General features: G+C 36.2%; 1 protein-coding gene across 4 annotated transcripts; it reads right to left on the minus strand.

Annotated features, from left to right (window-relative positions):
• Positions 1 to 17,446: 17,446 nt before the first annotated feature.
• On the minus strand, positions 17,447 to 233,143 carry LOC149535359 (Flavodoxin family protein). 4 transcript variants are annotated; one of them, XM_089806788.1, is made up of 14 exons: positions 232,807 to 233,143; positions 230,770 to 230,848; positions 230,450 to 230,589; positions 175,212 to 175,289; positions 175,015 to 175,119; positions 163,097 to 163,188; positions 135,916 to 136,112; positions 108,023 to 108,144; positions 86,360 to 86,434; positions 86,147 to 86,257; positions 51,462 to 51,599; positions 38,931 to 39,050; positions 18,420 to 18,636; positions 17,447 to 18,288 (listed from the first exon to the last, which is right to left on the minus strand). In XM_089806788.1, the coding sequence occupies exons 3-14, from the start codon at positions 230,585 to 230,587 to the stop codon at positions 17,756 to 17,758; spliced, it is 1,926 nt and encodes a 641-aa protein (XP_089662914.1). In that variant the 5' UTR covers positions 230,588 to 230,589; positions 230,770 to 230,848; positions 232,807 to 233,143; the 3' UTR covers positions 17,447 to 17,755. The 4 variants fall into 4 exon arrangements, with proteins under 4 accessions (XP_089662914.1, XP_089662915.1, XP_089662916.1 ...); XM_089806789.1 differs by having other exon boundaries at positions 230,705 to 230,848; XM_089806790.1 differs by lacking the exons at positions 86,147 to 86,257; positions 86,360 to 86,434.
• Between the last annotated feature and the right edge of the window lie 55,215 nt (positions 233,144 to 288,358).

A 288,358-nucleotide genomic window follows, 5' to 3' on the forward strand; every position in this document is an offset into this window, starting at 1 on the left:
CCATGAAATGATCTTACCTCACCCACATTATTAGGTATAGGCCATTCCAAAATTGCTTTTACCTTTGTCAGATCCATCTTCAATCCATTATTTTAAATCACAAATCCCAAATAGACAATCTCCTCTTGCGTAAAAGAACACTTCTTTAGATTAATCATCAACTTCTCTTCTTTCAATCTTTGCAATACTTATCTATCATGCTCAATATGTTCTTCCTTAGTCTTAATGAATATCAAAATTTCATCCAAATAAACAATCACAAACTTACCCAAAAATCTTTTTAGAGCTTCATTCATCAACCTCATGAAAGTACTAGGTGCATTAGTCAAACCAAAAGGCATAACCAACCATTCATACAAACCATCTTTCATCTTGAAAGCAGTCTTCCACTCTTCACCTTCTCTGATGTTGATATGATGATAGCCACTCTTTAAATCAATTTTGGTAAAATACTTTGCTCCACTCAAACAATCCATTATGTCATCCATCCTCGGCATAAGAAACCTATATTTCAATGTGATCTTGTTAATAGCTCTGGAATCAGTACACATGGACTCAAACTTTCTCTGATCAAACCTTTTTATTATAACTCATGCATTTGTCTGTTATGTTCTTCATTATCTGTAGGTGTCAATCTATATGGTGCTTTATTCGAAAAACTAACTCCAGGAATTAGACCTATACAATGACTTATACTCCTCACTGGTGGTAAACCATCAAGTATATCCTCTGCAACAATATCTTTATACTCGTTCAACAAATTTTCAATTTCTACTGGTAGTCAACCTCTACCAGTTTTAAGGTCATTTGGTCATTACTAGCTTCTTCTACTCTATCATTACTACCAAAACTTAGTCCTCTAGGAATTATAGCAAAATAGATTTGGTTCCTTTTCATTTTTTTTTTTCAAATTGTTTCCCATTGACCATGCAAATTTTCACAGTAGTACAATTAACCTCATCTAGATTTTCAATCAAAGGCAACAATATTTGCTTTCTTCCATTCATCCAAAGAGTATATTGATTCAATCTTCTATCATTTATAGCATATCTATCATATTGTCAAGGTCTACCCAATAGAATATGACAATAATCCATAGGCATAATATCACACAAAACTTCATCAAAGTAATGTCCAATCTTGAACTTCATAATACATTGTTCACTTACCAATATATAATGCTCATCCTTGATCCATAAAACATGATAGGGTTTAAGATGCTTCACCCTTTGCAACTGCTACTTTTTAACCAGCTCTTCTGATGCTAAATTTGTAGAACTTACACTGTTAATGATTACCTTGCAACATTTTTCAGCCATCTTACATATAGTTTTGAAAAGACTTATCCTAAGGATAGGTTCCTCATCACTTCCCTTATTACATAAGGTTCTTCTCACCATCAAATTTTCTCTAGCCTCAGGTCCACTAGGTGATCCCTCATCATATCCTTGAATCACAACATTTCTGTTACCTTGCCCATTTTTAGATGATCTACATTAAAAGGATATATGCCCTTCTTTGCCACATCTGAAATAATTAACACGAAATCCACCTCTAGAATAAGAATTACCTCTTCCTCGGTAAGAACTAGTGCCTCCTCGGTAAGAAATACCTACTTTCCACTCATTCTTGTCATTGTCATCACTCTTCTATTCAAAATTTCCCTTATCTTAGACATAATTGTCAAATTTGTCACCTTCTCCATAAGATCTACCTCTACCTCTCTAGAATCTACCACCTCTACCTCTTTGTCTTTGTTCATGCTTTTTTGTCAAGATCTCCTTAGCTTTCAAGGAATATTGGTATGCTTCTTTCACACTTCCCAATTTCACAATAATTATCTCATCTTGACTTCTAGATTTCAATCCATTTATGTACCTTGCAATTTTCTCGACATCATCATCCACATGTCCAGATTTGATGTCCATTCTATAGAATTCCTCAATATACTCCTTCATAGTCATGTCTTTTTGTCTCAAATTTTGCATCTTTCTCAACAAGCTAACTTGGTAATTGGTAGGAAGGAACTTTTTTTTTACGTTGCTCATTATTTTTACCTGAGTTCTGATCTTGTCCTTTCCTCTTTTTTGTCTATCAGTTTGCAAATGCTCCCACCACAGTGAGGCATGTCCTTTCAACCTAGTAACTGTAATCTTCAACTTCCTATTATTAGGAGTGTTTTCATACTCAAATAACTTCTCCATTTTAGAGATCCAATCTAACACACCATTGGTATCCAATTTTCCATAATAAGGAACAACTGCTACAGAAGGCTTTGAATTTTCCCTAGAAAATACCCTCAACAATCTTGGCTCATCTTGATCTTTTTCAGGTTCTAGATTAGGGTTTGGTTCTACTGCTTCATCATCACTCACATCATCAAGATGTGCTCCTCTCCTCTAGGCTGTCTCCACAACATCTAATCTGGTTGCAATATGTCTTAATGTATCCAATACTGTAATATCAAAATTTCCTCTACCTCGAACCATTTTTACAAATTAGGTGCCTACAAGATTGTGACCCTCTGCAAGTTGTAGGTCAAATCCTCATATCTGCTTCCCCACAACCAAATTTACATAGGGTTCAACACAATCCAATCTCCACAAGGATGAACTTGGCTTTGATACCACTTGACGCAAGGAGAGATGAAATAACTAGGTCCAAGGGCATACCCAGCTATACCAACCACCTTGCAAAGTAAACACAATGGAAGCAAACAACTGAGAACAACACCAAAGAGAGAGAGAACAAAATAATTTATTGATTCATCAAGTAATCAACATACATGCCCAGCTGTAAGGCCTTCTAGGTTACAACCAGATACAAAATACAACTTCTAGATCCACGATTCAACTTCTAATTCACATTTCTAGACATATATGCATTCCACCTTTAAAACTCTCTCATTTCTCCTTTTAAACTAAGCCCAAGCACTCTATTTATACTTGCCAAAACAACTTACAAAATATTCTTGAACATTACATCAAAGAAAGAGCAACCCCAAAATGGTCAACACTCATCCCTAAACAAGATCCTATCATTAAATTCATAATCAAAATTAAATATGCAAGTCAGATCCCATTAAGAACCAAAACACAGATAACTTGGCTAAAGAAGGAACTGAGCATTAGCAAATAGCAAGCTCACTTGGTGTTAGTTTGTGGTGACTGATTAGGAAAGTATTGTACATACTTCATAAATTCTTTGGGGCCCTATTTTATCAAGATTTTGGGCCAACATGTAATTATTAATTATAACCCTAAAGTAGTTTAATACTTGTATAAAAATGGTTTAGGGTTAGGGGTTATTTCATAAGGTGATGCAAAATTAGTTCTTGTAGCGGTATTGAGCTGTAAGGGATTACAGATTGTAATTAGGTTGTACTCACTAGATCGTAAAAATATTGGACTTGTTGTTTGGTGGACCTAGCCCAGGGATTGGGTGAACCACGTTAAATCTTGGTGTCTTGTGTTATTTTTTGTGTGATCTATTATTTTTTGATATTGTTTATATTTGCATGGAATTGTTTTTTTTGTCTGTGGTTTATTCCTAACACTTGGCACATGAAGGAACACTTGGCCAATACTGGATAACTTAGCACATACTAGATAAATTGGCAACAATTGGAACTCAAAAGCAACTAGAAATCAACAGCAATTGGAAACTGGAACTTGGCAAGAACTGGTAGAATGGACAAAAAGTGCAAGATTACAAAGAAACCTAGGATGCTCTTGCATCAAAACCTTTACACAAGGGGCTGAATAGGTGCATTCTTGTTCTTCTTCCCCAATTCCTCAAGATGTTATCTTGATCAAGTGTTGGATCTTAGGTCTATTTCTCCCTTTTTGAGGATCCTCTTTCCATACCTGATATATCCGTTTCATGATTGATTATGTTTTAGATTGTAAGGGTTGAGTCCCTTTTCTATGAATATAGCCTGCATTGTTGCTTTAAGGATATCTCCTTGCTATGTGAAGTAGGCATCATCTTTCTCTTTCTTCTTATGTTTTTTTATAAATACATGAAAAGGGGGGGCATACATACACCCTCCTTGTATATGGTATATACTAAGAGGTAGAAAATATAGATTTTGAGTATGGGTTAAAGTACTTTAGGCTTGGGTGCTTGGTATAATTTCTAGGTTATTCTCAAATCTATACATGATTACTTCATCTATTTTTCACCTATGAGCATATAGGCAAAATCTCATGATGGGTAATGCATAAGAATTTTCTATATCTCATATTTGGGTAACACATCCAGACATATGCTAAATCTCATATATGGTTTATGCATAAGAACTTGCTAAACATTGTACACAGGTAACACATCCCTAATGCATATGCTAAATCTTATATGTGGGTAATGCATACGTGTTTGCTAAATTTCATATATAGGTAATGCATTCAAGCATAACATGCTAACTCCCATACATAGGCAACACATTTTTACAGGAACATGCCATGATGATACAAAGGATGTTGATTTATGGATGGAACTTTAGTGGGTTGACTAGTAGGTTACCACCCTGTTAAACTATTCAATGTCATCTTTTACAAGCAGCTCTTCCTGTGATTCACAATAGGATGGCCACCCTACTAGGTGAGGTAATCACTTTTCTCTCCCTTCTCTCTTTTTCTTTCATGCTAGTAGAGATGGATCCTCATGAACCTATGTTATTAATGACTTTTCTCTTGCACTTCTTATGTCATCATTTACACTCTTGTAATAGTGTTCCATATATGATATTAGTGGGTGAGACATTTCTTCACCTAAGATCTCTTTCATTGTTCAATTTGAATTAATTTTAATACCGACCCCTTGTTGTGTCTTTGTATTTTTGGTTTGTTTATTTTTTCTTTTGCACCATTGTGCATTGATGTAGAGTTAGGACCCTTGTTCTCGGGGGCTTATTCCCTTTGACTAAGTGATTTTCTATCTCATTTTGATTCACTGAATTCTTCTATTCTCTCTAATTTGTCATGAGTTTGGGTTGACCTATACTCTCACTAAAGTGGGGGCTAAATGTACCATCTTGAATTGGAAGAAACTTAATTTAATGATAGGTTAGCACCCATTTCATTTGATTCTATCATTTATTTGCATATCTCCCCCTTTCTTCTCCTTTCTCCTAGGTGGAACTAGGGTAGGACCTAAGAGATCCTCTTTAATGCTCCTATTTTCATGGCATAAAGCTAAAGGTAGGATCTAACCACTTAGGTCCTCTCTTTCCTTCATCTAATCACTCAAAATTTATTTTCTGCACTGTAATGTTCATATCTCAAATAATTCACTTGACTCATGGTATTTGAGACCTATTTCACAACCCTAAGAGAATCTTGAGGGTTTTGGTCCTTGGTTAGAAGGGACATAGTGTGTCCTTGCTCAATCAGGGATGCAATGTGCCCCTACTTGGGCCCTATTTTGGTTCCACTTCTCGGGTCCCATGTCCCGATTGGTCTAGGGTGTTAATTTCAAGGTAACTCGGTCTATAGGAGAAAGATAATTCTAAGCCCTTTATAAACCCATCCATTTTCTTCATTTTGTTTATCTCATCTCATAGATTGTGCATCCATCTATCATATGCACAAGAAATCCATCCAAGCACTCAAGATCTCTAGTTCTCAAGCATTCTTCAAGCATTTAAGGCATTCAAGAAAGATCTACATTAAAGATCAAGTATTCAAGTATTCAAGAAATTGAACGAGCTTATGAAAGTTCTAGCATTTTCAACAATCAAGATCTCCCTTCATACATTCAAGATCCTTTTATTCATCTTTTACATTAATCCTTCCATCCATTCCTAAGGTGAATTTCAAGAACATTCATTCATGAAGGTTTTGGTTTCACTTTGACAAATCCTCTCCTATGATTTTTGAAGTTGAGTCCAGGCTATTTTATCTACATACATGATTACATTCTAAATTAAAGAGCATACTTATAGATTTACATTGCTTCATGTTCTACTACTTGATAGCATTCTCTATTTTCTATCTCAATTCAAGGTTGATTCCTAAACTAGGGTTTGACTGAGGCACCCCCACAACAAAAAATTAAAAAAACCCTTATTTTGTAGGCTGTGGATCTTAGAAAGACGAATTGGTTGCAAATTCAAATACCCTTTTTATGAAACTTTGAAAGTGCAAAGATAGAATTAGGTTTTGAAACTATTCATCAAGATCGTATTTCTTCTCTACTTAGGGAAATGCCATCCCCATGAAGGAATATCTAATTTGCCAAATAGTCCACCAATTTATGGGTTTTGTGGATCTCATAGTTTTCAATCAAGAATGTAAGATTAGACATTTTTGGAGGTCATTTGATAGTGCATTTTCAAGTTTGTTGTAATATCCCCTCTAGTAATGAGATTTGATATTAAATAATTAATCTAGTTATTTTAATTTAAGGAATTTCTTTAAGAAAATTACTAGATAAATCAATTATTTAAATTTTTTTTGTGATACTATCCATCTAGAATAAATTATTAAATACTTCCTAATATATCTTATTTATTAATAAATGAATATATATATAAAACTAATAATAAATTATATATTATTATCTTTAGAATAGACTATATTAACCTAAACTAACAAAATTGCTAAACCCTTTGTCTCATGCGATTGATAAGTCACGCCCCTAGAATAAAGCACATACATATCCTATAGAAAACATAGGAAAGTATATATATATATATATATATATATATATATATATATATATATATATATATATATATATATATATATATAACTAATAATAAAATATATATTATTATCTTTAGAATAGACTATATTAACCTAAACTAACAAAATTGCTAAACCCTTTGTCTCATGTGATTGATAAGTCGTGCCCCTAGAATAAAGCACATACATATCCTATAGAAAACATAGGAAAGAATATATATATATAACTAATAATAAAATATATATTATTATCTTTAGAATAGACTATATTAACCTAAACTAACAAAATTGCTAAACCCTTTGTCTCATGTGATTGATAAGTCATGCCCCAAGAATAAAGCACATACATATCCTATAGAAAACATAGGAAAGAGGGAGGAAAAACTGATATAAGAAGAGCATTCTCTTTAGAAATGTAAGGGAAAGATACTAAAAAGAAGCACATATATTAGAAGGGAATGTAAATAAAAATGAGACCAAGAATCTAAGGAAGACAAAAGGATTAAGATTGAGTCCAATGTGACATATAACTATAAGAGAAGACATTTGATACACACGTGAGCCTTTAGTATGTTGAATTAAATTTATATAAATAAAGCATTGTAATATTGAAAAGTCATATCTTTGGCATGAGATGTAGGAGTAATTAGATTTGGCATAGGAATGTCCACTAATGCATATTTATTAGAATTCCATATAAATTCAATGTACGATAAAATAAAGGATACACAAAGAAGAATATAAGACAAACAAATCCATGAAGTAAATGAAAGGCAATTGGTAAGTATATATGTTAGGTTACCAATATTCAATGGAGAACATGTGAATAGGAATTGGGGAAATTTCATAGTTAATAAAAGTCTAATAATGAAAGGAGCGTGCAACTAAGTGATTTTAAAGGGTAACTATAAAGGAAGATAGATATTAGAAATAAGGGAAAATAATTATCTTCTATAATCATTAATTATTTCAAGAACATATATATTTGAGATAGATTCTACATATTTCCATAAGGAAAGGGTGTTGAATATATTCTAAATATCAAGTTAGGAATTAGAGCTAAGTAAGGGTGAATTCAAAGTGGGGGATATTCATGAGTAAATAAAGTGAAGATTAAAGAATTTTTCAAGCAATTGTATTCAATCCTATTATTTGATGATAATTTCATTTTAGTCAGGCTAATATATGGATTATACAAACTTAGGTCACAAAGGGGACATTACATTTGTATCTTGCAATGTATATGATCTTCCCTTCCTCATTTTAATACATCTTGTCATTTCTTTACATTTCATCTTTACATTACACATCTACTTTCCTAAAACCCTCTTAAGGCCGAGTTGAGAGGGAAATAAATCAAAGTAATTTACACTTTTGCATTAGGTCACATATTGATACTTCATTTTGTGTTAATCTAGCCTACATTAAGAGGTGGATCTTGGTTAACCCCCTTCATTAGTTGTTAGGTTGGCTAGTTCCATTTTCCTCCTACACAAAATTTAAAACATGATTAAAAGATAAAGGAAAAAAATCAACTAGAAAGACCTAAAGAAGATAGAAGTATCCAAATCAAAGACATTGATGCCATATGTCATCCATTGGGTCGACTCTCAATTATGGTAGAACTCATGTAAGGAATTAGCCTAAGGCCTAATCAAATGAAAAGTTAGAATGTATCTATGTAGTATGGGCAATGCCCCATAAGAGAATAAAATTGATATATGTATCTTTGTAATAAAGGGAATGCCCCTTAAAATAATGCAACTCAGAAAGGTACTATGTAGCACGGGGAATGCTACATTGAATGAAGGAACCAAAATGTAAATATATTTTTAATTAATAAAATTAAAAAAGGCCTAGCATTTTTTATTGATAAAATAAAGTAAAGTATCACATAAAAAAAACACTACATATATTATGTTTGAGTCCAAATGACATAACAAGATGCCAAAATACAACATCATATCAACGTTTCAATTGAAAAACAATAATGTCAACATTAATAATTAACCATATTTGATCAAATAACATAAAAAAACAATCAAACAAATCATCGTCATTCAGCTATTGCAAATTAGAAGCACAAGAAGTACCACTAGCACTAGTATTAGCAACATCAACCTTAGTAGTAGCCTCAACATCACTAGCCTCAAGTTTGAATGTAGAAATAAAAAGTCATTTGCCTTCTTGGAATTTAGTCCATTGCATTTTATTTAGTGGATGGAGTATGTTCTCTAGTTCCTCTTAGATGATGATGAGCTAGCAACCTATCGAGATTTTCAATATTGAAATTAGAAAGTTAAGAGTCTTTAATAAATAAAAAGAAAATCAAAATATAAATCCAAAAAACATCAACAAGAATTTAGAAATTAGAATCTTAAGATTTAGAACTTACTTTTGAGTAAAATTGGATGCCAATGGGTTGTAGTTGTTGGTACATTTATCTGTGAAAGTACCACCATTATAAGTATCAACATTGTTCTTATCTTGAAGAGCCTCAAGATCACAATCATCAGTACTTTGGAAACTCATGAATTCAACCCTTATTGTGGGTTGTATGTGATTGAGATAAAATCTTTGAAGGGATACCTTGTACCCCTGAGAAACTCCAGGATCTCTATACGGGAAAACCCTAGTGGTATTCTCCTTGAGGACCAAATGAATAGAACATGGGGCTCAATGTTAAAGGAAAAAAGATGAAAAGGGCTAGTAAGTTTGTTCCATCTCTCTACCATGATTATATGTAGTTCCTTGAAGAACTTTCCATCAGGATCTTGATCTTTCTCATTTATGATCTTTTTAATATCCTCAATCATGGAGTGTATTCCATCATATACCTAGACTGAGTTATGTTCGAGCATGAGTTCTTGCCTATTGCAAGTAGAAGAAAATAAATTATTAGAATGGCTAACCTGCCTAGAGTGGGTAAGTAACCTCTTGACAATTTATTCAAAAGTTTGGATAAAGTAATAATGTTTTATCTTCTTATGTCTTTTAGTGTTTGAGTGACTTAATTATGTTATCCATCAAGGATCAAACTTTTAAAGGTTTAATAAATAATGGATGGAGTTAAGATCCATCCCTAGATAGTTTTGGAAGAATAGAAAAATCTTAGCTTTAGGCTCTTAGTTAAATAGATATTAAATAAGACTCATGATCTTATACTCTGAAGTTGAATTGCATTAATTTGAAGCAACAAAGAGAGATACATAAAAGATGGTACCTATTTTCAAAGATTGCAATCATTCTAATTTACAAAGAATTATAAAAAAATAAAAAAATAAAAAAATAATAAAATAATAAATAGTACAATAATTAATATTTAAATTATTGCATATGTAGATTTTACTAGCAATATTGAAAGGAACATATAAGTTATATAATGTATAAAAAATAACACCTTTATTTAAATTTTTATAAAAGATATATATTTATTAAACTCACTTTATAAACATTATATTTAAATTATTTAACAAAAAATTTACACATCATACCTCTAAAAATAATAATTCAATCAAACTAAATGTCTTAATTATATCAATTTTAAAAATCATATTAAATATGTACTGAACGATCAACTATTTGGTTGGCCTAATGGTTGTATCATCAAAACTTGTGACAAATTTTGGAACATTTCTCCAGCAATTCTTATGTGGGAGATTTGGAAAGAAAGGAACAAATTTTTTTTTACAAACACAGAAATTAGTGTATACTCGCTTATCAAATAAAATAGAAGTTAGCATCATAGAAGTAATGAATAACGAACTACAGAAAAAAAATCAAAGAAGAAGGGACCTTCACAGAATGGGATGCAAAAATGAAGAAGAATTGGCAACACTTAATTAATCCGACATTAACATACAACAAGAAAAATCAAAATGCTAGAAACGAATGTAGATGGGAACCACCACCAAAAGGATGGCTAAAACTAAATTTCGATGGAGCCTCAAGAGGAAATCCAGGTAAGGTAGGTATTGGGTGTATAATCTGCTCAGACTCTAGAAATTGGATCATCAAAAGAGCCAAGCCCTTCGGAATAGAAACAAACAATATAGCAAAACTAGAAATATCTTCAAGAAGAGTAATTACAGAGTCTAAGATTCAAAATCAGAAGAATCATTATTGAAGGGGATTCTCAAATCATTTTAAATGCACTAAGAAAACGAAAAAACCCTCATTTGGATCATAAATTCTAAACTTGAGAGTGTCCTTAACATTATGGATAAGTTCGAAGAAGTATGGATCAAACACATTTACAGAGAAGGAAACTCTGAAGTAGACCAGTTCGCTAATAGAGGAGCAGATGGAGAGGATTTTCTCCTAGTAACAATTGATCCTAATCACATGGAAGCATCATAGATTAAAGGGATACCTATTCCCCCCCAACTAACCTTTAAATCATACCAGTATTTTTTCCTATATTTACAAATAAAATTAGAGAAGTTCTAATTTAACATATCTTCTATACTTATAGCACTTTTAAAGAATAAAAGTTGGTTGACTATTGTAATTATGTTACTTTCACCTAGCTTTGCTCATGTTCATTCATAATCAATAGATGTCGTTGCTCCCCCTCCCTTCTAGATCTTTCCTGTGTCCAGAAAAGAGTATTTAGTACTTGGCTCTAGGTCACTTTCTATCACTCTCGACATAAATTTGCTATGATGCGAGTTGTTTAGGTTTAATATGGATTCGGCCATCTGTTTGTATCACAATCTAGAGGTCCGCATGATGGCTTTTAGGGGTAATGTCAAGCTTGAGAGATGAAATAGGATTATGAATCCAGTAGACAACATGTCAAGGGTGACCATAAGTAGAGTTCTAGGTGAAGGGGTCTTCAACCATGATTACACCCGGAGAACCAATAGTAATGTCTTAAGTTCCTTTATCAGTTGGTTAGTGAGGGACAAGGTTGGGAAAGAGATCTTACAACTTTGCCAAAATATCTTCAACCTAGTATGGCTAGAGGGTTTAGAACATGCGGTCCTCAACATCGATGAAAAATTGAGGGTTCCAATGCCTGAAATCTACTTGTCGCATCCACTCGAGAGTTTGGTTTTAGCTATCATGCCTAGATGCCCCTCTTTGGTCATTCAGGATAACATCCACTTCTTCCAAGAGTGGCCCAAGATGGAAGCGAGCATGAAAGGAATCAAGGATGACCCCAACAAGAATTGGCTCCTCCAATATCTTTGGACGTTTGATGCCTACATCCAGTCGGGCGTAGTTTTTGATGATCTCGATAAATTGGACTTCAACTTGTTTAATTTGTACAAATCTAGCAAGGAGAAGACAACATTCATTTGTCCACCTAGTTCTAGGTCTAAAGATCTGGACGAAGCTGCCGAAATCAACATGGTAATTTGAAAATTGGAGGGGGGAATCTGACTAGGGCTCTTGCTTGGGGTGGGGTTTTTAGTGCTTTTTTGGTTTCTTCTTTGTTGTTTGTATTCATCTTCCTTTTCCTTTTGATATTTTGTCTAGCTCTGTTTTGGCAGGTGGGCTCTGCTCTTTATGGTCACTAAATTTGTGGAGTTTTTGGTTTGCTTTATTGGCTCCCTATCATGGTAGAGCCTTTGTCAATTACTATAGATACTAATGATTATTAATAGTTATACTTTCCTAAATTTGACTCGTGTTTTTTTGCGCTATCCCTTCTTTAGTTTTAGCAGCATTGCAATGTTGTTTCTTTCATGTTAGTTTCAACCTTGCTCTCTGTATTTTGATTGCTTCTGAAGTTTTTCAATTTCGTTACTCCGTATTGTGGTTCATGTTTATTTTTTCTCTGGTATCAAGTCGGCTTTCTTTTCCTTTCCTTATCGGTGTTGATTGATTGCTTTAGATTTGCCACTAGAATATTCAATTTTAAAAATAGTAATATTACCCCGACATTTCAAATATATATGCAAACGAAATTAACTTTAAGCATCATCCTATTAACAATTGGCTATTTAAAGCTCTAGTGCTAGAAGATTACTTTTTGCTAACTTTAAAGGAATATATATGAATATTAACAATTTATATCAACAAACATAACAAAAGGATCATACATGACAAGCTTATTAAAGATAATAAACTAATAAAACTAAAATGCAAAACATGTAAACTACGAGATAGCATCTTTTGGATTTCTAACATTGCTAACATGCTTAAATGAGTTTGGAGTTATTGACAATGGGAAGGAAGAAGATAGCTAATATTATTTTGCTCATTACAATGAAGGCCTTGAGGTCTTTTGATCCCATTCATCATCACCTCCCTTGAAGTGCGACCTATCCTTTGTTGCTCAACTGTTGTTGCAAACTAGCATGAAGATTCTCAAAAAGTTAATATTTGATGAAATTTACTAAAGAATAAAGACTTCCATGTAAACTGGGGTATGCCCCTTATAAATTTGAAAAAGTGTACAGGATGAAAGTCTTGGGAAAGACTGGAGGTTTTCTTCATCTGTTCTTTCCTACCAGTGCCCATTTGAATGGAGGAATCACTGTGTTTCTTTTCCTCTTTATAATATGTATATACATATATATATATATCGAATGGCTTCGACCTTTTACAAATAAAAAAATCATATTAAATATTGATTTATTTTAAGTAATAAAATTAATATGTATAATTTGTATCATTTGTAAAGTTAAATTTAAGAATACTTTCTACTAAACTTAATATTTTCAATGTAATCTAAAAGTAACAAGTAGTGACTTTTTTAATAAGTTTTAGTCAAGCTAATTGTTATAAGGCTTGAAAGGAAACTATTTATGAAATATCTATCTACCATTGGTCATTTAAAAAAAAAAAAAAAAACCTAATATATCTGATCTTAAACATCACTTTTCTCTAATATGGAAGACATTTGCTTTTAATAATCTAAAATGACCCGCACCATTCATATGATAGATTTAGTAAATATCAAAGATGAAATTGGGATTTTATTTTAGGTTAGGGAATGATTTAAAAATAATAATAATTAATAATTGTCTTGTCATCATAAAATGCAAGACAACATGAACAATTCGAGACTCAAACACATTATCCACCAACTCAAGGCCCTCAAGGGCATTGCTCTAGTCTATTGTATGATTGACAATTTATTCCTCTTGTTGGTTTGAGATGTTGCAAATAAACTAGGCATTCCTCGAGTCTTGTTCTCGATTTATCATCACTTTGGAAACAATTTGAGATGTGCAGTCATGGCAATGGAAGAGACTCAGAGATGTATTAGAGCAACATAACATTATTATTATGTGCATTAGCAAAATGGTAACTACCTTGGCCAAAAGCTTAGTTTCTCCCTTCCCATCAAAGTGAAGAATTTACAAGCAAATGAGCAGGCAAGACAAGCTTCTTAAGAATGGTGTTCTACCTAGCTTTTGCAGTTGCATAGCAGAATGCTTTAGACGGCTAGCTCCAGAGATTGACAATTTTTTGTGATATTTTTTAATTCAAAAAATGATATAAGACCCATGAAAATTAAGATGGTCAACAAAAAATTAATTAATTCATTAAAAATTAATTTAAAAATAAATCTTTGTTCACACTTTAGAAATGGAATAATTTTAATTATAAAAATTAATTGGCAAGAGCAACTGAAAATATTAGTTCCTCACAGGGGCTAATAATATAAGAAGTTTAGAAGCTTAAATTTGACCATTAAGAGGGATATAACAAGGGCATTATTATTGAAAAATGACTTAAGGTAGTCCTTTCTAGACAAAACAATGTTATAGTTTGTTTAACTATGTCAAAGGATTAAATCCCATCAGAGTTGTATATTAAATTAAATAATTGTCAACCTTTAGTAATATTAGAACATTGTGATATTGCTATCAAGATTTAATTGTATAATTTTTGAGTCAAACTAATTGGAACATGGGTCAATGTGTTTTGAATATCACAATTTGACTTGTGGAAATTATCTCCAACTTATCTATATTGGAACATTTAATAATTTATACTCTAGTAATTTTGAATAGAAGATTTGGATTAAGGAATATGACATGAAAAAATACATATGTGCTATGGATAGTTATTAACTTATTATATTTGATGATTACATAAGATGCAATCTATTACATATATTAAATACTTATGTAATAAAATAATCAAGATGTATATGTATACCTATGTATGTATTTTGTAATGCAAAAGAACTAGAATGTTTATAGTCTATCCTTTATTCTCTCTCTATAATCATGTGATTTGATAGATGTGTAGGGAAAAGTAAAGTAAATCCAGAGAATGTACTAGTGTCAAGCACCCTATGACAAGTAAATCCATGCTCTTCGTAGGATGACTATACGAGAGAAGTAAGGAATAGAGACTTAAGCATATTAATTGACAAATTTATTATGAACTTGGATGCTTAGAAGTATCACATCTAACATATAATTGCAATATAAGGATAATATTATTAATGTACCCAATACTCTAATCTCTCTCTCTAATAGAACCAACTAGATATGTAGTTTGCATAGGGAAAGGAGTAATTGGAACGCGTAAGGGAAAAAGAGTCCTAGTATGGATAAAAATTATGAGGGAGCATCAAGTTGATTGTTTCCATGCTTGATCAACAATAATTCTACCATTTGCCTTAGGATTAGTGATTAAGGGAGGATTGAGGAATTGAATCTTAAGTATGTATTGTTTCTAGATATGATGATAAATGGTAGTGAGAACTAACATTCTGTTAGCTTGAAACTCTACCATCCCTAACTATGAACCGAACTCTAAAAGGAGGAATTTGAGACAAATTAATTAATACCATATTAGGGGTCATTCCAATGGCTTTTAGGGGTGGTTTGTCTAAAATATCGTATTTCTTGTGTTGCATAATTTCCATAAGTGAATTTATTTGTGAAGTTATAGTTATGTTATTTTTGAATATTTGTTGTGAATTTATTTTCAATAGTCAATACTTCAAATAAGAGAATTTTCACAATCTAACCTTCAAAATCTTGACATTTTCAATCAATTATGGTCACTCCAATTTGTCATTCAGCAACACCTCATGCCAAAACGTTTCCTCTCAAATTATCTATAGACTTGCTTTAAGGAGTGTTTAACTTTCCCCAGCACATTCACATGCTTTCTTCTCCTAAAACTTGTGAGTTGTTATTAAAAACTTTCCTCTAGAAATCGGAAGTGGTGTCTCCAAATGATTGTGTATTGATAAGAGGATAGTATCGCAATAGAACTTACACACAACTTTTAAGGTTTGATTATATTTGTTGTGCAATAGCAAATCCTCGCCATATCTGAACTTCACCATCCTAGTATTTATGCTATTTTCATCACACTGGCACATAAATTCACTATGCTCTGATAGTAATCACCAGATCCATTTGTTGCACACTATCTATTGTCTCCCATCTAAGCAAAGCTACTAGGGAAAATCTATCACCTTATTCTTCCATCCAAATGTATTATTCTTTCATCACAAAAACTATCACTAACAAAGCTTTAACATGCTCTGGTACCATATAAAGGAAGATAAATTTATTATTCATCAAACAAAGATGTATGAGGTGAAAGAATATGAAGAGAATAGTTAGAATAATTGTCATGCAAATGAACAATAAAATAATGCTAATAAGTTTCAAATCAATAGAACCTAAGTGTAATGCATTTTCTGTATGTTGTGAAATATTTTTCTTAGAATACTCTCATGTCAATAAACAATAAAAAATGAAACAATTCCAATAAATTTTAGAAAATTCTCAATATAAAAGGTGTCAAATAATTTTTATTAAATTAAAATATATAAATAATAAAATGTATTTTTCTACGTTGTAAGATCTTTTTTATATATATTTTAAAAGGTTGGGGGTATAATTCATTTGGCAAGAACTTACTGTAGTAAAACACAAGGTCACAAGATGTATTGTTCTAGCATCATAGATCGTGTTGATAAGTTTATCCCACAAGATTTTTTAAAAAAAAATTGATATTAAAAAAACAAAAAAAAATGGTTCAACCATTTTTTTTAAATTAGAAGATATTAAAATTAAAATTATCTTTTCAAATAAAATTTTACCATATTAAAAGATCTTTTAAAAATAAAATTTCAGAAGATATTTTTGATACGTTGATGAATCTAGAAAAAGAAAATAAAAGGGTAGGCTTGTATCTCTATAACTCTTTGTACTCCTCAACTCTGCACGGTGAGATGGTCAAATTTTACATATTTTGAGTTGTGCAAGTCACCTGAAACTTTGTTAGTCAATTGTATAGGTACCCACACCAGGATCTTGTTAAATAGGATTGTCTCAACAAGGGTATAAAGTTCTAAATATTTTATATTCTATTTAGGCGGTTCGCTGTTTTTTACAATCTTTGCATGCTTATCTATTTATTGACCATCTGTAGGTTCCATTGACTGTCTGGCTTCTGGCCTCGTAGACTTATTTAAAACGTTTATTCATCCATTTGATTAAAAACCACCTTCATGGCAGGCAAATTAATAAGATAAAGCCACAAGAAATAAATGATGTTTATTATAAGCTTGGGTTGGTTAGGGCAAGGCTGGCTCATGTGTGTGGTTTTACAGATCACATCCTAGTTACTGTTCAGTGGTCCCATGGATTATTTGGTTAAACCTCACTTATTCTTTGCCCCTTGCTTACTATTTGGGTAGTCCTCTTCTACCCGGCCACTTAATCAAGGAAAATCTCTGCAACTCTAGCCTCGACCTTTTTCTCTTGAAGAATGTAGCTTTAACCAATGAAATTAATTATGTTACAGAGAAACAGATAACAAGTATATACTCAACCTATCTGAAGAGTCTCTAATCTATTTCGTTAATTTTACGTCAGAATTACACTGGAATTCTGTAACTAGAAAATTGAAGTTCACTGGATATATATATTACTTATCAGAATTCAGAATCAAAGACTGTCCTCTAATGGTAAATAAAAATAACTAGGAATTATACAAATCTATTCAATAAGAAAGCATGATTTCCTGTTTTATATCAGGAAGATGTCACCTTATTTTGTTGAATAGAAAAATCTTAAACGACCTATTACTCGTTTCCTCCTCTTGTTTTCAATTGAAGTGATGATGGGCTCCCTTTATGACCATGCTTCAACATGGTACCTGCCAACCTTTTCCAACTGTCGAAGCCACCTGGAAGCTGACTCCTTTGAAAAGCCTCCTTCCCTGGATATGATTTCCTCTAGGGCTGACATTACATCTGTGGGCATTTTTGATGCTGAACCAGCAACATACACCGAAGCACCTAATTTTAAAAGGTTCCAAATTAATCTGCTTTCCTCCTGCATCTTATGTTGTATATAAACCTTCTGTTGCTGATCCCTTGAGAAGGCAACAAAGAATCCACCACCTCTTTCTTGTGACAGAACTCCATAGTTTGCCATATTTGAGAGCCAAAAATCCTTGTAAAGGAAATCTTTGGCTTCGTTTCTACAGCCAAAGAAAAAAAGAATAGGAGCAACAGGTTCAACTGTCCTTAAAACTTCTCTCTGCTCAATGAAAGCTCGGAATGGTGCACATCCTGTTCCAGGTCCAAGTAAAACTAGAGGAATAGAGGGGGTAGGAGGCTTTAGTGAACCCCTATGGAACCACACTGGGATAAGTATCATCTCTGTCACATTATAGGCCATATCCGAACTCATTCCCAAGATTTTCAATGACAATAGTGCATGCTTCAATTAGAGCCACTAAATTCATATTGCTTAAAGATATATAGAAAAAGAGTAGCACTAGAATGTATACCTTTTCTAGGATCAAGGCCTGCCAACCATGATGAGCATAGGCCATACCGTTTTCTTTTATAAGGAGTCATCCATGACAACACAGCAACTGTTATATGCACTTGGTTAGGATGAGCTAACAGTGAAGAAGAAATGGAAAACATCCGGGATCGAAGTCGAGGAACCAGCTGCAAGAGCCATTCCAGAGGCAGCTGTACAGATGGGAAATCTTCTAGTATCTTCACACCATTTTAAGACAACAGTCAGGATACGATGAGCAAATATATCATATTCAATCTTAGGACCACCAATTTTATTAAAGCACAAACAAATTGTGACAGCCTATACTAGTTGCTATTTAATTGAAAGTTCCTTGTTGTTCCAACGTAAATACTACAAACATCTATTACCTGGCATTTCTCATCTTTTTTGTCGACATAGACTGTTCTGATAATCATATTAACTGAATGAAACATAAAACATAAATATGTTTACTAACACAAAAATAATCTCTAGACACTAGCTGTCCATTCAGACTCTACTAAGGGCAGAAAGAAGTTAACAAGTTAATGCATTCCCTAGTTTCTAGTTCCATGGAGTTTACTGAATAGTTTTTAAAATATCCTTCAACCCATTATCCATTATATCTATTTGTTCAACTATTTGTGGCCAATAACTTGCACTGGGAGTGAATTAAATGAGGTAAGGATTTACTAGTGATATCACTAACAATATTCTTAATCAATCCATATAGCCTAAATAACTTCTTGATAATTAGGAGATATTTTCCACAAAAATTCAAATTGTGATATTGCTATCAGGATTTAACTGTGTAGTTTTTGAGTCAAACTCATTGACCCATGTTTCACAAGTAGTGATTCACATAAACCATTTCTCATGAGAATAAATGGAATGCGTAGCATTCATTGGATTAAGGTGATGTCAAAAAGGTGAAGCATCAGGGCTTCCCAGGAGATTACTCATCTCTACTACTCCAGCTCAAGTGTGCTTAACTTCGGAGTTCCCTCCATTGTTAAACCCAATCTGCTTGCAGCCCCATTTGCAAAACTTTCACCAAGTGTTGTGCTTTATGAACCATTCATTATAAAGCCACTTTAGCTCATTACTTGATAAGTAAGATATTTTCACAAGTAGTCAAATTGTGATATTTCTTGATATGGTAAACAGGTGAAGGAAGCCCGAAAGAATGAAGGGGAAAAGGTAAGAGACATGAATGTCGAGGATATTAATGCCACCAGGAGTGTCATAGGGACACCAGGGCATAGTAGTCGACACAATATATCAAGCTCCAACCCACCCACTACAGTAGCGCAACTAGTTGAAATAACTAGAAGAATGGCATCACAGAAGCAGAAGTTACTGAAATTTAATGGTGACTGGAAGGACCCCATCAGACACTATCGTACATGTGAAAGACAGTGAAACAATCTAGTCAGCGAACAAAGTAACCGACAAAGATGAATGGGTCCAATAGTTCCTAGTGACCCTATGCAGAGTTGTCATTGATCGGTATTCCGATATGGACAAAGCAAAAATAAATACCTGGGATAACCTAAGGAAAGAATTTCAGATTAAGTTCTGCTTGCTTCAGGACGACAATGAAATGGTTGCACAAATCTATAGTATGAAGCAAGCGAAGAATGAAATGTTGAGAGCTTACAATTGGAGGCTGAAGGAACTCTTGGGGAAGATGGAGAGCCAATCGACCGACAGGCTAAAGATGAGATGGTTTGTGGAGTGATTGAAGCCAGCTCTCAAGAAGAAAATGAAGATAGTACCTCCCACGTGGTATGTGGATGCCTATGACAAAACCATGAATCTTGAAAGCGAGGATAAAACCTACTACAAGCAGCAGGAGAAGTCATCATCAAGGAGTGATGACCCATTTGAGGAAAGTAGTAGCAACGGGGAGTCAAATAAAAAGGTACATGCTCTCTACAAAGATATGGAAAGAGTGATGAGGGAGTTTAAAACAATGAAGGGGAAGGCAGGAAGAAGTTGAGAAGGGGAGCTGTGGTGTACTAATTGCAAGGAGAATAGGCACGCAAATGTCTCATATCCAATAAAAGCATTTTGCAACATTCTCCAAGTTATATAACATTCCACCAAGGAATGTCCATACAACATGAAAACAAGAAACCAACAGGTGCTCTTGACGCAAGAACCGTTCACATCCGGGGCAGCAAGTGTTAAGTAACATGGATCGTATTTACAAATGTAATTATATTGCCATTGTTATAGATATATTCCAAATGCAGATTTGGATCTCACATAAGTATGAGAGGAGACATGTCTCCAAGATTTAAACATCATTAGTTAATAAAATAATATAACTAACCATACGTATAATATAGACATTATTATATATATATAAAGGAATATTTATATTATCATCAATAATGAAACTCATGATCATATCAATCTAACTGTAACTACAAAATTAACACTCCCTCTTAGTTAGGAAGGATTGATATAGAACATATTATGCTCTTGAGTATACAAAAAGATATCATCTCAGTATGATATTCCTAAAATGGCATATGTAAGGATATCAACATAAATCTGTCAACACACACATATAATATATGGAATTTTCTATGATTCACAATGAGGCTAAATTTCTCAACACTTCTTCTTTTAGCAAAGAGGGAAATTAAGATATTTCTATAACATTAATATAAGTTTAAACACCACCTTAAGTGAGGTCTACAATAAATTTAAGTTATGGTGTCCTGCAAGAACTGGACCAAAGAACTGTAACAACATTCATGGTGTCTGGCAAAATCCGGCCCGAAGAACCATGATAAGTTGGTTATCAAGGTGTCCGGCAAAATCCGGCCCGAAGAACCAAGATAACACTTACTCCAACACATTTTGGTGTTAGGAGATAGGTCTACTATTGATAAGATCGTCACCTTACAATAGTTACTTTTTTGTTCGTTATCATAACTTCCGGCACACCGGGACAAGAAGTTAATGTAGTTTGTTATGATAACAGGTCCAGTTATTGATAAGATTGTCACCTTTCAATAACTCCCCTCTAAATATATAAATCAATAAAAGATCATCTTTCATGACATAATTACAACAAAATCATGTAGTAACTCAATGATATCCACCATGAACCAAGTCAGAAGGCGGACTCACCAGAGCTACTACTAGAGGGTGGAACAAAGAGTTTTCACCTCACACTTCTCTCATAGAGAAGAGCACATTACAAAGAATTTCTCTTAGAACTTCTCCTCATAGAGAAGATATCATCCACAAAGGATTGCATCTCAAAATTTTTGCCTTTGAACATCAATCCTAGGAAGTCAAGTCCTCTAGTTACTTGATATCAATTTTCTGATTTTCTAGTGATAAGTCATTACTTCCTCATGTTATATGTAGGAGTAGGCCCATCAACATCATGTACTCAACCATATGTATTTCTAGAGCCCCTTTGAGTATCAATCTTTTGAGCTCCTACGTTGCCTTTGAAGAAGTGTTAGACTCCCTCTTATTATAGAAGAATACTCATAATCTGAGTCATCGCGGATATTTTCTTCAAGAGTCTCACTTTATCCATCCTAGTCATTAGATGACTAATGAATTCTAGATCACAATTTCTTCGGAGCTATTGTAATAAGATTGAGTCTGCACAATATTGTATAGCATGTGTGAAGTAGCAACCTTCTTTTCCTGCAAGAACAACCTCAAAGACAAAGGAAAAGATAAAAGTGATTAACTCTTATAGTATGTATAGAATTTACAAATAATAGAAGGAATATAGAGAGTAGATAGATGTAATACTCAAGGACAAGAAATACTTATTTGCACATGAATGGAACATCTCTCCTTTAAAGATGGTTCAAGTGGGAATGCAACATTGTTTATCATTCCCCCCCACAATATGAAGTTCCCAATCTTTTATCATCAAACAATTTTTCATCACATTAAATATGGCAAATTTCATCCTAACGATATCCTTTACGATGTATATGAGAGTCTGATTTGTACTTTCTTCTAGCATCATAGTAGGCATTATATAAAATTCACACTTCTCCCTCATGGGGATCTCAAATAATCGAGTATTACAATCTCAAGGATGCCCCTTTTACTAAATCAGCTCAAAAAGAGTAGGAGATTCTCTAGAAGACAAATCTTAACATAATTAACCATATTTTAAACAACTTGTAAGTATCATCATTAAATTCTATTAATAATTCTAGATCACATCCATAATACCAAAGTATCAAATCATGTAGTGGATGGTAAATTTAAAGTTGCTCGAGTTTGGACACAATTTATGTGAAGCTCTCTTTCTTCAACATGAATGATTTACTTCCCCCCTGTGTATACTCTCTATCCACCACATAACTAATACAATGATTCTTATATATTTATCCATCATTTACAAATAGTATTTATTATTATAATAGATTCCTTACGAGATAACAAACTCTAATCATATAAAAAATAATCATAATATCAATATATATTTATACTCTTTTCTATGATTAAAGATTATATTTCATAACAATATATCTTCATTATATTACCACCTATAGATTGATTATGAATCGTCATTATGTAACCTTATCTATATATATATATATATCCCCATTGTATGTGTTTACTTCTATTCTCATTTCTAAGTACATTAGAGATAATAATAACAAAAATAACATAAAGGATCATACCTTCCCGCAAGTACTTTTTATATTATATTTGTCAATTATTAATTCAAATACGTACCTTTGGTACTCGCACTGATTATAAGCCTTACTCCATAATAAGTGTGGGGTCACTAAATGTCAATCGGCTGATCTGGCACATTATCTACTGATAGCATCTTATGAATGAGCTTGTTTCTCATGACAACCTTCATATTTATCTCCTTTCATATTATCTTCTCTCCTTTTGAAAACCGACATGTCATGCAACCCAAGGTTAGCTGGGAACTTTGAACTGTGCATTACGTTGCCTCCTTTCATATAATTCTTTCCCCAATTTTGATGTTATTACTGTATAAAACCTTGATGCCACTGCTTCATAATTGGATGCCTTTTGTTTATTGTGTCCCACTCCTTCTCTCTTCATTTTATTCTCTTACCCTAGGAGCGTTATTCGCAATGAGTGAAATGACGCCTCAATCAACTATTTGTATTACATTGTGGAGCTTGCCAACTTAGACACTTGCGTGTACATCATTCTTCACCGCTAAGGCAGTATGACTTTGGACTATGTGTCTTATGTCTTGGCATCGTGGTTATGATCATCATGTATATGCCTGGCACCGCTAGAAATGGATGTCCTAGTGTTTTGGATGACTGATCATCATAAACAATATGACATTTTTCATTGCTGGAGAAAAATTACTAGGTTAAGACCTATGTTGCCAGAAACGTAACGGCAGAGGCTCGATTCGTGTTTCGACGGCAGAAACGGGTTTCTCCGTTGCCAACGGCCGTTTCTAAGCTCCTTTCTTGTTTTTAATTTTAAAATTTATATTTACTGCACTTCAGTTGGAAAGTGCGAGCCCAGCTGTCATTACCGAGCAAGTGCGAGCCCAGCTGCTCATTTTGACTGTCAATTCCAGCTGCTCATTTTATTGCCAACTCCAGCAAGAGTAACCGGGCATAGACTAGTAGTTAATTATTTAAAAACTGGAGTCCACTAATATTATAAAACTGGAGTACACTAATAGTAATTAATTTTTTTTGTTACTTAAATGTACACTTGTGGGGAATATCTCAATAAATCTGGTGCTTGTACCTCCAATTAGTAAATAATAGTTCAATTTAAATTTAAAGTTTTGTAGATAAAGGCTACAATTTTAGTAATAATATCTTCCAACCTACAGCTGGACAAATGTTTTGATTAGCTATTTATGAATATTACATATATTATATTTTTGAAACAGTTTAAATATCAAATTAACTATATATATATATATATATATATACACACACGTTTCTTTTACCCAACTTTTAAAACTCTGTTTCTCGTCACGTTGCCGTTGCAGTTACGTTTCTCGTTTCTCGTTTCTGGCAACAATGGTTAAGACTCGCCGAATCCACCTCTTACGACATTTTTAGAGAAGCAATCACATCCTACTATTGTATGTCTTTGTTATTTGGATGAGAAGATCCGATAGATAAATTCAGTCAATGTTCAAATATTGACTGCCTATATCTGGCTCCTATCTTGGTATGGTGATACAAACCTGGACATGTGGAAGGTGCATATAATGGTGGAATGTTTTTTTTCACTTAATGTTTGGAGATTTCCTTCGTGTGCGTTGGGCTTTCAGTTCGTAGCCTAAGTGTACAGTCTTCATCAAAAGAAATGCCTTCTTATAATCTTGATTGGTATATCGGGGTCAAACAGGGCTGCCCTTTATCTTCTACTTTGTTTGGTTTATATATTGACAAACTGAAAGAGTGGTTAAACATACAAAAGGGTGAAGGCATTCAGCTAGGTGAATTTGTTATAAAGCTGCTCCTATATGCGGACGATCTCATTTTAATTGCCAAATCTGCCTATGGTTTGCAAGATCATCTATCTTCTCTTGAGCGCTTTTGCGGAATGGTGGGGATGCAGGTCAATATCAGCAAGACTAAGGTTATGATTTTCTCTAATAATAAAAAACAACATCAACATGAATTTTATTACAATGGAAGTGTTCTTGAAGAAGTTGCGGAGTATAAATACCTTGGCATCGATTTCAACAAAAAACTAAACTGGTCTAGCTGCAGGTATAAAAGGATATTAGGTGGGTGGAAGGCTTTTTATGCTCTTCAGAATAGGTGCCGTGAAGCAGAGTTGTGGGATTGGAAAACTATTCAAACCTTGTTCGGTCTTCTTGTGCTGTCAGTTGTTCTTTACGGGTGTGAATTATGGGCCAGCAACACTACTATAGCACAATGGAAACAAATCGAAGGAATCCAAAAGCACTTGATCACAAGCAAGTTTAAAATCAAAAGCACTGTTCCATATGATATCATGCTAAGTGAAATGGGGGCTGCTCCTATTGAGGCACTTGCTATGGTTTGCCTTCTAAGTTATCTAAAAAAATCGAAAAAATGGAAGAGGATAGATGGCCTAAAGTGATCTTTAGTGACACACTATGTCAGCAAAAAAGGACATGGATGCAACAAAACATCAAATGGATGAGTAAATGGAATATTCAATTCAATATGTGCCCCACAAATAATAAAGAAATAAAGGTCTTTGTCATGGAGAAATTCTACAAGAGAAATTGGAGAAGCGAGATCGGAAGGAAGAAATTATATTATATAAATGAGTTCAACCCCGCTTGTGATCAACTCCAAAAAGCATACATAGGAGCCAACATTTCTTGGAGGGCTAAAATTCTTATTGCTCAGCTGAGAACCAACTCTCACCAACTTCGTTGTGAGACCGGACGTTGGAAGAGGCCAAAGGAAGCTCGGGAAGAAAGAATTTGTAGATTCTGCAATTCTGGGAAAGTGAAAACTGAACAACACTTTATTTTAGAATGTGAAGCCTACAAGAGTAGTAGAGATAAATTTGTGGACACTATATGTGACAGTTCTTGGCATAACCTATTCAACGAAGAGTACATTGAGCAATTGGGTGGACTCATCATCATCCTACACAAGCAACGAACATTGTTACTTAAGTCTGCTTGAGTTGTCTTGCTGTCCCATAGGCTATTTTTAGCCTCGTGGACGTTAAAATTTTATCTATCTATCTATATTCTTTAAAATTTACGCAGCTGCAACTCAGGATATTACCATTTTACTAGATTCATTTGGTATCATTTATTGTCTTGTCTAAAGTATCAATGAATATTGTGCATGGAATGACATTTTTACTAGAACTACGTCTCACGTATGCCAGATTTCAAAATATCTTATATTGTTCATCGATGGCCCTTTGTAATGTCTATGTAATGTCTCCTCTTCTGGTATTGGGTAATGAGTACTGGGACTTGTAACTACTTTTGGTTTGCAACTCTTTCTTTAAATATTATTCTATTATTCTTAATTAGATCTTATTCTTTCCAAAAATCTTATATAGATTTATTGTTCATTTCTCACTACTAATCTCTTATTGTTGACTGCAATTTTATTATTTTAGATACTCTCTTCTTGTTGGTGAATCAATTCCACTAAGATACTATTGCTATCTTTTGTTGCACAGTTCAATCCTTATTTTTGGTTATTATGGGTTGTCTGTTATTCTCTTATTAGTGCTTCATCTGTTTCTAACTCCTCTCACTTCCACGTTAATAGTGGTGGATGTGTTATCTCTTACTGCTACTATGTGGATAATTCACGTGACCTTCCTGGATTTAACGTGATTTGTCTATGGCCCCTCTGTCGGTGTTTCCCCTTGTGGTTGCTCACACTTATGCTATGAGGAACGATTTTCCTTATCTAATGTTGGAATTCTGATGATAGTCAATTGTATTTTTTAAAATTTTTTATATAATCTCTTGCAAATGTAGTTCCCTTTATTTCAATGCTCGATTGTCACTATCAATCTTGTTGATTTCCGCCTAAGGTGATCCTATTTATCTATTTTATCTCCTCCGTTATGATCATAATGCCTTTTATTATTGCCGATTTTTTTTTCTTTGCTATCGTTGTTTCTACTTCCCCTGTCCCATCCGCAGGTGTCTTGCTTTATCCGTGGGATAATACAGATATATTACTTCTTCAATCCTTCCCCGGTTGGGCGTACTTGTTATCTTGCTTGACATCTTCCCTCTCTCCCGTGATGGCTGCGGTTGTCTGCAACAGATGCCTTTTGTTCGATCTGATTCCCTGTTGATAGAGTTTGGGATCTGACTCTATATTTCCTCAAGCATTGTCCACCTCCCCTCTTTATCTTTGCCCATTCATCCCCCTTTTATATTTCCTCTATCCGTATTTTTCCTCCGGTCTTGAATAGTCATGTCCCTCAAATATTAGTAATGATTAAATTTAATTATCATTGATTTATTAATTTGATCGCTATATATTCTTAATGTATGTGTTCTGGACAATATATTTTAGAATTATATTTATATTCATTATTTAATAGTGATTTAATATTTGTTATTATTATATTATTATATTGATAATAACTTATTATCATTATTATTATAGAATCTTATTTGACAACGTGGAAATTAATATAATAATATAATAATATATCATATTATTATATCAATATATTATTTATTTCTATCATATCCTCTTATTTTATTATATTAACACTACAATTAATAATTTATTATTAAATCAAGTCCTTATTTTATTCTTTATTATTAAATTCTAAGGGGCAAAATAAGGGATATGAAGGTCTATGCGCTCTCAGATGGCAGCGTTCTATTAAGTAAGAGCCACTCTCAAGGAGAATTTACCTTAATAGATTATCGATTACTATATGTACATATGTATTCCTTTGATTTCCTCATTTGTATCCTCCCGATATCTTTCACTGTAAAAAAACCTATGATTTATTTTAACCACTGCTGACTGGATTGTTGTTACCAAGACTCCTTACCAGCACTAATGTGTTTGGTTTTGCAGAGTTGTGGTCATCTTCTCTCCCCACAATCTGTGATTCCATAAATTCATTCTTTCTTATATTGCCATTTTCCTCATTTGCAGTTTGGCTCTGATACCATGTTAAGTAACATGGATCGTGTCTGCAAATGTAATTATATTGCCATTGTTATAGATATATTCCAAATGCAGATTTGGATCTCACATAAGTATGGGAGGAAACATGTCTCCAAGATTTAAACATCATTAGTTAGTATAAAATAATATAACTAACCATATGTATAATATATACATTATCATATATATGTAATATATATATATATAAAGGAATATTTATGTTATCATCAATAATGAAACTCATGATCATATCAATTTGACCGTAACTACAAACTTAACAGCAAGCACCTCTTCGCAGACAAACAAAATGCATCATCTAGCGGTTTCAAAATAACTGATGCAGAGGGAGAGGAAACAATAACAATAGTAATAGTAACAGAAGCCGGAGAAAGTATGATGTCAAGGGATGACCGATGATCTACTGCCAAGCATGCAACTAGTGGGGTCATTTTGCCCAAGATTGTCAAAAGGACACAACAGAAATTGTGTTGATGTGCGGCCTTGGAAACCTTGAAGATGTCAATTTCCTAAAACCCAACATGAACCTTCTAAACATTGAAGGAAGCATGGGTGAAGAAGTACTGATCATCACTCGTGCATAAGCTAAATAGGGCACATACCTTGACCCCCATACCAAGAAGCAAAGGGTACAAGAGGCTAGAGAGGAGATTGAAAAGGCAATGAAGGTACAAAATGGGACACATGAGTGGCAAGCACTTCTGATCGGACTAAAGCAAAAGAAACGTACTAAGGAAAATGTTACGCATGGAGGTACTTGTCAAAATCGAAGACCTCCTCCACACCATGCCCTAGTTGTGGATAACATTTTTTAGTACCTTCTTTATACAACCTAGCACTACCAACTTTCAATTTACTTAGTACAGAACAACAGGGAATCAAACCCCTTGGGACACTAATGGCGCAACAAGTCATTATAGCCATGCAACCATTTATGCTAGACTTCGTTGTGATTTTGCTTAGAAGAAAGTATATGACATCATTCTCAATAGGGGGTGGCTTATGGCAGCAAGGGCCAATTACAACTTGAAGAAAAACACCCTCTCTTTGAAGATTGGAGGGCAGGAGTTTTTCATCAACCTTCATACCTAGATGGTGAGCAAAGAGATTGCATCTTGCGTGGAGTCAAAATTTGATGGAGAGAGGTGGAATGGACAAAGGACGCGAATGGAGCCTAACGATGAAGGTGTTCTAGAACTTGGGGAGTGTTCAGAGGATGAAATAGGCTCAATGCATGGACTCTTCCACTGGCAGATGTAAGACTATAAGCTATTTCATTGTTATATGTTGGAGGTGAAGGAGGTAGAACAAGTGACAAAGAGAGATTTGTTTCCATTGAAGTACGAGGAGTAGAAGGAGGGGGAAACCCGCGTAAATAAAACCCCAACACACAAATTTGATGCTGAGAGACCAATAAAGTATGAAGAACCGTCCTTGTAGACCACTGACCTTAGAGATGAGGCAAATCCGCGCACAGGGGATTACTTGAATCCCGTGTTGAAGGTCGCGACATTTGAGATCTTTTTGGAATACAAGGATGTATTTGCATAGACTTATAAAGACCTCAAGGGTGTACACTACAATTGTGCATAAATTACATTCCTTTGGTACTTGGAGATGTACCTGTGTAGAAAAGGCCTTACAAAATGAATAAAAATTACGCAACTAGAATAGACGTAGAAATCATTTTCAAGGTACAAACAAGTGAATGGGTGTCCCTGATTGTAATCTCATTGAAAATGGAGGCCAACGAAATCAGAATTTATGTCAACTTCAGGGGCATTAATGTCATTATTGTGAAGGATACCTTCCCCATCCCATTTATGAATACAATCCTAGAGGAGGTTGTTAGACACGAGATGTACTCGTTTATTGATGGTTTCTCCAAATAAAACCAAATATCTATTGTAGAGGACAAGTTGAAGATAACCTTCATAGTGGAGGCGGAAGTGTGTGCTTAAAATTGGACGCCATTCAGCCTGTGCAATGTTCTTGTAACTTTCCAACAAATAATCCTGCACATCTTTGACAAGATGCTGGTAGGAAATTTAATGGCCTTCCTCAATGACTGGTTGATCTTTACGGGCAAGACACATTTAGCATCCCTTCAAGAATGTATAGAAAGGTGCGAGAGAGCAACCTTGGCACTCAACCCGAAGAAGTGCAGGTATATGTTCCCACAAGGGAAGTTGTTAGGTTATATCATTTATAAGGGTGGATTAAAGACTAACGTTGACAAGGTCAGAGTGATCGTCAAGATGGAGCCTCCAACAGATGTTATGGGAGTAAAGTCATTTATGGGCCACATTGGCTACTATAGGCGGTTTAGAAAGATCTTCACACAAGTCTCCTACCATCTCGACAGCTTGACTTAGAGAGGAGAACCCTATGTTTGAGAGACGGAACAAGGCCTCATTTGCAAAACAAAAGACAACTGATTGAAGCACCAAATCTGGTGGACCCGAATTTGGCCAAGGAGTTCTATGTGCATATGGACGCTTTGAATTTTGCAATTAGTGCAACTTTCGTGCAAGTGGGCAATAACAGCTTAGACCACCCCATTTATTTTGCTAGCAGGCTATTATAGATGGTAGAAAAGAATTATAGTACAATGGAGTCGGAGGCACTCAAAATGGTTTACATCGTACAAAAGTTCAGACATTATCTGCTAGTGATACCATTCACGTTTTATGTAGACCACTAGGCACTGATGTATCTGGTGAATAAACCAATCATATAGGCGAGGGTGAGTTGATGGTTATTGTTGCTACAAGAATTTGCCATCACCATCATCGAGCAGCTAGGGAAGAGTCGCATCATCGCAGATTAGCTCTCTTGGATTAAGTCCGGAGAGTTGTCAAAGGGAGTTAATGATGACTTTCTTGACACCCACTTGTTTCACATTGCAGTTTTGTCGGAATGGTTCAAGAGCATCAAAGAGTACTTGTCCACCGTACATTTTTTGAGGGACATGTCATCCCACAAGCGACAAAAATTGGTACTTCAAAGGTGAACCTTTTAGTTGATCAATTATTTGTTATACAATTTGGGACTTGACGAAGTACTAAGGAGATGTGTCATGGAGGAGGAAGCATAGAGCACTTTGAGAGAGGCACATGAAGAGTCAGCAAGAGGACATATGGGAGTAGATATAATAGCATAAAAGGTACTACTTGCAGGATTGTGGTAGCCTACGTTGTACAATGACACCATGGAGTGGTTGTGAGTTGTAATACCTGTCAAAGAGTTAGGAAACCTTTCAAAAGGGATTTCATGCCTCTCAATCCACTCATGCACAAGAACTTTTCGAATGGGGCCTAGATTTTAGTGAACCACTGAAGGCAAGTAAAGCTTAGAGATGTTGGTTTATTGGGTTGGCTATGGAATACCTCACAGAGTGGGTGGAGGCATGAGATTTGTCAGAAAACTCGTCATTGAGTACAACGAAGTTCATATGTGAAAAATTTATTACAAGGTATGGGATCCCAATCCAGTTGACCAATGACAGAAGAGGTGACTTTGTGAACCATGTCATCTGATTGCTTACAACATAATTCAAGATTTTACACTTTCTGCCAAGTTCATAATATGCTTGAGCCGATGGCCAAGTAGAAGCTACAAATAACATGATGGTGCCAATGATATACAAGACACGTGGAGTCGAGCAAGAAGACTGGGAAAAGAAGTTACTATTCGAACTTTGGGCATATTGCACAACATACAAAGTCGTGACTAGACAAAAACTGTTTCATTTGATGTTCAAGCAAGAAGTTGTTCTCCCGACAGAGTTTATGGTTCCAAGTTTAAGGATAGCTATTGAAAATGGATTATAGGATTTGGAGAGCCTTCGGGAGAGGTTGCATACCTAAAACAAATTGGATGAGTGTTAGATGATGGCATAGTGGGTCACTGAGGTAGCATAGCTAAAGTGTAAGGCGTGGCATGAAAAACACCTACAATGGGTTCAATTCACCGTAGGGCAACATATGTTAAAGTATAACCAGAGGAATAAGATCAAGCCAAGAAAGTTCAAAGTAAGGCAGCTAGGTCCATACCAGGCTGGGGAAGTTGGCAAGAATGGAGCTACTAAATTGTGGATACTAGATGGACGGGAGATTTTGGATCCAGTGAACAGATCTAAGTTGAAGCCCTACCACAAAAGGTGAATGCAATAGGCAAGGCGACCCGAGCCAATGAAGGGCAATAACCGACGTAGATAAAGAATATAAATATAAAAAAGAACGCCAAGAAACCACAAGACAGCCAAAAAGACATCGTATGATATAAGAACTATATGATAGTGGTAGTCATTGGTACTCCACCATATAGTGGTCCTACAACCATTGTCAATTGTCGATACTTGACAATGACAACGTATGGCTAAAGTTTGGGCAAACATCGATGGGTATAGAATTGTGTCGTATGGTGTGTAAACATACTTAAACAAAACAAAAACAAAACCTACATGTAGGGCATGAAAAAACTAAAAGTTAGAGGCGATACGGGCATGAGAAAGAAATTAGAGGGTATCACGAGCATGCAACACATAAAGGCTAAGTATAATGAACTCGCTGAATTCATTTGTACACAAACACAAATGCAATAAGGTCGTGTGCACGAAGATAAGAGGCCTATGGTAGAACATAAGAGGTGGAGGGGGCTATAGTGAAGGGAGGAGACAAGGAAAGAAAAAGCACATAGGCTTGGACTGAAGTCGAGCTAGCAAAAGAATGCTACAAATCAAAGGAAAGTGGAATCCAAATAGTGAAGCAAGGACCGTACAACAAGTAAGCATACAAGAATAATGCTAAGAAGGAATAAAATGGTGGAAGTAACAAGGAAACAAAGCAGACATATGATAGCAAGTTCGAGCAACGTACGAGCTGAGAGAGTACCACAATACGCAAAATATGAATATGCATAGCGTGGAGAGACTTTGGAGGAAGTATAACAATCCACACAAAAGGAGACAAAAAATTTAGCCCTAACCATTTTCCTATTTTCATATTTGCACAAAAGGACATCAAACGAGACAATTCCGGATGCAAGCATAGGGAAGAAGAAAGGTTGGAAACAAGAGTTACAAGCAGTTTCAAGTAGTTCTTCCGAAATGGATAAAAATGCAAGGGTTTTGCAATCAGGAATAAAGGTTGCAAGCAAAGCAGATACAGGCACTAACAACAAGAAGTTGCAATCTAAGGTGCTGATGGCTGCCCAAAAAGGCGCTATGACAACATAGACAATTATTTTCGAAGGATTGCACTGGTTAGAATGTCAAAAATGGTGGCAGGATACTCTCGACACAAATTAGGTGAAGCAGAGTTTGAGGAAAGAAGAGGGTCAGTAGGCCATTCAAATTCCATTTTTCTACATTCGTGACTATGAGTGCCATCTACAGGTGACAATCAAGACATTTGACAAGTTTTCACTCTCGAGTAGATTTGAGTATTCGGGGTGTCATTTGAAGGTTTCCTTCACGACCACATAATCCACCGAAGTCTTCAAATACCAAGAAGACACGGAAAAAAGATTAATACAAAGGAGAGGAAGATAACAAGCGAAAGAATACTGGATCAAAATGGTGTCACAAACTCACACCTCTAGAGATGAACTCGATGGCAAAAGCTTCTACGGGCAAGGGATGAGGAAGTCCTTCACTACAGAAGGGCCATGGAGATGCATTATGGATGTTGTGAAGAGTTAGCTAACAGGGTCTATTCGCTCCTCAAACATAGCCTTCCACAGATTATCTTGATGAATGGCCTCATGAACGACCTAGTATATGACTGCATGACGCTCTTGGTAGACCACATGTTTGAGTTCACGACCTTGTAGCGTAGGATGTTTTACATGCCTCACTACACCATTGGCTTGTTTCTGGAGGCTACGTGAGTATAGACTCATCACGGAGAGATGGAGGTGAAGCTCCAGGACACCTTGACACTTGGCAAGGTGCCCATATTTGTACTGGAGGCATTTGGATATATGGACTACACCAGTTGGACAAAAGAAAAGATGCCAAGTAGTCTTTGAGTCTGAGTCCAAGGATGTAGATTGTGGCAAAGAGGATACATCAGAGACTTCTTATGCCTCTGATGACAAATTGTAGATGGTCGAGGGTGGTAGTAAGATGGAAGAGGGTGAGACTGTAGATTCTACAGCCATTAGGACAACAACTACAACCACTATAGTTTTATTTGCTAGACCTCTTCTGTCAAAGGCAACACACTTGACTCTACTGGCAACTAGGGGCTTGGTGGCCACAACGCCTATTCTTGGGTTCAATCAAACCCGGACACCCATGCGTATGGCACCAGTAGCCATAGTGCAAGGAGTTATGCCACCTTCAATGGAGTTAGTCGTATTGCAAGGAGTTGCACTACCCTAGGCCAATGGAGAACTCATCGATAAGGCCAATGGAGTTAGAGCAGATAGATTTGGAGTTAGACACCTTGGCGTAGGTAGCACAAGAGCATTCCCTAGCAAGAGACATTGGGTCTACAAGACAGTTACCTGAGAGTTTGGAGCATGGCCTTACACAGGAGCCTCTAAGGGAATTTCGAGATTGTGACTTGGAGCAATATCTGCAAGAGGTTGTCGAAGAATCTAGGACAATGACAACATTTGTTTAGTCATAGGCTCAGGAGGGTGCGGCCCAAGAGTTAGAGACCGATTGTTGGCTTTTGTATGTCAGGGATGTTTCTAGGCATTTACGACATGTTATGAGTCTCGAGGATGGCTGGCTATAGAGTCCTAAACTATATTGGAGGACTAGGCTTGCTGGGAGAGAGTAGGAGAGAATTGAGTGAATCCCTTCATCTGGGAGATTGAGTAGGCCTCGAGAGGATTAATATACACTCAAGCGGAAAGGGCACATCTCTTCCACATGTGGGGCAACATAGGTGGAGTTAGCTACCTAGTTGGAAGCAGTTTAGGGAGAGTTGGCTAAGCTCAAGATAGATGTGGCTAGCAAGTAAGAGGCATGGGTAGCGGAGAGGATAACCATGACAACATGGAGGAAGGGCAAGCCAAGAGGGATGCATTGTTGACACAATTGAAGGAGGCTTGTGTAGATAGAGCTATGTTGGGGTCTCACTTGGCAAGCTCCATTGAGACTATGGATGCAAAGGAGAAGCGCTTGGAGGCAGTGATGATGGTGAAGCACACTATGGAGCGCAAGATCGCAGTTGATCGAGATTTGTAGTTGAGGACGCAACAGGAGTATGAGTTGTGGGATCGCCTAGCAGCAATCACACCACCATCCAAGTCTACATCCTCAATGACATATTCTCTACCTCCTCGAACTTGTTTCATTTTTGCCTTATATAGTTGTTGGGTTGGCATCATTTTGTTGTACTTCGTCGAAGACTTCTTTTTTAGTGGGGGGGGGGGGGGTGATGTTGTTGGGAAATCATAGCAATATTGTCATTATGTTTGTTAGTGTAACCAAGTGGTCTATATTTGTACTCTCTCAAATGGAATAGATCATCATGACCATTGTGTATGAAATCATAGTGTCTTGCAGAGGTTGAATACTTGGATGTAAACTTATTTAGCATTAATGAAGAAGTTGGCAGTTCTTTGATATTGCATTTTTTTCTATTGTATGCATTAATTCACTTTACACGTAGCGGTAAACACTAACCTCCTCTTTCCCTTTCGTACATTTCCCTCTGATTTGAGTGTTGTCCAATATAAATCTGCAATCCTAGATGTATCCTCTTGATGTTGTACGAGAATGCCAATTGTACCCTTATTCTATATGAGAATTCTAGAGCAAGGCAGGCCATGTATAGGTCATGAATATTATGAAGATTTATTACACATACTAACCTCCTCTTTTCCCTTCTGCACATTTCCCCTTGATTTGAGTGTTGTCCAATATCAATCTGTAATCCTAGTTGTATCCTCCTGATTTGATATTTTTACTATTGAGTCTCCTAATAAATCGATGATGCAAATGTTATGCTCAGGCATTGATATTGATTCTATCAGTATGTATTTGAGCACGTAATGAACATGACAATACATAGGATGTCCTAGCAATCCACATGACTCATAATCTGCTTGTGTTAAGTCTGGTCATAAGTTTTGATGGAGATAGTGTTGCTATGCAACCAAAGGATAATTTTGATGCTTCTGCAAAATGACATGGTACACACTCTTAATATTTTCTATGCATAGATCTTTGTAATTTATGGGTTACTAAGGTAGAATTCTTATGGAGAGGCACCCCATCTTGTTCTGGACCCCTTGTGCTACTAATTCCCTTGACCTCATATTGAAGGATCTTGGCAAACATAAAAGCATGTGTCAAGCACATAGGAAATATTTGTTATAAATTGGTTATAAATTGAATAACAAATGGACACATTTTAGTATTGAAATGGATCTCAATGAGAAGAAAAATAAATTATATTGATATTTGATAATCATTATGATGATGTAAGAAATAATTTTAAACCATAAACACTTAGAGATGATGACCAAAGATTCAAAAGGAAACACCATTATTTTATAAGCATGGCTCCTCTACAATGACTATATTTTCAATTAATCAAAAGAACTTTGATGCAAGTACACATTTTCAACCTTATTATTATTTATCTGCATACCATCACCTTTGGGTATTTTATTAAAAAAAAAGTGACAAAAAGCTATGTAAATTTTGATGCAAAAAACAAAAAATTGTAAGTCTGTTAGTGTACTTATTTAGATGATACATCTAAATTATCTAATAGAACTCCATAGAAAGTTTCATGATTTTCAAAGGAACTTTCTTGGAGATGCATAAAAACACTAAAAAACACAAAAAAAAAAAACGTGATTTTAAGTCTTCTTATGTCTAGAGATATCCTCAATATGGGACTTGGAGAGTGGGACGTGTTTCTGTAAATGAGACTACCAAAAGCCAGGTACATTTCCCTTGGAAACTGTGGAATTTGTATTTTTAGCATAGTAACACGGGGACGCGTCCCCCCCCCTTTTTGCCTGACGCCTCGGAGACTTCAACGCACCGGAGACTTGGGGACTCCGTCTCCCCGTCCCCAGCGGTGCCACTAGATTCCACCACCTCCACCGAGGATGGGAGACATCCTGCTATTCACTATTTGCAAATTCAACTATTTATGTTTAATGTTCGATGTTCCAATTCAATGCAATGTTTCAAGTATTCACTCTTTTACATCTTTACATCCTATATTGCAATACATATTTTCATAACTAACATTTTTAAATACCATATGCATAGATATATACACCCCTCTTGTCCCTTGCCGCCGTCCCCCCACCGTCCCCCCGCCGTCCCCAAATTAAGGCCCCTCTGTCCCCCCGTCCCGGAAACTTGTCCCCCCGTTTCGCCGTCCCCCCGTCCCCTAGGGTGGTGTAACTATGATTTTTAGATAATATTCATTCTCTTTTGTCAGTAGAAATGAAGACCTCTTGATGGCACACTAGGCATGGTATTGAAGAGAATAGTGCTAAACCTTATACTAGTTGATTTGTCCACTCCAAATAACAGATCTCAAATGCTACTGCAATGGATTTTGTGCATATTAAGATTGTGAGGGTGCTATGGCCTCCTCAATCACATACACGAATAATCTGCCTGAAGTCATTTGCATTGTCTAAACATTTTCCTTAACTGGCAGGGTTATCTTTGTAAGTCTGGAGCATTGACAGCACAGGAAAGCATTACTTGTCCAATGTCTTAATTCCTCTCATATCAATTCATAAAGGAAAGAGAGGTTTCATACAAGTTTATGACATTATTTCCACTTAAATAATTGCAACTTTAAGCTCTTATAATATTATTTTAATAAAAATCTAATATGTGACTTTTTGAAGAAGTCACATCAAGCTACTGAAACTAAATGTTGATAACCACAAATTTACCTTTTATCGGTCACATAATGAAAATTATTTCTTCCATACGTTCTAGACATAGCTCACATTGACCACCATTACAGTGCTTTCTCTCAGCCTACAAGTATTCAGGACCTTAAGTGACAAATGAAATAGCAATTTCTCCTTTTAATAAATACTTCTGCCCTATGTTCTAGAAGCTTGTCCTTCACATTTATCACTTTCCTGATGACTACTTTCTTTCGGCCCACTACAAGTGTTGGGGGCCATTAGTGCCCCTTGAAATAGCAAATTCATATCTGGAGTGGGACAAATCAAATGGAAATTCCTCTTTGCATAATTACTCCCAATGCACCTGACATCCTCAATCTCGATCTAAGAAAAGATCTATTCCATTTCAGCATCAAGGACGTTGTCCTTATCTGAGCCTCAGGTCACACAGACACATGGACTTGACCATGTTTTGCCCTCATACTAGAAATTTAGCAGTCTTGGATGTTTGGAGAAGCTCTAGCGATAGTACTCATATTGTACTAGAATGGTTCATCCTTGCCCTTCATTCTAAATATTTTCCTATGAGCAATCTTATATCTTGTGTGGGTCCATTCATAACAATAATGTATTGTTTCTCTTAGTCTAAATCTTTCTATAGACATTTGATAATATTTGAATTCTGTCACAGCCTCTTGCTTGATCTTCTTAATAGGTTCCATGTTTATTTGAGGGGTTGCTCCCTCGCAGGTTTAAATTTATTTGTACAATGACTCCCTCCTTTCTTCACCTGTCAAGACCTAGGCTGTTTTTACTTACATGCTTCTCTTTTATAACTGATTGTTCTTTCTAAGCTGCTTTGGTCTGTCAATATATTTTCTCTCTTTCTCCTTCCCATATTTGGAGTACTTTTGCAAATCTCATGCCATTTTAGCATATTGCATATTTTCAGTTATGCTTCTTTATATTGACTATCATTCTAATTGACAGATATGTATTACCTCAATAACAGTACGCTTCTCCTTTTGATTGTATTGATAAAGGTCATCTCTCCCTTCTGGTGATGCAAAATATTGAAGCCTCTCTTTCTCATGTTCAGCAGTCGCAAAGTGGCTCATAACCTACAACATATGCACATACAAGAATTGTAAGGAAGTGTGTCTGAAAATCATATCTATCTTTAAACATAAACCATTTTCGTCTCATTTTTTAAGGAGCTGCAGGTACACTTAAAAATAAAAAGACATTAAGAACTTAAACATAAATTTGTTAAAGAAATTAACTTGGAGATTTATGGTATGCAACCATCAGAGTCAGATCAGATACAATATGCTTCCACATTTGAGATGCAACTGCTTCATGAAAGAAAAAGAAACAAAACCATCTTAATAAAGACAAATGAAGAATAGAAGGCTTGTTTTACAAGACAATTTAGAAGCATACTTAGAATTGTAGAAATACAATTCTCAGGTATCTATTTTGTAGTGACTCAGATTTCTCTGGAGATGGAAAATTCATTAAACACATATGCAGATCTTGATATCCTATGATCTGCCGATGTTTGAAAGAATTCAGTTTAGTTTATCAGGCAAAATAGCCAGACAATTGCAATAATTATATGGTTGGCAATTCTAGTATAAGAAATGACAGTTTTTGAATCAATCACTAGTCTTTAACTTATATATATATATAATCACAGTAACAGAATTGTACTAATTCCACAAATCTTATATCTTCAATTCTTCAGATATTATATTATAATAGAGCAACGTCTGTTTGATCTGTAATATAAGAATCTTATCAGTTTAAGAATTTTGCTGTTTCAAATATGACTTATAATAATATAATAGTAGTTAGTTATATCTATATATATAACTTGATATGATTTTATTCTGAGGCACATTGAGTACCAGTTTTATATCAGATGTTTATTGAATGTTTTTATTTCTTATTTTATTGTTCAGAAAAGCCCGCAGCATCAAGCACACACTTTTAATGAACAATTGGGTGCCATAACTACTATTATATTATTTTAAGTCATATTTGAAACAGCAAAATTCTTAAACTGATAAGATTCATATATTACAGATCAAATAGACGTTGCTCTATTATGATATATATATCATAGACCTTTTGGCATGGGTCATGACTCTTCTTTTATGAATATTTTTGTTTCATTAATTACCTCAAGACTAATCACCCTTCTATTAACTAGATTGCAGATTAGTTGTTTCTATTTATATTAATATGTGCATAAATCTTTTGTACTTGTTTATTCATATGCTTATTGCCTTTACTCGTTGTCCTATAGTTATTTCTTATCATCGACTAGCTCTGTATTGTAGTTGACTGATGTTTGATCATTAATAACTGTAATAAAAAATTAGGTAGTATTCTTTATAGATTACTTATGTCCTTGGCTCTGGATACCCATTGATATCCAATAGTTAAAGTCTTAGATCTTCCCCCTTAGAAATAATAGATGGTCAACTATAGTCATAGTAATACTAATTGATAACCAGCAATGTTTGTGTGGTCTTTGTTCATGTTTGGTATAAATACAAAAACTCCAAGAATGGATCTACTATGCGTCACACTCACTGTTAAATATAATCATCATTAGTGCCTATTGATTTGCTTCCATCATAGAATCCATCATGAACATAACATCTTCACTTTCATTGGTCGTGTTAAGGGGATTGCTTGGTGATCTCATTCAGATTCCCCAATCATATCATTCACTCAATTCGATGGCAAAAGGTATAGATTTTGCTTTAACAAAATGCACTATATTTTCCAAATGAGTGTTCATTGATAAGAGTATCAGCATCGTCACATGACTTCAGAAATAAGGTCTATCGGTTCATAAGAACCTTTCACTGACTCTTTAGGCTAACTCTGTGATTTAACTGAACCTAGTGCATTTATGTTTGTTTCTTTGCAATGTTTTGATCTATATAGCAATTTTTAAAGACAAATAATGCCAAAAAAGTACATTAGAAATGCTGGAGCTTTATTTAAATTCGGTAGATAACCAAATAGCTTCATGCATTACAATCAGTCATCATGAAACTCTTACATTTTTTCATATGAAATAAACTGAGTAAAATATAAGATAAAGAGTACCAGAATTATTAAAAAGCATATTTCTTCTTTGCTGGCCACAGACAGCAGATTAATTGCGGCAGCTGCACAATTGCAATTATGGCTGTAAACTGATCATTAAACCCATACCAAAAATCAGAACTACAATCAACCTGCCAAAGTGAAAGGAATCTCTACAAGTCTACCCAAATTTGACTCTCGAATGAAGCCACTCTAAAGCAATATCAGCCGGTATTTGACAGCCTCTAAATGCTGATACACAGAAGTCTCAGATTCTTCTGTACCATTACTGTCACTCTTCCTGAAGTCTGAAAGCTTATTTCCTCTTTGCTGGTTGCACACAACAGATTAATTGCAGAAGCCGTACAATAGCAATTATGGTTGTTAACTGATCATTAAACCCACGCCAAAAATCAGAATTACAATCAACCTGCTATACTGAAAGGAATCTGCACAAGTCTGCGCAAATTTGACTCCCGAATGAAGCCAACTCTAAAGCAATATCAGCTGGTATTTCACAGCCTCTGAATGTTGATACACAGAAGTTTTGCATTCTTCTGTACCGATACTCGGTCTTGCTGAAAGCTGAAACCCTCAAAAAATCCACAAGCCTAAGACAAATATTCTCCACAAAATGAACTCATAAGTCCCTTTTATCCTTTTCTTATGAGAGCTGAAACACTTTCTTGGCCAATGTAGGATAATTGATATATTCCCACTTTTTAGCTTTTTACTTAAAACTCTATAGTTGGTGCACAAATAATTATTTTATAATTAATTGTTCACTTGGCCCAATCTATGATAACTTGAACCTTCATTTAAGTGACTTAAGTTATAATATAAAATTATAGTATAACTTAATAATATAAGCTCAAAACTTAATATTTATTTTGGCCAAATAAATATTAATATTTCAATTATTACTCATCATCTTTGCATGTCATTTGAACTGAGGACTGACATGATCAAGCCACATATGACCATACCTCATTTCTAAAAATAGCAAGTGTCCCTCTTTAAGCCTCTCGAAACCACCTATAAATAGAAAAATATAGCAAATATTGCATATGGAATCTTGAAGACCTCCAACAAAAGCCAAACTTGTAAAATTCTGACCACTGAAGAAGTTGCATCCCTCAAGGAAACCCTCTAACCAATCTCATTAGCCTAGGAGAGCCAGTGATAGGCTAAACTAAAACTACTAACTAATGTTGACTAGAAGGGGACATCACGGTCCACCTTCCCTGAAATTGCTTGTCCTCAAACAACTTCAACTCAGGATGCTGCAAAATGTCCTCACTCTTCCATGTAGCATCCTCTACTAGTAGGTCTGTCCACTTCACCAAGCACTCCCTCATAGTACATCTTCTCAAATTCCTCTCCCTGAACTCACTGATAGCCTCATCTCAAGGTGTTAGGCAGGGTGATCCACTATCCCCTTTTCTTTTTATCATTATGCAGAAGCTTTTAGTAGAATAATCAATGTCTGACAACAACTTGGTTTGTGGCTTGGGGTGCAAAATGCAGGAACATCTATCTCAATTACCCACTCTCTTTTTGCTGATGATACGCTCCTTTTTCAGAAATCTAACATTCAAGAAGCTAAAATGATTAAAAAAAGATTGGATTTATACACATCTCTATCTGGTCAATGTGTTAACCCGCAAAAATAAAAGGTTTACATCTTCAACACCAACAAATTGATCTCTGGAAGAATTCTTAGAATACTGGGCTATACAGTGGGTGAGCTGCCATCTTCTTATCTTGGCATTCCCTTCTTTATGGGTGTGAATAAGGAAGCCTATTATATCCACTATTTTCAATAAACTTTGCTATTTAATGTATTTAAATAAATAAATAAATTTCATTTTTTGTACATTGTTATTTAATATTTAAAAAAACGAATAAATAGATAGATGAATTCCATCATTCATTTCTATTTAAATAAATGAATTTCATTATTTTAAAACAAATATATTGATTCATAAATAAATAACCGAAGTCTTCAACAATGGTGGCCATAATTGGAATCAAAATCAAAACCGATAAACGTAGGCAAAGGCTACACATCGCTCATAAACTACACAATTAAAGTTGACCAACTAGAAAATGGGATTAACATCCATGGTGGCACACATTAAAATAATTTATTAAAGAGTCATCAAAACATCATTCGTTGGAAGGACGCAACTCTCCCTCGTGTCGTATGGATAAGGAATGGAAGTTATAAGACAAGGGACAATGGAAACATGACAGGAATCGATCAGGAAAACGAGAAAGAAAGCATAGTCAAGGAACGAGAAACACTATTCTACGCTTAGGTAGAATCCACAACAATCAAGAATAATCCATTGTGCGATAAGACTGCAGTTAACAAGCTTTAAGCAAACTTCCAAAACCAATAAGTATCTTCGTCAAGTATAACTAGATGAACATTAGAACACAAATATACATAGCAGATGTTCCACTCACAAATTTGACTTGAATAGATTAAGGTGAGTGTCCCACACACCTATATTTAATATATTAATTTTGGTGAATAATAGTATGTTCCTTATATTTCTGAATTAGAAGAATAGGAATATAGTGTAGGATTGTTTAATTCAGCCAATAGGCCATTCCAAGATGGGTAAGGATCAATGTCCCTGTAAGATGCCTTCAAGACTTGACCAAGATGGGAATTAAGATGACTTGAGGTCTTGTCCAAGATGGGATTAAGGACTTGGATTCCTAGAAATCTCGAGGAAGGCTATTGATGTTGATTTCACAGTCTACTATATCCCAACATTCTTCCTAACTCGGTAATAAAAATGAAATAGTTTAAATTCTCTAATTCATAAATAGATTAATGCCCGATTATTTCTTATTAAGTTGTACATAAGGAATTCATTCATAGACAACTCAATAGTAGGATTCCTGCCAGTCTGTAAAGGATAGTTAATGCAAATTGCTTAAGAAGATCAAAGAGAATTAGAAAGAGGAAAAAAGAAACAAGCATCAAATGGTACCATGGGTGAACCAATAAACAATGAACTAAGAGTATTCATGGAAATGGCATCCAAAACATTAATGCAGCAAAATGAAAGAGCACTAGAACTAATGAAGGAATTGAAACATGTGAAATAACTCAATAAGTGACCTCCGGAATTCCAAGAGAAAGGATGCAAGTACAAATCATTCAGAAATTAGCAGCTGATCAAGATACACAACAAGTTAAGTAACCCTCTTTCCTACCCCGTCAAAACAAGATAATAGAAGAAGCATATCACATTCCTCACAACACTAAGGAGCTAGCAGAAGTTTATTCAAAATCAAATCCTGAAATAAGGAGGAATGCATCTTTTAGAGAATATTGTGAAGCAAAAAGGGTAGAAGCTCCTAGTAGAAAGAAAGAACAACCTAATAAAACCCTAAAGCACAAATCTAGCAAAGTCACTCTTTCAAACTTCGATGGATCCGGCAAAATCAAAGCACATGAATGGTTACAAAAACTAAACACATTCCTGAATCTCAATCCCATGGCAAAAGAAGATGCAATCCAATTTGCCATCTTACACCTTGAGAAAGCAGTACATGGTTGGTGGCAGCATGGCACTCGTACTCAAGGATATTAAAATATCAGTTCCTATGAAAAATTCTCATAGAAGTTGATTAAACGATTTTATTGTAAACACCCCCAAAGTGACTATTGAGAGTTAACTCAACAAAGACAAACAGGGTCAATAGATGAATATGCCCAAAGACTTCAAAATATATCTACAGGAGTAGGTGAGATAAATGATGAAAAACTAACCTACTTATTTGTAGAAGGATTAAAAGATTTCATTAAAGGACTAGTGTCTTCTTTCAAGCCAAATACGTTGGATGACACAATAAATATAGCCCTGAATGTGTTGAAATCAACCACTAGCCAAAAAAGTTCAACGATCATGTTAAGCCATTCCAAAGAAGGGAACACAATCTGAAAGGTGACCACGCTAAGGAGGAATTAAAAAGGAAAAAGTTATGGTATAAATGCCTAGAAACATGGGAAAGTGGTCATCAGTGTCGCAAGAACGAATACTACCCATGTCATAAATGCGAAGCAAAATGGGAACCTGGCCACAAATGTAAAATTTAGATCCGCCAAATTAAAGAAGCTTTTATTGAGGAGGGAAAACCTATGAGGAATATGATGATGAAGACCAAGTAAACTTAGCCACTATCACTTCTCAAAAAGCAAAACACCGTCCTTTTTGGATGAAGGGGACCCTTAAAGGACAAAAGGTTATTACTTTAGTAGACAGTGGAGCATCTCATAACTTTATAAGTGAATCCTTGGTGAGAAATAGAAAATTGGAAACTAAAGAGTTCAAAGGACTCTCAGAAGCAACAACAGGAGCCCTAGTTAAATGCACAATGAAGTTCGCACAACTAGAAATACTAATAGGAACACATCCTATTAAAGAATTTTTTACGTAGTAGCATTTAATACAAATATAGTATTGGGCACCCCTTGGATATACTAATTGGGACACTTCACATTTGATCTACCCAACCTATCTACTTATTTCCAACGTAAAGGGGAAGAAATAACATTAAAAGGGCTACCCAACGGGTCTCCGAAGGTAGTCCCTTGTAAAAAGATGAGAAATTTTTTAGGAAGGAACAAGGAGAATGGGCAACACAATGCATGATCCTCAACAAAGTCGTTCCTCGAGAAAAATTAGTTCACATCAATATAGAACTAATCCTAAAGAAACATAAAATGGTTTTTGATAATATTCCTCCAAGTTTACCTCCCAAAAGAGGATTTGAACGCATCATAGAATTAGAAAAAGGAGCACAACCAATAATCACCACACCCTATCGGCACCCTCAAAATTTTAAAAGGAGATAGAAAAGAAACAAGATCTTGGAGATGGGTCATATTCAACCAAGCTCCAACCCATTTGCATCATCAATTGTGCAAGTCAAAAAGGACAAAAAAATGAGGAAGTGTATTGATTATAGAGTTTGAATAAAAAAATGATAAAAAATCGCAAGGGTGGATGAACTTATTGATGAGTTGCATGGAGCCAAATATTTCTCAAAAATAGACTTAAGATCTAGATATCATCAAATAAGAATGAGGAAGGAGGACATTCCAAAAACAGCCTTTCGATGTTACTATGGACATTTCAAATTTTTGGTCCTACCCTTTGGGTTAACCAATACATCTGCAACATTTCAATCATGCATGAATCATATTTTTAGGAAACAACTTAGGAAATTCTTGTTAATATTTTTTGATGATATCCTTGTATACAACAAAACTTGGGAAGAACACCTTAAAACACCCTAATGAAGAATTGAAAATTCTTGAGCAAGAATCATTATATGCCAAGGCTTCAAATGTGAATTTGGCTAGAAAGAAATCTTATACTTGGGACACAAAATCAGTGAACAAGGGGTAAGTGTGGATGATGAAAAGATTAAAGCTATCAAGGAATGGTCTAAACCCAAAACATTGACCCATCTAAGGGGCTCCATGCGACACTACAGTTACTATGAAAGATTTGTGAAAGGATTCCCAAAAACTAGTAGCACCACTTACAGATTTGACCAAGAAGGGAGTTTTTGGGTGGAATGAGCTAGCCCAGCAAGCTTTTGAAGAGCTCAAAAGGACCATGAGTTCATGCCCTGTACTAGCCATTCCTAATTTCTCTCTACCCTTTAATCTACAATGTGATGCATCAAGGGAAGGCATTGGTGTAGTTCTCGTGCTAAATAAACACCCAATTGCATTTGAGAGCAGGAAACTACATCCCACCAAAAGATCTTACTCAATATATGACAAGGAAATGTTGGCATTTATGCATGCCTTAGCAGAACTCAGACAATACTTGGTTTGTGGGAAAGAAACAAAATTATTTTCCGTTAGAGCCCCTCTTCAATCAATTTGGTTCTTCAAGCTCTAGAGAAAGCTGCATCTGAAATAGTAAATGCAAGATGCTGTAAACTTCATGGAAACCATATTTTCTCTCCTTGGGATAATTTTATTATTAGCACTTTGAAAGGTATTAAGCTCCCCTCTCTGTCAGCTCCATTATCTCATATGTCCCACTGTGATAGATCCAAGATTCACTGGTCACCCCCTTGTAAAGTGTTTGTCAAATTAAACTTTGATGGTGCTTCTAATGACAACCCTGGTATTTCAGGCATTGGTATTCCAGTGAGAAATCACTTCGGCAATTTATTAGCTTTGAAATCAGAATGAATCCCGCTTGGTACTAATAATATGGCCGAAGCTCTTGCATTATTAAACTAATTGGTACTGGTTAAGAAATTGGTTTATGATATGATCCAAAAAGAGGGTGACTCCTCCCTCATTATTAATGCCTGTATTACAAAAAAGTCACCAAATTGGAAAATCTCTTACATTCTTAAGCAAATCTGGTCATTGCTTCAAGATTTTTAGGAATGTTACATGTCTCATACATATAGAGAAGATAATAAGTTAGCTGACCTTCTTGCATGCATGGGTTCGAATAACATCAACTTGGATACTTCAGTTGCACCTGTTAATCTAGACAAGTTTCCTAATCTATTATCATAATAAACAATATGGTGGTCAGTGCTAAATTTTGCTCTCTTATTATTTCCTTCAGTTTTTCTGGTAGATGTCATCATCCTAGGCGTACACATATCTTCTACACGGGATATTACTTTCTGCTGACAGAATTTTTGCATGAGCAGATTATCTGTTGCACTGGACATTGCCTTCTGGTTTATGCTGATAGGTTTTTGCTTGAGCAGATTGTGTCTCTTAACCCCCATATATTATCGTGTTTCTCTTTGGATTACGGGTATTGATCTAATTTGCAGGTTATGGACATGTGGGAGGTATATTTCCCCGATGTTTTCTATGATTGAGCTGAAGCAAGTAAGATGCAGATCGGTCATTGTGGTTGGTATGCATTGTGACTTATCTAACAAAGATCAAGCTGTGGCAATATATGTTTTCATAAAACGATCATTGGATGTCTTCAATGTTCACCATCTGCAGCAAGCAGTCAGCATTGGTTGGGCATTTCTGATCTACCTTTCTAGGCTCAAGGTCTTTTTTCTTGGGCATTATTTGTGCTTAATATGATCATCATAATAAGTAACATGGACTACAATTTTGTAATTGAGATAGCTATGTAATTGGCAAAATGTTACATGCCAACTTTTGAGTCATGTAATGGGCTGAGAAAAATTAGGGGGTTAATGTTCTGGGGTTGCTCACTGATTTATGTTATAGGCACTGCTGACATATAGTTGGCAAACACTAATATGCCAAATGTTGAGTCATGTTTAGTGTTTGGCAAGTTGGTTATAGATGGTTACTACTTAATGTTGAAGGTATAGTTTATCCTTCACTTTCAAAGTCATAAGAATTTTTTGCAATCTGATCTTTCGTATGTATACAAGCAGGGATTGGAGGTTTTCTTTCTGTTTCTTTCCTCCATGAGCCTTTGAACCAGTTATAAATATAATATAATATAGTAGCTATGTCCACTTTTGCCAAAATATATATATATATAATAATATAATAATATAATAATATAGAATGGATATTTATAATATATTATATATATGTTTAAAATATATTATAATATAATATATTATATACATTTATAATGTATATAAACACATTGAAAACCTCTAAACAAAATTACGCATATGCCCACCAGATTCTCGTACCCACATCCGCACCCAAAACAGTAACTTAGCTTTAAAGACCAAAAAGATAAGTCTAAGTTTCTTTCAAATACTTCCACGCACAAAACCTAGATGATAAACTTGTATGGCATGCATAAGTTGTAAATATGCTTCTTCTTTAGATCTTAGTAGTTTAATTAAAGGAGCTTCCTTAGCAAATTTGAAAGAAGGATTTTCTCAAATATTGTCCCAAGTTAATTTTGTTTCTAAATAAAATATTAAAATGTTGATAAGTTAAACATGTGCATTAGCCAATGTGATCTTTAATACTACTTGCCCCAAAGCTGGCAAGTGTAAGAGTGAATTGGAAATTGCTACATCCTATATAAGAGGAACATTTAGCCTCAAGGAGGAAATTTCTACCTCGCAACTAGAAGTTGAATAATCTTCATGGTCATAGTTAGCAAACTCACAGAGTACTCGGCAAGTTAAGGAGCTGAATGTTCTTCATGGTCATAATTTGCAAACTCGGAGGGTACACACAAAATTAAGGAGATGAATGATTTTCATCGTCATAGATTACAAACTTCCAAAGAACTCAGAGGGTGGAGATGAATGTTCTTCATGGTCAATTTGTAAACTTGCTGAGTAACAGTTAAAAGAGATGAATTATCTTCATGCTCAAGGTACCTGAAAGTAATTTTAACATTGTTTTGCTGAGGTTTTGCAAGGTTTTCTTGAGACTGCCACAATGTAACATAAAATGGTTAAAAGCACTACAAAGACTGGTATTTTCAGTGTCACCATCACATGCCTTAAAAATGCTTGTACACTAAAAGTGTAAAATAGATGCCCTCAAATGTGATTTTAAAAATGTGCCATGAAACATGAATACAGACCTAAAAATTACTATTTTTTCCTAACCTTTTCTTTAAGTTGCAAAAGTTTTTCCCTTTTTACCATAATTCCACAAAGATTATTGATGGGGGCACTTGGGGATGTGGGGATGGGTTTCAGGGATGGGAAGACCAAGGACCTAAATTTGGGGACAATTGGGAGACAGCGACAGTGCAATGATAGGGGGATGGCACTAACATAAAAATTGAGGTGAATTGAAATCTTCAAGGCAAAATCTGCACTATAATATCTCTGCCAGCACCCCATTAAAGGAAAACTAATTTTCTAAAGTTGAAGGTTGTAATTAGTATGTAATGGCAATGTGGTATAGAGCAAGTGACCTAGAGGTATTGTTGGTGGAGGTTTCAAAGGTGGTGGTAAGGTGGTGGTTGTGTGGGGGGACATATCCCCCAAGTCCCCAAGTCTTAGAAATGTACCCCTACAGGGGATGCAAAGGCATGCATCCTCTTGAAGCATCCGTATTTGCAAACTATGCGGATGGTTATTTTGAACAAGGGATTTTCCAAACAAAATCAGATTTAAATTTTTCATCTAAGGGGCATCTATCTAATTCCTAAGTGGGAGCTTCTAGATTGTTTTTTCCATTTCCGTCTTCTCTATGATTTTCATTTAGACAACCATAGGTGGATTTTATAATATAAAAACTAAGGAGATGATTTTCTTCTTTCTATTCTCACACTTTTGTCTCAAATGCCCATTGCAAACCCCAAAAGGATAAATTTTGGAAGTGTAAGGGAGATATCTATTTTTACACATTGCCACTCATTAACCCTAAAATTGCCATTGGATACATTGCCATCCACGTGATATCAGTTTCCAAGTTGGTATCTAATCTGCTTGAAGAGTAAAATTTGACCGATAATCAACTACTGGATTGTATAAATAAAGCCAAACTAGAACCTCCTAATGAAAAGTAAGGTATTAAAATTCAGTTGCCCTTCCTAAAGAAAAAGACCCCCTACATCCATCATCTATGATCCCCATGTAAAAATTTGCTTTCTTTGGCTTGTCCACTGAGGTCTAACTGAAATAAAACCCTTCAAAACAAAATAATATAACATCCCAAATTTCACAAAGCCACATTCGCACACCATCTCTGCCTATTTAATAGCCATGAAATTTCCAAATCAGCAACTTTAAAATCTTGTCTGTGGTTGTTAACTTGTTCCTAATGGAACCTCACATACATGGCATGATTCTTGGTAGAAGATTTCTCCGGAGGGAAGAAGACCACCACAAAATAATTACATCTTTAAAAAAGGATTGTTTTGCCAAAATACATTCCATAGCTACCCTAAATCATTCAACGTGATCGTATCTAATGTTGTAGTTAATTAGTATGATAGTAACTACTGTAATATTAGTATATTATGTTAATTTTTTCACTATAATGGTTTCTTTATTTCAAACTAACATCATAGGTACTTAATAATTTTGACACATATGGTGCATCATTCTTTTGGTTTTTACAAGGTTTTTAGAGCTAAATTAAATTATTTATTTAGCTCTTGAGCTAATTTCTAAGGTTGAAATTATAATTTTTCCTCTTATATCCCTGAGGGATCTTTATTTTCTGCTTGACATACCTTGACTCTATATATTATGTTAATTCTAAAATATCATTACCTTTTACTTTCATCCTAATGCTGGATCATGGAGTGTGACCAAGACATTGATGCAAATAAATCAAACAGAGATTTTTGAGAAATATTTTATCAATTTAATAAACTTTAAACATCTTATTTACATATGAAAATTTAAAAAAGAAGAAATAAGTAAAACATTTTAATAGTTTCTATGAAAAGTAAACTAAAACAAAGAGAGACATTAAGAAGCAATCTTGCCTCAAAGAAATAGCGATGTGGTGAGGCAGATGCTATGTTGAACGTAGATTCCACTAGTGTCCGTAATTTAACAGGTTGACAGGAAAGGAACATTGTATCTGAACCTGAAGATGAGTTTGGACTTTTTCTCTGTTCTACCTGTACATCATATTTTCAGCAAATATTAGAATTATTTGTGCACATTAAATGACCGAACAGAGTGATGAAATTAAAATCATTATGATCATTTCACAAGATAAGAGATGTGCCAGGATGCTACGAATTACACATTAGATAAAAAACAAGATTGGAAATCTTACCTACTGTGAAACTGAAGAGTAAAATTAAAGTTAAATACAATTTAATTTTGAACAGAAAGCATATGCACCATTTTCATTGTTTTTTTATAATAAATCATCCAATCATGTTGCATGATATAACATAAAAAAAACATGACAGGGAAAAAGAAATTTGAATAGGAATGGCATGCTGAAAGATGCCAACTGATTTATCAACACAATCTAATTGGTTTGTTAATTGAATTCTTTGACCAGCGACTAGTTGTTTGGGTTTTGATGTGGCTTTTGAAGTTTGCTCGCGTTTTTTAGGGGTTCAAATGATGCAAAATGAAATGAATGCACAGAATAACAACTACACTAATACTGAAAATTGAATTCAGAATTTTGACTTCTTTATTACAAAAAACAAAATGACAAGAAATAATTCATTTGTTCCGTATAGGCTCAAACATGATCTACCAGGTGTCCAAAGTTTGTCTGGCTGAGTCTAATATTTGAATGAATTTCTAGAATATGCTGATATAGGTGCTTCCAGGATGGATCAACAACACCAATGAGTTTTAGTAGTCCTAAAATGAATTACCAAAAACAATTTATTCATGTATGTTACAAATCTCTCAGAGTCTCCAGGCAAGAGTCTCAAATTCTGAGAGTTTTCCCCAATAAAACGCTCATAAAACCATCCTGTGCAATAATTCCACCTGAGAACTTACTAATCTGCAATAGTTTACAGATAACAATGAATTTTAAAGCAAATCCAACTGTTGAAACCCTTCGATTTGTTTTCTATGATGCACTGGTCTCTCCCAAAGGTACTGTCCTATTTTAATGGTATGGCTGCAATAAAAGTTGATGTGGCCGCTGGTAATGATTACCAAATCGTCCAGAATTAATGTCCACACACCTTCCTGGATGCAAACCATCTGTAATCTTCTGTTTGGTCCGTGGACAACCTGAAAGCAACCTCCACTAGGCAGCATAATAATGGAATATGACAAAATGTGACTAAGGCTATGTCCATTCAGCGTGGATATGAGAGTTCATTCACAAATCCCTGTGTCTAAGTGCAGATCTAAAAATTGCAGACTTGTTGTAGTCTCCCACACTAGGATATTCTCTCATTTCTGATTTGGGTTATCAATTACGGAAGTTTGACATTATTTCAAAAACTTTGCTTGCAAGCCTAATACTAGTGTAATCTCCCTTGCTATGATGCCCTCGACTTGCTGATTTAAGGCTCAAGGAATATTGTTAAACACTTGTCATGAAAACTCTAATTGGCTGTCATTAGTTTTCAGATTGACTTTTGCTTGCTTGGAATGGTTTCAAATGATGTTCAAATGCTCACACGGTAACAGTACAATGACTTAGAAATAAACTTAGTGCAAATGCAACTTCCTTCGATCTATTCAAATGCATATATATGATTTCTGATGAAAATGTTGTCATTGATGTCAAAGAATTCCATGAGCATGAACGAAACTATAAGTGTCAACCTCGTCAATGTCAAAGGTATGAATATTAAATTACGAAAGCATGATTATGAAGATGTCAAAATTATTGATGTGTGAACAAGTTTCAGATCTAAACTGCACCCAATAGTATATAATGAATGATAAAGTGATACTCACAAAGTAAAAAGAGTTACTTTATTATTGTTCATTGATAAGAAGACAAAAGACTATATGTTCACTCAATATATATGATGTAGTAAGACTATTTTCGTGTATGGATAACCACACAGTGATCATAGAATGGATTCAGGATGAAACAAAGTAATAACAACGACCTGCCAGAAAGGTGCAAGCATGAGAGTATGTATTTTGCAAACATGAGGGAATTAGTGTAGCAGTCAAGCACAGGAAAAATATGTCGAGTAGTGTGAATGCATGACTGTGTTCAGCAAAGATTTGAAATAATAAAGGAGTCAGTGATCATGGAGTAGATGCTGTGATTACATATGCAAATGAAGTGTCCTTTTCTGAAAATTGACATAGCAAACACCAACAATATAAAGACACAGTGGAAGACGTGTAAAGACAAACAGTGATAAATCAAATATGCATAAACGATTATTTACTTACAAGGAATAGTGGAAATAAAATGAAGAAAATAAAAAAATCGATTTCCATTATAATGCACGAATATAAGAGGATTTTGTGTTGCGTAGAGAACCCGATGAGGAACAAAACCAGTCAACATAGTAATTTATACAAGCAGTGACAAATATTTTTGGCGACATATAAAGAAGGCATTGGAAGCCATGATGGAGTTGAGTATGTTTGCAGTGAAGCACTGGAGATAATATTGTTATCGATAACAATTGATGAACTCATGAAGGAGTCTAAAACTATACAGATATTACCACCAGCGATAGTGATACGGGAACACCAACACAACATGCCGTTTGGAGTATCTGATGTGAGTCAGAACCAAGAATATCAGTCAATGCGTCTGATGGAGCTCCAAATTTTAGCAAAATTTTAGTCCTAAGCACCATGGAAAAGACAGAATTTTCAGATCTTACCAACCACTTATATTCAACCAGTATGCTTCAAGTCACCAAAAGTAGTCAGGAGAATGTGGAAAAGGAAGTTGACTTATTTGTTCATGCAGATCATTGTGGAGATTGAAGTCATGCACATGCACATATACAATGAGGATGGATTGTCAACTGTTTTCAATTTACCCAAATGAATTGAAGAACACCATATAGCAGTAATGTGTACACCTTTTGTTGAAAGAATAAGGAGTATGTATATGGCAAGAGTAATACCCGGTAAACTTACAGTTGTTCTGAGATTTAAAAACTTGTTGGCTGGAAACTGATTGATATAATGTTGAAGATATGTATGCGACATCTTCTTTCAGAAAGTGTTGAGATAGTGACAGATTATACATATAAAATGATCAATGCACAAATATTCTGCTAATATATATGGTTATAGGTCATCAATCCTGTATACAATCTCAGAATTTGCACTCAGCAATAAGAAAGGGAGGATAATAGTCAGAATACACCAGTAATGATTCTTGTAGGAATTTACATCAGGAAATGGCAACTGGCAATGTCTAAGTATGTGGTTGTAGCTACAATAACACAAAAATAGTACCGTTGTTGATAGCTAGGGATATAGCACCTCTAATCAAGTATGAAGTGTATATGATAAAAGGTAGTGAATTCTGAGTTTGATTTAATTATACAAAGTAGCCACTGAAGTTATTGATTAGTAATATTTGATGGTGGGCATATTTTCAATATCAGAAGCGGCATCAATTTATTCAGGAAAATAATTCATGTAATCTCCCAATGACTTTCTCAGATAATAGTATAGAGGAAGGCATTTATCATCATAAATGTTTCAATTGCCATGTTTTATTCACCAATAACACAGATTTCAAATCAGAGATTATACACACTGGGAGAAAACAAAGTTGGTTTCTTCAGGACACTTGCAAATTGAAGAGAGTAAAAGGATGTTGTATGTATCCTCTTGACACTTATGACTTTATTGAACGTCTGATGTGCATAGTCCATCATAAGAATCAATATCGATCTGAGCCCATTGAATAGAAAGAAAATAATCGACATCAATGAAAAGCATGAACAGTTGATAGGGGAATTTGAGGGTCAATCACTGGAAGTTGAGTGTTCAGGTTCATAGAAGAGGACTCCATGGAAACATCATCAATGTATGTTGTTGTGAAATCAAACTGGAAGTCTTCATTGGTAAAGACGACAACAAAGATGTTTGAAGAAGGCACAACAACTGTTTGGACAGAAGGATTTGTGGATTTCTGAGATACTCAGAGCCTGATACAATTTGGACAGGTTTTGCTGGAGAGAAGCTGTTAAAATGTTATTTCTTACCAATCGTTGCCCAGCAGTTCATTTCTAACATTTTCTTTTGTTTCATTGTAGGAATTATGGACATATGTGTTAGAGGGATATTTACATGAGTTAACGTTATGGAGATTTGAAGCATAAGATGGAGGATGTGTGCCAGAAAAAAAAACCATATTATATCTATATATCAACCACAGAGGAGCCCACGCAGATTCACAATATGAAGATTATGGAAGTAACAATGATCGAATATGGTCATAATATGACCTTCTGCGGGAAAAGATGGAGACGGAACCAATAATTCATGTTTTGTTTCGTATCTAATAATATTTTATTTTTTATGCAGCTATGAAGATTTACTCATGTAAAGGAGCCGGCAATGATCATCATTATTGAAGGAACGTGATCCGCTGTGCATATGAAGTCTTGCTTGCAGCAATAGAAATATTCATGCATTACACAGGAAGCATTTCAGGCGTATCCTAAGGTTCACGGGATTACGAGACTTGCTATAATTATACCCATATCAAATTATTTAGTGCAACAAAGGGGTTATCAATTATAAAATACTATTGAATTAGCAAAGTTGACAAGTTATTGCGAAAGGAAGCGATGTATGGAGAAACAACCGACACCCCTTGCTAGTTTATAAATATGGAATGCAAAGCAAACAAAAAAAAGACAGTTTTTTATTCATATTAAAAAATTTACATATACTATATGCACTTGATATATTTTATTCTTTCAATGATAAATAAATGAAGTTTTGAACTAAGCCTATGGATGGTGGATTATCGAATGAATTCTTGTGCGACTCTGGAGTCGAGCTGTATTGGATGGATCATCCATAAGGAGTGTCTTCAGTATAATTTTATTTCCGGATTAGTAAGAAATATTTATTTAATTTATTTGCATTAGAGTTTTAAATTATTAATAAGTTGTGTCCTTTATAAAAAAAAATTGTTATTTTTTATAAATATTTTAATATTTGGATAAGTGGACTGGATCATTATCGCATTTTAAATTTGATAAACATAAATATTGTGAAATATTTATTTATTTTCGTATTTATGTCTAATTTGTCTCCGTAGGAGTTAAAGTGCATTTTAGACTAGTTTAAATTGCGCTTATATAATTGATCCGTTGCGTCAAAATTATTAAAATTGTTTTAGTTTAAATATATTAAATTTTATAAAGTTGTATGTCTCAACTTATAATATTGACTCTGGTTGCCCATTTAATTAAGCACAGGTCTTTTACTCTTGATTCATAATCCATATGCTAGCAATTGTTTCATTTCTTTCCATTGAGGAATTAATATATTCATTTGTTGCATTCATTCTTTATTTAAAACATTATCACATTCATACAATCATTTACTTTTATTCTTAATTCAATCACACATTTGAAGCTTTCTATAATTCTTGCCATTTTGAAAGCTTTCATCACCTTCACATTCTAATTAATCTGCTTTAAGCATCTTAGATTTAAGGTTGTTGTCTAGGATCAGGTACACGCGCCTCGATTTTGCAAAGCCGGAAGCGCAGGGGATTCAGATCACATCAATCAATCCCGTCAAGTTCACCATTACCAATTGGATATCCCAGCATCGAGCAAGCAAGGCTCGTAAGATTTGAATCTACGGTTTTGGGAACCAACAACGTCAATGAACAAAGGAATGAATAGTTTCTCGATACTACAAAAGTAATTTCGATTATACAACATCCAAGTCAGCATGTAATGACCCTGCTCAAATCTGACCTTAAAATGCTGATTGAAGGCTCAAAGAATTTCGTCAAACACTTCACATACAAAGGTCATATGACTGATATAACATTTCAGTTTTCTTTAATCACTCTTTTCTTCAATTAGCATCAATGAGAATGTTTACAAATGACTTTAAATTGACTAAACAATGGCGTAACATGAATATGCAACTTATTTTGACAATATTCAATGCATATATGTGACTGGAACTACTTGCAATATGCAGCTACAGCAACTAGTAATTATGACAAACACTTCGGATGCAACCTAAGATGACATTTATGCACTCACAGCCAAGTGGTATTTAACAAACATTTGGTATGCATGATTATAACATTATTTATGCCAAAAAAGAGAACCTGCAGCCAATTGACATTTTGACAAACAATTGGCATACAAACTAATAAGTTGATCATGAATGGCAATAACATATTCAATTACAATAGTAGTTGACCAACAACTTATATCTCCTTCTTTGCAATTAAATGTCTACTACAATGATGCTATGAATTGGTCAAGACTCTTGGCTTACAATTGTTTGACAACAGTGCCAAATTTGATTTTCTAAGTATTTACTTATAGCAGCAATTAAAATGCCGATGATGATAATGCAAACAACTTAGTGAATGCAAGAGGAACCTGGTAATGATGACGCCCAATGTTGTTGATGAAGAAACAATAAAAATCCAATGTGATAGGCACCTTCCAAGCTCAAATCGAAATACTCAAGCTGCTGCCCCTCTTCTTGCTTGGCAAAAGTTTAGATAATAAATTGCAGCACCAAATGCCTTCCAATTTGCTCCTAAAACGATGGTCTCGATGATAGGAATTGAATGCAACAATACCCAGAATGATTGGCCTCCTCAATCGAAAGGTATGAGCAAAAACATGAGACTCACATAGGCTGATCAACCTCCATGACAGCAGATTATGAAGGTCTGTAATAATCCTGCTCAATAACATAATCAATCTTAGCAATACATCAGCTATTGAAGTAACTTCTCCATCAAATGCAACATTACATCAGTTGTTTCAAGTACAATAATACATCAACTATTGTACTCAATCTCCACCGTGAAGCACAAGATTGAACTTCTGAAGTAAAACCCACAATCAGCAATAATTCAGCTAGTATCTCACAGCCTCAAAATTGCGTAACCAATGAGAGTTTTCGTCCCCAAAGATCCTCCAATGCTGAAACCCTAGCAGGCTTCTCCACCAAATAATCACATCAACAATCATCAATTCCTGGATGATGAGAATGAGGCCCATGATGTCTATTTATACTTTTTTCTCAAGAGGTTGGCCCAAAATCTAGAAGCTTCTAGAAATTATTTTATTTTTATTAAGTGACTTTATGATATATTATTTTATTTAAGTCACTTTATTAAATTAATTAAATATAAAGTTACCTTTTAATATTTATTTATTTGATAACTTTATAAATAATTAACTTAATACCACTTATTTATTTAATTAAAATAATTAATTAGTCATCCTCATAAATATTCATTATTTTGGACAACTTAATTAATTAAATTAATTAACTCAAATTACCTCTAAAACGGGGACATTACAGTCCGCCCCTCCTGAAATTGCTTGTCCCCAAGCAATCTCGGCAACAAGTACCATGCTCCTCCACCTGGATCCCAAGTGAAGACCTGTGTAATGTCCCAATCATCACCAAACAACTCCTGTGAAGAAATCATCAGCATCAACAGTACAAAAATCAACAACTGAGAAACTGCACTCAACACCCAAACAACTGACATCACTAACAAAATCATTTGAAGACCAACTGTAGATGCCGATAGAAGAAACCACTCTACGAAACTCAAGCCAACTGAAACATCGACTCTATCAAAACTCAAGTCCTTGTCTAACCAACACTCGCACCCAACTGCATTGTGGATATGACAACAGCCATAGGTACCTGAGTCACTACCACCAAATCCAATCTCTGATAAACTATCCTAGATGTGTCGATATTGCAGACTGTGTAACTTGCAACTGCCAATTCCATCTGCAAAAGATGGTGCCAATCCATCCCATAATGGATGGTAAGAAACTGGAGCTGATCTACACCTGCGTGAAATCAAATCTTCTATCTCTGGGTCAAAAGAAAAATGATGAGCATACCCCACCGTATAATGCCGGTAGGAACCCCCAAACTCCGCTACTGGCTCAGCATCACTGAACTAGGAATCAACAGATGGCTCCAATCTCTGACTCCGAGTGGTTGTAGGCTGGATAGGACCCTGTGCAATCTGCTCAACAAACCCCACCTCAAAATCCCTGCGAGGTAGCATAGTAGAAAGGATCACTATAATCTCCCCAACCAATTTGTGAATAGCACTAGTACCTCAGATGAGAACACCTTTTGACACTTTATGCGAGTCCAGACGAACACCTGCACTATCGAGCAAATAGTCCATGAATGGTTCAGTGCAGTAAAAATTGTACAAGGAAGCATCAACATACTCCTCCGCAGACCACAACTGATCCCTCTGTAAAGGTGGCACAGCCAACTGTACCACACTGTCATCTGTGTGAGAAGAATCAATTTGGAGACTTGACTCCACTGGCATCCCAAACTCACCAGGACCAAGTACTCCCAAATCGTGAACATGTGTGTCAGCCCCAACAACATGTTCATTAGTAACAACTGCAGGAGCGTACTCACCACCAACCACCTCAATATACAAATGAACTGGGTCTGGGGTTGGTGTAGACCGCAAATGCTCCAACTCCACGATCACCTCCTCTAACTAAAACTGCAACTCCTGTAGATCTTGCTGTGTGTCCTCCAAAGCCTCAGTAGTCGCTATGAGCTCCTGGGTAAGCTCACTCACCTCCTCCTCACAATCCAAGAGTGCCTCATAGGCTGTACTCCCCCACTCAACCAAGTGATCACGGTCGGCTACCAACTGTAAGTAATCCTGTCTCAAAACCTTGAGAGCTTCATGCAAGGCATAAACCTCTGCCAAAGAAAGGTAACCACCGCTGGACTCATCTGTCATAGAAGCACCCCAACCAGTAATGGCCAACAACTGACGAGCGGTATCAAAATGCTCAAGAGCAGTAGTGATATCTCTTTCGCCAACTCTCAACTAGCTGGTCACATGGTGACTTTGCACTACGGGCCTCCAAACAACCGTCTCGAATACGTTGTCCACACTATGAGAGAAAGCTGAATCAAACGAACTCCCCTCAAGATCACCAACGCTCAGTGTACTTACATTTGAGTATACCTCCACACTCTGAACGCAAGCATCAGACTCATCCTCATCTAACTCCGAAGAAGCTGCTGCTAAAACTATCTCATCATCACAATCTCCAGCTCCCCCGTCCTCTGCAACTAACTGAGAGTCCAGATCCTGACAAATATCATCAGGGGTCACTGACAAAGTAACTATCTCAACTGACAAGGTAGCCTTGGCTGAAACAAACTCCTGCCACTCAAACTCTACCTCATCCTCATCTATGGGTTCTAGCAACACTGAATCAAGGAACCCATCTCCACCAACTGTCGACGCTAAATCTATGCCCAAAGTCAGAAATAAAAATCCAAATACACTAGAACACTCATCATCCTCACTCACAGCAATGGATGAATTTGGAATGCTAGTGTATATATCCTCTAATTGCATCTCCTCTACCGACTCTGACCACGTACACAGCTTGACGTCGACCTGTGGATAAGCTATAATATAGCATGGAGTGTCATTAGACAAAACATCTAAAACTCTCCCATCCTAAGTGTCGTCACTAGAAATCTCCATGCTCGCATCCTCAACATAGGAATATAACACTCTCCTGTATCGAACCCATACTGCAATTGCTATCATAAATATCAAAACTATTAGAGCTCAAACTCTCCTCCCAGTTATTACTCAATATCATACAGGGGGCATCGTCACCAATGCAACTCACAACATCCTCAAAAGTGTCCTCAGATGTGTCCATACTAACAACTCTCACATCACCTGCAGGAATCTCAACTGCAGACACGGATCATTGTACACATGACTCATCGTCAACCTGTACACCAACAATGTTGGAGCCCAAATTGAAATCAAGTGTCCCCTCTGTAATACTCTGATCACCAAATACACCATTGGGAGACTCCATAGAAGCCTCGGGCCTATTTGAGGAAGCCACTGCCTCCTGAACTGGAGCCACACTACTGAAGCTGACATACACATCCCTAATGACAATTCCCTCTAAAGAAGAATCTGAATGATCAAAGATGATTACAACATCAATTGCCTTTGTAGAACCCACAGTAACTGCTCTAGGAGCCTCAACCCGGTGATGCTCGACACTACTGTCCTCCAGTGGCACAGAAACATCCACTGAGTTTGGTGCAACAAAACTATCATCAGCACTACGGATGGTAATAGTAGGTGCTGAACTAGATAATGGTACATCAGCATCACAATTAGCGGACAGAGAAAACTCAAGTCTTCTCCCCTGCGAACCCAATGTTAGCCTACTAAAAGCAGAAGTAAAATATCTCACTGCTCTGTCAACTATAGCCGGATCCGACAATCTCTCTGCAAGTCGCTGCTGATGCAATCTTAATTTCTTGACACTTTCCACCAAAGCATCTAACTCTGTTCTCTTCCCTCTACTACTATGTTGACTTCCCAAACTCGACCTTCTGTATCTATCCGTGGTTGGGAAATAGAAATACTGATCACTCTGATAATAATCTCATAAAAATAATGAAATCAATTCCCACAGGATGGCAAGATCAGAGCTCTAATACCACTGTAATGACCCTGCTCAAATTTGACCTCAGAATGCTGATTGAAGGCTCGAAGAATTTTATCAAACACTTCACATACAAGGGTCATATGACTGATATAACATTTCAGTTTGTTTTAATGGCTCTTTTCTTCAATTAGCATCAATGAGAATGTTTACAAATGACTCTAAATTGACTAAACAATGACCTAACATGAATATGCAACTTATTTTGACAATATTCAATGCATATATCTGACTAAAACTACTTGCAATATGCAGCTACATCAACTAGTAATTATGACAAACACTTTGGATGCAACCTAAGATGACATTTATGCACTTACAACCAAGTGGTATTTTAACAAACATTTGGTATGCATAATTATAACATTATTTATGCAAAAAAAGAGAACCTACAGCCAATTGACATTTTGACAAACAATTGGCACGCAAACTAATAAGTTGATCATGACTGGCAATAACATATTCAATTACAATAGAAGTTGACCAACAACTTATATCTCCTTCTTTGCAATAAAATGTCTACTACAATGATGCTATGAATTGGTCAAAGACTCTTGGCTTACAATTTTTTGACAATAGTGCCAAATTTGATTATCTGAGTATTCACTTATAGCAGCAATTAAAATGTCTATGATGACAATGCAAACTACTTAGTGAATGGAAGAAGAACTTGGTAATGATGACACCCAATGTTGTTGATGAAGAAATAATAAAAATCCAATGTGATAGGCACCTTCTAAGCTCAAATTGAAATACTCAAGCTGCTGCCCCTCTTCTTGCCTGGCAAAAGTTTAGATAATTAATTGCAGCACCAAACGCCTTCCAATTTGCCCCTAAAACGATTGTCTCGACAATAGGAATTGAATGCAACAATACCTAGAATGGTTGGCCTCCTCAATCGAAAGGTATGAGCGAAAACATGAGACTCACATAGGCTGATTAACCTCCGTGACAACAGATTATGAAGGTCTGTAATAATCTTGCTCAATAACATAATCAATCTTAGCAATACATCAGCTGCTGAAGTAACTTCTCCATCAAATGCAACAATACATCAGCTGTTGCAAGTACAATAATACATCAACTATTGTACTCAAATAATCTCCACCGTGAAGCACAAGATTGGACTTCTGAAGTAAAGCCTACAATCAGCAATAATTCAGCTGGTATCTCACAGCCTCAAAATTGCGTAACCAATGAGGGTTGTCGTCCCCAAAGATCCTCCAATGGCTTAAACCCTAGCTGGCTTCTCCACCAAATAATCACATCAACAATCATCAATTCCTAGATGATGAGAATGAGGCCCATGATGTCTATTTATATTTTTTCCTCAAGAGGTTGGCCCAAAATCTAGAAGCTTCCAGCAATTATTTTATTTTTATTAAGTGACTTTATGATATATTATTTTATTTAAGTCACTTTATTAAATTAATTAAATATAAAGTTACCTTTTAATATTTATTTATTTGATAACTTTATAAATAATTAACTTAATACCACTTATTTATTTAATTAAAATAATTAATTAGTCATCCTCATAAAATATTCATTATTTTAGACAACTTAATTAATTAAATTAATTAAATCAAATCACCTCCAAAACGGGGACATTACACAGCATATGTAAAATAAAGTTATTGGATGCCACGCAAGCATTAGTGTTTTACTATGCAACGATGGAGTAATCTTTATGAAATGAATATGCCCAGCAATAGTTGAATTGTGTAAAGTGTTGTTGGGCTTGAGAAAAAGAAATAAATTAAGAAGAGTTTCCATGTCATGCGTTGGAGTTTTGGGCAAGTGTATAGTGACCAAAGTCATTAGTAGACAAGCATCATTAAATTTAATAAACAGTGGTGGATGCCACAAGCAATTCGTAATATTATTTGTGCCTGAACAAATTATATGCCATGTTATCGTGGGTTTTAGTTGACCATAACTTTGCAAACAATATTTGCTATAATATTTGTCGGGATGCAATAAACCATCAAAGAAATAAGTCTATTGGTGATTAGTATTACAAACTATAAAGTTTGTTATGAAGAGACATGTATTTTTTATTCAAAAGATGTGATTCTGCACAGATAAAAAATATAAAAAGAGAGTAGATGAAATAAAAAATAAATAGTAGTCAGCGGTGAAGAAGTAGAGTAGTGTGTGAAGAGATGTGTGAGAAATACGAGATGTAAGTGAAGTTATTTAAAAAGGGGAGAATAGAGTAAGCAGTGGGATATAAAGCAGTATAAAATAAATGAAGAGAGTCGCAAGAAAACAGTAAGAGCAGATTGTGTATCAAATAAAACTGATACATTTATATCAAAATTTTATATATGTAAAAAGGAGTAAGAAAAGGGGTGTATTTCATTAAAGGAAATTACATTTTATATATATATATAACTACTGAAGATTATTTCAGACTTGTGGAGGAATAACAAATCATTATGATCATCTTGTGCTAAGAGCTACAACAAGACTTGAAGTAATAGATATTGCATAAGTGTGCAAAGCAAAATGGTAGAGGATTTGTGTATTAAAGATATTCATCATTAGTTGAAGAAAGCAACATTATCAAGGCGGAACAATAGTTTGTGTGTAGTAGGTCGAAGTCTACGAAGTGTGGGAGTAGGAGCTTCCAGTAGGTTGGAGCTTGCGATGTATGGGAGTTCAAGCTTCCAACGAGTCGGTGCCCATAAACATAGGGGTTGGAGCCTCTAGTAGGTCGAAGCATACAAAACATTGTAAAAGAACAAATTATATAAGGACGTGTTCATTCAAGTCATGATCCTAAGATTCAATACCACTAAGTGATCTTTCTAACATGTTTTCTAAGGTCTGATTTGAAAAGTCAGACTTGTCATGGCATGAATCTACATCACCAATCTCATTTTTAGTATCGAAATCCTAGGCACCTTCATGTAGCAACAAACTCCTTGAGTAAAATGGCTGCTAAATCACGATAATGCAAATAATTGTAACTGTTGGTACAAATATCAGAACTGATAGAGCTCATATTTTCCAAGAAATTCTCATATTTGACACTCACATCTTCTATATCAACACCCAAGGTGACACCAACAACATCCTCTACACTTTCCTTATCAACAACACTATCATTATGCTCAAGCATGGAACCACTTATAAAAATCAGAGCCTCTATAATTACTTAAATGAGTGTTTGCATCTTCCTTATTTGCAAACAAAGGATCCAGATACCTCTAGATGTTCTAGAAGCCCAAAATTTTTTTTATCATAATCCTTGAAGGCATTATTATAGTTCTATAAGGCATGCACAAGCTCTAACATGAGACCCTATATAGATTTTGTTTTGCCCTTGATTCACACAAACCTGCTGTCCTAATTGTAAGAGGCCTCCCCTAGAGGATGGCAGGAAACCACTCTGATGCCCACTTTAATACCCTACAACAAAGTACTATTTCAAATCTGATTTGGGTTTTCAATTTTATATGTTTGACATTTTGTCAAATACTTTGCATGCAAGCTCTGATACCACTGTAATATCCCTTGCTAAGCTGCCCTTAACTTGTTGATTTAAGGCTCAAGGAATATTGTCAAACACTTGTCATCAAACCTATAATTTGTTGCTAAGTTGCTGATTCAGGTTCAGGTACAGATTCGGGTTCGTGGGTGGGTTCGTGACTATATATATACATCTATACACACACACAGACACAGACACGTGTGTGTGTGTGTATGTATAGATGTATGTATATATATAGATATATACATACATATATATATGTATGTATATGTATATATACACATATGTATGTAAGTATGTATGTATATATGTATGTGTATACACACACACACACACACATATATATATACAAAAAAAGGGAGAAACGTGCATAATTGTAAAACTAACTAAGTCATTTGATAATTGATAGTATGAGTATATGTTACTTGATCATTGATCAATGCCAAATGTCAAAAATAAAATTAAATACTTGCTCATTAATCTATGTTAATGATTGTAAAGAAAATCATACATTGAATTACTAATTGCAAGATGAAATTTCAAAACCTTGACTAGTTCATCAGATCGACAGATAATAAAGTTTGAAACATAATGATAAATGACAAACGCTTAATAGTTTATCAATGATCATAGACTCATAGTATCAAAGATGCAAATGCCCTTCAAGGGCCAAATGGGTCATCAAAAAATGAGCAGTCAATGGCTTCATCCCCAACTATATCTAGATCCTCATCATTGGAACCCAAACCATTCTACTAGCCCCAGATGTTGTCACATCCACCTCAACATCTAGCAAAGCAATTCTAGCTAGATCCTGGACAGTCATATCCAAGTCACTAGACTTGGGTGATACATCCCACAACTTCTCTGGCCCCTTCTTATATTTTGGATTCTTACATGATAGGAGGCGCCACTTGTTGCGAATAAATACCAAGTCCTCTGCTTTCTTGGAACCCAACCATTTATGCTTCACTAAGTGGATAAAAGAGTATGTACTCCAATTCCTCTCAAGAACATAAGAGCTTACAACCTAGAGAGATGAACAACAAATTTTTTTAAAAATAGAAATTGTAAATTATAATACAATAGGAATTTAAGAGTGCTAATTACACAAGCTAAGTGGCCATAAAAAAAGGAAAAAAATTCTTAAATATTTACTTGTGACAAGATCTTAATGGAAAGAGGAGGTACATGTACCCTTGCCCATGTAAGTACCACCATCCAATGGCATCTATTCTACTTTGGTTATTAATTGCATTAGGGCCTACATTTTTCCCAGGACAAAGTTTGCAAACTCTCTCCTAACATTCAATGCCCCCTCAGGATCTCTGTCTGGTGCCACTCTACTAGGAATAGAAAGTATCTCACTGCTATAATACCAAGGAGAAAGTGCATATGCCAAAAGGTGTAAAGGTGTAGTCATCTTGTTCCAGTGATGTAGAACAATTTTTTCCACCTTTTTGTACATGGTTTTCTCAGGATCCTACTCTCTTCTCTAAATGACCTGGATGTCAAATGATGTTTATGTGAGTTATCTTAATGTAGTGTTAGTAAAAATTAAAAATTAAAATCACTCAATAAACAAGGATAAGGTATTGTACAAAAATTTAAACTTACCATTTTCACTCTCTCTCTAGCATGGAGTCCATGACATCGTATATGTTCCCCAAATTAGGCTCATCAGTGTCGGCAAACCAACGCATAGACATGATGGCCTTGGTGAATTCTCATACATATTCCACCCTAGCCCAAAAATCATCAACCTTTTACATTTTTAGCCCTTGTTGTATTGACTTGCTTCCATCCTGTTGGTAAACAGATTTGTTCTTTTCAATTTAACTCTCAAATGCCCAAATCTGAAAGAACAACCAGATACCAAAAGTTGGATAATCTATCTTCAAGTTGATAGATTTCCTCTGAATTGAAAGATACAACTCCCTTATCAAGTGATATTCAATGACTTTACTAGTTCCTAAACTAATTGGGTATGTTCTTAACCTAAGAACGGAAGAGGGAAAACCAAGCTAGCCCTAGACAGAACTAACTCAGGCAGATTTTAGCTCCTAAACCTAGCCAATGCCAAGAACCCACAATTCCTATGATTTCTTAATATCGATAATGCAATATGAATGTAAATTATGCAAGTGCAATGAAACTGAATTAAAAGAAGATTAAACATTCTAATCTTTGCAATAGAAATAGTTGAAAATACTCGTATCTACAACTCATTCGCCATTTGACTCAGAATGCAAGAAAGTGCTCAAAACTAACCATAACAATACTCTAATTGAAAGTAATAAAAAAAAGTGATGCTCAAATACTCTGATTCATAACAAAACCTTTCTTGTTTTAAACACAACAAACACAACACTCTAATTATATTTGCTTGCAATCTACAGTCAAATTTATTACAAAAATTGAATATCAATCTCCAATGCATAAACCAAAATACAGAAATTAAATGCCCTCCCCTCTACTCCAGCAATGCCTACCTTTGCAGAAAAGAAGCACCTCTCTCCTTCAAACAGATCTGCAATAAATAATCTTTAAATGCCCTCCCCTCTACTCCAGCAATGCCTACCTTTGCAGAAAAGAAGAACCTCTCTCCTTCAAACAGATCTGCAATAAATAATCTCTCAAGTGATCGGTTGATTCTTCCATGACCATTCGGTTACTCTGCCTCTTCGGTTCTGTAACTGTTCAATTTGTATTTGATTCTTGGTCTATCCACATGACTTGTGGACATTTCATCTTATCTGATCTTCCCATTGCATGTTATCTTCATCTTTTAACATACATGTTTAATTCTTATTATGAAAGGAGTACCATCAAAACTTCTCCTTAAGTGCATATGCTTGGTCAAATCCAAATGTTGAGACATGCTCTTCATATTAGAAGGTCTGCTCAGGTTCTTTATTTTGCCAAGTGTTAATTGCTACCCTTTATATCTTCGAAGATTTGTACAGAATTTCTAACACATGGCATAGTATTCAGGTTGAACTGTCGAAGATAATACTTTACAGACTATCTTGTATTCAGTTAGAATTACCAAGATGCGGCCCCTTTTGTATTTGATATCTTTACCCTCCAATTATGGCTTGGGCTTGCTACCAATTAAAAATAAAATGATTCGATGAAACTAAAACCCGAAATTTTGCCAGGAATATGATTTTATAGATTGGCATTCCGACAAACAGTTTGGGGGTTTTGGTTAAGATAATTCCCATTTGTCTTTCTTCCTTTGGCAGCAAAGGTCTTAATTCATAACTTCGGTGATCGACCATAAGCTATATGTGTCCATTTATGGGTTCAATGTTTGTCTTATATTATTTAGAGACCAACCATGACTTGAGCACTTCCGTGGCTTCATGAATTTGAACAATGAGTGTCGTGCATGAACCGGGAGGGGCAATCTTTCTAGTAATATGGGAGTTTTTGCTAGAAACATTTGGCCTTGAATAGAGGGAGGAAAAGTGGTAAAGGTATGACTAGTCCTTTGCCCCCAAGAAATTTCATTTGTGCTCTGTGGTTGGGCACGTGGCATTTGTAGACAACCAACTGGAAGTGTTCTCTAACACATGTTCTTGTGGATAGCTTGTGTAACTATGCGCCCTTGTGCTAACGCTACTTCCAATACCAGGAATCTGAGTGTATTCTGCCTGATTATCATTTTGAGCATAGGATAATGGATAAATAGAGTTATTTTCCCCATTTGAAACCTGATTGTGCCCCACATTACTCGATTGATGAATAATATGTTGTCCCAACACATTAGGAAGCAACTGCTGATCGGGATTCAACACTGATAGAGGATGATACTGTTTAAAATGTTGTTGGAAAGTCTGTGATGACTATTGTCCCAGACGACCTAGAGAGTTCTGCCCATGGTGTAAAGGCTTCGACATTGTTCGAGCATAACCTGGCACCATTCCATGAACAAATGGTGGACTCCCTTCTGGATTAGAATAATCTTGAACTAATTTGTTGGATCTGTATGCATTTGAATTGCTATTTGAACTTTGTGACTGGGTATGGCCATGACCATATCTACCAACACCAGTACCAGAAGTACTGGCAGTACCTGATACTTGACCTGATCATATACCTCCACTAAGCCCTGACTTTGGTGAGATTACCTCAGTCCCATCCTCTTGCAACACTAAACTGATCATTCAACGGTACATCCTTTGCTCTATCCATCCACGACTTCAATGCAACTTCATCAGCATTTTTATCATGGTGTGACTTTGTCTCAATATATGTTTCTGAAGAAACATCATTACCATCATAAAAGTAAATGAAGTTAATTCCTGTCCTTTACCGAGAATCAATTTTAAACCTTTCATCAACCATGCTCGTGGAACCATGAAGTCGTGTGCCCAAAATCTTTTCAGCCATACATTTCATCTCAGTATAGCTGGTTTCATTTGAGATCATTTCTACATCTTCAGAAGGATCAAATTTGTGTGGGCCATAAATTATCATGGACCTCAAATTATTGCTTGATGGGTCCTCAGTTCCATTTTCTCTAAGATCAGAATCATTAGAACCAATAACATTGCAAGTAAGTTGTAATTTTCATTTTGCCCTGCACATAATGACCTCCTCAACTGTGTTTTCTATCACAATACTTAATGCCAAAACATGATGCAACTGACCTATGCGATGAGTGCGTTGCAATGCTTGCTTGTCAACCTGTGGATTCCAGTCCTGTTCATAGAATATCACTGTATCAACTGCTACAAGATTCAATCCAACACCACCAAATCGAGTTGATATAAGGAACACAAATGCCTTGTTAGTGTTATCGTTGGGTCTCTCAATGCCACTAGCCTCTTGCAATCTTGAAGATTTTCCGCTAAAGCTCTGCACTGCTGCAAAGCACTCCTCAGCTCTCACTGAACCATCAAGGCACTCATATGAATACCTTCGCAGCTCCAAGTAGTCCTTAACCAAGTGTTCACCTTCTTCAAATGGCTCTGGTTCCACACCACCAAAAAGGTAAGGATGGCTACATGCCTTCCGCAATTGTACCACAATATTTTACAAAGATTGGTGCTGCAAACTCCCTGCACTCCTCATCAGTAGCTTAGGCAGCTCTTTACACAATACAGACATATAGATCTTCTTTTGAAGTGGTACCAAAGGAGCCATTATTGTGACCTCAGACAGTGGTGGCAATGTAAGAGTGTCATTCTGTACAAGGAAAGCTTTGGTACGGTGAAGCATAAATACTTGCACAACATATCTTAACATATTAACCTGTTTGTCATCTCTAGATGTATTATTACCTTGGCAATTTTGTTGATAAAGTCCGATCTGAAAACACCAGCAACAAGTTGCTCAAATAGTGAACGCAGCACCGATGATGCGAAATTCAAGTGAAAAATGTCATAGACAACACGAGATGTATCCATAATTATTCTTTCTATGTTTGTTGTTGTCGCCTCCACAAAATAAACTGTTGCAACATTAGGAATTCTCTGACTTTCTTTGTCTATTGTGAAATATAAAGTAATGCCATGCTTTTGGAGGTCCTTGACACGAATAAGTGGTGAAAGGATATCACGGCAGAAGTTGTCAAGGATAAGCACTTTATAGACTTCTTCATCCACAATGTCTCCAATCCTCACACCCTACAAAACGAAAACTCCATATAAGAATGTTTCCTTTATCTTGTTGTCGAGATCTTCCTTTATATCGAGTTGTTGTGAAGCTCGGGCTCAGGCCTTGAATTTTTGCACTCGCAGGCCCATGCTATGATATCCATCGGGTTCCACATGGATACTTTAGAATTTGCGCAGGTAGCTGGTATGAGGAAGGACGTTCTGCTATTCCACTATGAACTTGATGTTTGGAAGAAAATCTGACTTCCACTTCTCCACTGGCTAGATTTCGTGAATGAGCTACAAAAGATGCATTAAGACATGAATTTTCTGTCTTTTATTTCTCATATAGTGGTTTCAAAATCTAAGCCTTCGTATGACAGTAATTCATATTGAATACATATTTCAAGTTTAAAATCTGTGGAATTATCAAAATTTAATTTGCTTCACTTTGGCGGAAAATGGCAATTTGGCTTCTCTGGCAAAAAATATCAAAATGACTTCTATTCTTTGCGAAAAGTCCCAAATGAGCTTCTCCTGTGGCAGAAAAATTGGAAATCCAGTTCTACATCCCAATTCTAATTCTGAATTCCAATTCCAATTCTGCATTCCAGTTCCAATTCTGCTTCCTTTTGTATATTCAATCAAACAATTTTGAAGACTAACTCAATTGTTTCTTTCTCTAAGTTAGATTATGAACATGAAGCTGAAGAAGCATAATAAATCATATCAAACTAAATTTGTAATTCTGAACCAAGGCAGTGAACTCTGAATTGTGGCATAGGAACCTTCACCTCTGCATTAGAACTTTGATCTTTATCCTTCATAGGAACATTATTAAGCAAACTGGAAACAATTTTGGGGAATTCTTCACGGGAGGCGACTTTAAAAGTTTTTAAAATGGTGTATTGAAAGTGCACCTACACATCCATGCCTTTGGTTGCTAATAACCATTTTGGACAATGTTTTTTCACCCTCACAAGTCGTTTAATGACGATTGTTTATGAAGCAAACCTTGTTTCAGCAACCTATTACCATGTTAATTCAAATTGTAAGTTAATAACACATTTCAAATATGTAAACAACACAAAAAACATTTTATTCAATTATGTAAAATATGACACAATGATAAATAAAACTAAATCAAGTTTAAATTTTACCTTCAATAATTCCATGCCGGAGAAAGTTCTGAAAATTGCTTGTGACATATGGTGGTTTGTCACAAACATTTGGATCTTCTCACCCTCGTACATTTTTCTCACCCATTCAATTTGGGTGCCAATTGCTTTCATAACCAAGTTCAAGGAGTGGATGGTGCATGGTGTCCAAAAGATATGATCATATTGTGCTTCTACCAAAGCACCTGCAAATCTACAAACTTTAGCATTCTCTGTTATTACTTCGACAACATTGTCAACTTCCATGAACTCTATGGATTAAATGAGAAGTCGGGCAATAAAATCTACATCCTTTACCTGCCCTTCACAATAAACCACCGTAAAAAACATTGCCCCCTTGGGGGAGACAACAATCACATTTATTAATGGATGTTTTTGCAATCTTTCCATCCATCAAAGACAATACTCATCCCCATTTGGATCCAAGAATCTCTTAATGGTTTGAGGAAGGTTTCTACATTCTTTCTCTTACTATGCAATATGGTGGTTCTCAACTTTTCATATCCAAGGCCTCAATAACCATGAGGTGCTTCATTTATTGCTTCCACCATCTCTCTCCAATAAAGTGATCTCACTAGATTGAATGGAACATCATTCGTAAAGAGGCAGTGCCCAACCTTTATGTCAGCAATTTCGCTCAATTCATTTTCAATGCCTTATCTAATGGGCCTCTCTTGCCAGATGGGGATGTTTCTATTTCTTCTTCATCTGTAGAAGGGGTAGGTAGGAAGGGATGTTGTCAAGTGGCTATTTGAGAGGGTGGTGTTGGTAGTTTGTGCTTTGTTCTTTCATTTTTCCCCTTTGAGACTAACCTATCAGCCTCTTGTTGTTCTTTTAACATGCCTTCTCTTTGAGAAGCCGACAACCCCTTCCTACCTCCATCTGGGGGGCCCTCACACATGCTAAACCCTTGACCCATAGGGCCTATGAAATGATGTTAAACTCGGTAATATGAGCTTCTATATTGGGTTTGGAAAAAATTACATTTCCATATATAACCTCCCCCTCCAACCCATTGTTCAATTCTTATTGTATACTTCCACAAAGGATAACTTTTATCAATTTTGAATCTTTGAGATCCCTCCCCACCCACTAAACTCTGACTACTCATTCTTGCAATCTATAACAAAAAAATACAAATAAAATATTTCAAAACTTACACAGAAACTTGTAAAAATTTTAGAACGATAAATATACTAACAACAAACTAGCAAAGAAGCCAAGGGAGGGATCAAATGTATACCTGGAACACTAACACTGATTATTGGAAGTATTTGAGACTCCACAAACAATCTCTACAACCTTCTCTTCAAACTTGCAAAATGGGCACACCAAAATGAGAGAGCAAAATGAGAAAGCAAATGAGAGATTAGATGAAAGAAAAGTTTCTTATTAGGCTTCTTTTAGGGTTGACAATTTTTTTTTTAAAACTCATTGTTTAATTGTTTTTGTTGTCACTTTTTTGGCCCCACGACCACAGGTCCGCACAGATTCGCCCGGGTCCACAGCGGATCCGCACAAGGCTCAGGGCTCAAATTTGGACCCAGATAGGAACCCAATAGGAACCCTACCTCGACCTAGAGAGGACCAGGGCTCAAATTTGGACCCAGACCCAAGCTCTAGGGTCCAAACCCGGCTTCCCAGATTTGCAATTATTAGTTTTCAGATTGATTTTTGCTTGCTTAGGATGGTTTCCAATGATGTTCAAATGCTTGCATATTAACACCACAATGTCTTAGTGAGAAACTTGGTGCAAATGCAACTTCCTTTGGTCTTTTCAAATGCACACATATATTTCCTACATGTAAAATGCGCACCTACAGCCAATGGACATTTTCAAAAATACTTGGCATACATCCTTCCAAATGCCAAGTGCAAATCTTTATGCAAATTATCAGTTATGGTAATTAAGCATTTTGACAAACAAATGGCATGCAATCCTATATTGCCCTCATTAATATGCTAAAATGAGTATAATTGTTATGCTTTGCAATGCAAAGGCCAATTACAAAATCTGATATAAAATGTTCATCTATAGCAGCACCATATGCCAATAGATATAATAATGCAAAATACATCAAAGAATCTGATTTTTATGGGAAATGACAAGCCATGAATATATCTGTTGAAAACACAGCTTCCTGAATGATGAATATCTCTGCTATATATGTTGGTATTGTTAATATAGGATAGTTCTCTAATACGATAAATACCATTCTGCAAATATGATGATCTTCTAACTATAAGAAGGTATAGAACATTTATCCATTACCATGTCTATACTCCTTTCAATGATGGCATATATATTATATTCAACAGTAGATTCATGATCAGTCATGAGTGTTCGAATGATGAGTCATTTATACATTTGTTAGTTAGTATACACTAACTAATCTGATCCAAAAGTATTTGATTAGTTAGTGACTACTAACTAGCAAGAGATTACTCATATGGTTAGCAATATGCCTTAACCAATCATTATTATATGAAGCACGATAAGAATATATATTATATATATGCACCAAGTTCATTTTAGTCTCATATAATTATGCCGATCGGTATTCAAGTGTATTCCCAGATTTTTTATGACAAGTAATCTGACTGATGCTATCATATCTCAACACTCCCTCTTAGCTAGGGAAGACAACTAAGTATGAACAAATTTAGATACCACCTCATTCATGATATAGAGGAGTATAATGAACATCAAGTCACGTGACATTCATATATCCCGGTTATGGTATGAGCAATGGCATCACGTCACATGATGTCTACCATAACACATCATGGCGTCTCACCATGATTATCTTATAAAGAACATAATGATCTACAATAGGAATCATGTCTCATGATATCCATCAAAATGCTCAAGAGATACCAAGTATGAAAGATATAGATATCACCTCACTCGTGATATCAAGGAGTATATTGAACATCAAGTGGGCATGATATTCATATATCCTGGTTATGGTATGAGCACTGACAACACATCGCATGATGTCTACCATAACAGATCATGGTGACTCACCATGATTATGTCATAAAGAACATAATGATACACAACCGATATCAAGTCATCATGATATCTATTAATAAGTACATGAGATATTAACTTTCAAGACATTTATCAAGTCAGCATGATATTCGTCATGATAGTAAACATTGTAAAGTCCTCACCTTACAATGTTGAATACAAGTGTATATTCTCAAAAAGATAGTCACCTTTCTGTAATGTACATAGGGGATAGGCCCATTAAAGTCATGGAGTCACACTCATGACATCAAAATGTTTTACATGAAGTCACCAAAGATTCTCTCACGTCGTGTTGTCATGGTGTCACACTCATGACATCTACCATGAACCATTTCAAATTTCTCTATCATAGAGAAGAATGTATTACGAGGGATTTCACAATGAGCTTCTTCACGAAGAACACTAAGCTTTTGACCTCCTCTTCCAAGGTTACTTCTAATGAAGTGTCAAACTCCCTTTGAATCCAATATCAACTTTCTTGACCTCCTCATACAAGGTTGTTTGTGATGGATTTCCAAACTCCCTTTAAATACTAGAATATTGAACTTCACCTTGTGAATCTTGGTCCTCTTGACTGATCACTAGATAAATTATATCAAGATGGTTGACTTGCTTCTGAAACAAAATGCCCAAGATCCTCCAATGTCAACTGAAGCAGATCCTCTAGATACTCACTCTGATATTACTCTAAAGGTATCTCTTCTCTTCCTCCAAGTAGGGCTCAAATGGGATTGGAACATTAGTTATCATCCCCCCCTCACAATGTAGAATTTCCACTCTTATATCATTTAACAAATTTTCACTACATCAAATATGTCAAGTTCTTTTTGTTTGATACATCAAATTGTCGTATCATGGAAGATAGCTTGTTTGGAATTTTTATCCAATTACTCGAATAACAGATAAGTTGGCCTACTTTATTGGTTCTTCTCAAGGAAATTTAACTCCTAACTTATGCTAGTATTCCTTACCATCAACCTCTATTATAGAAGGAAAAATTATTTGAATGTGTGCATTCTCCACAACCAAGTTGAATCAAGTTCTCTTATCTTTAACATGGTGAAATGTCGCTAGTAGAAATCCTTTTTAAGATGGCCTTCATTGCTCAGATTAACACTTATACCCAAGTTACAAGTATGTTTAGGAAGTTCATGGAAGTCACATAATCACCCGTCCATGGCAGAAAAACTCAATCAACCACAACTTGACCAAGACATACTAAACTCAATATATCTTAATAATATACCTAGAAAAGTATGTATTGACATTTGTTGGGCTCTATATTTAATTCAAGATCTCAAATATGTCTAAGAAGCCAATACTATCTACTTTACCATATTTTGTATCTTCCTGTGAAAGGTCTCATGTCATCAACAAATCCAATTGGATAAGCAAGGAAAATTCTAGCACTTCAACAGCTGTTGTGAACCTTCATGCCTTTACCATTGTTCTTGAAGTTTAAATTAACTAAGTCAACAATTCCTAAATGCCAATTCAAAACCAAGCAATATGGACCAAGTTTAAGTCCAATGCCAAGTCATCTAACAAGTTTTAATTTTCCCATGATCTTTTGGCACGACAATGTTCTAGAAGTTGACTTAGTTCTATAAGTTTGACCATGATATAACTTGTCTACCATGGAAATATAGGAATTGATAGCAAGGCCTGATAATCTTGAGTTCCTGAAGTTGTCTCCTTATGCAAGGCATATACAATGATCTATGATGTTAGAGACTGCCTAAATATCAAACCTTCTACCATGACTTAATAAAATATAGATGTGTGCCCGAATTCACAACTCAGTAATATTTGCAACATCTGGTTTAATTGGCATCTTGTTAATAAAGTTTTCTGCCTCATTCAGAAGCCCGAAACAACCAAGAAGATCAACAATTAAAGTACTCCCAGCCTTCTTCAACTAAGCCAGCACGCCAACAAAAACGACTTCATCTAGACATGTGTGATTTATTCATCTTCTTAGAGAGCTAGATTGCCTCCATGCCAAGCTCGTGCTGAGCATATCCTGCTATCATTGCATTCCATGGAACTAAATTCTTTTCTGGCATCCTCTCAAACACTTTGCATGCCTCATCAAATAATTCATGTGAGTTGAAGTAGTGATTTGTATGTGATGATACTTCAACCTTATATTATTGATGTATAATTACATAATCATTTCCTGTCACAGCCTTTAGTGTATCCATCGTCTTAAAATCACTCATAAGCTAAAGATATAGCTTTCAATGTTCTTAAACAATCCAACAAGAAATGGGAACCGTAACCCATAAGGATTATCCAGCAGTGAGATAATTTCCAATACTTTCACAATTTGGTGGTACATGCGACCAATCCCTTTAAGTGATTGTTTGTCAAACACATTTTACAAATAGAGTGTGACAAATATTTGGATCCCGAACATTGAGGAGGAAGAACATATTAGTCCAGATCTGTGATGAGGAATGCAATCCCACTCTGCAACTCTTGCAATGACCCAAAATAACTCTGTTATACCCACCTAATTTAGCAGAGTGCATCGACTTTTCCTTATCGAAATAGACTCAAAATTCCTCATCTGAATAGTAGTGTGGATGCTAGAAATAAAGAACAATATCCAATTTCCAACATTGTAACAACTCACACTGTATCTTTTATGGGAATCGATTCAATCTTGTAATTCCCATTATCTTTTTGCAGTGGTCACATGTAAGATCCACTCCCAATCATTTCACTATGAATTCAAATTTAATTGGGAAAGCCAGGGTGAAGTACATGTCACGAGTTTCTTAAATTATTGTATTACTTTCGCATTCTTTATCTATAATCACCAATACTTAATTATAACCCTTTCTCTGTAGCTTCTGCGACATCATCCCTGCAGAGATCTGGAGATTTAAAGGAGCATCCACGCAGGTTTGCACATTCCTTTACGGAGCTGCCCAAACATCCACAACCCACTTGACAGTCCCAACAATGACACAAGCATTCATTGATGATCGCAATCAGACTTGGATTCCACTTGGAGATTGGAGCACACGCAACTCTTCCAAACCCGATCTGCTAGCTGTTAATCCAACAAACCGCTGTCAATCTTACCCACTGTCAAACACCCAATTTTGTATTGACAATTTTAATGATCATCATTGATTGGAAAACACCGATTAGAAATGTGCAGACCATAGTAATGTGCAGACCACATATGGAGATTTTATTGGATACCATGTAAATTTAGGATAGTTCTCTAATATGATAAATATCGTTCTGCAAATAGGATGATCGTCTAACTGTAGGAAGGTATAAAGCATTTATCCATTACCATGTCTATACTACTTTCAATGATGGCATATATATATATATAAAATTCAACAGTCGATTCATGATCAGTCATGACTGTTCAAACGATAAGTCATTTATGCATTTGTTAGTTAGTATACACTAACTAATCCGATTCAAAAGGATTTGATTAGTTAGTGAATATTAACTAGTAAGAGATTATTCATGTGATTAGCAATATGTCTTAATCGATCATTTTTATACAATAAGAATATATATTATATATATGCACCAAGTTCATTTTAGTCTCATATAATTATGTTGATCAGTATTCAAGTGTATTCCCAGATTTTTTATGACAAGTAATCTGACTGACACTATCATATCTCAATAGTATTAAATCAAAGTGGATACAAAGTTGAAGGGCATACCACTAGTGGATTGGTTGAAGGTGACAAAGAATCTAAATTGATTGAAAATTCCCGACACCATCAGAAACATCTGACCCTCACATCACAAGAGAGTAGGAGCTATCAAAAAGTGGAACTAGAGAGCTCATACCAAAGGAAGTTGAGGGGATCAGAGGTTGGAAGGGCATAGAGTGTAGAGCACACCAAAGACAAATGTATAAAGGATACGAGTGTGACCGAGAATGTCATCGCAATCAAAACAATCTGTTCAGGTCCAATGTACTAAACATGGGAGGAATTCCAACCACACTGAGTGCACAGAGCAAGTCACAAGAAAACACCACAATGTCGAAAAATCAAAACTACTAAACTACATAAGGGATGGTACAAAGGGTCTTGCGCACCCCTGTAGAACGTGCGAAACAATTTGGTCAGCCAATGGGTAGACCAACCAAGATGACTGGATGGTACAATTTCTCGTAACACTATGTTGGGTGGCAATAGACTAGTCCATTGAAGTAGACAAAAACATGGCAAGCACATGGTCTAACTTGAGAAAGGAATTCAAAGCAAAGATAAAATTGCTTCAGGATGATAACGAGATTGTAGTAGAGATCTGCAACACAAAACAAAGAAAGCATGAAACCGTAAGAAAATATAATCAGCGGCTCAAGGAATTTCTTGAGAAAATGGAGAATCAACCAGTGAATGGAATGAAGAAGTGTTGGTTTATGAAAAGATCGAAATTCTCCTTGAGAAAGAAGATGAAATTTATCCCTATGACATCAATGGGGATGCTTACAATTAGGCAATGCATATAGAAAGCAAGGACAAGATGTCGCGGAAAAAGAACTAATCGGATGATCCTGACTCCTCAAAAGGGAGCAGTAGTGATGAGAAAGTGGGTAAGAAGGTGCAAACATTATAGAGGGACATGCACCGAATGATGAAAGAATTTAAGGGCACGAAGGGGAGTAGTAGCAAGAGTGAAGGAGAATTGTAGTGCGTAGATTGTAAGGAAGGTCACATGAAAGGCATGTGTCTTTAAAAGGCATTCTTTGACATCTATCAAGTATTAGGTCACTCCACCAAAGAATGTACATACCACATGGAGACTAGAAGCGCACAAGTTCTCTTCATTTAGGAGCGGCCAGCTATGGCTACAACAATAGTGGCCACCCCACAACAGTCAACTAATACAACTATGTTGTCTACTGCCTACTGGAATTGAAGAGGTGGTAAAAACCATAATAACCACCAAAGATGGATATAGTATGATGCCAAAGGCGGACCTATAATTCAATGTCGGACTTGTAACCAATGGGGACACTTCACTCATGACTACCCAAAGTAGGCACATCCAAAGCTTGTGTGTAGATGGTGTAGTCTCAACAACTAAGAGGATGGGAAATTCTCAAAGTCTGGAGTAAACTTGTTGAATATCAATAGGTCAAGCGAACAAGGGGAGTTAGCAATCAGAAGAGCACAAAAGAAGAGAGTGACATCCCCATACCCTTGTATGGAAAAAGGTAAGGCGGCTAGAAGCTAAGGTTGACATTTAAAGGGAAATGGTGGAGTGAAGGGAAACAAATAAAATTGCCTATACTTCGCTATGTATGGAGTCCGAGTAAAATGTCCTAAGACAAATGCTATAGATAAAAGTACCAATAAACATCACACACCTTCTAGAGACTCTGCACCACAAATGTACATATTTGTACAATGACACACAACACAAAGATTCGAGTCAACTTTTCAGCAAACCCAATGTTACTAACGGTAAATGGTAGAAGGCACCTTGTAATAGTGAAAATGGGGAAATTGGGCGTAATCCTTGTCAACGCCATTACGGATGGATGATCAAGGGTGAACATAAAACCAGATGAAACATGTTAGAAATTAGGGAAGTCGATGTTGTTTCCCTCATCATTCAATCAAGTGGGTGCCAATCAAGACAACATTGAGCCAATTAGAACCCTAATGGCACAAAAGATAACTATTAGTACGCAACCCTTCCCTATGGATTTTGAAGTAGTTCCCCTAAAGAGGAAAGGCTACAATGCGATTCTCGGGAGAGGGTGGCTCATCGCAAAGAAAGTAAACCACACGGAAGCAAAATACGCTATCCATGAAGTGTGGAGGGTGGAAGCTTGTTATTGAATTGATAACGCAAGTGGTGAGTGAGAACTTGGCATCCTCCTTAGGATAAGATTTGAAGAGAGAGCCAATTCGAATAGATAAAGGTAGACGAAAGATGGAGCCAGATGAGGAAGGCATTCTGGAACTGGAAGGTTGTTCAAAAGATGTGGTGAGCTTGTTGAGCGAGTTGTTCCACCAATCTTTTCTATCCAGAGTGTAACATGTTGCAAGTATATGAAGAGTCAACGAAGAAAGACATGTTTTCTCAAGTATGGAGTGTAGAAAGAAGGGGTACCTTGAGTTAATGAGACTTTGGCACACTAATTTGACAAGGACAACCCAATACAATATGAGGACCCTAAACTTAAGAAAAACCACAGTGACAAACTAAGTCCAAGAATATACTAGTCAGTGACGACTAGACTCAAGTGCTAAAGGCGGTAACCTTCAATAAATTTATGGAGTATACAAATATTTTCGCTTGGACGTATGACGACTTAATGTGGGTACCCCTGGAGCTATGCATTCACAAGATTCCACTTGTATTAGGAGTCCAACTAGTGTTGAAGAGGCTGTACCATATAAACAAGAATAACGCAGCAAACATGAGTGATGACGTAGGATGGATGCCGGAAGAAGCCATCATATTTCGAGCGCAGCCAAGTGGATCTCACCTAATGTGATATCATTAAAAAGGGGGCAGATCGAATTCACATTGCATGGAATTCTAGTGTCTGAATGCAGTCCCCATCAAGGACTCATTCCTGATACCCTTCATCGATAATGTAATGTCCCTTGAGTGGCTAGGTTGGAATATTAGGACAATGTTCTCAAAACATCAATTCACAAGAGACTTCTTTCTCTATATATTTTCTATACTGCTTATCTTAGTTGTGTACAAGCAATATTATCAGTAATAGACTTATGTAACGATGAAAGTTTCTTGGTTCAATGATTGTGGTGTCATCTAGTTTTGAGTTTTATTGTCTCTTAGGCAATCCTAGGCTATATAAGATTAAGAAAACATTAGCATAGTGATCATGTATGTATGTATGTATGTATGTGTGTGTGTGTGTGTGTGTGTGTGTGTGCCTGTGTACGTATGTATATGTGTGTGTGTGTGTGAGAGAGAATAATATCTATACCATTCTGAACTGTAGAGTTGTGTAAGGGTAAAGTTGCCCTGGCAAGGCCATGTACTTATACAATGAATTCTCTTGGATCACCCCATCTCTTGTATAATAATCCTCTTGTGAGATAGTGGAATGGTTATTCTTCAAACTCTATTATATTTGCATAATGAATTCCCTTGGATGAACCCTATTTCTTGTATAACAATCCTCTTGTGAGATTGTGGAATGGTTATTCTTCAAACTGTAATATATTTGTATGTAATGATCTGTAATTCCTTCTACCTTTCACCCCTATAATTCAAGGAAGTATCATACTTATAATAAAACTAAATAATATGATCTGCATTTGGAATGAGTTGTAAAGGAACTGGTATCAATTTGAATGATTATATAATTATGGTTGTGTTTGGTATTATCTTAAACCTAAGGAATCATTATAGTGAGCAGCAATCTTACTACGCTTTCATTATGATTATCAGGTTTGTAGATGATGTGAATATTTTGGGTGTCATGGGCTTCTGCTTATCTCTTTGCCTCGAGCCACTTTGGTAGTACTTTGTTGAGTTGGTGAATCTGGCAATGATCTTCCCTTCCTCGAATCTGAAATCTATCTCCTTCTATCATTAATGAGTACTGAGTCTCAATCTGGACTTCAGTGCAACTATAGTTTCTAATTATTAATGTCAACGACTCTTGACTTCAGTCTGAGACTACCAAGGTTCTCCTAGATGCCCCGATATTAATGTTGACTATTGACTGGTATATGCAATTCCAATACGGGTCCTTGAGAGATGAATTTTCTCTTTTTCTCTGCATGTTATTAAACTACTGATCGATGGTCCTTATCTGAAGACTTGTAACCACGCGATTGAAAATTCATAGATGAGTTATGGAAGAAATGAAGATCAGATTCATAAGTCTTGCTCTCTCTATTATTTTCTGTAAGACTATAAGTCTGTATGTTTCTATTCCTTCCTGTTAAAAGAATGAGTTTACGTTATTCTTCATTGTTCTCTTTTCTCTATACAAAATAAAATCATATTGTAGACCATCACTCCGCTGATTATACAGGGTTTTGTGGATTGATTGGATTATTGATGTCTGACTGCATTGCCAAAAACAAAAACTACTATATTCTAATGTTGTGTCTTCCTTATCCATGTCGACAACTGTCTATATCTGGTCTACTATGCTGGAGGCAACAATGTTTTTAGTTGTTCTTCCCTTCATTTGTTGATGACTGGTTGATATTTAATGCTTTCCAAATTGATGCCTACTCCTTTCTTTCTTCCCTTTAAACATTTCTCTCTTGTGTGTTTTCTCAATCCATAGCCATAACTATGGTGGGTCATTTGTTGTCTTCTTATTGTTGATTGGGGTTTGATTCCCTATCCTCCATATCTCCCATGCCCAATCGACCAGTCTCTTATATATCTGAGCGGGTGTAGGAGAAGGCAGTGACCTTACGGTCGTGTCTTTGTTCATCTTTGTCAATTAGTTTATTAATATTATATACATTTTTATTTATAAATGTTAGAATACATTTCCTTGATACAAATTGAATATAGATTATTTATAATTTATTTTGTTATTTATTTAATATTATTTGTTAACTAAAATGTTCATAATTACATGTATTAAACTTTTTTTTTTTAAAACTAGTTATTATAATAGTGCACGTTCCATTATTATTCTTTTAATTTAATGTATGTCTTATTATTTTAATTATCTTTTGTTCATTTATTAGTATAGTCAATTACATTACTACTATATAAATTGATATGATACTTATTATATCGATTTGATATATCATAACAATAAATAATATATTTAATATTTGTTCATAAATTTTATTTACTTATTTATTATTATCATTTTTTAATATTATTTATTAAATTCAATCTTGGAAATGGGGACATCACAGATAGTATCCTCAAGCAGGTGGCGGGACACAAAATGTACTCGATGGATAAATTTTCAGGTCATAGCCAAATCTCTATCGCAAAAGAGGACAAGTGGAAAACTACATTTGTGGTCAAATATTGTTTTGGTTGTGCAATGCCCCCACCACCTTCGTCCATGAGGAACTTCAAGACATTTTTAGATGACTTGTCCATCTACAATGGACAAGACACCCACTTCGTGGCCTTAAGGGAATGCATGGAATAGTGTGGAAAAGGGCAGTTAGCATTGAATCCAAAGAAATATCAATTTATGGTGCCTTGGGGAACACTACTCAACCATATTGTGTGCAAGGACAGATTGACGACAAAGTTGAAAGATTAATCACTAAAATTGAAACCCCAACGGATGTAATAGGAGTCGAGTCCTTTCTTGAATGCATAGGACATTATCAAAAGTTCACCAAGAACTTCACCCAAATTATGTGCTCTCAACAAGTTGACATGAAAGGGATGGAATTGAATGCATGAAAGATGGTACAACAAGAGGTCTTCGAGGAACTCGAGACAATGTTCGTTACTGCACCTATCCTGGCATACCTGAATTGGTACAAAGAGTTTCACATAAACGTGGTGCATCCAACTTTTCTATCAATACCACATTGGTGCAAGTGGGAGAGCATGGATTGGATCACCCTATCTACTTCACAAGTCAATTGCTATCAAAAGCAGAAAGAAACTACAACACGACAAAGAAGGGAGCCCTTGGGATGGTTTACTTCGTACAAAAGTTCTGGCACTATCTACTAGCAACTTCGTTCACATTCAATGTGGACCACTAGGCATTAATGTACCTGTTGAATAAACCCATGAATCAAGGAAGGGTCAATAGGTGGCTATTCCTACTCCAAGCGTTTACTTTACAATCATTGTGCAAACAAAAAGAAGACATGTAATTATCGATCAGCTATCACATATCAACTCTGGAAGTCACAAAGAGTGAATGATGACTTTCTCAATGCTCAACTGTTCCAGATAGTTGCATTACTCTAATGGTAAATCAGCATCGATGAGTATTTGTTGACTTAGCATTTCCTAAGGGACATGCCCACCCATCATGACACTCTGTGGAACTATGCATATCATGATCATTCAAATAACTGATTTGATCCTGTGCTGTTATAATTGATATAACCTCATACAAGTAAGATGGTGGCTTGATGATTGAGAAAGATATTTTCAACACATTAAGCTTCGGATAGACAATGAAACTTATTGAATAAAGTTGAAAACCTATGAAATACAATATTATAAAATTAATTTCAACTATTTTTCATAAGCTTTGCTGTCTAGTCTGAGAAAATTATGATAGAAAAATAATTTATGATTATTGTATATAATCTTATCACTGGGCCTGAATACATCTTGCAAATCAACTATGGAAGGACTTCTGTCTCCATGGTACAAATTTCAGGTAATATAATTGTCAGCTATACCTATTTTATATCAAATCAAACTTCGTTCAACATAGTGCACACAAAGCTTTGACAAAAGATCCATGTAACTCAAGTACCAATGTGATGTTTTATGTTCATTTCTCCCATCTTGTTAAGGTTGCAATATAAAGAATCAATCCTTTAGTTAGCATTTTTCTCAAATTTGTATCGTTTAACTGACCACAATAACTAAAATACATAAACAACAGATGATCTTGAAGACAAAAAAAACATGCATCTTTGTGTAGCAATCTCAATGGACTAATATGAAACCTAATAAATCCCTAGAAACACAATATATAATGTAAGGCCAAATAATCTTCAAAAAAGGAGAAAAAACACCACACTAACCGTGATATACGCATCTGCATCCAAGCCACAGCGTTCAAAGAAAGCATCAACTGCAGCTACATTTTGGCTTGGCATCACTTCAAGGACATCGCCAACTTCATAGTGAATGTCCTAATATTAGTATCACATGACAAGGTTCACTTATATTTCAAATTTATGCTGATTTGTGATTTGCAAAATAAATATGAAATATGAAATGTTAGCACAACTTACTGAACATCCCAAGTCAAACTCAATGTGTCGCACATCTCTTTCATAGTCCTCACCAGTCAAACGCTTGTTTTCTATCTAAAATAGGAAGAGGAAAAGAAGAAAAACACTAAATATTGAAAGGAAAGAGTTGAGCAATGGAAACTTAACTGATGACCACTGCCACAAATGTGATGCTACATTCCCTGACATTCAAGTTACATCTTGAAAAAGAATTATAAATGTAATCAATGAAAGTCCAATTTCAACACATTCAATGACAAATGACTAAAATGTTTGTAGGAACATAAACTATAATACATAGTGGAAAACCAAAGCAAACAGCCATTATGAAAAATATGACAGTGTATGCAGTTTAAACTCTTTAGTGCACTGGCAAGCATTTCACATATAGTTGAACACCATTATTTCATGTATAGGTGAGCTCATTCTAAGATTGGAGATCATCAAGCAAGACCAAACTATACCAACCTATTGTTATCTGTTGCTGATATTTGCATAGCTGATAGTTCATTGCTGTTATATTTTGGGGATAACACCAAGGAAAAAGAAAACCATAAAGCGGAAAGTAAGGTGTGTCAGGACAGAAAAAATAATTGAGGAAGATGCATTCAACTGATATTGATTCCATATCAGTCAAAATATAGTTTAAGAGACATAAATTAATTTATTATCAATGTATAACAATGAGCTGGAAGAAGAGAAAGAAGTGAAATTAATTGCCAAAGAATTTTGATTTGATTATATATACTAGTAGAAATGAAAAATCACTTCAGTCAATTTGCTATGATCAATAAAGAAAAGAGACAAAATTTGTATTTGACTGTCACTAGTCGTAGAAATAAGAAATTGCAATTACTTTGACTAGTTTATTACCATCAGATGATAACAAAATAGAATTTAACTTTGAACTTTAACTAATGACCATAAAAGGACTAAAAGTGGAGTTTCATTGATTTCCAAGTCAGAAAGGTTCGGGGCTGAACTAAGTCAAGGCCCAGCCATATCCATTTTCTAAATTAGGAATATTGCATAAAAGAAAATATGAAAGCTAAGGCAAGACTAGAGTATTCCCCATGAACATTGCAAGATTATTTAAATTGTAATGTCCCTTACAGGAATACTTAGGGTTTGCCTTTGAATTAAATAGATTAAGATATCAATTATAACATGAAACAAATACCATAATGTCACCTTTGATTTGCCAGAGGAAACGGTTGTATCCTAATGATGGTTATGATTGATTGCTTATGTTACTATGTATGTATTGATTGAAATAATAAAGATAAGAATGGTGCCATGTATTGATCTAAATATTGAACTCTTCTTAATGAGATCTGTTAGGATAACTATCTTGATTATGAACGGAATATAAGATATCCTATTTCAGATTGAGACTATGCTCGTGCAATGGAGAGATGAGGCTATGCCTTAATTGAATAGCTGTACCTGATTGTAATTTCCCTATTCTGAAAATGGAATTTAGTGATAATAGAGTTAAAATATAAAATTAAATAGTGAAATATACTTATAATTATTATAACTATATTGAAAACATATATAACTATAATTACATCTATCGAACTAAATTATAAAAATATACTGATATATATAACCATATATCAAATTAATGAGAGAATTTTAACTAATAATAATATTGAATGAAATTATAATATAGAATAAATAATAAGATAATATTAAAATATTAATCAATTCTAATCATCTTACAATCTGGAATATATGTTAATCATTCATTATAATAAAGATACAAACATTAAAACTGAAATATATTTTATAATAAGTTAATACCCATGACTAAAGTTGTGTCCTCTGGGAGAGACACTACTCTTCCCCTCTAGCAAGTATTAAGGAGTAGGGACTCAGTGCTGAAAGGGAGGAGGAAAACCCGCCAACAATAATAATAGGCAATTCTTATATGAGGATTTCACACAGTCAGCAAATTAGTATTTTACCTGAAGCAGATCACTCAACACAAAAGGCCAATCAATTTATCAACAAGCTTGAAAATACAATAAACAGAATCAGCGTAGAGATTGAATCCAATCAGCAATATTGCAATTGCTTTAGAAAGAATCAAATCAGCATGCCAAATTCTATAGTGAACAACTATGTTGAAGGGGACAGAAGAAAACGGACAGTGCTGGGAGAGATTGCATTCCACTGATAGGTATATCAGATCATCATCAAAGACCCAGCCAGCATCTTTACCATAAACAGCGGATAGGAATTACCAAGAAGAGAGACCTCAATATAAGATATTACATTCTAATCGCAGGCTATTATTCATAGACCCCGGATATGGGGAGAAATGCTAAAAACATCCATTGAATATATATAGATACTTGCTCAGCTGAGAATACTTCAAACATCAAAAAATAATCATCTCCATGCAATCAAAAGTTTGAGGATAAAGCCAACGAAATCACCCATTCAGAGAGTAACTGTATACAAATTAAGAATGGAACGGACAAGGAATGAGGAAGAGCAAACATACTAAAATCTTACCAAACAGAGTATATGAATGAATGAATCTATTGTATTGACCTACTATACATTTGTCTGTTGAATAATTTTAAAGATCAGAAAATTAGAAGCTTACAGTTGTGTCTATAAATGATAGTCTCTATATTTGGTTGGTACAAACAAGGACCAAGAAACCATTCAAACCATCATTATTCCAAGAGTTTCATCACTGAAGCTTGAGGACATCAAGAAGGGATCGAAGACATTTGCACTCTCTTGTGCCTAAGGAATAGAAAATACTTCTCAGTTTTATACCACGAGCATCCCTATACCATCTCTATCTGGGAGTGTGTACAAAGGAGATATTGGGAGTAATAGCTATAGACTATCCTCAAATGTCATAGGATGACAAATTAGGGAAAAAGATAAATAACATGTTGCAAAGAGAATATAAGGGGAAGAGCCAGTAAGAGAATAGAACAACCATTATAATTGCTAATATCTATCATCGTCGCTTTGGAGAAAAATCCTTTTGATTGGTCCGCAAGAAGCTTTGGAAAGAACAGCTATATCAAACATAAGTAGAAGACCCACATAGATATCAAATTCTACAATATCTGATTTATTAACATATCAATGCTATAACAAATAATAAATTGTGACAAATCCGTGTACAAATTATATATGAAGAGAAGTTTCTTGTAATATAAAACCAGGCCCAATTCTTATGGGACTGGACTGGGGACATTACAGTGGTATCAAAGAATGATCTTGCCATATGATGGGGAGAACTCCAAGACAAGGAGTTCTGAAGGCTTTCTTTTGAAGTATTGATATATGATATTACAATTCTACATCAAGATGTGACACGAAATCCTTTCTCAAATAGAATCATTACAGTAATGGATAAGCACAAGCTAGAGATAAAGATACTAATCAAGGCAATGTTGATCTTATCAGTCAACTTTAGAGTATGCCCACCTTATTAAGGATACAACAGAATTTGATGAGCTCATATAGCAATCAAGAAGCATACAAATATTATAATAAACGATTGGGAAGCCAACAGAGCTTTGAAGATGCTCAATCATAGCCATGCCAATAGCCGAAGCATTTGATAATGTATAAATTTATTTTGATTATTATTATTAATAGACATTTAAAGATATGAAATAAAAAGGGGAAAGAGTGGCAATTAAGGGAGAATCGCGAAGGCACCCTATTGCAATAGCAGTGAGGGAATTTTTATATAAGAGCATCCTACTGCACTGTTTTTTAGGGAGAATCGCTAAAGGCACCCTGTTGTTAGCAACTTCCCAAGGCTACAAGTAAGGAAGAATCGCAAGGGCGCACTATTGCAATAGCATGTTAACCCACTATGAGGGCACCCTACAACTTTGTGATAAAGGAGGAGCTACTAGGGCACCCTATTGCAGAAGCAACTAAGGTTGCAATAAAGGGAGAATTGCAAGGACACCCTATTGCAATAGCATGTTAGGGAGAACCTCTTTAAGGGCACCCTACTGCTCTGTGATTAAGCGAGAACCACTGGGGTACCCTATGGCTGAAGAGACTCGGGCTACAATTAGGGGAGAATCTTGAAGGTCGCCCCATTATAGCTACACTTAAGGGAGAACTATTGTAAGGGCACCCTACTGCATTATAAATGAGGGAGAACCACTAAGGGCACCCTATTGCAGAAGTATCTGAGGGAGAGCAGCTAAGGGTGTCCTATTGCAGTAGTAGTAAAGGAAAAAACACTAGTAGAGCTCCCTAGTACACTGTGGTTATGGAAGAACTGCTAGGGCACCCCACTACAAGGTAGAGATTGCATCTCTAAAGGCCTATGAGAGATAAATCTATCTTCTAGGAAGGATGGCTATGCCATGTTTTGGATATACATAAGGCCTTAGGAGGAGTTAATTGTAATGAAATGGTGACATAGCTAGAGGATCATTCAAGAATAACTATATGGTAGCTAGAGCCCCCGAAGCTCCTCCCAAAGGAGCTTGAAACCTGATTACTTCAGTAAGGCTCATCGTGGAACAAACGAGAAGAAAAGTACAAAATAAGTACTATATTTAAATTATCTTTAGTAATTTATATTGAATATTATAATCCCTTGATTTTATAAGTTTAAATTTGTAAACTACACTTTTAACCTCATATTGAAATGATCATTGTAGGGTCGCTATACTGGATATTGCAGTTATGTAACAAAAATCTGCATTGCTCAAGGACGGGCAATTTGATGAAGGGTTCAGAACTGTAAGGTCCCCATTTTGAAAATGGAATTTAGTGATAATAAGTTAAAATACAAAATTAAATAAATAAATAATAAAATATGATTATAATTACAATTATCTTAAAAACATATATAATTATAATTACATCTACAAAACTAAATTATAAAAAAATAAAAATAAAAATATAGTTATATATAATTATAACTATATATCAAATTAATAAGAGAGTTTTGACTAATAGTAATATTGAATGAAATTAGAATATAGAATAAATAATAAGATAATATTATAATATTAATCAATTCTAATTTTCTCCCAATTTAGAATATATATTAATCATTCATTACTATAAAGATACAAACATTAAAACTAAGATAAATTATATATTAAGTTAATACCCACGACTAAAGTAGTGCCCTCTAGGAAAGACACTACTCTTCTCCCCTATGCAGGTATTAAGGAGTAGGGACTGAAAGGGAGGAGGAGGAAAACCTGTCAGCAATAATAATAGGTGATTCTCCTATGGGGATTTCACCCAGTCAACAAATTAGGATTTTACCTGAAGCGGATCACTCAACACGAGGCCAATCAATGAATCAACAAGCTTTAAAATACAACAAAAAGAGTCAGTGTAGAGATTAAATCCAATCAGCAATATGGCAATTACCTTAGAAAGAATCAAATGAGCATGCCAAATTCTATAGTGAACAACTACATTAAAGGGGAAAGAAGAAAATGGGCAGCGGCAACAATTGGAAGGTGTCGTTAGTAAAGATTTTGTAGCTGACAGGTAGATTAGGATTGTTTTGTAGCCGACGGACCCCTTCTGGAAGGTTCGGCAAAAAGTATTTATACACCCTCTTGGGTCATTGTAAATTATCTTATGCTCTTATGTAACCTATTGGCATATCAAATCAGCTTAACAAAGATCGAAATAAGATAAAGGGGAAAGATGGCATACCTACTGCGCAAGAAAATTTAATTTTGGCACAGCAAGCCGAACGCAGAAGGAGGTTCCAGTGGATTACCGACGGACACAGAAGCGCGGAGGAATTGTTAGAGGAGACTTGACAGCAGGTGGAGTTGGTGGAAGAAGCAAGGGAGGAGTTTTTGAATTTGTATTCGTCGAGGGAAGAGAATCCAAACGGAAGGGAATCGACTTGCACAGCTCGGAGTGCCGAGGGAGCATGAGCATGGAGTGAACTCTTCGTTCGGGATACACTTCCGCAGGGGACAACTTCAGAAGATCCTTCTTCACCAAGGTTCACAATTGTTGAGATCCCCGGTGTGGGAGACCAATCCGTTGGTGTGGGAGTGCAGATCGTCGGTGTGGGAGTACAAAGCCACGGTGTGGGAGTGAACAACGCCAGTGTTGCAGGACCAAACAACACTTGTTTACAAAATCCAGTAGTGATGGCAGGAACAAAAGAAAAGCTGCCGAAGTTTGATGGTGATGGTATGGCCAACCCCATCCGACGTTGCAAGACATGCAAGACAATTTTGAGGGCAAATGGCATAACCGATACAAATGAATGGGTTCGACAGTTTTCGGCCACCCTACGAGGTGTTGCAATCGACTGGTTGACCGATGACAGAAGGTAGAGATTACATTCCACTGATAGGTATATCAGATCATCATCGAAGACCCAGCCAGTATCTATACTATAAAAAGTAGACAGAAATTGCAAGGAAGAGAGATTTGAATGTAAGAGGTTACATCTTAATCGCAGGCTATTATTCATAGACCCCAGCTATGAGGAGAAAGGCTAAAAGCATTCATTCAATAAATATAGATATGTAAAGGCTAAAAACATTCATTCAATAAACATAGATATAAACTTAGCACAGAATACTCCACACGTTAAAAAATATTCATATCCACACAATCAATAGTTTGAGGATAAAGCCAACAAAATTATCCATTCAGATGTTAACTGTATACAAATTAAGAATGGCAATGGACAAGCAACGAGGTAAAGCAAACATGCTAAAATCTCACTGAATAGAGTATATAAATGAAGGAATCTATTCTATTGGCCTCAACTTCTAGATGCTGAATAATTTGTTGAATAATTTTAAAGATCAGACGCTGAAAAGCTTACATTTGTGTCTATAAACAATACTCTATATTTGGTGGGTACCAAACAAGAACCAAGAAAGCATTCAAACTATCGTCACACCAAGAGTTTCATCATTCAAGCTTGAGGACATCAAAAAGGGATCGAAGACATTAGCACTCTCTCATGTCTTAGGAATAGAAAAATACATCTCATTTTTATACCACATGCACTACTATACCATCTTTATCTAGGAGTGAGGATGAAGGAGATATCGGGGGTAATAGCTATAGCCTATCCTCAAATGTTGTTGGATGACATATTGGGGAAAGATCATTATTTCTGTAGAGAAAAACCTTTTTATTTGATCAGCAAGAGATTTTGGAAAGAATGGCTATATATCAAACATAAATAGAAGACCCAGATAGCGATCATATTCTACAATATTTGATTTATTAAAATAAAGGTATCATAGCTAAAACCAATTATAAACTATTACAATAAAGAATTGTCTACAAGTTATATATGAAGAGAAGTTTCTTGTAATATAAAACCTGGCCCAATTCTTATGGGACCGGACAGGGGGCATTACATTGATTAACATTTGTATCCCTTCTATAAGCTATGGCGTTGTGTCTGATTATTGCTCTCTATTTGTGTGCACTTCTCATTTTAGTAGAATGGGTTGATACCCCCCTCTCCAACAGATGTTTAAAGGCTCTGGGAGCATTGTGAATATGAAACAAGATTACAAAAATACTTCAATTCTTTTGGCAGAACCTGTCATTGCCCTTAAATACCCCATGATGAGATATGATGTGAGAAGGTGTGTCTTAACTTTTACAACCTTTGCAACCATTGTCTGATTTGTGCCTCTTCCTTCAGCAAAATTTGTCGTTAGTTAGATAATTAATGCAGATGATGGTTCTCTTTCTTGGCAGCTACAGTAGAGAATAAATTTTATGTTCGGAGATTGATCCGAAATTACTTCCTTTACAGTGATTATGTAAAAGAATATATGCAGTGATAAGTAGTGATTTATGTCTTGCACTGTGTATTATCCCTAACCGGATATTTGCCCCCAAATCTCATAACCAATCTTAGAAACTTTAAATAAATAATTTCATGCATTGCATTTCAGATTTCACCAGCAAAACGCTATTAAATAACCAAATAAAAAGAAGCCTCAAAATTTTATTGCAATAAACCTCCAGCAGAAATAATATTTCACTTAAGTTCTTCAGCAAGATGACCAAGAAATCCAATCGTAGTTACCAGAAAATACAACAAGATTTGATTTTAAAAATATTAACCTAAAGCACAATGTGGAATGCCTATGCGATGTCTCCAACTAACAATTGGTTACCATCAACTATCCAAGATCGAGGGTTCTCATCCTTTCACCTACTAAAAGTTGTAGCTTTCATAGACTCTCCAAGAGAGAAAAATGTAATCCAAAAAAAAACAAAAAAACCTAGCATGCTGAAATGAGCTCCTCCTTTTAAATACAACTTGGTGACCCTTCACATTCCCTCTTTTGTCTCTTAATTTCCTTTTTAAAATTATATTTTTTATCATTAAGGAAATAAAGTGCCGATAATAATAAAGTGACATTTAAAAATATAAAATTATTTTACAAAGTCACTTTATTAATAAATCAACTAAATCTTCAAGCATTAAAAACACTAATCAAATGGACTCAGATAAGCATGTGTGATAGCTTGCTAGAAAGGTCCCAACAAGATGCTTCTAGTCCAACATTGAACTGCCAAATATACTAAGCCTATTAAGTTACTAAAAAGAGTAAGTGTTCGGAAACACCACCAAAACAACCCTAACTGGTCAACAACTGAAAATGCATAGGCCAAAAACTGAACTGATCGCAAAGAATACTTGGTTAAACCATGGGACCAAAGAAAAAGGGGTTAATGCTGAAATGAAATTCATTGACCTAGAAAAAGGGACATGATAGTACTCACTTCCCAAAGATTCTTTTCCCCAAAGCAATTCACATTTGTATGCTAGAACCAAATCCCTGGATCCTAGATACGCCTCAAACTTGATGCTTTCTCCAACTATTGAGCTACACTAGTGTAAACATCTCTAACGCCAAAGTCGTGAAGCAACACAACTCTAACCAAAATACCGGTCAATTGAATGTTAAGATCCTAAAATATCTCAAGTTGTACTCAGTCAAGGCATCCTGCCATGCGTTGCTATCATAAAAGAGAATGCTCTCTACCCAACTGAGTACCTCACTTCAGTGATAACTACATCATACACCTCTGATATCAAGAGGTGGCAGAAGCTGAATAGTATACCAACCTCCATCAAGAAAGGAATGCAACAATTCACTCCTTCCAACTACCTAATCCATAACCCATGTGAATGCTCCAATTGGGTCCCAAGTGAAGACTTGTGTGATGTCCCTGATATCACCGAGTCTTGTAATACATGCACCAACGAAGAGAATAATATCTTCCCAACTAACACAATCAACATGTTGGAAATGGTGGAATAATCCAATAGCACGTATAACATGGATAAATAACTCAGTAGAGTGTAACTCAAAAAACCAACCTGTCACACCTCCCTCAATTGTGCAAGGGTATATACCATACCAACTATCCATATCTCGCACGCATGGGGAATCCATCAAAATCAAAATAGGTCCAAGAAGATAATTGAACTCCTATCGTTCGACTTGGATCTCATCTTCACCAAGCCAAATGTGGTGAAGCCCATCAGTGGATCCCGCCAAATACATACTACTAACACTATCAATACTCAGGTCCCAAAGCCAATTGCCCTCTATAATGTTCGTCCTTCACAAATCTAAAGATACACTTCCCTTAACTCCAGTAAGGCAACATGAAGGACAAAATTCAAGTTGTACAGTTTGATTCAAGTCGCAAGGGTAGGGAAATGGTGTTCATACAATGGATTGGGGAAATATTCGTACGGAAAATATAATGTGTGTGCCAGGTGAGGGGAAGGGCAGTGTATGGTGAAGACTCCTTGGTAGTTGTACGGTGGAGACTTCCTGGAAGCCATACAGTATGTGGAGTTGAGTTAGGTCGTACAATATGACTGTACAGTATGTGGAGTTGAGTTAGGCCGTACAATATGTGAAGTTGCAGTTCGGCTGTGGAATTTGCAGTTGGTCGTATAGTATGTACGGACTGAGCTACAATCTAAGATGCCAAAACAATATATTTGCCAAATACACTAACTAATGCCAGTACAAGTGTTTGCAATCCAATTCCAGGTATATATATATATGTATGTATGTATGTATGTATGTATGTATTTGCAAACAAAGATGGTGTGCAGATTTTCTAGATTCGAGCAAGTAAACAGAGACAAAATAGGGTGATAGTTGAATTCCACCGAAACTAGAATAGCCAAGCAGGGAAGATCTCGGAATAGAGTGACAATTGAATCCCATCGAAACTGGAATAGCCAAGTAGGGAAGATTTTTCACTTCCAAAATGGTGAACAACAGAGAATCCCAACTAGAATTCATAGTATAAGAAAATATAATCCAGATCGCATACCAACTACTACCTACATGTCGTGCTTAAATACTCTTCAAAGGAACTCCTAAGAGTTTACAAAGATAGCCGACAGCCACACCTACAAAAACAATTAAATAGAAATGGGTTCGAGATATACTAAATCAATCAGCCCATAAACAATGATTTGATTATTTATTTATTCTATGATGGGAAGATTACAGTCCTCCCGTCCCAAAATTGGCTTGTTCTCAAGCAAATGCAATGTTGAATGTTGAAAGATGTGTTCATCTTCCCAAGTTGCGTCAGCTAGTGGCAAGTGTTTCTAACATATGAAGTATTCCCTTGGGGTACGGTTCCACAAAATCTTCTCCCGTACGTCAATGATCTCGGCCAGTTCTAACACGAGCTTCCCTTCTTCATTGACTGTTGGAAGAACTGTGGTTACTGCAATGTTCTGTCCCACGACTTTCTTCAGGCAGGAGATGTGAAAGACGTTATGGATGCAACTCCCTTTTGGAAGTTCTAGTTCATAGGGAACTTCACCAATGTGGTGAGTAAAATGATAGGGACCATAAAAATGTGGCTTCAATTTTTCTTTCGCTTTTGTCTTCAAGGAGGATTGTCTGTACAATTGGAGCCTGAGATAGACCAAGTCTCCCACTTCGAAACTTCTCTTGATTCAGTGTCTGTCGGCGTAGATCTTTTGTTGAGTTTGTGTCCTTTGAAAATTTTCCTTCAAGAATCTCAAGATGTCTTGACCTTCCTGAAGCCAGTCCCCCGCCCTAGGTGTGTGACTATCACCCAAGACCATGTCAATAAATGAAAGGGGGTCATACCCGTACAATGCTTTGAAAGGTGTCATCCTATAGACATGTGATAAGTTGCATGGAACAATATTCCCCCAGATTCATCCATTTGACCCATGCCCGTTGTTGTGCCAAAACATAGTTCCAGAGGTAGCCTTCCAGCCACTTGTTCACAATCTTCGTCTGTCCCTCTGTCCGAGGGTGGTAGCTAGTACTTGGCGACAATTTTGTTCTTGCCAACCGAAACAATTTTGTCCAAAAAATACTGAGAAACCAACCATCCCTGTCACTAACAATGTTTCAAGTTAACTTATGCAGATGAAAAGCTTCTCTAAAAAATAAGTCGGCCACCTGTGCGGCCCAGAAATATGAGATGGCAAAGAAGTGTGCATATTTCGTCAATATATCAACCACCACAAAGATACAATCCTTTCCATTTACCTTAGGAAGTCTAGTGATGAGGTCCATAGAGATACTTTCCCACTTTTGTTCTGGTATCGGCAAGGGTTGCAATAGCCCGACAGGTAAAGTGTTTCAGATTTGTTTTGCTGGCAAACTACACATTCCTGTACATACTGCAAAACATCATCTTTAAGTCCCTTCCACAAAAATCTCTCCTTGAGCTGTCTATAGGTTTTGAGAAACCCCAGGTGTCCGGCCAAGGGTGAGGCATGTATTTCCTTCAAGAATTTCTGCTTCAATTTGGATTCAGGCACTAAGTATATCCGCTCCTTATAGTAAATGATGTCATCCACCACCTTGTATCGGCATCCTGAGTGTCGTTGTCCATTAGCTTTTATGCAAATGTGTTTTTGAATGATCTACGAATTAGCTAAAATCTGAGATAGTAAGCAAATGGCAGGTTTTCTTAACAAAGCATCTACAACCACATTGTTCTTTCCCTTCACATATTCAATGTCGAAATCAAAAGCTTGAATATTACTTTCCCATTTTTGTGGCCTCTCATTCAAATCCCGTTGCTCCAAAAAAAATCTCAAACTATTATGATCGGTACGGACAAAAAATTTGGCACGCACCAGATATTGTTGAAATTTGGGTAGTGCATGCATGATGGCCAATATCTTTGTCATAAATGGAATATAGGCATATAGGGTGTCTATCTTGCATCAATACTGCGCCAATGCCCTCTCTGGATGCATCACACTCAAGAATGAATGGTTGAGTGAAGTCAGGTAAGGCGAGAACAGGGTAAAAGTGCTCATTGCTTCTTTTAACTTATCAAAAGTCTATTGTGCTTTGTCATTCCACTCGAAGGAGCCTTTCTTAGTCAAATCTGTTAATGGCGCACTAAGCTAAGAGAATCCTTTTACAAACCTCTGGTAATAACTGCATAGTACAAAGAACCCTTGCAACTCAGAGAGCAATTTTAGTGGGGGCCAATCAAGGATAGCTTGAATCTTTTCTTGGTGAACCTACACTCCAAATTAACTTACAACATGCCCTAGGTATAATATTTATGTTATTCTGAATTCACACTTGGATTGCTTGGCGAACAAGGACTGAGCCCCATGATCCCTAGGACTTCATCCAAATGTCTTAGGTGTTCTTCCCAGGTTTTGTTGTAAATAAGGATATCATCATTAAAGATACGATTCATGCAAGACTAAAAAGTAGCTAGTGCATTTGTTAATCTAAATGACATGACCATGAACTCATAATGCCCGTAATGACCACGAAAAGTCGTCTTCTCCACATCTTCCCGCATGCGGATCTAATGGTATCCGGTACAAAGATCTATTTTAGAAAAATAAACTGCACCATGCAACTCATCCAACAATTCATCGATCCTAAAAATAGGGTATCTATTTTATTGTCTTCTTATTCAATGCATGTTAGTCCACACACATGTGCAACATCTCATCCTTCTTTTTTACCAATACTATTGATGATGCAAAAGGGCTAGAGTTGGGATGGATTCATCCTTTCTCGAGCAGCTCCTGGATTGTCTTCTCGATCTCATCTTTGAATTTTTTGGGATGGCAGTATAACATCCCAGTTTCCCGAGTCTTAAATAACAATTAACAACTAACATACTCATAGAAAATTAGTTATTACTTCGTTTCATAGGAAGACAGTTATATCATTCATGTTCATGTGAATAAGATTTACCGTTAAAATCAATTAGACAAAATTTCTTAACTAAAAACTTGAAACACCATCAAATGAAATTACTACAAAAATTGAAAACCACATACTTTGGAACTGAGATCGAAATCAAAACTAGGGATGCTTTTGCAACCACCCGAGTTAGTCCACAAATACCACTATAACATTATCACAAAACGACTTCCATCCAATATTGCTAATTCAAAATCAAATGACAATTATCATTTAATACCACTATATAAATTAGGGCATCACTTACCACTATAATCATTAGGTCATCGATTACCATTGGATCTTTTAGGGCTTCTGATATAGTTGTATCACTTAGGGCTTCTGATACCACTGATTCAAATAGGGCTTCTAATACGACAGATTCAAATAGGGCTTCTGATATCATGGATTCAATTAGGGCTCCTAATACCACTATATCATTTAGGGTTCTAGTTATCACTCAATCAATTAGGGCTTCAGATTTCTTTTTTTTTCGATTACTTAAATGTAACAGTAACTCAAGATTAGAAAATATACTTATATTTGATATTCATATAAATAAAAAACAACCCATAAATCTATCTCTTGCATCTAAGTGTAACGATGAAATAACTCAATTAATCTTACCTTCTTGTATATTAATCATAAAAGTGATAATACCTGTTTCCGACAACCAATTGAATGTATGACTTATCTTTGTCCGATGCACATCCGGTAACTTATGGAGAGGTGAAACATTGTCAGGGGCTTGATCACCCAACCTCAAACCAAATCTTATCCCCACACATTCTCTAATGAGAAAGGCCCTCCCTACCCGGAATAGACAGGGGTCATCTTGCCTTCCATTGGGCATCCTGGTATGATAACATACAACTTGGCAGCAAGAGATCACAATTCATGCATGAGCTTATTAATTAATTTATATTAAAATGATAAACATTGAAATGTCATAACTGATTTCTATTTCATGTTATTATAGATCCCTTTCTTTCATCTCATCACCCATTTTCTTGGCTACACAGTCGGTGAGTCCCAGGTGTTAGAAATTCTCAAAACAACCGAATCTGTCAAATATATATGCATCCAACATTTCACAATCTGTGATTACATGATCATGTTCTTTTAAGATTCTTGAATTTTTTACTATCTAATTCTAATATCCATCGGTAAATGATTATGGACCCATACTATGTTTATCTTGGCTTCAACAAAAGATTCATAAAACTTGTCTTTCATAAGAATACAGATACATTTTATATTCACAGCCAATGTAGTGTGCCTGACCTGGGTCTACGGCTTAGCAAAGATTAAAATTGCTTTGTAAATTATTTATTGGTTCTTCTTGAGAGTACTATCCCTTAACTCAGAGGCATATGGAAATACTTTTGTATAAGCTTGCTCTGATATAACCACCTTTTAAACAAAGTTCTGATTTAAAATCTATAATCTATTATGGAATCAACATTCTGATTTTATAACTTGCTATTTAATACTTAAACTTATGTGCAGCCATCATGGGGAACAAAAGATACTCTAACAGAATGTGTGGAGTGGATCAAGTCATGTAGTTAATGGTGATAACTCAGGCACGATTATTGATTCATTTAAAATCAATTAAGTTTCCATCTTTTGAATCCATAATTAAAACAATCTCAAGGTTATAATTTCAGAAGGCAAGATATCAAGCCATATGTAACTCCGACCATGTATGGAAGTTATGTATTCGAAAAATACACTCTCTAATCGGTTTACAATTCACAATATACAGCAGCAATAAGGTAAAATATAGGTAAACGTACCAACAATGTAATAAAAGCCGACTAATTTTGTTTTAAAACTTTAACACGTGACCTGAAAACAAGCTTGGAATCCTCTTTCAGCGACCGGAATTCTTGATCTTCCGCTTATGTATTTCATTGCTCTAAACTCCTATCGCTGGTAGAAATTTAAACGGAGTCAAAAGGAAATCGGAAACTTAGAGCTTAATAATTAGTATATTTCTGATAACTTTTTTCACTCAGCTCCATAATAAGACGCAATAGATTGAAAGAAAAGTTAGGTGAGTGCTGAAGCGGAGAAGGAATTGTTTTCAAATCGAAACATGATATTCTATTAATGCTCAGCCGCGACCCTTTGGCTTCCATCGGTTTTCAAGAAGACTCTACAGATACAACATAAATTCGAATTGAAAAAGGAGAGAAATAAAGAGAGAAAATAAAATAAAAAGGTTGGGAAGAGAAGTTGGAAAGATTATAGGACCATTCGAATTCCAAGAAGTCTATACGAATTAAAAAACATAAATTCAATTAAACATGCCAAATATTAATCGGTTAAAAGCAAGAAAAATAAAAAGAAGAGAATAGAATTGGAAGATTATAATTCGAAAATTATAATAATTCAATTATTATAATTTGAACATTACTATAATCTTATATGTACATGAAAACATCACTTATTTAAATTATTAAATTATAAAAGTGCCAAAATCATTATTATATTAGATGCATGTATATAAATATTTATTAAAATAATATGACGAAAGATAAATTGAATTCCCTTGAGATATGTTTTATATTTTAACTCAATTATTTTTATTAAATTAATTATTTAAATAACTCATGTGGTTCCACACATGTATCCTTTTTCAAGTCGCTAGATCCTCTACCCATCTGCCTAGTGATGGTGATGCTCCTGCCTAATTCTTTTCTGACAGTGCTTCCACCCCTTTCGACATTATTCCTGCAAGGAAATTCCCTGCAGTTTAATTATATTATCATAATGAATTATTTAATCATAATTAATCATAACAATTAACCATCTTCTCAATTCCATGAATTCATGATTAACAATCAACTGGCATGTTACTTTCACTTGAAATCATAACAACTAACTATGTTACCATTTCACCAGATTATAACAAATTAAACTACCAACTGACTTCAAGTGAACCTCAAAGGCTATATTTTAAATTAGGTTGAAAATTGGGATGTAATAGGCGGCATGGCATGGTCATAACTGGTTTGGCGCCAGCTTCCAACTCGATGTTATGCTAAAAACCACAATGGGGAGGTATGCTAAGAGGAATGTCTATAAAATTTTTATCATGGGTACTCAAGATAGTCTGAAGATCATCAACTCAATGGGATGTCTATTGTCCTTTTATTGGTTCTGCCGAAACGAAACAATGTGCAGCCCATGCAATGTCATCAGGCCGAAAAATGGCCTCCATCTATTGTGCCGGAACTTCCTTCGGTCCCTCATTGGCCATCCCACAGAGAACAACCTTCTTTCCATTGACAACAAAAGTGAAATCCATTTGCATGAAACTCTGTGTGTATTCATCTAGTGTCTCCATCCACTGTATGCCCAAAATAACCTCCATATCATCCAAGTCCACTATAAAGAAATCCTTTGTCTCAGTGTAATTAGCCATGATGATACTCAGTTGGGGAAAAAGGTGCATGTGGGGTAAAAGTGTTCCTCTGACGACCTTGACTTGGAATCCTGCGTGCATCTCTATAGGTAGACCTCTTCTTTTCACCAAAGATGAGTTTATGAAGTTTAGAGTGGCTCTATTATCGAGCATCACAATGACCCTCTGTCCTTTAAGGGTTCTCCATACTCAGAATACCGTACATCTTGGGCTCCCAACTAGGGCGATGGTTCCTCCACGCCGTACCAATGTGGCGATCCTCTCTGTATGGTTCATATTAACCATTTTGGACTCATCATGGGGGTGACAGTCCTCTATGGATAGATACTCCTAATTGTCCTCATCATCAAACACGACCTTGATGTAGTGTATCTTCCCTTTACCGAGGCATTTGTGCCCAAGTTCCCACGGCTCCTTACCATTGAAACATAATTTCTTCCTTTGAGGCTCCTATCTAGTAGCTTCATCCAACAAAGGCTTCTTCGACAGTAGTTTGGTATCTTTATCCCTCGGAACTACTGACAGTTTGGAGTGGGGGTAACCTCGAAAGGATGATGTCAATCATGATGCCATGCTTTGTGCCTCTTTTATAGCCTCCTAAAGGGTAGTAGGATTGAAACCTTTTACCCAACCCCTCAGTGGTTCTGTCAACTTGTCCATGAAGAGCACTATTCGTCTCCTTTCAAAAATGTCTATAACCGAAACAGAGTCTCAAATTCTGTGATAAACTGGTCAACTGATCCAGTTTGCCTCAATTATGCCAACTCTTTAAAATTAAGTTTCGGATCTTTACCATCAAACCGATCTATCAATCTTTCAATGAATTATGCATAAGTATTTACTTGGTCATGCCCTAGCATAATAGTGCCATGATGCCACCATTCATGCGCCACTTCCTCCAAGTGGAGTGCTGCAAATTTAATTGCTTCTTTTGGCATTGGATTAAGCCAGAAGTAAGTATCAGCCTTCAATACCCATGCTTGGAGAGATATGGATCCGGATCCGAATCTGTCAAATAGTGACAGATTTAGTTTACTCAACTTTCTTCTGAGATCGTCGTTGAAATATCCTCGGTTTCCACCTTTGGAATATCGCATTCTCAATTCTGTGCAATCTTTGTAGGATATATCCTCTTCCACGTTTGGATTCTTCCAATCTTCTTTCAACTGTTATTTAACTTCCTCAAAGGTCGGTTGCCTTTCTCCGTGTAGTACTTCCGTCTGTGGAGGGGAAGCTAGCATGGAAGGTCCAGAGCGTCCCAGATGAGGATTTTTCTTTCCTGAAATCGAGTCAGTACTATGAACATTTTTTTCCCTAGATATCTTATTGTCTACTAGTTTCTGGACAGTTTCTTCCATAAGTCGCCAAGTGTCATTGATCTGTGCCTAATTCCTCGAAAGATCCCTCAATAGTGCCATGACTTCTGCAAGAGTGGGTTCTTGATCTTCCATTCTATCCACTGAGTGGGATCTCCTTCTTTTCTGGCTATAAACTTTCATTCACCATCCACAGGCTGGTTGGATCTTTGGCTCCGATACCACTATAATGTTCCTCCTCCACAAATCTAAAGATCGACTTCTCTCAACTCCAGTAAAGCAATTTGAAGGACAAAATTCAAGGCGTAAAGTCTAATTCAAGCCGCATGAATATGGAAATGGTGTCCATACAATGGATTGGGGAGATGTCTGTACGAAAAATATAGCGTGTGTGCCAGGTGAAGGGAAGGGCAGCGTATGGTGAAGACTCCCCAATAGCCATATGGTAGAGGCTCCTTGGAAGTCATACGGTATGTAGAATTTGTCCTATGGTATGTGGAGTTGAGTTAGGCCATATGGTATGTGGAGTTGCAATTAGGTCGTGGAATTTGTAGTTGGTCGTACAGTATGTATGGATTGAGCTACAATCGAAGAGGCCAGAACAATATATTCACAAAATACACCAATTAATGCTAGTACAAGTGTTTGTAATCCAATTCGAGGTATATATATATATTTGCAAAAAAAGATGGTGCGCAAATTTGCCAAATCTGAGCAAGTAATACAGAGATGAAATAGGGTGACGGTTGAATCCCACCAAAATCGAAATAGCCAAGTAGGGATGATCTTTCACTTCTGAAATAACGAACAACAAGAATCCCAATTGGAATTCACAGTATAAGAAAATATAATCCAAATTGCATACCAACTACTACCTATATGTCGTGCTTAAATACCCTGTCATGAGCCCAAATTAAGAGGATATATGAATATTCAAATAACATATTATATAATGATGATAATTAAGAATAATAATATTAAAGTAAAAGATATTATAATCTATTATATAATAGTGATATATTTGACAATATAAAAATAAAACAATATATAAGATTATAGCATAATTGTAATGTAAAATATTATATTATAATTATAATATTAATGAGTTAAATAAATTAAATAACAAATAAATATTTTGATTATAAATGATATCAAATACCAATAATAATTTTATAATGTACCTACATGGGTTATATTATGAAATGGACATTTTCAAGGATAATATTATAATATAATTATTATATTGAAAAGACGTGACTCTTAGAATTAGTCAATAGGGACTAAGGATTTATCAAGAAGCATACATGTCGTAGGTTTATCATTTGTATTGGCATTGATAGAGGAGTAAAAATAAGGCATCAAAAGCAATGTGCCAAGCTAGTAATGTTATTCTAAAGATATGAAGATATCAATTAATTCCCAGAGGAAAGTATTGATTAGGAATAGTGATTAGGCAAAAGTATACTAGCAGAAGCTATCTAATGCAACTTGATCAATATTATAATTCCACATTAATGACTCAGCATAATTGTCGATTTTGGAAGTCAGTAGTAAAACCCAAGAATAATCAAACATTGTCAATAACTTTTAAGAAATATAATTAGAAAAGAATTGGGATGTAGAGGATACTTAGGTCTAAATGATTGGATGCTAAACCTGATCTTCATAACAAGATGAAAGATGATATTAATATGCAAATCTAAATGATATTGGTAGTGCGATGACATGACAAGAGAGAGAGAGAAAAATAAATATCAATATGAAAAAACAATCAATGATAGGGAGTTTAGACATATCTATTGACTTCATAAGTCAACTAAACCAAACTCGTGGCAATTTCCTACAACAACATATAAAGACCAAACTATGGTTTGAAAAAGGGCACGAAAACCATTATGACAATATTATAGAGAGTTGCCAATTTACCATTTGATGCATTGCTGGAGATTATTCGTGCCTGCAACATTAAATAGAAGCTCTGGCAGGGACTTGGAAGACAAGCTAATAAAGTCAAGCATTGGTTGATGATTGACTAAACAGACAGTCAGTGATTAGTTAAGAAAATTAATTAGATGCTGCCTCTTCATTAAGTTACAATGATGAGATGTGACTGTTCCATTGTGCCTCTTCCCTGGATCAAACATGTACATATGGGAGATCCTATCATTGCAAGAATTATTGCATATAGATTTGAATATATATAGTAGCCCTCTATGGATCACGTGGCTCGAGCTACTGATGGCAAGCAGAAATTGAAAGTGCAAGCATTATTACAAATATCAGAGACAGCTTCATTGACAGCACATTGAGATAGATTGACCAAACACAACCTGTACAATATCCATTTATTATCGTCTCAAAAATGTCTCCCATCAGAGATATCATTGCCATTATATCAACCTATGTATAGAGCATAGCACGTATCAGAGACAACCATCTAGGTTATTAAGTTTATATTTCATTGCCATATTAGATACAACATTGATAATTATTGGAAGCATTTACATTCATTATGTTATACTTAGCGTCTGCAATTGGAATTGGAAATTAAAATAAAGAATTTCATCGAGTTATACTCATAGAAGTGTGGAAATCTCTGTAGTGTCTCAAGTCTCGTAAAGAGGGACATTACATACCCTTTGGAGGAACTCCCGAGGATTTACAAAGATAGCTGACGGCCACACCTATGGAAACAAATTAAATAGAAAATGGGTCCGAGATATACTAAAATCAATCGGCCCATAAACAGGGTTCATTGGTATTGCTTTGGAGGATCTTGAGCCTGAAGAATCTAGCAATTTGAGTGGTGAGGAGTAAAATGTAGACTTTGGGGATGAGTTATCATATTTAAAGGCCTTGGACCATTGGCCAGATGAATTAGTTATGGTAAACATCATTTTGAAAGTTTGGTTATAATATTAACATATGGATGTTCAGCATTTCATTGTTCATTAAAGCAATATCAAATATTTGGTAACATTTTGAAATATTTATATCTAAATGACATCCCCCTGTCATCTCTAAAACTAAGCCCTCAGCCCCCTCATTCCAAAAAAGTATCCCCCAGTCCCAAGTTTTCATAGAAAATTAGTTTGAGTCATCTTGGCAAAGTGCCAAGCACTGATTTTTCTCAAGTCTTATGGTCTATGGTTCTAAGTACATATCTAAACGACTAATTGAGGGCCACTTTGCATAGTCAATACTTGATTAATTTCCATATACCTTGATCTTAACCCTCAAACATTTAGTCTTCCTTGCATAGTCAACTCCTAATGAAGATTTTGGTAAAAAAAATCTTTCTACCTTCAATCCATATTTAATTTTAGATTTTATCAAAGGGCCCACAAATTATTCCTGCCGTTTCTGATGTGATATATGAAGCATGGTTTCAAAATAAAAATCTAAAATATATACCATGATTGTACCAACTTAAGTGTGTATACCACAACATCAAAAAAATGCTTTCCTCTGCTTTAATCATTGCAAATGAATTTCAACAATAACTAATGAGCTCAACTTGCATAATTCAGTCACCTTTGAAAACACTAAATTGTTCTATAATATATATATATATATATATATAAATAAAAAGTTATAATGCATAGTAATAACGCATGGCTGCAAAATAGAAGACAAAGAATTGTAGTTATAATAGAAACAATGCACAAGTGAAAACAAAAGACCTTACCATACGTGCAAAACACTGAGATGGGGAAACACTGTTAGATTTTCTGATGGACTTGTTAGCATTATTTGCTGTTTCAATCATTGCACGAGCTCTTAAGCACTCCATCAACTTATCCTGAGTGCCTGCACAGATTTATTAACCACTAAAGAATATATAAACTGGATTGTAAAGCATATAACGTAAATTAATCCCTGGTGATGGATCATGGAGTGTGATCCAAAATGTTGATGCTCACAGAATCTTACAAAATCAAATATAGAAACAAATAGCGTAAACTAATCCCTGTGAGGTGATGAGAGAAATGGAGCATTGCTAGTGATAGATCATGGAGTATGATCCAAAATGTCGATGCTCACAAAATCTTACAAAATCAAATACAGAAACAAATAGCGTAAACTAATCCCTATGAATTGATGAGAGAAACCTAGCATTGTTTGGAAAGAAAAAAATAGCATAAACTCATCCATGTAAATTGATGTGAGAAACCAAGCATTGTTTGGAAGGAAAGTATGGATAGCACATTATTTCCTGGACCTCATAACACCCAGTACAATTTACCTATGATGTGAAATCTCAATCAGCAATGAGAATAAAACAAGATTCATATGCCATAGAATGAAAGCAACAAAAGACTACTAGTATTACGTGCTGCTAATATATGAAATACTAATACAAAGACAAATTAATGTAAAATATACATGCCAAAATTAATTATATGCCCAAAAATATACAAGAATAAAAAAGATAACAAGGACAGATTCGGGATTCAAGTTCATTGCAAGATATCTTGGGACACCATATTACATGATAGAAGCTATTTGAACATTAATAAACATTGGTAACATTCCTACATTATCTCCTTGCAACCTAACAAACAGATTTTATAAGTGGAAACACAACTACCATTATTTCCCAAGAACTCATTTTCCTTATATTCCTCCAGGAAAAGGTTCTGTAATGATCTCTGATTCATTTCATAAACATTCCATAGTAAATAGATTCAGTTGGCTAAATCCCCATCTTCTGGAGTTTTCTCCCAATATTAACTTTTCAAATTCTATAATTTTGCTTATGTCATCATTCTGTGCTCTCCGCTCTCTATTTGGTAATATATGCTACCTTCCATTGTACGTTGCGCTCAATAACACTAGGCGTTATGCATCAGGACAGTTCTTCCATTATTCAATAAATTGAACAGAAAATTCGTCAATCAATATATTTTAAGGATGAGGAGGTACTAAGATATGTTTTAATGAATTTCTGGAGTCTTCTCTTGTTTTAACTTTTCCAAATCTACAATTTTCTTTATGTCATCATTGTTTGTCCTCATACTTCCTTCTATTGTGAGTTGCACTCAATAACACTATGCTTCATACACAAGCACACTTTTTCCATAATTCCATAATTGAACAGAAACTTCATCAATTGATTTATATTAAGGTAGAGGATAAGATAAATTTATTAAGGTCCAACAAGAGACCACAAAAGGGGTCAAAGAGACTGCAGAGAAAAACAGAATTGGTCCAACCCACAGCATGGGTACCAAACGTTACCAGAAGAAAGAAGTCAATAACCACCAAAATAAAAATAGAGGTAGGGGACCAAGAGAAACCCTCCTGAACACCGCTAAGGATTTTGATCAACCGTGAAGAACCCCAAAACTGAAGGATAGGCCATAGAGCTAGTCGGAACCCTGGGCTGCCTCTGAGTGATCCTGAAAGAGGAAGGTCATTGTTAATAAGAGATCGTCTTGGACTTCGCAAATCTAGGAAAAGGGGCAGGGCCAAGCTGACACTTGGTGCTGCATACTGAGTGAGGCCACATGAAGAAGGAAGTAATGAGCTGACAAGACTGAGGCATCGCAAGATGTTGGTGCTAGCCTGCATCGTCTCAGAGCCTAATGGCTATATGAAGATAAAGGGCAAGGCTCCTTTGGTTTGTGTAGTTGAAGAAGGTGGAGAGTGATCATGCCTCCTTAAATAAGCAGTAGAACCTCCCTTTGATCTCGTAGTATAAAGGGCAACTGAAGATGAAGTACTCTTCAAACTCAACCTCTTAAATGTTGCAAAAGACAACAAATCATGTGTACACTTCCTATTCGATGATCAGTCTCACGCCAGAGCCAATGTGAGCCCACTTTGAAAGAACCAAGGGGGATCCATAGAGAATATGACAAGTGGTGGGATAAGTAGGAAGGGCAGACAAGGAGTCTGTCCTTGAGCTCCAGAAAGTGCTCCACATAAAAGGCCATCTTAGGGCAAGAAGCCCCATGGGGGCTGACCCAAATAGTATGAGAACTGCCTACATATGTCATCTCTGATACATCTATTCAGCTCCTTCTGGAAAGGGATAATGTAATGTCCATTTTATTGGTTATATGGACACTACATGAATTTGTGGAACTTCTTCAATTAGACAATAAAAATGCAATGGAAATGTAGATATATGAATTACTATAATTATGAATGCAACAACTGTGAAATATAATTACAATGATATAAACTATCAAGTATAAGATGCTTCGACAATGAAATGTGAATGCAATTACAATGGATAGTATGTATGACTGGTAATTCCAAATGCTCTTCAGCAATCAAGAATGCAGTTGTAATACAATGGTTGTTTCTGATATAACAATGTACATTATGCATGATACCCTGTATGGATGTATCTGATCTGCTTTGTAATATATGTTGTGATCTATAGGATAACCAATTATCTTTGGCGGAGATATGTTGTCTTTGATGTTCTGATTTGATATATACAATAGTCTCTATTATAGGAGTCATCCTTGATGTTAATCTAATTATATATGCTCTTTAATGATGTTGTCTCTGATATTAATCTGATTATATATGCTCTTTAATGATGTTGTGTCTACTATGCAATTGTATTGCCTGCACCGAATGGTTGCTATTGCAATCTTTTATGCTCTTATTATCAAGCAGATTCCACAAAGGGAAATAAGTTATAAAAAATCAATTCTTCCTATTTCCTAAAATGTTACAATGTCTATATATATACTTTATGATCGATGCATGGAAGGGGTATAAATGTCTCATGTCCTTTGGCAATTGCTAACTTTCACACTAACTTTGCATCCTTCCATTATAGTGAATCTTACATCTTTCAACATGTAGGTTGTTAACTATAATTAAAAATATATCGATTCTTGGTGGGAAAGATATTCCATCTATATGGGATGATAATGGTTAAAGGTACAAGCATACTGTTATAATCATTTTGACACCAAGGCTAACCAATCAATACTCTTAATCACCCTTCGTCTCTTCCATATAATTCCATGTGTTTGTCTACTTTGATCCTTATGTGGAAGGCCACTATATTGGTGATCATTTATTATTATTAATAGTAGATTAAGACTAGAATCTGTAACCGATATTGGCTATTTATTATGGTGACTACATCCTCATATGGATGATCACATGTTAAGTCTTATTTGCTCTACAAACATTTTATTTCACCCTTTGACTAATGTTGATCAACCCTTAAATTGCTATTCTTGGTATCATCAATGCCTTCATGGATTCGATATCTATGAAACACATCACTAATGTTGCCATCTATTTTTTTGGTATTTATACCATCTAATGCAATATAATATTCTAAGAATATTACAAATGAACCACCATGCTAGTTTTCCATAATCTTAGTCAAACTTATTTTATCTTCAAGTTAAACTTATTTATCAATTCCGTTGTCTCTACTTTTTGAGCGGGGACATTACGAAGAAGGGGGCTTTAAGAGAATAATGGAAAGGGAGGGAAAGCAATCCATGTCAATCCCAATGGACCATAGGGCCGAAGTCTAAGCGAACCAACCATGAGCCCGCCTAGAGACGCCCTTCACCCGAATCAGCAAAGCCTTGAAGGCAAATGAAGGAACCAAACCAAATCAAAGATGCCCTTAAGCCTGAAGGGTCAAGCCCCAAACGCTAAGAGAATAATATTGTGTGGGATGGACTACTTGCACAAAATGATGTACCAAAGAAGGAGAATCTAAGCTTGCTAAGCAAAAGCCCAATCAAAATCCAACAAGGAAGGAACCCACACCACCAAACCATAGAGAACTGTAGGTCTGATAAGAGTATCCATAAGCGTCATCTTGGACAAAGTTTCCTGGAAGTGATGTTGAAAACATTGTCACTCAAGGAGGCCCAATGAATCCTACCCCTTATTTGTCCGCAACTAAAAGGCAAATCTCTAGCTAAGGTGGGAGTCAGACAAATTGACCTCCAAATATGTACATGAGGAAGGGATCTCCACCTTCACACCCCTAAATAAGAAATGGAGTGAAAGTCTTAAGTGCATTGAGGACCACCACCTTGCTCTTCCCCAAATTTACCATTAAATGCCATAGCTCACAAAAGGATGCAATACCATCCAGCTCTCTCTGCAAACCCTTCGAAGAGGAGGCCCAAAGAACACCATCTGCAAAAGGAAAAATCAAGATCAAAATCTGGTGGAGATGGTAACCATCCCCCTTAAGAGTATGATCCCAAAGAAAACTCTCCACCTATCAATGTAGATACCAAATAAAGTAGGCAATAGGGGACAGCCATATTTAACCCCAATTGTGCTCTTGATGAATTCCAAGAAGCCAGAAGGGGTCTTGGGAGAACCCTAAACCTCATGATAGAAACCGTGAGTCTCAAAAATACCAATGCCCCAAAGCCTCTAGAAAAGGCTCATCCTTGGGACAAAGTCAAAAGCTTTGCGGAAGTCAATAAAGGAAAAATAAACATTCAAGGGGTGATGGTGCGCCTCATTGATAATGTCTCAAAGAATCAAGATGTGATCCATGATCTAGTAATCATATCTGAAACCAGCTTGCCCCTTGGCATGGATGTGATGCTGATCGAACTCCCTAGAAAGAAGAATCTAGAGAATTGTGTCGCACAATTAAGAGGTGTGCCCAACAATGATGGTCCTCTAATTATTGGTGTCAAAGGTAATGCTTGCATTGTGAATCAGATTAGTAATGTGATGCAACCAAGATGAAGTGAAACTCATACTAACAACATGAACGAAGAGATTGGCTAAGTAGGGCCCCAAAACTAGTGAAGTCATGTTTGAAAAACTCAGCTTTAGAACCCTCATCATCAACCGCCTTGCTATAATAGAACATAGTTCTGACAACCTCCCTAATGGCAATGTATGTGAAAAGGTAACAATGAGAGGGGAGGTTGACTTAGAAAGGGTGTTGACCGAGGATGTTATAAAGCAAAGATGTATGGGAGACCAATAAACTATGGTCAAGCTCAAAGGGAAGATGGGTATGGTGGGGCAAAAGGGTATGCGAAAACAGCTTGGGGAATAGTGGAGGAAGGCCTGAACAATACGTCTGCACTAGGAAATGAAAAGGTGTTTTTTATGGCAAAGGCACTAGAAGGTCTTCAGGGAGGTATAGAGGGTGGTACAGAACAAAAGAAGAGGGCAGGGTTCAATAACAGGCCTTAAAACTTTCATCATATCGTTTGTTTATGGGGTATGTGTTCTTAGGCCTCGGTGGGGGGAGTTAGGGATGTAGAAATGAGGTAAGGGAAACCAAGTAGCCTCCCAAATTATTGTGGACAGATAGGACTTGGTGGCAAAGCACCCTAAAGTGGAAAAGCAGGGTTCGGTGGAAGACGTCATTTAAGACGGTGGATAAAGATGTTATGATCAACCTTGTAAAAGTGAACCGAGGTGCGGGGACGGAGCGTCGAGGAGGGGGACGGGGTGAGTGGGGGAGGGAGCAAGGAGGGATGGGGTGCAAGGGATAGAGAGACAAAGAAGAGCATGGTCAACAAGAGGAGAAGGGGTAATGGAGAAGAGAATAGTTGAAGGAATGAAGAATTGTCTGAAGAGGGTGTAATTCACCATGCTAGCACCATGACCATGAGGGCTACACATGAAGAAATGAGACCTTGGGATGCAAGATAACCCATTAAGAATCACCAAATCCAAAGACTCATTGAAACATATAAGATGTATGCAATATTTGGCCAAGGGACCACCCACATCCTTGGACAACCTGTATAGCCCCAAAGAAGTCAAATCCAAATCCTCAATGCACAAAAAGTCTTTTCCACAGTTATGAAGGGGCCTTTGTACAATATGAGTATTGGCATTCAAGTCCCCAAGGAGAACGTCCCCAACCATCAAAGAACGAGTCCCCATCAAAGCTATCGTAGATAGCATAGGAGGAAGTCGAAGGAAAGTAGCAAACCCCAAAAATGATATTTCTGACATGAGGGGTAGTTCAACATAGCCAAACACACATGAATCACACAAAGGTGAATGGTAAGACAAGTGAAACCAAACCACAAAGCCGATCACTAACAAGGCAAACAACCAACTACACTCATAGACACTATCTAGACACCTACTGTCACTCATAGAAGCACATATCAAGTGAAAACCTACAATTGTGGAAAGAGGGTGCACATGGATCTCATGTGTCTTAGTGCGAAAGAGCATATTTGAGGAGTCCAAAGCATCATGAAGAAGACCAAGTGAGGACCAAACCAAACTTGTGCAATTCTAGCATTTAATTTGCAAAGCCTGTTTCTCCTAAACAACCCCTGCAACTTGGTGCCTAGAGTGCCATTTAGCGGCAATAATAGCAAGTTTGGCCTCTAACTAGTAGAAAAACTATTCGTAATCACCGCCTTTAGATTCCTTATCAAAACCCTCGTGTTGTCCTATTGTGCAACAACCACAAGAGCTCTAGTCTGCTTGAGTTTTGGGATTTGGAATTTAGTAAGATCCTTGTCGAGAAAAATCATGGATGGCACAAGGATGAGTCTGCTATATACTTTGAGCACATGTAACCTATCCAAGGAACTAAGGAATAGGGTGGAGTAATAACTGACCCAAGCCCTATCAAGATTGATATTACAGAAGAGGAAGTTGATTGTAGAGGAATGTGTATGCAACATCCAATGGATTTGTAGAACTAGACAAGAGGCCACAAACCTTCAAGTTAAGTTCATGTGTTCTCCTTACACGTTCCTCTACCAATTTAGAGTACACCAATTTCTCAACACTATCGAGAGGAGGACCACTATCGTTGCAAACTGACACCTACAATTTCAATTACTTCTCTATCTCGAATCTAAGACAGCCCTACTTGTTATCAGGCTTAAGACTATTTAGCATGTAGTTCAAGAATGATTGGAATTTTTGTCCCCTATTCCAGGAGATAGAAAGGCTTGTTGTTGTCTGTTGTGACTGACGAGAGTTTGTTGGAAATATGTAAATTATTCTCGGCCTCCATCTTGCAACCCCGTTCTAGTAGTTTTGTCAATACAATCTCTGATGATATCCTCTAATAGGCCTACAAAGAAGCAAGAAACAAGAGAGGGGGATCAACCTCCACTAGGTCCATCGAGAGATGACTGAAACTTTCAAAAGAGAAAGAAATCAAACAAAAAAAAATTAAGCAAGGATGTGGAAGAATAAAGAGAACAGCGAAGATAAGCAATGGAGAAAAGCTTAGAATTGAAGGTTGACATTGAGTGGAGTCGCGCACAAGAGACGTACAGGTTGGGATTGCATAATAAAACACAAAAGCAACATACTAATGTCATGCAAGTGAATGGCAAGTAGTGTTTGCAGACAAGCTAGGGGGGAGAAAGAGCCAAAGGAGGTACTATAATATGTTTTAATGAATTATGTGGTGGATTATCTACATTATGACTCTTAATTGCATGTATGATTCAGTTGATAAGTCTTGTAGGAAAATCCAACAATTTTCTACTCTCATATAGCTACTATGGCAAATGAATCATAAAAATACCAAAAACAAATACGGTAAGTAGAAGAAACATATAAATTTTCTTACTTTTCTCAGAAAACATTGTTGTCCTGCATTTTGTCACCACAAAATGTTGGTAACAGTACGAAATTTTTCAAGCTAGTTTCGTGTTTCTCTAAGTTTGAATTTGATATTCAATTGCTTAATGTTGATCGATTGATCCATTTCAATTCGAATATCAAGTTGTTTTATTGAAGGCCTTCATCAAGTCTTTTTTGTTTTTCTTTTTGTCGAGCCTTTGCTTGATTTTTGAAGCCTTCACAGTCCGTTCTTTGCTTTTGAGTTTGTGTTTGCTTTTTTTAGGTCCTTTGGTTTTGCTCATGTCATGCCTTTCGTTTTACCCTTCGATTCAATCTAACCTAGAGGTCAATTGGAGTTGTTGTTTGCCGCATAGGTTAATTAAGAATTGCACACAGATAATGAACACGAACACGAATAGCAGAACTCTTCTTATTATTATTCGCATATGCCAGAACATTACATTATGCTTTAATGATCTGATGAATACAATGCTTCCCGAAGGGGTTATAAATACTTACCGAAGAACTTTTCCGAAGGAGTCCGTCGGCCACATACATGTCACTACATAACAAAAACCTTTCCGAAGGGACGCGTCGGCTACATAACAAGAACCTTTCTGAAGGGACCCGTCGGCCGATACACAATTTCCTTTGTGAAGGGACCCGTCAGCTAATACACAATTTCTATTGACGACATCATCTCCCCAAAAAGAAAAGTCGTCTCCTGACGACTACAGACAAAACTCAAACAACTAATACAACAATATTGATCTGCCACATCACTTTCACATTCATCCCGTTGCATCTATAGCCTTTGCTAACACAATACTGACTCCTCAAGCTGACCTTGATAGCCACATGTGCTGCTTTCTCTGCTTCCAACTCCTCGGTACCCTAAGCCAAGTGTCGCTGCACTGCCTCCAACTAGATGATCAACTCCTCCCAAGCTCTCTATGCATCCACCAAGACAGCCTCACGGCCAACACCTACTCTCAATGCCTTTGGTAGACAGACACTCCATGCTTGCAGCAGCTCCAAGTCTTCTCCACTGGTTAGACTCCCACGACTAATATCCACAACGACTGGGGGTCTAGGGGGCAACGCCCCCGGCGGGGTCGAGGGGCAACGCCCTCGCAGGGTCCTGGGGCAGCATGGAACACTCTGGAACCCACACAAAACTACACGGAACACACCATTTCTATCATTTTCTACCGATTCTACACTCTTTCTGGCAATCGTTGGTTCTTCCTCTACCCTGTGGCATCATCTGTTACTCATTCTGAGCATTCTTGATTTGTCGACTTTTTCTTTTTTTTGGAAAACTTCCTGCCGCCCTCTGTTACATTACATCCTTAACCTTGTACACCAATTCCTTATGCAATAACATGCAGAAGCCGTATGCCCAAACCATGAAATCCGTACACCAAGTTTTGCCTAAGAAATCTGTATAGAAATTGCAAGTTACAGGCCTTCCCAAATCCGTACGCCGGAGAAAAAACGTGTAGGATAAATTGCAAACCCCTAGTAATGTTCCTACAATCCGTACAGGAACTATCAAATGTGTACGGCGGCAAGGGTAAATGTTTCACACAATCCGCATTAAGCCATCCAAAAACCGCACCCCAATCTTTAGAATTTGTGATCTTGCAATCCAAATCCGTACACAGGATATGCTTGAAAAATCCATACAATCTTTTTTAATATATATATATATATATATATATATATATATATATATATTTTTTAAAAAAATTTCAATAGCAAAGTCAGTTTTCCCTTCAACGTCGGCATCGTCGGTCTGCAACGACGAAGGGGTCGCCCGAAGGCCATTCTCTAACGCAGAAGTCTTCCGTCCGTGGTATACCTTCAGCTTCAAGCCATTCACTGCCTGAGGCACTTCCTGTCCATCCAAAGTCCATAATTTTATTGCTCCATTGTCCCCTACTTCCCGGAGCTGATACGGCCCGACCCACTTAACTTTGAACTTGCTTGGTTTGATCTCATTTCGGTCATCGTACTTCAACACCCACTGTCCGAGTTGAAACCTGCTACGCCTGTTCTGTGTCATCTCCATATCGCCCAGTTTGTTCCCGAAGCTCGCTACCATGGACTCCATCAGCTGCCCCTTCTGTCCGTCAATAACACATTCACTCTGTACTGCTACAACTTTTATTGAACCCTTCCTCTTTGTTGCCTGTGCAGACCATATCGTGTGTCTTCCTTGCTACTGGTACCTTTCTGCTATATTTGTGGTTCAACGTAATACTTTTTTCCAGCGCAGTCGTACAATAGAATCTTTCCTTCTTTTGGGTTCGTATTGTATGTTCTGTCCTTCAGCTTCAGTCATACCCGCGTTTCCTTCTTCAGCTTCTCTGTGTTGCTTCGAACATTCATTTCCTCCTTCGGCTTCTCCATGTTCCTTCAGACATTCATTTCCTCTGTCGGCTTCTTTGTGTTCCTTCGGACATTCATTTCCTTCTTCGGCTTCTCTGTGTTCTTTCGGACATTCATTTTCTCCTTCGGCTTCTCTATGTTCCTTCGGACATTCATTTCCTTCTTTCTTACCTTCGTCGATCCTTAGCATATTACAACTTGGAAAGAGCTCGTAATCCTCTATCTGCTAGTGGTAAAGACCATTTATTGAATCCAGATCGTCATCTCCTTCCAATCTTAGGACTCCCTCCTGATCGGGTTCCATACTCTGCCTCCTCTCATCATCTTCTCCTTCGGAATCTGACGATAGAGCTTCTTCTCCAACCATCTGAGTGTGTAGATCGATGACATACTTCCGGCCTTTGCTTTCGAGTGATAAAGTATTTTTCTTCCAATTTTGGCTTGTATCAGCCACCCCCGGCCTAGAATGGCATCATATCCTCTCCGCTTCAGTGGGATCATGACAAAGTCCAACAAGAACGGTTGTGTTCCAATCGTTACTGGTTGCGTTGTGAGTACTCTCAATGGCTTGATTCCATGTTGATCGGCTGTTAACAACTGGAAGGTAGGTGGCCACAATGTCGGCTGTCCCAACTTTCTCCAAGTATCCTTTGGCAGCACATTGACACCGGATCCTCCGTCCATGATCGTGTTCGTTAGCACAGTCCCGAGAATGCCCATTTCAACAACCGCCGAATAGCGTCCGGATGAAAGAGCTAACAGCATCGGATCTTCTGCACTTGCGTCACTCTCCTCCTTTTTGTCCGCTGTACTTGCTCCACTTTCCTGCTCCCTTCCATGTTCTCCTGGTAGTTGAGCAGCGGGAACGATGTTTGTGAGTGCCGATCGGAGCTGAGGCATAGTGAGCAATAGATCACTTATCCTGACAGGTATCTCAGCTTGCAATATTTGCCGTACAATGTTCTGTTTTGCGCAGTTCCGTACGGAGGTACTCAGCGTGTCCTTTAGGTGTGTCGTTTCTATCTGCGTTGCTCTCTAGATCTCTGCCCGTGCTTCCTCCAGTCTCTTCTTTTCCTCTGTCGGATCAGGGTATAGCTTCACCTACTTCCAAGTGATTGCCAAAACTTCTTCCTCGTCTATCTCGACGGTAATCAAGTTTACTCTAGACTTCGGGCACTTAGCATCGTCATGATCGCCAGGTCCACACCATCGGCATAGCAACTTCGGTGTGTTCGCCATTGTGCACTCTCGGGCAAAGTGACCCCACAGATTGCATGCGCGGCATTCAACTATCGACCGACCATTCGCATCATACTAAATTCGACTCCTTCCACCTGTATTGTTGTTGTTTTGACCGTGCCGGTTGTTTTTGTATCTGCCCGATGTGGCACCTTCCGTACTGGTGTTCCCGTTCCCTCCCGACGGGGATGCCTCCTGCGTGAGGAACACTTGTTGTGGTGTTCTTGATTTCAGGTTGAAAGGACATTACTTTACCGAGTGTCCTAGAATCTGGCAAATCTCACAAAATTGATCTTTTGGGCAGGATCCCTTCGTATGGCCTTCTTTTTTGCACTCCGTACACCATAGGTCATTGCCCTTAGTCTCTTTGTTCATGTTTTTGAACTCTTTCATCATCCGAAGCATGTCCTTCTAAAGAGAACAAACTTTCTTGCTACTGCCTTCATTGTTGCTGCTATCTTTTCCTGAAGGCTCATCATCATCTGAATCGGATGAGCTGGTCTTCTTCTTCTTCTTTGTCTTCTGTTCACTTTCAAGGTTCAATGCCCGATTGTATGCTTCAGTATATGTCGATGGTGGCACGATCTTCATCTTTTTCCGCAGTTTCGGGTGAAGGCCTTCAATGAACCATCTTTTCTGGAGCCAATCTGCCGGCTTATTCTCCATTTTACTGATTAAGTCCTTCAAACTCCTGGTGAAGACCCGTACTGTTTCATTCTTCTTTTGCTTGGTATTGAATATCTTCGCTACAATTTCATTATCATCACGCAAAAGTTGAAATTCTACGATGAACTCCTTAATGTTATCCCAACTGTTCAACTTTTGTGGATCAGTATCAGTAAACCAATCAATCGCAACACCCCGTAGGGTAGAGGGAAATTGTCGAATCCATTTGTTTGTATCTGTTATGCCATTTGTCCTCCAGATCGTTTCACATGTTTTACAATGTTGAATCGGATCAATTGCTTCATCACCATCAAATTTAGGCAACTTTTCTTTCGGACCTACCATTATCATTGTATGTTGGGGGTTTTGTTGTGTACTTGCGCTGTTTTGCACTCCCACGTTGTTTTGAGCACCCGCACTGTTCTGAGCTCCCGCGTTGTTTTGAACACCCACCCTGTTCTACACACCTGCGCTGTTCTGGACACCCGCGCTGTTTTCGGCTTCCGCGTTGTTTTCGACTTCCGCGCTGTTTGGTGAAGAAGAGGGTTCGTCAACCGAAGCTGTTCGTTTCAGAAGTATCTCGAACGAAGAGGTCACTCCACGCTCGTGCTCCTTCGGCACTTCGAGCCGTGCGAGTCGATCTCCTTCCGTTAGGATTCTCTTCCCGTGGCGTATGCAGGTTTAGAAACTCCTCCCTTGCTTCTTCCACCAAATCGAGCCGCTGTCGAGTCTCTTCCAACAATTTTTCAGTGCTTTTGTGTCCGTCGGTAACTTGCTGAAATCTCCGTCTGCGTTTAGCCTGTTGTGCCAAAATTAAATTTTCCTGTGCTGCGCGTAATTCATCCTTTTCCTTCAACTTATTCTTATTCTTGTTCAACTGATTCGACATTTAATCTTCATTTGCCTGTCACCGTACCAAGTCGATCGGGCAATGGCACCAAATGTTTACCGCATAGGTTAATTAAGAATTACACACAGATAATGAACACGAACACGAACAGCAGAACTCTTATTATTATTCGCATATGCCAGAACATTACATTATGCTTTAATGATCTGATGAATACAATGCTTCCCGAAGGGGTTATAAATACTTACCGAAGAACTTTCCCGAAGGAGTCCGTCGGCCACATACAACATGTCGCTACATAACAAAAACCTTTCCGAAGGGACCCGTCGGCTACATAACAAGAACCTTTCCGAAGGGACCCGTCGATCGATACATAATTTCCTTTCCGAAGGGACTCGTCGGCTAATACACAATTTCTACCGACAACAATTGTCAGTCAAGAGATATGGTCATTTTAGTGCCTCAAAAGTGGACATTTTAGGTGCAACAGCACGAATTAAAAATATGATGTTATATTTTCATTTTGACATTCACGTTTTGAAAATATAACATTTTATTCACTTTTTGTTATGTTTTGAAGTTACTTTTCATTTAAATTTATAATTTAAAGTGACTATAGTGCACTTTATGTTATAATTTTAAGTTGAGTTACTTTTTAATTTTTCACTTAAAGTGACTATAGAACTATATAGTTACTTTTTAAATTTTTGATTTTAAAATCAAATGCTTATATAAATGTCACTTTAATATAATATTTATGTATTATATTGATTAATATGATGCATAAATATTATTTTTGACTCATATTGATGACATTTTTGTAAAATTAAGTGAAATACATAACTTAAATGCCTCAAAGTGGACTTTTTATGTGCATATGCATGTAAAAAACTATGAAAAGTGGAAACTTTTCATGCTAATGCATATGAAAATTCACTTTGAGGATACTTTTCATGCCATTACATCAAAAGCTTGTAAAAGTGGACCTTTTTGATGCAATGATATGAAAAGCCGAGTTTTCATGCTTGTGCATGAAAACGGTGAGATATGTTTATAAAATATGAGTGACTCCAAAAAGTGAGATTTTGGAGACTTGCACATTTTAAAATATGTAATGGGCTTCAAAAAGTGAGATTATATCTCATGACATATTTTAAAATATGTAATGGACTCTAAAAGGTCCTCTTTTGCCTTCCAACATGTTTTAAAATATGTAATGAACATAAAAATGTCCTATTATGTGAAGAAAACATGTTCTTGCTCCAAAAACCTCCTATTTTGATCATAACTTTTGATTTTCTCCATGGATTTGAATGAAATCAGTTGCATTCATCATGTTTTGGAGAGGTGATCATTTTGCCCTCATCAAAAATCAAGTTATTGCAACCAAAAACGTGTTTGAAACTCCCAAGCTAGGGCACGTTGTTTGTATAAAACTCCATAAATCTTCAAAGTTCGATCACATTTTTGTATGGAATCAAATTGTTTTGGCCCTATTTGCTGATTACATCACATAGTGATCACTATTTTTGTGTTTAAACATCAAATCGTTTTGTTGGGAAGATCACATTTTTTGCTTGGAGAAACACGTTTTTGCTTAAAATGCTCGGAAAATTGGGGTTTTAATCCACTTTTATGTGTTTTAAAGCAACTTTTTTGCATTTGGAACCATGTATATCCATTTGGAGAAGTCGTTTTTGCATTCACAAGTAAAAAATGACTTTAAAACATGCATTTTTTTGGCCACGTTTTTGCAAAAACGGCCCAGATTTTTAAATTAAAAAGTCATATTTTTGTTCAAAAAACTCAAAAAATTGCATTTTCAGCCCATACATTTGATCAAAAGGGATTGTTTATGAGTTTTAAATGCATGATATTGTTTTTGGAGACCATTTATTTGGCACTTTCATGTCAAATCCGACCATTGAATGTCTATTACATGCAAGTGCGGAAGAAGTCAAAAGGTTGTTTGAAAATCTGGATTTAAGAGAGAATTGGTCTTAAGACTATAAAACTTGCTATTTTAGAGCATCTTTTTCTTCATTTTTGGCACATATTCATCATGTAAGTGGACCTCTTCTTTTTTACATTTTAATTCATGCTTATCCTTGCTAATTTTATGCATGAAATCGTTGAATGGATGCCATTTCTAAGAATCTTTCCCTTAGAAAGTGCATTTTTCCTTTAAATATGAAGTTTTCCTTCATTTTGATGTTTTTGGTTCTTCCCCAAGTTCCAAATTCAAATTTCATCTTTGGAGTGCATTGCATCTTGACATGTTTTGAGTTGTTTTCAAAGGTATGCTTTTCTTTTGTTTTGGTTTTGTGTGCTTTTTGCTGGTTTTTCTCCATTTTGGAGAAGTTGCAAGTTTTTTCCCAAGAACTTGTTTTTCCTTCATTACACGCGAAAGCATTATCATTTCATTTTTTTTTCACATTCCGTTTCCATGTCATTACATCTCACATTTCATCCGACAAATGCGATTACATGTTTTTCATCCCATTCACCATCCGCATATGCATGTAATCCCATTTTCCGTTTCCATTTTCATCCATCTCATTTTTCGCTTCCATTCGCACGACACAATTACACGAAATGCCTTACATGTAATTGCATCCAAAAGGTCCAATTTTGACTAAAAGTCACTTTTTGTAAAGTCAAAAAGATGTCATTTTCTCCTCTCCATATGCATTCACACCTCTATGAGCAAATACATGTTTCCGTATCTTTCCATGCTTTCCATCTTAGCCTTCATCCACATATGCATGTAAAGCGTATCTTTCACTCACACTTGCATCTCATTTCACCCTCCACCTTCCGTTACATGTTGCATTTACATGTAATCCATTTTCCGTGCAGTGACATCTTGAAAGCCCAAGTCACTTCTTGAAAATCAGCAATTTCCATTTACAAGCATTCCCATGCGCTAAGCACTTTACTTCAAAAAAAAAAAAAAAAAAAAGGAGTTAAAGGTGCTGATGGAAAGTTGTTCCAAGTGTACATCCGAACATCGTCAAGAAGGTTTTGAAAGTGTCAAAGACTCCAGTTTGTGCTGATCTACAAAGGAGAATTCACGACAACTTGAGCGAGAAAAGATGGATCACATCAAGTTTTCACATGATAATGGACAATTCATCAAAGAGAGCTAGAGGTTGTTAAAAGACGCAACACTATGGTTATCAATGTGAATGCAGCAGTACAAGGTACATGAACTCCCAATCCTGTTATCATCTGGGATTGCATCGTCAAGTACAAGGCCTTTCAGAATTGTTATTTTCTCTTCCGTCTTCTTTCTTCTTCTTTCATGTTTGTAGTTGGAGAAGACGCATTACATGAAAAAGTGTAATTACATGTAATGCGAGTTACACGTATGTAAAACGATAAAATGCGAGTTGCACATGCAATTGCATGTAACCTTTTATTTTCTGTAGTTAGACTTGGTCAAAGTTGGTTGAGTAGCTCCCACTTTTTAACTTCTTTGCCTATATAAAGGAGTGCCCCCTCATTGTAAAAATTATCTTTTGTTGTATGCAAGAAAGCTCTGCCACATTTGTGCAACCATAACTTTGATTGTGTAGTACGAATTTGGGAGAAAAGTGAATAAAAGAAGCAATTGGATTCGAAGCTTTGACTGGAAGCAATTGTTATAGAACAAATTGACTATAATTTGTGCCTATTGTCTTGATTCATGCTATTATTGTGTGTTCAATAAAAGAGCATAGAAAAGAGTTAAGAAACAATTGAAGCCCGAGCTTTGACCAGGAACAATTGTGAAAATCCATAGTTAGAAGCCTTGTCTGTGGCTTGTATTTTGATCTTAATTCGCAAAATAGTTAGATTGTTCTTACTTTTAGGAGTCTTTCTACCCTGATTGTAAAACTTCTACCATATAGAACTACAATAGGACTTAGAGCCAAACTGGTACGTTTTGGCTAGCGTTTGAGTTAGTTAAAATTTATTGGTATCACTATTTCTAGCTCGTGATAGAAGTGTAATTAGAGATTCACCTTGCCCATTATTCACCTTACGAATAAGTGGATCCTTTCTTGAAAGTTAAGAAGAAAGGATAATAGTAACAACCTCTTTATCAATCTCTCAATTTCTTGCTTACCTTGAGTTGATCCAAGGAAGAGTGAGAAGGGGGAGCCTTCCCCTTAAGGTAGGAGAGACTCTGTCTCACATGCTGTGGCTGGTCATCCTATTTTGCGACTGAATTTTTACCCAAAATTGTCAGTTGCAAAATATCCACCCAACAAACATCAGATAATCAAATGATGGACAAGACAAAAAAATATTTGACAGTCTTCAACAAAACTCCTTGTGTGCACGCTAACTTTTTGCAGAAGCACTCCAAAAGCACATTTGCATGCGAGGTGATGGATGGCAAAGTTTGGGATGACATGTACAGGGTAGTAGATGATTTATTTAATAAAGGGACAAAATCTACTTAGTTTTTAAATCTAAACTAAGGAGAAAATTATGAGAGCAATCCATGATACACCTTTGGTAGAACACCCATGAAATTTAAAAACTTAAAAGTAGTTTAAAGAGTGTTTCTCATGAAAGGGCCTCAAGAACGATGTCTTGTGACATGTTCAAGGATGCATGACTTCTCAACAAAACAAGTCAAGCACACCTTTCCAACTGGTTTGCTTCAACCATTTCCTTTTCTAAAGCAACAAATGGAATTGTACCTATGAACTTCATTACAGGTCTATCTAAAGTGAATGGCAAAGACTGTATTTTTATGGTGATCAATCGATTGACCAAGTTTGCACATTTATTTTGTATCCCATTGAAGTATAAGGCACCACACATTATAGAGTTGTTTTCAAAGAAGTGTTCAAACTCTAGGGGTTTCTGCAATATTGTTAGTGACAGGGATAGCAAGTCTCTCTCAACTTTTTGGCAGGAATTATTTAGGTTATCTAGCACTTAATTGAACCCCCAACACTAGTTACCAACCTCAAACAAAATGTCAAGATAGAGATTGTGAACAAATTGATTGAGGGGTATTTGTGCAAGTATGTAGTTGGGCAGCAAGAGGAATCCATCAAGTATTTGCATTTGGAAGAGCATTTCTACAACACCATCTACCACATGTCAGTTGGGATGACTCCTTTAGAGCCTTGTAGACATATGATGCTCCATCATATTTGGATCTAGTTTTTAGTGAGAACAAGGTTCTCAAAGCTAAGAACTAGATCTAGGAGGGTCATAAGATCCTTAAGATACTTAAGAATAATCTACAACGTGCCCAAAACCAACAAAATACTTATGCAAACAGTCACAAGGTTTGGCAAAGCTTGAGGCGAGTGACTTGGTCTTCCTGTGCCTAAAACATACAAAAGGTCTTCGTTGAAGAAAGATGATGCCAAAAACTTAATATCTTGCTTCTACAACCCCTAAAGGATACTCCAGGGAATTAGTAAATTAGCCTATGAGCTGGAGCTGCAAAAGAACAATAGGATCCATAATGTGTCTCATGTATCAAGCCTCAAGAAGGCACTAGGGCAGCATATTACTTCTTCACCTAAACATCCACCCTTAGATGAGGAGGGTAGATTGGTGGTATATAATGAGATTTTGTATGTCAGAGAGAGGAGATTGAGAAGTCGAGCAATATAGGTGTATCTTATCAAATGGAGAGACTTGCTCATGGAAGATGCCACTTGGAAGGGAGAACAAATTCTTCAGCATTCTAATTTTCAATTCTTGTAGGCAAGCAATTTCAAGAAGAGAGGACTGAGATGTCCCTTTCGTCAAAGTAGTCCACAGACTAACTACCCTATTTAATTCCCATAGCTCAAAGTTAAAAAATTGGAATTTTAAATTAATTATTTGATATTATCCAACCTAGTATATTTTACAAGCAATATTATTTAATTAATTTAATAATTCCAACTTATTATAAAGTGACTTAAGTGAAATATTGAAGGAAATTAACACTCATTCTTAAACTATTAGAAGGAAGAGGATTTCAAACAGTTATTTTAGTTGTTTCCATGGATTGTCATATAAAAACATTTTGAGGCTCATTTGGATATGTTTGGATCAATTCTCCAATTCAGATTCTAAGTGCCTCATGGAGGTAGAAATGCTACGATGGAAACCTTGAGGGTAACCTATTCGATAATGCATCTTAATCTGCCCTATTCAGTTTGTCGGAGATTTCATTCAGAAATTCTCACAAGACAAATGATTGAGGTAATTAGGAAATTTGTAAAATCTTATCTAAAGATAAAGTTCGAACAAATTTCATCACAAAGTCACAAGTAAGCTTGGTTCAACTCTCTCTTGGGTTTAATTGAACGCCATATATTTGTAATTGCTGGGTGCACAAGACTGAGGGTAATACATTGTTGTTGCAGCATTTACATTGGGAAAGTGATATCGCCGCCATACATATTTTCAAGCACTTTCAATGCAAACTCGCAGCAAAGCTTGGGTCAACTCTCTCTTGAATTTATTTGAATGCCATATATTCATAATTGTTGGATGCACAAGATTGAGGGTAATACACTGTTGTTGCAGCATTTACAATGGGAAAGTTATATTGTTGCAATCGTTATTGCCTTGTATGCCGTAGTGGAAGGAAATACAATATTTAATAGCTTGGTGTTTTGGGAGCCATGGGCATTATCTTTGTTTTGCATGTGAAAAAGACTTGCTAGTGGCATGAAGGAAATGCAATCCCATCTTATGTTGGCTGCTTGAACATTATATTGCTGAAATGCTGGAGATTTTCAGCTAGATGCATGAGAGAAAATGTTGGAATTCAGATAGCAGTGTCGGACTCCCTCTTGCACAGGCACAGGCTCATATAGACAGGCTGTGGCTCTAAAAAGGGACACTTTTTTTCGTCTATCCCTTAGAAGACGCAAAGCAGTGATAAGAAGATAATGTGGGGCTTTTTATGCTGAATGTGGGAAAATCAAACCAGATATCAGGATAATTAAAAAACAAAAATTAAATGATAGCCCTTCGCATCATATATTATCGTTGATAAATTTCAGTGAATTGATACATCTTATGAATACTCTATCATTCCATTGGATGTCTTTATCACATGTCCATCTGTAAAGGGACACATTTTTCAGTCTATCCCTTAAAGAACTAGATGCGATGATAAGAAGACAGATTGGGTTCTTTTTGTGCTGAATGTGGCACTTTTCCTGGGTATTTGGAACCAAACAAGATATCAGGATAACTCATAAACAGAAATTAAATGAAAGTTCGTAGCATCATATATTATTGTTGATAAATTTCAGTGAATTAATACATCTTATATTTGTATTCTATCATTCCATTGGATGTCTTTTTTTATATATCTACCTGTATACAATCTTCTATATTCTACTTCTATTTTTTTCTCATATTCTTACCTATCCTACATCTATTAAATTATATTTTACCTTTACTACATCTGTGTGTGTGTGTGTGATAAAGGTAAAGTAGAATGAAACAAAAGTAGGATAGGTAAGAAAATGAGAATAGAATAAGAGAACTAGAATATCGAAGATTGTGTATGTGTGTGTGTATAAGCATTCTCAAATATTATGTGTCCCATACCAAAACATCTCTTTCTTGAGGTCACCTGTCAGCTGGGGTCTCTGTAACCCTTTTCTGGTGGTTGCAGTAGAATTTCCTATGCTGTACATCCACTCCACTACTTTCCCTGCCAACACTAATTATGTAACACGGTTGTTACCTGTTCTTTGTGCCCAAGATGGTTGATCTGTAATGCTATATAAGCATATCAAAGATGTAATCAAGTTCGATGGCTTTTGGTTGGCTTGAAGGTCATATTGTTAATCCCATGCTTGACAATCAGTTCTCTGTCTGGAATCAATTTATCTGTGTCCTCACCAGTCTTTCAATTCGTCGTTGGTTGTAATCGCCTATATAAAACTACAAATGCAGATTTCTCTTTACATATGAATGTCTCCACGACTGACTGCGCGTATTCAGGAGGCAGTGCGCAATGTCTTAATCTAAAATCATATTTTCTTATTTTATTAAATGCTGATTAGTTGACCTTTGTAGGGGTTGTAAAACAACTTGAAGTGCTTTTACGTTATCCTTTTCTACATGTCACATCGATTTGTCTTGTTTGGCTATGGGTCACTCCATTATTGTTCATTAACCAACATCCCTGGTTATGTATAAACATGTGTTTGATAGCTGTGGAGCATAGGTTATGACTGTCTTGTCCATGTCTAGCTTTCAGGATGGGGTTTTGCTAGTGTGGATGTTAAAGATGTGGTAATCACTCTGATACCCAATAGATTAAGGAACCAGAAGACCAAGGCATCGATGTGTCCAGACACGAGTCTATGGTGATTTCCTTCAATTCTATGCCGTTATCATTTCACTTCAAAAACATTTCTTGTTACTTGTAGTTTAAGTTGTCCAACCTATATGTTCAATTCAGCTCCACAACCATTGTTACTTCTTAAGAATCTCTCAAACACATACTATTAGAGGATTGAGCATATAGAATTGAAATTTGTACTCATTTCTCTAGACCATTGCTTTAGCAATACAAATTGTTAGCAAACTACAGTCAAAACAACATCTGGAGGGCTGCATAGGTGAGACACAAGGTTCACATACATGTGAAATGTTAAGGGGACTAATATATAATAATGTTCACTAGTTTCTATCCTTGATCGCACATGCATGCTTGTTTATATGTGCTTGTTTGTGAGTTCTGGAAGATCTTCACATGGTTGCCATCAGGGCATGGTAGTCTACACCAAGATGTTGCTTCTTCGTTTCTTTTCTATTGTCATTCTATACAAACTAAAAGATCACCCTCCTAAGTTCTGCAGAGCCTAGAGATAAAGAAATATGCCCTATCCAAAGACTTGTCCCAAAGCTGTCCATTTTTTGTTGATGTATCCTTTCTTTGTTTGAGGAATCTTGTTCCCCTTAGTGTTCTAGAGAAGAGGACCAGCAACTTTTAGAGCCAACAGGATGGTCTGTAGAATTTTAGATATAGTCTTTTGGGTGACTTTTGTTTACCGCATGGGTAAATAGATTAATGCACACAGACAATAGACAAGAACAACAGTACTCCTGTTATTATTCGCATATGCCAAAGACATTACATTATGCGTCTGATGACTACAATGATCTCAGAGGGTGTACATATACTTTCCAAAGAACCTTCCCGAAGGGGCCTGTCGGCTACATAACAAGAACCTTCCCGAAGGGGCCCATCGGCTACATAACACTTACCGACGACATCAACTCATCAGCTACACAATATTTACCGACGACATACATCCTGTCAACTACACAATATTTACCGACGACATCATCCCCCCCAAAAGAAAAAGTTGTCTCCGAATGACAATTACAAAATATCCGAGACAAATTAACAAAACAGAATACATTAACTAACTAACTACAACAAGATAAATCTATTTCTGTCACACCACTTTCACATTCATCCCGTGCCTGCACCAAACTAGTCTCCAAACCATGTTGCATCTGTAGCCTCTGCTAACACAATACTGTCACCTTAGCCAATCCGACCTTGATAGCCACCTGTGCCGCCTTCTTTGCTTCCAACTCCTGGGTACACTGAGCCAAGTGTCACTGAACTACCTTCAATTGGATGATCAGCTCCTCCCGAGCTCTCTATGCATCCACCAAGACAGCTTCACGTCCAACACCTACTCCAAGTGCTTCAAAGCATATCACCCCTCTCGAAAGGCTTGCTCTATTGATCTTTCCACCTCTAGCACACTATGCATGTAGCAGCTCCAGGTCTCATCAACTGGTCACACTTCCCACGACTAATAACTGCACCGACTGGGGGTCTAGGGGCCATCGCCCCCAACGAAGTCTTGGGCCACTCTCAAAGCCATACAAAACTCCATGGAACACACCATTTTTGTGATTCTCTTCCGATTCCACACTCTTTCAGCCAACCACTTTTGTTTTCTACCTGTTTATGTCTTTCTCTTCCCTTCGGCATCATACATTATTCATTTTGAACTTTTTTGATTTGTTGTCGTTTTTTTTTTTTTTTTTTTTTTAGAAAACCTCGTCACGCTTCTTTCGTGTCTGTACGATGGTGCATCTCAAACCTTGGCTTGTATTATTGCAATGTAACAAGTTGTATGACTTTCATTTCCACTTCTGTACGGCTTTTGTTTCTCTTTTGCATTCCATCCTGCCTGTATGCTTCATCCCCATGGTTGTATGCTAGTCAGAATCAAATACTAGTTTAGGCCACTGGCTAGCATTCAAGAACCCTTCTAGTCTTCAAAATACCGTACGGTCGAAGTACTTCACCTATGTTTACTTTCCGTAGGTGCCAACATATGGTCGTAGGAAGATTGGTCGCACTTAGCTGTACAATGAAGGAACATTAAAACCGTATGGCATTTAAATCACCATAAGAACAATCGCTGCCTTTTCCGTATGGACAAGGGGTCTTTACTAAAGGGGGTCATACGGTGTTTGTGCTATATGGTGTATGCGCCTGAACAAATACTGTACGGGCAATATAAACTACTCAGAACAAAATCCGTATGGTGTTTGTCTATATTGAAGGGGTCGTACGGCAAAATAAAAAGAGCATACAATGCCTACCAGATACCTCTTCAACCTCTGATGGCCTCATAGCAGAATAACAAGAAGTCCGTAAAGGGAAAGAATAAAATCTTTTCTGTACTTTCTGTACGTACGACTATAAGGCTCTTACAAAGTTGTACGACGACCAGTGAAGCCGCCGTACGGTGGCTTTAAAAAACTTTTTTTTTCCATTTTTTTCCAGAATTCTATTGCTCCTTGATCTTCGTCGACGACAGAACAGGTTGTGCCTGATATATTTTCAATTTCGAACCATTCACCGTTTCCAGAATTTCCTGCCCGTCCAATGTCCACAACTTTATTGCTCTGTTATCACCTACTTCCCAGATCTGGTATGGCCCGACCCATTTGACTTTAACCTTGCCTGGTTTGATTTCTTTCTATCTGTCATACTTCAACACCATTTGCCTTGGTTAGAACTTGTTCAGTTTCAAGTGTTTATCATGCCATGCTTTGTGTCTGTTCTATGTCACCTCTGTGGCCCATTGTGCCTACAATCGTTGCTCATCAAGTTTATTTAAGTTACACAATCTCTCCCTCACGTTTTCCATATCGCTTAGTTTGTGCTCGAAACTCGGTACCATGAATCCCATCAGCTACCACTCCTTGCCGTCAATAACTATATTCTTGATTTTAGAACCTTCACTCCATACTGCTGAAGTTTTTATTAAACCCTTCCTCTTTGTTTCCTGTGCAGACCGTATCATGTGTTTTCCTTGCTGTCGGCACCTTTCTACTAATTTTGTGGTGCGTTGTAACCTTTTCTTTCTGCGCGGTCTGTTCACTGTGTTCCGTACGGTGGGATCTTTCCTTTTTTTGGGTTTGTACTGTATGTTCTTCCCTTTAGCTTCAACGGTAACCGCCTTTCCTTCTTTCTCTTCTCTGTATTCCTTCGTACATTCATTTTCCTCTTCTTTCTCACCTTCGTCGACCCTTAACATATTATAGACCGGAAAGAGCTCGTAATCCTCCATCTGCCAGTGGAAAAGGCCGTTCACCGAATCCAAATCATCGTTCGTCGATCCACCTTCCAACCGTAGGACTCCTTCCTTATTGGGTTCCAATCGTTGCTTTCCTTCGTCTTCTTCTTCGAAATCATATGATAGAGCTTCTTCGTCCACCATTTGCGTGTGTAAATGATAAATTTTCATCCTTTACTTTTCAGTGATAGTGTATTCTTCTAGTCGTGCTTCACTTTTGCTTGTATGAGCCATCCTCGACGCAAAATGGCGTCATATCCTCTCCTCTTCAGCGAGATAATGATGAAGTCGAGCAGGAACGACTATGTTCCAATAGTCATGAGCTGTGCCATCAGGGCTCCCAATGGTTTGATCCTGTGCTGGTCCGCCGTTAATAATTAGAACGTAAGTGGCCACAATGTCGGCTGTTCCAACCTCTTCCAGGTGTCTTCCAGTAAGACATTCACGCTTGACCCGCCGTCCACAATTGTGTCTATCAGGATAGTTCCCAAAATTCTCATCTCGACGACTGTCGGATGTCGTCCGGATGAGAGGGCTAGCAACATTGGATCCTCTGCATTTGTGCCACTTTCCTTCTCCCTTCCTTGTTCTACTGGCAATTTACCCTAGAGCGATGTTTGTGAGTGCTGATCGGAGTTGAGGCATTGTGAGCAATAAATCATTTATTTTTATTGGTACTTTAGTTTGTAATATTTGTCGTACGATGTTTTGTTCCACGCAGTTCCTTACTGAGGTACCAGTAGTGTCCTTCAAGTGTGCTTTCTTCGCCTATGTCGCCTTCTCATCTTCCGCCCTTGTTTCCTCTAATCTCTTCTTTTCCTCCATCGGGTCGGGGTACAATCTTGCTTGCTTCCGTGTGATTGCTAGAACCTCCTCTTCGTCTATCCTAGTGGTGATCAAATTCACTCTTGATTTCGGGCACTCGACATCTTCATGATCTCCAGGACCGCACCATCAACATAACAACTTTGGTGTGTTTGTCGTTGTACAGTCTCCAGCAAAGTGGCCCCACAAATTGCATGCTCAACATTGAACCATCGAGCAGCGATTCGCATCGTACTGAATTCGGCTGCGGCTCCCATTATTATTGTTGGCATTGTTATTGTTGTTTTGCCCCCTTCTATTATTTTTGTACCCTCCCGATGTGGCACCCTCATTGCTGGTGTTTCCGCTCCCTCTTGACACGAAAGCCTCCTGGGTCAGGAGCACTTGTTGAGGTCCTCTTGTTTTCATATTGAAGGGGCATTCTTTTGTGGAATGTCCCATGATCTGGCAGATCTCGCAAAACTGGTTCTTTGGATAGGATCCCTTAGCGTGACCTTCTGTCTTACATTCTATGCACCATAGCTCGTTTCCCTTTGTCTCTTTCTGCATGTTCTTAAATTCCTTCATCATTCAGATCATATCCTTCTGGAGAGCTCGAACCTTCTTGCTGCCCTTTTCATCATCGTTGCTCTCTTCTTTCGAAGACACGTCGTCATCTAAATTGGATGAGCTACTCTTCTTTTTTGTTTTGTGCTCACTTTCTAAGTTCATCGCTCGATTGTATGCTTCAATGTATGATGTGGCGGCACAATCTTCATTTTCTTCCATAACTTTAGGTGTAGTCCTTCAATGAACCATCTCTTTTGTAGTCCATCTATCGGCTTACTTTCCATCTTGTTTCTTAGGTCTTTAATTTTCTGGCATATAGTCGAACTGTTTCATTTTTTCCTTGCTTTGTATCATATATCTCTGCTATGATCTCATTGTCGTCACGCAGCAATTGGAATTCGGTGATAAATTCCTTTTTAACTTCCGCCCAATTGGTTAATTTTTGGGGATTCGTATCGGCAAACCAATCAATTGCTACACCCCTTAGGGTTGCTAGAAATTGTCGCACCCATTCATTTGTGTCAGTTACGCCATTCACTGTCCAAATTGTTTCACATCTTACAGTGTCTGATTGGATCGGCCGTTCCATCACCATCAAACTTTGGCAATTTCTCTTTTGGTCCTGCCATTATAACTAGATTTTGTGTACGGGTGTTGTTCAGTACTGCTCCACTGGCATTGTTCTACACTCTGACATTGATGTTCTGCACTCTAGCACTGATGCTTTGTATTCCGACACCAACGCTCTACACTCCAACATCGACGCTTTGTATTCTGACACCAACGTTCTGCACTCCAACACCAACATTGTTTTGGGCAGACGTCTTATTCCCAACAACTGCGTTGTTTGGTGACGAAGGGTCTTCGTTAAGCAAAATTGTCCGTTCTAGAAGTGTATTGCAAACAAAGAGTTCACTCCATGCTCATGCTCCCTGGGAACTCTGAGCCGTGCGAGTTAATTCCCTTTCATCTGGATTCTCTTCCCTCGGCGAATACAGGTTCGAAAATTCCTCCCTTGCTTCTTCCACCAATTCCACCCGTTTTCGAGTCTCTTCCAACAATTCCTCAGTGCTTCGATGTCCGTCGGCAATCTACTGAAACCTCCGTCTGCACTCGGCTTGTTGTGCCAAAATTAAATTTTCTTGTGCGGTGCATATTCCATCTTTTCCCTTTATCTTATTTCTATCCTTGTTAAGCTGATTTGGCATTAGTCTTCATTCCTCTACCTTCGTTCTAGGTCCATTGGGCAACGGCGCCAAATGTTTACCGCATGTGGTAAACAGATTAATGCACACAGACAATAGACAAGAACAGCAGTACTCCTTTTATTATTCGCATACGCCAAAGACATTACATTATGCATCTGATGATTACAATGCTCTTGAAGGGTGTACATATACTTTCCGAAGAACCTTCTTGAAGGGGCCCGTCGGCTACATAATACTTACCAACGACATCAACCCATCGGCTACACAATATTTACTGACGACATACATCCTGTCGGCTACACAATATTTACCAACAACTTTAGGAGTCAAGGTGAACTTTGCACAATTTCTTAGTCCTCACAAGTTTTTCTGTACTATTTACAAATCTGGGAAAAAGGGCATAATCAAAATGCAACTATGGTATTCCTGGCTTACTAATAACAGGAATCAGTATAATAGTATATTATAATGATTTAAATTTTAGCCCAAGAGAAAAACGCATTCGTGGTTTAGCAAATTAGAAGTGTCAAAAAGTTCAAAAGAAACAATCTATCATAAACCTGAACCTGCCATTCTAGTGGCTCTGGATACAAATAACAAGTTGCTCACATGAATGCAAATAACTTGTTTAAGTCTCTTGAAACAAACAAGATGTTTGAAAGAAATGCAAATGATTTATACAATTAAGTGAACTACAAACTAAAAGGCCATTTAATTTTACTTAAAACATTACCTGGCTCCTTATTGCTAGATGATTTGTAGAGCAACTCGTCATCTACATGGCTGTGGTATGTAATATAAAATTTAGGAAGATCCAAAGCATTTGTCTCAATATCTGAAATGACCATCCCTTCTACAAATTTATGTGGAAAGTTTTCTTCGACTTTTTCCCACAATGAACTCAACCATGGATCCAATGCAGCTTCATACCTGTCATATCCAAACATACGTTTTTTACATTTACAAGGTCTTGAGAAAACATATGGGGATGAGTGACTCTAAATTCTAACCAAAGACAGTTTGCAGTATATACAAGTTCAAATCAGTTGAAACACTGATGAGGAACAACAACCAGACTTTTAATTATAAAACAGACAGCCCATTCAAATAAAGTAATTAGTACATTTTAATGCAGTGTGTTCACAATACAAGTTCCTACTGAAGTTTTATATCTATATAAAATGAGCTAAGACCTCAGAATAAATGAAAAGATTGTGCGGTATTTATTCTAGAACTAGAAAATTAAAAGATAGGATATTCCCCTGTTATGTCATGTAAGTGCGCTGATCAACTAAAAGAAATTCTAAAATCACATATAAGTAGCAATTTATGCATGCTAATCATAAACCGTGAGGTCAATAGATAAAAAGTATGATTAGAATTTAGATATATTTCAAATTTCTGTGTAGAATTTTTCAAACAAGTAGCACTCGTAACATTCAAATAATGTAGAAAGAGAAACTACAAATATCAAGAATGAACACTGGTTGCATCACAAAGCGCACTTTAATTCTATGATAAGTTTATCACAACATTTAATAGATAACAAAGTCAGCAGTTATGAGAAATGTCATTTAATTCACAGTAAAAGAGCACAACCAAAAGTACTACAGAGGTCATGAATAGGTCATTGTACTCAAACAATTTTCTTTCTGTAGCCAAATTTTAACCTGAATCCTTGTCTATTCTTCAAATCAATATCATGTCACAGTCGATTATGTTGTTAATTCTCTTTTTCTTGCATTTTTGCAGAGTTGATGGGTAGATAGAAGCTTTCACATGAATTAAAAAAGACACAGAAAGAATATTATATTTAAATTAATAAAAAAAGAATGGAAACATTTGAGATTCAAACAATCTGCAATTCCACTGTATAGTGTGCACCAATGATTGTAAGGACAGGTTCCAAGAACCAAAAGAGTGCATCAGAACTAATCCAGCACATGCCACAACTTGCAAAGCAGATTTTCAAACATGAAATGGTGCCAGGTCATATTGATAGGCACATGTCCTTTACCATAGTTGAAAAACTCAGACTCGGCAATTACTCGTCAGATCCAAAAAAAGATTAAAATTTGACTCAACAGAAATTTGGAGAAAAATTCAGGCAAATTTCCCAAACATTTCAAAATATGTAATCTTTTAAAATATAAGTCAAAACACTTTTTAAATTAGTAACATCAATGGAATTTTATAAGTTTTGATTATTTAGTGTTAGCAGCCTCGGACTCAGCCAAGCCCAAATTGGGCTTGGACTCGGACTCGGCAATTAAAAATATATGAAATTCAAAAAAATTTAAGTTTTTTCATGCATCATTTAACCAATTAACATCAAATACATGATAATTGAGATAAATAAAAGCTACTTTGCACACATTCACAACTTTTCATAGATCACATGAGTATAAATGCAAATTTTTGAAAAAAATTACTTGCTAAACTAAATGACATAATAGAAATATAGTGTCATTGGCAAATGTCTATAATATTCATGGAATATGCAATCCATTGAATCAAAAGTTCAAAACATATATCAAAATAAAGGTTCACAGTAGCCTATGTCCTCCTAGGACTATGGCCAAGATAGGTCATGGAAAACTCTAGAGCCAATCTCTCCCTGTGTATGAAGCTGAACCTCAGTGACATGCTCGTCATGATCATCCTCATAATCCTCATCATCAGACTTGGATCCATCACTCTCAACCTCAAGGTCCTGCACTGGGTCTCCTCGTACTCTACCCTGCTCCACTGCTATCACCACTACCACTGACTCTGCCTCTGAACCCACCTAATCAACCTACTCCAAGTCTTCATTGTTGAAGATAGGATCATCAACTTCTAGGTTCAATTTGACCTCAACTGGCCAAGAAAAGTTGTGCAAGATAACATTGTTGAAGGTATCTTGAATCCTGAAATTTGACTAAGCCTGAAATTTTTTGAAAAACCCCAAAATCTAGAATCTGCATTTTAACTCCTATGAAGTTGAAACCTATTTCAAACATCTTGACAGTATTTATACAAATATAACTTAAAGTATAAGAAAGAAAATAAATGCAACTTATACTTAAATGTTATATTTGTATAAATCCTCCTGCCCCTAAGCTGAAAAACTTAGTATTTTTTGTTGGCTGATGGCAAAGTTTGACCAGCAAGACTCGGTGAATCAATTGCCTCAGGCTGAATCCAAAACCTAGCGCAGTTTGCCTCATTTTGCTCGGCTCGCCTTAGGAATCACAGTCCTGTAACACTGATTTACTTTGTTACTCTAAATTACATAAATTTTATTATAATTATGAGATGTGGTGATAAAAACAATAAAATAGAACAATGCCTTTGCAAGGAATCGCTAATACTAAAATATATTCAATTTGTTATTCATGTGAATAAAATTTTAATTTACTCTTTTTCTTGATACATACTGTCTCAAAAAATAAGAGCTTAAAAAACAAGTAACTTTTTCTCGAGGCCGATTGCCACATAATAACAAATTCTCATGACAAAATGATTTGAAGTCATCCTTGAATGATTTGGCTAGAACATCATACATGTTCTAAATTGCATGGCGTTGTCGTCATGCCCTAAATTACACATTGCCCTCAAGCCCTCAATCACATGATTTTTTTCACCAAATAACACACTAAAACCCTAGGAAAAAATTACATTTAAGTTAAAATCAGTTAGCAACTAGGTATGAGCGAGTTATTGATAAGGTTGATGTAGAATCTGCACTTTGCACTAAAACTCATTGAGATTTATTGTAAAACTCAGCATAATGTCTACTTCGGCATGCAAGACATGATTTCTACAAGCAGCATACACGTTATTCATTTTTTCCCTTTCCACATACATGTAATGTCCCCATCTTTTTAGCATATCAGTGGAGTTCTTAGCCTTTACATTCTCCGAAGGCTAAGTGGAGAAATAAGGAGAAATTGATTAAATTAATTTCTTATAAAGTCAAAAGTCAAAAGTCAAAAAAAAAACAAAAAAAAGTAGTGACTTTATATTTAATTTATTTGAGAATGCATTAGTTATTGGAAGGGGGAAGCTTCTAGTAATTTAATTTTCTAGAAGCACAATTAATTATTGTATTGCAATGGAGAAGCTTCTACCAAGTGCATTAATTATTGGGAGGGGGAAACTTCTAGAGAATGCAATTATTAAATATTTTATTTAATTATTGTGTTGCCAAAGAGAAGCTTCTAGCAAGTGCATTAATTATTGGAAGGGGGAAACTTCTAGAGAATGCAATTATTAAATATTTTATTTCCTTCTACGAGGGTCAAGGAAAAGTATAAAAAGAGGTGAGAGCTTTATTGTTTATCATCCGATTTTGTGAATTGCATTTGATATCAAGTTGGGAGAAGAACCTAAGGTTTCCGATTTCAGCTAGCCATTGGAGAACGTCAACTCTTCAGTGTTGCAACCATTTGAGGTGGTGAAATATCCATTGAATTTGGTATTTGGGAGAGCTTCAATTCAGGAGTTCTATTTTGTGCTTAAATTGGAGAATAAATTTTGTAATGTCTCCTATTTTCCTCTAAAAGAATTTAATAATAATAATAAATATAATAAAATAATAATAAGATGGATAAAGAATGCTTTACTTTGAGAAATTAAATTTTATAATATATTACTATATTATAATATAATAATAATAATACCCTATAATATATTATCATCCAAATTATTATGATGATGAAAGCAAACATTGTTAATATTATCTAATGTAATATCTCATCTATAAAAAGAGATAATAAATAACCATAGCAGAATATTAATATAAATAATAATACTAAAGTAAATATGAAACTAGATAAATTATAACTAAATGTAATATATATTATAACTAGATAAGTTTTAGATGTAAACTTATTTAATTAAAACATATCTATTAAATTCTAAGGATGTGTCCATTCAAAAATAGACCATGAAAGAGATATAAAATAGGTATGCATAATGAATAGGAGGGACTATCATGGATGGGGAAAAGAAGAGTTAGATGGAAATCAGAGATTTAATAATAATACTCAATTGTGAAATTAGTGAACTATCTACTAGAAATAAATGATTGAAGAGAACATTACAGTAACCATCGAATATGATATCTTTTCTATAATCTGCAGACTGACGGAGGGATCAACAACCGCTTAGGATCCAACTCAGGGCTTTATTGAAGGCATTCATGGAACATGGAAGGAATTGAGTCATCTTTCAGTTTAAGAAAAACGTCCAACATGGGAGAAAGAGGAGGCACCGAACACTGTTATAGATGAAAATTATAAGATATTGTGATTAATTCCTTGAAGTATTTATACACGGCAACTAATGAATTCAAAATTATATTAATAGCAGATGCAAACTACCGTGTCTTACATGAACATTTCATGATATAATAATAATATTAATAAATAGGAGGAAAGAAATGAACAACGATGGGCATCACTGTTGAAAGTGCTACGTAGGATAGACGGGAAGTCCAATTACTTTGCAAAGACACCAACACATATACCTGGAAAAGATAAGTCCACAAGTTCGCAGATGATAGCATATGTGAGTAACAACACATATAATTGGAACTCATGCCTAGAAATATATTATTAATCTCCTGTGGCTCCTAGCGAAATATCATACCAATAGTCTAAAGTCTGAATTACATACTTGGTAAGCCTTTGGGATCCACGGTTACACTACTATTCGATCTACAAGAACCATCTCTATGTGTATTTAGTGGAGCCACAGACTTTCATAAGTTATAGATACACAACTCTAAAGATATTGAATTAATATGAAGAGAAATAAGAAGACATCACAGTAAGCATTGATACTCAGCATATCACAGTGAACCAACAGGGTTACATACTTATTGAGATCATACATTGAAACCCAGATAGCAGCATTGTCTAAATAAACAGAACAGAGAACCCATTATCGAGTAGATAAGAGGACTATTTTACATTTGAAGACAGTATAAGCAAGGGGAGGGATATCTATCCACGATCATCAACATTATCAGCTAAAAAGGAATAAGAGCAGTGATACCCTTACTACAAATCATCGGTCTATGTGTTTCCTCTGCAGATTTTTAATATATCATAATAGATTTAATAAAATTTATCCCAGGAGAGCAACCAGTTTCAGACAATATTTGGAATGGAAGACTAGTACTTGCTCATATCAACAATAAATGGATAAACATCCTATCATATTCAGAGGTGAATACTAGTTTATACACATTCAGATCAACCCTTTAATTCACATTGGTCTGTGAAGTATGTCTGATATAAACTCAATCTTGCCTGGAAAAGGAATTCCTCTTATATTGAAGTATATCATTATAAAAGGTCAAATCAAGATATTGATAGACATCGCTACTCTATCATAGCATCGGGACAAACCTACATTGGAAACTATATATATATATGCTAAATAAGGTGTCTTTATATAATCCAACAATTTGGGAAGAATTAAGCATTAATCCTAAGTTTGAAATGAAAAAAAGAAAAAGAAAAAGAAAGCCTCTTACAAAGTAAATTATGAGAGTTTAATTCAAGGGATTAAATGGGGACATTACAGCGGTATCAGAGCATGATCTTGCCATCCTATAGCGTGTCTTTAAAAAATATCAACATATAGAAATAAAGAGTCATCAGTGAAGGTAAAATATGTGAAAAATTTGAGGATAATTTGTGATAGACATATGATTGAATTAAATAGCAGAATGATGGATAACCTTTTAACAAAATTTGTGGAAGAAGAAGTGAACACGAGTCCTTTGGCAAATAATAATATGAGGTCCATCAACACATTACTCATTCGGGATTGATCGTCAACTAAACAAATAACATCCATCTGAATACATAACAATGTACTCGGCAACATATACAAAAAGAATACTGATGACAAAGACTAGCCAGAAGAAGGATTCAAGAAAGAGGAATTTATAATTCGGCAATATATTCAGATAAATTGGAAAGGACACAACAAGAAAGTCAATGATAAATTTTTTTAGAGCATGAAATCTATTGAGATCAATGGAAGGAAGAAATAAACTACTCTAAGTAGCTACTAATGAGACAACAATTATAATTCCTAATATGGAATTAAGGCAGAGAACTAACCTCTCTGAATGACTTCACAAGATATTCTATAATTGAATATTCTTAAAGAAGTAAGGCAGGGAATCGAGTATTCTCTGAAGGACAATACACACTGTTAAAGAAAATCATATGCATATGTAAGGATGGATACACCTAGTGTGGGTATCCATAAGGCCTAGGATGAGGAAGAACTCCCTCCTAGGAAGGATGGATATATCAAGATTGATTATCCATAAGGTCTTAAAACAGAAGCATCATGAGAAAATGGTGCTTAGTGGAGAGTTGTTCTATTAATTAGAGCCCCAGGAAGCACTCCCCCAAGAGCTAAGCATCTGATCACAACTTCTCCTCAAGAAGTGTTTAAATTAGGAATTACGAGCTTATAAGTTAATGACTTACAAGATTGAATATATTTTTATCATGGGTTTTGAAGTACTAACATGTGATGCAGGTCTAACATGTGTATGCTTCGTGTTAGCATCGTGTCTTCATGCATCAATGTGTATACTTTTTGTCTACATTGTGTCTTCATACACTGATTATATATGTTCTGTGCATGCTTTATGTTTTCATATATCTTAGTATGTGTTTCTTAGCAAGTGACAAGAATTAGGGACATTCTCAATGAGTAAGGACCTTCGGAAAGAGTATCAAGTATCATGAACATTTATAGAAGTGTGAAGGTTAACGACATTCTATCAAGATTGGATCAAGGGCATTCTCAGTGAGTGTTAAAGCTAAGAGGACATTCTAATGAATGTTTTAGGAAGGAATTAAGACAAAGACTCTACATCTTTGAAGACTTACTTATCCAGAAAGGAAGCAACACCTACCAAATGGAGAATCACAAGTGCTACAACAAATTAAGATAAGTTTTATTTGAATTATTTTATTTATTTATATTTTTGAATAATATGACAATATTTTTTCCCAAAAAATGATATCTGTAAATATTTTACATTTCTGACTTAAAAGTTGTAATTGTCATTCCAGGATTGGACATGTACAAAGGATCTAATTGATTGAGGACAAGCAATTTGGGGAAGGGTGGACTGTAATGTCCCCTATTTTCCTCTAAAATAATTTAATAATAATAATAAATATAATAAAATAATAATAAAATGGATAAAGAATGCTTTACTTTGAGAAATTAAATATTATAATATATTACTATATTATAATATAATAATAATAATACTCTATAATATATTATCATCCAAATTATTATGATGATGAAAGAAAACATTGTTAATATTATCTAATGTAATATCTCATCTATGAAAAGAGATAATAAATAACCATAGCAAAATATTAATATAAATAATAATTGTAAAAGTAAATATGAAATTAGATAAATTATAACTAAATGTAATATATATTATAACTAGATAAGTTTTAGATGTAAACTTATTTAATTAAAACATATCTATTGAATTCTAAGGATGTGACCATTCAAAAATAGACGATGAAAGAGATATAAAATAGGTATGCATTATGAATAGGAGGGACTATCATGGACGTGGAAAAGAAGAGTTAGATGGAAATCAGAGATTTAATAATAATACTCACTGGTGAAATTAGTGAACTACCTACTAGAAATAAATGATTGAAGAGAACATTACAGTCACCATCGAATATGATATCTTTTCTATAATCTGCAGACTGACGGAGGGATCAACAACCGCTTAGGATCCAACTCAGGGCTTTATTGAAGGCATTCATGGAACGTGGAAGGAATTGAGTCATCTTTCAGTTTAAGAAAAACGTCCAACATGGGAGAAAGAGGAGGCACCGAACACTGTTATAGATGAAAATTATAAGATATTGTGATTAATTTCTTGAAGTATTTATACACGGCAATTAATGAATTCAAAATTATATTAATAGCAGATGCAAACTACCGTGTCTTACATGAACATTTCATGATATAATAATAATAATATTAATAAATCGGAGGAAAGAAATGAACAACGATGGGCATCACTGTTGAAAGTGCTACGTAGGATAGACGGGAAGTCCAATTACTTTGCAAAGACACCAACGCATATACCTGGAAAAGATAAGTCCACAAGTTCGCAGATGATAGCATATGTGCGTAACAACACATATAATTGGAACTCATGCCTGGAAATATATTATTAATCTCCTGTGGCTCCTAGCGAAATATCATACCAATAGTCTAAAGTCTGAATTACATACTTAGTAAGCCTTTGGGATCCACGGTTACACTACTATTCGATCTACAAGAACCATCTCTATGTGTATTTAGCGGAGCCACAGACTTTCATAAGTTAGAGATACACAACTCTAGAGATATTGAATTAATATGAAGAGAAATAAGAAGACATCACAGTAAGCATTGATACTCAGTATATCACAGTAAACCAACAGGGTTACATACTTATTGAGATCATACATTGAAACCCAGATAGCAGCATTGTCTAAATAAACAGAACAGAGAACCCATTATCGAGTAGATAAGAGGACTATTTTACATTTGAAGACAGTATAAGCAAGGGGAGGGATATCTATCCACGATCATCAACATTATCAGCTAAAAAGGAATAAGAGCAGTGATACCCTTACTACAAATCATCGGTCTATGTGTTTCCTCTGCAGATTATTAATATATAATAATAGATTTAATAAAATTTATCCCAGGAGAGCAACCAGTTTCAGACAATATTTGGAATGGAAGACTAGTACTTGCTCACATCAACAATAAATGGATAAACATCCTATCATATTCAGAGGTGAATACTAGTTTATACACATTCAGATCAACCCTTTAATTCACATTGGTCTGTGAAGTACGTCTGATATAAACTCAATCTTGCCTGGTAAAGGAATTCCTCTTATATTGAAGTATATCATTATAAAAGGTCAAATCAAGATATTGATAGACATCGCTACTCTATCATAGCATCAGGACAAACCTACATTGGAAACTATATATATATGCTAAATAAGGTGTCTTTATATAATCCAACAATTTGGGAAGAATTAAGCATTAATCCTAAGTTTGAAATGAAAACAAAAAAGAAAAAAAGGAAAAAGAAAGCCTCGTACAAAGTAAATTATGAGAGTTTAATTCAAGGGATTAAGTGGGGACATTACAAATTTTGATTGCTACAGTACGCATGCAGGATGCCGTGCTACAGTGTCTATGCTTGATTCATTTCCATTCTCAGGCATCACTATTATCATTGTACTTCATCAACATATGATTTTGCTGTAATAATTCAGAATCAAAAATTTTGGCATAATTGTTACATCTCATTTCCATGTATTTGCACTAATAATACCAAAAGAATTGCATTTGAATATTAGTTCCTTGAGGGGTTACTATAATGGTATCAGAGCTTGCTTGCAAAGTGTTTGACGAAATGTCAAACAACTGAAGTATAAAGAATTTTGGTGTTTGAAGAAGTTATAACCTGTTGGGGTTATTACAGTGGTATCAGAGCTTGCTTGCAAAGTGTTTGACAAAATGTCAAACAACTAAAGTATAAAGAATTTTGGTGTTTGAAGAAGTTATAACCTGTTGGGGTTACTACAGTGGTATCGGAGCGGTTTCCTGCCAGCCTAACAGGATTTATGCTGCCACCATTCAATTTAGTTTACAAAAGCAAAAACAAAAGGGCTCTATTTACACAGGGAACCAGCACAGCTGAGAACATGGTTGATAGACATTCTCAAAGCCCACCTAGAATTATGAGAGATGATGAGGCTTTATAGCGTCAAGATAGGCTTCTACAGTCAATTGAGGCAAGTACACAGGCAATGATGGCTATGATGCAACATTTGATTGACAGGAGAAATAATCATAATAATGACTAGGATGACAGGAGCATAGCAGGATCACAACATAGGACTCAGTCTAGGACAGTTGACAAACTCACACATCCTACATTCAGGGAAGAAACTCTAGAGCTCACACCTGATGCTATGGTAACAGATATTGCAGATGAACTCCGACAAGCGAGGAATGAGTGGGATTCATTACCAGCATATGTACAAGACGGATGGACATTTAACAAGTACCTAAACTACAGAGCTGCCAGGCAGAAGCATGTAGATAAACACAATGAATTGCAATAGGTCACCAACAAGTTGGCATTACCCACATTTGATGGCAGTGGGAAAATGACTGCTCGTGCTTGGATTCATAAGGTGGATACTTTCCTATCCCTAAAGACTATGACAGAATTTGAAGCACTCAAGTATGCCACTTTACACTTAGATGGGGCAGGTCATGATTGGTGGACACATGGCATGATCACATTGCAACACAATCAGGTAACCACTTATCAGGAGTTCGTGGATAGATTGATAGAAAGGTTTGATAAAAAGGATCCTGAAGTTTATTTCCGAGAGTTAGCCCAGTTGAGACAGTCAGGAGGCTTAGAACAATTTATCAATGACTTCCAGAAGCTTGCAGTGATGGTGCCTGACATTTCAGAACGAAGGCTAGTCATTTTATTCATAGAGGGATTGACTGAACCACTCAAGGGGTGGGTAAAGACCTTTGATCCTCCTACATTACAAGAAGCCATGAAGAAAGCCCGTAGTATGGAACTTGCAACTCCGGAAAACCGGTTTAGTTCGAAGGGTTCTTCATCATTTAGAGATAACAAAGGGGGATTCATCAAGGGTAAAGAGAAGATTAGTGATTCAAAAGGCAAGTCAGCTGCAACTTTGGATAAGGAGACACTTAATGACCTGCGTAAGAAGAAGCTATGCTTCTTTTGCAAAGGTCCCTATGAGTTTGGTCATGACTATCCTATGAGGCCTAAGGGGAAGGCTAACCGGGTGATGTGGGCTTATTACGAGAGTTCGGATTCAGATAGCTCAAAGCACCATGATGAGGATCCTGATGAGGCAGAGGGTGAACAAGAGGTAGATAGTGTTGAGAAAAAAGAGGCTCCAGAGCTACATTTACAGGAGGCATGTCTGTCTAGTATTCAGAGAGAGGGATCTTTCAGACTTCGGGGAGTCTTGGCTAGACAAAAGGTTATTACTCTGTTGGAAACAGGTGCCATGCATAATTTGATTGATGCACGATTTGTGGAGAGGCGTGGACTCATTACTGAGGAGTTCAAGGGATTGAGAGTCAAGGTAGCTGATGGATATACTCTTCGTTGTGACAGGATGGTGCGAGATCTACCTTTGCACCAAAACAACTATGAGTTCAAGGCGAACTATCATGTGGTCAACATGGGTGACATGGACATAGTACTTGGGATGCATTGGCTACATTCTTTGGAGGAGGTTACCCTAAGACTGAAGGATATGGAGATACGATTCGAGGTGGATGGCAGATCTCATGTGCTGAAGGCTATCCGTAATGGTGATGTCAGAACTATCTCATTTAGGCAGATGGAGAGAATAATCAGGCATGATGATATAGAGTGGGCGGCAATATGCACCTTGATGCCTACCCAGGAGGAGCACCATCAGACTGAATATCATCCAGATATTCAGAAATTGAGAATCAAGTATGAGAAGGTATTCAGCGAGATTCCACCAGGCAGGCCACCAAACAGAGGCATTGAGCACATTATTGAGTTGGAGGAAGGTGCTAAGCCTATCATGATCACACCATACTAGCACCCAAAACGACTCAAGGATGAGATCAAGAGGACCATCAAGGAGTTGCTAGCAATGGGACACATCCGACCAAGTAAGTCACATTTTGCGTCTTCTGTTGTTTTGGTAAAAAAAAGGATGGTACTCTATGGATGTGTATTGATTACAGGGTGTTGAATAAGAGAACTATAAAGAACAAGTATCCCATCCCACGCATCGATGAGTTGATAGATGAATTGCATGGGGCTTGTTATTTCACAAAAATTGATTTGAGATCAGGCTATCACCAGATTAGAGTTCAAGAGCAGGATATTGAGAAAACTGCTTTCAGATGTCATTGTGGGCACTTCGAGTTTGTAGTCATGCCTTTTGATTTAACTAATGCACCGGCCACTTTCCAGTCCACTATGAACAAGGTCTTCCACCATCAGTTGAGGAAAATTTGTGCTAGTGTTCTTTGATGAAATTTTGATCTATAGTACGACTTGGCAGGAACATTTAGAACACTTGGAGACAGTATTGAGCATTTTACAAAGGGTGTCCTTGTATGCCCAGGAGTCCAAATGTGATTTGGGGATGACAGAGGTGTTGTATCTTGGACACATCATTAGTGCAGAGGGAGTTCGGATGGATCATGAAAAGATCCACACTATTGTTGATTGGCCACCACCAAAGAACCTTACATAGTTGAGGGGGTTCCTTGGTCTATGTGGATTCTATTGTAGGTTTGTCAGTGGCTACTCACGGCACGCAGCACCTATGACAGATTTTCTGAAGAAAGGGGCATTTGTGTAGACTCGAGAGGCACAGGACTATTTCAAGTACTTCAAGGAAATAATGACTACATGCCCAATATTAGCATTGCCTGATTTTACGAAGCCATTTGAGCTTCAATGTGATGCTTCTGGAGAGGGAGTTGGTGTTGTACTCATGCAGGACAAGTATCCTATAGCTTATGAGAGCAGGAAACTCAGAGGGCCCGAGAGATCATTCAGCATATATGATAAGGAGATGTTGGCCATCATGCATGCCTTGGCCAAGTTCAGACAATATCTTGTGGGCAGCAAATTTTGTATTAAAACTGATCACAACAGTTTGAGGCACTTTTTGGGATAGCGGGACCTGAATGATCGACAGCAGAAGTGGGTGAGTAAGTTACAGGCCTATGATTTTGATATCACATATGTTAAGGGGACACAAAATGTTGTTTCAGATGCTTTATCTCGCAGGCCACACTTCACTTCCATGATTCAAATATCAGAGGATTGGCGACACTTGATTGTAGCAAAAATATGCCAGAGACACATGGGCCTCTAAAATAGTAGAGGGAACAGCGATTGACACCAGGTACACTCTTGTAGATGATTTGATCATTTACAAGAACAGGATTTACTTAGTCCCAGGATCGAAAGTGAAGCAGTTGATTTTGAGAGCACTCCATGATTCACCTACAGCAGGCCATCTCGGGTATTTCAAGACTTATAGGTTAGTTCAGGAGCGGTTCACTTGGAAGGGGCTTAAGGCTGATGTTTTGCAGTATGTGCGTGAGTGTCTTGTTTGCCAGCAGAACAAACAAGAGCACACTTATCCAGCAGGGCTCCTACAGCCACTTCCTATTCCTAACAGGAAGTGGGAGTGCATCTCCATGGATTTTATCATCTCCATGGATTTTATCACGGGCTTGCCCAAGGCTCAGGGGCGCGATTGTATCTATGTGGTGGTGGATAGGCTGACAAAATATGCTCACTTCTTCCCTATCACTACTACATACTCAGCGGCTCAGGTGGCAGAGGTCTTCTTCACGGAAGTTTTCAGATTAGATGGTTTGCCTTGGAACATTGTGAGTGACAAGGACAGCCGCTTCATGAGTCACTTCTGGAAGGAGGTATTCCGGTTGTGTGGCACCAAGCTTACACCTAGCACCAGTTATCACCCACAGACCGATGGTCAAACGAAGATTGTGAACAAATGGGTGGAAGGGTATTTGAGGAATTATGTGGCAGCTCAGTAGCGAGCTTGGGTCAGATGGATATATCTCTGTGAGTATTGCTACAATACGACATACCATATGACTATACAAATGACACCCTTCATGGCACTTTACGATTATGAGGCACCCAGTTTCTTAGATTTGTTGTTGGGTGACAGTTGGGTACCCCGTGCAGGTGAACTATTACAGGAGAGTAAGGATATAGTTGCTACTCTCAAGGACAACATTGCTAGAGCTCAGAACTAGCAAAAGTAGTATGCAGACCAAAAGAGGACTGAGCATAGTTTTGAGGTAGATGATATGGTCTACCTAATGTTGCATCCATATAGGCAGTCCACTCTCAAGAAGAGTGGTGCAGAGAAACTCAAGCCACGCTATTATGGACCATTTAGGATCACCACGCGAGTTGGTGAGGTGGCTTATGAGTTGGAGCTTCTTGCAAACAGTAGAGTGCACAATGAGTTTCATGTGTCACGCCTCAAAAAGGCATTGGGTCAAAATGTGGTGCCTTCTGCAGTATTACCTCCCTTGGATGATGAGGGAAAATTGATATTGGTGCTAGAGGCTATCATTGATTTCAGGAAAAGGAACTTGAGGCGGTGCACTATAAGGGAGTATTTGGTGAAATGGAAGGTCTTGCCAATTGAGGATGCGACATGGGAGAATGAGGAGATTTTTCAACATCTGAACTTAAAGTTGCTTGAGGACAAGCAATTTCAGGGAGGGCGGACTATAATGTCCCCATCTTTTTAGCATATCAGTGGAGTTGTTAGCCTTTACATTCTCCGAAGGCTAAGTGGAGAAATAAGGAGAAATTGATTAAATTAATTTCTTATAAAGTCAAAAGTCATAAAAAAAAAAAAAGAAAAAAAAAACAAAAAAAAAAAAACGTGACTTTATATTTAATTTATTGGAGAATGCATAAATTATTGGAAGGGGGAAGCTTCTAGTAATTTAATTTTCTAGAAGCACAATTAATTATTATATTGCAAGGGAGAAGCTTCTAGCAAGTGCATTAATTATTAGGAGGGGGAAACTTCTAGAGAATGCAATTATTAAATATTTTATTTAATTATTGTATTGCAAGAGAGAAGCTTCTAGCAAGTGCATTAATTATTGGAAGGGGAAAACTTCTAGAGAATGCAATTATTAAATATTTTATTTCCTTCTACGAGGGTCAAGGAAAAGTATAAAAAGAGGTGAGAGATTCATTGTTTGTCATCCGATTTTGTGAATTGCATTTGATATCAAGTTGGGAGAAGAAACTAAGGTTTCCGATTTCAACTAGCCATTGGAGAACGTCAACTCTTCAATGTTGCAACCATTTGAGGTGGTGAAATATCCATTGAATTTGGTATTTGGGAGAGCTTCAATTCAGGAGTTCTATTTTGTGCTTAAATTGGAGAATAAATTTTGACTGCTATAGTACGCATGCAGGATGCCACGCTACAGTGTCTATGCTTGATTCATTTCCTTTCTCGGGCATCACTATTATCATTGTACTTCATCAGCATATGATTTTGCTGTAATAATTCAGAATCAAAAAATTTGGCATCATTGTTACATATCGTCTCCATGTATTTGCACTAATAATACCAAAAGAATTGCATTTGAATATTAGTTCCTTGAGGGGTTACTACCGTGGTATCAAAGCTTGCTTGCAAAGTGTTTGATGAAATGTCAAACAACTGAAGTATAAAGAATTTTGGTGTTTGAAGAAGTTATAACCTGTTGGGGTTATTACAATAGAAGACACTTTCCAAATTTAGAACTCACAAATGCCCTCTAAGGGGTGTATCAAAAAATGGAAGACAAGTTAGAGTTTCAAGTTCAAACATGTTCAACATTTGTACTAGGTCCACTGTAGTTGGCAGCTTATGTTGAGTTATTTATAAATAAATATTTAGTATGTGTTAATTATGTAAGTATTAGTTGGCTAGTTATGCAATTTTGTTCTATTGTTTCTGATAAGGAGTTGTGTCTAGCATTATAAGTAGTTAGTATTCTTAACCAACCACAAGATAGTACTTATGTATTCATTTTGTTTACGTTGCAAACGGGCTCATTGTATACACATCGTATACTGGAATGAAAAATCTATCTTTTGGCAACCACATTGTACATGGCATTGTCATATTTTGATCTATGTTCTATAAGTAATATTTTATTTTTGTTTTGCATTTTAATTAATATTACCCTAAGGGAGTAAAATTTTGGCACAACTACCTGATGCATCAACACCTGGGTGAAGGACAATCTTGCATCACCCAAAAATATTTTTGTTTTGTCTTTTTCAATAAGTGTCGTTTCAGTGCAGTGTTGTTATTTGTCGAAATATTATTTTTAGAAAGTTGGTCATTCGAGCTGAAAATGTTCTGATTTCACAGGTGGAGGTTCGTCTTAGATATACCGGCCTACCAGTCAAGTTTCATTGCAAGACTATATGTATTGATCAAGTTATTGAGAATTTTTGGTGCAAAATCTTTGAACTCATTTTTGAAGGCCTTAGATGCTCCAAAACGAGGTCAAACTCCATTTGATGGCACATACGCTAACAAGGCATTGTTGTTCAAGAGATGTTGTTTCTGAAAAGTAGTTATCATAGTCAATCAAAGCTACAGTTAAAAAGTTATGGTCTTCGAAAGTTGGTTACCTACAAATATAAAAAATAAACTTATTTGAGTCGAGTCTAATGTAATAAAAAATTGAAAAAAAATAATAATTTAGGGTCAGCCGTCCTCAAGGGTTAGGGCTAAATTTCTAGAACCTTCTTGGGCAATGAAAATGGCCTATATAAAGGAGGCCCATAGCACTCTCTAGGGAAGTTTTGGGATGTTGGTGATGGCTCTAACTTACAAAACATTGTAAGGAAAATGCCCATGTAGCTTTGCATGTTGTATTTCTGAAATTTGTAATTCCATGCTTTTGGAGATAATAAGAAGCCTATTTTCTATGCTTGAAATTGAAATTTTTTGATTAGAGGAGATAAACAATTGCCACCTCATCATCATTATCATGTGCTTGGAGACTTGGCTTGTAGAAGGTGTTTGTTTGAACTCCAAATATTTCTTGCTCGTTTGTTAGAAAGTAACTTTTGAATAAATTTTCAACTCTCTAGGGATGGCAATGATGGCACATGCTTTCAAAGTGCTTCCTTCAAATCTCCTCCACCCCTTTGAGATTTTCTCATGGTCTTGACTTGAATCACTTGCATCTTTGTGAACCTATAAACTTGAGCTTTCTTGATTCTACTTGAATATGTCCTCATGTAGTTGAATCTCTCATGCTTTCTTGAATTTTCGATTGATTCCAATCTGAATTTGCAGGATGATAGCTTGAACATGAATTTTTCCTTCTCACTCATGTCCTTGGGCTTGATCCATCTTCTTGTAGCATCTACTTGGTTCTCCTCTTGAAGTCTCAAGCTCGACTTTGGCATCATCTCCATCTTTTGCCTTGCAAAACAGAGAGAAAGCTTCATTAAATTTGTGAAAGAAATCTTGAAAATAAATTCACACATTAATAATGAACAAAATGGATTTCTCTTGTTCAAGACTAAGCCTTTCTATCTTCTTTAAATGATCAATGTCCGGGTATTTTCTAGAGGCTCGAAAGAAAAAGTTCTTGGGTGGAAATCCTAAGGAAAGAGAATTTCCACAGTGGGAAACCTTTGGTCAAAGGATTTCCACCAATCATGATAAAAATTCATCCCAATTTTAGTCACTTAGCATTAAAATTAATCCTCTGGTCAAAGGATTTCCATCAAGCACGATAAAAATTCATTCCAATTTTAGTCACTTAGCATTAAAATTCATTTCTCTCACAACTCTCTAATCTGCACATTTGATTTGTCTTTCATTTTATATGAGGAAAATAAGACTAAAAGGAAGGGGGAAATTCCAAGTCGGCAGGATTATTGTGATGGGAATCCTTTGGAGAGGATTTCCATGGTGGGAATCCTCTGGTCAAAGGTTTTGCACCAAATATGACTTTGCTTTTTCCACAATTATTTCAAACTTTTCTCTTGTTATCATTAAATCTCTCCCTAAGTGGTATCCCTCATCTTCAACTCTTGTTTAGAATTATAAAATGGAGTGGTGGAATTCTTGACAATGTTGACATTGAAGGATTAAATTGGTGGAAATTCTAAGCTCAAAGGATTTCTAGGGTGGGAATCATCTAATCAAAGGATTTCCACCAAATTTACTTAACGATCCACTGCCTTCCATCCTTCTGAAAATTCATCGTTTCTCATCAATTCCGCTTCAACACAAAATCATTTACTCTAGCACTTGCTTGGGATCAATCTCCGCAAAAATTAATAAAATGGGGAAATTTTGGTTCAAGAGGATTTCCACAATGGGAATCCTCTGGATCAGGGGATTTCCACCAAACAAGATTTTGCACCTCTGCCTTAAAACTTTCCAAACCTTCATTGTTGTCAATCAATTTCATCTCAATTCAACATCCTTTACCTCTAACACCTAATGGAAATTCATTTTGGTGCAAAGTGAAAAGGAGGAAATTTTGGTTTGAGAGGATTAATGTGGTGGGATTCCTTTGATCAGAGGATTTCAGCCAAACATGTTTTCCTCAAAACTTGTCGCATTTCAACATTCCTAAATAATTTCTTGCTCTATGTTTAGTCATGATGTTGAGTTCATGCCTTAGACCAGATTTTGAATGCCTTAGAGGGTGGTGGAATTTTGGGCTTGGGAGGATTAATGTGGTGGAAATCCCTAGGAGAGGATTTCCGCCAAACGTGATTTTGCCACTTAGACTCCCAAAACTTGTTATTTTGCACTCTTATGCTAATTCTTTCACTTAATCTCTAGTTGTTTTGTTTGCATGATTTTGTATCAATTTTGAGTTCATGAGGAGAAGGATGGAAATCTTGATCAGAAAGGATTTCCATGGTGTGAATCCTCTGGTCAGAGGATTTCCACCACACATGACAGTGACAGTCATCCTTGAGAATATTACCATTTTTCCTTCTCTTCATCATTATAACATTACATCAATCAATTTGTTGCCTTAGATAGGTTAGAAAGGGTCCCTCACAACCAAGTTTGCACCACATCCCTTTGTCCTAAGGCAAAATCTTGAGATTCTAGAGACAAATTATAGCTAGTGGAAATCTTGGAGTTATAGGATTTCCACTAGAAAATCCACCTTTAATTTTTTTCAAATCCTTCTCCCATCTCCCAAGCATGTAAACCTTTCCCACTTCGATTAAAACTCTACCCTTCAACAAGGACTTAGACTATGCAAATACCTCAAAAGGACATCAAAATCCTCACACAAACCCCAGACAAATATTACTTCCTTGCAAGCCAAAATTACTCAAACTCACCCTTAGACTTGGACACTTGAAAATGTTGCCAGCTAAAACCACCTAAGACAACAACTCCTACTTGCTAAAGCAAAAAGAGGGGGTCCCCATTTGCAATGAGGCGATGTTGCAAAAACCCTAGAATAGAACTTTGAATCATAGATGCCTTGAAAAGGGTAAGGTTCATTATATTGAGGTGGTTTCAAATGATATGAATGAAGGTAACAAATCTGATGACAATGAAGAGGAAGGTAATCACAAGCAGCCTGAGTGGAGGCAGTTGAGGGATAAATTTTGAATAGGCCTCCTACACTTGCCACTCTCTCAAAAGTTCCTACAAGTAGTCTTATCCACTTGAAGGGAGTGGTAAAAGGGAAGCAAATGGTTTTCTTAATGGGTACAAGAGCTACACATAAATTCATTTATGCTTCTATAGCAACAAAAAGGAAGTTATAGTTGAACGCAGTTCCCAATTTTAATGTTAATGTTGCTAGTGGAGAACTACTTAATTGTTTTGAGATGGTCCCTGTTGTCCTCAATTTTGACATCACAAAATTGAAGGAACCCTACAAAATTTTCTCATGGATCCCTAGGTGCATCCTCTTTGTTTTAACGCATTGAAAAGGCATCATGAAAACAATTCATTATCTCTGAAATGCTCTTTGTGTAAGCTTGTCTATGTTTTCTTTTGAAGATTCTTCATCAAGATTATCCCCAATTGTTTGCTAGTAAGAGTTTTCCTTCTCGCACTGCAAACACAAATTTTTTTATGAAGTTTCACGTCCTTTATTCATTTTTCTTTATGTTGTAAATAATTTTTGGTCTTGTTTTTGTCTTAGGTGAATGCCCTTGCAATTCCGCTCGATTCGAGCTAACTTAGGTCCGATTCTGAGTAGTCCAGCTCAAGTTATGAGGGAAAAAGTGGGGTTTTTCAAGTCAACTACATTTTTTTTTTAAAACCTCATAAAAGTGTGTTTTTATTGGCAATTGCATGATATAAAATTATATTTAATATCTAAAGTTGATTTTGATTTCTATTTTAAAATTTCAACTCATTCTTAATTGATTTGACCATAATTTTTTATGTTTTTTGAAAATAGCCTATTTCAACAATATTTTTCATGTTACTTTATTAAAAACTATAGTTAAATATTTAATATAAATACATGAGATAACTTAAATGCATAAATGTGGGATTTTTATTATACATTGCATACATCCACATGCAAAAAAATTCATGAAAACCCACTCCCAATAAATTATTAGTCGCAGCATTAGATTAAATGGACTTGTTATATGCAATAACACATTTTAATGTGTTAAATGGGCTTTTAAAATGTATTTACATATTTTAAGCTTATTTAATTAATGTAATTGAGAAAATCTAACTCATTTACATATGTTTTTTTTTTATCGGTAAAAGGCCGAAGCCCTATAGCTTATATTATTAAACAATTTTTGAAAAACTACAGTCTCCATTCAAACGGGCACTCGTAGGAAAGAACGGAGAAGAAAACCTCCAATCTTGCCCGAGACCAAAGTCCTATAGTATTACAGAAGTAGAAGGCGCATACCCCAATTTACAAAGTCTCAATATGGAAATTCCTATCACATTAAATACACATTAGTTTGAATGCATGTAGTTTTTATATCCGGCTTCCTTTCGCATAGAGTATAATTAATTGAAACATGCACTTGGCTTCACTTCAAAATGTAATCATACCATGTGTATCATGTCTTTCTTATGTTTTAGTCGATGGATTGAAGATGGCGACTGGATTGGCTCTCCATACTGCAAGCTCATTTACAAAGAATACTCAAGAGCAATTTGTTAGCAAAATTTAGAGTTGAAAATATTCTATTATCAAAACGTTGGAGATACTATTTTAATTGAAAATTACAATAGGAATCTTTTTGATAGTAATCATACTTGGTTCGTTATAATTCCGGATTATCTTAAAGAAAAAACCGCAAGATATATATAACCATTAAAGGATAAAAAAGGTCAGCTAAATCTAATAGCAATATAAGAACCCTGATTTAGAGAATGCAAACAGCCTTGAGGAAACTGAACAAACTCCTCCTATTTGTCCTTCCTACCTTTAAACAACAAATAAGCTTTTCATTGATAATATATAATCCAAGGTTAACCATAAGAAATATCGACTGCTCATTGTTCTTGTAGATGGCCTACTTTCACTAATTGTTACTGTTGATGATAAATTAGTAATAGCAGAGTTGTCAATATGAACACTGTGATAAAATTGAAGGGTTTGGTTCCTTAGATGGCTTTTGATGATCCCATCACACACCCTCATCGTTCTGCAGTTCTCTTCAATACTCATTTTTTGATCTTGAGGTCGGTATATCGGATTTTGGGCAAGGAATAAATCAGCAATACTGAGTGGTATAGAGTTTCCAATGATATACTGTCAATGTTTATAGCTATGGGAAGCTTGGCAGAATCTAACAAATCTTTTTTAAATGTGCTCTGCAAAAGACTTTTTAAGGTGGAATATCTAGGAAATATTTATAAAGTTTTTGCCAATATTCGAAATGACATGTATATATGTTGGTCTTGTCACTATAATCTACCCTCAGATAGTCGGCAGTGGGTTCCCCTCTATCCGTTAGCGACGACATTTGACACAACCCGACTCATAAAATGGCTACCAATTGTGAGGAGGAATATTACCTTCTTATAGATATATTTTCAAGTCCGCCCAGCATCTAGAGACAATTGGATGGATGAATACTTACAAGAAGAACGAATGGATGCATGGGAGAATAATCAACTATTAGCACCTGATTTACTGGAACTTCCTATATTAGAGACTGAAAAGTCTATAGCAGATGAAGAGCCTCATTCTCCACTCATTATAGCAGGAGATGCAAAAGTTCAATCAGCCCCTACTGAGAGAAAAGAATAAACAACTAAGGAGATAACCCGGGCATTTTATGCAAGGTCTTCAACTTTCCAATAAACCACAATGAGATCATCCATCTCATCGATATCAACTGCTTTTATTGTCAAAGCTAATATGAAGGTCGTTTTCTCCCAACTTGACTTGTCGAAACAAGTAAAGAGAATTCCAACTTGTTCATATTGGAGAGGTCAATCCCTTGCTCAATGTAGAAGTCAAAGATTCTAAGATAGTAAAGGAACCAATCTGTGCTTTGGTCTTCCATAATGCCTCTCCACCTAAGCAAAAATGTAATGTTACTTCCATCTTTGGCCATTCCATGTTAAAAAGAGACTGATCTCTAATGCGTGGAGTGGGGCACGTAGGCACCACATCATGTACAAAACTTCTAGGGAGGTCATACATGTACTCTTCAACATAGGCAATTTTCAAATTCCTATCAATGCTAAGGACTGCCTATTCTAGACCTTACAACCAAGTCGGGTCAAACAAATTGTGGCACACCCAAATAATACCCAATGATCTATCTGGGCTTTAGCTAGGCAAGAGATGAAGGAACCAAGAATGGAGCAATTAGAACGCCAAGAAAAATCATAGTTGAAGGATCTCTCCCCTAAAACCTAATAATGGCTACCTTGGCCATATCATCAACAGGTTTGAGGAGCCTATTCCAATGTTTTGGATTCATAGAGCCCCTAAGAGCCCCTAAAAACAAATTGATCGCGGACTCCATCTTTACACAGTGGTCTAATTCCTAAAGGGAACTTGTCTCGCTACAAAAAGTAGGAGTGCCAGATGTAGAATTGGAGTTCAAAGGCTAAAACATCTATAAGGACCTTGGAGACGTCTAGAATGCTGATATAATCGTGCAGTATGGATTATCATAATTATGAATAATCAATGCCTATTAAGGCCATTAGCTTGAAGTGTGCAGGCAGCTCAATTTTTAATGATTGATTTGTTGCTTAACCTTAGTCCTTGAGATGATTTGAGCTTATGACTATGCTTGAGCCTAGTATAGGTTTTTGGGTAGTTTATAATCAATGTGATCAACTCATCCTAAGGAGTGCCCCAAGAGGACATGTACATGTTTTGTATAGGTCACGATGGTGATTGGACTTTCCAGTTTGGCGTGAATGCTCTTATCTCAGTCAACGGCCAGTCTTTGTAACTCCTCTACCAACCTCAGTATGATTCCTACCACAATTCCTTTCCAATGTTGTGCATGCTCATTGCTAAGTAACAGTTATTGTTACTCTAAGCAGTGATTATAGGGATGTTAGAGGTTTGTAGCAAGCATCAAAGAGTTGAGAATTTTTTAAGGTAAACATCTCTTCTCGAGTTCTTGCTTGAAATTTTCTCTAAAGGGCAAAACCCCCCCTCCCTGTGACTTGAACGACTAAAACAATCATAGATACGTTGTTCTGTTACTATAACAGGATACACTGTTTGTAGATCACTGAGTGAGACCAGACCGCAGTTTTTTGGGTAACAATGCGGGTCGACATGAAGCCGATGTTCTACATAGAACCAAGGTAGTTGGGTAAGCAAGTTAGTTGCAGATTAGTTGGCCGCAGGAAGGGACAAACAGCAGAAGTAAGACCGATCAATATGCGTCGAGAGGAATAGTGAATGGGAGACGCATCTTGTATCTAGTCGGGCGTGGGTGATCACTAACAGAAGAACTTCACATGGTAACGTTTTCCATGAATCGAGCCCAGTTCTGGAGGATTGACTGAGCCAAGTGAGTTGAGTCAACAAAGACTGATAGATTGAATGTGATGTTATATATCTAGAATCACAAACTGATAGCTGAAAGTCTAATTTAGCACTTAGAAGTTGCTGAGAAACTTATATCTTATATGAGCAATGTATACTTGGAACATTCTGTAGCAAATTTTTTCTTAATAGAGTAATCTGAGTGGTGTTTGGGATAAACCGTACTGGCCAAGCATAGCATCTTTTGCAATTTTTATATTGGTAGTTCTATGAATCAGAGTTGGAACAAATTTAAAAAATATATTGTTGTCACCATTAAGATTTTTGTCAAATAACAGCAGTTGGGATATTACGTGCGAACAACCGAGCATTAGAAGTTGACAGTGTTAGTGCAAAGTGAGCTTGATACACAAGGACTATTCTCAAAAATAAGGCATAGATAATAAGGATACTTTTGCAGTTTTGCTCCTACAGCCCACTGGGATATGGTAAGAATGGTTTTAGCCTCTGCAGCACCACAAAGTTGGACAGTATGTCGAATGAATTTTTGAAGTACATTTTATAGTGGTTATTTGTAGAGAGCAGGATGGATTCTAATTTCTAAGGGAAAAAAAATTAGAAAGCAAGATGTGTCACTTAGCTAAAGCTTTGAATGGCTTGAAACAAGCACCAAGAGCCTGATATAGTATAATAGATATTTGAGGCCAACTGGATTTATGGGGAGTAAATCCTATGATACTTTATACACTAAATGTAAGGAAATTCAAATATCAAATTTAAGATAAATTCAACCATCATAAACATAATCAAACTTATATTTAAGAATTTAAGCGTTTCTCTTTGCAATGATTAAAAAACATGCTGAATTCTATTTGCAGCTACCTAAATATGATATTAGATGGTATGAAAGATAAAGTAAATTATCTTAAAGTTCTTGGATACTATGAAAGATAAAGTGAATTATCTTAACTTCTTAGACAGTATCAAAAAGATAACATCAGCTATCTTAGATATGTTCTCAGATAACATCAAATATCAAGTCAACTATCATCAATAGGACGAAATTTACCAAACAAAGAGGTATAAGCTCTTTTGGAAACTAGAGATGAAATCATAGCATTCATACAACACAACATTGTGTGATACAACTCAATTCTTCAACTTCCCTTAGCTAGTCTTTGCTACATATGATCGTGCAATACTGATAAAGATGAGTAGAGCCGTTCACTTTTTATGTTTTGTCCTCATCAAATGAAAAGATCACCTCTCTTACTTTCTGAATGGAAATAGGTTTGAGGAACACAGCATTGTCCAAGTCAGATATGATTCCGAGGTCATAAACTTGATATCTGCACTTATGCCTAGGTTCTTCTCATCTGAATTCCAGAATCAAACACTCTTGTCGTCTGGATTCTGGAAAGGTTGAGCCATGTTGAAACTGTGTCTGTGATATCCCCATTCAAACAACCAAACCATGTTGACTTCAATAAGCTGGTACAATTAAGTGTATTTATGTGATTCATTATTGGCTGTTTCAAATTACATTGGGATTAATGGAACTCAATATTTGGATCCGCAAAATGTCGAAATAAAGTTAGAGATCAGACCTACTACAGATGTTAAGGACTATTGATATGCTTTGAATAGATGAGGAAATTATGATCAACATGCTTGCTTTCATGCCAACTATTCATGTTGCAATCAAGCTGAAAGATAATACTCAGTAATTCGCATGATTGAGATCAGTATTAAACAAGGCTGCATACCTATAAATATTTCAATCAGGCAAAGCAGACAAGTTCCAAAGCCTATTCTAGGCATACTTATACAGAGTACTTGCATGATCTTAAAGACATATATAAGAAACAGCGTTCAATTTCAGATCAATATAAGTTCTACATTTGATCATTATATTCATCCCTTCTTACATATTGATTGATGCCTAGATCAATACATTCTTCGTAATATCCACAAGTATTTAACAAGTAACTCTCAATATATTCAGATCGACCAAAGTTTTCATAGACAGATTGATTTAATATGTAGATATAAGATCACTCTATATCTGCAGAATTAATACTTATCATATCCGTGTTTATTAGGCCATATTCCTATTCCTCATGTTTTGGATACAAGGTTGATATAGCTACAAATTGTTTAGTCCTTTGATATTCAGATCAGAACTATTGTTTTACACTAATGCCCTGCAGATTAGCCTTCATAGAAAAACCTTTAATTTGATCAAACTCCCTAGTTCAAAGAAGATAAATATATTGTTACCTTATTACATAGAAAGAAGTCTCTTGCAATTAGACTGATAAAAAATTAGTCAAAACCCTAAGAGATCATATAAGGGAACATTATAGTATCTATGGATGACAATTTCATTGAGAAAAATCAGTATATCCCCCCTCCTAAATCCACATTGCTCTTGGTGCTTGGCCCCAGTACACATCTTCATTCTATTTTAAAACCTAGAGCCAGTACTGCACTTATCTCAGAGTCTTTCTTTAATTCTTATAAGAATCTATTCCTGTCATCCCTTTATTAACATAAATCCATCCTCTCTAAAAAGCTTTGTAATATTTCCAATTTACTACTGGCTATCTGTTAAAACACATCTCCTTATATCTTATGATTTTATCATAAAATGTTGCTTGAAATTTTGATTTATTATTAATCCAGCTGCTAATTTAAAAAAGTTAAACACTCAAATATTTATTTTAAGCCCAACTTCCAAGCTGTAACTCATGTACAATTTCAATCCAATACATTATTCCAAAACTATCTGCATGAAATATTGTGACCATTAATATGTCTGCAACCTGAATATTGTCATCCACAATCTGACAATTGGCATATATTAAATGTAGTTCTACACATCCTCTATAACAATGTAATGAGGCTATCACCCGGTAACTTTGAGATATTAAACTTTTGTCATATATTAGGAATCCCTAATACTCTATCATTTTATTATGTTGAACTCCTATCAGTGTATCACGTTAAACTTCAAAATGCTCTGTACATCTCCAGATGTGCTGAGTTCACAAGTTAAGGACCAAGCCAAGTTCAAGATCTTCTCTTAATAAAGCAACAGGAATGTCTGAAAGTTTCATCCAACAGAATCGAATTCTAGCAGCAGCTTCACTTAATCAACAGTACATTCCTAGGCTACCATATGAACCAACATATTTTACTGAAAATCAAAAAATTAGAGTTATTTCTGGCAGATAAAATCCAGATAAGTCAGACAATACCCTGAACGATGTTGGTCATCCCCAAGCCCTCTTTCAATGATTGGATGTGCTCCAAGATCAGAAAGTCTTTTGTCCAACTTCTTTGCAACCATCTGTATGCCAATCAAATAACCCAATTAATGAAATTTAATAAAGATGATCCAGTTCAGCTCATACAATTCAGCAACTTCTATTCAAAATGACCATAGTTGAAATTCAACTTGATCTAAATAAGTGTTTATGTAACTATACATAAGTAGCATGTACTCAGCTTGCAGTGTTAAAAGATAAATGCCCACACATATAATTAACTCGGACTTGTATTATCTAGCTACAAATGTGATTTGGAAATTGCAAATATCCATGCTAGAGTTCCTAAAAATCAATAAGAAAAGGGATGGTCTTTCTCACACAACTTATTATGATAACATTAAAAAGTTAGATCTATCTAACTTTCCCTCTAGCTTAATAAGAGATCTTGAATGCTAAATGTTCAAATTATAATTAAAGATAGAAAAGTTATTTCATTACAACTTGCATGTTCAAAGAGCAATTCTCTCAAAGAATTACAGACAAATACCTTTTTAAATTCAATTTCCAACCCACAGGACTTTAAGGATTTTAAAATGACTATTCCATCACTGAAGCCATTTATCTCCTCAAAAACCCTACAGTTGTGCAGAAATCAGTCTTCAAATGAAGCAGCTTCCACAAACTTAAATGATACCTTCAGTCTGGGCAGCCAAGCAAGACATCAAAAACCTCTGCATGCAAGGTACAGCTGCACTACTAGGTACAGATGTAATGTCCCTGTTTTTGGCCAGTTTGTGCAGTTGATAGAGTTAGCTCATCATAGTGACCCTTGTGAGCTGACAAGGTGTTTGGGGGTCTCAGTTGATTACATACTATTTTTATTAAGTCTATTATGGGCAGTTGTTATTTTTGGCAGCGCAGTGGATGGCTTGGCAGTTGGTCGTCACCTACAATTAATCAGGTTAATAATTGCATGAGCTCTTATTTATTTATTGTTCGTTGAGTTGCATTATTATAATAATGTTTATATTATTATAATAATGACTTTACGAGATATTTCTAAAAAGCAAGTTGGAAAGTTTCTAGTGGTGAGTTCTTTTGGGAAACTTTCATGGTTTCTAAAGTGGAGTTTTATGGAAACTTCTACCAATGAAAGCTTATAAATGAGAGCTCATTTCATTGAGAAAGACACGCTTGATTATATATTTGATTTTGTGCCTTTGTGGCTTTTTCCTGAGTTCTGAACTGTATGCCCTTGTTGATGAGAATTGCACTTGCAATTTAGCTGCTGAGGTATAGCTAAGATTGCCTAACTTCTCTACTGTTCATCATTGTAGCTGAGAAGTGTTTTCTTTCCACTGCTGAAGTATAGTGGATTTGATATTGGTTAGATATTTTTCTTACTGTGTCTACTGTGGCTTTGGAGATATCTGGTGTGGAAAGTTGACGTTTTATGCTGAGATTCTACATTGGTTTTGCTGACTGAATTAATAAAGGAAGGTCTGCGATTTTGGTTGGAAATAAGGGTGGATTGCATAAAAAGACTGGACAGCAGTATATTGGAGTCAGTAAATTACTTCCAGGCCTATGTTTGGATTGGACGGCTACTAAAGGGCCACTGTATGATTTGCTGGGCTTGCATCTCAATCTGCCACCCCGTGTCAAGGAATTCTGGAGTGACGTCTCTGTTCCAGTTTCATTGCACATGATTCCCACACTGAATTTTTGGCAATTCCGTGGCTGAGTAGAAGGATAAAAGCTACCTACGGCTGGGCTTCTTTCACAATTGGAATTCGCGGTTGGAAGGAACTGTGAAAACATTCGCAGTGTTCATGGTGGACCATCTCAGGTTTCAATTTACTGTTACTATCTTATGCCGTTAGCAATCAAATAAATCTGTATTCAACTTGCCATAATAATCTGGTGATCCTCTGAGTCTGCAATTTGAGAATCTTGCATCCTCTACATGGTGAATGGTGAATCAAGTTCAGGTTCTAGATTGCTATTGTTATTAATAAATCAGACTTATCTTGTTTAGTTTGTTGTAATAAAAGTTTGCATATGTTTTCCGGTTATTCCTTGAACGTACTCAATTTGCAAATCATACACAAAAGTACATTCCAAAAACCATGAAGGTAGTATTGACCAGCTATATGCGAAACATCTGATTTGTGAGAACGAATTGGTGAAAATTAGTGAAAATTGGAATTGCTTAAGTTGTAGCCAGGAGAGGGTTTTTAGAACAGAGATGGCCCCCCTAACAACCCTTCAAACTCCATACAAACTCTTCAACGGAAATCTTCACAATCACACCAAAAATCACTGAATGTGGAAACAAATGCTAAATAATACCCAAAGACTTGCAACCTAGAAAACTTCAAAATATTAATGACTAGAAGCAAAACTGAAACTTCAATCTACAAAAATAATGAATTCTGCTAAATTCACACAAATCTAGCTAGGAATTATTTTTCAGATCCAAAACTAAAAATCTAGAAAACATTTTTGTCCTCAAAAGACTATGGAAGAACACAAGTTCATTCCAACCACATAACGCAGTCAACTCTTCAACATATGCAACAACGAGATCCTTCCACCTCCTTTTATAGCTTTTGGAGGGAAAGTGCCCAATTTGAAATTACATATAAATATCTTTTTCCCGCCAAAATGTCCTTTGAAAAGATTGATAATGCTTTCATGTAAAAAGGCACCCTATCTCTTAGGCATCCAACTTAAGGGTCAAAATATCTTTTTAAAATGCTATTACAACCAAGTGGCCGAAAATAATATTAATAAACTAGAACTTAAGTGAACAAATAAAATAATACACCAAGAATGTGGAAAGTTCTGCAATAAGCTCTGTATCCAACTATGACCACACCATGAAGAAACTAAAGTAGAACAATGAATGGAACCAACTTGATGACTTATTAAACATAGACATGCTCTCCAAAAAGTTTCAAGAACACCCCACGAGTCTGAAAAATTAAGAAAATACTTTTGAAAAGTGTCATAGCAATTCTAAGTTTTGGACCAAAATAATGAGACTCTCTGGACTTGCCAACGCTCAGCAAATTTAAGGTGAGTCAAGCTCTCCGAGTATGGGGTGCTCTAGACTCAAAATTGGCCGAGTCTTTCCTGGACTCGTCAAGTCTAGGCAAGTCCCAGTGCCTAGACTTTCCCATGTAACTGAGTGAGAAGAAGTCAAGGAGAATAAAAATAACTGTTTTCAGTTGCTTTCTTTCACTTGTATTTTTTCTTTTACCCTAAAAGCAACGCCATTTCATTTTCAAAGAAAAGAAGTAGAAGGGAAGAGAGTTATGAGCAAACTTTGCATTTAGGGAAACCAGCAGAGATGTACAGCAAAAATTCATTGGTGAATAACATTAGAGCAACTTCGTAGGTAAGTTTGGTGCCTCAAGAGGTATCTACTAACAATTGGAAAGAGTTTTCTCTATTGATTTCAAGTTCAATATAAGAGGTAAGCTTTTAATTTGTAGGTTTTTCATGATTTTATTACCAAAAAATGCATTCTTCTTTATATTTCATTTTTGCTTTCAATTTATTCAGAAGATCAAAGAAAAAAACCTAGGTGTATTTGATTTTTTTCATCCTAGTACTTTTAATTTGAATCCAATTTTATAGTTTCAAACCCAATATTTTTGTATTAATTTAATTATATAGATCACAACATTTTCAAATTGTCTTTATCACAATGTCTTTAGAAGGAACTCATGTTGAAAACATGCTTAAACTTTTACTTCAAAAAAGAAAGTAGAGGTAAAAGGTTATTATTGCAAAACAATTTATCATGGAGGAGGCATTAGTAGATTTAAATAGCATCCTGCACATATACCAGCCCATGATGTTGTGTTGTGATCAAAAGAGATTCTTAAGGTTATTCATGAGGTGCAAGTGCATGTATAAATATTTGAGCTACAAAAAGAAGTGAAAAAAAGTCAGAGGAGATGGTTGAAGCTATTAGTCCTAAAGAATTTCCATGTCGTCATTCAAGGTGCTGGGCCTATTAGGACTAATGTTGGTGGTGTGTTAGCGATAATGCTATTATCATTAGCAGTGGCAGTGGCAGTGGCAGTGATAGCATTGAACCTAGAGTTCATAAATCTAGGATATATTAATATTTTTACCCATGCACTACTCCAAGTTCCCAACTACAAATTGAAGCATAGGTTAGAACAAGCACATACAATATGTAGCTAGAGGTGCACTTGGAGAGTAAAGGTACTACTACATGTTGTAAACTTTCTACATGATCACCCTATTGCAAATGGGGACCCCCTCTTTTCGCTTGGCAATAGAGTAGAGGTCTTAGCAGGCTTTAGTTCAAAGGTAATTTCAAGGTCTCTAGGCCAATGTGATGAGTTTGAACTTTAGGTGCAAGTCAGGTCCACCTAAGAGTCAAGACATTTGGGAAGATGGAAGTTGGGAGCAAGAAATCCAACGTTTAGTCAAGTCCTAGGAAAGGTTGAGTTCAAGATGATGAGACGTCAATCTATGTTGATATCTAATTACCCATGAAGAAGAAAGCAATTGGAAATGGAGAGTTGAAATCAAGAAACGGAAACAACCTTTTGGTATGAAGCCAAGAAGGCAAGATGCAACCATGAGGTCAAGTTTGAGCTTGAAAGTCAAGGAATTTTAAAGTCTTTTGAAGAATAAATGAGAAAGAAAATCATGGGAAGAGACAAATTTATTAACTTTCGTGAGGAAAGTCAGCATTTTGTAAAGCCAAGACATGAGACTACTTTGAAAAGTTGTACTTGGGGAGGTCAGAATCCAACCTCTGCAAGTACATCCCTCTACATGGACAGGTGGGAATCCGACCTCCCCATATACATGGTGGGACTTCAACCCCCAAAATTCTGCCCTCCTTTCATGATCAATTTTCAATTTCACATGACTCCTTGTGGGGAAATATGGAGATTTCAAGGTGAGAATAGAGACTCCTCACCAAAATAAATCTGATTTAAGTAAATTGAGGATCAACTTTTCCGTCAAAACATCATGATCACACCTGCAATCAAGAAGAAAAGATGTGATTAAGCCCAACATTTTGAGGTGAAATCAAAATCAAAGCAGTCATAATGAAGAAGTTGAAAGAAAGGTGAAGTTGTTTAAAGTCAAAGTGGCATATGAATTCAAAAGAAAACATAGAGTTGGGACTTGGAGAGATCAAATTCTGACATCACCAAATCCAAGCTTGTACCTGGGATCCCAGATTTCTACCATTAAAGAGAAGGTGCATTGTGACATCATATCAATTTCTAGCATGAGGGTGGACGTTTCCAACCATGTCGAGCCTGATTTAGGCTTGTAAAAAAGAAAAATTCTTCATCTAGAACATCTAGTAGCAAGAAGAAAATACGGCCAAAAGTGCAAAAGGCTAAAAGGGTAATTCTAGAGTCTCTCGCATTTGAGAACATTACTAGCAACGAATGTAGAACACGGTCAGAGAAACTCCAGATGATCACCTCATGAAAGACTCCCTATGGAAGGTAGAGGCAAATAAGATAATTATGATTCCCATATTCAATCTCTAAAACTTCAAGCCGGTGTTGCATACGATGGCTACAGGGTACAACAAACACTCAAACAAGGCGAAGATGAAATATTTTGAGCACACAATAGTTGTACTTTTCTCGCCAAAAGAGTTCACCAAGGTCTCTAGCATTTCATCCAAGGTCCATTCACTGTCAAACCCTTGTCCAAAATGTCTACTAAATAAAAAGATCTATTGCGTAAGTTAGTATGCAGGTTGGACCTCTCTATCCAAGAATGGTACAGTTTGTGGACTAGTAGTAACAGTCAAGGGTTGAAGAAATCTTTCATTTTTTCAATCAAGTGGAAGAGTTTGCTTGACTTGGTGAAGAGAAGACTTACAGGATCAAGCAGGGCCTCCAATATAGCCATGTGGATGGTTAAACTAATGAATGACCTTGTCAAAGGGAGGGAGTGCAACTAGGCACATGTGCTATCAGAGCACATTAAGGAAATTTTCAGCCTCAAGCATAAAACTTTTTACATGTCCTATCATGCAATAGCTCTATTTCTGGAGGCCTTGTGAACACGAGTACCTACAAACGAATATGCCACATATGTTCTACTAGATGCATATGAACAATTTCACAGTTGTAGGGGGAGGGGAGACCCTTTCAGAGGGTGCAACGGCTAGTATGGAGGAGGATAGTGAGGAAGAAGGGTTGGTGGAAGTATCATCTTCGTCTGAATGTGAGAGTAGCAAGGAGGAATTTTGGATGGTATAGCATGTAGGGAATAGCGAATAAGTACAATAGACCATAGGTGGAGGTGAAGAGGATAGTGTAGAAAAAGGAGTCTCAGTAGTAGAAAGGACAACACCAGTAGTAGCTGACTAGGGAGCTAAAAGATCCACAGTACCAAAGATTATATTCACACCAACATATTGCCACCCCTCGCACCTCTGGTCATACCATGTAGGCTTTGCAAATCCATTCAACACACGAGTTGGGACCAACCCCATTCTACATAACTACATCATGTGGAGTCTAGGAGGCTACTCTTGTGTCCTTCATGGTAGGGCCTGTGGGCGAAGCTATTACTCTGACAATTGACAGTGGAGATCCTACAATCAAAGGTTCAATCCCCATGGTCGAAGGTCTAGTCCCTACGACCGAAGGTGCAGACCCCCACAACGGAAGGTTAAGTTTTTCCCACCATTGATGGAGGCAAGAATATGACACACCAACAAGATGTGGATGGATGAGACATGATAGGGGGGAACATGACACCTATGCCTACAAGGGAGGATGATGTTGAGACTAGGATGGATAGTCTTTTGAATTGGTCCGAGATGGGCATTGCTGAAATCCCACATCCTTTACCCATTTTAGTAATGGTCCAACACTTCTAGCAAACAAACATGCAACACAAGTCTGAGCCCATCAATGGGATGTCCCTCAAGAGGTGGTACCAACAACAATGAGGAAGTGATTGAAATTGAAAAAGAAAGTGTGCACTAAGCAGGCATTCCCTACAACAAACTACAAGGAGGGAGATGCTAGTGGAAGAGTAATACTGGATGATGACCACAACCAAGTTTCCAAGCCTAACCAACGAGATGCCATAGGATTGTTGCAAAGGTATTTAGCAGAATTGGAGAGTTGTGTAGCACGTGGGATAGTAGACCTCACCAAATGGGTAGACATGGGACCCATCTCAATTGAAATAGAGAGGCTCTTTAGGTTCATGACACGAGGTTGCAAGTGATAATTTGCAAAGCATCTTATAGCTCGAAGTTGGCTACTCACAAAGACACCAGAGATGGTGGAGACAATAAAATCCAGTGGGAAAGAATGACATGATGGGAGCCTTCCATAGAATAGAGAACGTATTTAGAGATACATTCCTCTAACTCCAGAGAGCTACCCAATACAAGAAGCAAGCAAAAGAGGAGTGTTAGAAGGAAAAGGAGTACACTTCAGTCATACAACGCAACGTTTCTATTCAAGAGAATCTTGTGGAGCAAGAAAAAAATTATATTACCTTTGAGGAGCAATTAGCACATGAGCGAGTGGTGCGGCCATAGGAGACAACTTGCGGAGGTTAAATCTGATAGGGATTGGGTAGCTTAAATCTCTGCAACTTTAACTTGTCTACCAACTCCTCAGAGGCTAGGTTATCTAAACTACCACTATCAATTATCACTTTGCAACATTTACCTTCAATTTTGCATCTTGTCTTGAACAAAGTTTTCCTCTGCAATGGCTCTTGATACACCTCTTCATGACATAGGGCTCTCCTCACCATTAGTACTTCTCTATCTTCAGGTTAGTTCAAAGATTTAGTAGGCTCTTGCTCCATAAAAATAGTTATACCCTTGATCTTTCTCCTCTTGCTTGAATTCCCTTGAATGCACTCAAAGGCTTGGTGTCCTCCGCATTTGAAGCTAGTTCCTCTAGATATTCTTTTGTCATCTCTCCACTAGCTATTTTGTTTACCATATCTTGGGAACTTTTGTCATCACTTTGGTATGAACTCTCCTCCTTTACTTCTACCTTACCCTTATTTTGATCCCCATAAGATCTTCCTCCACCAAATAATCTCTCTCTAAAATCTTCCACCTCTTCCTCTTTGTTCTTGTCTCTTGTTCAACTTTTAAGGCATATTCATAAGCCTCTTCCACACTCTTCAACTTGACCAAACTGATCTCATCTTGTATTGATACCCTCAAACCATTCTAATACCTTGCAAACCTTTTAACATCATCATCTATATGGCCAAATCTAATATCCAGTTTGAATTCCTCAGTATACTCATTTACACTTGATTTGATTTGCTTTTGGTTCTGCAACTTGCAAAACAATTTACTTGGTAATCGGCAAGTAAGAACTTGGCCTTCAATTTATTCACTGTCCTATTCCTTGATCTGACTTTCTCCTTGCCTCTTTTTTGCCTATCAGTCTACAAATGCTCCCACCACAAGGATGAATGACCTCTCAAACTTGTGCGGACAAATTTCACCTTCTTATCTTCACTTGTGCCCTCAAATTCAAAGTACTTTTTCATCTCCATGATCGAATAAAGCAACTCATATGAATCTAACTTGCCTTCATAATCTAGTGGATTGAAATGCAGTTTTGTATTCACTCTAGTTAGGGCTCTTAGGAGTCTTTCATCTGCTTGTTCAAGCACTAGTTATTCTTCGTCCTTGACCTCTTCTTCATCCTCACTCACTTCATCAATGTCTCCCTCTTCTCTGGGCCGTTTCCACAACTTCCAATATAGCTACTATTTGTCTCAATGTGTGCATCATGGTCAGATCGACATCTCTCCTTCCACAAACCATCTTGATACCACTTGGTGCAGTCACAAAGAAAGAGACCTCGAATATCCAATCAGAGTCATACAACAGAAAAAACAAGAATTTATTAAGAGAAAGGAAAGATCAGCCTTCGCACTAACAAACAATCATTTACGATTGACCTATAACATGCAATCTTACATTCCAAGCATACAGGCCTGATTACAAATAGAATTTTTTCTAATTTTCCTTAGCCTCTAACTTCAGGAAGCTGGTATTCTATGAGATAACTAGAACTACTTAATCTAGGAACAGTTGCATGAATTTATACAGCTGTGCAAGCATCAAGTTGGCCTAAAAGGATTATATTTTCCAATTGCAAGAAAATGTATTACAAATATAGGTTAGGACCCAAATCATAAGAATCTCCCTCAAACAGATGAAACATGAATTACGATTCCACAAGTAGGTCAGTACATGTGCAGCAGCATCAAGAAATGAGCCACAAAACTTCATTGATTGGGAAATCCCTCTGTGAGACTGGAAAACACAAACAAGTTGTGAAATGTGAAGAACAAATAGGTCCCGCCAAGAATCCTTGAAATCTCAATCATGAAGAAACGGATCGAGCTACGGACCTCGATGTAGGTTCAACATGATACTAGGGACGCGCTATGAGGTGTGCAACAACAAATGATCCATACTAAAGGTGAATTGGAAGAAACTCAAAAACAATACAAATAGGTAAATGGGAAACAAATATTTTTTTGGGTTATGCAAGACTATCAAGAACCCAAGATGCATCAACCAAGAATATGCATATTTACCTAAACTGAAATGCTAGACCCTTTAAATACTCAACAAAGTAAATATCAATGTATACATAACTAATTTGCCCCAATTATATAAAAATTCTCATGAAAATCTTAAAAGTTCAGAACAAATTTGCACTTATACAAACTAGGCCAATAACGTAAATGGAAATGAATAATGGAAATAAATGATGTAATATCTGTACATGAAAATTAGACGAACTTAGGGATGAAGATTAAGAATGGAACATCAACAACAGAATTAAAGAAGTTGAAAAAATGAATCCACGATGATGTAAAGAAAATTCAATTTGGCATACATAAGAGAATCTGAAGCATGAAAACTATCATGGTCAAATAATCCTGCGACAGATAAACTTCCAGAATTCAAAATTAAAAACTACTCACATAAATTGATGCAAAGAACAATGTGTATAACCAATGTGACCAAAAACCACAATTAAATGAAACATCAAAGGTCTTGATAAATGGTAAACTCTTAATGAAGTGTACTTGATAGCATAGACAGATGCTGAGAACTCAAATAACTGAACAAAGACAGATGAGAAATGAAAAATGAACCCAAAACTTAACTACAAAACATTCAAACATCGCAGTCAAAGATAGCACACAAAATAGGCGAAGGATCCTTTTTAAAGTCATTGAACCTCTACATAGCAATCATGTCTTTCCCTATTTCTCTAGATGCTCCAAACCTGTTACAAACCAAAGCTCCGACGAGTGACAAGTCAATTCAATCTCCACCTGTCGCATCTAGACTCTTGTATAGCTGGGAGGGAATGATGAGTTCTGAAAAGATATATTGATGTCCTTACTTTATAATATTCTCCTTGTATATGCCATGGTGAATCTTTTCTTTCTCCGTAAAATTTCAGATGCAGACATCAGGAAACCATCTTTAAGACTTAAAGTTAAGACTATGCAAAGAACATTTGAAACACAGCAATTTCCTCTACAATTAAAATATTCTCAAGACTCCACAGGCCTTGCATCCCTGTTCTTGACCTTACATCATTTTATATGATATTCATGCTCTCTAAATTCGATGCTCCTCATTTTTGTAGATATTTATCATAAATCACCCTTCATATGGCTTTTGCACTCATAGTACCATACAGCAGCCTTAATCGTACCAATCACCAAGGCCTTTGCGCCAGTACTGACTGGAATTGCTAAAATAGTCTTTTTTAGAGTATTTACATTACTATCCACAAAATTTGCAAAGAAGCACACTCTGCAATAAAAAGATGAAAAATTTACAGTAGCAGGAAGAAAAACTTAATAATGGATTAGCACTCAGCATTATCCAACTAGCCTGTTGAACAACAGTGTTCATTATTATTGTAATAATATAGACAAAAAATAGCAGATCACATCACAGGTACTCTAGTCCATAGTGTTGAATTTATATGAGCACATCTTGTGTATGCAAATGCCTGTGCGTACATATTTTCACATATTCAACAATGCATACAGTAAACCTTACTTTCATTGCATGCATGTCTGTTTGCTTGCTTGATGTTTATTTATAATTTTATAGTACATGTTTAGTTTAGCAAAAACACAGCCCAATTGGTGAAGATGATGGTGTGTCACACCATCCACCAAGGTGAGAATCCCTGGGCCAGGTTCAATTCCTAGGTGATTTTAACAGAATGGTTTCCCCCTAGACATGGCCACTTTAGCCAAAGGAGACTTCTGGAATAGATGCATGCTTAACAAGTTGTAATCAACTTAAAGCAGAGATGTTGATAACTTTGTAACACAGTTGTATCCATCCAATAAATAAAAATTTGTTCATAATATCATTCTGTTTCATAAAGAGAGAGAAAGGGAGGAAGCAAGCAAACGAGAGAGGGAGACGGATTATTTTAAGACCAAAAGAGAACAGTAGCAGTCCAAAGAACATGCAGTCAATAGAAGAAGGAACCAAAATGAGCTCTGACATCTCCAATGTAAAAGATATATAAACTAAAATTTGCCCTATATGGTGTTTTATCGAGATTCAACTGCATAGTTTTGAGTCAATCCTTATTAAGACATATTTCATGAGTGTGATTCCTACTCATGGAATATGAGTATTCCAACAAAACATATAATGTATAAAACATCACCTAAATGTAAAATTTGCACTTTATTGTTACCCTCCACATAAAAACTGATTCCGTAAATAAGAATGCCTTCTTGGAGCTTTCTTTTGATGAGTAATCAAAACATTAAAGATTTATATTTTCACACAGAAAGGCAACAAAATGATTCCAAGAAAATCTCACATTAAATTTCTGATAACCAGAATCACCAAGCCCAAATAAAGCATAACACGTTCTGTCTAACCATTGGTGACCAAGGCTTCTCATCAACAAAAACTTCCAAAATTCCTGTGACATCAAGAAAAGAAAGAAGCTTTGAAGATAACATGCTCAAAAAAAATCTTTTCTTGAGACAACAAAAAGTCAAAAATAATTAATACCTTCATTGAGTCTGGAGGATCACCTTGGCCTGTAGTTGAAACTACAAAAATGACCAGCTCTACATTGGGAAGACAGCGCTACAAATAGACAGGAAAATAAGTTACATACCAAACCATGCTTCACTCAAATTGCTAAATGGCTTAAACATTCTGGAAATAAAGATTTTGTTTAAATATTAAATGAACTCAAAGAACCAGTGGGACTTCTAGGATATGGGGAAATACGACTCTTCCTATGCGTTCCTCAATGGAATTTCATGGTTTATATTGAAATGTTCCCAACCATAGTATCTTTTTTATTATTTTTATTAATAACCAAATTGTATTATAAGAAAAGAGTTTGTTACAAAGGAGCCAACGTTGGAATGAGCTACATCCAAATGCTAAGCTAGTTCTGCTTTGTTAGATATATCTCAATCAAGGAAGCATCAGCTTCAGAAAAACCCAAACTAAGAGCATGCAAAAATAGAATTATTGGCACTGCTTATTCACAAATTTGTTGAGCATTATTTATGACATTAATAAATTTATCTTATCTTATGAGTATTATAACCTATATGCTCTTTACACCTAGCAAGTGTTAATATATCTCATTCTGGAGACATATTTGCTAAAATGATCTTATGAGTAAACACTTTGTAGGACAGAGACAGCTTTAGCATAATAACCATGATAACTGAGTAGTTGTCCCTCCCTCGGGATTAGAGAAAGAAGGGGCATAATGACCAGTTGAAGGATCCAATGAGGATCAAAAATCCCATGAAGAAACTGCAAAGTATGTATTTCCACTCTCCTCACCTGATTGTGGCCTCAACAGATCTCCCTATGTTCTGAGCAGCCTGTTATTTCGTGACAGGCTGGTGGCTTTTTGCTAAATCAATATAGCCAACATTCTTTTAGTTTCAATATAGCCAACATTCTTTTAGTTTCTCTGTATTTAGGATATGCTCAGTTGCTTCAGTTCTGGTCTCTAGGTTTTAGGAGTTGTCTTACACAGTTAGCAACAAGGATGCAAAAATACAAGGAATCACATACTCATCAACTTTCTTACAGCTTCAAATGGTGAGATGGTATTCTCGAAGTCCAGACACCTAAAAAAAGTTAAATATGCAAAGACTCTGAATACTAGAAAATGCTAGAAATGGTAGTAGAAAATGTATTACAAGTTTAACCAAATATTGCAACATATGTAGCTGCAAGGAGACAGCTTGAGGAAATGTACTGACAGAAATGTGAGCAGAGTTTGTAGAAGTTTAACTGAAAATATACAGGAAATATATTATGCTTCTTGTTATACTACCTAATTATAGGATTTTTGTATCCTATTTCATATGAGGGTGTTCTACCTCCAATAAACAGTCTTCTATATTTAGGAGTTTTAACAATTAACGATATAAACAAGCACCCTTCAACATATAATTATTTTAAGACAAACTAACAAACCTACGGGAATGATGCAATATTCCCAACACGCACAACACATTTTTGGATACTTGGAATTGCCATTTACCTTTAACTTCTCGTATGAGATATAGGAAAACTTGAATGGGTCAGACCACCAGTGGAAATTGTTAAAAACATCAAAAAATACATTTGCTTAGTGAGAGATGACACCATGAGAAAAGAGCTTATGTGGCAAGTGTGGAAAGAGTTTGCAAAAACTTCCTCACCTTGCAAAGCATTTCCATTCTCCTAAGACCTTTGAAGTAGATTCTGCTATAAAACTTGATAGTCTGATATTAAACACTGGAGATAAAGTCTCCTTAAAGAGAAAAGTACAAGATGATGTTTCTAAACAAAACAATCATTAACTAAATGGTAAATACAAAAAAGGAAACTAACTAATAATACTAAGATCTCTAAAGATGACCATTAGAAACATAACATTGTTATTTTAATAACCTCTCTTAATGGTCATCATACTAACTACCCTACAGAAGACAATCGGCAGGTCTTTTGGTCATGGATGCATAGAAGTCTGCTCTCTTCTCATTTGAACACTCTGTTGCAACCACATTCTTCTTCCTTAGCAACTCTCATGTTATTATCCATGGTAACATGCTTGTAACCCTCTTGGTTGATAACTTTCATGATTCTAGATTTATTTTAATTGTCAATAACCAATATAGGTTATGTTTTAACACATAATTGAGTTGGATGTTGCTGATCTTATTCCTATGTGTACTGGTGATCATGTTTGTAGCTAAATGGTTACGACTTTGTGTGATAATGAAAATTTGACTATACATTAAAAAGTGTGAAGAAATTATAGCATGTTTTTATGTTAGAATAGAGATATGCTATTAACATGTATCCTCTTGTGGTACTATCACTTATTATCCTTCTCTGGTTCCAGATATAGCTTGATTAGTGGTATATTTTTTTCCTTGAATTCCAACATGACTCTATGTATTGATTATGAATCTGGAAGTTGTTGTAAGTTGCTTGGTAAATTCTAGATGGATTTTGTTATCCAACTACTTTGATTCAGTCGAATGACTTTTGTGAGCCCCCATGCTCAGCAACCCTTGTCACACTTATTGTATTTGTTAGTATGCATATCTCAGTGTTATTTTGATTGACTAGACGCTACACAGGGAATGGCATTATTCATTCGATTACTCTACCAATGAGGCTAGAGATGCTTAGTCATAAAGTTGTTTCATGATGCTAGAGATGCTTAGTCATGATGTCGTTCCACGTTGCTTCTAATAAGTCATTAAATATGCTAGATAGCAACTAGTCTAGTCAACATGACTGATTAATATCGTCTCTAACCCTGATCAAGTTAATTATTGCAATTTGAGACACAATATACTTGCTAGATTGATTTGAGTAAATCACTTGATTGTATTTCATGTATAGTCATAATGTTGTTTCATGTTGCTTCAAGCAAGTTATTAAACATATTACGATGTAATTGGTAATATTGATGGTCAATATTCTCAGACAAACCCTAGTTCGAAGCAAATATTTCAGAAAAATAATTTTAAAAATAGGGTCTGATAATTTCAAAAAAGAAATTATGATTTTCGAAAAAAGTCAAAGAAGTTGCTCTGATACCATATTACGATATAATTGGTAAAATACTTAATTGTTATTAACAAAGGCCAAGAGGCCAATATATACAAAAGAATTGAACGATGTTTCCTTAGGAAACGATCGCAAAGAATAGAAACATTATATTCTGGCTGAAAGAAAGCTAACAGATAACTAGACTAACTAATATTACAAACATTCTAATATTTACAATAGATTACAAATAGATAACCATTAACTAATAATAGAAGCTTATATATTAATACCCTCCCTTAATGGTTAATCTATCCACAACACCAAGTTGTCCTTTGAGTTTAACAAAATTATCAGGACCAAGAGGCTTGGTGAGAATGTCTGCAGTCTAAGTCGTGGTAGGAACATACTGCAAGTCTATTGTCTCGTCTTCAACCTGCTATCATATGTAGTGACAATGAACATCCACATGCTTGGTTCATTCATGGAAGACTGGATTTTGTGCTAATTTGATAATGCTTTTGTTATCAACAAACACAGTGGTTGATCCAACCGGTGACATCTACATATCCCCAAGCATCCGACAAAGCCAAACACCTTCACAACCTACCTTGACTGTCTCTTTGTATTCGGCCTCTATAGAGGAGAGAGAAATTGCCTATTGCTTCTTACTGGTCCATGTGACAGCACCGAATCCCAAACTGAACACATATCCAGAAGTTGACTTGTTATTGTCAACATAGCCAGCCCAATCTAAATTTGTGAACCCACTAAGTCTAGGATTAGAACTTCGATTGTAAATAAGTCCAAAATTTGTGGTGCCCTTCACATAACGAAGCACGCACTTGGCTGCCATCCAATGATCAGCCTTAGGAGTTGTCATAAAACGTGAGATGTAGCTGACTACGAAGTTGATATCAGGCCTAGGAGTAGAGAGGTAGATGAGGTTGCCTACTAGTTGCCTATATGTAGTATCAACAAGAGGAGAATCAAACTTGGTTGATAACTTGAGAGCTTTCTCCATGGGTGTAGGTGCAAGCTTGCAATCCTGCATACAGAATTTGTCTAACAAAGCCTGGTATATTTGGACTAAGAGATAAATATACTAAAAGATTGTTGCCAAACCTCAACACTAAGGCAATAGTGCATAAGCCCAAGGTCAATCATATCAAAAGGCTGGCATAAATTATGATTGATTCCTTGAATCAAAGATGTTGAATTGCCAGTGATGATCAAATCATCCACATAAATAACCAAAACGATGATGTCACTATCAATAGTTTTGGTGTACAAATTTGAGTTTGAAGAACTTCTCTAGAAGCCTTGATCACTAAGATACTTATCAATTTTCATGTACCATGACCTAGGGACTTGCTTCAAGCCATAGAGAGCTTTCACTAATCTGAGAACCTGATGTTCTTTACCAGCAACCTTGAAACTAAAAGGTTGCGTCATGTAGACCTCTTCGTGGAGATCAGCATTCAGGAAAGCACTCCTGATGCCCATCTAATGGACCTTCCAACCAAACTATGTTGCCATGGCTAGGACTAATCTGATTGTGCTTATCTTTGCAATAGGGGCAAAGGTTTCCTCCTAATCAATACCCTAACGCTAAAAAAATCCCTTTGCAACTAAACAATCTTTCTACTTATCCAAAGTATCATCAAATTTGTATTTGATTTTGTAAACCTATTTGCAGCCAATGGGTTTCTTCCCTAGTGAAAGATCAAAAAGGACCCAGGTGTTATTCTTCAGCAAGCTCTCGTGTTCAGATATCATGGCTTGTTCCCACTCTGGAATTCCTTTAGCCTCAGAATATGTTTGAGGTTCAAACGCACTGTGAATGTTGACCATGAGAGAAAAGTTAACAAACTTTGTAGGTTAGCTCTTTTTTCAAGTTGTTCTCCCATCAATGAGTTCATCGTTACGAAGATCGACAAGTGTCTTAGCCCACCACTTAGGCCAAAGAGAAGAATGACCAACATTAGTATCAGGAGATGCTCTACGATCAGGTTCGTCATCTGAAAAATCTAGATCAAACTCAGGTGAAGCATCTACAAATCTACGTGATCCTGCCGGAGAAGTTGGAGGTGTCTATATAGGGATCACTAGTATAATTGGAGTTGCAGGAGCTACTGGAGCCCTCCCATTAGATGAACCTAATGGAAGTCTAACTCCCAAATCATGAGCCTTCATAGGTTGGTCTATTGGATCAAGAACAGGAGAAATAGGCATGAATGGTCCTTACTGCTCATTAAAGACTACATCACAACTGTACAAAAGACAAGATGTCTTAGTGTCAATCAAGCGCTAGGCTTTGTGAAAACTACTGTATCCAGCAAGTATGAGTTTCTAAATCTTGGAATCCAACTTGGTGCATGACACATCAGGGATCCAAACAAAAGCAAGGGAGCCAAAAACTTTCAAATGACTGATTATAGGCTTGCGAACTGATCACGCCTCTTCAGGAGTCTTACCTTTAACCACCATTGTGGGTAACTAATTCAAAAGATAAACTGTAGTGTTAACTGCTCCTTCCAAGAACTTCTTCAGAACATGTTTGTGTTCGAGCATGGAGCGAGCCATTTGTTTACCGCACAGGTAAAATAAATGAACGCATACAGACAATGGAACACGAACAGCAGAATTCCTTAGATTATTCGCATATGCCAGAACATTATATTATGCTTCCTAAGATAAGATGAATGATTAATGATAGAAGATGCTTTACAATGATCCCAGACGGGATATAAATACTATCCGCCGAACCTTCCCGAAGGAGTCCGTCGGCCACAAACATTATGTCCGCTACAAACTATTTACCCGTCGGCTACAGAATACGGAAACACCGATGACGATCACCCCGTCGACTACAGAAACACCGACGACAATCATCCCGTCGACTACGGAAACACTGACAATCATCCCGTCGGCTACAGAAACACCGACAACAATCACTCCGTCGGCTAACACAGTTTCTACCGACAACATCATCCCCCCCAAAAGAAAAAGTCGTCTCCGGACGACAATTACAAAATATCTGAGATGAATTAACAACCAAAATACATTAACAGAGTGACTACAACAAAAAATCTGCTTCTGTCACATCACTTCCACATTCATCCCATTACATCTGTAGCCTCTGCTAACACAATACTGTCTCCTCAAGTTGACCTTGCTAGCCACCCGTGCTGCTTTCTCTGCTTCCAACACTGGGTCCATTGAGCTAAGTGTCGCTGTACTGCCTTCTGGATGACCCACTCCTCCCGAGCTCTCTATGCATCCACCAAGATAGCCTCTTGGCCAACACCTACTCCCAATGCCTCTGGTACACAGAAAGTGCATGCCTGTAGCAGCTTCAAGTCTTCTCAACTGGTCACACTTCACGACTGATATCCGCAACGACTGGGGGTCCAGTGGGCAACGCCCCCGGCGGGGTCGAAGGGCAGCGCCCCTCACCGCCAAGACCAAATTAACACTCTGAAACCCACACGAAACTGCATGGAATACACTATTTCTACCATTTTCTGTCGATTCCATACTCTTCCTGGCAACCACTGATGCTTCCCCTTCCCTTTGGCATCATCTGCTACTCATTCTGAACTATTTCAATCTGTTGTCATTTTTTTTTTTATATAGCAAACCCTCCTGCTTTTGTTTGTCTGTCTCAAATCAAAACCCGTGACCTACAAGTGTAGTATCAACAACAAGCTCTTAAATCTGCTCTTGTCAAATACAATTAGTTTGCAGCACTTAATTTTATTCTTGCCAAAAAAGAGGCTTCCGTGCATGCCAAATTAAGATGTGCTCAAAACTGGTGGAAAATGGCGGAACAATTTTTGGAGAAGGAAAAATTTCCACAACCTAGTATACACGTAGCGGGAAAGAACGCGCGGGTTGTCTTTGCCCAAACAGAGATCTGGTGGAGCTTCTTCAAGCTACACAAACCCCTCAAAGATGACACTTGAATCAGTTTACACATGAAACAAACAAACACTGTAGTTAATGAGAGGATGTCGCGAGAATACAGTGTTACATCTGCGGAAGAGTCTTTGACATCCGGAAGAAATCATTGACGGAGACCCCACAAACACACCAGCACGGAAAAAAAAAAGACCCTGCGGAATAGCTTCCGCGGATCCGTCCTCCAATTTTGCCCAAGCCGAGCAACGCCAGGTGATGCCGAGCTGAATTGGCACTGCTGTTGCCCTTCCCCATGGAATCAAACACCAACCCGCGGATGCTGATTACTGCAAACTCGCTTTGCTTAGATTGCCTTTTCCTGTGCTTTGTATCCCTGGAAGGAAGTGGTATCGCCTGCAAGAAAACTGTTTGTCATTGCAACAGGTGAAATGAAATTTACCACAACAGATAAAAATGGACAGGTGCCCACGAAGCACCTCTCGCAGAGCATTTTTTTTTTTTTTTTCATTTTTCATTTTTTCTTTTTTCTTTTTTTTTTTTTAAAAAAATTTTTTTTTCAAAAATAAAATAAATAAACAACACCTCAATTTTGTCTCCAGGCATCGCCATTTTGCAACGACGACAACGAGGGAATCATCTGATCATTCTGCAACGGTGATAGCGACGGCATCTTCCTGGCATGGTAAGATCCGTTAACTGCGTGAGGTACCTCTTGCCCGTCCAACGTCCCCAACTTTATCACTCGATTATCGCCGACCTCCCGAATCTAATATGGTCCAACCCATCTTGCCTTAAACCTTTCCTGTTTGATTTCATTCTGACCATTGTACTTGAGTACCAACTGCCCCGACTGAAACCTGTTGAGTTTTTCATGCCACGCCTTATGTCTATTCTGTGTCACCTCCATCGCCCACTGTGCCTGCGGTCGTTGCGCAACTAGCTTATTTCTTTTCCGTCGGCACCCTTTAACCAATTTTATGGTACGATGCATTCTTTTCTTCCTGTGCAGTCCGTTCACCGTGTACCGAATGGTGGGATCTTTCTTTTTTCTAGGTTTGGACTATATGTTCTTCCCTTCAGCTTCAGGCGTAACCGCCTTTCCTTCTTCTGCTGCTCTGTATTCCTCCAAACATTTATTTTCCTCTATTTTCTCACCTTCATCGACCCTTAACATATTACAACTCGGAAACAATTCATAGTCTTCTATTTGCCAATGGTAAAGGCCATTCACCAAGTATATGTCGTCGTCATTCGATCCTCCTAGTCTCAATACTCCGTCATCTGGTTCCATTCTCCTCTTTACTTCATCGTCATTTCTTTCGTTGTCATTGTCGCCTTCACCTTCTAAGTCTGACGATGCTGCCTCCTCACCTACCATTTGTGTGTGCAGGTTAATTATGAATCTTTTGCCTCCGCACTCCATTGATAGGGTATTTTGTTTCCAATCATGTTTTACTTATGCTTGCACCAACCAAGTCCGTCCCAGAATAGCATCATATCCTTTTCTTTTCAATGGAATGACCACAAAGTCCAATAAAAATGGCTGTGTTCGAATAGTGACCGGTTGTGCCCTTAAAGTTCCCAACGGTTTGATCCCGTGCTGGTCTTCCGTGAGCAACTGGAGTGTAGGTGGCCACATCGTTGGCTTTCCCAACTTCTTCCAAGTATCCTTCGGCAACACATTCACGCCGGACCCTCCGTTGACAATTGTGTCTGTCAGAACATTTCCCAAAATCCCCATCTCGACAACTGCCGGATGTCGTCCGAATGTGAGTGCCAACAGCATTGGGTCTGTTGTCATCACTTCCCTACTGTCTGTTCATGTGTCCTCCATTGCTTTCGAAAACGGTGTATGATTCAAAATGGTCGTTTGTAACTAGGGCATTGTGAGGTCACTTATTTTGACTGGTATCTCCATTTGTAAGATCTATCATACAATGTTTTGTTCTGCGAAGTTCCTTGCCAAGGTGCCAGTGATGTCCTTCAACTGAGATGTCCCTGCCGACGATGCCTTTCCAATTTCCGCCTGCGCTTCCCCCAATTTTCGTTTTTCCTCCGCTGGCAGTTTTGCTTGCCTCCGCGTAATTGCCAGAACCTCCTCTTCATCTGTGCCGACAGTGATCAAGTTTACTCCAAACTTTGGGCACTTGGCATCCTCATGGTCGCTGGGTCCGCACCATCTGCATAATAATTTAGGTGTGTTTGCTGTTGTACAGTCCCGCGCAAAATGACCCCACAAATTACATGCTCGGCATTGAACAATTGGTTGTTCATTTGCATCATACTGGGTTCGACTTCGGCTCCCATTATTATTGTTATTGTTCGCATTGTTGTTATCTTGCCCTCTGTTATTATTCCTGTACCCTCCGGATGTGGCACCTACACTATTCGTATTTCCACTACTGCCCGACGGGGAAGCCTCCTGTGTAAGAAGCACCTGCGGAGATCCTCTTGTCTTCATGTTAAAGGGGCACTCTTTTGTCGAATGGCCCATGATTTGACAAATGTCACAAAATTGATTCTTTGGACAAAATCCTTTAGTATGACCGTCGGTCTTACACTCCGTGCACCACTGCTCACTGCCTTTTGGCTACTTCTGCGTGTTTTTAAACTCCATCATGCGGATCATGTCCTTTTGTAAGGCACGAACCTTCTTACTGTTGCCTTCATCGTCACTACTATCACCTCCGGCAGGCTCGTCGTCATCCAAATTAGATGAGCTAGTCTTTGTCTTCTTCTTTGTCTTCAGCTCACTTTCGAGGTCCAATGCCCTGTTATAAGCTTCCGTATATGACGACAGTGGCACAATTTTCATTTTCCTCCGCAACTTCAAGCGTAGGCCTTCCACGAACCATCTTTTTTGAAGTCCGTCTGCTGGCTTACTTTCCATTTTATTTATCAAGTCTTTTAATTTCCTAGCGTAAACGTGGACGGTTTCGTTCTTCCCCTGCTTAGTATTGAAGATCTCTGCTACAATTTCATTATCATCCTGCAATAGTTTAAATTCTGCTAGAAACTCCTTTTCAATGTTATCCCAACTGTTTAGCTTTTGTAGATCTCTATCAGTGAACCAATCAATTGCTACGCCTCGTAGGGTGGCCGAAAATTGCCTCATCCAGTCGTCTTCATTAGTTATCCCATTTGTCTTCTAGATCGTTTCACATGTTTTGCAATGTCGAATGGGATCGGCCATACCATCGCCATTGAACTTCGGCAGTTTCTCTTTTGGTCCCGCCATCACAATTGGTTTCTGTAAATAGGCATTGCTCGGTCCTGCAACACTGGCACTCTTCACTCCCACACCTGCAGTCTTCACTCCCACACCGGCGGACTGCACTCCCACACCTTCAGACTGGTCTCCCCCACCGGCGGACTGCACTCGCACACCGGCGGACTGTTTTCCCACACCGTCAAACTCAACAACTGCGAACCTTGGTGAAGAAGGGTGTTCTGAAGTTGTCCACTGCGAAAGTATATCCCAGACGAAGAGTTCACTCCACGTTCTTGCTCCGTCAACACTCCGAGCCATATGAGTCGATGCTCTTCCATCTGGATTCTCTTCCCTCGGCGAACACAAATTCAAAAACTCCTCCCGTGCTTCTTCCACCAATTCCACCCGCTGCCGAGTTTCCTCCAACAATTCTTCCGTGCTCCAGTTTCCGTCGGCAATCTTCTGGAATCTCCTTTAACGTTCGGCTTGGTGTGCCAGAATTAAATTTTCTTGCACAGTACGGATTCCATCTTTTCCTTTGACCTTATTTTGATCCTTGTTAAGCTGATTTGGCATTAATCTTCATTCCTCCCACCTTCCAGGTTCATAGGGCAACGGCTCCAAATGTTTACTGCACAGGTAAAATAAATGAACGCATACAGACAATGGAACACGAACAGCAGAATTCCTTAGATTATTCGCATATGCCAGAACATTATATTATGCTTCCTAAGATAAGATGAATGATTAATGATAGAAGATGCTTTACAATGATCCCAGACAGGATATAAATACTATCCGCCGAACCTTCCCGAGGGAGTCCGTCGGCCACAAATATTATGTCCACTACAAACTATTTACCCGTTGGCTACAAAATACAGAAACACCGATGACAATCACCCCGTCGGCTACAAAAACACCGACGACAATCATCCCGTCGACTATAAAAATACCGACGACAATCACTCCATCGGCTAACACAGTTTCTACCGATGACACCATCTCAATGATTGTTCTGTTCCAACGTTCAACTACACTGTTTTGTTGTGATGTGTGGGGTGTGGTTAATTGGCATTTGATGCCATGAGTATCCAAGAAGCTAGAGAATTCATTAGAACAAAATTCCCTCCCATTGTCTGACCTTAAGGGTAATAATAGATTTCCCAGACTCTTTTTCAACTAAAGGTTTAAATTTTTGAAAGACAAGAAATGCATCTAATTTCTTTTTAAGAAAATATACCCACATTTTTCTACTGAAAACGTCAACGAACAACAGAAAATACCTGGACCCAAGATCAGGAGTTGCCATAGGGCCACAAATATCGGCATTAACAAGCTGAATTACCTAAGAAGCTCGCCATGAATCACCACTAGTGAAAGGTGTGCGATATTGCTTCCCAGCTTGGCATGCATCACAAACTCCAAGCTGTTGAGTCTGAATCTCTGGCAAACCGAGGACAAGCTCTACCCGAGCAAGCTGAGAGAGATAATGCACATTTAAGTGCCCATACCACTAATGCCAAAGTGTGCTAATAGAAGACCACCAAGCAGCCATAGCTAAGTCCCAAGAATCACTAGAATTAGTAAGTTGGAAAATACCATGATCCTCAAGACTCTCTGCAACAATAAACTGAATCACCCTATCAATGATGGTACACTGATGTGAACTGAAGGTGATATCCAATTGTGGAGAATGTCGCAACAACTATGACTGAGAGTAGATTTAGTTCCATCCCTAGAACGTAGTACACATCAAGGAAAATGAGATTCCTCCCAGTAGATTGAATCTAAATGTTGTCTTTGCTGACAACTGTATACTCTTCTCTGCCACCAAAAATAACAGAATCTAAGTAAGGCTGGTAGTCAGTGAACCAGTTTCAGCAGTGGATGAAATGACGAGAGACACTTGAATCAATGTACCAGGCAGATGACTTCACATTATCTGTTGATCTAAGGCACAAAAGGCAAATTCTATTTGCTCAGTGTGCTCTGCACTATTCGCTTTGGGCTACGAACCTAATTGCTTAGATTGGGCAGCTAAGCGTTTCCGACATTCAACCTTCACGTGACCAAACTTGTGGCAATAGTTGTTTGAACGTTCTTCTTTTGGGAGACTTCTAAAGCTGGAGCAGAGGACTTCTGCTAAGAAGATTGTAGAGACGTGCCTTTATCCTTTTGAAAGGATTTAGCAGCAAAGTCTTGCTCTGTGAAGGTGGAGCTAGAACTGTTACCGAACTGTTGTTTCCACCAATCTTGTTGAAGCAGAAGTGTGCAAAGATTTGTGAATTTCAGATCAACACCAAAAGAAGTGATGCTGAGAATCTCGATAAAATGCTCATAGGACTTGGGTAAACTCCTAAGAGTGATGACCACAGTGTCCTCTTCCTCCATCTTGCGAACAATTGCAAGCAACTAATCACGGATTTCCTGAATCCTATTCAAGTGAGCCTGGAGTGATGTTCGCTCATCCATGATAATAGAAAACAGAGTGTTCTTCAAAAAGAAAGCTCTGCTTTTGTTAGAAGTCTCATGAAGATTCTTGAGATGTGCCCATATCTCGGCAGTTGTCTTGCCAGATGGAATCTGAGAGAGTTGATCATCAGCTACGGATAATTTGAGAAGCATCACTGCCTCCCAATTATTCAGATCCCAGTATCCTAATCAATACCAATGGTAGTCAGATGCTATGTAACTCCCTAGAAAATCTTATCAATATTCCGATATTCAAAAATTGTTATTATTCGTTGCTTCCAAGTGCCATAATTCCGACCATTGAATTTTGAATTGCTCTCGAGCATAATATTAATCAGAGATGTCATAGCATGTTTGTTAATGAAAAAGCGTGAAAATTTGTAAAGGCATGTACTTCGAGGCGAAAAAACGGAAGACCCAGAAACATTGAAGGGGTACTCAGAAGAGAGCTCGAAAAACCCAGAAACAATATGTCGTCAATTTCTAGATCTACTGGCTCAGAGGCACAAAAATCAAGGCACCCAGAAAAATTTGACGACAACCCAATTGAGCTCTCGAAAAACCCAGCAAAAATCTGTGACTAGAAAAAATTTCAAGCCCAAAAAGTAGGGTTTCAAATAGTAACATCCTGGGCTGAAAAAAGCTTGAAATCAATGGCAAATCTACAACAAAAGACACAGTTTCTGGGCATGAATCTGTTACTAAGGATTTTAAGAAACCCTTTGCGTCACTCCCAGCCCTAGATGTGCAAAAAAATGGACAAAAATGCCCAAAAAACAATCTCGCTTTTTCAAAAACGGCCAGGAAAAAAAACATGAATATTGATGGTCAATATTCTCAAACAAACCCTAGTTCAAAGCAAATATTTCAAAAAAATAATTTCGAAAATAGGGTCTAATAATTTTAGAAAAGAAATAATGATTTTCGAAAAAATTTAAAGAAGTGGCTCTAACACCATATTACAATGTAATTGGTAAAATACTTGTTTGTTATTAACAAAGACCGAGAGGTCTATATATATAGAAGAATTGAACAATGTTTCCTTAGCAAACGATCATAAAGAATATAAACATTCTATTCTAGCTGAAAAAAAGCTAACAGATAACTACAAACTAACTAATATTAGAAACATTCTAATATTTACAATAGATTGCAAATAGATAACCACTAACTAAATATAGAAGCTTGTCTATTATCGTAATAAAATATGCTTGGTAGCAATTGGTTTAGTCAACATGAGTTGATTAATATTGTCTCTAAGCCTAATCAAGATGTCAATTATTGCAATTTGAGACTCATACTACTTGCTAGATTGATTGAAGTAAATCACTTGATTTTAATTCAAAATAGGAAAAGTAAAGGTAATTTTAAAAGTATAATGAATTTATTGCTGTGGTAAAATACTGTGAAATCACAAGCTCCAAAGGATGTAGAGATACAACTAAATGATCTGAAAATTCAGATTGTTAAGCCTAAGAAACTTGAAGAGGAATTGAGAAATCACATTAAGATTAAGGTAAAAGTTGAAAGCTGTCAGAAACTTGAAGCTGAGATTGCTTCTCTTAGGAAGATAAAGAAATCATCTACACTGCTGAACCAAGAAAGAGATAAAACAGAAAGGTTCACTTTTGTTGGACAATTTGTTAGCTTCTCAAAAGCAATCCTTAGAAGGGTGGAGTTGGCCTTGAACAAGGTCAAAGCTCAAAAGTAGAACAGGATTCTCCTAATGGTGAAAGCTCAAGGATTTCATCTTCAAAAACCAAAAATAATGATTTCAGGCAACCTACCAGTGCCAAAAAGCATGCTTAGCCATGTTTAATTATTCATTCTTTCATGGTTACTGTTTTCCTTGTAGCTATTTTGGAAACAAGGCAGAAAATTGCAGGGTGTCTTTTAGAAGTAGTTTCAGTTTTGCAAACAAGAACTCTTTCGCTCCAGTGAGAGATTATAATTATGTTTTCTATAAATGTAATAACAATGGACACAGTGCAAGGTTTTGTAAGATTGACACAGTAGATTTCTCAAAGAAAGATAATAAGAGCAAGGCTAAGGAAACCAAACTTTGGAGGAAGAAAGAGAAAGAGGCTGAAACAAAGTCTCTGATTGTGCAAACAGCTTTACTTGCACGGAGTGAGAGAGACATTTGGTATGTGGATAGTGGTTGTTCTAGACACATGACCAAAGATGAGGGTAAGTTCTTGACTCTCAAGAACTCTAATGTTGGAAAGGTAAGATTTGGGGGAAACTCATCTGCAAAGGTTACTGGTAAAGGTACTCTTATGCTGAATAATGAAAAGACTAAAGTTGAGAATATGATGTTTGTAGAAGGCTTGAACCATAATTTGATTAGTGTCAGTCAATTGTGTGATCAAGGTCATAGTTTAACTTTCAGTTGTGACTGTTTCAAGATCAGTAAAGATGGTGTTCATATTGCTGAAGCCAATAGTGCAACGAATAACTTGTACATTCTTGATGATACTAAAAGTGAAACTTGTTGTTTTAGTCTACTTGATGAATCTTGGTTGTGGTACACAAGACTTGGTCATATAAATTTTGACACCCTTGTTGAAATCAGCAAGACAGAGGTGGTGAGAGACTTGTCCAAACTCACTAAACCATCTGACATAGTGTGTAAAGTTTGTCAATTGGGCAAACAAGTTCACAGGAGTTTGAAATCAAAGGAGTACTCAAGCACAAAGCCTTTAGAGATGACAAACACTGTTTTGTGTGGTCCTACAAGAACTGCAAGCATGCAAGGTGAGAGGTATTTTATGCTATTAATTGAATACTATCGCGTATGACTTGCGTGGCCTTTTTTAAGGAGAAATCAGAAGCATTGAAGAAGTTCAAAGCTTGAAAATCAAGTGCCTGCAATGAGATAATGGAGGTCAGTTTACCTCTAATGACATTGTGAATCTTTGTGAGAAGTTTGGTATCAAGTAACAGTTTTCCGCTGTTAGGACACCACAAAATGGGGGTAGTTGAGAGGAAAAACAGATCGATTCAGGAGATGACAAGAAGCATGACTAATGAATCTAAAGTAAGTGATTGCTTTTGGAAGGAAGTTGTCCATACAGCAGTCTACATTCAGAATAGAGGTTTGATTAGAGCTAAGCATAACAAATCACCATATGAACTATGGAGTGGTAAGACAGAATTTGTTAAGCATTTTAAAGTTTTTGGCAGACCGTATTATATTACAAGAGATGAGAATAACTTACGCAAATTTAATCCTAGAGCTGATGAGGGTATTATTCTAGGATATTCTCCAATAAGTAAAGCACATAGATGTTTTAACAAAAGATTGCATATTATAGTTGAGAGCAATGATGTGAAAATTCATGCAATTGCTAACACTTCTGACAAATTGAAAAGTTGTGATGATAATTTACAATACGGAAAGGCTTAAAGTGTTGATCAGTCAACTTCTACTTATGTGCAAGTTGGTAGAACGAGTAACAATTCTGAAAACACCCCTGAAGACGATCAAAATGAAAGTGTTGTTACCCATTTTGAAAATAGAACAAAAAAAATCAGTTAATAACAGTAGACGCATCAGTTGGTCCTACAACTTACACATGACAGAAACAAAACTGCAATCCCAACTTCTCTCAAGACAACATCAAAATTTGTTGAAAAGAACCGTCCTATTAAGCAGAATATGCAAGAGGACAGACCTAGAGCATCGAGAAAGAATGTTAATTACTGCGAAGATGATATTTCTCTACCGTCCATGATTGAACCAAAAACTTTTGAGGAGGCAGCAGAACACAAGTCATGGGTGGCTGCCATGAAGGAAGAATTAGATCAGAAACAAAAGAGTGAATCTTGGGAACTCGTCCCAAGGTCCAAGGACAAGAACATGATTGGCACAAAGTGGGTTTTCAGGAACAAGTTGAATAAGGATGCTCAAGTTTCGAGAAACAAAGCAAGGTTTGGTATGCATGGGGTATGCACGAGTAGAAGGTATTGATTTTGATGCAACCTTCGGATCTTTTGCTCAATTAGAGGCAATCAGAATGTTTTAAGTCTTTTCTTTGTCCGAGGGTTTCAGAGTTTTTCAAATAGAATGTAAATCTTCCTTTTTAAACAGTGATCTTATTACGACATTAGATAGTTTCTATTTTCTCTCTCTTCCATCTTTTTCTAATGGTCACTCTTTTTGTAATGTTTCCATCATACTTTTAAAAAACAGCGATATATCACCAAAGCCGTGCTATATTGCGAGCATTTCAAATGGCCGAGTATATTGTGGTAAATATCGGCACCAATATTTGACAAACAATTGCAGCGCAAAATACAGTTTAAATCGTGGGTAAAACCAAAATAACGCAATAAAAACCGGTGAAAAGTCGTTGCAACGTTTGTTGACTAGTCATTTGGATTTTAGGTCAAAAAGCATTTTAGGTTTTTAACATTTTATGATATTCACGTGGCCTCTAGTGTTTGATATTCACTTGGAGACAAACGAACTTGGCGATTTGGAGTTTGTCTATTTGGCAACAAATGAACTCAAGCCTCCAGCATTCGATATTCACTTGACTGCAAACAACCTCTAGCCTACCATCAATCTATTGTCTGCATTCAACCTTTGGTTTTGGAGTCTGTTTGGAATGATTTGGAGTCTTGATTTGGAGATTTTTCTAAAACGATTTGGACTTTTTTTTTGGAGATTTTGTGATTTTCCTTGGTTGTAGACTTCCCACTTTGCGGGTATGTGAAATATTTTCTTTCTTTTTTTAAATAATATATATTGTTAATAAAAAAATTTAAAACTATTTTTTGTTTATGTACTAATTAATAAGAAATTCAAATACATAAATACTGATTGACTGTAATACTATATTTTAATTTCTTAATTTTCTGTAATACTATTTTCTATCTATATATATATATATATATATATATATATATAATACAATTAGTAATTTAGTATTACTATTTAATATTGTAATAAATTATAATATATAGCAGTTTAATGTATTTACTATTTAGTATTGTTGTAATAGACATTCCAATCATTACTTTGAATTTTGATTATAAACTCATTATAGTTTATTTTGTTTATAGACTAATTCCAGTTTATTTTAAACCCGAACAATTGGATAGTAGATCTGACCCTCCTTTTGATAGAAGTTGGATTACAAATCATTAAATTATATATATTCATATTGTTTTAAAGTTGTTGCAAATTATGTTTGATATCAAACTTATTTAATATTTGATTGTTCATTCTTATACTTGCAGGGTGCAGACTTCGAGTGTTAGTGACATACCTATAGAAACAGGATGACTGTTGATGGTCTAGGTAAGGATCCTTTATGGAAACATGGGATCACAGGGGTAATCAATGGACATGTTGAATGTGTCCATTGCCATAAGCATATGACTTTAGGCATAAGCCAATTGAAATACCATCTTGCAAAAATTTCATGCAATGATATTACATCATTTGACGTATGTTCGGAAAAAGTTACAAGAGAGGCTTTGACAAGCCTAAAAAAATATGCACAAAATAAGGTAGAAAAAAAAAAAAAAAAAAAAAACATTTGAGGCCATGGCAGCCCCAATGGGGACTTTTAGTTCTATAAGACCACAAATAGGTGGAGAGGGTTCTTCTATTGGGCCTCGGATACAAGGATCGGGAACTTCAAGTGGGTCTCTGGCAAACTTTTGGGCTCCACGTAATACTCCTGGTGCTCAACACGGCTTGCTAGGCACTGCATGGAACAAAGAGATGCATGAGAAGACAAAGGTGGCAATTACGAGATTTTGGATAGGCAATGATTCCCTTCAATGATTTATGTAGTCCATATTGGGATCAAGTGGTAACTTCCATTTCTTTGTTTGGTAAGGGGTTCAAGCCCCCAACTCCCTATGAGGTGAGTGGGTCGTTGTTAGATGGTGAAATAAGAAACATTCATCAGCTTGTGGAAGAGCAAAGAAAAGTTTGGGAACAGAAAGGTTGCACTATTATATCTGATGGGCGGACAGAAGGCTGGAATAGGACGCTCATCAACTTTATAGTTGCTTCAAGGGGGCAGTTGGTATTTCTAAAATCATTTGATGCCTCTAATCAAGTAAAAAATGCAGAAAATTTGTGGAACATGTTGGATGAGGTGGTAATAGAAGTGGGAGTGGCTAATGTCATCCAGATTGTGACTAATAATGCAGTTGCGTATGTAGTAGTCGGTAGACTTCTAGTGGAGAGGCATCCCACATTGTTTTGGAGCCCTTGTGCTGCCCATTTCCTTGACTTGCTTCTTGAGGATCTAGGGAAACTAAGTTGGGTGGAGAAAGTGGTTGAAGATGGAAGCAATATTGCAAAATACATCTACAATCATACATGGTCTTGAGTCTTATGAGAGAGCACACTAGTAATTTTTCAAGCCTTTATTGATGATTTAGTATTTAATTTTGAAATATTTTGGTTGGCTGATTTTTGTATGTTGTATTATGTCCAGGTGTCAAAACCGTTGGTGAAGGTTCTATGAACTGTGGAGGGGGATAAAAACCCCATGGGGTTTCTATATGAGGCAATGGATAGGGCAAAAGAGGTCATTCAACACTTGTATAGGTCAAATAAGATCAAATATAGACCCATATGGAACATTATTGATTGTAGGTGGAACTGACAACTCCACCAACACATTTATGTAGCTGCCTACTTCTTGAACCCCAAGTACTAATTCTCCAACACTTTTAGAGCAGATGCAGAGGTTCAAATTGGCTTGGACACATGTATTCGAAGATTGGTTGTTGATACGGACCTCCAAGACCTCATACTTGATGAGTTGCAGAGCTACAAGAGGGAAGAGGGGTCATTGTTTTCTTCTCTTGATTGCAAACATAGGAGATACACCTTGTAGCCAAGTAAAAAAGAACATGTGTTTAGTTTTATCATACCATTTATTTCGCTCATGAAGTTTAGTGGAAGTTTTACCACATCATAAATAGTTTTTTTAATCCTTGCAAATCTGTGGTGGGAAGATTATGGTGCCACAATGCTTAATCTTCAATAGCTTGCCATTTGAATTTTATCACAGCCTTATGCTTCTAGCTATGAGAGAAATTGTAGTACTTTTCAGAACATACACACAAAGAAACGTAATAAGTTGACTCAAAAGTGCTTGAATAACTTGGTTTATGTGAAGTACAACCTTCTCTTGCATGAGAAGAAGGTGAAAGGGCATGTTTCATATAAAGCACTAGACTTGGATGACACTGATCCATATTCAACAAATTGGATTGCTCCTCCTGATGGTGAGGATGCAAATGCAGATGCGGATGTGGGTGAACCTTTATTGGCAGATTAGGATGAGCAACTAACTGAGTTTGAGATAGGGGCAGATGAGGATGTGGCAACACATGAGGAGGAACGTGAGCTTGGACTTCCATCAGAGGCTTCTGTGGAGGGTGAGGCACCTACTAGGGCACTTGTTGAGGATGTTGTCACAACAACTACTTCAACACCACTCACCTAGCAGCAGCAATCTCTTTTGAGTTTTACTCGTAGATGCAATTTATGATTGCTAGTAGCTACTTTTAGACTTCATTGATACTGAAACTTGAATTTAATATGTATTCAAAAGTTGTAGTTTCACGGAGTTTGATTGTAATATGTATTGAACTTATTTATATTTTGATGTTATACTTGTTTTTCGATTGATGATTCTAGTAATATGTTAATCTACTAAGTTTTAATTGCTATGAATTACTCTTTAAGTCAAAACTTTGCTTGATATATTGTAGATATCTCAAATCATTTTGTGTGTGTATGCATTTTTAAGAATATTTTAAGAAATTGTATATTTTCAAATGTTTGATAAAAGTGTCGATTTATTGACGAATTTTTCACCGAGTTTTTGCCGATTCCGATATTTTCAAAAAAATTGGGTCGCCTAAGATATTGCCAATACCAAATTTTTTAACTCTGGTTTACATAAACTCTTTGTGTTTGTTATAGAAACTTTTTTTTCACTCTACAAGAATGTCTCTATTCCTCTCTCTTGTTCATTATAGATACATTCTCTTGTATATTGTATATATAGATCATTCATGATCTTTGTTTAATAACACATTCATTATTTTACCATAATATGGTATCAGAGCAAAATCTTGGACTCCTAGAAAAAATAAATTTCTTTTTTGAAATTATTAGTTCAAAATTTTCAAATATTTGCCCGAGTATGTTCGAATTTGCATTTTTTTTCCTCCAAACCCAACTAAGGATTCGGCATCCAATTTTTTTTTGTAATTTTCTTTGTGCTGCATGGTTTAAAATCTACCTTTTTTTCAAATCTGCCCTTTGCTCAAGATAAGATAAGATAAGATAATAATATTAATGTCCACAAAAAACCAACAAGGTTTATGGGACTGAGCATACAAACAGAAGAGCCAGCCAAAGCAAAAGCACCAAACAGTGACTGAGAAGAAACAAAAGCAAGAAACAGAACAAGAGAGAAGATAAAGACTCCTTGTCACAAAGAAGTTAGTAATAGAAGGGTAAGCCCGTGGATGATCCATAGTCTTAGACTATCGTGTAGAACCACTATATGACTGTCGTTGTCTGGAGAGATTGGTGCAGTGTCTAATCGATCTAGAATTAGAAGTACTAGGATGCATTTTGAAACCCTGTGGAGAAGATAGGGGAGAGAAAAAAACAATAATGAGCTGATTTGAAGTACGCCCCTAAGATATAAAAGACTAAGGGTAATCTCTCGAAGATGGGTGGCCTCCTAAAGATAAAGTGCAAGACACCGCTGATCAATATAACTGAAGAACATCGAAAGAGAATAACAATCTCTGATAAGGCAATAAAATCTCCCTTTGATCTCATAGTAGAGAGGACATCGAAAAATGAAGTAGATCTCAGTCTCAACCTCTGTAGAAGTACATAACTGACATATCCAATCAGCTTGATCCATATGGTGATCAGTCTGAGCCCAAAAGCAGTGAGAACCAACCCTAAATGAGCCTAAGGAAAACCATAAAGCATGATTCCAACACTGATAGAGATAAGCAAGGCGAGCAATATTACCATCTTGAAGCACAAGAAAATGTTGAGCACAGAATGCCATCCTAGGTCGAAGATCTATCGGGGGATTACTCCAGGTAGTGGCAATGTATTGTCTATAAATATCCTGTCTGACATGCTCATTCAACTCTTGACGTGAGGGGAGAAGATGAGCAGGAGCATCAAGTGAAAACTGATAAGGAGGAAGACGATCTATCTCAATACCAATCGAACCCAACAAAGAGGTGGCCTGGGCATACCAACAGCAAGATCTAGTAGAGGTGTCAGATCTCATAATCTCAACAGAAGAACAATATGCTAGATGAGAGTATCTGTGCCGGTCAACCCTCGACTTCATAAAACTATGAAGCTGATGAAGAAACCAAATCAAGTCAAAAATGGCTGCTAGTTTGAGAGGATTAGCTCCAAACTCAGCTAAGACAATGTTGTGAGGAGTGACTCTATGACATCTTATGATACGCCGTAACATTAACATCTAAACCCTTTCTATAGAAGCCCAATCAGAAGCAATAAGAGAAAGCCCCCAAGACACCGAACCATAGAGGACTGTCGAACGAACCAAGGAGTCAAAAAGGGACAACTTGGATGAAATATCCTGAAAATGATGTTTGAAGCACTGTCTTTCCAACAAAGTCCGGGAACCCATGCCCTGACTAACTCTGGACTAAATGCCTAGTCTCAAGCTAAAACGCGGCCCCGAGAACTTCACACCGATATACATATAAGAGGAAGTAATCTCAACCTCCTAACCCTAAAAGAAGAAATGAAGATGAGAGGTCTTTAAATAGTTAAAGACTATAACCCGAATCTTAGAACATTTCACTACAAGCGGAAGCTGATCACAAAAAGAAGCCAACCCATCAAGGAGTCTCTGCAAGTTGTCGGGAGAAGAGGCCAAGAGAGTCACATCATCAGCAAATAGGAGAATGGAGATCAAAACCTAATGTAAATAGCACCCATCACCCGGTTGAGAGGAGTTCACAAGAAAATCCTCCAACTCATCAATATACAAGCCAAATAGTGTAGGAGAAAGAGGACAGCCCTGCTTCACTCCAATGGTACTTTGAATCAAAACTGAAAAACCCTCCAGAGTCCTGAGCCTACCAGTTACCTTCTCATAAAGCCTCATAATAGCAGTTTGTAACAATTATGAGATCCCAATCTCTTGAAGTCTCTAAAATAAGGCCAACCTAGGAATAGAGTCGAAAGCCTTACGGAAGTCCACAAAACAACAATATAGCTTCTGAGAGCGGTGCCTAACCTCCTCAATGATAGCCCGTAGCATGAATACATGGTCCATAGTCTAATAGTTTGCCCAAAACCCAGCCTACCCTTTAGCTCTACAGCCTCTTCTATCAAGTGCACTAGATAACATAGTGTTCAGAGTAGTGGCGTACAGTTTGGCAAAAGTATGTCCGATCATAATAGTTCTATAGTTACCCAGATCAGAAGCAAGCCTAGACTTATGAATAGGGTAAACCACATGTCTAGACCAGGACACAGGAAACCCAATGCAAACCACTCTATTAAAGAGTGTAGGAAGGTAAGATCTAAGAATTGAAGCACCGAGTTTGAAGAGTTCTGCCTGGAAACCCTCTTCATCAGCTGCTCTAATACATCTCAAAGATCTGATAGCCTTAATAATACTGGAGTAGCTGAACAAATGGCAGTAAGGAGGTGGAGTGGAGTAAAGAGGTGGCTGCCCAAGAATGTATAAAGCGTAATGATATGGGAGGTCAGAGAGTGGTAGTCGAGAGTGGAGGATGGGGGGGAGAACCACAGGAAAAGGGTACACCAAAAGATCAGGGGATTCTAAATAAGCGTGGAGCAAAGGGTTCTATACTGAAAAGAGGCAAAAGAACGTTTCTTGTGGCAAAAGACTGAGTCTCAAGGGCAACACAAACTGAGCGATGGAAAGCTTTGCAATCAGCATCAAACCATTTATTCATAGGGCAAGTATTCCGACGCTTACGGTGTTTTTGAAAACCCTCTATTCCTGTGTCGAATTAACAAAAAAATTGCATATTCCTAGTGGATCTTGCGGATCTCAATTGGGTTAGTCTCACTTTTTTCTCAGTGCATTATTTTTCGTGCCTCGATTTTTGAGCTAGCAGATTCATAATCTAATTTTAGATTCTTTGAGTTTTTCGAGCTCTTATCTAGGTGTCTCTTCAAATTTTATGGGTCTTCCGTTAATCTATCTCGAAGTTCGTGCCAGCTCAGGTTTCCCACGTTTTTTCATTGAAAAACGTGCAATGGCATCTCTCATCAATCTCATGTTGGACGGCAGTCATCGTTTCAATAGAAAAAACTACAACACCTGGAAGTAGAGAATGATGACGATCTTCGAGTATAGTCGCCTTGAGGCGCTTGTTATGGGTACAAAGACTCGTCCTACCAGAGTTGATGCTACTCAAGAGAAGTTTGATGAGCGTAATCGTGAAGCAGTTATGTTTAATAAGCTTTCAAGTACTGATGATCAGCTGCCTCAAGTGTCGTCTAGCAAGACAGCTGCAGAGATCTGGACAACATTGAAAGATCTCTCCATGAGACATCAAATAAAAGCAGAGCCTTCTTTCTGAAGAATCAGTTATTCTCTATTATTATGGATGAGCACATGTTCTTACAAAAACATCTTCTAAAGATTAAGGACATCAGAGATCAACTTGAAGCCATTGGCCGTACTATGGAGGAAGAGGATATGGTGGTCATTACTCTGAAAAGCCTACCACCGTCCTATGAGCACTTTATTGAGACACTCAACATTATTGCAACTAATGTCGACTAGAAGTTCTCGGATTTGTGCACCAAACTTCTGCAGCAGGATCGTTGAAAACAACAGTTTGGTAGTAGTGCTCCTTTGTCCTCCTTTGAACAAGCATTTTCAGCCCAATCCTTTAACAAGGATAAAGGCCAATCTCAGTCATCTGCTCAATCTCAGAATACCTCCAAAAAGAAGCAAATCTTGTGCAACTATTGCCACAAATTTAGTCATGTTATTCAAGATTGCAGGACTTGCATTGTTTCTGAGCAACGGAAGCAGGGAGGGTCTCAGCCACAGGTCAACATTGCAAAACATGCAGACCTCTCTGATCATCCTGAGGCTACCTTTTACGCTTTTTGAGGATATGCAAATTTCTATTTTTTGAAGATAGATTGACCATTAAGGGAAGGAATTACGATATTAGATAGTTTTCATTTTCTATCTCTTCCATATTTTCGTAATGGTCACTCTTTTTGTAATGTTTCCAGAAACTCTTGTTTGCTATGGAAACTTTATTTTTCACTCTACAAGAATGTTTCTATTTCCTCTCTTGTCCATTATAGAAACATTCTCTTGTATATTGTACATATAGATCATTCATGATCTTTGTTTAGTAACACATTTATTATTTTACCATAATAGATCTCACTCAAGAAGTTTATGTACAATAGCTTGACGGTTTAATTTTGACAGAAATCAAAGATTGTGTATGCAAACTGAAGAAGGCCCTTTATAGCCTTAACAAGCACCACATGCTTGGTATGACAAGCTGAATTGTTATTTGGTACCACAGGGATTCAGAAAAGGCATGGCGTACAGCAACTTGTGTATTAAGGAGGAAGGTAAACATATGCTGATTGTAGTTGCATATGTTGATGATCTAATATTTGGCAGTGACTGTGAATAATGTGTAAAGTTTTTGCAACAAATATGAAGGCGGAGTTTGAAATGTCTATGTTGGGAGAGCTATATTTCTTTCTTGGGCTACAAATACATCAATCTAAGGAAGGTATTCTTATCTCTCAAACTAATATCTTGTAGAGATGTTGAAGAGGTTTAAATGGAAGATTGTACTCCTGTTAGCACTCCTATAGTAACTAGTTGCAAACTCAGTAAAGATGATGAATCAGCATGTGCTAGCCAAACACTTTACCAGTCTATGATAGGTAGCTTGTTGTATGTTACAGCTACTAGACCTGATATAATGCAGGTTGTAAGATACGTTGCAAGATTTCAGGTTGCCCCTAAGAAGACACATGTTCATGCATTCAAATTTTCAAGTACCTCAAAGGTACTATGGAGTATGGCCATTGGTATCCTAGTGAAAATGATTTCTCATTTACAGTCTACACAGATCTAGGTTGGAGTGGCTCTATTGATGACAAGAACACAAGAGGAGGTACTTTCTTCCTTGGGAAGTGTTTGGTTTCATGGCACAGTAAAAAGCAAGCTTTTGTTTCTCTTTCAAGACCTGAAGCAGAATATATATCAGTCGTGTCCTATTCTACACAGGTTCATTGGATGAAGCAGACTTTGAAAGACTTGAAGGTAGATTTCAGTCATCCGATTTACATCTTTGTGATAATACAAGTGCCAATAATATCTCCAAGCTCTTGCTTTGCAATCTAGAACAAAATACATTCCAATCAAATTCCATTCTTGCATGAATAAGTCAGTAATCAGCAAGCAAAGCTTGAATATGTCTCTACTATGAATCAACTTGCGGATGTTTTTACTAAGCCCTTACCCAGAGATGCTTTTGAAAGGTTCAAACAGCAGTTTGGAGTGAAATGGAGTGGTTTCACTCCATTGTTTGTAATGTACCAGCTAATTCCCAATAGGCATATTGCAGGAGACTACAATGGCCGTACGGATGCAGCAATTGGCACTGGAAGGATGTGCAGCTAAGGAAACAGAGCCGTACGGTATACAGCCTGTTTAAAGCAGTCTAAAGTGGTTGTACAAGAGGAAATGAAGGGCCGTACACTAGCAAATGACAGGCTGTACGGTGTGCAGGAGGGTGGGGTGAGATGCCCGTACGGATACAGCAGGAAATAACATCCGTACGGAGTCAGGAAGATACGGTGGCTGTACTGAAATGACATTTTAGGCGTACGGATGTTTTAGAGATCCGTACGGCATGTGAGAAGGTCGTATGGTGGCTAAGAATAGTAGACCGTACAGTGTATTAAGAAGGCAGTACAGAGGGATTAATGTAATGTCCCCATCATAAAATAAATGTACTCATTTAATCTTTGTAACGGACCGATTGATTTATTTTATCTCAGACCCATTTTTTTAGTTTTCGTAGTTTGTGTCGCTGTCGGCTAACTTTGTACACAATCGGAAAGCTTTTTCTCAATGGGTATTTAAGCGCGGCTTGTAGAAGTTTGTAGGCATGCTTTTGGATTATATCCTTTGTTCTGCGGATCCCTGTTGGAGTTCGGCATTGTTTGCCATTTCGGAAGTGAAAGACCTTCCCTATTTGGCTTGCACGATTTCGGTGGGATTCAACCCTCACCCTATTCTGTTGGTGTTCGTCTTAGTTTGTATTCGGCAAATTGAAGGTTTAATTGTATCTCAGTACCTATTGGTGAATATCTTGGCTCTACGTCTACAATCTGTGTTTGATCTGGATCTATTGTGTTGTGTGGTATATTTTTGTTTGGTTCCGGATACTAATCTATTATGTTCATTCATCTTTCCTATCGTTTTACGGCTTACTGCCGTACGGATTCCATCTCTTTTGTACGGTCTTCCAATAATACCATACAACTACTTCCACTTCCATACGAATGGCCTATCTCACTCAAAGTCATTGTTATGTCATCTGTATTACTTGCACGGAAAATTTTGGAAGACTAAATAGAGTTACCATACGGCTTAGCTAGTGACCCCGTACGGCTTGTTATTACCATCATATGGCCTGTTGTTGCAACCGTACGACTTGATCACTGCCACTATATGGCCTCAATATTGAGGTACGGCATTTCACTCATTGAAGGCATCGTACGACATCTCATATATCCTGAGGCTTGTACCGTACAGTCTCTTTCCTGTACACCTCCTGCACCCATCCCACAGTACGGATTCTCCCATCTACTGACACTGTACGTCACCCCCTCCAAAACTCACCATACCGCCAATATTCATCCTGTACGAATACTCTCATCTCTCCCAAATTGCCAGTTCACCTGCGAAATCCGAATTTGGCGTCCAAATCTCTGCTACAAGAATAGGAACACTTCAATGGTATCAAAGCTTTCGGTCTTGCCAGCCTGTGGACAGTGAATGAGAGTTTATAGTCGGAAGAGAAGAAAGACACATTCCGTTGATCGAACGCCTGACGAACAAGAACCGACCGGTGCCGAACTTGTGGCACTTCTGAGGGAACTTGCTTGGAATCAGGCACAAATCACGAATACGCAGTGACTCATGGAGGAAACCCTCAAGAAGTTGGCGGAGAACAAAATATTTGGTGAACAAAATGGGCACAATGCGGACTCAATATCGAGTAAACCACACCCTTAGCCAGCACGCTCTCAACCTTCCATGCTGACTTTCCCACCACGAATGGAAGCACACCACGGGGAGAGGCTACCAACTTTCGAAGAGATAAGAGAGGACTGGAGAAATGCAAACCTTGAAGAGGATATTTCCTACCAAGATTACGTAGATCTAAGGATGAGATACTCAAGAGGCGGAAACAGAGGAGGATATTTTAATGATGATCTCAGGAGAAAATTGAATAAGGTGAATCTATCTCCATTTGACGGATCGAGCTCCATTTCAGCACGAGTGTGGGTGATGAAAGTCGATACCTACTTCCAGCTGAATCCTATGCCTGAAGAAGAAGCTATCAAATTCGTCACGTTGCACTTGGAGGGTGTTGCACACGAATGGTGGCACCACGGCACTATCACACTAGGGCATGATCAAATAAAGACCTATGCGGAGTTTACGAAGAGATTAATAGAACGATTTGATGGAAAAGACCCTGAGCTCAATTTCAAAGATTCGACGCAACTGAGGTAAACTGGATCGGTAGATCAGTTCATTACAGAATTTCAAAGACTTTCCGTGTTGGTCACGGACATCTCCGAAAGGAGGCGTGTCGTGCTCTTTATGGACGAGTTGGCAAAACCACTGAAGAGTTGGGTGAAGGGATTCAATCTGTCAACCTTGTCGAAAGTGATAAGTAAGGCCCGAAGCATGGCATCGTCGTCGGCATCATCTCAGAGTTACTCACATTTGAAACCACCGACGTTTCCGAGGGACAAACCTCCGCCCAAGAAGCCATCATTGGATGAAGCATCCCGACAAGAACTCCAAAGGAAGAAGTTGTGTTTCAATTGCAAGGGGCCTTGGGAGCCTGGCCACTGATGCCTCGGAAAGGGGAAGATCCATTACATCGAGGTAATGTTCAATGAAGAGGACGAACGGGAACAAGAGGAAATGCCAGTGGAAGATATCCAACCTAGCAATGACACCAAAATGGCCAATTTAAACCAAACGGAGAGGATTGCCACCTTGGTACAGCGTGGGGGATCCATTGCTTTGGCGAGCAGTCTGAGGTGCACAGTTTTCCATGTACGGGGTACCCTTCAAGGACAAAGGGTCACGATAATGCTGGACAATGGAGCTACTTTGAACTTCATAAATTCATCCTTGGTAAAGCGCAGAAGTCTCCCTACGGAAGCACATGCAAGCTTTCAGGTCAAGGTTGTCGGAGGGACTTTCCTGCTCTGCACGCACCTTGTCCCTCAGTTGAACATCAAGATGGCGAATCACACGGTTACGAAGGACTTTTTCATGGTGGATCTTGCCGACATGGAAGTCATTCTTGGCATACAATGGATGGAGACGCTTGATGAGTACACTCAGAGTTTCAAGCGAATGGACTTCACTTTTGTGGTTGACGAAAAGAAGGTTGTCCTCCGAGAGATGGCAAATGGAGGTCCGATGGAAGTTTCCATGCATCGGATGGAGGCAATCTTGCGACACAATGATGTTGAGCGGGCTGCGCATTGTTTCATTTCGACGGAACCTATGAAGGGGCACCGAACACCTACACAGGATGATGAGCTTCAGGATATTTTAAGTAGGCATGAAAAAGTTTTCATGGATATTCCACCTGGCATACCACCGCATCGGGGGTTTGAACACACAATAGAATTGGAATCAGGGGCAAAACCAGTCATAACCACTCCGTACCGCCACCCCAAGAAATTCAAGGATGAGATCGAACAAACAATTTAGGAGTTGCTTGAGAATGGATGGATCCATCCCAGTTCTAGTCCATTCGCGTCATCCGTGGTGTTGGTCAAGAAGAAGGACGGAACATTGCGCATGTGTGTGGACTATCATGCTCTAAACAAAAGGACAATAAAGAACAGGTACCCCATCCCAAGGATAGATGAGATGTTGGATGAACTACATGGCGAGGTCTATTTTTCAAAAATAGATCTCCGTTCCGGATACCATCAAATCCGAATGAGGGAAGAAGATGTGGAGAAAATGGCCTTCCGCTGCCACTACGGACACTATGAGTTCCTGGTCATGCCATTCGGTTTGACCAACGCACCTGCCACATTTCAGTCGTGCATGAACCGCATCTTCAACAGACAGTTGCGTATCTATTGGTATTCTTTGACGATCTTATTTATAGTAGGAAATGGGAGGAGCATCTGAAGCATCGGAATGAAGTCCTAAGTATCATGGAGGAACAGTCCTTGTTCGCCAAACAGTCCAAATGTGAATTTGGTATGACAGAGATATTGTACTTGGGGCATGTCGTCAGTCAATACGAGGTTCAAGTGCATCAGGAGAAGATTTAGGCTATCCTCGACTAGCCTCCCCCAAAATCACTCACAGATCTGCAAGGGTTCTTCGGATTATGCAGTTACTACAGAAGATTTGTCAAAGGTTTTTGATGTAGATATGCTCTGATACCACTGACGAAGGGCCACACCACCCTTACCAATTCACAACCAAGAATGCAACACTCTAGTCCAGATCCAGATCCACACTCTAGTAGAAACCTCCGAGATCTCAACTTGTGCTTGCAAGCCACCAAGCAACCTTCTTGTTTCTAAACCGCAGCCACTAGCTCTTCTCCAACCTTATCCAAGATCCAAGTGTAAACTGCCTCACATTTGGCGCTCTGTTTACACACTCACAACTCCATCACAATCCTGCTGTAAACTGCCTCACATTCGGCGCTCTGTCCACAGACTCAGGAAAACTCACTCTTCACTTCTTCTCTCTCACACCTTGAAGCCTTCCAAGCTTTCCAAGCTTCACCTTCCACAACTTTCACCTTTCCAAGCTTTCCTTCCAAAGCTTCTACTTCCCGAGCTTCTCCTTCTCGAGCTTCTACTCCTCGAGCTTCTCCTTCTCAAGCTTGATTTGAAATGCTCATATGCCTTGCTTAAATAGGCACTTACCACCCAATGCATAACTTATCCACAACCTTCTAGAATTCCACCTACACAATATCCACAACCTTCTACAACTTCCATAACCTTCTACAATATCCACAACTTTCTAGAATTCCACCAACACACCTCGATAAATGGAATGACAACCATTTATTTTTTATTTTTTCTATTATGCCACCTATGCACCTCGAGAATAGAAATCCCTTTTTCCTTTCTTTTCTCCTTTTTATTTTTTTTATTATTTCTCCTCTAATTTTCGTCACTTTCTCTCTCCTCAAGATTTTTTTTTTTATTTTTTTTTCCCAATTTTTTTTTTTCAATAGTTTTCACATGCAAGATGCTCCTGCATCAATTTTTCTCAGCTCAGCGTGCCTTTAACAGATCCAACGAAGAAAGGGGCTTTCCAGTGGAATGAAGAAGCACAACTCACATTTGATAAACTAAAAGAGGCCATGAGCACTTGCCAGGTTCTGGCACTGCCTGACTTCACCCAATCGTTCATTTTGGAATGCGACACGTTCAGGGAGGGCATTGGAGCGGTTCTAATGCAGGACAAACACCCCATCGCCTATGAGAGCAGGAAGCTTACACTAGTAGAATGCCTGTATTCTATTTATGATAAAGAAATGTTGGCCATCGTACATGCACTGACCAAGTTCCGGCAGTATCTGGTTGGTGCCAAGTTTGTTGTCCGTACGGATCACAACAATCTGAGGTATTTCCTGGAGCAGCGGGACTTGAACGAACGGCAACAAAAATGGGTAAGCAAAGTTCAGTCTTTTGATTTCGACATTGAATATGTAAAGGGGAAAAACAATGTTGTTGTAGATGCCTTGTCCCGAAAACCCACCATCTACTCACTAGAACAGATCTCGGCTGACTAGAAGGCACAACTGTTGGTAGAATAGTCCAAGAATATGTTTGCCTGTGAGATAATGGATGGTCACATCCATGATGATCGGTACAGGGTGGTGAATGATATCATCTATTATAAAGATCGAATCTACCTAGTGCCGGAATCCAAATTAAAGCAGAAGATCCTGAAGGAAGTGCACAACTCCCCTCTGGCTGGACATCCCGGCTTCCTTGAAACCTATAGAAGTATTCTGGAGATATTTTCATGGAAGGGACTGAAAGGGGATGTGTTGCAGCATGTGAGAGAATATACTATTTGCCAACAGAACAAATCCGAACACACTCTTCCTGCCAGACTGTTACAGCCTCTGTCGATTCCCAAACATAAGTGGGAAAGTATATCAATGGACTTCATAACAGGTCTTCCCAAAGTGAACGGAAAGGACTGCATCTTCGTGGTGGTTGACAGAATGACAAAGTATGCTCACTTCTTCGTCATCCCCTCGGACCTTCAGGGTGCACAGGTCACCGAACTGTTTTTCAAAGAAGTCTTTCGCATACATGGGTTACCCTGAAACATCATCAACGATCAGGACGGTTGATTCATCAGTATCTTCTGGATAGAGCTATTTCGAATGGTAGGAACAGAATTATCACTGAGCACAAGTTACCACCCGCAGACAGATGGCCAAACTGAAATTGTGAACAAATGGCTCAAAGGCTACCTACAGAACTACGTCTTGGCTCAACAACGCACGTAGGTAAAATGGATCCATCTCGAGGAGTATTGCTACAACACCACAAATCACATGTTGATCGAGATGGCACCGTTCAAAGCTCTGTATGGGCACAAACCACTCTCCTTCATCGACATAGTTCTAGGGGATAGTCACGCTCCTAGGGCGAAGGATTGGCTTCAGGAGGGACAAGACATTCTGAGGAGCCTGAAAGAAAACCTATAGCAAGCACAAAACCGACAGAAGGTGTACGCCGACAAACATCGGATAGAGAGGAGTTTTGAAGTGGGGGATCGGGTCTATCTCCGACTTCAACCATATCGGCAGTCTTCATTAAAGGGTACAGGGACGGAGAAACTAAAGCCACGCTTTTATGGTCCCTATCACATGGTTTGTCGCATTGGTGAAGTAGCATACGAACTGGAACTTCCGGAGGGTAGCCGCATTCACAATGTTTTCCATGTTTCCTATCTGAAGAAGGCTATCAGGCAAAACATCAGTCACTACCGACCTTCCGCCACTCAGTGAGGAGGGGAAACTCATTCTGGAACCTGTGGAGATTCTCAAAGTGCATGAGGTCTTGCGGAACCGCACCGTGAGGGAGTACTTGGTACGTTGGCGACACCTACCACTGGACGACGCAACGTGGGAAGGCGAACACATCCTCCAACACCTGGCACTACACTTGCTTGAGGACAAGCAAATTTTGGGACAAGAGGACTATAATGTCCCCGTCATAAAATAAATGTACTCATTTAATCTTTGTAACGGGCCAATTGATTTATTTTATCTCGGATCCATTTTTTTAGTTTTTGTAGTTTGTGTCGCCGTCGGCTAACTTTGTACACTCTTGGAAAGCTTTTTCCCAATGGGTATTTAAGTGCGACTTGTAGAAGTTTGTAGGCATACTTTTGGATTATATCTTTTGTTCTGTGGATTTCTATTGGAGTTCGACATTGTTCACCATTTTGGAAGTGAAAGACCTTCCTTATTTAGCTTGCATGGTTTCGGTGGGATTCAACCCTCACCCAATTTCGTTGGTGTTTGTCTCGGTCTGTATTCAACAAATTGAAGGTTTAATTGTATCTCACTACCTGTTGGTGAATATCTTGGCTCTACATCTGCAATCTGTGTTTGATCTGGATCTATTGTGTTGTGTGGTATATTTCTGTTTGGTTCCGGATACTAATCTATTCTACTCATTCATCTTTCATGTTGCTGTACGACTTACTGCTGTATGGATTCCATCTCTTCTGTATGGTCTTCCAATAATACCATACAATTGCTTCCACTTCCGTACGGACGGCCTATCTCACTCGAAGTCATTGTTATGTCATCTGTATTACTTGCATGGAAAATTTTGGAAGACTAAATAAAGTTACCATACGACTTAGCTAGTGACCCCATGCGGCCTATTATTACCATCGTACAGCCTGTTGTTGCAACCGTACGACTTGATCATTGCAACCGTACAGCCTCAATATTGAGGTACGACATTTCACTCACTAAAGGCACCGTACAACATCTCATATATCCTAAGGCTTGTACCGTATAGTCTCTTTCCTATACACCTCCTACACCCATCCCACAATACGAACTCTCCCATCTGCTGACACCATACGTCACCCACTCCAAAACTCATCGTACAGCCAGTATTCATCCTGTACAAATACTCTCATCTCTCCCAAATTGCCAATTCACCTGCGAAATCCGAATTTGGGCATCCAAATCTTTGCTACGAGAACAGGAACACTTCAATTAATGAAGCCGTATGGTGAGGATGGAGAATGGTATGAAGGGGTTGAGGCCGTACGGATGGAGAGAACTAAACCAAAGGAGATAATGAGGTTGTACAGTCAATCTAAAGTGCCCAATGCCGAACAATAATGTCCCCGTAGCACTGATAGATGATTCAACAATACAAACCAATTGATACTACTTAAAGTTGCAGGAAGTAACATACACAATTTGCATACGCAGAGTCCAAAAATTCACCAATAGGTACTGATATGCAATTAAGTCCTCAATTTGCCAGATACAGACCAAGAAGAACACCAATGGAATAGGGTGAGGGTTGAATCCCACCGAAACCGCACAAGCCAAATAGGGAAGATCTTTCACTTCTGAAATGGAAAACAATTTCGAACTCCAACAGGAATCCGTAGTACTGAGAAAATATAATCCAAGCCCGCCTACAAACTACCTACGAGCCATGCTTAAATACCTGTCAGGAAAAGCTTTCCAAGGGTGTACAAAGTTAGCCAACGGCAACACAAACTACGAAAACAAAAATAAAAATGGGACCGAGATAAATTAAATCAATCGGCCCATTACAAAGTTTAATTGAATACATTTATTTTATGACGAGGCCATTACATTGTAAAGGAGTTGAGTTGTATCACTCAGGGGTAGTATTCATTGTATTATGGTATCTCCCTCTATAGTGTTTGCAGATTCAATTACAATTTTGTAATAGCCTCTAGATATTTACAGGGAGCAGGATTTCAGGGGGGAATTATTTCTTTTTGTTCCAAATGGAGATGGTGTTGTCATCAGTGACAAAAAGGAGGAGATTGTTGGACATTTTGTCATTGATGTCATTGTTGGAGCTTGACCAGCTTGACCAGCTTGTGTGTTTGCTTGGGCAGTCAGTGTGCCTGCTTGTCTAGCTTGTGGGCCTACCTGGCATATGTCAATCGCTCCATCAGATTATTTGCCATATCATCATTTGGACTCTCAAAAGGATCAAAGTTCCACTATTATTTTCATTGTGGCGATTAAGTATTATATGAAGCTATTGCTGGATGTTTTGAGAAATAATTGTGTGCATATTTTCTGGGCAGCAAGTTGAACGGTAGCATTGAAGTTTTCATTGATAGCTGGGTAATTTTTAAAGACACGTGCTATTTGATTCCTGGATGGTGTTAACTTGAGGAAGTAGTAAAATTTCAAACTGAAGTTATCGTTATATGCGTGACAAGGGGAGCCATTATTTTCAAATTTAAGGGTCTACATTAAAAAAAAATTGAGCTGGACATGAATTTATTTACCTGGAGGAATGTGTGTTGGTGTGTACACTATATCTGGCTGGAGTGGAAGAAGAAAGGGAAGGAATCATATTTTTGAAGATGGTTGAGCTGAATTGGATGGAGCGGTTATGACAGAATTGAGATATGAAATGTACTTAGAGATTTTGTTAAGAAATTCATTATCCAAAAAACATGAGTATGGTTTCAAATGTAATAGAGACGGCATGCATTGACTAGTAAATTGGGTAAACATGGTGTTACATCCCAAATTTTGACCTAATTTTAAATTTATTTATAGCCATTAGATTGAACGGATTTTCTTTCATAATCATGTGAAGAAGGTAGTTAATATATCCGTTGTATTCATTATGTTAATTGTTTAATGAAGATGGTCGTTATCCATTATTTGTCATGCGATGTTTAGCAGTTGCTTGATTTTAGAATTACAGTTAATAATTAAATTCTTTATCTATATTAAATGTTATTATGAAGTTATTATGGGACTTGCTATTATCATGGAAATATTGCAGGGGTCATTGCAAGAGACGATGAAGGGGGGAAGCATTGCTAAACGGGATCAACGGAATGGGATACTAACTTAGTCCAATTATCAGGATTAACAAGTATGACCTTTAATTGCCTTGGTAAGGACCTAATGACTTGAACATCAGGATATAATCGATGGACCCGCATAAGCTATTAAAATAAACATTTAAAACATTAATTATTTTAATTAAAAATAATACGTACCTCAAATGGTTTATAATGTTTACCTATATACGTGCACATAGGTATAGGAATAAAAGTGACACCATAATATTATTTTAATAAATAATATGATGCCACCTCATTAGTACATCTACGTGAAAGTAGATAGATATATATTATAATTAATCTTGATTTATAACCTTCAAATCTTTTTTCATATTTAATCGTTTCTTCTTGCTAAAACCGAAATGAACATTTGGCATATTTTTTTGGCGACCAAGAGCCAAATCTCTTCTTTATGAGTTACAGCTCCTTGGAAGCCAAAGAGACTTCGATACCTTCTTATATTATGAAGCCAAGAGAGTCGGAAGGCATAAAACATATCACCCGACTTCTTCTTTATACCACCCGACTTCTTTCTATATTATGGATACCTCTGTAGATATCGCATGATATCTTTGCAATTTACCATTGTTAATCATTGCATATTCCTTCCACATTTTGTCAATGATCATCTGCTGAAGACATGACTGACAATCACACTGGGATTAAGTTCAAAGATTTCTTCTGTGAAGAGTGGGCTGATTGATAGCAAGACTCCATTTCATTCCAGATTCTACCAGGTTATATTCCAAGTATTGCAATGTGTTTTGTTATCTGATATTGTTGTATTCCGATTATTATAGCAGTAAGATAGAGTTTTCAAAACTATGATACAAATCATCTTTGCTTAATTATCATTGATTAGACCCTCTTTAAAATAGAGCCATTTATGATGAATAAAAGCCAAATATCCAGGACATGATATCATATTTATACCATTGAAAGTCAGAATCAAATGATATTTATACTGCAAGTCTTAAAGATTACATTTCTCAAAATCACAATTGTGATGAGCTGGAAACATATAATATTCTTATATCAGTTGAGGATCAATAGACAAAGCCGTTTGCTCTAAGATTCGAACACCTGGGACTCATTGGTTGTATAGCCATGGAAAAGGTGAAGAGGTGAGATGAATCTGCAATAACATAGAAATAAAAGTCAAACATGACAAAACAATTTTAAATTAAATTCATTTAATAGCTCATGCTTGTTTATACTATTGTTCCCCTATTGTCAAGTCGAGCAGTGGCGATCAGGTCATTGAACCTATTAGAAAACCTTGGCCAAGGTCGTTTAAAGCATGTTTGCCAACTATGATCACTTGATGTCAGTAGAGCCAGTTATTCAAACATGTACATCCATAACTGTGTGGACATTATAAACACCGAAATGCTCAGGTGGCTGGACTAAACGTATCCCAAGTCTGATCCCAGGGTAAGGAGGGCCTTTCTATTCATTAGATTGTGTGGGGATAAATGTGTTCTGAGGTTGAGAGGTTAAGCCTAAGTCAATGCTTCTCCTCTTACTGAAAGCCGAGGCTTGCACAACCAATTAAAGATTCACCAGATACTTCTCGTATGATCTTCTTTCTTTTTCATGTTATGCATTTACTTTACTTATATGCATAGAAAGATAGTAAATTGTTATTTCAGTTATTTCAGTTGAACATTATTATAGTTATTTCTATTAATCGTTTTTATAGTTATTTTAGTTTAACGTTATCATAGTTATTTATGTTAATCGTTTTAACAGTTATTACAGTTGATCACTGTTACAGTTATTTCAATTAAGCTTTGTTATCTCATTTAATTGTTGGTAGTTAAAAGCAATTAATGTCTTATGAAAAGGAATTCAATATATTTGTTTAATAAATAGTTGAGGAATATTCTTTCTAGATCACCTTTATTTTTGTTATGAAAATCCATTTGTTACACATGGTCTCATATATTTGGTTGATGCTGTTCTTAGAGATGTGTCAAAAATACTTGATAGAAATGGAGCCATTTTTTTAAAAAAAGTTGATTGTGTTTCCTCAGAGGAGTTTCATCGAGCATGACTGGGCTGGGTCATAAAGAGTTGGGTGGTGTTATTGAATAGGAGTATGAGCAACTAAGGACTTTGTCATGAGCCAAGATTAATATATTTCTTCTTTATCAAACATATGATGTATTTGTTCAATTATTTAAAATTGATATCTTCAATATATTACCATAATAGCATTGTTGTTGAATTATATCAATCAATAGCATACAAGTTATAATTAATAGTATTAATGATTAATCACCGAGCAAAAATGTGATCATTTACCTCTCCTAATTGTACTATAAAATATTCTTCCAATCAAAAAAACCCTAATCTATTAACTACAAATACTTCCAATTAATATACTAGCACTTTTATATATATAGTTACAAATATCCTTACCATAAGTTGTAAATACTTTTCAAATAAATATAATATAACTTTATAGACTATGCTAAAAGCAAATAAGGAACATAAATCTAATTAATAAGTATAACATACAAATAAACAATGATTAAACATATATTTTAGGGCGCGACTTTTCATTCACGTTCGCTCCATATGGTATTTATTAGGGTTAGGTCAAGTTCGTAAGGGACATACGAAAAAGGCATGAACAAATAAAGGTGCAAAAGGAAATAATCAAAGAGATATCATAAGCGCGAAGGAATAGAAAAGTGCAAAAACCGGTTTAAGACTCCACATGGAGATCCGAGTACAAATCTATACCAACACATTGACCATCCCTGCGTCACGTACTATCAAACCCTGTGCCAATCGCAGATAATACCCACGACAAAGTACAGTCAAGTACTGATGTTGCCCAGGACAGACATCACCGCCACGGAACGCTGTAAGACAGTCAAGTACATCTAAACATTGACACGTTATTATGCATCGAATATAATGAAGTTAAAGAGATAGAAAGCAATCGTTGTTAATTTCTTGTATAAGATATCAGCATTAAAAGTACATGTGGAATTCAATTAATAAGGATCATTACGTTATGATATATATATAATTCTTAAATTGGTTCAATTTGATTCATTCAAAGATTATAGATTTAAATTGATTATTAAAGTTCATAAAGCAATTTGCATGAGTAAAGGAATATACATTAATTTGATCGATACATGCTATAAGTCATTGGGAATGTGTGTGTGTGTATGTATATAATTTTATATATATATATATGTATGTATGTATGTATGTATGTATGTATGTATATGTATATATTTATATATACATCAGAATAGATATAAACGTATGACATATAAACAAACATTGCATTAAAGGAATACTGGTTTATTATATCAGAATATATATTCTTAAAGATTTAAATAACATCAGAAATGCACTTCAATTATAGTACAGAGAGTCTATCTCTCGTCCGAATTATGAAATCTTAAGATAGGGAGTTGGTGAAGGGAGAGGCGGAGTAAATTCAGGCACATGACAGATATACTCCAAGGAATCGCTTGTAGCCTGTTTCACGCACCCTTTGCACCGTAAATCTACCATCTCAAGATGATCGTAAACAGGAGAGAGAAGGTTGTCTGTGTACTATAAGAAGAAATCTTCCAAATGAACTAAGAAAATTAAATGAAATGCTCATCTCCTTAAACATTTTAATAACAATGATGGTCATCGGTTTGCTAAATTCTGGATGATTCCCTAACTTATGCCCAAATTTTGAATTTTAGGTCAAGGGGTTAAAAAGGGGTCATCACAAGTGGTATCAGAGCATGATCCCGCCATCCTGAAAATATAGTAAATGAGAAAAGGAGCAAAAATGAGCGAACAATTATCCAATGAACTTAGGAATGTTATGGAACAGACAAACCAAACTTTAGCAGAGAAAATAACGAGATCAAACCAAGCACGTCTCCAAGCACTGCAAAACATGGGAAATTCCATAAACAATCTTAAAAACAATAATTTTGGTGGAAGAGACATAAGTTCAAACCACTCAGAAAATAATGGAGCTTCATCATCTCAGGTACCCAAACCCCCCTTCTTACCTAGGGAGGGTCCCCCCTCGATGGAAGAAGAGGGATAGACAACCAATAATGCTATTGAGAATGCAAGAGCTTATGCCAGCCTTGAACCAGAAATCAGAGAGTTAGTAACATTTAGAGAATTTTGTGAAGCCAACAGGCAAGAAACCCATAGGAGAGAAAGAAGACATCAAAATCAATAATTTAGAAGCAAAGTAAATAAAGTAACACTTCCAAATTTTGATGGATCAGAAAAGTTTACTACACGCGCTTGGCTACAAAAATTGAACACTTATCTTACCCTTAGTCCAATGACAGAAGAAGACGCACTTCAATTCGCAATCCTTCACTTAGAAGGCACGGCACATGATTGGTGGCATCATGGCCTTGTTACTCAAGGACACCAAAATATTACTTCTTAAGAAGAATTCTCTCAAAAACTTATTAAGAGATTTGATAGAAGGCATCCCCAAGAGAATTTTAAGAAATTGACTCAAATAAGGCAGCAAGGAACAATAGAGGATTATATTAAAGAATTCCAAAAGATTTCAGTCCAAGTCACAGGAGTAGATGACAAACGCTCTACCTACTTGTTCATAGAAGGATTAAAAGATTCATTAAAGGGTCTAGTAAGTGCCCTAAAACCTTCATCCTTAGACGATGCTTTTGAAATAGCACTAAGATTGGAAGTCTCAACCACAAATAACAAATCATGGAATAAGCGCAATACAAAATATCACAAAAAAGATAAATCATACAAAAAGTTCGTTCCTAAAAAGGACCGAGAGGAACTAAAGAAAAAGAATTTATGCTTCAAATGCCAAGAGCCATGGGAGCCAGGCCATAACTGCAACCAAAAAAGAAACACTTGTCGCAATTGCGGTAAAGACTGGGTGCCAGGACATAGATGTGGAAAGAGAGGCCGCATCCAAAGAATGGAAGAGGATCTTGAGGAAGAAAATGTCAACAAAAAGGCAAAATGTGACAAGAGCAATGAAGAAGAGAAAGGAGAAGAATATGGAGTGATAGCCACTATGACTCAACCCTCTAAACATCAAGTCTTAAGAATTAGGTGCACCCTTAATGGACAGAAAGTCATTACACTAGTTGATAGTGGAGCATCCCATAATTACATTGATGAAAAACTTGTTAACAAAATGAAATTAAGCACTGAAAAGTTCAAGGGATTTACTACTGTTCAAGCCACAGGATCATTGGTATGATGTACAAAGATGATTCCACAACAAGAAATCACATTAGGAAGAAAACACACCAATAGAGAGGACCTACATGTGGTTCCACTAGACTTAGATATAATTTTGGGGGCTCCATGGATTTTTCCTTTGGGATGTTTTAAGTTTGACCATCCAAATTTGAAAATCCATTTTGAGCACCAAGGGGAAGAAATAACATTTGAAGGAATACCTGATGGTTCTACAAAACTAGTTTCATGCAAAAGAATAGAAAGAATATTATGGCATGGTCAAGGAGAGTGGGTTGCACAATGTTTAGTACTAAACAAATCTACTCCAAAAGAATCAGCCATCCATATAGATATTGAACCCATCATTAAGAAACATCGAAGGGTGTTTGAAGAAATTCCACCAGGATTACCACCCAAAAGAGGTTTTGAACACATTATAGAATTGGAAAAGGATGCTAAACCAGTGATTACCACCCCTTACCGACATCTTCAAAAATATAAAGATGAAATTGAAAAAGCCATTCAAGAACTCCTAGCAATGGGACATATTCAACCTAGTTCAAGTCCTTTTGCATCACCAGTGGTACTTGTGAAAAAGAAGGATGGGACAATGAGAATGTGTATAGATTATCGAGCACTAAATAAGAAAACTATTAAAAATCGCTATCCCATTCCTAGGGTGGATGAACTCATAGACAAACTTCATGGAGCAGTGTATTTTTCTAAGATTGATTTATGTTCAAGATACCAACAAATCAGAATGAGGAAGGAGGATGTTCCCAAGACAGCATTTAGATGTCATTATGGGCATTTCGAGTTTCTAGTTCTACCCTTTGGCCTCATTAATGCCCCGGCCACATTATGTATGAATCATATCTTTCGGAAACAACTCAGGAAATTTCTCCTTATTTTCTTTGACGACCTTCTTATCTATAGCAGGTCATGGTTGGAACACCTCCAACACATTGAACAAAGTCCTAAGCATATTAGAATCTGAATCCTTATTTGCAAAAGCACCAAAATGTGAATTTGGGTTAGAAGAAATTATCTATCTAGGTCATAAAATCAGTGCCAAGGGTGTAAGCGTGGATGATGAAAAAGTTAAAGCAATAAGGGAATGGCCAAAACCCAAAACCCTAACTCAACTTAGGGGATTCTTGGGCTTATGTAGCTACTACAGACGATTTGTGAAGAATTTTTCCAAGTTAGCATCCCCTTTAACAGACTTAACAAAAAAGGGAAAATTTGGATGGAATGAGGCAGCACAGGAAGCTTTTGAAGAGTTAAAGGAAACAATGAGCTCTTGCCCAGTCTTCGTTGTTCCAAATTTTACACAACCCTTTGAATTACAGTGTGATGCTTCTGGTGAAGGAATTGGGGCAGTACTAATGCAAAACAAACACCCTATTGCTTTCGAGAGCTGGAAACTTTCAAAGACAGAAAGGCACTACTCAATCTATGATAAGGAAATGTTGGCTATCATGCACACATTGGCAAAATTCAGACAATACCTAGTATGTGGAAGGTTCAATATTAAGACAAAGCATAACAGCTTAAGGTTCTTCATGAATCAGAAAGACCTCAATGATCGCCAACAGAAATGGGTAAGTAAAATCCAAGCATATAATTTTGATATTGAGTACGTCAAAGGAACCCATAATGTGGTAGCAGATGCTTTATCTCGGCAAGGCCAATTGAATACCCTTACTAGTATAACAGGCAATTGGAAAAATGAAATTGTTGCAGAATATGCTAAGGATCCAAGAACTAATGAGATCATGGAGGGAAATATACCCAATGATGAATTCAAAATCATTGAAGAACTCATACTGTACAAGGGAAGAATACTGCTTGCAGCCAACTCTAAGGTTAAAGGAAAAATTATGAAGGAATATCATGACAACCCTCTATCTGGACACACTGGATTCTACAAGACTTACAAGAAGATGAGGGAGAGGTACTCTTGGAAAGGCCAAAAGAAGGACATTATGAAATATGTCCAAGAATGTACGACATGCCAAAAAAAAAGTATGAACAGAACTACCCACCTGGTTTATTACAACCATTACCCATCCCAAACCAAAAGTGGGAAAGCATTTCCATGGATTTCATTACAGGATTACCAAAGGTGCAAGAAAGAGATTCCATCCTTGTGGTGGTAGATAGGCTAACCAAATATGCACATTTCTTTCCCATATCCATACATTATAAGGCACCACAAATAGCAGAATTATTCTTCAAAGAAATTTTTGGACTACACGGGTTGCCATAGAATATTATTAGTGACCGGGATAGCAAGTTTCTCAGCTTATTTTGGAAAGAACTCTTTCAGTTAGCAGGAACTGAGTTAACTCCCAGCACCAATTATCATCCCCAAACTGATGGACAAACCGAAATCATTAACAAATGGATAGAAGGTTATCTCAGAAACTATGTGACAGGACAGCAAAATGCATGGATCAAATGGTTATACTTAAGAGAGTACTGCTATAATAACATCCATCACATGTCAATTGGGATGAGTCCATTTAAAGCATTATATGGATATGAGGCCACTACATTTAGAGATCTGATCATTCAAGAGAGTAGGGTACCAGGAGCCAAGGATTTCATCCAACAAAGCATTGATATTATGAAAACTCTCAAGGATAATCTCCAGCATACTCAAAACCAACAAAAGATATATGCTGATCGAAAAGGAGTGGAAAGGTCATTCCAAGTTGGAGATCTGGTATTCTTAAGACTGCAGCCCTACAAACAATCTTCACTCAAAGTCAGCGGAGCAGAAAAATTAAAACCACGTTTCTATGGACCATACCGGATCCTAAGAAGGGTAGGAGAGGTAGCCTACGAGATAGAATTACCTGAGAATAGCAAGATTCATAATATCTTTCATGTATCCAAACTTAAGAAAGTCCTCGGGAAACATATAAGTCCTTGTGTCGATCTACCACCATTAGGCAATGAAGGAAAGCTCATTTTGGAGCCTGAGCTTATTCTTGAAAGGCGTGACAAGAGATTGAGGAACAGGACTATTCTAGAATACTTAGTGAAATGGAAAAATCTCCCCAAGGAAGATGCGACATGGGTAGGAGAAGAAGTTATTTCTTACTCGACATTGCTTGGGGACAAGCAAATTCAGGAAGGGGGGACTGTCATGAGCCAAGATTAATATATTTCTTCTCTATCAAACATATGATGTATTTGTTCAATTATTTAAAATTGATATCTTCAATTTATTACCATAATAGCACTGCTGTTGAATTATATCAATCAATAGCGTACAAGTTATAATTAATAGTATTAATGATTAATCACCGAGCAAAAATGTGATCATTCACCTCTCCTAATTGTACTACAAAATATTCTTCCAATCAAAAAAACCCTAATCTATTAACTACAAATACTTCCAATTAATATACTAGCACTTTTATATATATAGTTACAAATATCCTTACCATAAGCTGTAAATACTTTTCAAATAAATATAATATAACTTTATAGACTATGCTAAAAGCAAATAAGGAACATAAATCTAATTAATAAGTATAACATGCAAATAAACAATGATTAAACATATATTTTAGGGCGTGACTTTTCATTCACGTCTGCTCCATATGGTATTTATTAGGGTTAGGTCAGGTTCGTAAGGGACATACGAAAAAGGCATGAACAAATAAAGGTGTAGAAGGAAATAATCAAAGAGATATCATAAGCGCGAAGGAATAGAAAAGTGCAAAAAACGTTTTAAGACCCCATGTGGAGATTCGAGTACAAATCTACACCAACACATTGACCATCCTTGCGTCACGTACTATCAAACCCTGCGCCAATCACAGATAGTATCCACAACGAAGTACAATTGGGTACTGACATTGCCCAAGATGGGCATCACCGCTACGGAATGCTGTCAGACAGTCAGGTACATCTAAACATTGATACGTTATTATGCATCGAATATAATGAAGTTAAAGAGATAGAAAGCAATCATTGTTAATTACTTGTATAAGATATCAGCATTAAAAGTACATGTGGAATTCGATTAATAAGGATCATTACGTTATGATATATATATAATTCTTAAATTGGTTCAATTTGATTCATTCAAAGATTATAGATTTAAATTGATTATTAAAGTTCATAAAGCAATTTGCATGAGTAAAGGAATATACATTAATTTGATTAAAGATCGATACATGCTATAAGTCATTGGGAATGTGTTTGTGTGTGTGTGTATATATATATGTGTGAGTATATATATATGTATATATATGTATATATATGTATATGATGATATATACATCAGAATAGATATAAACGTATGACATATAAACAAACATTGCATTAAAGGAATACTAGTATATTATATCAGAATATATATTCTTAAAGATTTAAATAACATCAGAAATGCACTTCAATTATAGTACAAAGAGTCTATCTCTCGTCCAAATTATGAAATCTTAAGATAGGGAGTTGGTGGAGGGAGAGGCGGAGTAAATGGCACATGACGGATATCCTCCAGGGAATTGCTTGTAGCCTGTTTCACGCGCCCTTTGCACTGTAAATCTACCATCTCAAGATGATCGTAAATAGGAGAGAGAAGGTTGTCTATGTACCATAAGAAGAAATCTTCCAAATGAACTAAGTAAATTAAATGAAATGCTCATCTCCTTAAACATTTTAATAACAATGATGGTCAAGGTTTGCTAAATTCTGGATGATTCCCTAACTTATGCCCAAATTTTGAATTTTAGGTCAAGGGGTTAAAAAGGGGTCATCACAGACTGAGATTATGCATTAAAGTTTGTACTGGATCATTTCTAAGATGGTGTTGTGTTGTTTATTTCTGATGATTCTGCGTATATGATGGTAACATAGCTGTACGTGAGTTGTAAGGTAACTGATACAAAGAACATTTGCAATGGTTTTTCTGGAGATTGCAAAATGATGTTTTCTTTTCTTTGAGCAGAATTATTCAGTTTACTTGAATTGGTTGGGTGTTTGGAGATTCAAATTTTCTGATTTGAAAACATTGAAAAGAACTGGTAGAAAGCTTTATTTTTGTGTGAAGTTTTTTTTGTAATAAAGTGGAGCTGCTGGGTTTGAAAAGAAAAATTTGGTGTGGAATTGAGTTTAATTTCAGCATTTCTTTTGTTTTGCAGCTGAGTTTGGTGCCTTAGTAATCTGGACTTGTTGCTTCAGTTCTTCACAGTTGGTGCTCTGTTCGTAATCAGGGTTGAAGCCCTTTGAGTTGTTGCCTATTCTTTTTAATGCATGTGGCTTTTTACCCTAAGGATTTTGCATGAGTGATCTGGTGTACTCATCTTTGTGGTTGTTCATTTTATGTTTTATGAGTTTTCAGGCTTTTAACAAGTTAAGTTAATGCAAGCTTTTAACAAGTTAAGTTAATGCAATATTGAATCACCCCACTCTCAGTATTACTTGTGTACTTTCAGAACATGCATAAGAAACTAGTGAGGTAGCTAAACAAATTCCTGATTAGTGAAATTCCAGGAGATGGTCCAATTTTTTTTGGGAGAGGCATAGAACAAGCATGTCACCCAAGCAAATTAGAATAGAAAGGATCAAAAAATAGAGAAAAGTGGAGTATTAGAGCAAGGCAGGAGCATTAGAGAATCTCCAATAGGAGGAGAAGTATATTCTTGTTAGAGTGTCTGTGAGCATAAGAATGGACGTTTCGCATGACTTATTTGTCGAGAGAAGTTTAGAGAATTATGCTATTCACAGATTATTTCTGTGTAGAGTTGCCATCAATGACAAGGGAGGAGACTGAGTCATTGATGTCAAAAGAGTATGAGAGAGATTATGGAGTAATTGTCATCAACGTCAAAGGAAAAATGAAGTAGATATGGTTAAGGCCAAAGGCCAAAAATCATGGAATAATGCACAATGAAAGGAAGGCAACTATAAACACAATTAAATGCCTATGTTATTGTGTGAAAGCTGTAAATATATTAGAACAAAGGAGTTGCCTCATTATTAAGTAGAGCAAATTGACATGTAGATTTAAAAATAGATATGCACTCCATAAAGCAGAGTTTGTTTCCTAAAGACAACAAAATAGACCGAACAAACAGAAGAGTGTATAAGACAAAATAGGTAAAAGTCAAATTCATATATGACTAAAGTCATATAAGACAGAACAAGTATTTTATAAAGCAGAAATTCCACAAGAATTGTTTTTATAAAACAATTGGTTTTTATTATATGAAAACAAGTTTTGAAGGGTACCTGAAACCCTATTACATTAGCAAAAGATTCAAAACATTAAAGCCTAGACCAGTCCATAGAAACAAGAAAGAACAAACCAGCCAAAAACAAAAGGCCAGCCAAACAGAAGTACAGCCACAGAAGACAGCACGAGGCAAAACAGAACCAGGCCCACAAAACAAAACACAATTAACCCATAGACTTCAAAAGCTCCGCAGCCTCAAGCTCGAGCTTGTCCATCCTATCTACAGCTTGCTTGATCTCCTTCAACATAGTGGTGGCAGAGGAGGCATTATTCCTGGTATTAGCCTTGGTTCTCTTGCTGAGGTCAACCTGGCTATCCTTGTTAGCATCTTTGTCTTCCATGATCGCCCTGTGATCAGTAGAGCCTTCCAGCTTGTTTTTGAGGATCCTTATATGCTCAATTGAAGCTTTCAGTATCTTGTAGCTCTAATCAGTGATCCCTTTCAAAGAAGATTCCAAGTTATATACCCTGTCATCCAGATCCAAACTTTGGCTTCCAAGGCATGGAAAGCAGCAATGTCAATAATGGACACAGCATTATCCTTCATGTTCCCAGCAGGAGAATGAGCACCAATATCCTCCTCATTGACTTTCCCCTCATTCTCCTAGTTATTCACTTTACTCTCCAGTGCTCTCATCCTCAAGTTTACCTCTTTAATCTCATGAAAGAACCAATTGAATGATCTGAAAAAGTCTAACATCCCGCTCCTCACAGTCAACATTCATATTAGACTCTCTGCAAGATTCACACATAATTAACATAGCAAGGTTGATGAGTTGCAATAGAGAATCCGGACCAGTCTCTTCCACCCGAACAGCTAGGCTCATCTTAGGCCTGGAAATACCTAGCTTCACCTTGCTCATATCCGCATTCTTCCAAGCCCTAGAATGGGAAATCTGCGGTTCCGGGGAGGGGAGGGGAGGGATCCATAACAGGAACTGTAGGGGCACTTGGGGGGATCTTCTTGACAGCAGGAATACCAACATCAACTCTAGGCTTTGGAGTAGCCTTCCTTTGCTTGTTTTCCTTCTGAGTCAAAGGGTGTTTGCTCTGTTTTTTCTTTTGACTCACAGGCTCCTCCCTATCAATGTCCATATCCTCTTCCTCTTCATCATAATCATCATTAGAGGGGATGATGATCTTAGTGTTTTTAGGTTTTTCACCCTCTGCTTTCACCATCTTCATGGGTTTTTTGAAAGAAGAGCCTTTTCCTTCACTTATAACAAAGGAAATGTCCTCATCCTCCCGAGTGCAAGTCTTCACAATCCTCAATCTCCAAAAACTCAGTTAAAGATTCAGAATCCTCAGACTCATCCCTTGGCACACTTTTATTCTCAATGGGAACCCCAACAGAGTGCATCTTAATATGCTCATAAATTAACAACATGAGACCATGATGTAGGGGGGTAAGGTACCTCACGAGATCTTTTACCATTAATGCTAGCATTCAACGAGGAATATAGATAACACGGAATGGAAATCTTCATCTTGCATCTGAAATGGCTCAAAAGAACAAAATAATGTGTACAAATATGACAAAATCTACCATCCAATGAAATGTAGTATACAATGGCTCTGAGCACAAAACGCCATAATTTCTTGATAGAGTCGAGGGGTAATAGGCCTTACCATCCTTCACCAGGGCTTCGCATTCATCATCCTCCTTCGGAAAATCCTCCACCGCAACATGAAACATGGGTCAATGAGTTTGACTCAAAATCACACAGTTAAATCCTAATAGCAATATCACAACTCTGAAATCTTCTTGTCTCTATAGAACTTCTTCCCCACAATTGGAATACCTATTACCTGAGAAATAAGGTCCTTTGTCACAGTGACCTTCCAACCATGGAACTTGAGAGTCCCCTCATCCCAATTCTTATGGAAGAATTTGGTGAAATTAGGGTTTCCCTTATATAGACGCTCCATGAACGGAGTTAAACCTCGCGCTTGCAATATCTCCCAAACCTTCTTTCTTCTTCACGGTTGGAAGGCTCTCTTCTTCTCCTTTGGCCACCTGTTATTGAGCTCAAGTCTTCCCTCACAAGATTAGTATCAGAGAAGAGGTTGAAGGTAATATTCTTAAACAAGAACTGGGTATCAATGGAGAATAAAAACGCAATGATCAAAATTACCCAGAAAATGTGTGAATAAAGGAGGCCTTAATTTTCACAATGGGCCTCGTAATCATAAATACATTAATCCCAAGCACCATCGATACCTTGTCTATTATTTCTTCTTTACAACTTATCAAGTCATGATTAATGCAAGACATGACCTTAGCTGGGAGGGACACTTCGCCAAGCCATGCCGTCGTCTGATTGAGCTTCACCGCCACATTAGTAAGAGAGTCAGCAACTGAGTTGGACTCACGATAAGCATGGCTGATGAAGTGATTATCCATGGTATTTGAAGTGCATCTAGCTTCTTGGATAATGTCTTCAATGGTCCAAGCTGGTTTAGCAATTCCCTTAAGGCAATTGATAATATATTTGGAATCCCCCTCCAACCAAAGTCTAGATATCCCCATATCTTTAGCCAATCTAATGGCATAGAGGGCTGCCATAGCCTCCGCATAGTGGTTGATCTGCTTTCCCAAGGGGAGTGCCACCGCAGCAAGGCAGTGGCCATAGTGGTTCCTTAACACTCCCCCACACCCAGTCAGCCTAGGATTTTTATAAAACAATTGTTATTAATAAGGCAGCATTTATGTTCAAGACAGCACTTATATTTAAAAGGCAGTCTGTTATTATAAAAGGAAGTGATTAAAAGTCTTCAAGGGCAGCAATTACAGTCAGAGTTGATTATCTAAAGCAGTGATTAAAGCATAAAAAAATTGTTAACAAGGGACGTAACCACTGAAAAGGTTGTATCCTTTGTTCAAGATGCCTCTCTTCATATAAACACAGAGATACAAAAGGAAATGACAAATATGAAGGGAATATGAGAAGTTTATGTGTGAGTTAAATTGAGACATATGCAGTGTTTATAAGAATAAAAACACAAAGAGATACTATTAAATTTGAAAGAAAATATTTAAAAGAACAAAATATATGAAGATATATCAATAAGTTAGTGTGGAGATATACGAAGAAATATTAATGGTGAAGAATGGAATGGTATAAAAGGTATGAAGATATAAATTAAGTTTACGGAATATGGAGAAGTATATATATGTAAGAAAAAGAAATAAATCAGATACACAACAGCAAATTGATATGAAGAGAATATAGTAGAAGACTTTTCAAAAGCAGATTATGTGAAGGAATCTAAGAGAGAGATTGTAGAAAATTTATGAAGTGTACTTGAGCATATCTATAAATCATATTGGAGCAGACATAAATCAGAATTATAAGCAGATCTGAAAGAGATGTGAGAGCAGAATTATAGTGAAGAATGTTTTTGAGTAGATTTGTAATCAGATCTATGTGATAGGACTCAAAAATGCATACCCGATTTTGAGTACCATTCTAAATTTTGAGTCAAATTGAGCCCCTATAAGTGGACAAATTGCATTTGAAAGGAAAGATCACACAATATTCAGAGCTAAAGGCAGTAAAGAGCATCAGAATCAAAGCTAGAGAACAGGTTTCTATCGTGGGAGCAGATTGGAAGTGAGTTTAGTTCAATTCAATGGAGAGGATGTAGTGAAATACTCAGCAATGGCGAAAAATGCAGTCAAAGTTGGCAAAGTGAGCATGGAAAATGAATCAACGACACAGATTAAATCCGTGCATCCATGTAGCAAGGTTGAAAAGTCAATTGGTTTGAAGATTATAACCTCAACGTTGATTGGAGCTCAGATCAATGTGCGAGATTTAAAGTTATATTTACATGAACCTAAGTAAGCAGGTTATGTTCCAAATGCATCTGACGGTTCCTGTTTCACCGTAAGAAATTGATGTGCAATCTTTATTTATCACGGCATCATGGGAGCCGTAGATTTCCATTTAACCACAAAGTTGTGGGCCCAATCTAGCAAATCATACTGACCATCCAACAAAGCTTAGATCAATGACTCCGAATGAATTTCGGGTCGATTTTGGGCAACAACCATCTATTCACAAAGTCTCCAAAAAGATGACATGTGGCATACTTGATGTAACATCTTTTATGACAAGGAACCGTGGATCTAAGTTTATTCATAAGGGTGGGCCCACCGAAGTACAGTTACACACTGTCCGATCAACAAAGATCGAATGGCCATAATTGTGTTTCAGGCCTAAATGTTGAAAGGACAAAAGAGTTTTCTAGAAAGTCTCCAGAATGATGACACTTGTCCACACTCAAATCCATCTAGAGCCAATTTAGATTATAAAGGCAAAGAGATTGCGTGATCGTGGTCATAGATTTTGAGGAAATCAATGGTAGTCACAAAGTAGTTGAAAAGATGATGACATCAAAGAAGGTGCCACGTGGTGATCTCTGGATGTAATCGTGAGTTTGTAATGCGAAAATGAGGAAGTAACGTTGTTACGCCTGAGCGTATGATTGGGAGAATCGTAAGTTCGGGGAGTCAAAAATCTCACCATTGCGAACTTACGATGAAGGATTATGTGGGTCTCGTTCGAGTGGGATAGACCAATCAAATGGTGACATGTGCCACAAGAGGTTGACCAGGTTTGACCTGGATGTAAAAATAGAGGGAAAAATGCTTTTTCATGGCCAAGGGCCTGATTTTTCAAATCAACACCAAAGGGGCCATTTTTATCCAAAATATGGAGTGCACTATACCATTGGAAAGGGCAGAAGACAAACTTTCCAAATTCGCAGTTAGAATGTGTGCAGGTTCAACCTAGCAGAAGTTATAAACAGATTTGTGAAAGTGGGGCATTCTCAGCAAACCAAATGTTTTTCATCATTGAGATTCAGATTCAGTTAGAGAGCAGATAAGGGAGTTTGTTGGCTCCAAATTTGGGGGAATATGTTCCTAAGAGTGTTATTTTGCCTTCAAAGCCATTTGCCGGGTGTTTTGGCCCTTGTTTTAGTATCAGATCTGACATCTTTTGCAGTTAGTGATTCCATCACTTTGAAAATATTTCAAGCATCCTTCAATAGCAATGATGAAGATTTGATTTTCAGCTATAGGAAGAGAGTAGAGAGAAGTTTTACATCAGCAGATGGAGGTTTTTCAAGTGGACAAATGGCAGTAGCATAGTAGAGCCAAGATTACTTTCATTCTATTTATTCTCTTCTCTTCTCTTCTTTCTTTCTTTCTGAAGGGGGTTCTAGGTTCTTGGATAGTTTTTTCCATATTTGTGATACCACCTAGTTGGTTTCCAAGTTTCTAAGCAAGTTCTCAACTGGGTTTCCACCATTCTTCAGCATTTCTCTCTATATTTGAACAACATTAATGAAGTATAATGTACAATTCTGATCTATTCAGCTATTTTATGAGTTATTTCATACATCCTTTATGTATTTGTTTCAAAAAAAATGCAGAAATTCAGTTTTGTCTTCAGTCTAATTCTTGTCTCCTATCTGTGTTGTATATAATGTTTTGTGGTTTCTGAACAAAGAGCTTAAACCCAGTTGCAACTTGTTAAAGTTGTATGTCTTAATATGTTTTGTTGTTGGAACAAAGAGCCAAGTAAATGCTTGATATATTTGACAGGGTTGTAGATTTCACAGAAGGATAGATCGAGTATGAGGTTCACTCTTGATGCTGCTGTCTGATTCACATAGTGATAGGATAGATCTGGGGTCTTGATATATGAGATGTATCAATGATATCCAAGGATGTGTGTTAGTGATTTGTGGAATTGCCCAATAGACAAGGCATTGATCAGCTATAGGATCTATATGTTTGTTGTTCATACTTTGGTTTTGCTAATAATCAACACATTAATCAAAGTCTTTTCCCTTTTATGTTGAAGAGCTGAAAGGATTTACCCTCACTTAACTTATCAAGTTCATAGGTCATGTCATTAGCTATTTCATGTCTATGTTGTTTGCATAAGCATAGAAGAATTGGGGTTTCAATCTGCTTTATCCAAATTCAGATATATGTTTCAGGAACTGGTACCATATGAAAGAATCTAAGGTTCACCTGCCTAGGTTTTGCAGAGCCTAAAGTAGGACTATAGCCTTATGGTTGGCTCCAGTGTCTAAATAGGTATGTTGAACATAGAAATTAGCTACCCCTAGATGTATTCTGTTCTCGTCATTGGGTTTTTGAAACTTGACGTTTTAAAACACCAACACTATGGAAGATTAAAAAATAAGAACATATGAAGTTCTGAGAAGAAGAATAGAATACAGATTTGGTAAAGGAATCACAAATTTAATGATGGGCTGCAGCCTATGAAATTCATAAGAGATTATCATATAAGTAAGCAATTTGTCGTGGTTATCTCCTGTAAAAGCTTTCATGTAAATATCATGTGTTAATTGTGTTTTTCTCATGTGAATGGTTATTGATATTCAGTAAATGATGTTTTTATTACTGATCAAGTTTTAATTATGGTATTAAGTTTTTAAAAAGTAAAGATTATCATTAGAGTAATTCACCACCCACCCAAATATAACCACATGCTCATCAACAATGGAATTTGCAGTCCCTTATCCAAAGGTAAGAAATGGGACCCCTATTTCATGCATCTCTACAATTTGGTTGATGGTGACACAAGATAGAAAGGATTTGTGGGGTGCATTTCAGCTCTAAATGGTACAGAAGCATGAAACATCAACCTAAATAGGAAATATCAAGGTTTTAAATTAAGACCAGTTGGCAGTCAACAGAAAATAGCATGATTTAGGCAAGAGCCTATAACACAACGGTAACTTGTGAGCCTCTCAACGGAGAGGTCTTGGGTTCGAATCCACTCAAGTTTAGCACAAGATAATTAATCTCAAACAAATAATAATAATGAATTTAGGCTTCAGCCCATTACCTATCAAAAAAAAAAATAGCATGATTTAAAGTAATTCGATTTGCATCACAATATGTTCATGAAACACCTCTTGGTTTCTCGTAATCATTGGGATGCTAGAGGTGACAAGTGCCTTCATACTATTGTCTCTTGCAGGTGGAGTTCTATAATACATCACTAAAAGGGAAGAAATTATCCACAGCAGTGGATATTCCTTAACTATTGTTCTGCTGGCAGTAAATTAGGCACGTTGAATTCAGAGATGTCAGCAGCAAGTTGAGTGAAGTGCTAGATCAGGTGACAGTAATTGGTCTTCAGACCTGACCTTGGGGTGAGTGGTTGGGGGATTTTATGGGCCTTTTCTTTTGCTCACTTTTCACTCTATATTTGATTTGCTCATGTTGTTGAGCATTGTACAGTTCTTATCTACTCTTCTGTTTTTTGGTCATTTCCTCTGCTGGGTGTGGCTGTTGTTTCATTATGCTCTACTTGTTCGGTGAATACAACTGCTATATTCTTGCAATCATTTTTTTGCAGCTTTATGGGCAAGGACATTAAAAAAACCTCCTTATTTAATTAATGAAAAATGTGATAAGATTTATAGAGTATTCAAGTTGCATGTTATAGCATCAAACAAGAAAGGAAAAATCCACTATAATATATTTTTATAAGATTGACTTTATAATCTAGAAAATCGGTTAAATTATGAAACATATAAATGATATAATCATATAAATATCCTCCAAGAGCAAGAATTTAGAACTTTTTCAAATATCCTCCAAGAGTGAGAATTTAGAACTTTATGGAGATACCACATCAAAGTCTTCCGTTGATAAGACCACCGCATTACAATGTCTTCGTTCTGCTTCACGTCCAATGCGTTCTGCAACATCTTCAGCATTCCCAGTTTGGGAAGCATAAAGTATCAATAGCTTGGACTTGTCTTCCATTTCTATCCAAAAAACACAATAACTTAGCTTAATGATGCGATGAATTTCATATGTTGCAATAGACATGAAACGCAATGGATTTTCAATTTTGCCAAAGCCAACTAAAAAGTCATGAACCTGGATTGTACAGGCTGAAATTCAACACTAATTTTTGTACTCAAAAGGAAAACCATAAATGCCACCTCTGCATTAAAGGAGCAATAGGTTGAAAATTAGTTGATTCAAGCTGATGTTCCCCTCTACTCTGCTGCCAGCTTAAAACTGCATGCATGTCCAATATGGAGTAACTCAATCTCAAAATTAACAGGTTACAAAAAAAATTGAATTCATTTTATAATCGAACAACAAATGATAATGTGCCACAAAATAAACCCTTTGTAGAGCCTATTTATGAAAATTGTGACTTGATATGTAGAATTAACTTACAACAAATAAGCTTAAGTAAAGAGGATACCTATCTTATCAATGAAATACATTAGAAATATTAAATTCCAGCTGCCCATAAATGTTCTAGACAAAATATTCACCAGATATATTGTGTTTCGAAAAAATTCTTTCAAATGTTCAGTAGATACTCTTCCTTGTGCAAGGAGGAAACAAGTAATTCTTTTGTAGCTTCCACGCTAATAAATTAAATTATTCAAGCATAGTACAATATCCTCCTAGTTTTGCCCCAAACAAACCACAGTTTTTGACGCCTGACAGAATAGAGAGAGAGAGATAAATAATACATGTATAAATGTAAATCTCAACAATACTTACTGGTAAAAAAATATTGAAAACAATAGCAGAATTAGATAAAATTGGTTGCACAAGCTTCCCTCTCATTGGAAATTCAGCCCCCAAAAATTTCCAGCATTTTTGTTTTATTGGCAAGTACCAGCAGCAAATTAAAATTTTGCTATCCAACAATGCCAGACGCTAGTAGTTGTACAGGTGAAATTGAGTATCCTATGATTAATAAACTTAAACTTAAACTCAGTTCACATGATAGAAGAGTCTAATTTCATTATGTGCCTCTAAAAAGATTTCTATAATTTCTCTATTATTGCGGGGTGATCATAGCAAAGTTGAAATAAATCAAAGTCAGTAAAATTGAGTGATGACATTAAATCAAAGGTTGCTTGATGGTGCAGAATTTATTGCTGCAGTCAAATTTTCAACTCCATATTATAATGCTTTCTTATTGCATAACATACATAAGATTCTATACCACTTAAATGCTTCCAAAACTAATTTAAATCTTTCATAAAACAGTGAAATTCATACAAAACCATTGCCTCTCCTAACATATTTTAAGCTGTGAATCTTAAATTTCATGCATCGAGGCCTCCCAAAGCCAGCTAAAACATTTATTTCAAAACTATATTTATATATAGACTTACATCTCCTTAGATCCTTCAACTATAAATTAGAGCTTGCTCATCCAAAGCCTCCGCAGAAAAAACTTAAGTAAAAAGGTTAAAAACTATCTCATATTGAATAGGGAAAAAATGGAAGGATTGGCCCCATGATTTTGACAGAGATAAATTGCGAGTCAAGCAAATATTTAGAAAGATAAAAGCCCTTCAAACGTGAGGTGAAGAGATCGGCTTATGTTGAACAAGGCCAGGTGAAGAGACGTTTCGGTTTAAAAGGCACTTGACCAATTTTCAACCAAGAATGTGTAGCTCGAGAATAGTCTTCCAAAAGTAAATTATTTTTATGAATCACAAGTTTTGGTTAAGATCTTGATGTATGATGCTATCACCCATAGAGGATTTAAAGGTCCTTCAAGATCCTTTTACACAAGCAGTTCATGAGAGAGGTATCATTTGTTTCTAGATTATAAAAGATGGCATATGGAGATTTGAAGAAGATTCTTTAATAGAATAGACGTAGGATGGGCTCACCTCGAATCAATATGTGGATATTGGCATAGCCATAGCCAAGAAAATTCTAGAATGGAATATTGAAGTCCATTAAACGATAAGCCATTGTAATTTGGAATCTATGGCGAAAAAGGAACTCCAGACTTAGGTGAGGAAAATCTTGTAAAAAGGATATGGAGATGATAAAGAATTTAATGTAAATATATGATTAATTCTTAGAAGCCCAAATCAAATAAGCCATATAAAGAAGATATCAACGGAATAGTTTTAAATGAAATAATACAGAACAAACAATGATCCCACACAGTTCCCAAAAAAATCCTCACTGAAACCAGACAAGTGACTTACCATTGGATTCTACACAAATTGTGTTGTGCTGCCAACGACTCCAACAGTTTGCGGGAATAAAATTACGACACCCTCTCAAAGCCGATTTTTTTAAAAAGGAGACGAACCAAAACCAATCTCCCTACAAGGTTTTAGAGCTATCACATTCTTGAGCTCGAGACAAGATTTTCGGAGCCATTTAGAAAAACAATTTATTAACGAGTTCAGATTTGTTATCAGGCATGAGGCGAGAAGTGTTTCAATTGGCTGAATGTTGTTTTTCTTAGACAGCTAACTTCCCGAGAGAAAGCTGCTACAAAATATGTAGCCCGCTGACAAACAATATTTGTGAGACAACAAACAGGTACAGCGTATACCTGAAGCCTATAAACCCAGCATATAAGAGAGCTTATGCGTTAAAAATCATTTTAAAAATGTAAATGCAAGTAAATTCATATTTTTTATTTTTTTTAAATCATAGAATAGAAATTAAAATTTGCTCGAATGAAATAAAAATTCATATTTTTTTTCTATTTTTCAAAAATGTAAATTTCATTTATCTATCTCCAATTTTTTTAATCTCAGTTTTTTATTTTTAACAAAATATTAATATTTCTCATATAATTGTAGCTAAATAACTAATTTTTTATAATCATTTTAATAAAAATATATATCTAATATTTTTCATATGGTTGTAACTAAATAATTAATTAGTAAATTCATATTTTTCTATTTTTTATTTTTAAAAAATCATAAAATAGAAATTAAAATTTGCTCGAATGAAATACAAATTCATTTTTTTTTCTATTTTTCAAAAATGTAAATTTCATTTATCTATCTTCAAATTTTTTAATCTCACTTCTTTATTTTTAGCAAAATATTAATATTTCTCATATAATTGTAGCTAAATAACTAATTTTTTAAAATCATTTTAATAATATTATATATCTAATATTTTTCATATGGTTGTAACTAAATAATTAATTTTGATAGTTATTTTAATAAAAATATATAGAATGAACTAACACTCTTCATCCAAATTTTTCAAAGCTATAAATTAAATTTAAATCTTTCAAAAAATGATAAATCAAATTTGGTATGTATGAGTTGCTTAATATTTTGTAGATGTAATGTCCCCTTTTAGTTAGCATCATGAGTTAATCAAGGTTAGTTTATCACTAGGTCATCGTAGATCAATAGGATAGATAAAGGATCTATGAATTGGTTGGTTCCATCTTACTTTAGATAGTGTGCTAGAATATAATAAGAGGTATCATTTATTATTTTGTGATGTTTTAAGTTGACAAGTTAAAACAATATTATTGTTCCCAGCTGGTACAAAGAGGGGAGGTGAATCAATACGAATTCCCAAACCAATCTTTTGAATTATTGTACTAAGAAATCTAAACAATAACCACTTGACTAATATAACAATGATAAATGCACTAAGGTAAAAGCATATAAACTCACATTCATCAAGTGACAAAGAAATTTATACATGGAAACCCTTGATGAGAGGATGAGAACCATGGTGGGAATAATATTTCCACTATCCCTTTATTGCATATGAAAGGTTGACTTGTTAAAGACTACAACAATTCCTTCTGAGAACACATCCAATTATGAATGCTTGCAACCTATTAGGATTATATGAACTTGTTAGAGCTACCCTACTAAAGGATTTTAACACTCATTTAGGTATCTTGTTAGAGGATTCACAATATGCTTGTTACTGAAGCATGCTCATTTAAGAGCTTACAAATGATAACAATGGTAGGAAAACAATCAAAGATTGATTTGAAATGTATGGCACACCTTGCCTTGTAGATCCCTAATGTATACCTTGAAGATATCTAACTCTTCTCTTGTTGTGTTGGCATTAACTGTGATATTTTTTTATATCACTATACTTCCTTTCTCTCTACTTTGCCCTGTTGCAATGCACCAGTCTACATTGGCTTATTGTTCCCTTTCATTCTATTCATGAGCAACACTTCTCTTTCCAATCTCTGTCTACTTCTCTCACAGATATATTATATCACACTTGAATATTAATGTTTCCAAGCTATATATGTGTGTATTTACTCCTCTAGGTGTTGAAACCCTCAAACATCTTACCCTAAGTCGATGCATTCAAAATTTGAATCGTGTCTGAGTTGTTTGGGAAAACATATGACACCTACTTCATAGGATCTAGATTGATAGACTAGTTAGTCTTATGCTAGACCTAGGTATAGCCTCATTGCCCTTCCTTATTTCCATCATTTTGTCTAAACTTTAATCACATCGTGGTGCAAACCATCTCTTCTCTATTGTATCACATCAATGGTGACTCATCATGTTGATTGTGACTCAATATTTTGCCTTATTCTAATCTTAAAACTTTATCTAACTAGTGTAGATGTCTATCTATGGTCGTGAGATGGTATACCTTCTTCTTCTTTACCAATTGTCAATCAATGACAACACCTTGGTGTGCTAAGTGTTAGTGTCACCAATTATCTTTATTAATGTCATTAAGACTTGTAGGATCAAAAAATACTTTAGCCAAAATAATACTCTCTAAGAAAAAACTCATAATATGAAAGGGAAAGTGGAGCTATGAGTAAGATGTCTTTCTCAAAGTGAGAAAGATGAACTATGAGTTTGATGCCTTTCTTGGAGAGAGAAAGAGAAGTTATGAGGGGAGTGCCCTTTGAAGAGAAATGGAAAAAATGACTTTATAATATATAAGAAAATGTAAAAAAAGAGTAACTTTACTTTAGGCTACTCCACTTAAGTTGGAAATAACAATACAAAGTTAATTAAATCATGTTCAGGTGAGAAACCTTAGAGAAATGTTAGAAATGGGAGAAAACCCCCTAATTAGTGGATAGGAATAGAAGAGGGTTTACAAAGACAACTTGAAGTCATTTTAGGAATATGTTTGTGATTGTTTTTTCCTTGCCTCTTGCAAGGATCTTGGCTAAGCCCAAGGGTTTGGGTAAAGTTATAAAGATAGAAGCCTTTATAGGTCATCACATTTGTAGTAGTAAAAGATCTACTAAGGGTGTTGAAGGAAATCATATTTAAGGGTTTGATATGAGCAATAAATTTGGAGTAGCTTGTGGAGACAAAAACCTTCATAGGTTATCACATCTATAGTAATGAAAGATCCACCAGGGGCATGGAAGGAAAACTTATTTGAGGGGTTTCATTTGTGCTAGAAATTACTTTTATAGAAATTTCTTAGTGGTTTACTTCCTTTCTAGGTCAACATATATTGGCATTATTAGGTGGCTTGGAGGACTTTATTCTCATTGATGGTGTTATTGCAAGTTTTCCTTATAGAGTAAAGAAGAAGTATTTTGAAGTGTTTTTAGGGGTATAAGAGTTTATTGCAAGTAATTTGCAATCCACAAGAAGTCATGTAACTTACCACTAAGGTTTGACTTTCCAAGGCAAGTGTGCTTTCTACCTTGTCTTGGTGCCTAGGCTAGAAAACTAGGTTGAGATAGTTTTCACATTGCAATGGACATGTTTGAATAAATTTTTGAGCATCAAAAGTGATTGCCGCTTGCTATTTTTAGACCTACAAGATAGTTTTTTAGAAGCCCTTCTTCATCAATTTGTGGAGATATTTACTAAAAATGTTTAACTCTAAGTTTTAAGGCCTATTTCTCAATCATTATATGTTATTTGTGTAAATCTATACATTGAGAAGTTGTAACGACATTTCTAGTAGTTTAGTGTTTTATATTGGACTTGAATTATTTAGTAATTAGAACTCTTATCAATGTTAAATAAAATGTTGGAAGTTGGGTTGTCTTTGATAATATTGGAAAACAATTAGCATACGTTATTGTGTGTTTTATGCATTTTTATTGGAAAAAGGCTCTTTAAAACTTGCTACAATTGACCATAAAATAGTACATCATTCATGTAGAAAAATATAATAGGGTTTGCATGTCATGTGTTTGACAAAATCCTAGAGAATAGCTCTAAGATTTGTGACAAGATAGTGTGGGACATTACAAGGTATTCTAGCTTAAGAACCTACCATCTAGTGGAGTTTTGTGAGTAGCATAATAGACAATGGTAAGATGAATACTTATGGTAAGACAAATGTTGAGCCAATAGAAGGACTTTCTTAACTTATCATAGACCCAAACATCAAGGAACATTGTAAAAGTTGAGTAAATCTAAATATGAGTAAGAGATAGAAAAATAAAATATTGGAAGCAAAGACAAATTTAAAGGGGTATTCTAAAGAGAGAAAAAAAAGTCAATATGAATGGGAGGTTGGACTCTAAGCTCTAAAGTATGCCTGTTAGGATAAGTCTCTAGAGTCACCTACTAAAGCTATAGATGAAGAGTACATGAAGATTGAATGAGACATAGACATGAAGGTTACCAAATCAAAAAAGAAATCATCTATTGCAATTACATCCAAGGACCAACCTTTACTTGAAAGTGAAATTTTCAATCATGGGAAAGATGTTATTTTAGATAATGATTGCACAAGTTTTTTGGCAAGAAGCTTGGAGATAGAGTTTTCCTATGAGGTTGGTGACACTATTACATGTTGGCCTACTTAATCAAACTAATAACTAGGATAGTTTCTCCCATACTTATGGATTGGACATCCTTTAAGTAGTTCATTTATTTGTCAAAACCTATAGACATAGTCTATTGTTGCCATAAATATTGTACTTGAAAATGTATTTGCAAGAAATAATGTACTAAAAAATAATTCTATTATAAATTAAACTCAAAGCATAACTAATAAAAAATTCTTAAATAAAATCCAATGTTCAAGTAGGGATCTACTTTGTCTACCTTGGTTGCAGGAAGAGACATAGATTTCATTACCTAGTGGTTGTAGGAACAATAGAGTACTTAATGACTTCTATAAAAGAAGGAAATGAAAATATTTTCTCGCAAGTGGGCCCTCTTGGGTGAGAGAATTAGAACTTGCTATTCAATCCACTAAAACTTGAACATGTCAATTTTATTCATAACCAAACATTTGATCATACCTTATAAAATTTGAAACATATCACCTTGTTGCTAAAAAAACACATATTACAATTGTCTTCTAGATTATTACCACTTTATTCTAACCTCTAAAATAAGTCTCAAGAACTTATTTATAACATTATAAAATTCAACTTACTCCTAAATAGTTGGGTGTTCCTAGTCAAATGAGTTACAATAATTAGTATCATTAAAATCACATTTGGAGAAATTCTCTGAACTAAAAAGAATACATCTTTACATTAAGTGCAAGAGAGAAAATATAGTTTAGTCCTCAACTATATTTTCTACAATATGGAACATGTCCATCTTGACTCATTCGTAAGCAATGATGAGTAAACTATCACTTTATAATAGTCATTAATCCTCCACTCTCTTAGTGATCTTGAATGGGTCCATAAATACTTGTCATTTCAATTGACCATGAGCTAGATTATTGCTTACTTCATTGCTTTTCCCTACAAGGTTGACCTGGTCCTATAATTAGGGTTAGTAGTATAAGCATTCACTTTATCTATTGCACATAATATTCATCAATTTCATCTCAATAAAAATAACTATACATTCAACCCATAGCTGCAAGAAGAGAACTCATTTGTCTGCAAGAAATTAATCACACTTTTTCTATTCACATACCATGAGTAGTATAAAGGTAATTAGATCCATCATGGATTTATTTGTAACAAGAAGAGTTATTTTTAATGACCGTACATAACAAATAAATAAACAACTTAAGCACTTTAGATATATAATGTTCTTAGAAGATTCTTTATGATACCATGGTAAAAATTGAAGTCCTAAACTATCAATATCATAAAATCATATAATATTAGACCATAAAATGGTCTCATAATTCCCCCTTAGTTTCTTGTTGGTCCTCTAGCAGCTAAGAAGTCCCCAACCCTAGCATTCATCCTAAAATTCATCGTGGAACTCTAACTTGCTCCTCCTTTGGCTAGACTCTAATAGTAACCTTTACTCTCTCATAGCTTCTCCCAGAGTTCCACCTCTACATCCACATCATGGAAATTTGCATCATCTTTCATACTAAGCAAAGGCCATAAAAATAGTGGTGGTTGAAATTTCGAAGGCAACTAATGTTGTTGTCTAGATTTTCCAAACATAATGTACCATAGAGCTCTACATGATGCCACAATGTAGTTATGAGGGGAATGTGGTTCATCTTTCTTCAAATTTAGAAAATTATTCCACCATTGCACTATTGAATCTAACACCAATTTTCACTCATTGATTGTTATTTGTCCATATTCTCTATAAGTTTCTTCTCTTAATGGCTCGAATTTTCCTCTTGTTTTCACTATAGCAATTTTTAACCAATCAAAATATATCCTCTAAGCATCACTGCATTATGTTTTTAAAGGAAATGATGTGTCTTCTTCCTCTTGTCAATAGGTTTTTTCTTATGTTTCCCTTCTTATCTCATTCTAAATCCAAGACATATAAGCTCTTAATTGGATATCTCCCACTTAAAAAAGGGGATTCCATTCAAGATCATATTGAACAACATTTTGAAGATATAATTCACATAGAATATTTTGGATGGGGGTGGAGAAGCTTGAAATGTAGAATAAAACTCATGGGGAGTCTTAAGAGAAGGATTAAATCTGTGAACCACCCTTGTCAACTTCAAATTAAGAAATTATTCCTTAAGGTACAAGGTGTATGCCATTACTAATGGTTGATACTCTAGTAGTTCATGTACAATAATAGTTATTTGTGTTATTTTCTCTTTCAACACTTCAAATTCCTCTTCTTTCTCTCATAATTCTTGATATTGTGCATCAATCAATTTTTGTAACCTTCTCTTCTCAATTTCCCACAAAGTCTTCTACATTAACATATCCTCGTGAAGACTCGATCTCACAGCTAGATTAGCGGATATATCTATAGTAATTCAATACCTTCATCATCAATGGGTACATTTGTTAGAAATAGGGAATACTAAGAGCGAGGGTGAGGGGTGAATCAATGTTCCACAAACATTTGCCTAACTATGGCTTCTACATTAGGATCATGGAATATCCTTCTTGACTATGAGGGTATCCCCTTCTGCTGTAGGAAGTGCCGCAAGACTGGTCACCTGGCTTCTAGCTACTCCACTAGTAAATCTAGACCAAAGATGCCCCCTTCTTGGTGGAAAGGGGCCTCAGATGGTCATTACACAATCCACAAGGTCCTCTCTAAAGGTGATGTTGACTCTATTCAAGATATTTTGGTGAAGGATTCTTCTACTATTCCTGGCTCTTCGGCAAAGGATCATCCTTTGGCACCTTTGGTTGCAGCAAATCAGTCTTTGGTTTCTATTGTCCCATCTTCTAGTGATTTGATGGAGGATCCTCCTTTGGCTCCTTCTGTGGATGCAGCTATTTTGTCTTCTGGTGTCCTAGGGGCACCCACCTCTTTGGGTCCTTCTCAGGTTGATGTACCCTATCTTGTTTCTGTTGTATCTTCCTCTGCTGTAGATTTCCCCTGGCTTCAGGGGTTTCAGGGTCTGGTTGTGGCATTGTTATTTCTCAGAGCTTGATGGATGTTGGTTTGATGGGGATTGGAAGGACCTCATTAAAAGGAAATATGGTCATGCCCTCCACTTCTTCTTTATCAGCGTCGAACCTTCTTGTGCCTTCTTCTCTGGTTTTAGATTTTCTTGTTGCGGCCTCTTCCCTAGTCTCAGGGATTTATGGGCTTGGCTCTGGTGTTGCTGATTTATGGTGGCAGAAGGATGCTGGTTTGGTGGAGGATGGATGGACCATAGTAAAAGGAAAAAAGATCAATCTGTCTACTGCCTCTTTTGATACGACATTATGTTCTTAAAAGAAGGGATCTAAAGGCAAAGCATGACTAGTCTTTTTGGCTTGTCGTACTTTTTTTGTCCCCTGGCTTTTGGCCTGTTGTATTTTGTTATGTATCATGGATGGGGACTTTTTTCCCTTATCTTCTTTAGGATTTAGGAGCCTAATCAAAACCTGTGTTGGTGGCTGTTTTGTTACCACTTCGGTCACCTTTTGTTTGGTGATCTGTTGTTCTAGCCTTTTTTTTGGCCGTTGTCCTTTGGCTGGGCTTTAATTGCTTATTTTCAGCCTTTTGTTTTGTTTCAAACTTGGTTTTTAGGATCCCTGTAAAACTTGTGTATCTATTCAAAAACTATGGATATTATTAACAATATTTAAACTTGCATATATGATCAAATTGAAAATTAAATTTAACAATAAAACATTGCAACTCATAGAAACATTATTTTTTGATTAGGGAAACCCCAGTACAGGGAAAACATCGATGGGGATGGTACCCACAAATAAATCCACTAATCGAAAGTATCTTGTGAAAGATATTGACCCTGTTAGGAGTCTTTACATTTGTATAGTGTATATGTCCTTATTAGAGGATCGAGATGTTTTAGAGTCTCAACCCTATTAGGAGTTGGTATTAAAATATAAAGGTATGCAAGAAGAGCCCATAGCTCAAACAAGAAAGTAAAACTTTATAATGCTATCAATAGAGATAGATACAAAAACCTTTATACAATGTTGATGTCTTCAATATTTGATGTCTTTTGATTCCTTCTTCAAAAATGATCATACAAATGTACTACTCTAAACTAGCATCAAATTCACATCTATATTGATCATATAAAGTGTGCATTTAGACATTATATCATTACAATACAATGCAACACTTCACTAAACAAAAGTGTTCTTCCTTTATATCAAACTCTTTCTTTTGTCCATCTTGTTGCTTGATACTATGCTAAATCTTTTGAATTAACTTTTTCCACATGTAGGTTAATATCTAGGATGTCGTCCCAATATTTTAAAGTTTGTTTTTGGTAAACCAAAATGACTCCTTAACCAAAATGCCTTTATTTAGTCCTTAACTATGTTTTGTCCAAGTAAAACTATAATAATTTTCTCCGTACGTAACCAAAAATTTAGCACTTTTACCCACATGTCATATACATCATGTTCGTCCTTCTTATAAGTGTGCATAATCTCAAGTGCTTCCAATGAACTACACCAAACAAAATAAGATAATTGTACACTATTCTGCTTATATGTACTTAAACAATTTTCTAAATATTATGCCTTCAAACTTATCCTTTTATTTTGCCTTCTCAAAGTAAGTTATATGTTACCATAAATGCCAACCCTAACATATCTCCATAGAAAAATTAACAATAATATTTTCTTGATACATATCATCAAATGATCTCCCTATCCATACCATTATGGTAGTTTCTATATTTATTTCTACTAACTACTAAGCAGCCACAGCTAGTTGATCTAAGTCATGCATATTTTAAATATTATTTTCAATGTTGTCAACAAAACCCTTTTCAACAAGAGAAACTTCTTCAAAAAGATTAAAACATAATTATTTTCAAAGCATTCCCCTTGAGGAGTCTTTTCATCTTGATTAACATGACCATTCATATGCTTCATCACTTCCTTCCTCATTCCCAAGGTGATACAAATCTCCTTCTTCAACTTTTTCTTCCATAACTAGATCCTCGCAACTTTGCATTACACCCACAAAATTGAACAAGTATTCTTGTAAAGAATTACCTCCCATGTAAATATCTCCTATCCTCTCCTCAAGTTCCCCACCTTATTCTTTCATTTCCATTATTTCCTCTATGGATTTTGAGGATTCAATGTCAACAACTTGTGTTTTTTGGATAGATGTGTATTGAGGAGGCTTTTCTCTTAATATATCACTTCTCTTTAAGGGTGTTTTTGTTTTGAGTTTGGAGGTAGTTCCTTTATTTTTTCTTTTTGCGGGGGTTCCTTTCTCAGTAGTGGTTATAGGACCTTAGTCTTAGAATATTTTTCTTTTGAGAGGGGTTTTAATGTGCAACTCCTATGAAGGCTTTCTTGAAGGTTCCTCCATTGCCAGACATTTCCCTTTTATTTCTTATTAGAAGACCTAGTTTTTACAGATGTTTGAGGAGTTCTATGTGTACCAACATGAGGAGATTTTCATCCACTGTGGGTGAAGCATGAATGGGTAGAATGGATTTTAGGAGTTTTAGATGAGCATGAAGTTCTTCCTCGAGGTTTCTTTCCATAGGTACATTTGAGGGTGTTAGCTTTGGCAAGTAATCAGTTATAAAGGCATGAATGGTGTCATCAATGATAACACAATTAGATGATAAGGTTTCCTAGACTTATGTTCAATTTTACTTCTAGTTTGTAATGAAAATTGACTAAGTACAATGCAGGAAAGTTGTTAGAAGACATATTGTTTTGGTGGCATATTATGAGGGTGATCACCTTGCTACTAAGGGACTCACACAAATTTATAGGTAAAAATATAAGCTTGAGGGATGCTTGATCTAATTAGAGGAATTCTCTACTAGATTGTGACCAAATTATTGAATATCTTAGGCTAAGCTTCATTCAAACTAAGGATGGGTTTGAAATTGTGATCATACATACTTTGTTAAATCATGTTGTCGAGTTGTAGAATGATGCTCTTGTGGGGAGATCTTACTCTTCTAGACCATCTTTAGTTATGGTTTGGAAGAAGATTTATTTAACTTGGAAGATAAACGGGAGAGTTACCCCTAGTGTAATGTTAGGACCAAGCTTGTTTCTTTTCAAATTTACATCCATAGAGGATCTCAAAACTATCATATCCAATCTCTAGATATTATGAAAATACCACCCGTCTTTATGTAAATAGAAGTTCTGATGAAGTAAAGGAGGAAGGGCCCAAACCTATTACATCAAAGTAACATCAAGTCCTTAGACAAGAAGAATAAGGTCACTAGAAGTGGCACCTACCAAATAGAACCCAAACTAGAACAACTAGCTACTAGAAGTCTATCTTCTACCTAGATGTGAATTTTAACATGACAATGACAATATGGATGAGAGTGCAATATCTAACTTTATAATTGTATGATTATAAAGTGTTCTAGTGGTTAGGGAATTTCTTATAAAAATACTTATGAAATGATGAGATATCTAAGTCTAAAACCAATTTAGTTTTTGCAAGGTTCTCTATTAATGTTTCTATTCTAAAATATTTCCCCAATTTTATTAGTTTGTAGTCTAAAATGGTTAATACAATCCAAGAAAGTTCATTTATGATAATTACGCTATCTACTATAAAACTTGCACTAATCCTACCCATCTATCTTCTTATTTAAGTAGTTCCCTAAGAAATCCACCTAATGGGGCCAGAATGTTGTTAAATCCTAGTCCAATTCCTTTAACATGGTAACTTGTGTCAAAGACTGGGAACCCTTCCTCCTTAGGTGGGAATTCTTATTCTAACACCACCCCTCAACTAGATAATGGTAGAGTTGTGAATAATGGACCATGTTCCTCACTTCAATCATATGAGGACAACCTAAAAAATGGGGTCAAGATTGGATACCTTTGTGTGCATGATGACTTAGAGTAAATACAATGTGATAGTTTTAGTAGTTAAAGGCACTAAAATAGGATGAGTTTAATGAAAATGAAGAGGAAATTAAAAGTTCAATACATACTAATGACTCTAACCTTAGGAATATTCATGATGATTCATTGAACATAATTGGAGGGACTTTAGACACATGTGAAGAGACAATTGTCACCCTCCAACCAACTTATTCTAACCCACTCCATTTGGTGGAGAAGGGAAGATCTAATCAAATAGAAAAAGGAGTATGATGATTGATACCCATAAAGAATTAGAACTAGTGATGGGAGGATCCTCAATAAGACTGGCCAAACTTAAGGAAATTATAAGGGAAGAAGCCAACATAATGAATCTCAACATCAGAGTCAACCGCCAATGTAAGAAATGAGAATAATCTTGTGGAACATGCAACTCATAAATAGTCCTAAAAAATTAAATGAGCTAGGGTGACACATTTTCTAGAAAAAGGTTGTTAGTCTCCTCTTACAATAGGTGAAGATGAATCAACAATGCTTCAACATTATTGTTGATTACATTTGGCTAGGTATCTCCTCTTTCATTGGTGATGCTCAGGGTGCTTCAAGCAGGATTTTTCTCATGTGGAATTCCCTAGATAGAAAGGGTACACTAACTATCTCCACCAATAAATGTTTAGCAGTCAATATGGTTGTTAGTGACACTACTTGGGACTTAGTTAATATTTATTCTTTGAATATTATATCAAGAAGACATGATGTTTGAAAAGAGATCTTAGAGTTATTCCTCAAGAATGGGAATTCTAATTGGATGGTGGATGGAAATTTTAACATGCCCTTGTACCAAGCAAAGAAACTTGGTGGTGTCTTGGATCATTCAAATATTATGATTTACCTATATGTTTTCTTCACCAAGCTTTGTTGAAAAAGTATGCCATGTCCAATAATAAGAAAGGTAGAATTATTTTCTAGGTTTGTTTGGATACATTTCTGGTGTCACTAAGATAGGATGTGAGTTTTAATGATATCTTTATGGCTATCTCTAGAACTATTTCAAACCATTATGCAATTCTCTTTAGCTAGAAGGAAACAAATCTCCAAAGACTAGCCCCTTTTAGGTAAGAGATATAATGTACATTATATAATGACTTTTCTAATCACATAAAGGAATAGTAGGGTACCCCTATAATGGGTTCTACAATGTTTATAGATTTACTAAGAATTTGGAAATCAACTAATGTAAAAGGGTGGAATAAATGAACTTTTAGGGAATTGCAAAAGAAGTATTACATCCCAAAATTTTGACCTAATTTTAAACTTGTTCATAACCGTTGGATTTAATGGATTATTCTTTCATGATCATGTGAAATAGATAGTTATTTATATATGTTGTATTAACTATTAATGAAGATGGTCATTAACCATTAACTGTTATTAAATGATTAGCATTTGCTTGACTTAAAATCATGATTAATAATTTAAGGTCTTTTAAAATGTTTATATGAAATTATTATAGAATTGTTATTATGATGAAAGTGTTTTCATGGGTGATTGCAGGAGAAAATGTAGAGGAGGGAAGCATTGCTAAACAAGATCATCAGAATGGGATGTTTGCTTAGTCTAGTCATCAGGTTCGACAGGTATGACCTTAAACTTCTTTGGAAAGGACACAACGACTTGATCACAGGATACATTTATGGGACCCGCATGAGCTATTAAGAAAATAATATAAGAAAACATAAAATAATGTAAATTAAAATATAAAACATGCCTCAAGGGATTTTTAATTAATCTTCATCATATTATTATAATAAATATTTACATACATACATATAAATATAAAAATGAAATGACACCAATAAATTATAATAATGCAATTTAATGATGTCACCCCATTGATATACTTACACAAGCATATATAAGTATATATTATAATAACAATTGAAATTATAATCTTTTCAACCTTTTATTTTATTTTTCTTTCCCTCTCTTTTCTTAATCGATTTAATACTTGGAAATTTGAATGGTTTATAGTCTTTTAACTAATGAAAGCCAAGAAATCATGACTAGACTTTTAATGGAAGTCGCGAGGGAGTCAGACACCCCTATTCACATTTCCACATTTCCTTTCTACTATCGTCTTCAAACTCCTTGCCTCTATAGCCCCGAATTCTATAACATCACTAGTATTTTTTTACATCCACCAACACCCCCTTGCAATTATTGATTTAAATCTTGTTTAGATTGTGTGATTTCACTTTAGCTGAGCAAGTATTTCTGACTAGGATACAAAGGTTTAAGCATTGAAGGTGACATCTTAAGCAATGAGAGGGAGCTAATCAGATTACAAGTTCCTCAAACAATACTTATCAGGTCATGAGTTACCTTTCTATGTTTTTGAATACATATTCTACTGTAGTTGACTAAGCTTAGGAGTCTCTTTCTCTATGATTGTGATCATATTATGTAACTTGCTAACTATTCCCTGTGAATTATATTGAGTTTTCTTTTATTTCATTATATCTAGAACCATCTTAAAACAAGTCAAGTAGTATCTCTTAAAAAGGAGTCTCAAAATGTAGTAAGAACCTTCATGAATGTTATTGATATCAATAGAAAGATTTATGTTGTCTCAAACTATGATGAAACATATTAAGAGCAGAATGCTCACAACTTATCCAAAGCACCTGGGAATCACCGACAATAAAGCTACAAAATGGTGAAGAGGTGAAAATGACAGAGAGCTCATAAACTTTTAATGCACCTGGGACTCACCAGCTAGTAGCCATGAAAAGGTGAAGAGGTGGAATAAATCTAAAAGGAAACAAAGGAGAAATCAGACATGAATAACTTATAAAAAAAAAACTTAATAGCTCATGCTTATCCCTATAATGAAACTTGTTGTCAAGTCAAGTGGTGGTGATCGAGTCGATGAACCCAGTAAAAATCCTTGGCCAAGGTAGTTTATAGGCATGTTTTCCATCTAATGATCACTTGATGTTAGTAGCGCTAGTTATGTAAGCATGTCCCTTTCATAACTGAGCGGACATTCAAAACACCAGGATGCTCAAGTGGCTGGATTGAAGAACATCCCAAGCCTAATCCTGAGGTAGGGAGGGCCATTCTAATTTGATAGAATGTGTGGGGATAAGTATTATCTATAGTTGGGAGGTTAAGCCTATGTAAATGCTTCTCCTCTCACCAAAGCGAAGGCTTGCACAACCAGCTAAAGATCCTTCGATGATACTTGTATGTTCCATTCCTTCTTTTCTTATTGAGCATTTACTTTACTTGTATACAATTATGTTAGTTAGTCATTAATCTAGTTAATTTAGCTGATCATGAATATAGTTATGAATAGTTAATCATTAATCTAGTTATTTTAGTTACCTTTCTTAAGCAATGAGAGGGAGCCAATCAGACTGCAAGTTCCTGAAACAATACTTATCAAGTCATGAGTTACCTTTCTATGTTTTTGAATACCCATTCTACTACAATCGGTTAAGCTTAGGAGTCTCTTTCTCTATGACTATGATCATATTATGTAACTTGCTGACTATTCCGTATGAATTATATTAAGTTTTCTTTTATTTCATTATATCGAGAACCATCTTAAAAGAAGTCAAGTAGTATCTCTTAAAAAGGAGTCTCAAAATGTAGTAAGAACCTTCATGAATGTTACTAATATCAATAGAAATATTTATGCTGTCTCAAACTATGATAAAAGCTATAAAGAGAAAAATACTCACAACTTATCAATAATGAATGCTTAACCTCCCAACCTTGGACCATCCTAACTATGATCATATTATGTAACTTGCTAACTATTCCCTATGAATTATATCGAGTTTTCTTTTATTTCATTATATCTAGAACCATCTTAAAAGAAGTCAAGTAGTATCTCTTAAAAAGGAGTCTCAAAATGCAGTAAGAACCTTCATTAATGTTACTGATATCAATAGAAAGATTTATGCTATCTCAAACTATGATAAAAGATATTAAGAGCAGAATACTCACAACTTATCCAAACCACCTGGGAATCATCGACAATGAAGCCCCAAAATGGTGAAGAGGTGAAAATGATAGAGAGCTCATAAACTTTTAATGCACCTGGGACTCACTAGCTAGTAGCCATGAAAAGGTGAAGAGGTGGAATAAATCTATAAGGAAACAAAGGAGAAATCAAACATGACTAACTTATAAAAATATATACTTAATAGCTCATGCTTATCCCTATAATGAAACTTGTTGTCAAGTCAAGTGGTGGTGATCGAGTTGATGAACCCAGTAGAAATCCTTGGCCAAGGTAGTTTATAGGCATGCTTTCCATCTAATGATCACTTGATGTCAGTAGCGCTAGTTATGTAAGCATGTCCCTTTCATAACTGAGTGAACATTCAAAACACCAGGATGCTTAAGTGGCTGGATTGAAGAACATCCCAAGCCTGATCCTGAGGTAGGGAGGGCCATTCTAATTTGATAGAATGTGTGGGGATAAGTATGGTCTGAAGTTGAGAGGTTAAGCCTATGTCAATGCTTCTCCTCTCACCAAAGTGAAGGCTTGCAGAACCAGCTAAAGATCCTCCGATGATACTTGTATGTTCCATTCCTTCTTTTCTTGTTGAGCATTTACTTTACTTTTATACAACTATGTTATTTAGTCATTAATCTAGTTATCTCAGCTAATCATTAATATAGTTATGAATAGTTAATCATTAATATAATTATTTCATTTGATCATGAATACAATTATGCTAGTTAATTGTTAATCTATTTATTTCAATTGAACATGAATATAGTTGTAAATAGTTAATTGTTGATCTAGTTATTTCATTTGAATGCGATTTCAGTTATTTTCTATTAATTTTTAAAAGCAGTTAATGTCATGTGAAAAGGATTTAGTTATCTATTTAAAAATGCTGGGAGATTTTAGTTTAAACTATCTTTGATTTAGATATGAAAATATGTATGTTACAAGAAGCATATTGATGTATTATTGAACACTATTCAAGAAAAGATGAAAAGTGGGTAGAACTACCAAGAAATATTCATATATGGAAATATTCTAAAATAAAAATAATGAAATTCCTCATAGATCAATTTAGGGCATGAAAATACATGGCTAATTTTCATGTAATGATAGTTTCACTTGATGTGTACTCATCTACAAATTATTTGATTCTTAATGGATAATAAAAAAGCTAGGGGCATACTTGTGGTTTCCATATTTGACATCTTTTTTTAGAATAGACATGAAAAATATACACCTTTTGGGATATTCTTGGGGCTATTTGCTATTGCACTCCAACATTTTAATGTTATATTAAATGGAATTATTTAATATTAAAAAAAAATTAATAAAATACCTAATATTAAATTTAGGGTCAAGGGGCTAGGTAGCACATTGTTTTGACACTTGGTAGCTATTTTATCTAAAAGCAACAACAAGGGTAGTTACTCTAGCTAGTTAAGTTGGCACTTGCAAAGACTAGAAATAGATAAATGGTTTATTGTTTGTTAACATAAAGTACTTGTTGATGGTTGAGACTTCAAAGGTTTTTATGAATGTACTATAATTTTGCATTACTAAACAATACATGGATGGTGATTTCTTTTTTAGGCTAGTTTTTTCCTCATAAGGGTTTTTCCAATGTACATATGGTATCATAGTTTTATGGGTATGTTGTCTATTCTCTTTTATATGGATTCAATTATTTTATTTTCTTAAAATTTTAATTGAGTTATGGAGAAATTTTCTTTACAAGCATAATTAAACTTAGCTCTATTTTTCACAACATACATCATTTAATTAAATACATAGAAATATGATGTGTTACTATTTAACTATATTAAACATTTTTTCACTTGATTATTGATATTTTCATATTATTGAAAAGTTTTTTTGTTCCTATTGTTGATAACTTTTTCAATATCTAATAATAAAATAACATAAAATTAAGAATTTTAATTATTTAGGATAAACAAATATCACAATATAATAAAAAATATTAGACCATAATTACTCAACCTTGTTAGGGTAGTTTTTTATTTTCTACACTTACATCATTGGAATTTTTTCTTAATGGTTATATTGAGTAAAAATTCATGCCTATAATCAACATAAAGGCAGCATACTTATTAGAAATTTAGTATTTGAATTGTCCAAATAGAGTGACAAACAAATAATTCCATCCCTTATAAATTTGATTCTCTATAAACAGACTTTCAATTATTATTTTTATCTTTTGTAGTGAATTTAACATATTTTCAATGAAACACTTTAAAAGTCATTTCTTCTACAATGCCCTAGACTAGACTAGACTAGACTAAATGAGTTTGGTTGAATATATCTTACTAACTTTTGTTAAATAAATGACTAGACTATAGATTTTGTAGATATCTAATATTTCCCTAGTATGCCCCTTGTGCAAAACAAATAAAAAATACAATATCTAGTCTAAAACCCTTTACCTAATATTCCCTACCTAATTAACTAATATTATTATTTTTTCAGGATCTTTTCTATATTACATAATTAAATATATTAATTACATCATTTATACATCACATAGTAGAAGTAATTAAACTAGCTTAGATATCTTTATACATGTATCTAAAAGATGCTGAAAGATATCGCTCCCAAGCCACCTATCTATTCTCAATAATTATTAATTTAATAGATGCCCTGAGATTGATATCTCTAAACATCTTTTAGATATATGTGTAAGGATATCTAATCTAGTAGTATCTATAGTACAACATGCAAATATTAGATATATATAATTTAAAATTATGCTTTATAAATTATGATGTTTGTCATATTCATTGAAATGTACAATTGGAATTCATAATAACTGAGATGTTTCATAATCTAAAAAAAAACTATGAATTATAAAAAAGTTGTCTTCAATACTATATGCATTGCATACAATTGTTCTATTTCCAAAAATTTAAGTCTTTCTTTATTTTCTTTCATTTTGATGAGGTGCTTCCCTATCTTCATCTTCTCATAATCATCATAAGAAAATGAAGGTGAAATTCTAAGTTCATCCATTGACTTAACTTGTGATATGATTTGAGGCTCACTATTTTGAAGTTATATTCAAAATCTTGCCCTATCTCTCTATACACATTATATATATTTATCCAAAAATATGTACAAATTTGCATGTGAATATATAAATATCTATATTCGCATATGAGTCAAATTCCATATGAACAAAGTTTAGTTGGTAAAAAATATTCTTATCTTAATTGGAGGTAAGTCCACTAAGTGCATTTTCATTAATTTGAACAGCTTTATAGAAATTATTATGTTTTATTTTATATTTAAGTGCTTTGTATACCCTTTCTTTATTGACTATAAAATTACAACTTGTTCCATGATCCTTCTTGAGAATAATAATAATAGATAATTCTTTTATTTGATGTGGTCAGGTTTTGGCTGTTTCTCTCACTTCTTGTGGAAAACTTATTGTATGTCCTTTATATATTTATATTGAACTTTAATTGCATCTGCAACTTGAAGAATGGGGTTGACATATGTTGTCAATTTTTCTCTATTTGTGTTGAATTGGCAAGTTCTATTACTTTAGGACTAGGATTCATGTTGTTTAATGCTGAAAATTGATCATTCTTCTCTTGTAAACATTGATGACAAATAGGGCCTTTAGGTACCCAAACACCCTTCATTTAAAGAAAATTTTCTTCACACACACACACACACACACACACACACAGCACATACTTGGGGCAACAAATTTATCCAATCCATTTCAAAATATTATTTATAAACTCTTTAAGTCAATTCTATTATTTTCATTAGTATTAATTGTTTCCTAATCCATTCTATTTTGTGTTCTTCACACTTATTTTTGTCTTCTTATTTGAGATGTGAACTATGATTTATGAATCAAGATTCATTATATCTTGTACTCTATTAATTTTTGCTTTAAGAAAACAATCTATAGTTGTATAATTCATACCATGAAAACCAATCCCAACATTGTCATGAGATTAAGCTTGGTCATGATTTGACTCATTTTTACACACGTTTATTTTTTGTATTTCTATTTCATTCAATTCATCTAAATGAATAGCTCCTTCTATTTGTCTTCTCAATATATTCTCATTATCCTAAGATGTTTGTGTATGGTGTATTCTCATCTCATTTGCATGTTGTCTCATTTCTACTTCAATCAAGCTTTTGTTATCATATTTTCCCTACATTTAACACGTATTTCTTCATCAAGTTGGCTTAGTGATTTCTTTGTTTATGTCTTTCTGCACCTATCATTTGTTCATGTTGTTGTAGCATATAGTTTCAAGCACATTCTCTACAATTTTGTGTTTGTTGCTCTTCATTTCCAAGACTTCTAGCTTCATCTCTTTGTACATCATCATTTGTTCACTCATTGTCTCATATAATTTCTAGTATATCCCCTTTGATATTGTCTTCGTTGCTCTTAATTTTTTTTAAAATAGACTTTGGTGAGACATCCTACAAAAAGTAAATGCATTAAGTTTAAAAGTAATAGGATTTGAACTCACAACCTTTCGCGTACAAAAAATGCATGTAAATACAATGCACTATATATTTATTTTAGTTCTTTAATAGAAATAATTACAAAATAAATTTTATGTTCAGTGTAACAAATGCTATAAGAGTTAAACCCATAATATTTTACTTCAAATTAAAACACCTTGACCATTACACTACATGTTTGGTTTAATTATTTAATATAAATAATCATAATATAAGTCAAAGAAATTTATAAGTTACATTACATCTAAATTGTTATAGTAATTAAACCTACAAATTTTAGATACTAATACTTGTAATAAATATTGTTGATAATATTTATTTGCTTACTAATGTTAAAAAAATCTTTTGTGAAATAAATTAATCTTAAAATAAAATAATAACTAACAAAAAAAAAAACATTGCTTAATTTTTATATACTAAGTATTTATGTATACTAATTTTTGTAATAAAATCATTACTAATTTGTATTTACATACTAACTACATACCAATATTTGTAATAAGATTGTTACTAATTATTATTTACATATTAAAGTTATAAATAAGAATAGTTTTTACTATTCACATGCTAATGTAAACAAATCTATTACATTTTTATTTTTTCAAATAAAGTACTAAACAACTAATAATTAAATTAAATTTAGGCAAGAGTCTACAATGCATTGGTCTCATTGGGGAGGTCTTGCGCTCGAATATGCTCTAGATTAACATATAATATAATTAAACTTAACAATAATAATAATTAATCTAGGCTTCAACCAATTACCTATAAATAAAAATCAAAACTTAACCTTTTTTTTTATAAGCAAGAGGTGAAAGCCATATATTAAAATAAGAACATGTACATCCCATCTCATGAGGCAAAGAGAGGATGAAGTTGGGTAATAGTCCTTCAATTTTTCCAAATTTCTATTCATGAAAAAAAATCTAAAGATCTAATTCTAATGGCAAGAAGTTCTTCCCAACTTGATAGGATACACCCTTGCCGATTTAAGTAACTTGAAAAGATACCAAACAAATGTTAATCCGAGATTAGTTTTGACACAGTAGTAACAAAACACTTAGTCAGTATTCAGGAAAGTAAAGTGCGGAGTGCATGTTGAGCATAATTGTTGACATAGTACATGCCGAGTAATATGACAATTAGTGCCGACCACTAGTAGGTGTTGAGCAATCTATGTGTGCTGAGTCATTCAAGTGTCAAGCCAATAGAGGGAGCCGAGTAAATATGATGTGCCAAGTGATTTTTGTGTCAAGCAAACAAAGTGCGCTGGGCTATTCAGGAGTTAAGTATATTTATTAAAAGCACAGTAAAGGCCAAGCATCAGAGCCTTTGGATGTCGAGTGAATAGTTTATGTCATAGATGTTTGTAATGGCACAAACTTCTATGTAAACCATTTTTGGGCTAACATAATCATAATATTATGGAGTCATATTATGAATCCCTATGCAATACATGCAACTAATCAAATTGAGGAAAGCATTAGGTAGAAAAAAGTATCAACCACAACCGTTGATTCTTACATAATTCATCACCACCATTGTTTATTTAAGAAAGGTAAACCTTAAAAGGTTTATGAGTGTGTGAGGAGACAAATTCTAAGAGTTTAGAGGACATTCACAGTGGTTTATATGGGTATGATAGAGTTATACATTGCAAAATCAGTTTGAAAAGAATAGAGTAGAGAAGTGAACAGATAGAGGAGACAAATCTGATCAAGATGATCAAGGTTTAAACAGTAAGGATGAGATCTGACATCAAGTAGAAAGGTACTAACTAAAGGATCACAATGTTGAATCACTCTAATAAGTGATACAGAGAAAATCTCTTAATCGAGTAGTCCTAACAAGTTGTGGTAAATCTCTTAATTGTGCACTTACTTTATTGTAAGTTTAAATCCTCTAACAAGGTGAGACCTAATAGTCTTTGTAAACCTTTAATAGGGAAAACCTTTCATAGGGTAGATCATAGCTTATGATCAAACATTTTGTAGCCATAGTTGGCCACACTTTACAACTATAGTAGTGAAGATTTGTGGGTGTCATTCCCACCCCAGTTTTACTTTCTCATTGGAAGGTTTCTGGGTAACCAAATTTGTTGTGTTATTTTTTATTTAATTTGTGCTATGGATGTGATGCATGTTAAGTTATTTCAGTTTATATGTTAAGTTATGAAGTTTTACAACTTTGGAGGTAAGATCTTGAAGATGGAAGTCTACAAGTTGGGAAAGACTTGAGAACTAGAAGATTAAAATACAACTTGCCCTACATCAACTCAAGGAGGAAAGAGATGAATTGCAATGTTCATTGAAGAGAAGAAAGGAATTAATTATTCAGAAAAATGACACTCAATACCAAGAAGAAGACACTACTAGATTGTTTGAGGATGGAAACTCAAATAAATCTAATGCACCTATTGTAGATCTGATAGAAAAGAATGGTGCCTTAACTGAAGAAGTTAGAAATATCAAAAGAGAACAAGAAATATAATTAGTATTTCTATGTGAGATGAATGAAAAGGAAAAGTAAGTTGAGGAAGACAAAGTCTGATTGAAGAAGACAAAAGAATACAGACTTACAGACTTGAAGAGAAAACATCAGATGTGCAAAAGCTTGCTAACATGTAATTGGATATAATGAATCAACTGATGCTTGCAAACCATGAATTTAATGGAAAGGACATTGAGATCACAACCCTAAAGTCACAGAATGATCTACTACAAAATGAATTAAGAGTAGAAAAGGAATTCATTGAAAGATTCAACAAACCAAGTGAATCCATAAAATACTTTGAGAAATTGATGGAATCACCAAGACCTAATGACGATATTGCTGGATTGGGATATACTGATACTAAAGAAGGAGAATCGTCTAGAAGTGGTGAGAAAAGGAATAAAAAAGGTAAGAATTACAAACCCACTTGTAATAATTATGGAAAATTGGGTCATACAACAAATGTTTGCAAGAGCAAAACTATCAACCATAACCCCAAGAAGAAATACAAAGGATACTGCTACAAGTGCAACAAATAAGGACATTAGGAAAATGAATGCAGGACTAAGACCATGAGCACTTAGAAATTTGAAGTTTACTATTATAATTGTTAGAAGTATGGACACAAAGCATATGAATACATATCTAAGACCAAGTGGACATCAAACAAACATACAAAGGTACACCACAATGGAAAAACCTATGATTGAGATTACAACACAAGGTATAGTTGTCACTATTGTTAAGAATATGGACATGTTCCTAAAAATTGCATAAGGACACATTTTATAGGAAACTACAATAGTTGGTTGAGTGAGATTACATGCTTTAGTTGTCTCAAGACTAGTCATGTCACCAGAAACTATCCAACTAGGTCACCAATGCTGAGGAATGAATTCAGTAAAGGTAAAGAAAAGCTCAATGTTGAGAAAGTGAAGGTGTATGAAGGTTTTCCATAATAAGTCAAGATAATCATAACATTATTCCTCTCTCAAAGATACTATATCCATTTTAAGAACTATCTATTCCATTATGCAAAATACCTTTGAATTGTCAACCCAGGGACATAGGACTTGAAATGGGTCAGCACAGTATGTGTACTAAGTTCCTTTAAGAGTCTTAACACCTATGCTGCAGGAAAGTAAAATGCATGAAAGGGATCTATACTACAGATATAGAATAGTAAACACACTTAGACTAACAATAGAGAACCGTAGAGGACTTCAGAAAAGGAATTCTAAACTAGTTAACAATTCAAACATCCACTATGATCATTTTCCACAAGTGCTGTAGGAACTTTCATAGTAACTATGTTGCAGGACTAATGTAGTAAGTCTATCTTAAAAGAAGAAATTACAAGGAAAAAATCTACTCTACCTAAATCTATTCCACCTCCCAAGTGGCCCCCCTTGGTTAGCTTCAACTAACTAAGAACACAATAGGTATTCCTAAAATCACTCTCTCATTAGAATTCTTCTTTTGTTACATGACTGAATAATTCATAGAGAACATAAAAGAGAAACTTTAGAATCCTTCTGAATAACTAAATAAAATTTCCCCTCCTTCCTTATATATAGAGGATTGGAACTTATTACAAACATAACATAAAAATTGTGAGCAAACATTGTTAGACGAAAAAGGAAAAATGTCAATCATGACTTTAAAACATTGATTGAGCAATAGAATAATAGTTTGCATATAATGTAGCACGTCGAGTCTCCTGGAATAACTCTTCTTGTAGACATGGCTTATCACTTAGAATTGATTTGTGCTTCTCATGGTACGATCAATCTTCATTACTCCTCTAATATGGTGCTCACCACTCTTTGCACCACTTCTCCATTTCCTGAAAATTAGAAACATTTGGAGACATATGCACAACATCATTTCTACTCTTATTCAAATATTAGAACATAGCTTACAATATTTATATGAAATACTGCACTTTATATATAATATTAAGCAAGGCTTGTCATATCCACTATCCATAGGTTTAATAAGTTCTAGCTGCATCCCGCATAAGACAAATATGTCGAAAATGTTTTTCATAAGGCTCAAAGAGTAAGTTTAGACTATATAAAAACTATATCAAATTTGAGACATTAATATGCCTCATCATCTACCCCCCACTATGCAAATTCTTGTCCTCAAACATTGTACTTCTTTGCCATTGCTCTGAAATCTCCCATTATAGTCTTCCCATGTTTCCCACTTTTGAAGGTGTAGAAATATACTTTGGTTTGTCTCCAATGCTCACCCAAGTGTTCTTCAACTAATGGGTCTAACTTGGTAGCATTATTTTCATACAGGGGCTAGAGAAGGGTAGGAGGTTGAAAAGTTAGTGGCAACCATAGCTCTTTCCTGATTTGCCTTCCCAATTGCATATATTTAGCCACTCTATTAACTGCTGCCTCAAAATTAACAAGGCCATGTGGTTCAACCTTCTTGAAAGGTTGTGGCAGTCGACTCCATCTATTTCTAAGCCCTGCATTTGCTCTTAGTTGTGTGAAACTAGGAAGTGTCTAATATTCTCTGTAAACTTGTTCCCTTTCTTCACACACTTTCTCTTTGATTTTTGGTTTTGGCCTTCCACAAGTTAATCTGAACCAATCTCTCAAGAGGTCATAAGGCTTATGAGATTCAGCCTGGGGTGGCAGTGGTTCAAAATTTTCAAGATCTCTATAGGTATCCAACTATCTATCATAATTTGTTTAATTGTGCATCCATGACATTAGAGCTCTTAAGTGAACATCCCCTATGTAAAGTAGGGGATTCCACTCTATTTCATGTGGAATTATGAAATTATGCAAATAGAGCTCACACAACAAGTTCTTTCGCCATGAAGGCAAAGTTTGATACACATTATAAAAATCTTGAGCATTCTTAAATTCACAACCAATATTTATCATTGTCATAATCAACTAAAATGATAGAAATCGTTCTTTCAAACAAATAGCATACACCCTTGGGGGTGGTCTACAGGCCATAACCTGATTAGCTAACTTCAAAGCTTTATTCATTTGTTGCTTCTATTTTTCTAGTTTCTCCTTTAATGATTCAATTTCCTCATCTCTATCAAATATTGCCTTCTGCATTTGGTTTGTTTCTTACTTCCACAAGGCTTTCTAAAAAATAAAATGATTGTATAGACCAAACAATATTGACTAAATTGTGGATGACGAAAATTCTTGAGCTTCAGATTTCATCTTTTTTTCTTTGGCACCTTGTTGGAAATGCTGGGTGTACTAGGAAGATTTATAAGGTATAAGAGAAACATTGGAATATTTAGGGATTGATAGCATGGTAGGCTGATCATTGCTATGGGCTTTTTCTAGAACAATAGTAGGATTTGATTTGCACATTTCCTAATTCTCTTGCGGTATCTCCTTGACAAGCGCATTTTCATATGTTTCTACATTTTGGGGCTATAATTGCACATGAGAATCATCTGGGACATTTTCAACTACTGGCTCTGTATGAGACTTTGAAATTGGGGCATTTGGGTTTTCAGTGGAAGCTGGAGATACTCAACCTCACATATGAGGGCTTCTACAAGTAGGAACCTCTTCAGCTTCAACCACTTTGCCGATCCACTTTGGTTTAGGTGTGACTGGAGTAGATGCTACAAGAATGGTTGCTGCACAAACATGCCTCTTTCTTTTTGTTACTTTAACAAAGGGGTTTTCTACTTCCTTTTCAAGGTTAGGACTAACCTTATGCTTGCCTTTACCCCTAGAAGAGCTCAGTATATCATCCTCTAAATAAGGCTCAACAAGCTTATTAGGAGAGGTTTATTTTTCCATCTCAGTTGGATTTTGAGTTGGCTCTATGGTTTCTTCCTTATTTTCTAAGTTTTGAGGAATAGGGTTGGCTTGAGGCTGTAAGGTCTTGGATTCAACAAATTCTACCTATGAAATAGGGGAGGAATCCCTAAGAGATCTTTCAAGTAAAAGTTTAATGAGGGCACTATGATAGGAAACAAAATTTGCCTTTCCTTTTTGAGTTTCCTCAGCACTTATACATAACATATTATAAAGAAAATTGGGAACATTAACTTGCATGTTATGTCTTATGCAATTAAGCAATTTAAAATGATGAGCACACAAGTTTGAAAACCTACCTTCACAGGTTAAATACCTGATAATGTGGATTGCTAACTCTAGATATGGAGGTGGAAGAGAAAGTCTCTTACATCCTTGTTTTGTAATGTCCAGTTGAGGGTCACCTGGCTGAGTGAACTATGCCCTTGAGGACCTAGCATCATGTTCATTTGGATAATGTTCCCCAATTGCCGGTAATCCTGTGACTTCTACTATCCTCTCTTCGGTAGCAACCACTCTTAATCCCCAAACGAAGGCTTCCCCTTCATCAAATGTTTTCATGAACTTCATTGCCATTTCTTCATTGAACTTTGTTAATTGTAAGAAGTAACCAAGCCATCCACAAGCATGAAATTGCCGAACTGCTTCAATGTCCAAGAGTAAAACATTATGAACAACTGGCTCATACCTTTTTAACTATCCCCCAATCTTCAAAATGTTTGGCTTCCACTCTCACCACTGTGATAAAAAATTTCCCCTTTTACCTCTGCAAATTCCCTCTTTCTGTAAATTTCAAACTAATCTTTATGAAAAATGTCATAAGTCATTACCACTTCTCTTAACAAGACCCCTTTGTTTCTGATTTTGTAAAATAATGATACATCAATAATGAAGGAGATCAAGGCTTTAACTAAAGGTGTTCTCATAATAGCTCTTAGTCCTTTAAATCATGCCAAGTAGAGGAGATCTTTTCCCACAAATCACAATAAAAAGGTATGACGGATACAAAAAGATTTAAAAAATTAAAGAAATGAAAAATATCAGACTGCCGCCAAAGTACATCCTATAATGTAGACATGACTAGGATAACATGGAGATGACATTTGGAAATGAATACACTTTCCCGGCCCCCCACTAAAATTTTACAAGTGTCTGCACTTTAAAAAATTTGGCATAGGATTGAAAAACTAGCTTAAGTCTTATGTGATATATATAATGCAATATTATATATAGATATCGAAACCTATGCTCTAAAAATCAATAAAGAATAAAAGAAATTATTATAGCTAAAAATTTGAGCATGTACATCCACATGTAGGTTGATGAGGTGGCGAATGCTGATGACCGTAGAAAAGGTGCTAACGAAATTGTTTATTAGAAGTAGTAAAAATAGAATGTGTGGGTGATGTGGAGTATGGGTGGATGGTGGATAGAGAAATGAGATGGATTGATATGAAGAAAGAGAAAAGTGAATGGAAGAATAGACCTCATATTAAATGAGGTTTTATTATGAAGGCTCCTAAAATTCTATCATGGTATGGCTATAAGAAGAAAGTTTTCACCCTTTACTGCATGAACTATGTTCGTAGGAGTTGGTGAACTGATTGGTTGGAATTGCTATAGGAACTATCCTTTAGTCTATGGTTTATGATAGAGATTCAACCTATTGCCATTTACAATTAACTTATACTGGACAAGATCATTGGTTTTCAGTTGCACTATGCCATTGTCAAATACATGTTGAATTTCATAATGTCCTAACCACCGAGTCTACAATTTCCCTAGATTCTCTTTGAAGCAAGAATCATAGAGGAGAGCCCAATCTCTTGCTTGGAATTATGTACTCCTAATATGTGCATCATGCCACTACTTTCACTGTTGTTGAATAATTTTTGTTCTTTCTAAAGCTCTCTTTCTTATTTCATCCAACAAATTCAAGTGGAGGAGTTTCTCTTGTTGTGCTGCAGGAAGACTAATGTTCAACTGTAAAGCAATGCACAATGTTTTATGTTCAAATTCAATGGGCAACATTTCTACTTTACCATAGAAAAGTTTAAATGGAGTGAATCTAATTGTTGTCTTCCATGTGGTCCGGTATGTCCAAATAGCTTTAGTCAATCTGCTGGTCCAATCATTCTTGTGTATGTGTACTCTCTTAGTCATAATGACTTTAATTTCCCTATTGGTGACCTCTGCTTGCCCATTTGCTTCAAGGTGATAAGGATTAGATTTATGGTGCCTTATGTTGTATTCCTTCATAACCTCAGTGATCAAGTTTGATGTAAACTGAGCTCCTTGACCTGTGACAAGTTCTCTGGGCACTCCATAATGGGTGAATATTTCTTCATACAAGAACTTAGCTACTTTCTCATCTCTTGCATTTTTCATTGCTCTAACTTGCACCCATTTAGTTACATAATCTATACATTCTAAGATGTAGGATTTTCCACTTGATGGTGCATCAATTGGACCTATGAAGTCCATGCCCCACTTAACAAAAGGTGTGACTACAATCTGTGAAGTGAGTGGCATCTCATCAGTTTTGGTTGGTTGGCCTATCCTCTAGCATTTGTCACAATTGGTTGTATAAGTCATTGCATCCTTATGTAAGGTTGGCCAATAATATCCAGTTGTAAGTACCTTTAGTGTTATTATTTACCCTACAAAATGGCCTCCACATGGTTCATCATGACAAGCATGTAATATATCATATATCTCATCTTCCTTGACACATCTCCTCATGACTTGATTTGGTCCTACATAGAAGAGATTGTTATCTATCTAGGAATATTGAAAAATTTTCTCTACTAGCTTTCTCCTTTCTTTGTGAGAGAAGTGTGGGGGCAGTCTATTGGCATCAAGATAATTTGCTATGTCTACATACCATGGTGTATGAGTTGCTATATAGAACAAGTGCTCATCTGGAAAGGTATCTTCAATTGGAGTTGGATCTTCATTTGCAATGGTCAATCTAGATAGGTAATTTGTAACTATGTTAGTTTTCCTGGTTTATCAATAATAGTAATATCAAACTCTTGTAACAACAAGAGCCGTCTTGCCAGTCTACTAGTGATAGTTGGTTTGTTCATTAAGTACCTTATAGCTGAGTGATCAATATGAACAAAAATATAATATCCAGTTACATAATATCTAATTTTTTTCAATGCATAGACTATAGCTAAAAGTTCTTTTTTAGTTACTATGTAATTTAGCTCAGGTCCATGAAGGATTTTACTAATATAGTAGATGGCATTCTCAAGATTAGTAGCCTTTTGTCCTAATACAACTCCTACGACATAGTCTGATGCATTAGTATGAATATGAAATGGAATTGACCAATGTGGTCCCTTTAAAACTAGTGCCGTGGTGAGGAGTTTCTTAAGCTACAGGAAGGCTTCATTACATTTGGGTGTCCAAATGAATTCAACTTCCTTTGTCAACAATGTTACAAAGGACTAGCTATTTTATTGAAATCTTTTATGAAACACCTATAATATCTGGCATGACCTAAAAAATATCTTACATCTTCTGGTTTTGTAGGTATGGGTAGTGTTAGAATTACCTCTATCTTAGCTAGATCTACTTGTATTCCTATAGCTGATATGAAATGACCAAGCACCACTCCTTCCTGCTTGAGCATGAAATGTTTCTCACTATTGAGTGATAGATTATGTTATTTATATTAGATAAGAACCTTTTCAAGATTCATCAAGGCTTCTTCAGAGGTGACTCCAAATGTTGTGAAATCATCCATGTATATTTCCATACAATCATGCGATATATCAGCAAAAATGCTGATCATAGCTCATTGAAATGTTGCAGGGGCACTACATAGGCCAAATGGAAAAATAGAATATGAAAAAGCACCCCATGGACATGTAAATTTGGTTTTGTCTTGATCTTTAGGAGTGATACTTATTTCATTATAACCACTATACCCATCTAGAAAAGAGAAATACTTCTTTCCAGCTAGAGTGTCCAGAACTTGATCAATGAATGGAAAAGAAAAGTGATCCTTCTTGGTTGCCTTATTCAATTCTCTATAATCTACACAAATCCACCATTTCCCTCCCTTTTAAGGCACTATGACCAGAGGTGACACCCATCTACTATTAGATATAGGATATATAAAATGAGCATCAAGCAATTTTTTGCAATTTAGTTTTAATTATTTCTCTAAGGGCTGGATTAATCCTTCTCTAGGGTTGACAGAGTGGCAGACACCCTTCATTGATGTATATTCTATAAGTGCATAATGTAGGACTCAACCCTTTCATATCCCCATAGTCCCATGCAAAATCCTTTTTTATGTTTTTGAAGGAGCTCTATTAACCGTTTCATCTATGTGGAAGATAATTTGGGATTATGACCTTTTGAAAACTCAATAGTAGTTGTAGAATCAATTATAGCAACTTCAAAGATTGGACTTGTATCTGATTCACATGGTAAGAGTTGATGAATAAGTATTCACATTTTAAGAGTTGATGAATAATCCTCTTCCTACAGCTTTAGAAAAGATTGTCTATGTAACATCATAAGCTGTGCTATAGAGTTTAACTCTTCTTCTCCATCCACTAAATTTGGCCATATAAATGTACTTAAATTTGGTTGTGGTTGTTCTGGAGAATATAGATCAAATTTATTTGTTGCCTGACCATTAGATATGATCATATTCCCTGACCCACAACTTATATTTGCATCAACTATAGCTAACCATGGTCATCCTAGAATGACAGGGTAACTAGATAAATTGACTTTGGGAGATAGAATCATGAAATCTGTAGGGTACTCTAGAGAGTCTAGGGTTACAACTATGTCTTCTATCATCCCATCAGGAGTGACAATAGAACTATCTACAAGTTGTAGAATTGTCGGGGTAGCCTTTAATTCTTCTATATTAAACTTTTTCATAGTATCCTTAGTCATGATATTTATAGTAGCACCAAGATCAATTAAAGCATTTTTAATAGACTGACCATTTATAATCATATTCACAACTGAACTTCCTAGATCAGGATATTTAGGAATGATCAATTTTCCTAACATAATGTTAGCCAATTGTCCTACAACATGGATTGTAGTTGGGTCCTTTTTCTTCCTCCCAGGCTTTTTTAGACAGGCTTCTTCGATGACTTTTCCATAGATAGGAACATCTTTAATAGCTTGGAATCAGGGTATTTGGACATGCATGTTCTTTAACTGATCAATAATATCAAAAGATTGTTCCTCTATTTGTGTAAGTTTACTTTGTACGAGCTTCTTTGGAAAAGGAGGTTCAACTGCTAGTTGAGCTTGAGCTGAGCTAGTGGCATTAGTTGGGTCAACCTTTTTAGAAACTATGGGTTTTGATGCTATAGGAATATTTGGTATTTTAGTTATAAGAGGCAGTTTAGGCATTGGTAGGGTTGTACTAGATCTCAAATGTATATTTGCAACATTTAGAGCATAAGCAGGGTATTGTTGAGCATCAATAGAATACATTGGTTGTTATAATTGTTGGTTATTTGGATTTAGCTGAGGTTGTGCACGTAACTCAGTCTTCTTTTGAGGTCTAGGACTTGTAGGTGGTGGCATTAGTGTAGGTTGTTGGACTGGAGGTGGTAATTGTGGATTACTAGTATTTTGGTTAGGCCATTGTTGAGGTCCTCTCCATTGATTTGTAGACTGCCAAATCCCCTAGGGTGGTTGCCATTGATTATGTTGATTCTACCATTGATTACTTTGTTGGTTTGGCTAGGAAGGTTGGGAATTTTGAGGCCATTGAGGCTGTTATGGATTATTTTGCCAAGCATTATTCCAATTAAGTTGACTATATTGTGAAGGACCTTGGGTATTACGGTTTTGCCATTGATTACCATATAGATTTGAATTTTGCAAAGGGTCCTAAGGCATACCTTAATGTTGGGCCCATGGTTAGCATTTAGAAAAAAGAATACTTTCTCATCCTCTCCATCCTCTCCATCTATTTTGATGTACTCAATTGGAAGATGTTGGTTTTCCATGCTAGCGACCAATTTGCATTGGCAATCTTTCTTCTACTTTTAGTAGTGTGGGCAGTACTTAGCTTATTGTACCTTAGCTTCTGCATGCTTCTTCTTTGTATTCATTGTGTTGAGATGTGTAGCGACATCATTTATAATGTCTTGCTTAAAATCTGAGAGCAGATTAGATATCTCGAGCTTTGAAATACCTTGATTGATTCCTTTAGTAGCTGTAGTCTTTTGTCCTTTTCCTTTATTCATTGTTGACCTTGAGTAGTTAAGATAGATTTTCTTAAGGTCATCCCAAGAAGATTGATATAAATCTCCACCAACCATCAAGTCTAATGCTTCTAGACAATTATCATTCATGCCTCTCAAGAAGACTAGCTTTTGTGAATCCTCAGATAACACATGCCGAGGATTCTTCTATAATGTACACAAGAAATGTGAAACATAGTCTTCCAATGTTTCTTCCTCCTTTTGTGATATTTTAAAGATATCATCTCCTCTTGAATCATTTGCTCTGCATTACTCTTTGTATTTGTCCAAAAATAGAGTTTGCATTTCATCCCAAGTACCTGCTGCATTGGCTCCTAAGCTCATGAACCATCATAAAGCTAACTCTTTCAGTGTTGCTAGAAACAACTTGAGCTTATGGGCATCAATGTTTTAGTCAAAGCTATGATAGAGTATGTTAAACTCAAACAATAAAGTATTAGGATCTTCGGTTGTGCAAGGCCATAAAACTTTGGAAGAGCATTTGGAGGTATATGTTTGAGATTAGCATTGGTTACAAGGTTTGGGAGAGGAAATGGAAAAGTAGGTTGTGCCATTACTGGAGGTATTTGATTATGAGGTTGCTACTAAAAAGGAACATTGGGTACTCGATTGTTAACAACTGGTGGATTTGGAGTAGTACTATCAAGGAAACTGGCCAAAATTTCAGCAAAAGGTTGAAGATCACTTGTATCCAAAGGTTCAGCTCTTGAGGATGATTCTATAGAAAAAAATAGGGCTTGCGTCCGAAAAAGGCAACTCAACTTCTTCTTCAATTTCTTTGTTTAGATTAACATATTCCCATGGAAGAAATCTCCCATATTCATCTTGTTATGTTCCTCTTTGATGCATGTAAATGAACTAGTAACTTTTTAATCAAGCACATAATCTTGTGGTTTCTAATGAACACACTAATCTAAAAATAGAAGATTCATGAAGGTTCCTAGTTTGACACCATCCCTAGCAATGACACCAAAAAATGCAAGGTTTCCATAATAGGTCAAGATAATCACACCATTATTCCTCTCTCAAAGATACTATATCCATTTTAAGAACTATCTATTCCATTATGAAAATACATTTGAATTGTCAACCCAAGGATGCAGGACTTGAAATGGGTTAGCACAATATGTGCGCTAAGTTCCTTTAAGCGTCTTAACACCTATGCTGTAGGAAAGTAAAATGCATGAAAGGGATCCATACTATGGATACAAAATAGTAAACACACTTAGACTAACAACAGAGAATTGTAGAGAACTTCAGAAAAGGAATTCTAAACTAGTTAACAATTCAAACATCCACTATGATCATTTTCCACAAGTGTTGCAGGAACTTTCACAGTAATTATGCTGCAGGACTAATGTAGTAAGTCTATCTTAAAATAGGAAATTACAAGGAATGAATCTACTCTACCTAAATCTATTCCACCTCCCAAGTGGACCCCCTTGGTTGGCTTCAACTAACTAAGAATACAACATGTATTCCCAAAATCACTCTCACATTAGAATTCTTCTTTTGTTACATGATTGAATAATTCGTAGAGAATAGAAAAGAGCAACTTCAGAATCCCTTTGACTAACTAACTAACTTTTCTCCTCCTTTCTTATATATAGAGGATTGGAACTTATTACAAACATAACATAAAAAATGTGAGCAAACATTGTCAGAAGAAAAAGGTGGAATGTCAACCATGACTTTAAAAAATTGATTGAGCAACAGAATAATAGTCCATAAATAATGTAGCAAGTCGGGTCTCGTGGAATACCTCTTCTTGCAAACGTGATTTATCACTCATAACTCACCTGCGCTTCTCATGCTATGATCGGTCTTCATTACTCCTTCTTTAATATGGTGCTCACCACTCTTTGTGCCACTTCTCCATTTCTTGAAAATTAGAAACATTTGAAAACATATGCACAACAAAATTTCCACTCTTATTCAAATATTAGAACATAGTTTAAAATATTTATATGAAATACTGCACTTTATATATAATATTAAGCAAGGTATGTCATATCCCCTATCCATAGGTTTAATAAGTTCTAGCTGCATCTCGCATAAGACAAATATGTTGGAAATGTTTTTCACAAAGTTCAAAGAGTAAGTTTAGACTATATAAAAACTATATTAAATTTGAGACATTAATATGCCTCATCAATGTAGATGAATAAGACATGGAGAAAGAAGGAAGATTGTTGTACACCGAGTTTAGATGAGGTCACTTCATCCAATGGATCAGGTGATCACATCACTACCAAATAGGCGATAAATGGTATGTGTGTAACTAACATTTGAAAAGGTATATTAGATTTACCTCATTTCGAGTCATGCTGCGAGTCCTTAGTCCTACCCTATGGGGATAAATCTATGACACCGCTCTGTATCAGGATATATTTCATTATTAGTCATAGTAGGGACAATAATAATTGGAGTATTGGTAAAAATTTTTCAATTATGTTAGGAAGGTGGAAGATTCCCTACACACATCATGTCTCAACATAGTTGGGGAAGATCCGTCTCTCTCTTTATTCGTTGATTGCCATTGCATTACTTCTAAATATCTAAGATCTAAAAAGAAGAAATATGCATGAATCAAAATGCAGTGAAGAAGTTTAAAGTAAGAGTTACTCTATAAGATATATTGTTTTCTATGTTATTACCGAGTGATGGAGATGAGGATAGTATGAGCTAAGATCCCTATATTAGTCGAGCATGTTGAAAATCCTATGATAGTCAAGCTTACAAATGTATACGTACTAAGCATTTAATGCCAAATTTGAAGATTTATATAGTCAATTTTTGACTTATTTGCATTCACCTAAGTGTGAAGAGACAATGAACATGAAAGTGATTGGTGAAAGGAGATTCTAGTATTTACAAACTAGATCTAAATGCTACTCAACACCATTCTATGTATTCAAGAGGTATTTAGCTTGTGTCAAGTTACACTATTTTGTTTTTTGCAAACCCTAGGAAATTAAAATGGTAGCTAGTTCTTTGTCTACTATTAGGAAAGAGGGGAAGAAAGTTTTCAATGTTCAATTGATTAGCAGTGATGTTAGGTAGCCCCTATTCTGAGAAATTTTTGAGATTGCATACAAGGGAGATCTGTCTAGTGTGCTATCCATGATACCACCAAAGGTTCTCATGACTCAAGATGCGAGATGTTGCTATACTAGAAAGATTGGAGAGGTAGGAGACATGGGGATTGGAGACATCTACAGTAAGCTATGTTACAATGGTGTTTTGAGGGAAGAGAATAAGATACAAGTTGAGAGAAAAGGGTTAACACATGCCCTAGACTTTCCTTAGATGTTTAAAATAGAATGGATTCATATTATTCTAAGTCATATACAAGAGAACCATATTTGGTTAGAGAGTGGACCAATCAAGATTTCTAAGAGGATTGTGAATAGAGTAATAGGGTATCCTACCCTTGATCGACCTAAGAGCATACAGAGTGATGCAAAGGAGGTTATTGAAAAGAATACATGTGTTGTATGGAACAAATGAGGGATGTTGATTAACACTATTTCAGATCCCATCGTTGCCTTTTTAGTCAGAGTCATTTCCCATAAGTTCTTTTAGTCAAGCCGACTGAATAATGTTTCATGTATGGCAGTGGAATTAGGTTACAAAATTGTGAAGAGAGATCATTCCTATGACCTTGCCGAGTTAGAACTATAACAGTTATGAGAAAACTTGGAAGCCATTAGGAAGGCCAAAAGTGCATCTTATAAGTTTGGTTCTTTGATTGTTTGCATATTTTGCTATGTGCAAAACACATTCCCCAATTTTGGTAAATTTTCTTAGAAGACCAATAGGACAGTTACACAATAGCTTATAGAATTCATTGAGCAACTTGGAGATAATTTTGAGTCAGCCATGACTAGCTATTTTGAGGATTTCAAGAAATCCATGAAAGAAAGATTGAGGATTCCTATATCATTAGTGGAACAACATTACAATAATGTGTGTTTCTTAGTTGATGCAAATTATACATATGTGTAGGCAGCAATAGCCAAGTTCAAATTGTTAAAACCTTTTCCATATGAAATTAATGTGGATGAAGCCTCTGCAGCCATCACAACTTTATTAGTAGAAGAAATTGACAAGGATTCAACATCCTTTGTAAACTATGATGAGGCAAAATCTAGAATAACAATAAATTTATAGACTACCTATGTCATAAGAAAGAAGAAAAAAATAGTGAATAAACTAAAAGAGAAGTTTGGTGAAGGTGATGCAGAGGTGAAAGAAGAAGAAGAAGAAAAAGGCCAAGCACCATTAGAATTTACACAAGGCCTAGGAGAAGATGAAGATTTTGAAGCAAAAGGTACTGAGGGAGAAGAAGCTGAGGAAGCACCTAAGGATGCCAAGAAAAAGAGAAAGGAAAAGGAATAGGAAATAGAGAAACCTAAGAAGATCATGAAGTAGTAACAAAAAAAGCCAACTATACCTTTAACTAGGTCAAGCACTAGGGCAGCCACTGCATAGGCAAAAGAAATGCAAAGTCTAAAGGCAAAAGAGAAAATGCCATAATAGAGTCGAGCTAGCCTATCAAAATACTTGTAAGAGATTAAGGAAGAAGTACAAGCCACAATAGAATTTAGATGAGAAGGAGTCAAATTCTGATGACTTGATTCAATTCAAAGTGGTAAGCCATAATCCCTCTTCTAACATTGATAACTTGTGTGAAAACATTAAAACCAATGCAGATTTGTCAAGTTTTACACATGTTGATTTTGATAAGCTAGGGAGTGTTGATAAAGATAAGGTTGAAGAGGCCATATATGATATGATGGCTACTTTCAAAACTACTGCACTAGAGATTGCCAACTCTTTACTGAAAAGTCTTTATGACAAAGTTGAGCAAAAGTGGTAATTCAATTTGACTACTGATAGACAAATAAGGGAGGATACATTAGCCCAAGTTATGCCTGCTTTGGATAACCAAATGATTTCTAAAGCCATGGACAAATATAAAGGGAAATTTTCTCCCAAGTACTGAACATTTAATATACTGAAGAAACAAGTTGAGGAATTGGTAACCTAGAGCACATTGTTGTGGAAAGTTATTTATGGGTTATCCACTAAAGCAATAACTAAGAAAGGTGAACAAGAAGAGCAAGAACCTAATAAGAATGAAGAAGAGAAATATAAAGAGGTGAAGCTAATCAAGGAAGGTAATGTGGAGGGAACTGAAGGAACAAAAAAAACAACAATTGAAGAAGAGCGATAAGATGTATGGGATACACAAGTGCCTAGTGCCAATCCCCCACATGATGACCAAGAGAGTCAACAAGAGTTAGTGAGCATCAAGGATGTTCCTGATAAAATGTCACATAATTTCAATCCTTTGACTTAAGATGAATTGAAGAAAATTTTGCAAGACTCTACCAATGCAACACTTTTATGTAGTAATACAATATTGGTGAGACTGGATGAGATTCAAAAGGCAGAAGTTGCATCTTCAGGGGAGAAGCAACAAGACACATCAAATGTACCCCCCAAAACAATAAAGATAAAGGAAAAAGAATCATAGGATCTACAAAGAGATCAAAGTGTAAATCTTGAACAACAAGTTGATACAACAAAGGCACCATCTGTAATGCCAAGTATTGTCATACAGATGAAAGAGATAGAAGCACAATCTATAGATACATCAATGCTAAGCCTAAACAATTTAGATTTTTCAGTTGTCGTGATTGTTGATAATGATAAAATAGAGGTGCATAAGGGTTAGGAAGCAAGTCTTGTACCTATTCCACCATTGTAGGGTGAAGTCAAGAAGAAAGGAGACAAGATTGAAGAGTTGAAGCTGACTACTGAGCCTGAGGAGAAAATTGTAATACAAACTTCTTTTAAATTGCCAATTTCTACATCTCCTCTTAGCTGTCACACTCTTTAGATGCCAAGTACACATGCCACACCATTAAAGTTATCAAGGCCAAGTTCTAACACACCAAAGAGTGCTAAAGTTACATCATTTGAGGATGTAATCTTAGATGAGGCGATTAAGCTACCAAAGTTTGATTTGGACACAATCACAATTGAAGAAATGAGAATTCTTCAAGACACTCTACAAAGGAAGAAGGGACTATAAATCTTAAGGAGGGAGCATAACAAAAAGTAAGTTTTTCATGAAATCAAAGACATATTTATTGATTATTTCAGTCTCCCATAAATAAATGAAGATAAGCCCATTATAGAGAAAGTTGTCGCTATGATGGACAAGATAAAAGATGAAGACCTAGATTATAATGTTAAATTATTAAAATGGTTAGAAAGGAAATTTCATACAAATTTTTAAGAGAAGATATGTAATGTTGTTGCACTAAGATAGGTTGATCTTGCAACCACAATGAAAAGTGTGAAAAAGGTGTTAGAGAATATTTTCTCTCTCTACACAAAGCTATGCAATGTTGATCTATTTAGTAAGGAAAATCAAAAGGCTATTGACTAGTTGCAAGGAGATTTTCAACTCATAGGTAGTACAATAAAAATATCTCCTGATAATAGTCAGATACATTATCAAAGGTTACTCACGACTTGGAGTAGGCTTGTTGAGTTGCATGAAAAAGATGCCAATATTAGATCTACAGTGATCAAAATCCAATCCATGTTAACACCTCACATGGAAGTGTTACACAAGGAATTAGCCTTTGCAAAAACTTTAATGAAGAAAGATTTCCAACTTTCTACTCATGATGGCATAGTAGACCTAGCTGCTAATCTTGAAATACAAATTCATTTATTAGATGCAACATGTGATAACTGAGATGCAACATTGAAGATTATAATAGAGCTACACAAGCCTTTCTCAGATAAACACACTATCAATGTACAACCCAAATGACATAAGTGTCAAAAAAGGGGGATATGAAGTTTTGGATAAGTATTTTTGTGAAATTTTGAAGGAAATTTATCAAGGAAAAATATCTACTTAATAGGAGTAATGAATGAAGAAACAAAAATGAAGTATCAACTTATGGGGAGTAATAAGGTAAGGAAGATAGACAACAATTTTGCAAATTTTGAAGTTTTGAAGTTTTGTGTTGAAGTCGAGCAATGAAGATACATTATTTGACTTATGCATTAGATAAGAATGTATATTCCATGACAAGGCATTTTTGCTACTCATGTCAAAAGGGGAGATTTTTAATCTTAGATTGGTTTTGACAAAGTAGTGACAAAACACTTAGTCATTATTCAACAAAGTAAAGTGCAGAGTGCATGCCAAGCATAATTTTCAGGTAATACATGCCAAGTAATATGACAGTTAGTGTTGAGCACTAGTAGGTGTCAAGAATTAAGTGTGTGCCAAGTCATTCAAGTGCCAAGCCAATAGAGGAAGCCAAGTAAATAGAGGGTGCCAAGTGATTTTGGTGCTGAGCAAATAATGTGTGTCAAGTTATTCAAGAGTCGAGTATAAGTATTAAAAGATTAGTGAAGGCTGAGCATTGGAGCCTTTGGATGCCAAGTGAAAAATTTATGTCATAGATGTTTGTAATGGCACAAACTTCTATGTAGACCATTTTTGGGTTGACATAATCATAATTTTGATTATAAGAGATAAGTATGAAGTCATATTTGTTAAAAATAGGGATTACTTGGGGGGGGGGGGGGGGGGGGGGTTGACTCAGTAATCTACAAACTTTAGTTTCCAACTAGATGTTATTACTTACTCTAAACCATGCATAACAAAGCAATAAAGTAATGTTGAATAGTAATAGTAACAATACACAAATAAAACTCATAACGCTATATTTTGTTAACTAGGGAAACCCTATCCAAGGAAAAACCACGGTGGGGATGATACCCACTAGATAATAAACTGATATATAAGTTCCTTGTTAGAAGATGGACCCTATTATGAGTCAATGAGAAAATTTAGTATAAGCAATCCTTGTTAGGAGACTTTGAATCCCTGTTAGGAGATTCTAACACTGCTAGGAGTTGTAGTACAGTGTATGCAAGATGAGCTCACTGCCCAAACATGCACTTCCAATTACAAGTAGAGCTCATTGCTCAAAAAAGTAATTAAACTAAACATAATTACTATATCTTCTTTCTCAACTAATCTCTGATCTTCAACTTGATCTCAGATCATCAAATAGCTCATATAAAACTTTGTATATATTGCTTTCACAAAAGTTTGCATATAGTCACAATTCACAATTCACAAATGTACTTCATATATTCTTGCATCACAATTGCACTTCTTATCACCAAATGTCCTTTGCATAAATACCATGCCTTTACACAAATTTCTATTGGGTTGGCTAAGACCACAAACCACTTTTCCAACTTAGAGTAGACATCTAGGATGTTGGCCCTAATTGGACAAGTAATTATCTTGTAAACAAAACAACTCTTTCCTTCAATTATGTTGTCTTGTTTTGCTTCAAACAAGATTATCTCTATTTAGTATAGTCTGTATAGACTTCTAAGGTTATAAATTTCATCACAAACATGTATACTATCTCCATGTAATTTGCTAGTCATAGTATTGTTGAGCTGTCATTTTGCATGATGCTTAATGATAGGAATCCTTTCAAACTCTCTTGAAAAGCTAATCTGAGGATCAACTCCAAGGTTCCAGGTGATCTTGCGACCTACTTGAATCCACTTAGTTGAAGATAAATGTGAATGTTCATGAGAAGACCTTTGCTGGTTCCGATAACTTCAGATAAGATGTAGAATCTATTCACTACTTCAAAATAATAAAACACACAAAAATAAACAATGTTTTTGTATTTTCTATTTTTATGATGGATGCAATCGAACAATGCAACTATATGAATTCCTAGTTTAACCAAGGGGTTAGTAAAGAAAATAAAAAAGATAGGGTGACAAGAGGTTTTAAACAAATAACATGAAAGTAAAATCCTAATGGACATAAGCTATGGAAACAACACATCTATGAGTTAAGCCTTCGAAGAAATCTATAGGTAACCAATTGAAGTAGGAGAAATGCTTCCTTAATTCCATTGATGTAATCATAAATGAGAATTCTAGAAATCGTAAGGTGTTTCACTTTTCATCAAATCACAAGGCTACAGAAAGTGAGCTTATGCGAGACAAAAAGTTATGCAAGAACAAAATGGATCATCTCTTCTCGAACTAGATATGTCAGCAAAATTTGTAGAACCATAGCAAACACCAAAATTAAAAGATTGCACAACCAAAAATAATGCAATAAATTTTTGGCTCAATTACATTCCATGAACATACATTCACAAAACATAACACACTTAGGCAAGAATCACTACACTCCAATTGCAAGCACCAAAAGCATATATTATTGCAAAATAATGGCAGTCTTGATTACATATTACAATCCTGTATTTATAAGAAGTCATCTCCTTAATTTGTGTTGAGAGTGAGAGACATCTTCATGCAATCAAATGCTTCTAAATTAATAAAACAAACTGACTATCTAACTAGTGCTTAGTAGGACTCCATCCATTTTTATATCATTAATTGGATGCATGAGCCTTCACATGTTATAAAACAAAGAATACATGAGAAAATAAGAAGAAGAGAGTCTTTAGTTGATGTAGAAGTGTCTAGAAGTGTCAAAAATAGAAGCTCCATCTTCACTGGGCATCTGTCGAAGTTAAACTGCTAGTAGAATGCATCGAAAATCAAGGAAAGTGAAAGATAAATATAATGCCCATAGTTATCCACCTCTATATGGTTTCAAGAAAATCCCTTTGTTTTTTTTATCAAGCTCTAATAAAGCCTCCTCTATTCTAAATGCTTGCTAGATATCCTCATGATTAGAAACCTCATCAAAAGTTTTCCAAATTTTTTTAACTACTACCTCTATAGGTATTAACTTTTCCCATGCATCATCTTCAAAAATGTCTAGACATGCATCATTATAATGTCTCTTAGCTTCCAAAATTTTCTCTTGGGCTTGGTCCTTGAGCCTATGGATCTTTGCATGTAATGATTCCATTACTTTATTGCTATCTACTATCTTCTCAATCCAATCATCTATCTTATCTATGTCATTAGCTATATATACATCCATTAACATTCGATATCTCTGGCCTTTGATTGCCTGTAATGCTTGTAGATCCTTTCCCTAGGTATGCACCTCATCCATTAAGCCAAAATATTGGTTCAAAATAGCTACCAACTTATCCACTTTCTCCTGCATAACATATAATAACTTAAGATTTTCTTGGATAATTAGTATGTCTTTCTACCTTTCTACTCAAAATTTTCCCACAATTGCTGACATGCATTAAAAAATGGGTCCAATTGCACCACAACCCTATCCCTTCTCTGAATTTCTGCATTTAGAGTATCTTTGGGGTTAGTTGGATCCAAAGGGCCAACAAATTCCCTCAAATATCTGTTAAGAATTTCATTTTTTTGCCAAAGTGTTATCAATTCTACCCCATCCTGTTCCAAGCTTCTAAATAGCTCCTTCATCCCTGTAGTGACCATCAACTTTGCAGTTTCTAAGGTTGGCTTCCCAAGTATAATCTCCTAGATCTGATAATCCCCAGGAATCAGTTCTTCAAAATTTGATACTAGAGGAGGGATAGCCTCATGAGAAAAAATGTCTTGATTTTGATTACTCATGAATAAGGCTAATGCTTGTGCATCCTTTGGAGGTGAATTAGGTTTCCTTAGTACTTCTATTAGTTCTATTCCATCCTCCTCTTTAGTAGTGAATTGTTGTTTCTTATTTCTGATCAATTATTTTTTGAGTCACCTTGGAACATGTTGCACTAGGGATTTACCTTGAGAGGATGAAGGAGTTTGTTTAGCTACACCTTTCCCCTTATCACTCCTTTTTGGGGTCTTCTCCCCTTGTGAAAGCTCTTTGCCAATAGTCTCTGTCTCTGTAGAGCACACAATTCTCACCTTTGTATCCTGGGAAGTTTTATGAGGTTGTACATTTTCCCATCCTTCCAACACTTCCTTAGTTGATACTTGTTCTGGCTCTTGTTGATGTTCTATTTAAACTTGTTCAATTTCTATGCCTAGAGGAAGAGGGGTAGCTGATCCCTTGTCAACACAAAATGTGACCTGCAATTGGAATGCATGACCCATTTCAAGTCCTTGTAATTCTGGGGGCATCTGAGTTCAATCCTCATATTGAGGTTGATTGGTGGGCGTGTCTCTGATCTTGTCCCTGACCAACTCAGTACCCACGAGCATACATTCAAAATCTAACATCTTAAAGACATTAGTGCCCTCCACATCCTACTCATCAATCCATTGCTACATCTCATCCTTTGATGTGGTGGTCTGCATGGGTTCATCTGAGATAGATGGTAGCATAATCATAGAGCTTCTCCTTCATTCTTTCTTTGTAGCTCTAGCTAGCCAAGTTCTCTAACTCAAGGGCAGATTGTCTTCTTCATCCTCTTCTGGAATAGGTTTGGAAATTAATGAAAAAGGGATCACTTTTTTTATTATCACATTTTACCTCCTCTTCAACAGAGTCTTAATTTTCCTTCTCTTTGGTGCTGAGGGGGAGGCTTGTTTTGCTTGCCAAGGTGAGGAAACCTCTTTTATCTCAGTTTCTATTTTTGTTTGGCCTGGTGTAGCTGGTAGCACTAGGGGATCCTCTAGGGTTTGTGAGGCCTCTACATTCTCTAGCCCTTATATGTTTTCCTCTCCTTGCTGTGGAGGTGTCGATATTTCTCCCTCTTCAAGTTTGACTCATTAAGGAGAATTTATCTTCCTCTTGCCCTTACCTTTACACTTTTAATCTCTATAATAACCAACTAGCCTATCAAGTTGTTGCACTGTCTCTCTCCTTACTGGTCACTAAGCCATAAATGTAGGGATGGTGACCTTTTTCCCTCTTCCTTTGATTGGATAGGCTTGTGCATGGAAAATTAATATTTTAGGAATTGGATCAAGTTTGAATGGTTTCTTGATCCAATCATGCATCATTTTGATGACATGCCTCGCCCTATGGTTAATATCTGAGTTTTCTTCTCTGTCAACCTCAGGGTTCTCAATAGGCTATTTACCAATCTTGTCCTTGTTAAACAAAGGATCCAATAACTCCTTTGAATCTTGTTGTAATATCTTTAACAAAATCTTTATCTTCAAGGCCTATTCTGCCAAATACAAAATCATCCTACAATAATCCTTGATACGTACATCATAGTCATTTGTTGCATTCATCCAATGATCCTCAATAGCTTCTTCATGTTGAAATGTTTTACCTTCCGAATATTGCACTCTCCCAATATTATCAAAATATGGTTGAGGGGAATTATACTCTTCCAAGGGATATTGACCCCATTCACACTCAAAAGATAGAATGTCTTGTCTCTGATCCACCTGAAAAGGTCCTATAGTCATAGGCCATGTCCAACACATCTTATATTGCTTTCAAAATCTGTCATATGTAAACAAGAGTTTTCGTGAGATCTCCAGAAGGATGAGTCTATCACTGGGATATCTAGGTAGCTTCTTAGGGTTAATATTTGTACCTACTACCCTCAAATATGTAAATGTATGGAACTTAATGTAATAAGCTTTGACTAGTGATATTTGTGCAACTGCTTCTTCTGATATTCTCTTCGCATAATCCCCTATGAATTGGATTATGGCAAAGATGAAAGCATCATTTACAATTTTGTACTCATTGCTTTGCTCTGAAAGCCTCTTCTTTACCAACTGAGGGTACATGATATATGGCCATGCGTTCACATCTTGCATGCTACCCCTCTTATATAGCCCTGGATAATCTGTTGCTCTTGTAGCTAACAAGTACACCAAGTATGATTTCATGCAAAATATACTATTTTTCTTTGTCACCACCAACTGCTCAGAAAAATCTTGGCTAAGAGTAGAAGCCCAATGCAGTAGCATCTTTGCTTTCTTTATTGTTTCAATAAAGTGTACAATGAAAATGTTTAGGTGTCTGGTTGCCGGCAAACCCGTTACTCTACTCAAGAGTATGATCAAGTGCCCAATGTCCTCCTTCATGTATCGTTTAGTCATGTCCACTTTGCTAGTTTTCTTTCCTAGAGGAGACTTCTCTATGAGGTACAATGATTGAATGATCTTAGAAGGCTCTTCAATGTGTTCCTAGTACCATCTTTCTGCTTGCTCATAGGTTAGCCTAATGAATTGATCTGCTTATGAGAGATAGAACACTTTCTCAATGTTCTTGGGTCAAAGATCTAGAATGATCTCTCCCCTTATGCTCTTTACAACCCTTTCCTTAGGGAAAAAATGTTCTGCAAGTGTCATAATAAGTTCTGAAGATTGCACTGACACTGGGTGTGATGCTGCATTGACAAGCCCTGACCGAATAAGTGTGGAGATCATCTAGGACCTCTCAGTGGGTTTGTTACATATCTTCAAGAATTCTCCCAAATTTGTATTTATGATCTCTAAGTTGTCATCCTGAAACCTTGATTTTGTTAGAACACCTTGGAACTTGAATACTACTAGTTTCGGTGCCATTTTCTTGCCAAGGGAAGATGAAGAAGATGCCATTATATCTGCAAAAGAAGACATCTATTAGTTTGGAATTAAGAATAAAAATGATTAAAATAACACCTAATCCTATCCTGAACAAAAACCCTAAAAGCTAGATGCTTTGAAAACATGAAAAAAAACTAATTAACCCTTATAAAGCCAAATGACACACCTGGGGCACCTGATAGGTGCACCTGGTGCGCCCATTTTATTAAAAAAATTTGAAATTATGAGTTCTGCATCAACACACCTCATGTTTAACTTAGGAATTTTATTTTATTTTTTGTTTTTTTTGAAGGATATTGGGTGTGCATCAAAGCACCCAGGCAGGTGCGGACCATTGTTTTAACTAAATGCATGTTTTGTGTAGGATGCTAGGTGGAGCAAGGAGAGAGAAGTGGAGCACCATACTTGCTGGGGTGTAGAGATGTGATCTGGAAGGGTGGAGGAAGAAAGTGAAGAAGATAAAAAGGTAGGTAGGAAAGAGAGAAAGGGAGGGGGTTATATAGAACAACCCCCCCCCCCCCCCCCCCCCCCCCCACCCCCACCCCCCATATTTTGTACTGCACAAGTGCACTGCTGCATAGTATAAAATATACTTCTTCCTTTTGGCGCACTAGCACACCATTTGAGGTGCGTAAGTGTGCTTTTTAAATTTTCAAAATAGGCCTTCTTCATTTAAAATTCCTAATTCTTTGTCAATTGGGTTCTTTAGTTAGGATCAGGACACAAACTAGGAAACTAGGTAAGACCTCAAAAGGACTTAGATCCTGGACTAGGGATTCAAAAAGCCCAAGAAAAGGGTAGGGTGTCCCTATTTCTTATCAAAATAAGATGTGTGTTGTGGAACCACAACAAATATTCTTAATAAAAGGAAGAAATGACGAAGGCATTTCTTCATTAGCAGACATCTATCTTGATATGTGTCAAACATCAACTGAATCTTGAATATTCCAAGCATATTTCAAGTCTCTTTGTAGTCAAGACTTCAGAATCTTGAGCTCCAAGTTTAGTGTGTCCTCCATGTATTCATTTCCATTGATATCTCAAAATGCAATCTATCAAATTTTTTCCAAGAACTCAAAAACAATCTTCCACCCCATCTGGCTCATTCATCGAGAATCTCCATGAAAGTTGTTTATCGATCCTTTGTCTAACTAGATGAGAGAATTAGTTTGAGGGCTCTTGGTGGGTTGTCACTTTTTTTTGAATTTCTTTGGCAATCCTTTGAATCATTTTGCCACAAAGTTCATAATGTTTCCATTTGATTCCTTGATGAAGCAATCTTTAGGTATTGGATAGCTTATTTTGAGTGCATATCCTAATTTATTTGATTACCCCTTTTAAACCTTTTAGAATCCTTCAGTCTTAACACCATCCTTTTCTTCTTTTTTAAAATTTTATTTTGGTATCTTGACCATGCTTAGACTATGTGGCCAAGACATCGGTGTCATTTCTTGGATTTGATCTTTGGTGAACATCCCTTGCATTCCTCTTTTAAGAACTTTTTAGAAACTCTCATGCCAAACAATGACCTTAGTAATTCGTTCGAGAAGAACCTTTTATTTGAACCAATGTGCTTGGATCATCATTTTCTATCTTCAACCTTTGTTCGACAACACCTAATATAATTGATTTTTAGGTTTGCTAAGTGTTGAGAACTTGTTGATCTAAAATTTTGAATTCAAGATTGAAAGTCCTCTATTACAGTAAGTAACATCCATTTCTTAGTTGGTATAAGACACAAAATCATCAAAATGTTCTAACAAAGAAAACCCTCCTTAAATTAGAACCAAAAGAGTAGTTAATAAGATATGTCAAGATAAAATTTTGAGTGCACCTACCCCATGGACTGACACAACTTTGAAAACAAACACACGCCTGAAAGCAAACACACAACTAAAAAGAAAACACACAACTAAAAGGAACACAATTACATAAAATAAACACACTTACAGAAATGAAATCTATCTATCCCCCTTTTTTTTGGTTCTTCTAGGCTTCAAAATTATGTTTTAGAAATTTCCCATTGACGGGCAATGGAACCAATTCCACCTGTAAGGAACTTAGCCTAAAAGTATTTTATTCAAGAATTTTTGCGATTTGATAGGGACCAATCCACAAGTGTTGGAACTTAGTGTGACTACCTGAATTTTCTTTTAGCTTATCCCAAAGTACAACAAGGTCAGATATCTTGAAGGATTTTATCATGGTCCTCTTGTCAAACCACCTCTTGATGACAAATTGATGTTTAGCCATGCTCCAGAGTAGCTATTTAGTTTTCATCCATCTCTAAAAGATTCATCAATTTGATTTGTATTTTGTTAGCATCTTAAGCATATGTCTCACTCATGAATTTAAAAATAGGAATCCTGAAATTAAGTGGGAATACTAGCTCTTGTCTATAAACAAGCAAATATGGAGATGTTCGCAAAGCATTCTTGACCTTGACTCAGTATGTCCATAGTGCATATTTGAGTTGAGTATGCCAATCTTTAGGATTCTCCTTCAACAAACATCTTATTACTGTGATCAAGTTCTTGTTCATAGATTCCATGACACCATTCCTTTGTGGATAATTATTTGAAGAGAACTTGATAATGACTTGATTTTCAAATGTCCATTGAGTTAGGAACACTGATGCAAAAGCTGATCCATTATCACACACTAAGGAGAACAACATCCCAAATCTAGTAACAATGTGTTCTTCCAAGAAGTCCATTACCACCTTAGCAATGCAGTTTTTGAATGTCTTTGCTTGTGTCCATCACGTAGAATAATTAGTAGCTATAAGAATAAAAGTGTGTCTAGTTGACAAAGGTGGATTAACTAGACCAATAAAATCTAGCCCCCAGTTCGCAAAGGGGTGTATCTCAAACACTGGTTGTAATGGCATCACAAGATGTCTTTCCTTGTTAGCACTAGTTTGACAAATATGACAAGTGCATACGTGCTCAAAAGTGTCCTTGAATATTTTGGGCCAAAAATAACCTAATCTTAAAATTGTATGAGTAGTTGCTTCTACTGAACCATGCCTTATACCATACTTATTGTGAAATTGTTCCAAAAATTCTTTTACTTCCTCATGTCCCAAGCACTTCAGGTAGATTCCTTCATATTTCCTTTTGGATAACTTTCTATCATGCAACATATAGGATTCAAATTTCATTTTTAATCCCCTATGCTATGAACTATTCATCCAATTGGGGTATTAATTTTGTAAAAGATAATAAACAATATCTTGGTACCAGACATTTGTCACTACACCTTGACCAATATCGACTTGAGATACAACCATTTTCTTTTGATCTTCTGTATCTATTTCATTGTCAAATTTGAACTTCTTTTCATCTTCAATTTGGTTATCTGCTATCAAATTCTTGCAGTATCGCCATCCATTTCCCTTGTCTTTCACCAAGTTCATTTTGCATCAATAATGTCTACACTGCTAGATCAAGTACAATCACATACACCTTGCTTCTCAATATGTAATGGTAGAACTTCTTTACCACTTTGATTAAAGAAAAAGACTATTTATCTAGGTTGGAATAATTCAACTTAGTATTTTTTAGAGGGCAACTCATTAAAGCAATACGTCTTTTGTCTTCCTTTTCCTTCTTTTGGGTTAGAATCCCAGCACTCGAATGTTCTGAAGCAAAGGAATATATTTTGAAAGGAAGCTCATAGTTAGGACTTACCAATACTAGAGTCATGGAAATGGCCACTTTGATATCCTCAAATGATTTCTTAATCTCTGGAACCCATTCTATTTTATCCCCCTTTTTGAGTAAATCATTAAGGGGACAGACTATCTCTGCGAATCTGCTTATGAATTTTTGCACAAAATTTATCTTACCAAAGAAAGACTTCAATTATTTTCAACTATGAGGTGGTGATAAATTTAGAATAGCTTCAATTCTATCAGGATCAATGGAGATTCCCTCTTCATAGATAATGTGACCTAGGAGCTTTCCCTTAGTGACCCCAAACAAACATTTCTTGGTATTGAGAGATATATCGTATTTATGGCGTTTGTTGAATACCTATCTTAAATCAACTATGTGAGTGCTTTGATCTTTTGAAAAAATAGTTAAGTCACCCATGTATATAACTATACACTTTTTTATTAGTCCCTTAAAAGCTTCATCCATGGCTCATTGAAATGTAGCCCTTGCGTTAATTAGTCCAGAAGGCATTCTTCTGTAGGAAAAAGTTCCCCATTTAGTTGTGAAGGCTATCTTTAACCTATCCTCTTCATCAACCATTACCTAATTATAACCTGAATATCCATCCAAGTAAGACATCATCTTTGAGCCATTTACAATTTGCAAAACTTCATCTAGTGAAGGTAATGGGTAGTTGTCCTTTTGAGATGCGAGGTTCAAATTATGAAAATCCATGCAAAGACGAATCTCCTCGATCTTTTTCCACATAAGAACCAAATTAGCCACCCGCATAGAGTGGTGAATAGGGAAAATGATCTTGTTTGCCTTTTTCATAAAGGTTTGGCATCTAGTTTGAGTGGAATATCATGTGTAATAATTTGGGGATCATATGTCTTTAGCTCTTCATAGCTCCAAAAAATAACATCCTTATACTCTATAAGTAATTTAAGCATGTCTTCTCTTTCTTATGCATTGCGTGCTTTCCTAATCCTTACCATTTGAAGATCATCATCAATACCTAAATTGCATGAATTGCATTCCTTGATCCCTTTCTCTTTGGCTGTCCTCCTACTAAGTGTTGATTCATCATGATCAAAAATGTATTCCAACTCAATCATCCCCTTAGGAATAGTGTTTGTTTTCAAATTTAGAATACCACCTTCATCTTCAAGTTCATTATCCTTAGGTTTGTCATCCAAAGTGTCATAAATTTCTTGCCCCTTAAAGGGGCCATTGCACATAATAAATTTGAATATATGTTGATCATCCTAAAAGACTTGAAAGTTTGTGATAATGTCTGCAATAGATGGAGTAGCAACCAATTCAACTGAAAAATCATTTCAATTTAGTTCTCTCAACTAGTTGTAATGCACTAGTTGAAATGGAGAGGGCATCTGCCACCATGTTTTTCCTTCTCGGAATGGACTTTATGTTCAAATCTTCAAAATCATCCATTAAATCCCATACTCTTTTCCTATAAGCCAACAACCTCTTGTTGTTGCGAGTGTATATTGATTTCACTTGTTGTATGCCCAACTAAGAATCTCCTTCAACTATGAGAGCTATGACTCCTTTCTTGAGTGTTGAAATGTAGTCCTAGGATCAATGCTTCATATTCTGCAACATTATTAGTATATCTAAACTATAATCAATATGCTGCATAGAAAGACTTACCTTTTGGATTGATTAGTTCAATACTTATGCTGGCTCTTGACTTGCATTTGGAACCGTCAAAGTGAAGTGTCCAAATTGGATTTTCCTTGAGTTTTCTAACCTTATGTTTATTCATCCTTAGCTTCTCTTTTACTTTGGCCTAGAAGGATTGTCTCTTAGGTACCCATTGTAGTCTTTTATGGGGTGGACTTAGTGATTTTCCATTATTATTCCTTGATACTGAGAGTGTATGTTTTTCTTTTTTGTCCTAAATTTCCCCTGTCAACTCTTTAATTTCATCCACTATGGGTTTAGGATGGATGATTATCGAAGTCCATCCTTAGCCTTTCATGTACCACCTTCTTCTTTGAACTTTGATCATTTAGGGTGGAGGAGAAGACAAACCTCCACCATCTGAAGAGGTATCATTGTACGATGCATTTAGATCTTCAATTTCCTCTTCAACCTTTCCTAGAGATTCAGCTATATTTATAAGATTCTGATTCTCTACGAGTTCATTTTTTGGACCATTTCTCTTTTGTAGTCCCATTAATTGTGTTAATACCTTAGCAACTGCTTCTTGGCAAGATGAACATTCAAAATCTGACTGGCTAACTTTATGCAATTGGAAAAATCCTCGAAGGAGGAGGATATTGGGATCAACTTCTCCTCTTAGACATTGTAAATTAGCTATCATGTTGTCAATGAATTGTGTTACGACATCATCTTTTGGGGTTGAAATCCTGGATTCCATATCTTGACCATCTGATATTTTGATTGAAGTTGCATCAAAAGCCATCACCTTGTAAGAGCCCACATCTATTTGTAAGAATGCTACCTCATTTAGAGCATTATATTCTATAATCATCTTTTTTAGCTTTGGCTCTGTATCTATCTTGATTTGATTGTTTAGACCTTTCCATGGTAATCAAAGTTGAGTAAAATTTGTGGAAAACCATCCTTTTAGGCATTTCATCCATTCTCTGCTTAGTAGGAATCCATAGGTTTTACGAATATCAACCACATGGATATCAATGACATCTTGAATTTGAGGGTCAACTGTCATCCGAACGTTTTTTAACACACCAATGAATTTTACCTCTATTTTATCTAATTGCATCACTATCTAATTAGAAGGATGAGGAATAAATCCCAAACTTTGTGCTATTGACAGTGGCATAACATTACATGAGGCTCCTAAATCAATTAGGAAATTATGAAGATTCTTCCCATATATCTTGATGCTAAGCAGAAATAGGAGCACCTCAACCTTGTCTTTGAACATAGTTGGCATCACCTCCGAAGCATTCTCTTGTTGAGATACTATCTTTTGAGAAACAATATTTGTTCCATGCAGTATCTTTGTATGATCCAGAGTTCTCATCAGTGCTTCTCACTATTGAGGATAATTTTATAGCATGTCAAACATAGACATGTTGGCCTTTGTTCATTTCAAATCTTCCACCGCACTATATTTCTCAATAGACCAAGCTGGATTTTTTAGGATTGTTGGGATAGTTCCTTGGTTCTGATTTTGTTGTCCTCTATGAGGTGGCCTGACTAGTACCAGATTGTTAATTGCTCTTAGATCAAGAGGAGTTGGTTGTAGTCCTAGAGGAATTCTATTTGTCATAGGTTCTTTTCTACTTCTCAGATTGTATGTATTTTGATTGTCATTGTAAAAAGCAAACATCTCTTCAGCCTGGGTATTTGGTTCTTGACTAAATGGAAAGGAAAATTCTTCATTGGATATTTTTTCTACCTTTACATTCTATGTAGAATCATATTATTCTAGTAGCATAGCATTAAACTATATAAGAGGGACATTATCATTTACTTGTGAATTCTGATTCATCTCTTGATTCCCATTATAATATGAACCATCATTGTTAGATGCATTTTTACCATTGTCATACTGATTGATATCCATATATTGAATATTGTTGTTGTTGTTGTTTTTAGGAATGCTCCCATTATTGGGGCAAGTGTTCCACTATCTATTCTATCTCTGGAAACTGTTGTTATGATCATGAGGATTGGAGCCATTTCCTCTGTTGTTATCCCCAGCATTATTGTTTCCAACAAAGTTTCTATTGTAGTTTTGATTGTAATTGTTTTTGTAAGGACCAAAATTATTTCTTTGGAAGTTGTTGTTTTGTCCTTGTGGCAATCTTAAACAAGAGAACTCATTGTTCATTTGTGACATGGTTTTTTTCATCTGGCCAAATTTAGAGGCAAAATTATTGTCTGCCTTAGTGAAAACTGCTACCTTTTGTTCGAAGAAAGCAACTTTTAAAGGTTCATACCCTAGATAAGTTAAAGTAGGGTTTTGCAAAGCAAGTGCCTATTGTAATGGAATTGGATTCATAGGTATGAATTGGCTTGACATCACAGATGCTTTGACAGGATATGTTGGCATTGTTGTAATAACTTGAACTGGAAGCATAAATCCTCCTCCAATAGGATTGGCTTGCTTGGTGAAGGTAATCACTTCTCTATTGCCAAAAGTCTTCTCAAAAAAATAGTAGTAAGATGGTCCATAGCATTCAGTTAAATATGAATAGCAACTTGAACTAGTATAGTGTATGGTGTTTCCAACTTGCTGTATGCCATGTGAAAGTGATGGTTGAAGCATGACACTGTCTCAGCTGGGTCCTTTCTGATTGATATGAATTGTTGATGTAGTATAGTTGAATTGATGAAAGTCTTGAATTTTTCTAAGAACATTTTTTTTTGAAAGTAGCCCAATCTCCAATACATCTAGGCGGTAGATTAATAGACCAATTAAAGACAACTTCCCCTAAAGAGTAGGGGAATAGGCAAAGAACCACATTCTTGTTAGCAATATGCTTTTGGTTGCAAATTTCCTTGAACACCTTAATGTGATCTTCTGTAGTTCATGTCTCTCCATAGATGAACCTTGGGAAAAAATTCTCAAGATTCTTAGGAAGATTGTTGAGTACACCTATCAAGTTGATGGGTGAGTCTACAACATTTGCAAAAAAAGGCCATCAAAGGATTTGGTTGACCTAGGGTTGGTTGTTGTGGAGGTGGAACTATTAGAATATTTGGTGGTGCACCAAGTGGTTGTTGCGAAAGTAGAGCTAAAGAAGATGATGAAATGTTAAATGGAAGTGGTTGAATTTGAGGTATTCCTTTGTCACTGCGAGGCTTGCAAAAATGGCTAAGCTCAAGGACCTCGTGTGCACTTGGTGAAGATCTTAGAGCTCGCTAAAATGGGGATTCTAGATCAAAATCCTCCAGTTTGCATCAATTCTAGAAAAAGAACACCTCTATAGAAGTACACTTTCTCACAAAATGAGGCACACCTCAGAATTTAGCACACCAACATAGTAGGCACAATAGTGCACCTAGTGCACCTAGCACACTAGCACACCTCAAAATCTCAGAAACTTAGAAAATTTTTAGAACTTGTAAAAAGTGAAGAATTTTGAAGTTTTGGAAATTTTTTCTTCTAATTTGAATGTTAAAGGCCCTCCTTCTACTGCCACTTCTATTGAGCTATCATTTTGCACGATGCTTAATGGCAAGAATCCTTTCGAACTCCTCTCTTAAAAACTTAATCCGAGGATCAACTCCAAGGTTCTAGGTGATCTTGCAACCTACTGGAATCCACTCTGTTGAAGATAAATGTGAATGTTCATAAGGAGGCCTTTTCTGGTTTTGATAACTTTGGGTAAGATGTAAAATCTGTTCACTACTTCAAAAGAATAAAACACACAAAAAGAAACTATGTTTTTATATTTTTTGTTTTTATAATGGATGCAATCTAACAATACAACTATATGAATTCCTAGTTCAACCAAGAGGTTAGTAAAGAAAATTAAAAAGATAAGGTGACAAGAGGTCTTAAGCAAATAACATGAAAGTAAAATCATAATGGACATAAGCTATGGAAACAATGCATTTGCAAGTTAAGCCTTCTCGAACTAGATACGTCAGCAGAATTTGTAGAACTCTAGCAAACACTAGAATTAAAAGATTGCACAACTAGAAATAACACAATAAACTTTTGGCTCAATTACATTCCATGAACACACATTCACAAAACATAACACACTTAGGCAAGAATTACTGCACTCCAAATGCGAGCACCAAAAGCATATATTATTGCAAAATAATGACGACCTTGATTACATATTACAATTCTATATTTGTAAGAAATCATCTCCTTAATTTGTGTTGAGAGTGAGAGACATATTTATGCAATCATATGATTCTAAATCAA

The sequence above is a fragment of the Cupressus sempervirens genome, chromosome 10 (assembly GCF_028749045.1).
Source record: "Cupressus sempervirens isolate cs-2001-9-10 chromosome 10, ASM2874904v1, whole genome shotgun sequence".
NCBI classification, from domain to species: Eukaryota; Viridiplantae; Streptophyta; class Pinopsida; order Cupressales; family Cupressaceae; genus Cupressus; species Cupressus sempervirens.

Coding starts and splice junctions, on each gene's coding strand:
- LOC149535359 (XM_089806788.1), bottom strand. CDS start 230,587: ATGGAAGACAAGTCCAAGCTATTGATACTTTATGCTTCCCAAACTGGG. Junction 175,120..175,211: donor ATCCTCCAGACTCAATGAAG/GTATTAATTATT, acceptor TTGATGTCACAG/GAATTTTGGAAGTTTTTGTT. Junction 108,145..135,915: donor ATCTAGCAATAAGGAGCCAG/GTAATGTTTTAA, acceptor AAATCTGTGCAG/GCACTCAGGATAAGTTGATG.